The 243,793-nt window shown below is 41.6% G+C and overlaps 6 protein-coding genes and 1 non-coding gene across 15 annotated transcripts; 2 read left to right on the top strand and 5 right to left on the bottom strand.

Annotated features, from left to right (window-relative positions):
* Positions 1-12,156: 12,156 nt before the first annotated feature.
* On the bottom strand, positions 12,157-157,908 carry utrn (utrophin). Of its 7 annotated transcripts, none has more exons than XM_029496424.1 (79): positions 157,490-157,908; positions 156,117-156,218; positions 143,163-143,224; positions 142,140-142,232; positions 140,891-140,968; positions 139,472-139,564; positions 138,941-139,113; positions 137,782-137,897; positions 136,983-137,149; positions 134,169-134,384; positions 133,220-133,401; positions 132,536-132,686; positions 132,227-132,346; positions 131,812-131,913; positions 131,302-131,409; positions 130,953-131,132; positions 130,679-130,842; positions 130,477-130,597; positions 130,288-130,375; positions 129,627-129,871; positions 128,713-128,881; positions 127,351-127,478; positions 126,145-126,282; positions 125,921-126,034; positions 125,668-125,823; positions 125,261-125,431; positions 125,000-125,191; positions 124,225-124,359; positions 122,544-122,693; positions 121,793-121,954; positions 121,272-121,403; positions 120,914-121,087; positions 120,585-120,740; positions 120,330-120,500; positions 119,642-119,821; positions 118,912-119,040; positions 118,000-118,170; positions 117,813-117,869; positions 117,347-117,511; positions 116,564-116,701; positions 116,369-116,464; positions 116,054-116,209; positions 115,695-115,867; positions 114,641-114,791; positions 113,544-113,719; positions 113,028-113,163; positions 112,658-112,807; positions 112,390-112,542; positions 112,201-112,302; positions 111,902-112,022; positions 111,221-111,438; positions 110,981-111,098; positions 110,601-110,806; positions 109,555-109,709; positions 109,225-109,414; positions 70,358-70,530; positions 68,697-68,853; positions 60,945-61,074; positions 57,954-58,222; positions 57,396-57,542; positions 54,954-55,032; positions 53,691-53,751; positions 47,820-47,881; positions 47,015-47,089; positions 44,278-44,479; positions 42,512-42,597; positions 41,077-41,234; positions 37,788-37,954; positions 35,766-35,877; positions 32,802-32,938; positions 28,712-28,750; positions 28,184-28,249; positions 26,112-26,177; positions 20,776-20,937; positions 19,592-19,829; positions 16,725-16,800; positions 16,360-16,443; positions 15,050-15,075; positions 12,157-13,559 (listed from the first exon to the last, which is right to left on the bottom strand). In XM_029496424.1, the coding sequence occupies exons 2-79, from the start codon at positions 156,187-156,189 to the stop codon at positions 13,551-13,553; spliced, it is 10,602 nt and encodes a 3,533-aa protein (XP_029352284.1). In that variant the 5' UTR covers positions 156,190-156,218; positions 157,490-157,908; the 3' UTR covers positions 12,157-13,550. The 7 variants fall into 7 exon arrangements, with proteins under 7 accessions (XP_029352284.1, XP_029352285.1, XP_029352283.1 ...); XM_029496425.1 differs by having other exon boundaries at positions 156,117-156,247; XM_029496423.1 differs by lacking the exons at positions 156,117-156,218; positions 157,490-157,908 and adding an exon at positions 150,595-150,727.
* Positions 157,909-160,634: 2,726 nt separating this feature from the next.
* Positions 160,635-160,717, bottom strand: trnal-uaa (transfer RNA leucine (anticodon UAA)). The gene has a single exon. It is a non-coding gene; the product is annotated as a tRNA-Leu (tRNA).
* Positions 160,718-161,452: 735 nt separating this feature from the next.
* On the bottom strand, positions 161,453-164,156 carry LOC115037990 (syntaxin-11-like). The gene is made up of 3 exons (XM_029496790.1): positions 164,000-164,156; positions 163,444-163,539; positions 161,453-163,245 (listed from the first exon to the last, which is right to left on the bottom strand). Exon 3 carries the CDS (start codon positions 163,238-163,240, stop codon positions 162,362-162,364), a length of 879 nt encoding a protein of 292 aa, XP_029352650.1. The 5' UTR covers positions 163,241-163,245; positions 163,444-163,539; positions 164,000-164,156; the 3' UTR covers positions 161,453-162,361.
* A 674-nt stretch (positions 164,157-164,830) lies between these two features.
* On the bottom strand, positions 164,831-167,537 carry stx11b.1 (syntaxin 11b, tandem duplicate 1). Of its 2 annotated transcripts, none has more exons than XM_029496202.1 (2): positions 167,375-167,537; positions 164,831-166,313 (listed from the first exon to the last, which is right to left on the bottom strand). In XM_029496202.1, exon 2 carries the CDS (start codon positions 166,304-166,306, stop codon positions 165,410-165,412), a length of 897 nt encoding a protein of 298 aa, XP_029352062.1. In that variant the 5' UTR covers positions 166,307-166,313; positions 167,375-167,537; the 3' UTR covers positions 164,831-165,409. The 2 variants fall into 2 exon arrangements, with proteins under 2 accessions (XP_029352062.1, XP_029352063.1); XM_029496203.1 differs by having other exon boundaries at positions 164,831-166,330.
* A 126-nt stretch (positions 167,538-167,663) lies between these two features.
* On the top strand, positions 167,664-197,838 carry mthfd1l (methylenetetrahydrofolate dehydrogenase (NADP+ dependent) 1 like). The gene is made up of 29 exons (XM_029496201.1): positions 167,664-167,926; positions 169,183-169,587; positions 170,293-170,377; positions 170,532-170,582; positions 170,698-170,751; positions 171,258-171,382; positions 171,905-172,005; positions 172,697-172,833; positions 173,304-173,415; positions 173,669-173,736; positions 173,829-173,926; positions 174,086-174,259; positions 174,552-174,688; positions 174,931-174,977; positions 175,389-175,496; positions 175,852-175,926; positions 176,544-176,646; positions 177,998-178,074; positions 179,300-179,440; positions 180,392-180,460; positions 183,029-183,140; positions 187,621-187,760; positions 188,729-188,770; positions 190,444-190,547; positions 190,750-190,927; positions 191,585-191,692; positions 191,792-191,944; positions 196,271-196,389; positions 196,629-197,838. Exons 2-28 carry the CDS (start codon positions 169,352-169,354, stop codon positions 196,358-196,360), a joined length of 2,925 nt encoding a protein of 974 aa, XP_029352061.1. The 5' UTR covers positions 167,664-167,926; positions 169,183-169,351; the 3' UTR covers positions 196,361-196,389; positions 196,629-197,838.
* A 3,516-nt stretch (positions 197,839-201,354) lies between these two features.
* akap12b (A kinase (PRKA) anchor protein 12b) lies at positions 201,355-235,436 on the top strand. Of its 2 annotated transcripts, XM_029496709.1 has the most exons (5): positions 201,355-201,412; positions 201,522-201,680; positions 215,660-215,735; positions 228,047-232,249; positions 233,256-235,436. In XM_029496709.1, exons 2-4 carry the CDS (start codon positions 201,552-201,554, stop codon positions 232,243-232,245), a joined length of 4,404 nt encoding a protein of 1,467 aa, XP_029352569.1. In that variant the 5' UTR covers positions 201,355-201,412; positions 201,522-201,551; the 3' UTR covers positions 232,246-232,249; positions 233,256-235,436. The 2 variants fall into 2 exon arrangements, with proteins under 2 accessions (XP_029352569.1, XP_029352570.1); XM_029496710.1 differs by lacking the exons at positions 201,355-201,412; positions 201,522-201,680; positions 215,660-215,735 and adding an exon at positions 224,140-224,351.
* A 3,367-nt stretch (positions 235,437-238,803) lies between these two features.
* On the bottom strand, positions 238,804-243,518 carry zbtb2b (zinc finger and BTB domain containing 2b). Its single transcript, XM_029497108.1, has 3 exons — positions 243,380-243,518; positions 240,762-240,942; positions 238,804-240,417 (listed from the first exon to the last, which is right to left on the bottom strand). The coding sequence occupies exons 2-3, from the start codon at positions 240,932-240,934 to the stop codon at positions 239,001-239,003; spliced, it is 1,590 nt and encodes a 529-aa protein (XP_029352968.1). The 5' UTR covers positions 240,935-240,942; positions 243,380-243,518; the 3' UTR covers positions 238,804-239,000.
* Positions 243,519-243,793: the final 275 nt, after the last annotated feature.

Below are 243,793 nucleotides of genomic sequence, written 5' to 3' on the forward strand. Positions count from 1 at the left end.
GCTACATGCCACAAAGCGATGGGAAGCATCCTGGAACAAATTCAAAATACCTGTACATAGATATATCCTCTTTTGCAACAGCTATCAATTCTTTCCCAGAATCAGTTGGGACCATGAAACCTCCTCTGATTGCCCTGCCATCAGCTAGATTATCATGGATCAGTGTTAGCTGCTGCTTTTATTGAACTCAACGGGGCTTTGTGTTGCATTCTGCTGTCTCTGGTAAACAGTGGTTTGTTCAGTGTCAGACAAAGATAATCCTGTACACAGAGAGGGATTAGTCTAAATCAATAATGACTGCACAGAGTGCATGTTGCAGAAACTGCACATGTGCCTTTGTCCAGGTTTTGTTTTCAAATCAAAAGGGAAGAATTAGCTTTTGGGATGCAAAGGCAATTCTGTATACAGTAGTATTGTGGAACAAATGAGGAAACCTAAAAAAAAAAAAATGTACAACATGAAACCCAATGAATAATTTCACTTGTAGGTTTTCTCAAGAATTCAATAGATCATCATTCCATAATTAAAAGTTAATATTATGATGAGGTTTTCAATGTGAGACTTATAAACTTACTTAAATATGTAGTCTACCTTTTAGACTGGCATCCAGGGAAAATACATTTTCTGCTCATTTACCCAACACTGAGACTTTCCTCACCCTGATTAATAAATCAACCTTTCAAATATGACTACTACTAGGAATGGTATAGGTACCCCAATGTGAGAGGGAATCAGTGGAAATGGCTGAGAGGAACATGGGAGAGGGATTAACACAATTTCATCAGAAGAGATGCAAGTCTCAGGCTACTGGAGGAAGGCGAAAAGAGAAAAGAAAGGAGAGAGGTTCATTAATGCGGGGAATGGCTATGGCCCATTAGGTGATTCCCAATAAGACTCTTTAGGCCAACTAATTCACCTGTAATCATTTACCCTACAGTAAGTTTGATCACAGGCACAAAGGCTGCATGCTAATCAGCATGCAGGGAATATAAAATGGTCCCTCTACTGAATAGATGCCGAGTCATGTGTGCCAACACAGATGACATAGCGCAGGCATTTCTTATTTTTCTTTTCTTCACAATTTCTCATATGCTCAGTCTCACCATGTTTCAAGGACATATACAGTTTTGTTTCCTTCCTACTATGGAATTGGTGTTTGTTCCAGGCACTGTGACAATTAACAATAAACCATTAATACACAATGCTAGTCAGAGATCAGTTTTTACATGTCCATTAGTTTCATGTCAGCACACAGGCAATTATAGTGCCCATCACACACTTAATATCTCACACAATCCAAAGTACACAAAGTCTGACCTTCTAGCTATGGAACAGATGATTAACCTTTATGCTCGTTTTGCCTCTGGTTTGCTTTATTACTTGATGAAATTTTAATTACAAAGCTGAAATCATACTCCTAGAGACCTCCCTTGGAATACATATCTTAGCTCTCCCTTGAAGACTATCAGCTCGTGTGTAAATTTAAGCCATCAATGCACTTTGTCTCAGTTTGCTGGAAGGGCCAAAATATAAAACTTTTTTGTTTTTTGAGTTAAGAAAACTGTCGGTGCAAATCTTTGTCCAAAAATCTCCTGACACTTTGGAAAACCTCTTGACTTTCAGTATTTGTCATTTTTAAAATTTCCCTATGCCAAAACTAGTACATACTGACTGCTGCGTCGAAGCAGGAACCTTGTATCAAATGGTTCTTCAAACCTCTTGACAAGGAATTCTCTGAAGCAGATGTTGTTTTCAATAGTTAATGGAAAAACTGAACACATATCTCCCAAAGTAGAACTCAAACAAAACCCCAAAGCTAGAGACATCTAATACACCTAAACAATATTCATGGCCCCAATGCACACAGCTAAACAAAGCTCTGCCTCATACATACATACATATACATATACATATATATATATATATATATATATATATATATAGTCACTATACAGTAAACTGGTCAGAGTTATATTTCATTGTTTGAGCCATTTTGGCTTGCCTCTTGTCAGCAGAAAACAGAGTAAGCAGGGAAGACACGGCTGGCAACTCCAGCTCAGCGGATGCCAGTGCAAAGCATTTTTTGTTCATCTGCAGATTTGCTCACATAAAGAAGATGGTTCCTCCTGTGGAAAAACAACCTGCTTCTTCCAACTGCATCTCTGGATTGCTATCCGAGACAGGAGCCAGACACCCATTTAATTCTCATTAAGATTACACGTATCAAAAGGGACAATGAGGAAATACAGAGGGCCTAAACTTCAACGAGTGCTGAGAGGTGGGAAGAGTAAAGTGGGGGAAATTTTTCCCTTGCCATGCATGAATAATAAATAAATAAATAAGGAATGAATGAATGAAAATAATAATGCATGTATGCATTTAATGATGAAAATTATGCACCTTTCCCCTCTACAACATATATTACAGACCTAATTTGACTCATAATTGATTATTATTTTATTTCTCAGATCATCTTTCCCTGTTCCTTACACCAGCCTACAAGCCTCTTATCTGCAGGTCTAAGCTACAGTACAAGACCATGCAGTGCTGGACTGAGTAGGCCACACTGTCCCTGCAGGACTGCTTTGAGGACACCACATGAGCGCTCTTTGAGGAACCAGACATTGAACTCCACACCTCCTCTATACTATTGTACATCAGTTTCTGCATGGTCAATGTCATAACAAGGAAACAGGTGAAAACATTCCTCAATCAAAATCCCTGGTTCAACACCCACATCAGAGCACTACTCCAGGCCAGAGAGGGAGGCCTACAGGAGGGCTAGAGCAGACCTGAACAGAGGCATCAAGGCTGCTAAAACAAAATGCAGAGAGCAGATAGACCAAATTCAGGGAAAACACTTCTCTCCCGGACCAGCTTCACACCTTTTTCTCCTGCTTTGAAGAGGACAGCAGACAGGCAGAGGACACACAGCTGACACCTTCAGAGGACGACCAGCCCCCCACCATCCAACAACACCGGGTCCTGCGACGCATCGACACCAGCAAAGCAGCAGGACTGGATGGAGTACCAGGGAGGGTGCTGAAGTCACGTGCCCAGCTTGCTGCTGTATTCTCCACCATCTTCAACCATTCACTACAGCAAGCCAGAGTCCCCCCCACTAACCCCACCTGCCTGAAAACCACCACCATAATCCCTGTCCCCAAATCCTCTGCCATCACAGGGTTGAATTATTATCAGCCTGTGGCCCTGACACCGGTAATCATGAAATGTATGGAGAAACTAGTGTTGCAGCATCATAAGGCCCACATCCCACCTGGCTTTGACCAGCACCAGTTCGCCTACAGGTCCAACAGCTCCACAGACAACGCCATCTCCATCGCCCTCAATTCTGTCCTCAGCCACATTGAGAGCCCCAGGACATACGTCAGGATGCTGTTTGTCGACTTCAGCTTGGCATTTAATTCAATCAGCCCCAGCCGACTGGTCAACAAACTGCAGACACTGCAGCTTGGAACCTCCCTTTGTCTGCGGATCAAGGACTTGACTCTTGACCAACAGACCCCAGCATGTCAGGATGGGCACCTCCACATCCTCCACCATCATCCTCAACACTGGTGTTCCCCAGGGCTGTGTCCTCAGTCCAGTCCTGTACACACTGTACACCCACGATTACGTCACCACCCAAGGATCCAACACCCTCATCAAATTTGCTGACGATACAACCATTGTTGGACTGATCAGCAATGATGATGAGGCACCATACAGGGAGGAGGTCCAAGCACTGGCGGCCTGGTACAGCGACAACCACCTCAATCTCAACACCAAAAAGATGAAGGAAATTATCATCGACTTCAGGAAAACAAGGACCACACTGCACTCAGTCCTGAGTATCAACGGGGAAGAAGTGGAGCGATTTTTTTGTCTGTAATTTTGTCATACCTGACAAACAAAATTTGATCTGGCAGCTGAATTCTGCAGATTTTCTTCAGGGGATCTATAGTATAGTTAAATGAGAAAGGTACTAAGTAGGTCATCAGCCTCATTAAGAAGTAATGTTGCCAAACGGATAGAGACACAAGAAGAAAGAGAGACACCATATAGACAGAGAAATGAACAAACATCCAGATGCTAAAATCAAAGGTGAAACTTTGCTCAGACTAAGGAGGGAGCTAAAATTTAACTATGAGCAGTCAAAGAACCCTGGAAAAATCTAAGAAGAGTTGGTTGCAGAAAAAGAACTGGCAGGAAAAGGAAGTTACATAAGAAACACAATTGCACCGGTTATCCTGATGAAGATGGACTAAATCAGAAGTGGCTTCCACCAGCTGTCATCTAGATACTTTATGCACCTTTCCTTTCTCTTTGATTCCTCTTAATCCATTTTGCTCAAATTGGGCGATCAGTGCTACTTCTTGGTTCATGGTTTTCTCATGCTTATTCACTTTTGCACAGTTTTTTCCATTCATTTAATTCCCATGCTGAGCTGCAACTGTCAGACGAAAAAGCCCTGCTTCTGTGCCACAGTGTAGTGAACCTCGTTGAGTAGTTTCAATTTTATCAAAGTAAAAATAAAACAAACAACAAAAAAACTAAATTGAGGCTTTGAGGTTTTCAAAACACACACCAACACTGATTCAGGCCAACGAGAACATGCAAACGCATACAGAAACACGCAAACATGCAAGCTGGTTAATGACTATTCAAATGAGCATATCAAATCACTCTCATACAAAACTCCTACTTCCACTCGCTGACATCCTCTCCCTTGTTACTCAGGTGGCGGCATAGTAACCTGTTCCTCCCTTGCCGCCCATCAACCTGCCAGCTGACCTCGGGAAGCTCTTTAAAAACCTGTGAGTTTAGTTTTGTTCATTAGCAGCCTACTACTCAAAATGTGCAGTCTAAATAGCTTTGTACTTTGCAGCCTTTTCTCAGAGAGGTTTTTATCCACTTGTTGAGAAATCAGATACTTAAAGTCTGATTCACTCACACAGTAGATATTCTTCACATATTACAATGAATGTAAATTATATTGAAATGGTAATATAAGGTAATAAGTGCAACATCATTATAGGAGATGCACTTTTTAAACAGTGTAAAAAGCACAGGTGTTACAAATATAAGAAATGACTGATAGGGTTGAGCCCAGACAATGACTCAGTTAGCATGAACAATACTAGGATCATTAAAGTCTGCCCCTGTATGCCTGTGACCCACTGTGAAATGTCAAAATGTCTTCTACCAAAAAGGCCTAATACTCTTATGTTGTTTCTTGTCCAGTTTGTAGGTTCAGTATCACACACAGCTTACAGCATAGAGTGACAGCTGAATTCAATCCACTTAGATGGCATCTGAACCTTCACAGTCAAGTAAGGTAATGGCAATCGGGCACAATAGCAACAGATCAACCTGAAAATACAGATGCTCAACCCAGCCTTACCTCTAACTATGAATACTCTTATTATCTGCATTTCTTATCAGTTTTTTTCCTTTTTTCTTTCAAGGCATCTATGATAAAGTCATTCTCTATGCACCATAGCTGCCTCATTAATAAACCTGTAGTATGTTGCATGGATAAAGAGGCATTCAGAAAATAAAGCAGTAGTGTGTAACTGAACCCCCCAAACATGGAGGTGTAATCATCATTGGACTTGGTACCAGCAGGAGTACTTTGTTTTGTAGACAAGAAGAACATTGTGTAAAGCTGCCACTTCAATCACTCTTGTTTGGGGCAATTTATAGAGGTGACAGCAGGCAAAACAATGGCAAACACATTTTGCATGTCAAAGGTTCAGCCCCATTTAAACATCAGAAAAGCATCTGCATACCAAACAACTATCATTATGCAAAAGTAATTAAAAATCATAGTGCCTGCAATAGCCGAAACTTTTGTAATTTCACAGTACCCTCTCCCCTCTAAATCCAAAACATAGACCATGACCCTCCAGGTGGCATTTTCCTTTCAACAGCTAATCTGAAACTCAACCAATCCTCTCTGCAGTATTCTGCATGCAGCGCTTTACTCTCATCAATATGCTGGTGTTTTGGTAACTGGGCTCTGAGCACCATGACCAAGAGCGAGCTTTTAATAATTCAGACTGTTTCTCAATCACAGTGTGCTGTGTGGCAAAAGATAGTGGTGCATCACCAAAAACCTGTCAGCCACAGAAATGTGATAAGCATTAGCTTTGCCTCTGGCAGATGGCTTGTTATGAAAATAGAGGGTATGAGGAAAATCACCTAAGATATTTTGCCGCAACATGAAATGTGTAAATCAAACTGCTATCAGTTTGTATAAACTGGACATAAGTTCTGTGAACAAGAATTATTATTCTTAACCACAACAAAGTTACAACACTATTTTCTGGAAACCTTTCACCAACCTCTCTACAGGCAATAAAAAAATGCCCATCAAATTTCATTAGAATCTCGTCTTCTGTGTTTACAAGTGGCCTGATTGGTTCATACTAGCGTTGTGGCAGCAGGGCTCTAAATACCGAGGGCAGGATTGCCAATGACCTGCCTGCAGCTAATGGGCCGTGCTGTAATGAAACTGCAAAGATACTGACTGATTATCTGCACACCTCCCCCTGCTCCCATTTCAGGCACACCAATTTTAGTTTATCTCCATTCATTAGTCTTTGGCCCTGACAAGGCATCATGAATGAGACTGTTACATACAGTTGCAGGTGGGGGACGTTCAGGGGTTAGCTAATTACAGTAATCTTGACTGTGGAGAAGAAGACAGCTGAAATAGGTGTATTCCATCCAGGTGTGTGTATAGTGTCTGTTACAGCCAAAACACCTTGAACCAATTCACTGCTTCACTTTGCTCACACTTTGTTATGTAGTAGCATCATGCTTTAATAATTTAAATGCACTTTCCCCATCATTAATCAGCACTCAGTACCCCATAACTACAAAATAAAAAGGACACTATTTTTGAATGTCTCTCAAAGGAAAAAGATAAACATTACATTACATTGGTATATATTTATTGGGCAGGGGATTATACTTTCAAGTCTTTGGGGAATAACAGAACAAGCTTTGTACACCTAGATTTTTGGGATTCTCTGCCATTCTTCTCTGAATATCCTCTCAAGCTAGAGCTTTTCGAATTCATTTAAGGTGTAAAAAGTGATAAATTCTTGCAAATTACTTGATGAATACCCTGAAACACAAGCATAAAGGAGGTAGGCAAGTGAGAAGATGTGGATAACGTTATGCTCATAATAAAAAGCTCTGAGATACAAGAGAAAATTAAGAATAAAATTTCTGCAGAATGAATCAAAGCCTATAAAAGGTGAAAGGACTAGTAGTGGAGCGTTTAAGTTTAAAAAGTTGTAGATGCTCTGGGCCACACTCAGGCCCTTAATGAAGTATATAAAAGTGATATAAGAAAGTATACTGCAATTTCTTTTTCTTTTTGAGTCCAGGGAGAAAAATTATATGGGACAAACGCACAGGATATTCCCTGAAGCATCCAAAGCTCAATTGCTAGGTTGATGCCCTGCCAGATCAAGGTCCAGTGCAGTTACCTACTTAAAATGAATTGCCAAAAAGAGAGTTAATATGGTGCTAATGCTAACTCACCATGTGTATTCAGCATATTCTGCAGCTCTGAAGTGCACAGAGGACAATAAACTTTAACAGACAAGTACAACAAGGGAGCTGTTACAGCTGGAAGGTTCATTAGGAAATTTGACTCAAGTTCTTGTAAGGTGGAAGATTCATATTGAAAACTATTGTGTCAGCATCACAGAGATTCAAGTGCTGACATAATAGTAATAACCCAAACAAATCTGGCTTTCCTCCTGATTTGTTTTAGCTTCACCCTTCTCGGTTGCTTGCCTGTGCTCATCCCTTCCTCTCCTTCTCTGACTCCATCCCTCTGGAGTTCAGCCTGTTTCCCATTTCCCATACAGGTCCTACAGTGTTCTGCATCCACCCTCATCAACATCTGTTCCCTATCCTTGTCTTGTGCCAGGGGCAGCTTCCCGCCAAGTCACCCATACCAACAGCACCAGCTCTGTTGATGCCTGCCAAGCAGCTGATCAAAGGGGACAGCTGTCGATTGGATCTGCATGCCAGCCAGTGTGGCTGCATGTACAAAAACTAGACAGAGAAAGAAAAAGCAAACATTGAGCACTAACGGCACCACTATCCCATCCAGAAAACGGTTTGCTTGGTTGTAGACAGCCTTATAGCCAAAGCCTGGAGGAATTGTCATAGTTGTTGTTACCCTCCGCAAACAGAATAATTAGCAGTTTACAGATGGTGATGTTGAGAGGAGTAAAGGGACAATAGGATGAACTAATTCAATGGATTGGACATGTCTGGTATGCTGTGGGAAACTCATACAAACAGGGCAGGAAATCCTGTGCTAAAGTTTAACTGTGCATGTAGGGCAGATATCTTACAAGGCCAGATGTTTGTTTACCAATGAGGTCACATATACAGAGGAAGAAGGTATCAGATGCAAATGTGAAACAGTGCAATCCCTTGGTGGTTCAAGGTGTTAAAATGGAGACGAGAGGGATTTGGGACATTCATTACATCAGACCTTTTGACAAGCTCCCTAAGAGCCACAATTGGGCAGTGAACAAATTGTCTATTTACCTACCTGTGCATGCATATGAAGTTGTAGTCTTCAACACCTTGCAGGAAAATCCACCTGGTTTGAAATTTGAAGATGAAAGAAACTGCAATCTTTCCGCCAGGTTGCATTTATTCTACATAAGATGAAACTGTATTAGTAAGTGGCGATAGACAAGCTTTTAGCTGAAAATACAAACACATAAACATTTACATTTAGCTCTCAATAAAGCTCATCAAATGAAATCAATTAATTCAGCAAATCCAGAGAAGTGACTCCTTACTTGACACCAATGTGTATCCATTTTGCCATACAAAAATGGCTAGCTGTGTTATTCATAATGAAACTGGACATGAACAACAAACATATAAAGCTCAGCTGAAAATCTTGGCGTAACATTTGATCAAGGCTTTTGTTTTGAACCCCGAGTGAAAATTTTTTTCAGTTATGTTTTAATTATGTTTGAAAAAAAAAAAAAAAAAAAATCAATCCACCTCTTACAGTTAGTTCAAAATACTGCAACTCGGCTCCGAAGTGCAAGAAATATGTTATCATCACTGCCAACCCTACGGTGGATACCTGTTTATTTTAGGATTCATTCTAAAATTAGTTTAAATTGCTTTTAAGGTCAACTTTGAGCTGGTACCTCCATATATTTCCAAGCTTCCCATCATACTCAAGCCTACGGGCAACTTAACCTAAACCCCCGCGGCTTTGGACTGTGGGAGGAAGCTGGAGAGACACAAACAAACAAACTCCACACAAAAAGTCCCCTGGCCCGGGAATCAAACCCAAAATGTAGCTGTTTCACTGTTTCACCTTAGCCCTCCTACTATTATCATTACTTTTACTATTGTTATTGTTGCTGTTGTTTTTAATCACTGCTGCTCCTAATCGCGGTAATATTAATATATATATATTGTATATAATATTTATGTGGATGACAGTGACAGGCTGTACATGTCTGTCAGGACTGAGGCATGGCAGCATGTCCACAGAAAGAAACTACAGGGAAGAAGTCAGCTTATAGCTTGTCACGATGCAAACATTTGCTAAGTAATGATTAACACAAAGATGCAATTAAGATTGGTTGGCTTTATTTTGCGAGCATTTGGATCAAATGAAATTGGTGGCTGATATATAACCAAAGTCATTAGTATTTATCCTCTGGAGTTAATTAACATATAAAATGTAACTGGACTCAAATCTACAGCCTGGACGGACACAGCCAGAAAACATTTCCATCTCTCCGGTAATGAGTGGCCAATAAACAGGGGATGTAAAATGAGAACTGAACAGGGAGGTCAGAGTGTCTGAAGTAAATAAAAGTGAATAAAGAGCGGATTCAGAGGACATTAACTCACCGGGCGTTAGCTTCACTAACCCGGTTTAACCTTCACCATGTTCACCGGCCATTAACTAACAACGATCCACAGACACTGAGCGGGGAAGCCCTGAAAACAAACTTTTTAAGAGTCCTGTTCAACACTTTCCAGCACAAACTTACGGTTTTACGTTTCTTTTTCAGAAGAACTTCCAGCTGATGGAGAAGCGCCGCAAAATCCAGCTGTCCTGTTGACTTCGGGGAAGATGTCGGCCATTTCACGAGTCCGCGTGTTAATAACTCTAACTTAAAATCTATCCCCGTTCAATAAAAACTTACCACAGGCCACTGCTGAGGAGGAGCGGGGGAAACCTGACGGATGTAAAAGTGACAAACAGCGCATCTAATCAAGGAGGTCATTTTAAATCCAAGATGGCGGAAGAGCTGCCGTTAACGGCTTATTGGCGGTCGCGCAGCAACAGCGCTCAGGGTGTCCGCCATAACGACAACGATGTGAGCGGCTTCGTGTGAAACTGCTCCAAAGTTTTAATGTCGTCTAATTTGGCAAAGCCTGTACAGTCTGTTAGCTAAGCCCACCAAATGAATCTTATCTACAGTCTTCCAATGATCCCCTTATGGATATTAGACCGTGATGTTCAGTTTGTTTCCCTGAACAGTTTTAAAGTGGACAAACACGATCACCATTATGGAGGATAGTTTGTGCTGCTGTGTTGCATTCAGAGGCATTAGCTGTGAAAATAACTGATTTATATTTAAGCTATTTGGCGGGATGCTGTAGATCACATTTCAGTAAGCAACTTGGGCCAATCCTGACCTTTGACCTCCATTTGAGGGCCCATAATACATCTCTTAAATTGCTTTCATACAGTTATTAAAGCACACGCTGTGTTTGTGTGGCGCCGCAGTATGCTAATCGTTGCTCTGTCCAACAAAAAGACTTTCACTGGAGCCTGACGGTCTAATAATGCGCTAAGTCACAGAGCTGTCTCCGATCAGCTTTGAACTACTTTAGAAAGACTGCTGATAAGTCATGCAATCTTGTTTCGACCAAGTTTCACAAGTGAGCGGTGAGTTGTTAAATCATTAAACCATATCTGCTATCACATTTAGCCTAATTGCCGTATTATTAATAACAGCATTTGTGTTTTGTTTTGATTTGTTTTGGTTTTTTTTTTGTTTTCTTGCAATCCAGTAAGGGATAAGCACCACCTCTCCCCTCTGTGTACTAGTTTATTAGTTACAAAACTTCATTGCCTGTACAAACAAGTAGATTTTTGCAGCGGATTACAGAGGCTGGAGTGGTAAACTAATTAAGGCACCTCAGGGGGCCCAGAGGATGTGAACACATATCTTGTCTATTAGTGAGAATACAGTAGTCCCACATCCAATTAAGGGACACTACTGCTTGGCTACTGTTGCATCATTGAGGCGTGTTATGAAGCAACTGGACCATGCATGATAGGCAGCGTTATTCTGAAAACACTAATCCAGCATGGTGAAGTTGTCTCCTTCTTGAGTTGCTTTGTGATGAAAACAACAAAAGATGGTGGAATGGATCTGGTGAATAAAATGTGAGCGATCAATTTTATAATGAACTGTAAGAGAGGAGGAAGTTGCTGCGGCAATTTACTTCACATTTTGTGATGAAATAAAGTCCTGTGACATTAGGAAGCAGAATTCAGGTTTGATTTATGATCACCACCAGGGAACAGGACAGCCAAGCAAGACCAAGGTAAATGTCTTTAATGGAACATCACACAATCTTTAAAAATAATTAATACATGCCACTACAAGTGAGCAATGCTGCTCCAATTAAAAAGAGCAGTTTTTCTGAGTTTGGGGAGCTGGCGTAAATGTAGAAGAAGGTAATTACCTTTCATCATTCATTTGGAGTTTAGCAAACGTAATAATCAAAAAACTCAATGATCAAGGAGCAGTTTCTTGGTAAACAACAATGCAAACATGCTTGCTGGATGACTGAGAAACTGGCAGTTATGAGGCCTACGTTTCTTAAACCAAGTGTGGGGGTGCAAAAGATGTGAAGTGCTGTAGTGGAAACTCTTTAGGCAGTGGGATGAACTTCTGATCACTGTGTATGGAAATGTGGAAAACGATCCAAATATATTACCTTTAAAGATTTACCAACCATTAGCCGTTATAAGGCAGTTAAAAAAAGTAAAAAACAAACAAACAAAAAAAACAACGGGAATTAAACATCCGGAATGTAAAGAAATGACAGAAGAGAGGAAAGCACACTTGTTATAAAAATTTTTATTTAGAATAAAACAACATAGCCATATTACATGTAGTGTGGTCAATCTATTTTACATACCTCAAGAGAAGCGACACAGTTCTGCTATGGTACGGTTCATCATGATTGTAATCAATAAAATCCTCACCATCATTGTCATCATCATTCTACAGTCAGAGGAGGTTATAGTAGTGTTGTTCAGTCTCACAAGTTTTACAGGATAGCATATAGCACAACAACACAACGCAGTGAGGGACCAGTGCTAGAAGGCCAGTGGAAAAACCAACAACAAGTAAAGTAATACTCTTTGTAATGGGGGAGGGGCTAGCTTCAGCAGGCCTCACACCCACCATGGTACAGTAATAGTAACTTCCTTTATTTTTTTTTACTTGGTATCTCCTCGTTGCAGTGTACACAAATACAGTAAGCTAAAGCTTCAAATGCTAAACCAGGTTGTTCATGTTCTGTAAATGATCACAACAGTTTTAAACAAGTTTACGAACCACAAAAACAAAACTGTGTCTATGAGTCTGAGGTAGCAAGGCAATCATGGCTTTCCTCTGATTTTTGAACATATATCTTTAAAAAAACTATTCCACATAATGATGGCAGGCCTCTCACAAACCCAGATTCAGAACAGCTTCAGATCCAAATCTATATTTTTGAAAACCTCTCTCTTTTTACACAATCCCACTGTAATTCATCAACTCTTGTCTTCCACACGTGGAATGACTAACTGTATAGGCACAAAAGGGGTAAACTTTACATTAACAAATTGCAGTCGACACAAAGTCTGTCGTCGTGTATCAATGCTTTAAAGGGGAACTTGACATCAAGCATGCAACGAGATAGATCTTCAAAACCAAACAGACGCTTGTGACTGTCTATAGCTTCAAAATCACCACTGAATGTTATTACGCTGGAAATGTGCGTGCTCCCAGATAGCAAAGAAAATCGGTGGCTACTTCCATTGACAATGGCGACTGGGAGCTGGAGGGTTCAGAGCAGTGGAATGACAAAAACAAAATTAACAGTTTTGATCCCAGTGAAGGCAGAACTTAACAAGAACAAAGCATAAATCCCAAACCACCCACTGAAAAAACAAAAAGTTTAACTATACAAAGCCCTGTGTCCACATACTCATCTCCATATCTAAACAAATCACTGACAAATGTTGAACAAAGTTCAGTTACAATCTACAGTTCATTCATAAAATGTACAATTTGCATAGTACAAGACAAGGTGGCAAAAGTAGTTAAGTTGTCCGGTCCTGTGCGTCTTTGGGATTCGGGTCAGGAGGGATGTTTGTTTGAGAATGGTCCTATCTCTTCCTACACTCACTACACACATGTACCTATGTGTGCATACACAAACATGTTGTGTGGCGTCTGTCCTCACATCACCTGCAAAACAAACAGCACATATATGAAACATCCTGTTGAAAGAGGGGGATCACACATTGTAAGATGCACATTTAAACACAAAGGTGAAAAAGTGTGTGGTGATGCAGCAGGTGAATCTGCCTCTTAACATTGTGTGGAAATATGCATTCATTTATCATCTAATCCGTTTCTGGGACACGGGGGGCCTGGAGGCCAATCCCAGCTCACACTGGGTGAGGGCGGCGTACACCCTGGACAGGTCAACAGTCCATTGCAGGGCCAACACACAGAGGCCAACAACCACTCACACTCAGACCTACGGACAATTTAGAGTCATCGATTAACCCAACCATGATGTCTTTGGACGGTGGGAGGAAACCCATATAAGCTCGGGGAGAACATACAAACTCAGCACAGAAAGGGCCCAGGCCCGGAAACCGAACCCGCAACTTTATTATTGTGGGACAGCGCTGACCACTTCTGTATGCTGCCATGCTGCTCGTGTGGAAACATCAGCGGTTCAAATTAAGCAATCAGGATTGAAAGCTGGTAAATGGACTGCAGTCCCTCAAGCCAGTTTCACTCCATTAAGAGTTCTGTGCGGAGGAAAAGGAAGAGGCGGCACGGGTGATAAAGGACAGAGCTTACGAGACATCGCTGTCTTTCTAGGCATGGAATTGGGTTCTTGAACCTCTTCAACTATATCTTTGTGTGAGAATCAGCTGACAGCATACTGTGAAGTGAGTTTTTATCAAGAGCTGTGCAAAAAAGATAAAGTCTGACTAAAATGCCAGTAAGAGTAGCGTGAGGTTCACTACATTTCCTGAATGCACAAGTGCGTATTCTGGATGTTCATGATAAACTTGATCTGGCTTTGATTAAATTCAGAACGGTAAATTAGAGTTCAATGGTCATCAAAGAAGGTAAAAGTAGAAAGTAGAAAAGAAAGTAGGAGGGAACTTATGTCCAGCAGCCACTGCAAACAAATTGATAGCTAACAGGGAGTCTGATTGGTGGAGGTATTATCTGTGTGACAAGAGACTACTGTAACCAAACAGCTTAAAAGAAATCGTCAAAGAGAGGGAATTGAGTGAGCTGAGGGCCAACAGGGTGCGGTAAATAATTACAGTGTGAGGAGGTCAGTGACAAAGGCTTTCCCAACAACTCTCTCCTAGAATGCACCTTAGCCACCAAATGGGGGAGTGAGAAGAGCTGCTAATGGCACTCCCTGGAGATCCATTAGCCTTCTCACAGACCACCCAAAGTGGAGTGGTGAGGCAGGTGAAGGCTTCAGAAGGGACTTGTTTTTTTGTCAGAAGCTGTAATTACTAGTAAAGTGCTGCTCTGCTCCGGCTTCTCATGCTCTTATCCAATATCAAAATTCTGACCTAAAAACTGGCACAACTGGAAATGGATGGAAAGAAAACAGGATGTTCTGCTGAGGCCGCATATAAACAGACTCATTTAGAGTACTGCTGTGTATCTTAAAGTGTGAAAGAAGCGGGTCTTACCTGCGGTCTTGAGGAGAGGCTTGAAGCTGTGGGAGACAAAGAAGAGAGAGAGAGATTTAAATACTTCAACTACCAAATGCATCCCTGTTTTCATAAATTGCCAGCCTCTGGGTACCTCCCACATATTAATGCATACACTGCACCCCGTGTTGCTCGGCCCCAGCGCCTCAAAGCTGTGCATTAACCAAATGCTAATAGCGCTTACTGGTGCGTCTGGCAGATTAAAATGGATTTCTAACTAAAGCCCTCATAGGAGTTTCAAGTCTAAAAATTTCAAGGTAATTTAAAACCAGTGAACTCTAACTGGCTTTTTTAAGATTTCTATTTATTTTTCTACTTGATTAAAGTCTCCTGAGGTGAAAATTCTTTCAAAGGCTCTTATACAAACTAATGAGAGTAAATGGTTCTCCCTGATCATATCAAATACTAAATTGAAATGATGATTTAAAAAAAACCCTCAAAGCTGTTCAAACTGTGTTTAATAAAGCGTCTAAAAACAATTTAAAACCACAGTGTCATTTGTGCAAGCCCCCCCCAATGTATTGGACATGAGGATTGTCTAAAGCAGATGGAGGAAGTGACAGAGACAATAAAAACAGAGGATTAATATCAATTAAGTTGCAAATTATGTTGAGTGTAACAGGAAAATATCATCATTTTTTGTTTCTATAATTTATTGCTGCTATATGTTACAGACAAGACAAGATCAATCTCATAAGATGTCATAGATGAAAAAAGAATTAACAAGGAAAAGCACAAGTATCATTAATATAATTAAAAACACAAACAATGAAAGGATCTGTAAAAAAGGTGATGGTAGACAAGAACGAAAAAGTTTGCCTTGCTTTTTTCAAATGGGAAGTATTTGATCTGTTCTGCCCTGAAGAGTTTCACATCAGTGATTCAAAACTGCATGTTATTTCATAAACTCACACATCTGAAATTAAAAAATTTATATTGTTTCAGTAATATGAAATATATGTTGGTTGGAATAAGAGATCAAGAAACAGCTCCATCGATGAATTGCTGACGTAAATTATTGCTACAGCGCTGTAATATTTTGTCACTAATGAAGTCCACTGATTTGCATTTCAGTGAAACTCAACAATTTTTTTTCATGCCAATGGTACAAACTGACCTAATTCATATCTTGTACACTACATGAGTCCTCCCTGCCACTGGCCACATAAGAGCAGCTAAACAGATTGGTGTGCAGTCTTTTTCTGCTGACCAGCGACCTTGTGACAAAATGCAAACTGCCCTCAGAGGCTGGGAAGACACGGCGGAGGGAGGAGGAGCAGGAAACTTACGACTGCATGCAGGGAAGGAGTTGTTAATCTGCTCCATTACATCTGCCAGGTCAGAGCTGCTGTTGTGGGAGTCCAGCAGCTCATCTGAACACACACACACACACACACACACACAGGCTGAATTTCAGTTACCACAGATGCTGCAACATGATACCACACAACCGTAAGAAACAAATTTGCAGGCAAACACTGTGAGATTCTTTCTGAGCAATTTTCAAAGTGAAATTGTGTCTGAGAAAATCTGCAAGAGATGATGTGAAGTAGTAATTTTGAACAAAGCAACTGATGTCAAACCCAAGGGTCTGTGTAAATCAACATTAATGGCAGTGTGAGTGTTTGAGGCTTTTTGAGCTCAAGTGTCTCACCTGAGTTTGCAGTAAGTGGCCCTCGATCTTGTACAGCAGGAGAGGACACTCCATTTACCCTCGAGTCCACATCCGGCTGTGAGTGAGCGAGAGAGAGAGGGAGAGAGAGAAAAAAAACAACAAATAGTTCAAAACTCCATAACATAACATTACCATTCTACTTGGTATGCACTTGACAAGTTCGAAATTAGCCAAGCTTCAGTGCAGCAGGCGGAGACGAGAGGGTACCAGAGGGGGGCACAATGAGGCTGCTGTCATGTTGACAAAAACATTTTTCATTAACAATAATAAACATGCTATAGTATGAATCACATTCAAAAGGCCTTTTACAAGAGATTTTTTCTCCTCCAGCTAATTGTTGCACACTGAAAGATTTAATTGCCACCATGTTAATATTGATATGAAGCTTGTGATACTCAGCCAAGAGGAATAACAAATATTCCTACATCCATATTGATGCATGCTGTACACAATGTATAATTATGGACCATTCTGCCAAGATACAGAGGACACACAGTACCAGTCAAAAGTTTGGACAATCTTTCCTATTTATCTGAATTGGAAAGTGTGTCCTAACCTTTTCCTGGTGCTGTTCTGTATAGTTGTCTTGTTTTTCTCTCCACAGGTTTCTGCACTAACACCTATAGTGGATGTTGCCATTTGAAAATCTGTGTGTGTGATATCAGTCCAGCCAACACAGTGGCAAACACTGAATATAAATGACCTCCAATGATCGAAAACACCATGCAGACATTCAGCATGTTTTTGTTTTGTTTTTTAAACAGGCCTCTGTTTGTGACAGACTGCATCACTATTCTTCTCATTCAAAATGCTTTCCACTGTTGGCTGTGTGATGCACCTGCTATGTAGCACCAAACTGACTTGCAGCACTTCCAGTTAATGTGAGACCTTTTCACAGATAAACGGATAATTTGTGATGAAAATGTGGTGAAAGAGGCACATTATAAGAACAGTGAAGGATTTTTGCAGCTAAAATACTGAAGACAATTGATGAGCAGCTGAACATATGCTCTGTAGCTGTGATGCACAGAGGCATCAACTTGAGGTCCAGTGACATTTACAGCAGAACCCCCGCCCCTTCTGCTTTTCAACTGAAAGAAACTGAATCGATGCTGCCTGCTCCCCTCCCCTCCCTGACACCCTTTTCTTCTGCACCTCCTTCATCTCCTGGTGCCCCCAGCACTAGTAAAGGCTAATGCATTGGAAACATCTCCAGAGCACAGCTTGTATCTTGAGGCTCGTCTCAGAATAGCTAAGGTCAGGGCTTTGGTCAGCCTTCAGGAGTGTGAATTTAATGTGTGTCATCAAGCTAGCTGGGTTTATTATTCTGCAGCTTGGCAGTAATGCTGCAGCTGATGGAAAGACATGTTGACGTATCGCCAGGACTCTGGGGACTCAAATGTCAAACAACAGTTCTTATTTAGCATGGGGATGTTTGTGTGGAGGCAGATAGTTGTTCATGCCATTGTATTTGGATTTTGTGTCTTTAAGAATTAAAGCGTTAAAGCACTTCAGGATGTAAAACCTCAACAGTACTCAATGTACACTAAGAAGTCTTAAATAATCCACACACATAAAATACAATGACAGTTGACTATAATGTACAGTAATGTCCAACAGGCAGCTGGATGCACAAACTTTGTTGATGTTTACTCATTAAACATTTGCAGGGCTACGTCAGCAGCCTTTTTGAGGAAACAATAGTCATTACTGTGCTTTCAGCTCCACAGCTACCAGAGAGCCAATACCTGCCCCTGTGCTTTCTCAGTCTGACTCACCAGGACTGCTGTTTGTTTGCTTTGAGGGTTGTGCATTTCTCAATTGGTACAAACAGTCCAACCTCAGTGAGCAATTAGGGTGAGCATAAACAAATGTGGAAGTTATTGATAGAGGGACCAGAGATACCTGCAGGTTCCCTGCATGGAATGGTAATGATTTGATTAGGGTCTCATCTGACCGTAGATGAGCAGGTTTTGTTATTCAAAGGCACAAAAACATGGATGAAAACCGCAGCTTATCTCCTCTTGTATATAGACAAGTGTGGATAATACGTGCTCAAGTACATATTTACATCAATTATTTTTTTGAATAAAACAGACTTTGAATAGATCCTTTCAAATTATTTGAAGCCTTCTGCATCAGTGTCTCACTTTTTAAATTAGCGTTTTCATGTAAATGTTATTTGTTGCACGAAAACAACCCTGCCAGCTGCTGTGTGTGAGCCTGTGAACCGTGATAACTGCCCTGCTGCTCCTCAACAACAAGCTTAATGAACTAAAAGAAAAGGAAAGCATGGCAGAAATAAGCCAATCACAGTTACATAAGTGCAATACTAAACAGCAGTTCATCCCACATTTCACTTACTCTGTATTAGCCAGTCATTTGCAATTATCAATCCCATTTGTTTCTAATTTACTGAATATGTCCTCAAATTCTATTTTGTCCGTCTGAGTGTTTTAATGCTGGAATTTTGAGACCATTTGCTCCTAGTAATTTTGATTTTGCTGAAAACAATTTTTTCTGATGTGGCTCGCATAAGCAATCCTTCTTTAAAAGGTAAGAAATGCTGCTAACTGGTCTTTATTTCATGTTAGTGAGGTTTTGCTGATTGTCTGTGTTGTTTTCTGTCTTGAAGGCTCTACGGCCGCCATCCTTCCTGCAAATGGCCTCATCGGGACTACATGTTCAACAACTCCACTTTGTAGTTGTCAAAGTGAAATGTACAAAGTGTTTACTTTCCCAAGGAATTACAATTTTGACAACATATGAGTCTATGAATATCTATCTGAGGCATCTTTTCTCAACATCAACCTGCGGCTTCTTGGAATAAACACATGTTCTGTCACCTGGTGCAATAGCTGTCGGAGGCGGTGGAGCTGAGACTCCAGCTGCTTGTTATGCTCCTCTAGGATGTGCATGCGGGCCTCCAGTCGGCTCTTGTGCTGTCGTAGCAGCTTGGCTTCAGCTAGGAGATCAGCGTCATCGAGATGGGCAGAGGGGCCCTCTGTCTCCCAGGGGCTTCCAGCGGGGGGCCCTCGCTGGCCATGCTGTTCCTTCAGCTGCTCATACTCCCTCTGCAGGGTCCTGCGAAGCAAAGATTAAACACAACACAAATCAGCCATTTGCCATCTTTTGCCATATTTGTGGGAGACTGGGCATGTTGAAACCACAAGGCTAGAAAGAAAGAAATATTAGAAATATGTGGTTCAAACTTGTTGTCAATATTATTCTCTTAATGTTTTTCCTTTATTTAAAAAAATATTCCTGAAGGATCCTCAAGCAGAGCTTTCAAAAGCCTCTCAGCCACAGACGTGGGGTGCCATACATAAATACCCCACTCATGTTTACCTCTCCTTTCTCAGTAAAATCCTATTTGAAGTGAGAAATAGACAAACATAAAGAACCCCCCCCCCCCCCCAAAATCGTTCAAATCTCCCCCTCATCGCCCTTTCTCTCTCAGTGCAGAACCATAAGCTGCAGTGCTTTTCTTAAGTTGCCATTCATGAGCCTGGCAGTAAAGCACTCTCTCTCTCTCCTCCTTGCTCTCCAGGAGCGCCTGCATATGTGGATAATCAGTGTTAAATCACTCCAGTCGAGTCACTGGCTGTGCAAAAGCATCCTTACAACAATAGATTGTACAGTGACTCTGACTCTAAGCCGTCTCCATTCACTAATCAAACTGGGAATGGACTTGGCATCTGTGGCAGACTGGGGTTAGTGAGAGTGCATGTATATTTGTGCATATCGTGCTGTAGTTCACATGATCCCATGTATTCAGATGAGAACAGGATGCTCACAGTAAACAGTGAATGACAAAGCCAAGAAAGACACCAACACTTATTTTTAGAGATCTGGAACATTTCAGTTTCCTTATAAGTGAAATAATTCCAATGCTTTAATATTCATAACATTGTTGATGCTTCAAGAAATCTTAACTGAGACACGATTCTTCATCTTCAGAGGATTGTCTCAACTCGAGCTTTCCTGTCCTATATCCTTGGTCTTAACCAAGCGCGGATTAAAGCCCTACCTCTGCTCCTCCTCCAGACGAGCAATGATCCGCTCCAGTTCGCCACGCTCCTCCCTCTCCACGGCCTGGAGGATCTGAGCAGGACTCTGAGGCTGACTGCAAGGGGAGCCCTCCCCTCCCAGTGTCTGGCAGTACTGCAGGATAAGGGCATGCTCATCATCCCTGTTGGAAGGAATGAAAAGTTACATGAGGATTCAACAAACGGTTATAGCTTACACACATGAGAAAAATGGCAACTTAAAACAACTAAAAACAGCTCAGCTCCTTCCAAGCACATAAAGTTGCCATGATATCCAAGATCACTTAGACAGCGATTGTAGGTGTGTGATGTTGTATGCACCATAATCCCTGGTGGAGCACAGATGTGTCAGTCTTCACAATATAATAACTAAAATATGGGGAAGGTGCTGAGGAGGTGGAGGGAGCAGAGGTGAAGAGAGGAAACCTGGCAGACAGATAGAAAGACACGGAGGGAAGTGTGGCTGTCTGCAGTTTGATTGCTCTCACACACACACACATTATAAAAAAAAAACAAAACAAAACTGTTCTATGTTTTCACCAATGTTCTCATGTTCTAACTTTACAAAATCCTGTAAAAAGTTTTAAGTGTTATGTGTTTGTTTTACTCGGGCAAATTTGACTCTGAACATCTTACAGTTCAGAGTCAAACCCGAAGGATTAAACCCACGCAGACATGTGGAGAACATGCAAACCTCGCACAGAAAGGACCCAGGCCGGGAAAACGAACCCACGGCCTTCTTATTGTGGAGCGCATCGCTAACCACGACGCCGCCATGCAGCTCACAACCTGAACCTTCATTTAAAAAAAATATATACTCTGGACACCTTTTATGCAAATGCAGAGTCTTATCTGGGCGAGACCATACCTGAGTGCATAATCCTTGGTTATAATGAGTAAGTTATTCAAATATGCTCTGAGTGAAGTTTTACAAAGTGAATTATCTCACGTTTTATATGAAGTATTACATACCCTTGAACTCCACCATGGGAGACAATCAATGAGTTTTCAGCAAATATTCAGAATGCCATTAAAACTACATGTATAATAAGAGTCACTACAAGAGGGAAGCTTCTTCTCAGAGATGACAGTAATTATACTATTTTGTGAAGAAGGACTGGAGCGAGTGGACAGCTAACGAAAAGGTACAGAAAAAGAGGCTTTCACCTCTTCACATAAAAGGAACAATATGCCAAGCCAGTGGCCTTCCATGTGTGTTCAAAAGAAAAGACCTTTTTATTATTAACCAGGAAAAGTTCACCCAGCGATTTGAAACTCAAGTTAAGAGTTCTTTTACTTTTAAGAATGGGATTCACAACATTTTGGCATTCCAGCTTTAATGGTTTTTGAAAAATAAAAGTCCCATTCACAAAGGATCTTAAATAAATTCTATGAATGTTTCTAACCACTTCATTAAAAACAAAGTCAGTCCATTTTTTTTATCTCCAGTAGGTAGCAGCTCTCTCAGCCTCCAATCACGCTGCAATTTATTCTGAATGTTCAATCAACACTGTCACTTTCCCTTTATCATTATATAACTGAAACGTTTTCAGTGTTTGTATAAACTTTTACAGAACTTCATTTGCAGTGTGCAGACAGATAAATGAAGTTACTCATCAGTTTCTCTTAAACACAAAGAATGAATCCATGCTGAGACTGCTGAGTTCTTCATAAACAGCATAAAGCGGGCTGGCGGGGACAGGAAGCCTAATGTCATACAGCCACTGCACTGACAGGGAGGAGGAAGAAAAAGGCTTAGTTTCTGTTGAAAATGCTGAAAATGGGTGGCAGCGTTGCGTGCTGGAGCCAGGGGATGGAGGTCCTCCACAGTGAGTGACCAATTAGGCTGGTCCCCAGTAAGAGGACGCTGCAGAGGACATTATGGCTGGCAGGCACGAAGAGCCCACAGGAAAACAGAGAGGGGATCATTATCATGTGAAAATTGGGACTATAGAGGGTAGAGCTGGCTCACTGATACTGGAATACAGGGACAAAGAGGGGGTACAGTGAAAGGACTCGGGGCTAAGGCAGCGTAGTAGTCAGGACACGGAGAAGAAAGGGATGACGGAGGAAGAAAGCATCTGTGTGGAAGAAGAATTAAATGTGAATTATGGTGATAAATGGCGGAGCTATTATTGCTTGCATTGTGAATATGAGTGTTGTGTTTGGTGAGGGTGAGCAGAGGACACTGCTGGGGTGACTTTACCCCACAACAATGGTCTCTGGGTGTGATGCTCAGCTAATATATCACAAAGCAAGCAGCCCCTCTCAAGCTGAAAATCAGTAGAGTACAGAGAAAGAGTGTGAGATAAAGAAATGTGGAGTACGAGAGAAAGAGCAGGGAGAGGATGAAACAAAGGCAGAAGCTACTTCTATTCCCCTCTGGTAGGAATTTAAAACCTCTTTTTTGGAAGGTCCTCCGTCTTTGATGACTGATCACTGTGAGGTAGATAGTTTATAGCACTGGCTTTTAAAAAAAACATTTCTTTGTTTACTTTTGTGTTTGGTGTTTAATCTGAAGCTTGTCTGGGCCCAAAGATAAAACATGATTAGATTACAGCTTAAACGATGAAAGGAAAAGAAGAAGAGAGAGTATGATGAAAAGAGGTTTCAAAGGAAAGGGGCTGGAGAAATTAGAGAGACAGGAATAAGGGACAAAATATTAAAAACAACAAAAGGGGACAACACTGGGGGAAAGACTGGAGAGCGAAAGATAACCAAACAAAAAGCTGGGTGGAAAAACAAGAAAAGCACGAAAAGTCGCAATCCTCTGTCATGTCCTGAGCCATTGATGGCAAATTGTGCATCAGCTGGAGGTCAGGGAAACCAGGCAGCACTGACTTCATGATTAAGGATTCCCTTTTAGATAAAAGCAATGCAGGATAAAGGAAAAAAAAAAAAGACATAAGCAGTGAAAACACATTCACACACACAAACTGTATCCCTCGAGCCATCTCTCTTTCTCACACATACTAATTATTGATATCGCTACACAGCTGGCAGCTAGTCCACCTCTCTGTTTGCAGGCTTGGCAGATCAGGAAATTCAAGCCAAAAGTCAAACATGCATGTAATTGGCTAACGCGGCCAACTGTATTACACAACGTTTCCAAATGCTAGCAGGAGGACAGTTTGGTCTGTCCTGTAACGGTAATCAGCTGTGTGACTGTGTGTTGTCACAAACGCCCAGTGGAGTGACATACAAAGAGGCTTGTTGTGGAATCAGCTGATCAGCTTCCAAAAAAAAGAGGAAAAACAATCAAATGCTCCAGGAAGGAGTGTTATTTCTTAGCTGAGAAGTCTCACAGCACAAAGTACAGCTTCATCTTTTGAGAAGAGATATGGCTGAGGAGAGTGTTTTACTGTCGTGGTATCAGCAAAGCGCAATATCATACAGCACTGTTTTTACAAAGTTACTTTTTCCTTATAAAGTTGGCATTAATGGATTTGCTGGTGCGACTGGCTGGTTCTGGCCTTTAAAAACAACCAGTGCTTAATCAAAAACTAATTCAAATGATATTTTACTGCAGCACTGCAACATTTAGGTAAATGCTATCTTACTTAAGATACAGAAGCAGCATGGTAGAAAAAAGTTTCCCCGCAAATAGCTACATAAACTATATTCCAAAAAACTACTACTACATTACTTAGCTCTTAGGCACAATTAAGGGCCAATGTGTGGGTAATCAATTCAATAAGTTAATTATTCCCCCAAAAGCTGCAGTAACAATTTAAAACAGATGATGAATTGGTTGGAGTTCGTTTCCTTTCCAAGGATGTTAAGGATGCAATAAAAAAAGTTAGTATTTTTTCTCAGACCTTCAAGTTTTCCATTGAGAGCATAGTTATTCATTTAGTACCTAATAAGAATGATTGATTGATCTGATGATTTGAAATTATAAGCATGCAGGATACAAATAAGAGCTATGCCGTACTTTATGATTATTTATATATAGATTTATTAATGTAAAGTTGGTTTTCTAAGATAATTGCACTCTTTCTATCTTCATGATTGTGTTGCAGTTGTTGTTTTGCAGAAAAATGGAAGGCGAATTTTTTGCGAAATTATGATGATGTCAAAGTGAGTAAAAGCCCAAGAACAATGAATATGTTCTAAATGTTTTTCCCTTCTACTGCTGCTGAGCAGGCTTAATCAAAGCATCATCTTCTTCACCTCATTAGTGCCATGCAGACTTCTGCTGTGTCAGAGCTGGCAAAGATAATAGCTTCTTCTCTTAAATCAGCCTGAGCACAAAGGACAAAAGAGGGAGTGAGGATAATTTGTTTGTCCTGTGCTGTGAAAGCTTTGGGAAGAAAACAAATCCACCTCTGTGTCTGCCTTACCCTGCTCTTCAAAACTTTTCATCTTTCTATTCTTCCGTCTTTCTATTGATCAGCTGAACCAAGACAGCAAGAGAGAGACAGACAGAGAGAGGAGACACGCACATTTTGGGAGACTTCAATTGAACAAAAACTAAAATACAAGGTTAGAAGAAGGGGACATGTGGGTGCAGTGGTCCAAATGATGCATGCATCAGCAAGGGATACAAGCTCCAACAGAATCAGGCCGATGTGTCACTTATTCCTTACTGCAGACTCTCAGAGGTTTAACCGCTTCCCCACTAGTGTGCCGTCAATTTTCCTTTTTAATGAAATTCTTTTTAAAAAGCCCCAAAACTTGTTTCCCTTCTTTTCACAAGCGAACAGGGAATCCATTCTCTTTCTCTCTTTTGTGGCTGTGTGCTACTTGAAATTTATGTTGCCATTTACAGGAGAAAATCTGCTGCTCAAAGAGCTAAAGACTATGACCAAGAGCTAAATAACCCTCACAGCTCATTCATAAGTTCAGGACTGAAGGTAAGAAAAGGACAGATGTTCTCTTCATGGCCTACAGAACACAAAAACTGATGATCCTCCTCAGACTTTCCCCCTTTTTTATGGTTCTTTCTTTTTCCCATCTTCTCATCTCAGATCAAAGATAACTGGTCCTTATCACAGATCCTGAAAACCAATCACTCCCACTTCTCGTTGTTGGCACTTTCATCCATCACATTTCTTGTAAATTCCTCTCCTTCCCGCTACATTTGACCAGATCCCCTTCTCTCTCCCCCCACACTCAATACCTCATTTCTCTTTCTCACACACACACCTCGATCTTTTGTGTACATGGAAGCCAGCGGTGGTATTTTTGGTAGACAGAGAGCCTGGTGCTGTCTGAGCCAATAATGAAACCAATTCTGAGAACATATGTAGGGTAAAAAAAGGAATTTTAAAACAACAAAACAGATCACTTTAATGAAAGACAAAGTCTGACTTACATGCTTCCTGTGGCTGAGCTGCTGTCTGTGGGCAGAGAGCCGTTGGAGCGCTCCATCTGGGCCAACCTAAGAAAGAAAATCGCCATTAGGGAATAAAACTTTAACATTAAAAAACTGTCATCTCGTTAAAATGCAGAACATCAATTGGAACAAATGAAGATTTCTATACTACTGTAGCACCACAATCAAGATTTTACAATTTAGTAAAGTCAGGTTAAATGATAAAGAACCTGTTTAAAGGGGAATCTTTTCTTTTCTAATTTTTTCTGGTCCAGAAAGAGAAGCCATGCTAATGAGGCTGGTTCCCCTGACCACAGCCTGTATAAACCAAATTCCAGGCAGCAGTGCAGTTGTCTTGCAGTTTACCAACGTGAGCCGCAGATTATCTATCAGTTTGAAATTGAACTGGGGCACAGGAAGGAGACACAGGTCAAAGCTTACCATTGTGGGCATTTTTCCATGCAAATCCATAAAACACACAATAATCTATAATGTTAGAGTCGATTGAGATAATTTTGTAATTCATGGGGGCTCGTGCCTGGATCATTATTGATAAAACAAAGCAGCCAGAATCATTGAGTAAAGGTTAATTGTGTGTGACCAGCGGAAGGTTGCAGGCCAGACAAAGCAGCGCTGCGTCAAGACAATTCCTGATTAAAGCCTTGTGCGAAATGAGACTGGCTTGTTTTTACACAGGTAACCCTTGCCATTGTCTGAGAAGATAAGCTTTGGACTGATTAGATATTCATTCATCGGACAAGATGGGATTTATGCAACTGTGATGCTCATTATTTGGTTTATCTTAAAAATCAAATATGACAGGTTTTCAGCCTCAGTACAGCAAAACATTCGTCTTATGATGTTGGCAGTGATTAAATGCAGCTCACACGCTGTGAACATGGGTGTGTTGATGTATGCAGCAGTTTCATTTGAAGTGGGTGGCTGAAAACTGTTTTTGGGCTGATCTGTTGCAACTCTGATCCCAGCAGTAAATCCATTATGTCATCAGACGTAGTGGTGGGTGGCTGCCTGTTCTCTGGGTTCACTCACTGAGCAGCATTTTACAGCTATCAAACTGCTGTACAGCAAAAATGTTTGCGGGCCGTGTTTTGTGCAGATTCCAGATAACACTGTCTGTTGGGGATGAGGATGGGAGTCTGACTGCGGTCACTGCATGGAAACCGATTTCAAAATTCAGACCCTAAAAACTGTTTATTTGATTCTTTGATAGATACAGGCTTCGTTTCTGATTGATTCTGAGCAAAAGCATCAGGTTGAGATGAGTTTTGGTGTGTAATAAGAAAAGGAAAAAGCCGGCAAAAAGCAAAAGAATAGACAGCTATTCTTTGCAATCAAAAATAACCACCCAATATGGATCCTAGAGGCAACAAATAAAGAAGACTGAGAGTCTCCTTGTTGAGAAATGACCCTGAAGCTATACTGAGCAGTGATGACGAAGCAACGACAAATGCTGGTTGGACACGAGTTGCTTCAAAAACCTCCTTCTATCACATCTTTCCAACGTTGAAATTAGGGCCCCTCTGTATGTCAGCTGGCTCTCCACCCTCAACGTTCAAACATCGTCATTTAGAGGAGTTATAAACACTTTGGATTTCTGACAGGATCAGATAATATGACTTTATTCCTATCAAACACAAAGAACTGCAATATCTTCAAACACTGAATTTAGTTCTGTTTTTCTTTTGATTTCATTCCATTTAGTCCAAATCCCATTTATATGTTTTAAATTTCTGCTGCTCCTTTAACAAAGCATAATATAGCTTTGTTTAATGTGATTTTCCCTAGCTTTAAGGCAGCTGCTGTTGTCCATGTATTTCATGCTTTTAAAATCATTGTGCAGATTTGATTTGGTTGTAATGTCTATATCTCATTCTTGTGCCTTTAATTCTTGTATAAAGAAAATGCAGGTAAGGTCCTTGGAAAGTGGATGTCCCCTATAATGAAGCTATAATGAGTTTAATTTACAACATTAAAATGCAGTTAGCAATCATTTATATCTGCTTTACGGTGTCTGACATGATGAGATGATGACTGGAAAACGCAGTGCGTACCTGCTGGCATACTGCTCTATCCTGGAATGGGTGTCATCATGAGAGAGCTGAGGTGACTGGGACAGCCTGGAAATGAATGGGGTAATGGAGATGAATGAGATTCAGCATGCTCACACAACCTCATTAACACACAAGATGTACAGGCACATGCACGCAAAGTAATGACCCTTCACAACATCACCTAGAAAACAAATCTGATGATCCTAGAAACAGAAATAGGAGAGCAGCATGATCTACGGAGCAGTTGGATGCTTTTTGACAGCCAGTGCTGGGATGATCAACTGAATACTAGCTGGGTGCTTGAGAGAGGAGAAGGAGGTGACGGTGAGGAGACAGTGAGGTGAGGTTTTTCTGGTGGCATGTTTAGCCGGTGGGTCAGGTGGGCAAGCGCACAGGCAACATGCAGTGCAATTAGGGCTTAGTCGATGTGGGAGGAAATAAGCGAGGAGAGAACGGAGTGAAGGAGGTGTTGCTGAAAGGCATTCCAGTCTGAAGACGGCTGGTGTTTCTGTTGGCGAAGATACTCACTCATACTGCTCCGGACACATGCTGATGAGGGTGACAGGACTGTAAGAGAATCGGAGGGAGGGAGGGAGGGAGGGTGGGTGGGTGGGTGGCAAGGGAAGTAAAAAGGTACCACAAAACATTTGAGCATCAAAATCCACTCAAGAGGGAAAGAAACCAAAACACAGCAGGTGGTGAAAGAGTCTGCCTGGATGAACAGCCGGACACAAAACACAGGGAAGGCATGTAAGAGCACATGTGAAACAGTCACTGCTATCAACACCAAGCATCATTTCTTCCTATTTTATGTAAAACCTGCTTCAAAATAGACCCGTGACACATAAAATATGTAGCTGACAGTCACATCTGAAAGGATGGAAATATGAAAATGGACCAGTCTGTGTGTGTGTGTGTGTGTGTGTGTGTGTGAGACAGCTAACACGGGGTTGAGTACGTCAGCTGCATAGAGAATGATATGGCCCATATTCTTTCCCTTTTCTCATTTATTTGCTGCAGGATTTACTGAAATAGCACACCAGACTAAACCATGCATACAACAGAACATGTTTTCTGGTTAATCTGTTATTGAGTACATTATGTTACAAATGTAGAGCTGGAATATGGAAGTAGAAAGCAGCAAACAAGGCCAACTGTTGTTTAGAGTTTTTGGAAATATAATAAGCAAAGTAATATGATGGAAGCCTGTGTGTTCTTGTCACAGTTTTTAAAGTTTCTAATCCATGGTAGTTGTTGCTGTTGCTATTCTTAGAGATGCACAGTATAAATTGTTATTTGTCAACAAAAAGAGCAGCTTCTTATCTCAGAAATGTAGAAATGTGTGAAATTCGTGGAGGAGGCTGGCTACAAATTGGTAAGATAACAGTTAATGCTTACATTATTTTGTCTCACGGTTTTCTGCTTACATTAAAGCAGGGAAATTCAGAGATAGATGTGTGGAATGGTGGTTATGTTTTTCACAGCAGGGCAGCCGGTGCAGTCACACTTCTGTAGCTGCGAGGAGAATTTAAAATGCAGCTAGAGACCCAGACAGAAAAGACTTTTAAAAAATGGGAGAAAGAGAAAAAGAGAAATCGGGGTCGACAGGGCAGACTGAGCTAACTACTGAGAGTTTAAAATGCAGCATTTTACGCCCCCATCTGCATCTCTGCCAGAAAGAACAGTCGGTGTGCTCTTTTGTTTTTCAGGCTGATGCATCTTTGATAAAAACTGATCGCTTCGAAAAGTGTAGATACTTTTGCTTTCACCGAAATTTGTCCCAGGTAACATCACTTCTGAAATTCCTTTAACTATCAGATGGGTGCACCGGAGAAGCAGTCAGGAGAAAAACGTGGGTAATGAAGAGGGAGGGAGAAGACATCAAAAATAAATCATGTATAAAACATAAGTGGAAAAAAATATGACTAAAGCAGAGTGTGAGAAAGACAATAGAGATGATGGGACTATTTGGGAGCTGACAGAGGTGGAGCGTGTTGTACCTGCTGAGGCACAGCGTCAGAGCAGAGCTCGGTTCATCTCACCTCTGCTGGTATTGTGCTAAATGTGCTAAATGTTTCAACTGGCTGAGCTGCTTTCAGAATTTATGGGTAGAGTGAGCCTGAAATTAAAAACAATATTCATGAGAGATCCCCATTCAATCTGTCATGATTTTTTTTTTCTCAACTGCCTCAATAAAAAAATTATTAAAAAAATAAATAAATAAAAAATCTTTTATTATGATCCATATGAGTGTACTTCAGAACATCAAAAAGCATGGCTAGTCTTCAAAGTGAGAAATATTTAATCTTTCTTCCTCTGCCTTGTGAGTGGGTACTGATCTGAATGAGCTCACAGGTCAATCAAACTCACACACCACGAGAGCATATTTAACACAGACATTCTGACTCAATCTTAAATGAGAAAAGTTAATGTCTTCAAAGTCACGTGAATGTGGAGCTTGGAGTAAAGAAGTCTGAATGGATATCGGCTGAGCAATGGGCACTCTATTGCAAGATGTAAACCCCACGAAGACGGTCATGTTGTTTAAAAAATCTGGCTCACTAATACGATCAAATCTTAGCAACAAGTCTACTGTGTTCCTCAGGATCTCTTAAAAAAAAAAAAAATGGAAGCAAAGCAAACTGTGAAAAGATGTCTTCTCTCATCTTTTAATGTATCTGTTATAATCATACAACACGCATTTTCACTGTGTTTTCTTTGGGAATCCTCTGAAAGGCTTCTAAAAATCCATTTAGTCCACCATGCTGTGGTAGTCACTCTATCGCAGTTAGCACTGCTTCTCCCTGCTCTCCCACTCCTCCGGTTTCTGTGCCAGGGATAAAACACGATCTGTGCATGCTAACAAATCTGTCTGTTTACTGGAAGAAATCTAGAGGTCTGCAAACAGCAAAGAAAAGTGAGTGAGTGGCCTATATTCAAACAGTGTTACTTCTCTGCACATAGAAGCATTAACCATTAATGTTTTAAATAGCGTGTAGATAGTGCGCATGAATAATATATGATAATAAACAAATGAATCAGCTGCTAATTGGAAAATCTGTGTTCAAAACCATTAACCTCTCTGAGAGGCCTAATGCAGGGTGAAATGCAAAAACCAACAGCGAGTGGGAAACCATTAGGAGGGTTTTTCTGACATTATCAAATACAACTGTGACAAACCAAAAATCTTATACGGTGTGAAATTAAGCAGATATAAGTGGGAGATGGGAGTGGGTGGTGTTTTGCTCTCTCAAGGTGGAGGGAGACGGTGGGTGGAATTAAAACACAGAAATGATGATACAAGAGGAGAGAGGAGACAGACAGAGTGAGTGCATTAAAGAGGCCAATTATACTGAAGGCAATCTAATTTCCTCTTCTGCTGCTACACTGCTTCAAAATTTTTACTTCTTAAAAGTTCCCTTTGTTCAGACAAGCAATGGAGCCTGACAATGCATTAAAAAGGTTTTCGGGGGGATATTTAAAAAAAAAAAAAAGAAATGTCTTCCTCCTAAAGTTGTACACACAGAGAGAAACTGGAAATATTCTGTCTGTCTGTTACTTCATAATCCATAAATGAGGCTGAAAAATTGGGAGCAATCTCATTCTTATTACAAGCAACATGGCAGCAAATGTTATGATGTTTACCTAATCTGTATAATTCCTCTTCTTTAGCAGGGACCAGACCTTGTACCAATTATAGAAAAATCCATTTCAATTTGGGTCACAGTGTTATTCGTTTCAGTGATAGGAAGATGACAGGACCCGCAGACTGTGACAGTACAGGTCTAAAATGAATGTGGTATGCAGAGCATTTCTAATTGATCATATAGACAGTTTAAAAAAAATCCACCGCTTCCTTCTGCGCATAAAGCTGTCTCTAGGGAACACGAGCCCAGGACAACATGTGGATAGCCCACAGCTCACAGGCCACACGGGAAAATGATGGCCATGAAATGATCCTAACTTTCTCCAAGTCTCCATTCCCTTGTGCCATATTTTTAAAAGATCTCCAAGTTTCTCCTGCAATTCCTCTACGTTTTAGAAGCATTTATCAGGCAGGCAGCTCCGCAGGAGTCATTTTTCAACGAGGATGGGAGGTGAGAATGGAGCGAGGTCGGAGGCGAGGAGGAGGAGGAAGGCAAACAAGGATTGGAGGGATGAAAGAGGGAGTGCAATCCATTTGAGAGACGACTGCATGTAACTGGATGTTGTGGGAAAATCTATCGTAGGTGGATGGATGAGTTGCTTTTTGTGCACGAGTTGAGTTTTCACTGCTCAAAAGACGCAACTATTTTAAGTCAAAGAGCACAAGTGGGAAATGTCAGAATATGATATCAGGAGTGACTGACTCACAGCAGAGAAGCAGAGAAAAAGGGGGAAAATGTGATGTAGAGAAAAACACAAAGGCAAAAATTGTGTGATTGTGTTGGAGTGTTAAGACTCCACATCTTTCACAGGGCTGAGGCTGGAGAAACTCTCCTCCCTTTCAGTGTGACTCCAAGTGGCTTTAGGACAGCAGAAAGGCGATGCCAGACAACCCCCCCGGATATAAAACTAAACAATACATCAGTGAATCAGCACCGCTCTGATTCATAAATAAAATAAGGGGGTTACTCACGTCTCCATGTTGTCTCCCTCCAGAACCGTCTGCACAGGCAGGTAGCCAAGTCGGGGATGTTTGGCAAAGTACTTCTTGGATCGAAATTTATTCTTCAGCACTTTGGTGAAATCGCGCATGTCCTCACCTGATGTCGTCTGCAAGAGACCCAGAGGGAAAGGTTATTTATTACAGTGTGCACTCATGTGTGTGTGTGTATGTGTGTGTTTGTGCTCATAAGCAGCATATTCATTCGTGTTTTCATAATTAGATACTCAGCGACAGTGTTCCTCGGGCAAAAGCGGTTTCTGCCATGCAAGCAAACAGCAAATTACCACAACAATCTGTCCAGGGGGTGAGCAAATCCTTCTGCAGAGGATTCAGACAACCACTGCCGAACACACACGCACACAGACAACACAATTCAGTCATGGACTGAACAGAAAGTTCACTTGGTTTATTGACTAATCCACACAATTTCAGACGGTAGCTTAAGCAATCCAACATCATCTTCAGAACAATTAGGCTCCATACTGGAGAAGATGGTGTGTGGTTGTGCTTTTGTGTAAACTCCCTCCTGGGCAGTTGGGCTGAACACATTTTTTACTTTTTCACGTTTTACTTGTTTTGTTAGAAACTGACAGGAGCAGACAGAGAGAAGAAAAGAGGCCAAAAAGTGCAGATGACTTGAATTAAAGGTCTGCAGACTCAATCAGATAATTGATGCAGATACAGTTTTTTGTTGACTCCGGATGTGCGACAGCTCAGATGAGCAATGTCTCATCTTGAGAAAGGAATAAACATTGTGGTGCAGCATTAAACAGCAGAACAGCCTAAATCTGCCTTCTTCAGTATCACTGACTAAGTCCACTGGAACTATGAAAATGGCCATAAAAATCCAAACCAAATAAAAAATAATAAAAAAATAAATAAAATTGGGGGGCAATAAAACAAACAGTAAGACAAAGATGAAGGAAACAATCTTATTAAATGACTGCAGTGAGCTTCTCGAAAGCCACAATCTATCTGCTCCTCTGTGCGGAATCTGTTTTTCTCTGGCATCCTTATTCAACAGGGACTTGATATTTTATATAAGTATAAAACTAGAACACAATTAGTTTTGAACATGTGGAGACGGGTAGAAATATTTATTTATCACACTTTTATTTTCTGAGAAAACAAACAGAACCAATAAAAAACAAATAAAGTTAATTTGAACTGCAGGATTTAAAAGTGGATTCAGTTGAGTGTTCATTAAATTTCTGACAGGAGTTACATACTTATGTCTTAGTTGCTTGCAGCTTGGCAATGCTCTGTTGACTTTCTATCGATTTAAGGTATTTTAAGTTAAAAACAAAAGCTCTGTTGGACATACAGAGGGTATGAACAGGGATGCTAATGTCATATTATAGCTTTATAGTGTGATTCAAAGTGGAATTGTTCGTGGTTTTCTTGCTTGTGTTTGACAGCCGTTAGATCATTGTTCAAACAGAAGAGAAGTCGGTGCACCACTGTAAGGTGTTTGGCATTGTGAAGGAAGCTGTCCTCTAAAATGTGCCTGTATTTGGCTCCATTCAGCATCTTTCAGTCGTTCCTGCTGAAAAGCCTGCACAGTCTGCTGCTGTCCGAGCCATTCTTCAAAGCAGTGATGATGATAAGTTGCGACTAGTTTCTGGCAGGAGAAGTGCTTTACATTATGGCAGATAAGTTCAAATATTTACTTGATCAGTGCATACAATCTTTTGTCTTATGCGCTCTATTCTTCACAGTCTACTGTGCGGCTTCCAGGCTGCTGTCATGAGCACCTTTCCTGACAAATGGACCAGATCTCGGCAGCAACGACTGCTGTCCTGCTGGCAGGAAGTGTTGTCATGGCAGTTCTATCAGTGTGCTCCTTAAATTCACTGTCATCTAAACAAAGTATACAAGGACCGTTTACAAGAATTTGAAAGCACCTCAGCTGCAGATTTGGTGTGAATTCTAACCAAATTTAAACATCCCACATATGTTATGATTGGTTATATCGACTTTAAAATACACATTATGGGTTATTGTGCACACATTAATGGGCTAATACTGATCAAATCAACATTAAATTCTAAGATTTAAAACAGCAGCGCAAACAAAAGCCTGAGTCCTTATTATCTAATTCCTCATTTCTGGAAAAGATGACAATTAGTACACTACTGAGTGATCAACATATGCAATACCTGAAAACCAATCTTCCATTTGAAGTGTTTGTTTCTGCAACAAAGACTAAAACATATTAATGTGTTTGTTTTTTTTTTCAAGTGATGGCAAGAGGCTGCTGGGTGTTTAAACTCAGGAAGGAGTCTGCCCCCTAAAACTGCTGCTCCAAAGTCAATATCTATCCCATTTGCGAAATTGAAAAAGCAAATTAAAAGACAGAAATGAGAAATGTCTCGTCTCCAGTCACTCAAAGTTTGATGCTAAGCAGTTCTGAAGGGAGTCGGCCCGCAGGAGTGCAATCCTAAATGAGAAAGAGCGCAGTGTTCAATTTCACCAAGCCCCCTCTTTTCTCATATCCTTCTCTCAGCTTGGTAGTAAAGAGAAATAACACTTTCTGGCAGAAAGTATAAAAGACCTCAGAGAGCCATGACCATTTTAACATTTTAAAACACGGGGTAAGATGAGGCTTCAGTCAGCACTTTGTTTATGAAACTGTAACATGATACACAAATCAGTAAATTGCTGAATTTTGGCAAGTACTGCACACTATTATGAATCCTCTAATAGACAGGAAGTCCCTGAGACATAAGTGCTGAATATTCAGGGGGTTAGTGGACAGAGTCAGTGGCTTACATGACAAGAGGAAGTGGACAGTTCTGACAAAAGACAAGTCGCTAAGTTTGTGCGCACACGCTTTCATTAAATGGATGGGCAGAGTGTGTGAGCATGTGGAAAAGAGAGCTAAACGGTTGACCAATGTGTGTGTCTGTGTGGGTTTGTGTGTAGCTCCCTCACCGGTGTGCAGTACTCCACCATGGGGTAGTTGAGCTTGTGGCCCTTGGCGGTGCGCCCAGAAAAGAAGCAGCTCTGACACACGTCGTAGTTGAAGTGCTTCAGACTGCGATACCTAAAAAAAGGAGAGAGCGTGAGAGGAGGGGAGAGTAGGTGAAATGTGAGATTAGTGCGATTGGGAAGTGGTGTTCATAGATGTCAATTTATTGTCCACAGGGTCCGTTAGTGTATGTGTGTGTGTGCGTTTGTGTTAGGGACAGAGAGCGAGAGATGTGTGCACACAAGCTTGCAACATGTATGTACCACAACATGAAATATTTCCAGGCTACTAGAGAGCTGCAGATTTCGCTCTCACACATCTGTCCTCCAAACACACACACACACACACACACACACACACACACACACACACACACACACACACACACACACTTCAATATGCTGACAGTGTGACAGACAGTTGGATTTGGACCAAAACACAACAACGTGACACCAACTGTCAGGATGTTGTCCTCGGCAGGAGCTGCAGCCAAGAGGCCATTTAACAGCTAAATTGAGACAGGAGCCATTCAGACATAATAGCTTAAGTCTTTTATCTCTCTCTCCTCTCTGGCTTTCCCAAGGTTAGCTGACTGATGAGTTACGAGAGAGTCATATATCAAAGGATACAACAGTGTGCGCGACACCACCAAGCCAAATGTGCCATTACTTGCTGACATATAGCATATTCCTATGATGAGAGCTTGTTAATTCACCTTCACAGTAAAAGTTGCAAAGATGGCCCAAAATTAGTGTTTGCTGACCAACAACTGGGTTAATAAAATACGCCGTGCATTTGGTCTTCTTGGGTTCAATACTTGATACTTTTATAATATACACACACATGCACACAGTATAAAGTCTTGTTTTTTTTTTGTTTTTTTTTTTTTGCCTCAGACTGAAAGAACTCCCTGTTTAAGACGGGGAATGAAACAGGAAGAAAGTAAGACCATCAGACACATCTATGAAAACATTATGAAGGTCTTTTGCATCACCATAATTTAACAGTGCATGTTGAATGTGGTTTGGTATCTTGATAAATATGGTGGCTGAGCTGAAGTTGGTCACATTGAAACATTTCTGCTGACGCACTATCCTTTCTCATTTGTTTTTTTATGATCGCACGTATGATGCCAGAATAAAAGCTGCTACTCACAATACCTAAATAAATAAAACGAGTGAAAAAGCACAACTGTTGTCATGTTTCAAGACCACACAAAATGCCTGCGATGCATTTTTCTTCCTGCTCCTCCCCCACTCCCCCCGTTCCCGCTCATCGATCAATGACAGAACCTGGGAGACGTGTACTTCATCAAATGTCCGACTGAATGTCTCTTTCTGCTGGCAAAGCAATGGATCTGAAGGGGACAATTCTGCCACCCGGCTTACTGTGGTATTAGACTTATCTCCGCAGAAAAAGTGTATGCCTGCTCAAAAATTGAACTTTATGAAAAGTTGACTGGGTTAGGGCTGCACACAGAAAATGTGTTCAACCTGTTCTACCTGTTCTACCTGTTACTGTAGAAGTCTTGATTGATTAGGAACCAACTGAAACAAGGCCAAAGGTTGTGTGTGTTGTCCGAGGGTGGTCTATTTTACAGTGTTTACCAAGCCAATGGTTTCCTGTGAACTTTGTAAATGTGGCGGTGGTGTTTGTGTGCGTGTGTGTGTTTGCGTGTATGAGGGTGTTGTTGTTTGTGAGTTTGTGTGTATGTTTCATTGTAAACCTCCAGATGGTATTTAGTCAGTGGTGTATCAGCTGCTGACATTTAGATAAATGCCTGCCCTCCAGAGCAGATCTGCCCTTTATGCTCAAGCAGGAGAGAACAACTCAGAGCAGCGCTACATTTTGTGTATGTGCATGTGTGTGTGCGTGCCTGTGTGTGTTTGGCCTATTACATGTTTCATACTTGTCACCTCAATCTTTTACGAGTGTTCCATAAAAGCTCAATTAAATGCTAAATATGAGCCGGCAAGCGTGTTTACCTGAAGCCAACAATAGGACACTCTTTGCAGATGTTACATTTAGCCTGATGTTTGGCCGTCTCTGCAGCAGCCACCCTGTGCAGCACTGGGAGCCAAACCATGGACTGAGGCTCCAGACGCATCCAGTCCACAAACTGCCTGGGCTCCAGCTCCACCTTATTGGTCACCTGAGCAGAAAAGAGGTGCAGCCAAAATTAAAACGCCATTTCAGAAACCATATAGAGTTAACAGATTCTATAAAGGTTAAACAAGGAGAGTTGATAAACTGTAAAGCTGAACTGTATTCATGAAAGAGGGCCATGAACAACACCGTTCCCAGGAAGGAATGAGAGGCTGTAATTCTTTGCTTGTTACCAAAACCCTAATAAGAAGCAGGAAAATTTAAGATGACCATTCGTTATAAAGTGACAATTCCCTCGGGCATGGAATGGTCTTGAATTGTGGACATGACTAAATAACTTTTATGAGTATGTTACTCATGTTTATTGGTAGAAGTATTTTACGATAAACATTGATTTTACCAGCCTCACAGCCTCTGCTCTACATGCTCATAGCTCTCAGCAAGCAGCTATGAACACCCCAAAATGACTGCTCTTGAATGCTGCCTCATAGTTTTGAAGGTGTAATCGTTAATGTAACCTCTACTCACACAGAGCGAACACAATTTGTTTTAAAATTTGTTGTTGTGAAGAGTATTGACTTTGCCACATTTGTCCCTTTTGCAAACAACTTATTGATTAAAGAAAACATTAATCAGTACAGCGGCATCGACGAGATATATTTAAGTAGAATCCAAGTTCAGCTGCAGATTATCACAAAATCCTTTCAGGAGCCGAAATGTTGTGAGAACCTTCATGGCTGCTGGTAGCACTATACCAATCAAAGACAGCCTTTCCATCATCCCTGACAGAAGAAAGGGGCAGCGAATGCAGCAGAGAACTGAATATATTTGAAATGAAAAGAGAGAATAATCAAAAGGAAATTCAGCACATATGGTGTGCGTGTGCGTGTGTGTGTGTGTGTGTGTGTGTGTGTGTATGTGTGTGTGTGTGGGTGTATGCTCCCTTGATCCCTTCCCAAAGCTTAAGGTGTATGAGACTGTACAGTGTCTCAATCTATTTAGCATTTCCTCCCAAATATACTATTGATGCTACAAAGCAAACTAAAAGGAAGCACATTCAAACATGAAACGTGGGATCAAAGATCGGCTTACTAAATTAATATTCACAACTAGTTTTCAAAAAACATTCAACGGTGAGCTTTGGTGAATTCATTGCACAAAATTTCCAAAAGGGGTCAAGTACCAAGTCTGCCATAAAATATTTAATCAGATTTCGACTCATCATTACTTATGAAAAGTTTTTCTCTTCCTAAAAACGATAAAAGAAGTGTAGTTGGCAGTCGGTTGGGCTAAAACAGGATAAGAAGGGGTCTTTAAGAATCTGGTGGAAAAGTGAAAACACTGCCAATAAATCTTTCCCCAAGCAGACAGGCCAAATCAGCCTAAAATCCTCAAACCTTCCATTTGACCTTCCCTTCGCAATCAGAATACCTCTCTGTCAGTCTCATCCTCAGCTTCCTCCCTCCATCCCGCCATCTAACGGCAGAATTATAGCACCTACAGGTTAATTACAGCAGAGAGGGATGAGCGAAAGGACCATATAGACTGGATGGATGAATGGATGAAGGAGAGTCACAAAGGAACGGTGAAGGAGCCATATTTATGGCAGCACACCCGTTCATCACAGGCCCATTAAGCCAAATGGACGGGGTGACTGACACACAGGTGGGAAAGGGCTTTGCGTGTGTATTCGTGTAAATTAGAGTCTGTGTGTGTGTGTCTGTCTAGTCTCTTATGCCACCTTTGTTTGAGGATTGAATGATTAATGAGAAGCTGGACAACAGCTGGCGCAGCAAATCACTATCACCTCTGTGAGCAATTTGTGCGTGCACTTGGGTGTGTATTTGTGCACGCTTGCCTCTCTGTACGTTGTGCGAGTGTGTGTATTAATAAGCCATCAAAGGAGTGAATTATAGGCAGAGCACAAGGTGTCTGCCCCCTTTGCCTTTTGCTTTATTTTGGGCTGAAAGAGAGAGAGAGGCAAAGTTTAAAACTGCCTCACTCTGCTATTTTGGAATGTGTGGAACAGGAAATCAGTGAAATTTATAGCTTCCCCATTTTAATGTTTGGCTCCCATTTACGACTGCTGAAGCACGAGCCAGAGGAGAAAGAAGAGGAAAAATGAAGGAGTGATCCCGAGGGAAGAAGATATCATTAAATGCCAGTACCATCCAGAGACAAGCCCAGAGAAAGTGGTTAGCTGGGCACAGTAAAACACGAGAGGACAGCAAGCAGAAGCCTGCAGGCCGTTTGAGGCTTCATGGTTGGTCAACAGAGCTTTAACATTAAAGCACTTTCACAGAATTGATAGTGGCAGGTGGTAGATGGCTGGGAAATGTGGAGGAGGCCGAGGTGTTTAATGAAGATTCATCACAAGTCATGATTTATTACTCTGCCGATCAATGTCATCAGCAACGTTGCCAACTTAGACTAGATTGACTGTTCGACTAACTGTCAGAAAATACAAGTTTAGATGGAGTAGACAAAAACAATGTTTCGCACGATGACTGAAATGAACATTATAGGCTTAGTTAGGTACAACAGGTGTGTATGAGTAAAAGATTACTCAGAGGCGTCAGAATCTATGAATACCTAAACTAAGAAGAGACCCACATCTGGAAAAAAACAAAACAAATCTAAAGATGTTCGGGCTCGTAGAAAAGAAGTGAAATAGCTGCCAATAGATGGCACACCTGACTATCCCCTGAAAGATAAGCTGTTGGCTTTCCAAACTGATTTCAAGACTAAAAGAATAGAAAACAGAAATACACGTTCACGGCATATTTCCGGTTCTGGGTTGCGTTTTAGTTTAGTTTTGGTCCAGATACACAGATTTATTCTCCATCTGGAAGCTTTAATTAAGCTCTCATTGAAACATGTTTTTTCAATAATCAATCAAATTTTGAGTTGAGAACATATTTTGGTCATTAAATCTGACTGTAATGTGTAATTAGTGAAAGCATTTTAACATTGACATGAATGATGATGGATTTTTTTACTTGAATTGTTAATTAAGCATCTATTATTTTTTTGGCCGTAATCCAGTTTGAAGAATATTGCGAATACTCAACCATTGGGGGAAAACTGAACCCTGAGCTTCTATGCTTGTTAACTCTCGATGAGTCAGAGCATGCTGATGCTTCTGTGCGTGTCTGTTTGCACACATACGTGCTGGAAGCAGCTGCGGACGCTGGGTTCGATGTTGGAGCCTCCGAAGGCGGCCACCTCCCCCAGCTGCCTCGGGATCTGGATGGCTTCGTGGAGCAGCAGACCCAGCTGCCTCTGGTCACAGGTGTCGCCTGCTGACGCCACCTGACTGAAGAGGTCTGAGGTGGAAGGACAGAAGGCATAAAAATAAAAAAAGTGAGAGAGGGTATGAGGAAATGAGTCAATGCATATAGGTGATCTTTGAAATAAAGCTAAGGGTATAAATAGATGTGGCAGAGAAAATGTTAGTCTTTGTGTTTGTGGGTGGGAGGACATGACGGATCTTTCTGAGTTTTCTCCTCTAATCTCTTTCTCCCTGTCTCCACCTCTCTGCCACACTCTCACAAAGATTGACAGAGCTGTACTGGGTATGGACACTTGCCCAGTGACATGCAGGCTCTGCCAGTGAGTGTGTTTCGGGCCTTATCTGTTCTAGATTAAGTTATGAAGTAGTTGAGAGCTCACACACAAACCGAGCAAAGAGAGCAAAGAGGGTTAATGCGGTGAAAGATGTGAGAGAGAGAGAGACACAGGGCATGACAGGTCTTTCTCCCCCGCTGCCTGCTAACTTTGATCCCGGTGGGAGACAACCCTAACACTGTTCGGTGTGTGTGTGTGTGTGTTTGCATGTGTGCGACATGTAAACATCAGGACCAACATGTGTTCACAAACTAATCAGCCCCCACATCGGCAACTCACTGCTTTCTGCTACAAGATTACATTTGACATACGCAACTGTCAAAAAAACATCTGATGGCCCCATGCCTGGTTAGGTGTGTGTGTGTGTGTTGGTGTGTAGCTGTATGCATGGCAGTGACAGACAATGACACTCTAAGAGAGTGAAGGAGGAAGGATGCAATCAACCGTGCTTGATACCCTTCTCAGGCTAATAGAAACTGCCAGTGGAACGAATAGGCTCAGGGATGCAGTCCATGCCATGGGCGGGGGGGGGGGGGGGGGGGGGGGGGGGGGGCGGGGGGGGGGGGAGCAGGACGGGGAATGGAAGAAAAGAGGTGAAGCAAGAGTGAGTAAGATAGGACGGAAGACAAAGTGGCACTGTTAGACGGATGAGCAATGGTTTGGGTGGTGACAGCAGAGGCAGATAAAGCAGCAGAAACTAAAATGAGCCTCGTCCCAGTGCAGCAAGCTTATATTCACGCTCCCTAATCCTCAAAATAAATCAGAATAGAAAATTAAATAAAGAACAGGGGAAATGCATAGGAGGTCTCTCATCCAATTAGACAACCCGCTCTCCACCTTTTTCTCTGGTTTTCTGGCCGCCTGATTAAGACTGGTGGGATTACAGCTGTGCTGGAGCAGTAGGGGGCCCAGTAGAGGGGTGTGTTTAAGTGCCTGTGTACTTTAGCAAATATCTTATCGTCTCAATAGCACTTACATTTGTATTTCTCTTCCAGGTGTCCCTTAGAGAGAGAAAGCAAGCCGATCTTCATGGACAGGACACGGATCTTCCCACTGCGACCACTGCAGAGCCCACACACAAACAAAGTGGCAATGACTCATATTTATTCTGGGTTTTTCTGTGTGCAGAGGCATTAAAAAAAAACAAAAAAAAAAAAAAACGTTGAATCCTCTGAATTATGTGGCTTTCTGCATTAACGGTTGGTGAGATATGGTTTGATGGTAATCTTAATCATAAGTATAGACAAACAAAATAGGCCTCAGCTAAAGACTACGACTGAAGTCTTTCAACACACTCATTAAGCATTCACAACGTTGTGGAGAAAGTCAGTGAAGTATTTATTAACTGGGTGAGAAATAAACAAGATCTTAAGGCAGATGCACACCTTTTGTGAAGAATTATGGATTATCTTCCACTATTCTTGCTTCACCTCAGACATATTCTGAGGATGTCTGGTGTCAGGTTTTTTAACAGCATCTCTCTTGGATCTGGCCTCTGACCGGGCCACTCAAACGGGTGGATTGTCTTTCTCTAGTAGATTTACTTTAATATCCTGCTGTATCAGCCCACTCCAACTGTGCTGCAGCCAGTTTTTGGCCACCCCAACTTTATTCTGTAAAACACCTTATAAACTATAAACTTTATCGACAATGTTTTTGATTGCTTCGAGCCAACAAAGCCCCAAAACATGGTGCCCTCTCCACCCTAATTCACCTCTGCGATGATGTTTTTGTGGTGATATGCAGTGCAATTTTTGACAGACCTCAGGTGTAAGGATGTTTGTTTTGGAGAGCAGCCGCTCCATCTGCAAAATGCTGCATGCAGCCGCCATGATTTGTGACACATGGTCATGAATAAAGATTTTAACCAGCTCCAGTGATTTCATCAAGCCTTCAGCTATTTCTCTGTCGTTCTTTTTTTACTTCACTGATCATTCTTCTTTCTGCAATTCGCATCGTCTTAGCTGAGTGCTCACTCCTGGGGAGTGTAGAACTAAATTTCCTTTTACAGACAGTTTGTGGATGTGGACTGAGGAATGGCTACACTCTCTGTAGCTCTTTCAGCTTACTGCATAACAGCAATATTTGATCCTTTGTCTTCTGAGATCTCTTTTTGTGATGTCTGCTTTTTTTTTTTTTTTTTTTATAAAAAATCTAACCTACAGTACCAACCTAACTAACTCCAGGTTTGTCAATTTTTTACTGAAAGGATCACATCACCAATTCAAAACAACACAGAAAGTTGTTCTGTTAGTTCAAACTGTGCTTGTTCTGAGTATAACTTAGAGGAGTGTGTGAGAACATTTGCAGACACTTATACATAAATGCAAATAATTTCAAAGTCAATTCCCAAACAAACATGATGTGCACCAGCCTGTCGTATTCCAACTCAGGCTCTTGTGATGTGAATAACATTTTGATAATGTGTGGATAAGAGGCGTAAAAGAAAAATGTGCATGTGTACATATGTAAAACATTTTTATGCACGATGCCAACAGCACTGACAAAGATTTATTGGAAAATTCAAGAGTGCAGTGATAAGATGCCTCAATTCTGGCACTTCTAACCAATCTGATGTAATTTCATTTTACACTGTATTCTGCAGCACATACTTAAATATGTAAACAAGTAGCTGAATTAAAATACATTTTCATAAGGCCGAGATACGGGTTCAAAATCGGTGACAAATTTTGTACCGCTGCATAATCCTGTGTCCTGAATGCAAAGCAGATGGATACGTACGTGTCATAAACGTTGAGCAGCCAGTTGAGACACATGTCTACACAAAGGGGGACGTTGACCAGGTCTTTGTGCTCCTGCTCCAGGCCATCGTAGATTGACGTCAGGCAGTTGATGACGTCGGGGACAGACAGCAGCTGACTGTTGTTGGTGAGTTTGTGCTGCTCGAAGGTGTTCTGGGCCACGCTGAGGTCCAGCAGGTCCACTGCAGGTGGAGAGCAGAGGAGGGAGGTCAGTAAAGGAGCCGGCAGGATGAGAAGAGGTTGATGGAGAGCAAAATAAGGGACAAGAGAGAAAGAGGACAATTATTGAAAGAAAGAAGTTAAAGGGAAAAAGAGAGAAGGGTAGACAAAGGTTAACAGGAACAGATGGTAGAAACAAAGTTTTAAGAGGGCACAAAATCCCATAAGTGGAAACAGAAGAGGGGGCAGAAGGAAAAGGAGGAAGTTAGAACCATTACTGGCTCCTCCAACTGGATCACTCAGCTTTCAGTAGAAAACTATTCATAGTGGCACTTTAAAACTGTAGACTTGAATGATATTCTGTCCAAAATGGTTCCAAACTACTAAGAATGCAAGTCTGGTGGGAGTACAGACAGAGAGCTGACTGATTATTGTGATTGAATATTAATGTTCGAGAAAGCTGAACAGAAAAAGACAAATGTAAGAGAGGCCAACTGAGATCACTCCAGTTTTGTATCATCCAATTTATTGGCTACTTCTTCAGTGACAGAAAAAAACTGGAAAATTATATTCATATCAGTATCTCCATTATACTTCCATCATCTTTAATAGTTTAGCTCTAACTTGGATGTTTTGAGAGCACAGCCAAGTAGAAACAGAAGACATAATAGAACAGGCTGATTGAGTTCTTTGGGACAACGCTATTAAACAAAGTAGCCAGCTGTACAAATGCACACAAACAGAGTAACAGGAACAGATAAAAGACAATTTCAGCTGCTGCTCCGTGTTAGATAGCAACACCCGCACACTCAAAAATGATCAACGGTGTCTGAAAAGTTGTAGTATTCATAGCGTTTGACGACTCACTACCTGGCAACGGAACAAGCTAGAGATAAAATAACTACAATAAAAATGTATGCAGTGCATACTCAAATGCAAAAATTATGGATTGAATCAATCAGTGTTATGCTTCTGGGACTCAGCGTCTTAAGATAAAGAGCTATCAAGGACACGTTGAGATCCTCATTGAACTCCTAATGAATGTTTTATTCAAGGCCCAAAAGAAACCAGTTGCATCCATTTCTGCTGAAAACATGTAGACAGCTCCAGGTGGTTCATTATCATTTTCATAGATATAAATCTTAAACACAAACAAAAATATTACAACCTTATTTAGACATTCTCCTTGTGAATGTTTTCTATTTTTAGAGGATTAAAATGTTTTTCCCCTGTATTATAACAAATACTACAGTACAGCAGGTTCAAAAGCATTTCAGTGCCCCTCACTAAATTTTAACCCTCCCAACTCCTCTGTCACTGTCACCCCTTGTCTCATGTTACCCCCTGTGGCCCAGACAGAACTAATTACTGGGGTGAATCCATGTGGAGGAGGCGCGGCGGGGCAGTCATGCTGTCAGAAAGCAGAACTTGACTTTTCCCACAACACATGCAGATATGAAGCATCAGTGGGGTGCCACACAAGCTCATTTGTGCCTCTCCATCCCCCTGGCACAGACTTAACCCAATTAGCCATTTTTTAGTATCTCTGTCATGTTTGTTAGTGTGTGTGTGTGTGTGTGTGTGTGTGTGCGTGTGTGGCTGCATCATTCTGACACAAACAGCCATGTACACACATACAGTCGCACATATTCACTCAGGCCTTCAAGCAATGATTCCACATGAATCCAGGCTAATAGCTACTGATCCCAGTGCTGTGTGCGTGATCACACACACACACACACACACACAGAGTTTTGTAACTGTTCTAATCTAATGGATGAAATTGAATTGCAGTGCCCCAAGTCAAATTCACTCAGGCAAATGCAGCCCTGTCACAAACACACGCATGTGATCAGAGAGGCAAAATGAGACGGCAAACTAAAACGCCTACATCAGTCAAACTCATTAACAACCAACAAACACAATAACACACTTTGATACTCACAATTATTCAGGTAAACATGTCTGAAGCTGCACTTACATCTACATCAGACAAGGTGTATTCACTCTCACACACACACACACACGTACCGGGCAAACCTCCGACAAACAGCAGGATGTAAATGAGCTGTGTGGGCTCGCTGTGTGCGTTGCTGTAATAGTGTTACCAGCTGGATAATAGTTAACATTTGTCACCATTACTACACTACACGGAGCCCACAAGGGTGGAGTCTGCACGCACCTGCAGTCTGGGGTGTTTGTGTGTGTAGACAGGGTTGATAGCCACCCGAGAGTGTTGGCAAAAGCTGTCTTTATGAAAAGCTTTCATTGCAAACAAAAAATAGCAGCTCTCTTGTTTTGACAAAAAAAAAAAAAAAAAAATCCCACCTGTGCACAACAAATGAGGCTTTGCTCAACAGACATAATTCAAGCACCGGCTGTAGACGCACACACACATATTGACACTCTGTGTGCAAGTTTAAAGCCAAAATAGCCTGTGCTGCTCTGGCATTGGATCTGGCAAAGCTTCAAATCATTACTGCATCCCCTCGTTGCACCCAGACTTCAAAAGAAGAGGACCACAACTGTGGGTATGAAGGTGTGTGCGCCTTACTTACAACACAGTGCTTTCTGTAGTCTGCGGATCTTCATGGCTGTTCGGTATGCTGAGAATCTCACATTGTTCAAGTCCGCTACAGGCAGGGATGTAGACGGGGAGACAAAAGTTAGATGCACAAAAAGAAAACAGAAGCAGAAAAATCAGGAAACAAAGCAACAAAAATCTGCCCACAGGGCAACACAAGGCGGACTGCTGTCAATAAATAAGCTGGCTTTCTGTAAGTTATTGTCCGGTGGGAGTGGGGGCAATGTGGACTGTGTAATTAGGTTAGTGAGTCCTGTCTCAGTGGGGGTTGGTGCTATTTGTTGAGCTGCTGGCCTACAGCAAGCACTCCCAAAGTTTCACAGCTTATTACTTATCCGTTTGCTCATTAAAGAACAGATATACAGGCCACCCCGCAGGGAGAGACCGAGAGAGGAAAAGTATCAGGGTGCAATTTTCATCATGTTAAATGTTAAGTGAAACTAACTAAACAAGTGAGAAATAGATGCACAGGATGGAGCGGATTTAGCAGTGGCTGACTGATCATGATTCAATGTTTCATTAACTCTGAAAAGAGCCCCAGTGAAAAGTTTCTATTGAAACTCTGAGAGTTCGATATCGATTAAGTCTTTCGTGGGTTATTTTGTGGCAGGACATAAATTGGCAACAATTGTCCTCCAATATACTGCAGTGGTGACAAAACCTAAGACAGACTTACAGTCTCCCAAAACCTGGACAAATAAAACTAAGACAAAATATTCAAACCTTTTTTTCCCGCTTTAAATATAACTTACAACACTCAGGACGTGAAGGCAACATACCGAGTGAATGGTAGAGCTCTGTCATCTTTGGATGATCCCAGCAGGTCGTCTGTGTCTGGTGACTGAAAACCACAAACAGATACAACCATCAGACTGAAAAATAAAAGCTGAAACACAAACAGGAACAAATTAAAAGATTATCACACACAAAAAAAAAACCAAAGAAAAAAAATATTGGAAATCTCTGTTCAAAATCTAAATTAAAAACACTCAAAATAAGACACAAAAAACGACCATGTCAGAATGACTGCACAGGATTATCATCATTTAATAGCTTTCTAAATAACTCATTTCATTCTGCACAGTTTTCAGATTCCTGCACCAATCATTAAGTCCCCTGAGTGAAAGAGCAAGAAAAAGACTTAGACGAACAGCCACAAACTGTGAATCTCTCAGATAACCGCGGGGTCTGTCTTATCAAAACAATGGGAGGTAAACATGGACAGCTGAGTTTCACCATCCAGCTTACATTTTCACTTCAGGGCGAAGCCTCGCACACAAGAACGAACCAAACATACAGAAAAACCAAAACTACAAAAATAAAGAAAATATGACGTGCACCAAAGCTGATCAAACACAGTTGCCTTCACACATTGGACGACAAAGAATCTGGCTCTTCTTGGGCTGCTGCTGCCAATCAGTGCATCTATCTGAGCTCCGCTGGCCGTGATGTGGCTCTGCTGTGTGTACATTTCAAGAAGGCGTCTGGCTGTTAGAAGCTGCGCTCAGATCTGTGGGGAATGTTTGAAGAAGATTTCTTGAAGGTGACCCCCCCCCATGCATGCGGTGACTCCCGTGTAGTGTCGATGACGGCTCGCTCTCTGCTGACAGGCAGCAGGAAGTGAAGTCAAGTGCTGAGAGTGAACTGAGGTGGCAAAGAGGACGACAGCAGCCTCCTTGATCTTCCGGTGTTCATCAATATTCAATGGCCTGATGACATTCACACCCACACTAGCATTAAAAATGCCTGGACAGGCTTTTGTTTTGTTTTAAGACACTACAAAGGGCTTGAATGAATCCACAAAAGTCAGGGGATTTGCTCATATTTACTACACAAAAACATATAACATGAGGAATACTGGCAACCCAGCTCAGGGCAGTTATTGCCATGAAACATTTCTGTCGATAAAAGATACAGATCATTGATGAGACAGAACCAGTACAATGATGGGAGGCACTTTCAACTCCCATCAAAGCTTAAATCTGTATCATATTTATGGACACACACAACAAGGCAATCAGTGTTTACATGCTCATATCCACAACTCATGAATGTCGAAATGAGGAAAGCTGTCAGGTTCCACGGTCTTCAACTCTTTCCCCTCATCACAATCTCTTTGTAATGCCTGAGCAAATTTTTGCTATTCTGCAGAGGGGAGAAAAATAAATCAAACTGATAACACATTTTCTCTAAAGCTGCTACAGTTTAGATAACGCTGCAGGAAACATCCATAGGGAAGAGACTTCAGAAAATATTAAAGAGCAGGGGACAACACTCCAAGTTTTCACTGGAAGGCTTGTTGAAGATATACAGAGCACCACATGTGAGGTCAACCTCAGCACAGTGTGAGCGATTTCTTTTAAAGTTTAAACTTTCCCATTCAAGCGATCTCACACCGAAACAAAATGCGCCACAGTTTGCTTGAAAATGGACAGAGTCCCTCCTTTTGAGGTGGCCTTTCAGCAGAGCTTCAGATCCTAGTGAAAAGCTCATAAACACAGAGTTTTCCTCTAAACTTAATGAAACAGGTTAGACGTGAACAAACCTTCTCGGGGACACGTAGTGCTGAAGTGAATTTGATTAACAGAAAATGAATCGACAGGGATTACTCCTGGTTTCATTCATGGTATGGACAAATGAAATTTGTTGTGAATATCTGCATTCATACCATATCTGGGCATATGTCTTTCAAGCAATAACAAGCTAATGAAAACAAAAAACATGCCAACTACAATAGTGTGTTTCACGATGCCCTTATTTTTCAGGATGCAGCCAAATATGAGCAAGAGCATCGAGGGATGTAGCCGCCCGGGTCTTATGCAATGCATGTGACATTTCCCTTCATAAACGTTGTTTAATGACATCCACAGTAACAATCAGCTAATGAAATGGGGTCACAGAAACAGATACTGCAGCAGAGAGCGAGGGATGAAATTTATGTAGCCACTGGGGTTCTCTGAGCGAGAAAATAACCTTTTCCAAGATGTTTTTATGAGATGTCTGAGGAATCAAAGCGGGCCGCAGAAGCCATCTGCTAGTGAGCAGTCTTACACTAACAGATCACCGTGATAACAAAAAAGCTTATCAAAAATAATTGGCATTTCCTTTGACGTTTCTGTGGAGAGTTACTGTACAACGGAAGGTTAAAATGGTTTTGCTAATTATTCTTCTCTGCCACATCATAATTAAGCAGAACCACATTTTCCCACTGCTGTTAACTGTGCTGGGTTTCTTGTTGCTCTTACAAAAGGACAAAATATTAAATGTTACCTTCGCTGAGCAAAAAGCAGACATACAAATAACAAAATCCTTCTGGAGTACATCCACCCCATCCTGGCCCACAGGGCAGGGAGTGAATCTATCCCATCAAACACTTGGCTGCAAACCAGCCAACGCATCTGCACAGCACTTCTCTTTGCTGCTGGGAGTTTGTCACTGTCAAACATTCAGAGGCCACCCTGAATAAACATGAGTGTGCAGATGAATGATAACTAGTGTATCTGTGTATCCAGAGAGACAGAATTAGTTAAATATCTGAATAAACCAGAGGAAGATTTAAGGGATTTTCCCCCATTGTGACAGCAACCTGCCAGACATCTCACAAATGTCTCTGACAGGTGATAAGTGCCTGCTTTCTCCGCCTGACTTGTGTCTTTTTTTTTTTTTAAGCTTTTGCCGCTTCACTTTCTCTGCTTCTTTTCTGTTTTTTTTTTAATTAAACTCCTCTCAAATTTTAAAATAAAGTTCAAAGTTGGTATTTGTAAAATTCCTTAATCTCGACATCTTGAAGATGGGATGCACATTGCCCGTCCAAGGATGTAAGAGCTGTCGACCCTGCTAGGTGCAACAAAACACACACACGATTTCTAAGCATGAAATGTTTCCTGACAAAAACACACAGAGATAGAACAAACCAGAAAAGCCTTGAGCTGTAGAGGAAGATTTCTCCAATCTTTGCAGAGACTCAGTCTTGCCTTATTTCCTCTCAGAAGGCCCTCAAGACCTGCTAAATTGCCAGAATGGCTGAAATGGGACAACATGTGAGGTTGCCAACATGAGACTGCTGGCATAGAACTCGTTTGAAGCCATTTGATTTTCTTCCAATATGTCTCTTGAACTCCTCACTATGGGGGGTGGACAAGCCGCAGTTTTAATCTGGGGAACTTTGTCAGCGCAAAGAAAAGAGGCACAGTATGAGAGTAGATGGAAAGGAAGAAGCGTAAAGGTTCAGGAAAATGAATGTGCCAAAGACTAATGCGGGGGTCCTCAGGATGTCGCAGCGCTGAATGCGACCTATAATTAGTCCTGGACGGGGATTTAGGGCTCCATTTTCCAGCTGAAAATTAAGTGGGTTTACAGGCATGCGTATTTCAGTATGTAAAAGGATTTGGGGGGAAAAAAGCATCACTTACAGCACGATGTGGCAAAAAGTTAAAGGAGGATCAATTCTTGTCCCCCTGTGTCTGAGAGACAACACCGGGCTGATGAGAAAAGCAACAATGAGGATCGACAGAACATATGGTCTGTGCTCACAATGAGTCTGAGTGTGCATGTGATTAGCTAGTTTCAGCTCGGTTCCCATTGGAGTTCATATGCATTCTTTGGGTCTGTGTCAGCTTTTTGCCTTTCCCTCCTTTTGTGAGCGTGTGCTTCTTTTGTTGGGTCTTGATGCATTTGTTTATATTGTTTTGTACAAATGAGCTTGTGCCAGATGCTTTGTTTGTACGAGTGGGCGGATGCAGGTTCGCTGGATGGTCATATCTGTGATCACAGGCTGTTGTTGACTTTAGTTATAAGTTTGTCCTCTGAGTCGGCTTTCATCTCTGATCCCCTGTGGTGCCAAGCTGTAGGTGCAAACACAGTGCACGGGTCCATGCCACACAATGTGTGAATCAATTTCTCTTTATTTCTGTATGCTTGAAAATGATTTACTGTGAATAAACTACCTTTAATTGCTTGCTTTGAAATAAAACATTTGACTTGCTTTCTCGAAGAACTTCACAGCAGAATTGAGTGTTACTGTAAAAACCCATCAAAATTAATTGAACCTCATCTCTATGTGAGGAAAATTTCAAGTCATGACAAGTTTGCAATCTTTCAATTGAAATCTTTGAAGCTCTTGCTGTTGTTGAGGGCTGTATGCTGGAAAATGGCACGCCTTGGTCATTACCAGCATTGAACTGCATCCAGAAGCGTTGTGACTGTCACTGACACGATGATGTCACAGTGAAGCTGACCTTTCACTGTTTGGATTGAAAACATCAGCATTTCAACATTTTATCAAAGGCCAAAACAGTTTTTTCAGAGACACTGACCTCTGAACATTCAAATTGATTTATCTTGCCGTTCAACTGAATGCTTGTGCCAGAATTCAATTCCCTCTGGGTCTTTCAGATATATTGCATTCACAACCTTGAACTTTGACCTTTGATGAGGAAAATTGCTTCTTTTTTCAATTGTTCTCTCCCCGAGGCTACTTTTGAGATATTAAAATGAAGAGGTCAAATAGATGTTTTGTCAACTCTCTTTGACCTTTCACAAACTAAAACCTTATTGGCTCATCATTAATTCCAAGTGGATGTTGAACACAAATTTGGAGAAATACCCAGAAGGCGTTCACGATAATGGGACAAACAGACGGACAGAAAGATGGACAATCCAAAAACATCATGCCAACGGCCCTGGCTGGCAGTGCAGAGGCATAATGAGCATTTGACAATTCATTTGAGACGGTGACATTTCAACTCAGGGCAAAGGACAATTAAAGGAACTCACCCCCAAAAAAGATATCAATTTTATCATCATAAATCAACAGTGACAGTGTCCCAGCTTAAGTGAGAGGGAGAAATAAAGCTGGCAGGACAGATAAATGATAGCTGAAACTGCTATGCAAAGATTTTTTTTTAACCAGGATTTGGCTTGTCCGTTACATTATTTCTGGATGATGAGGTGCTTCAATCTTTCATATCCTGACGTACCCTGGAGAGACTTTCTGAGATGTTTTGGGTTTGCCCCATTAAATATGAAACTGGTGTTTGGCCTGATTTGGGAGAAATTACAATTTAAAGCAAGACGTCAAGTTTGTGTTTTCCTGTTACAAATAGAGCAGTGCGGGAAACTGTCCAGAGATTCAGTCAAGTGTAATCTATTCAAGAAGACGGCACTAATGTTGGACTGAATGTGAAATGTGTGGGTTAAAAAAAATTTTTAATGTATGCAGGGGAGCAAATCGGTTGAAAGAATTTCCAGAGCGGTCAGTTAGTTATGTATGCACAATACATATATACATGAAACAAAAGCAACCATTTGACCATCGGTGGGTGATGTATGTGAAAGGTCAGAAGAGGTGAGCGCTCTGATGCGGAAAGGTTAAAAAGGCTTAGAGAGTATCACATCAACCATAAAAAATAGTTGGAGATAATGGGCTATTACACAGTTGGCAGTATTTTTGAAATTCAAAATCAAAAAAATTAATTCAGCCCTGCCACCATACTCCTCCAGAGGTTCCCTCCGAGATCACGCATCTTATTAAAAAACCCCAAGGCTCCATTTTACCTGTGTATACAACAGTCACTGATGAACACACACACAAACACAGGCAATTTACACAGACACACAGAGGGCTATTGAGGCAATTTCAGTGCACTTACTTGATGTAATATGGAACCTTATTCTGAGAGACTGCACGTTGCCAGGGGAGCTGAACAGAAGCTGCAGATGGAAAACAAAGGAGAGGAGAGACAAACAATCAAAATCAAATCGCTGTCTAAATGAACAAATTATCACTTCAAAAGCCACGTAATAACACAATCTATACATAAATATAGATGCTTAAAACTGTAGGAGGGGAGGAAATGGGTATTGTTCCTTTAGATAAACATGCAAGGGGAGGAAAATCAATGAGGAGCAAAAACTGTTGAGAAAAGGAACCATATAACAAGTTTCTGTTCATCTTTGTGGGTAAGAAGGAAGACAATAAACACTGACAGACTACGGTCTTCTTAATAATGACAAGCTGATACAGATTTTAAAACCAAACATCACAAAATATAAGAGTGGAGAAGCTCTCAAGAGCACAAATGTTGCTTGATTTATCACCCTCCCACTTTCCCTCCTCCTTGACACAGCTCTATGCTCAGATAGAGAGATGAAAAGACAGTAAGAGAAAGAGATTAAGCGAGATTGGAAGATATACGAGATGGATAGGGCAAGATAAGAACGCAGTATTTTATTGATCCCTGAGGGAATATTAAACTACTAGTGTAATGAGAGCGGATGTGTGATGGAGTAGATAGTGTCATAGTGCCAGGAAGATGAAAGAAGAGACGGACTGGTGCTCTGTCTGCCACAGTTGCTGAGCTCTCAGCAGGGCTCACTTAGTAAATTCATGTGGACTGGTGACATGGAGCAGAATCAGAGCTCACCACCTGCCCTGAATCGCAAACCGTCCATTTTGTGTCCGTGTCTGACAGCCAGAGAAGCAAATCAGGTGGAGCAGAAAGAACGCTAATGTCTGCATGATTAGAGAAAATGACGAGAGGGAGAGAGAAAAAGAAAGAGCCAGACAGGGAGCGATAGGCTGGCTGCTTTGTTTAATGTTCATGCTCCTGCATTGGTCTCTTCTCTCTAGCTTTGTCTTTCTGCTACTCTCTCTCTCTGCTAATGACCACTCAAAGGAGGATGGGAGGGAGTCAGTGGAGAGCTGTAATTAAGCCTTGCATTATTCAAGATTAAAGGGCCTCGTCTACAAACTGTGACTGAGCTCGTGCACCCACATATTCACTGACAGATGACGTGAAATGCTGAGGATGAGACATGACAAACACTTACGGGTGTGAAAGACTTTAAACTGAGTGCAAGCAAACCCCAAATTTCTCTACATTCATAGCAGAAGTAATTGGCTCTGTACTCACTGGAGAGAAAATGCTGGGAGGAGGGACCAAAGTCTCGGTGGGCTTCCTGAAGCAGCTTCAGTCTGTCCTCGACCGCCACCTGTATGACGGACAGACAGACAGAGGAGAGTCGGAGCTGAACTCAGAGCAACAGAAGTTTACAGAGGCTGGACGTGGCGTCGTGGTTGGGATGAATGAATTTACAGTGCAGCTGAGTCAGAAGTGAAAATGTAAAACATTCTGAAGGACACAAAGGTGTAGGTACTGAGAGTGTCATATCCTGAATTCATTTAGCATGAATATAGAGTCCATGCTGTTATTTACTACTGCTATAATTCACTCCTGTCACCGTATTCTAATAATTTCATCACTGGGCCGAGTACAGATATCCCCTGAAGGTGTTATGAAACACGTTTACAAGGAATATCACTACAACCGAATCATAATTCCTCTGGTCAAGGCTGCTGCCGATGAGCAGGCATGAAAATATGACGCTATATGATGCTTTGATGTGCAGAGCGTCTGATATTAAGGAAACAGGGGATGAAACTTATTGCTGCTTTCATCTTCCATTACCGGTGATACGATGATAAGCCAGAAACTAAACCATGCCATAACTGCAGAAGTGCGGCAGATTTGAGGTGGTAAAACAAAATGACAGTAATGACAAGCAGATCAATCTTGGAATTGTCTGCATTTAACTAAAGCATTCATGCGATATCGTCAAAGCTAGGATCAGATTTATTTTGTGTCTATTACAAGAAAAATACTTGAAAAACAAATGGACGGACTTGCCTGATATATATTAATGCTAGTTCGACTGCAGCATGTTCGCTGAAAGGTGAAACTTCATCCAGCTTTGAGTTATCAATCACACACACATCCCCCCTGCTCTCCTGTGAAAGCAGTGTAGTGACCTCTCAGGCAGTGCACCTGTGCCCTTAGTGGCTGTGGAATTGCTTTGCATCATCAGTCTGAAGAGCGACCCAGCACTCTGTGCAGCGGCCTGTAATACTGAGACACACACCTCAGGTCTTATGGCAGCCTGTTCGCAGCTGCCCACTCAGGGAACCCGAGGAGATGCTCAGAAAGGTGATAACTCTGCCTCTTTCTAGCCACTAATGGCTGTAATGGTCACTCTCCCGCAGAGAGGAAGATGGGAGCTGCCACACAACAAGACCAAATCACACAACTTTCACACAATCTGAACTAAGTAAAAAGAGCAGACAATGGGTGGACAAAGAGTGCAGTTTACACCAGCTCTGTATTTGAGTTATGGTCTTTCTGCAGGCACAAAGACTATAAGTGGGTGTCTGAATGATACAAATTAGCCCAGCTACCCAGTTTCACAGTGTGGCAGTGTGACGCTTCAAAGGGACGACTTTAGGTTTCTTTCCAAGATTTCATTTTTTCTCTATGCATTACTTCCTCTCCTGCTTTTCTTCTGCCCACATTTCTGCTCATTTAGCCTCAGTAACATACAGGGAGGCTTCAAATGAGTGGCAGAAATTCCCATATCAGCGTCCTTAAAATCACAGCCCCTCTGTGGCTGCTTGATGTCTTTTAACTTGATGCCATCACAGCTGGGAAGCGTGACCTGTATTCAGTCCTCCTCCTACAGCAGGGACCTGAGGCGTCACCAGCCGGGCTCATCAAGGATCTCATGGGGATCAAACGCAGATAAAGAGCAAGAAAAAGACTTTAGACGTATCAGTTTTCTGCACCCATCTGTCGATCTGATCTGATTTTAAATGCAATTTTCAAAGAATAGAGGAGAAACGCAAGTCATATATAAATGGCATAAAGTTGAGTTAAAAGCAAGCCTGAGAACTACATGCAAAAAAAGAAATGAAATAGGAAAATTGGCCTTCTTTGATGACATGAATGTAACTGAAAGAATTTACTTCACCTTCTGATTTGAATTTGCACTTTGCTCTGCTGCTGTGACTGCAGATGACTTGTAAAATAAAATAAATAAATAAATAAATAAATAAAACTTTTCTGCAACTTTCACTTCAGGGCTGAAAAATGCTCCAATCTGACAAACACTCAGTCAGCCCCACAGCGAAATCAGACCAAGACAAGTTAGCAGAAAGCCAAGAATGCGGCTGGTGTGCTGTGAGAATAGTGTCCATTGATGTGTAGTGACAAAGTGTTGCACTGAGCACAAGGCTGTGTTCAAATGAAACAGGTACACAGGCAGAGGGACAACTCTCAGTCCCCAGCATGTTCGGCTGACACAAAGTAAAATCAGCAGGCACACGGTGAGAGGAAAATGAAGGAGAGCCACAGAGGAAGAGACAGACAGAAGAGATAGCAGCACACAGACAGGCAGATGGAGAATGAGGGAGGAAGGCCATCAGGATATATTGAAGACAGGATTCATTTAGACAAGAGCGAAAGCGCAAAAGAAGCACATGCCTTGTTCCACATCAGCAGGTGGTTTGGGAGGATTTGAACTACCTGGAGCAGTTTCCATCTCATGTTGAGCTGGTCCAGTTGTCTGGAGGCAGTGGAGGATAGCTGGATGTCCAGTGGCGTCAGCTCTGCAGAGAGCTCATTGACGAATCTCACGTCCTGACGTAATGGGGCGACCTCCTCTCTGAAGGTCTGGACAGAGAGTTTCATGTTGTTGCGGGATGAAAGGCTGATATCACACAGTAATTCTGCGACTGCTATTTTCATAAGTGTGACTTTTGTGGTTTCACAGTGTTTCCTGTTTAGTCTGTATTGCTGTTTATCTTTTTCTTGTTTACTGCGCTGATCTCTAACCCTAACCCTAACCCATCTCCAAATGGAGCTCAGTTTTATTTTTACAGTAATATAAATATAAATATCATTCCTCTATACTTTGGCTGTTATTCAATTTATTAATAATCATTAACAAATGAAATTGCAGTTACAGGCCAAGAATTCACAGTACATGTCAAGATGAAGATTTTAAGTGAAAAGAAAATATATTTGTTTGGGTATAGTATATTAGACATACTGCTTATCAACTGTGCCGTCTCTTTGACTCACCATTGTCTTGTCGATGTGGTCCTGCAGGGAGTCGATAAGCAGATCCCCCACAGGCTGCCACGCAGCTTTGGCCTCCTCGGCCCTCGTGAGACGCAGGTCGAGCTGGTCCATAGAGCTCTGCAGTTCCTGTAGTCGCTCCAGGGCTTGTTCCACCTGAGTGTGCCAGCCTCCCACGTGTCCTTTCAGCCGCTCCCACCGCTCCCTCACCTCGCCTGTCTGTTTGCGGATGGCCCGGGCCAACTCTCGGGCCTTCTCTTCAGGGGTGAGGTCTAGAAAAAGAGAAATTATATCTTCCTTAAAAAGCATTCACATTCATTTCAAAATATATTAACCTGTGTTTCAGAATTCTTTTATATATATAATCTAACATACTTGGCTATGCCAATTTGAATAATTTCAATTCAGTCCATTCTGTATTTTCAATTTATGGGTATTTTTTATGTTTTATCTAAAAACTTTGCAGTGAGGGTAGCTGTTATGGCATCTGATGAATGAGGAAAAAAAGGATGAGAGTAATGGGGATGGATGTGGGGAATGAGGATGGTATAAAAGGCGGCAGAAAAGAGAGCTGCTCTCCAACCACATATTCTAACTGAAAAAGAAATGTGAGCAGCTCTTATCTATCTTAGTCTTAAGGCCACATCTCCAGGGCAATGACTCAATGAATTACCGTGTTCACCTGTTACACCTCAGCAAGTACTTTGCTTTTGCTTTTCCATCCCTCTCCCTTATACAAGAGGTAGACATTAAAAGACATGCAGCTGATGGCGTCTCATGTAGACACACAGTCTGATCGTGTTTGTCTTTTGTAATGAAGAAAGCGAGCAGCAAACAAAACATTCATTCATTAATTCATTTTCTACCCCTTATGCTTTTCTGGGTTGTGGGGGTTGCTGGAGCCAATCCCAGCCCACATTGACAGAGGGCGAGATACACACTGGACAGGTCGCCCGTCCATCGCAGGGCCAACACACACACCTACGGCAATTTAGAGTCACCAGTCAACCCAAACATGATGTGTTTGGACGGTGGGAGGAAACCCATGCAAGCACGGAGAGAACATGCCAACGCCGCACAGAAAGCAACTGCATAACTCTCTTGTTGTGGGACAACAGCTCTAACAATTATGTCGCCATGCTGTCTGCAAACAAAACAATGAAAGTCAATTTACTGGCATTGACAAAGCAAAGTGCTAACAGTGCAGCAATTAAAATGGTTAAGACTTTATCGTAGCATCACTCTAAGAAATCTCATTTCCTCTGATTACACAAGTGCAGCCTGTGATCTAAATCACCCTTTTATCTATTTATACAATGAGACCGCGCTTTGATATCTCTATCAAAGATCACAGACAACAAACCTATCGGTCGGCGCTCTGAAGTCCCGCTACACCTCTACACAGCCCCTTGGGTTGGTTTAATTATTAACACGCTTTAGTTTGAAGGGAAATGTGCTGACTTCACCAAGACTTTCCTGCTGCATTCAACTGAGACGGGGAGGAAATGCTGAACGATTCTGTGCATATTTAATTCTTGGGTGCTTATTATATAATGATATTAGACCCAGCTGGGATTTCAGTGACCGGCACTTAACCTTGAAACTGAACCCAGTCCTCCCATTTAGTGTAAAGACAACCACACAGGTTTACAGTTTGTAAGTGCTTTGCACAGAATGAACTGATGAAGTGCTCCATTAAGGGTAAAAAGGGGCATTCTTGGGACTCAGGAGCATAACACAGTGAGCAGGTAATCTAATGTCCCTCTAGTTTAAGTCCAAAATAGTTTGATGTCAGTCATAGTCTTCATTTCCTGTTCACTCTATTGCATCTTATCCAATGCAAGGGAAAAATAATCTAGTACTTAATGACACACATCCTTCTCACCAGGAAACAGGAAAAAGGTCACATCACCTCTTCTCCACGGTTTGGGAGCATTATAATGCCCTCCACCACTGAAAGGTATGTTCTATATAGTGGCCTAAAAGATTCCTGCAACGGACGCACCCATGGATGGTACAATTCCTACAAACAAGGAATTTTATGGACAACTCAACTCAACACAAAATGAGAGCACCAGTTGTAGAGTAAAGAGAGAGACAGTCGGACAGAGACAAAGAGAGTGGAAGAGGTGGAGGGAGAGTTACCAATGAGGTAAAAGCAGCCAAACTCTCACTTAAATGTCTTAACAAAACCAAGAAATGTGCTCTTGCAGTTGCAGGGATTTTATATCCCATAATTAGTTTTAAATCATTTATTATTTGTTTCTAATTATCAGGTTTTAGTTAATATAGTGAATGCTGTATTTTGACCATTGCAATCTTACTTCTTGTAAATCCTGACTGTTTCCCCAACATTTACAGAGGCAAACATACTGAGCTCTGAGGAATGATCCCGAGGAACACACAATCCTCCTCTGGTAACACGTCTCTTCCTGTTACTTCTATAATAATTGCATATGCAGTGAGGACTGAGACACACAAATGGCACGCAAACTCCAGCCTCCTGTTTGTTTTGGAAAGAGTGTATGCATACAGGTGCAGAAGCCTCGGTGCATGTGGTGACCGAGGTCTTTTCAGCAGAAGTTGAAGAGACTCATCCACCAGTCAGTAGAAGTGGTGAAGCTCAATGGATATACTGAGTCAAGATGACATAAAATAGCATCATCAGCTGCCTTTGACTTGATACTGGAGGACTAATATTGGACCACCTGAAGCTTACTGTGAGCTCTGATTTAATGGAAATTGCCACAGTAAGCGAGCAGAAGTGGAGAATATGGACTATAAGTCGTGCTGCATTAACAGAAGTAATAATATTCCTTATTTCAAAATTGGTTTCCAGACTTCAGCGATTAAGTTAGATTCATTCAGGTAAATCACAGCAGGATGAGAGATCAGCTCTACAATGCAAAATGAGCATGTTCCTCTATTACCCTTCCAAACACTAGTGTACTGTAAAAATGTGGATGGTTATTGAGTAGGGTATAAAACCAGTACCGGTCTTTGGCTGCAGGTTCCTGCGTGGCTCTCCTGGGCCTTCGATTGGCTGGTCAGCGAGAAACATCCTAGCCTGGTCCAGAGTACTGATCACCAAGTGTTCACGCTCCTTCAGTTCTGACCGTAGCGTCTGCAGCGGAAACACAGAGCAGTGGGTCAATAATTGCAATCACAAATCTTTTATTGGAATGAAAGTCAACTCTGGGATAATCCTAATGGAGTGAGATGGGCACATTTCCAATCACTTTAAAACAGAGTGAGCTATCACAGTGAGAGACAGATAGAGAGCATTTGTATGCAGCGATTTGTTATTCAATAAATGTATTTTCTCTGCAGCTATGTGCGTGTTTGACTCTTGTCTCCTAATCTTATATCCTCCAGTGAACTTCAAATGAACCTGGAGTATTTTAAACAGGTTTTGGATACCGATCTACTAATCAGCCTGCTTTATTTCAGTCTGCTCCGGCTTTCATAGCATTATGAAGAGCTCAAACAATTTACTCGCACTCACACACAGGTAGGACCCAAGAACGATCAGAGACGTTTATGTTCACCTTACGGAGGAGACAAACGCTCTCAACTACTAATTAGCTGAATGCTGCATAACAAAACACTTTACCTGCCTGGGCTTCCCTTATTAAGAGGAAAAGCGAGATGTGAGGGAGAGCGAGGGAGCAGCAGAGGGTCAGTGGAAGTGGGAGCTCTGAGAACAGAGGAGCGATTGAAGGAGCGAGTCTGGGGTCAGCCCGGGCATTTCCTTGGGGCTGGTATGAAATTAGTTGAGTGATCCGGGATATGAAGTGAGTCACTGGGTGCCTTAACCCCACAGGAACTACTATTACAGAGGCAGTCAGGAGCAGCACACACAACCTATCAATCTTATTCACTTAGCAGCTCATACAGCAATTGATAAGTGCAGCCCCCCCCCCACCACACACACACACACACACACACACACACACACACACACACACCACTTACACTGATTCTCATTCACATCCACACAGTGTCATTAAAAGTTCACGGAGCATTGACGGACACTTTGCTTACCCTCATGTCAACTACTCAGCCTTGAAGCAGCTCACAGCAAGCAATAAATCTATATCGTGGCAGTGAGCAAGCATGTAACAGTATAATTATTCTTGTTTTAATATAAGTGTGAACCCTGGGGACTTCATTGTCTATCGGAGTGTGTGATTACTTTGTGAGGAGGCAATGCAGCTGAAGCCAGTTGGAGGCAGGTTGATTAGATGGGACGAATCACTTTGAAAAACTCTCACACATATCAGACTTCTGAAACAGATGAGTGCAGCGAAAATGAGATGCCAAAAGTTCACCCAACGTTGATTGACTGAGCAGCAGATGACAACACGCTGAGTTCAATGGGATCATATATATGCACAGTGTCATCTGAGCAGATAAGCTGAGGGAAGAGCAGAAAAGGAAAAATGGGAGGGAACAGTCATCTCACGAGCCATTTTTGATCTACTTACTGAATTAAAAGGCTGATTTTTTTGGAGATCAGTCAGTGGAAAAGTTAAGTTTAGACCCACTGCAATGATGAATTCACAGACTCTCATGCAAGGAAATGCACCCTCGCACTGAAACGAAGCATCCTGCTGAACACAAATTAAATCACCCCTGCTAATAAAATGGTTTAGTCTGCTCCAAGTTTTCCTCCAAGCTTACATGGACAAGACATGATAGGCAGGTAGCTCAGAGAGGGGACCTTAAGAGATAGAAACTAAATGAAAGGTGATTGGGAAAGGAAAAGGAGGTGTGCATGTGCAGCAGCGATAAGAGAAGGAAGGTGGGGGACTCAGCTGTCAGGGTAGTGTTTTCATGTGTTTTTGTTTTGCTCTCACAGATTTGTTGGTGTCCCAAGTTAGAATTTGGAGAGGATTAAATTGAGTGTAAACTGGTTGTTTATTTAGAAATATTCTTTGAGTTTACCAACATATTCAGTTTTTTAAATATGTTGTCACAATGAAATTTGTTCCTGAAAATCACAGATAGGCGGCTTTGTGACTAGGTTCAAGATGAAGATGTACCCAGCCTCGGAAAAGTCGGCAATTCCAACCAAATTTAAGTACGGGACTAACGTGCACAACAAAACAGCAAGCTAGTCTATTTGAGAAAGCGTAATTGTACCAGAGCAGTGATGAAAATGCAGAAAAGTCGACCCAAGGATGAAAGCAAGGACAGTCTGAACATTTGATCACAAGTGATGTATTAAATAACATTATGTTAATATTAGTAGACCTTCACAGTGAACCTCAAACTTTTGCCCTGCCAATGTCTTCACTTTGCCAATTAACAATACTGATTTATGTAATTTACAGAGTAAACTGCATAATTTGTGAAAGTTGCTTTATTTGGTCGATAATTCAGTCTCATCTGCGGCTGCCGTGTTATGCCACTCAATGGACTTACCAACTTCTCCTTTGCTCCCTGTGACTAAATGACTTGCCAGTTTCATTAAATGTTTGAATACATCATAGCGCTGTTGCCCCTGAAGCTCGCCCTTAAATGGATCCAAAGCGACACACAAAGCCTAGGAAGGATGTTACAATGGAAACACAAGTAGTGCCATATAATTCCCTGTCAGCAACAACCTCTCTCTCTGTCATCCTGCCACTGGGTATCATGGCAGCTCACAATGTTTCCCCAACATTCAAACAGTGAAATTTCAGCAAGCTCATATTATCTGAGTGCCACACAACTTTTCAGAGGGAGCATGAAAGGGAAATAATCAAACATATGTACGACTTTCAGAATTCACAATAAAGCTTGTCGTGAACGAGAAAAACCCAGCTGCCCTGTGAGTGATAGAGCATGACTGTCTGCATAAAATATGAAAGGCGCTCTCCTTTTTTAATAGTTTTCAACATTGGCTGTGGACTCAGTTTGACTGATTTGTGAAGACCGGGGAAAAGAAAGTACTCACAATACTTGTAGCGTCTATTTTGTAGAGTGACCTTGGCTGTGTGTGCGCATTTTGGTATCTGGGGTGTTGTTTGTGGACAGGTCAATGTTGGTGTGTGGTCGTAACAGCGCAGCAAACTCTTATCACTGCGTGCCCTGCGGTGCTGATAAGATAACATCAGAACACAGCTACTTTCAGAGCTCTGCAAAACATTCTTCTTCCCACTCTCCAGCCCCGGATATCTCGGTCTCGGCAATTATTACCACACCCCTCATCTTCTTCCAGGAACTAAAAGGCCTCCTGAAAGGAACACTAAATCATACCGGCTCTCAACATCCAAACAGTACCTGACAGGGACTGAGGAAGGCTTCAAAACACTTACGACTTCTGTTTTTCATCACATAAAAATAAACGATCACAATGTCTATTATTAGATTTATTTTAGATCTATTTCAGGATGTGAAAATTAGAACAAAACAAAACAAAATTAGACTTTTTGTTCCATGCCTCACCCTGAACATCTCCTGTTATCTTCTAACAGATGAAAACTTGTGAGAGTTGGGTTAGGGTTAGGGTTGCTTGTCTGAAATCATACTTTCTGACATGCTCTACTAACCCAATGCTTCCAGCCTCTGCCATATTTAAATAAGTAAAGTACACAAAGGGTTGTATAATGCCAAGGCTGTCAGCCTGTCACTGCTTTGCAGCTAAAAATAATGTATATATATGTTTCTTCAGGGACATAAGAGAGTTATGTTATTTTATTAACACATGTATTAGATATGCGTATTTTACAATGTTGTGTTGCTGAAGTCATTTACATTGAATTTAGAAAATATCACGAGATATTTTCTGATGCTTCTATCAAAAAAATATATCTTTCACTTGAAATGCAGCTTTTCCTTTTGACCAATTTGTAATCTTAGCATTTAACATGTTGTTACTAATAAAATGCTGACATTTTATTTGACATTTGATTTTATTTATTTGAAAAAAATGTATTTGAGGTTCAACTCAAGAGGGAAATATCTGGTTTTCACCTCCTTCATGTTTCATTAATCAGGCACCATTTAGCACTGGTTAGATCATATAAAGCCATGTTTTTTTGAACTTGGAGATTATGGATAATCATTTTGCTGATGTACGCACGCAGCTTTACTAAAACAAAACTGCATTTAAAGACAGAGCTACACTGCTTACAAGTCACACAACTGCTCCCAACCTGCAGAGGAAGCAGCTCAGGGGAAAAAGTTTAAGCAATTGTGAAGCAATTGTGTGTTAAAAAGAGTCCTTCCCCTCCTGAAAGATAAGGTTAAGTCCAGTGCGGCACTTTAATCCATTTCATTCTCCTTTACAGCCTGTCTGTTAAAGTGCAAATGGGGTAAATCAATCATTCAGGCACAATGAAGAAGATTGGTTCTGTGGATTATTGCGCCCTCCTCCTCTCTTCAGGGAGTGTTTTGGTAACCTACTTCATCGTTACTTTGCAAAGTTGACAAAATCAGTTTGGCTTCATATTTATTCATGCCAAACCATCTGGGTGAGGTTTTGAAAAAAGCAGACCAGCCAACTGTTGCTGAAAGATAATACTCATTAAAAATGCCCAAAAGCGTTTGGTCCCTTGTTCCCACACTCGATCTAAATGCTGCTAATTTAATAGAGCAGATTGATGAGTCTAATCAGATAGACTAAGACCTTTTAATGGATAATTGAATGTGTGATTAATAAATGCTATTATGGCCGTTTTAGCAGACAAAACAAGGGTACAGATCAATACACAGAGCAGGGAGCAAGAAGTGGCTCAAGTAAGACAGGACCACTACCCTTCCCACTGTCTCAGCTCCCTCTCCACTTTAACAGCTCAGTTCACGCAGAAGCTAAAGCAACGGTTGTCTTAAAATCTAAATTTCCTAAAACAAACAAGGCCCCTCCTATTTCTAAATCTGTTTGCTCCTCTGTTTGCTGCTTCCGGTCCATCACCTTCCTGCCTGAGTTTTTGGACCCCTACTCTGATAGTTTTCCTCCCTCTGATTCTTTAATATCCAACAATATCCATTTCTGAGTTGGGCTAAGCTAAGTGGCTTAGCCTTCCACTTTTATCGCTCCTAGTCTTTCAGGAGGGGAGGGAAAATAAATAAATAAAACGGTATGTTTTTCCACTTAGCCCCACTAAGCCCTTTCGCCCTCATAGATACATTGAGCAGTAGATAGTTCTCTCATCTCTCTAACAAAGTAACTGGCATGTATGCGTGTGACTGAAGAGTCTGTCTATATTGGCCTGAGCACAGGGGACTCAAATGTGTGTGCCTGTTGGTGTAAGCAAGTAATAGAGCATGACATGTTCAAAGCCCTCGCTCTTTGTGCTGCTCAGCCCCCTCATAATTTTCAGGGTCACAGAGGCCTCCAGGCCAATCTATTAAGAAAACAGAGAGGGAAGCGAAGGGGAAAATATAACAGTCCAATGAAAAGTGAGCCTTTCTCACTCCCAGCTCCCCTGTTACCTTACTTCTCATTTCGGCATTTCAAAGCCGAGACCTAGAAATGAACAAGGGAATAGAGAGGATAGAGCGATATGGAAAGGGAAAGGTAAGGAGCTAAGAGAGGAGATGCAGAGAGGAATGACAGAAAACCAGGCAGTGTGCCGATAGAGGATAATGAGAAAAGCAGGGTCATAGCGGAGATGCAGGAAGGTTGTATTCTCCTGTGGTTGTCGTGCGGCTCAGCCCGATTCCTTATCTAACGGAGCTTGTCTGATCTGATGGGTTGAAGTCGTCTGACCTCCATCAGGTGCCGGGTACAAGACAAACTGAGAGCTGCTTCATCATATGAGGCCTCAGAGGACAAATTCTGATCAACTTGAACAGCCACTAACTGTCTCATCCCTCAAAGCACAGGAGGATATAAAACGTAGCTATCAAGCTGTCATTGCCAGCTTTGAACTGGCAAACATGGCAGATCATGTTGCCTTGTCTGCACAGATTCCACCTCTCAAGCCTGACTACCGGTTTTTGATCCCTGGCGTAGCTTAGCATATATTAAAATGGTCTTGTGATGTCCTGGCTGGATGATTTTTCATTTTTAAAAATTTCTTGCCAAGATTTTGTGGAAAATCCTCAGTCTGTGTTTCTATGATGATCATTTGTTTCAATGTTTGCACACGATATTCATAAAACGTCACAGCAGCCAAGGAATTGATGATCTGTCACTGGTCTCAGTCTCCTCGGGTGATCAGTTATCTCATCCTCCTTGATATTCTATCTTTTCTAAGTTTTTGTTTTTGTTTTCTCTTATAGCCTATTTGATACATCTCATTACATCTAAACACATATCTCCTTATTTTTGAAAAATTATGTTGTCTTCCTGTGCTTAGTTGCTTTACTCGTTATTGGTATTGTTTCCACCAAAATGTGACAAGAGAATCTAAAGTACTAAACAATCCCTTTGAAAAAGTATTGGTCACACTGTATGGATGCTCATGCACAGAGGAATACTTCTGCATTTATTACACAAAGGCCTAACAAGCATCCAACATGAAAGACGATCTTACATGAATGTGTGTATCTGCTGGCCGTGCGTGTCTGCCAATCTGTCTAAGTGTGTGTGTTATCCTGCGCCCACGCATGGCTGCACATGCATTTACTCTCGAAGCAGTTTAGGCAACAAAATAATAGTGTTGTGAGCGCGGTGCACTGGAACACATTAGGATGTCAAGAGCGACATCAACAGCAATGGTGGTCAGTAGACTCAAAGTAGCCAGAGGGTGAGCCATCTATCTGAAAGCAATTACACAGCAAAGCGCTATCACAATAACCAGTGGTTAAAATAAATAACAAAGAGGAGAACACAAACGACAAACAACAGCGATGACGATGGGGTGAATTAAATGACACGACAACAGCATTGATTGCTAAGTAATATAGTGATGCAAGAAGAAGATAAATAATTCTGAGTGTAAAAGTGTACATAGAACAACAGTATTCGTTGCTTTGTGACAGCCACTACACCGATATTTGTTAACCATGGAGCGATGAAGCACCGTGGCGTGCTTAGATGTGACTGTTGCAAAGAGTAGTTTACATGAATGCAGCGAGTCAGATGCTTAATAACGTCACAATGATTACTGCTTCACAATCACGCTCAGCACATCTGCAGAAACTATGTGCAGTGGCTGGATGTGCTATCATATGAACACCTGCAACAGCAGAGCACAAAATAATGTGCACCAGCTGCCTGGTTTGCAGCTCCAGTCAGGAGCATGACAGAGTATGGGAGGACATAGATTTCAGCACGTATCAGCCATCACTGTTGTGATCGGTGCAGTCTGGGAGCAGCTTTTTTCCTGTGCAGACAGCCTGTATTGACAAATTGTGTTTTAATTTTTTTCATTTTTTTTATGAAATATTTCGAGGTGTCAGAGTGGAACAACAAAGTCATCAATAAAAAAGTGAAAGATGGATCGGTTTCATGATCCTGGTTCCATGAACGCCAGCTCATGTTGTTGGTGTTGTTGTGTACTGGGATTGTTGAATAGAATTAGGCTGTTGTTAAAGGTTTGTAACCACATTACTGCCCCTCCCCCTCATGTAAAGCATCATAGGATGAGAGTTAAACTAATTTAATCTAATTATCTTTAACTTAAATCTAATGCATGCACTCACAGAACCACATGGGTGCTAACACAACCCATGTGCCTCTTCTTTTTTTTTTTTTCTGAAAAAAAAAAAAAAAAGTTATTTTATTCTAAACCTGATGAAACAAATGAGGGACAAGATGTGATAAATCTCACAGCAAGCAGCAGGAACATTGCCTGTGGCGGTTGTACGTACCGTACAGTGGTTCTGTTGCTGCAGCAAGGTGGGCACATCTCCTCCAATAGGCATCTGCTTGGCCAGCTCTTCATCCTTCATACAGATCCACCTCCACAGCTCCTCCAGGAGGCCCAGCAGACGGGACCAGCGCTCGGCACTTGCCTCCAGATGGGCCCTGCCAACGAAGAGCACCCACTTAAATTATTATTATACTGAACCATTTTCAGCTCTCACTGCTCAGGCATATACGGTCTTGTTCTGACAAATCAAACTGTCAGTTCAGGAGACACGCCGGTCCTGTAGCATTGCTTCATACTTTCCCAAATATGACCCTGCAGGATTACATTAACATAAACATCTATCAGGGGAATGATTTTTGTGGTCTAGTTGAAGTGAAGCCAGATATTCTTTTATTTCTAGTAAACATATCATATGAAAGGCTTCAAGCCTTTTATCAGCTGACTACAACACCGCTAAAAACCTCATTGCTGCCAACTCAAGGGAGGCTGGTGCTCTTCAGGAGAAGGTGCCGTTTGGGAAAAACCAACACTTTTGGCCCGCTACACACGTGGGTGGTACAACACATGCAATATGTGTTGAAAAACACTTTTGTTTTTCTACCTTCCTGCAGGCATAATGCATCCAAACACTCCGTGCAGAGACCTCCTGTTGCCACTTTCCAAGTTAGCCATAATTACACATGTACTGCAATTAAGGCATAATGGGCCCTATGCATTAAACACACAGACACATGCACGCACACACACGCATGCATGCACACCGATGTCTCACTGTCTATTTTTCTCTTGCTTGTCTTCCTGTGGAACAAGTCCCGCCTATTATGTCTGCACTGCCTGACCTTCACTCACCCCATTTATTCTTTTCCACTCAAAATGAACTAGTTTCACAACGGAACCCTTTTTTTTAGAGTTCCCCCTGGCTGCTCTTCAGCCTCTCTAACCCTCCCGCTGCCCCTGAAGCTTTGTTGTGCTCCTGTGCTGCTTTTCTCTTTCCTCTCCTCTCCCCTTTGCCTTTGAACATCTCCATCTGGCCCTGTCAACTTCACTTCCAACTTCACTTTCTTCATCCTCTACATCACCCACCCATCACCAATCATATTTATTTATGCCCAGGATGTGGCTGACGCTGCACTGGCTCTGTCCTCAGAAGTTTATGTGCCACTGTGGTGGCTTTCCGGTCTTTTTTCATCCCTGTCTTCCATGGTGGACAGAGAGGAAAACAGGAGCTACTGTGCCTGCACAGCTGAAAGGTAACGCAACAACAGAGATAAAAATTACACAGTGTGCTCTTCTGTAGGTAATGTGTGGTGCTGCACAATGAATCCAAAACATCACGAATGGAACTGCCAAACCGAGAGCGACACAGAATACAGCGGCTCTGTTTACTGTTGTTTTCTTATTTGACTTGTGAGAATCTCACTTTCTCTTGGAAGCTTCTGTAATGTGTAATTCATTGGATGGTTAAAATAGTAAACTGAAGCAGAAGCCTACTAGAACCACTGCCATGATCGAGGCCATCCGCCAGGTTTTTGTTTGTGGTGAGCAAAAGAGAAGTAAGCTGTAAGTTGAGTCTCCTGAGCCAAAACATTGGAGAAAGGTAAAAAAAACAAGAAACAAAAACAAAAACATTCCTTTCTACATATTTAAAGTTTTACTGACCGAATGTTGGCTGATTTGGCCTTCAGGTCACTCCAGCGTTGGTTCATATCATCCAGTCTGTGCTGGAGGAACACAGCCTCCTCTGAACTGCCGAGGGCCTTGACCATCTTCGACTTATTCCCATCCACACTCTTGTAGATGTCATTGTGGGCATCAATCTCAGCCTGGATGTCCTGTAAACACAGAAAAAGAGAAATTGTCACAGCTGACTATTTTTTCAGGCAAAGTTTCTGTCCAACTTTCTGGTCAAGGGCATAAAAACTCAAGTTCATATCACAAGCATGCGAAATTGGACGTCACAGTCCTCTGCGCTGTCACAGCTGATTATTCATGGACTGAAAACACCAACAGATTTCATCACAAAAACTTGTCTTGAGGGAGCTTATGCTGCACCACTCGCAACATTTCTGGAGGAGAGAGAAGTTTGGATTTTCTTGAAATGTTGTTGAAATACTTCTTGACAAAAAATGCTTGTACCCTTTTCACTGAGTTAGAATGTCCAAGCCAACTAGGAGCAAGTCCTAAAGAAGCATCTGCCTCCTTATTAATGCTGCATTATGCGATACCAGGGCTGCACTGAAGCAAGCTTTCCTCATGTTATGCCAGGATACAGTATGCAGAGCTAACGTAATAAGGTGCTGTTCCAAAATACTGTGGGCTTGTGTGTGTGTGTGTGTGTGTGTGTGTGTGTGTGTGTGTGTGTGTGGCTACAAGAGGACATCACATTAAGTACTGTGACGAAGCACGATTTTTCCAAGTGTGTGTGAGTGTCCCCTCTTACACAAGCACATCTCAAAGGGTGTGTGTGTGAGTGTTAAACCACAGGAGGGGCTGACGCAAGCAGAGGATCCTGTCAAATGTTTTATTTTTAGATGTGTAAAACTGTTCCATTTTCTTCTCTCTCTCTCTCTCTCTACTGGGACTCCCCTCCAATCAGCCCATTTCAACTGCAGATGAAGAAGAAACTCCAAAGCAACGTGGATGAAAGTTACACTGCCCCGAGCATAGAGACCTATTTACAATGAAATTAGAGAAGGAGGTAATTGTGAGTGTACCTAAAGCTCACAGCAGTATGGTAGTAAAACTTTGGACGTTCTGTCCGAAATGATCCATCAGTGCCCAAAGCTGTTACTACTACGTTCTTCTCATTGTGTTACTATAGATGATACTATTAACTGAGTTTCATTTTACAGTTGCTGTAAATCTCTCTTTATCAGAGGAAGTTCTTATAATGTTGCTGCAATGTTTTATTATGGTGTCCCATTATTAAAATGGATTACCAATCATAAAAAGATGTTATTAACAGTTAGATGAAGATTATTCACAGTCTGTACAAATCAGCGAATTAAGCAATAAAAAATAATTCCACACTATTCCGAGAAGAAACTTGTTGTAATGGTTATTAACATGGTGCTACACAAAAGGCTGATCGAAAAAATAAGACACTCATCAAAAATAGCCACACACACAGGAAAATGCTTCATCCCACAAATAATCAGAAAAGTAAGAGACTCAAGATGAAGGAAGACATATGGGAGACACACATGACTACACATACAATGAGAACCATTTGGTGGAACAGCTCAGCTAGAAAAGAAAACAAACATAGTCCAGCTACAGAAGACACACAAAAACACCTTTCAATTTCCATAGACGTCCACTGTACTGTGCTGCTATTTCCTGAATACCAATAGATATTCACCAAGGCTGGAGCAAATCCCTCCTTGTGATCTGGAAGGATAATCACCTACTGGATTTTTGACACAACTCAAATGTCTGTAAAAGGTCACAGAAGAAAGGGAGGAAGTGGAAGATAAATAAAAAAGAAAGACAGAAGGACAGATACAGGGTGAAAGACAAAGTCATTCTCCCACCGTGCCAGCTGGCTATGTTTCAAGTCATTATCGAAGTGCTCCCCTTTTTGCTTTTCTTTAGCACTTCTGTTACTTGGAAGTAACAGTGACTGCACGCACAGAAGGCATACACTGTGCAGGCGCATAAAGGTGCATATGTTCATTTACAAAGGTCCCTTTAAATGTCATTTGCAGTGAAAGGCTACTTGAAGCCAGTGCTTTATGTATGTGAACTTGTATGCTGGCACATTAGCGTGGTAACTGAAACTTGTCATGCTCTTGGTCTCTAACACACACACACACACACACACACGCACAACATTAGCTCGCCACAGTTTGCCCTGTGAGCACCAATATATCACTGTTTTATACTTTATACATGGGCTCGTGGGTTAAATTAATTCATTGTGGGGTTTAGTGTTCAGGTCCTGGCAAAGAATTTCACATTTGGCTCTTTCACTCCAGTCTACACAAACGCTGTTAAGCAAACCAACAAGGAAGCCAAATGTCAGGCTGAAGAAAATAAAGGCATCTTTGTTATCATGGAAGTGACATGAAAAACACAAACATCTGAACAAAACACAGATAGTTCCTGACTCAGCTGAATCAATACTCCTTTAGCCTGCTTTCACACACCCCAACATACAGATGTGTATGTGTGGGTGAGTAGAAAGGCAGCAGAAAGGTTAATGGATTCTGGATCTCGTACAAACCGAGATGAGTGATGGAGTTTTGGCTCTTCGGAGCGCTGATAAGGTGGCAGAGTCTCCACTCCAGACTTGTAGCTCCCAATTGTGGCATTGAGGATAAATGAATGAAACACATGCTGATACAGCGGCTTAAGTATAATACTACATGAAACCCGCTAATATTTTTGCCCAAAGCAGGTATTTTAGTCCAATAGTGACTCCACAGACTTCATAAAACTGACTACGTTAGGCCACCAAAACAAACATAATGGGGAACAGTGGCTGTGTTTGTATTCATGGTATTTAGGCTTTAATTAAAAAACACTAACTGCACTTTAAAGGCAAAGGTATAACCAAAGCCCCCTTAAATCTGCAGATATATACCTGTTCAAACTTTCTGAGGAACTCCTGCAAGCTGAAGTTCAAGCCAATCATGTTGGTGTGTGTTTTCTGACTCCACCCACTTGCTCCAGTGCCTACATCTTCTCTACTGTCATACAGGTGAATGGTCGGTAAGTCCTCCAGTGGTTGTGGTCAAGACCTTCAAGGTCAGGGCTCAGATCAACAGCAAATCCAAAGTTTGAACAATCTGGAATCCAACTACAGCGAAACCTCACTCGTGAAACAATTTCAAACGCGAGGGAGTCAAATCCAGGACGTAATCTCAAAACAGGCGATTTACACACGTCACACAACCCTTGGCTGCACTTGTGCATGCATGCCGGCGTGTGTGTTCGCCCAATCACACCACATGTTCGTAGCATCCTCCTCGGACGGGCAGCCAGTCTGAGCTGGGGGGTGGGGGTCGACAGCTACCCCGCAGTCATGCTTCAGCGCTGGGACTGTGGATTAACGGGACGATTGGTGCCACTGGAGACTTGACAAAGTAGCGGATGGAGGCTGACAGCGGAGATCCTATGGCAAGGAATGGGGCAATGAAACTGGGAGGTAAATCCAGCAAATCTTGGGTGGAGGTCTGCAGAAAGGAGATAACGGTTTGTGTCTTGAGGGACTGGCAGGCTGTTGCAAACTGCCCAGTGTCCGAGGACAGGTCTGGCTCTCTCTTCCACTTTGCTACGCTTCCCTTCCTCCACTTCCCCTCTGGGTATGAAGGAAGCTGTTTACATGTTGTCCGGCAGCCCAACCCAGGGCAGGGCTGGGGTGTTTGTTCTCTATTGCACAGATAAAAAGCACTTTATCCGTGCCAGTCACACAAGCCGAGGCACTACAACTGGAGAGACGGTGGCATAAAGAGGCACATGGTTTGCCTTCTGCTTCCCTGAGTAAAGGTAGTGCAGGCTCAAAGAGACAGTCACCTCAGTGTCTGCCTTCCTCCCCGACCCTCAGGTCCCCAGCCCCGGTCTGGTCTCGCTCTATCACACCCTCCTAATCACTGCCATGACTGGGCCACTTAGTAAAAGAATGCATTCTTCTTTCTCTGGAGCCACGTGTTGGCAGGGAGCTACCTCAGGCTTCATGTCTCGATCCCGGGCAGTGAGCCTTTCTCCCTGGCATCTTGAAGTTGGAGCTCAGTTTGTTATCTTTTTCCTCTTGAGAAGAATGATAGCTTGATCCGTTTCTCATCCACTCCTTTTATCTGCCGTCAGACAGGGACACTTATTGAAAAGTTCAGTTTCTTCTTGAGCCCTTTCTTCCTTTGGGGGGTCACCCAAACACCCGGGCTGGTGTCCCCGTCTCTCCTCTTCTTCCTCTGTTGCTCTCTTTTTCTATGGCCACTAGTCACACTCCCTCTCACAGCTGTTTATTATTTTAATCACTATCCTCCCTTTCCCCACCTCTCCCTACCCCCTCTCTCTCTCCCTCTCCCTCTCTCTCCCTTAAACTAACTCAGAACACTACACACCCACTTCCTGAGGCCTCTAATGGCAGGGAGCATGGCAGAAAGAGGAGAGTTTCAGAGAGCAGTCCATTTTAGATGGACTTTAAATTGTGATCATTATTCAATATGCACAAAACCGGGAAGGGCTTTATGATGCAAATGCACAAATAAGAAGGTGAAGAGTGAGGAAACTACGTGGTTGTTAAAAGAAAAAGGGGGAAAAGTGACAGCTGTTTGGAATAATTTGGAAAAGATGAGGTAGACTTATTTCTGTATTTCAATTAATAATTAAAAAGAAAATCAAACAAATCAAACTTCCCATCTGATTAAATGAAGTGACATTTCAGATCCCGTCATTTGAGCACCATCTGACAATAGCAGACTGCATCAGTTCAGATCTGAAGTTCATCCTATGAAATAAAGGCTAAAGGCTAAATGGTGGATTATAACATGTTTGGAGAGGCGTGGGTACCAGCTGCAGTGGTGGGGCTATGTTAAAGAGGTGCAATCATTAAAGTGAATTAATTACATTAAACCTCTATGTGGAATCTGTGTGACTGACAAGGTGTGTGCGAGTGTGTGTGTTGGCATTTCGAACAGCAGGGCAGACATGTGGTGGGCATCAAAGACGTACAGACAGATGGCTGTCAAGTGGAAAAAACAAAACACAATACACTACATATTCATAAGACAAAGACTTTGAAGTGTTCTTAGCTAATAAAAAATATTTACATACCCAAGGCCCTTAAACAGCATTTCTGATGTATGGTGACAAATCTGTACTGTTCGAGGGCTTTCCAGTGAAGGATGCAGAATTAACATGCACATATTAGCACATTTGATGAGCATAACTAATTCAACAATCAACAGAAACTGAGATTAAAATGGGAAAAAAGAGATGAAACAACCTTTTCATGAGACATTCAACAATTTTAGATTGCCAAGGGTTTTGAAGCTTTAAACATCTAAACCCAACCGTGTCAATCATTAACCAGCTCTTATTAAGGATGCAAACACACATATATAGATCTCAAGGCAGGAGACATGGGGGTTAATGTTGGGCTACATTACTAAACTGCCAATTAGGACCTTTACAAGGGTGAGAATGTAACACTTCCAGACTCTCAGGCAAAGAAGTTGAGAAGGAAGAAAAAAAGTTGACAGGCACTTATACTAAGTGAAAGAGTTATATATATAAAAAAAAAAACAAACATAAATAAAATGAAATAATGAGAAGTCATTATATACAGCAGACTGTGGAGGAATACGAAGGAGCTTTGTTCCTCCACTTTTCCATCTGCAGAAGCTACAACAGCATTGTTGGAAATGACTTAAAATTGGACAAAGACATTTTGTTTGGTTAAACCTTTACAGCTGCACAATTTAATATTATTAGGATGATTGAGGGTGGATCAAAGTGCAGTATGTTTAACATTGGTAGAATGTTGTATCTTTTACAATGGCTTGTTGTTTCGTTTTTTTACAGCATGCAGGTTTACTTTTTAGGTTACTGTCACCACCCAAACATAGTGGAGCAATTAGCAGCAGAAGACCCAGATATTTGCCTCAGGAGTTGGTCGAGAACAAAAGCAGAGCCGAAATGAGAATACTGAATAGGAGATTTAGTGAGGTGTCCAGAAACACATGAAAATGAATGCCAAACGCTGCTCTGTGTTTGACATCTCAGGCGTTTGAGATTATACATCGTTGTCTGCGGTCATCTCAAAACTAAAAGAATTAACTCCAACGATTGATTTATAAAGTTGCTAAATCTGTTTTATCATGAGGATTTTTTCTTCAACTGACAGAAGATAAGAAAAACAAGAGATGGCACGGGTATGTTTAATCCAAATTTATTTAATCAAATCCTCACACAACTGCAGATTATTGTGTCTCACTACAAACAAGTTTGGAATCAAAACCCAAAGAAACTTAAAAAACTCAAACTGAGGGAAGAGTGAAGAGGTAGAAAGGATGAAAGAGTCAAATGGAAAGTGAGGAAGCAGAGGTAAAGCAGTTTGCTGTCTGGGTGATATGGAGAGGGAGCAGAGGCCAAACTATAAATACAGTTCAGAAACTATATCACAGGAGGACAAACGGAGCAACTGAACACCAGAGTGAACAAATACAAACATGGCCACACCAAAACAGATTTACAGCCTCCCGATCCCAAACAGTCCAGTTCTAATAGCAGTCTTCCATGACAAAGCGCAGTAGCTATTCCCCTGCGGGATCATCAAAGATTCATCTGATCCCATTTAATCCAGGTTCCCTGCCGCTGTGATGTTAAGTGTCAGGCAAAATAATTGTAGCTGTTACATTCCACTGTAATTCTCGTCTTTTCAGATCAGCTGCATCGAGTGAGATCACTTCTTGTGCCTCAGGTTATCACAGAAACTCGTCTCCCAGTTGAAGGGCAACACCTTTCTGGTGACGTCAGGGCCCTAATGTGGATATACATCTGGTGTATATCCTGTGTGTGTGTGTGTGTGTGTGTGTGTATGTCTCTACTGTACTTGGCAGGAAAAGAAACTCTTAACTAACTAACAAACTACAATAAACCACATTTGGGGCAAAAATATGAGAGAAGAGGTCCTGTATATTAGATCTCTCATGCACGGATACCAAAACTGTTGGTAGAGGAATATAACAGCGTTCACAAAATGGGCATTTGTCTCCCATGAAAATATTATTTAATGCATCTGGTCTGTGTGCACATTGATTGTAGTGCATATACGAGCTGAAAGGAAAAATGTATTCATGAGGCCAAAGAATTCATTGTCGTCCTGCTGCAATTTCAGAGCTCACACTGCCGGAATGACGTACTTATATCTGACAAAGCCTGTCCACATGACTCCAGTGAAGGCCTTGTTAATCTGGTTTCTCCCCGAATCAGTGGAATTGTACGTCCACTCAAATCCAGATCAAATCCAAGATAACGAAAACAAAACAAGAGCTTGCTGAGTGTATTGGAAATCAACATAACACGAGGAGCAAAGTCATAGCAATCCAGCATGTCCCTGGCACTGTGAAGTGCCAAATGTGCATTATAAAGCTCCTGTCTGCCTGACCTCCACTGATGAGGCAGAGCTGCCATTAGAGCACTGGAGTCAAAGGTCTTGCAGGATACTCATAGCTTATTCCAAGGATCCAATAATGGACCGCCAAACACTTTTGTAAAAGGACATCCTGAAATTTATATGCACGTACCTTAGCAGGGAAATTGAAATTGATTAGGAGCATTGTGCGCCGTGGGCCAATAATCAGCTGCTGATTTGAGAGAATCTTTTGTGTTTGTGTGTGTCGATATGACACTGAAGAGCAGATTTATGTGCGCATCATTTCCGGTGGATTCTTTGCGAAACGGTAAATTCATTGATTTCATGAAAACGTTAAAGATGATACATTTAAATGAGTTCAACACCAAAAGTGAGCTCTCCATTATGACAGGGAATATTTAATTCCTGAAGAAGAGACTTTTTTTTCAGCAAAAATATTCTCAAGACTTTTAATTCTGCTGAATGTACTGAATTTAGAAACCAGATGCCTGCTGAGGGTTCACGAAGTTCTCATCCCGCACTTCACACTCTTCAAACACCTCTGCCCCTCCCGCCTCCCTTTCAGCCTCACGTCTGTTTCACTTTCTCCTCTCTCCCCACATCTATCTCCAGTGCTCTGCCTCCTGGGAAGTGAGATTCTTGATCGTGGTAGGTGGTCTGTCAGCACATAGCTGCTGTACAGTAAAACACACAAGTAGTAAAAAGAGAAAAGTCGCTATGACGTGATAATTTCTGAAGCTGCTGTCCTCTACCAAGAGCCAAGTTAGTGACACAATTATCACATGAGCACCCTGCCTGCTGTGTTTGATGGGGAGGGATGGGGCCCGGAAAGGTTATGTGACTGTAGAAATTAGCATGTTGCACTAATGAAGTGCTGCTTCCAGCTGCAAAACACGACTGTGTGAACGAAAACTCAACAGGATGGTCCTGACATGTCATGGAGCTGATGTCAAAGTAATGACCCATCACACATCACAACTAAGGCATCCCAGTCGGAGGCAAAGACGGAAAAACTTTCAGTGTCATGATTGGAAAAGTAAAGCAAAAAAAAAAAAAAAAGACATTGCAAGCATTGATAACAAAAGTCGCACTCACACAGGCGGAGAGCCCCAGAAAAAATGTCAGGTAGGTGCTGTCATCAAAATATACAGATAGCAGATGGTCAGGCAGGAAGAGACGAGATGAAATAGATGTGTGGAAGGAGATGATGATGAATTAATGCATGGATAAGTGAAAGAAGCTGAAAAGTTAGTAGAGAAAAATTAAGAAAGTGCAAAAGACAGCAATAAGATCAGTAAAAGCACAGATGGCATCACTGGAATACCCTCCAGAAAGCAACAGCGAAGGCAAACGCACAGAGTGAAGAATTACCTTCAGATTACCTGAGCTTATTTTTCACCTCTTTGAATTGTTTGTTTTGGGAGCAAAGAAAACGGGTAGCGTGGGAAAGGTTGTGTAGGAATTCTCCACCAAAAACTCATTCCACTATCATTTTTGAAAACAACACCAAAATCCACCTGGTATGCTTTCCAGGGAAGTCATAAATTCATCACCACCACCCACACATCCTCTTTAATATATTCCCTGTATCAACACAACTGCTTCACAGATGGCTTAAAAGGAAAAAATGGGCTCAGCCCTGATATATTTGCTTCATAAATATTAATTCCGTCCTGAAATTCAGCCTCAGCATCAAATATGATCTTTTCCTTCAAGAGGCAACTGAAGGCAAACAGAAGCAGCCTTCAGAGTTACACACGGACAACCTCAGAATCTCTGGAACCTGACCTCATGAAAACTGACCCACTCTTAACATATTGTTTACAGTTTCACATTTGCTGTTCAGCTTTGGTGTGACATTTTCTTTTCCTCTGACTGACTCCCCATCATTCAATGATGGGGAAGAGCTTCCCAGTTGGCGTGGCCCCTGCTGGTTAAGATCCAGCTCTGAGCGGGCAGAGATGAAACAATCTGACAGATTCTGTGCACCCAGGAACGACTCCATTGATCTCATTAATGGGCCAGCTGGGACGAGGTGATGAATGCATGAGAATTAGCACTTCATTATGGTTAAAAATCTATGCATAACGCACCTCCAGTTGACTGAACATCGTTTGGATCGATATCCGCAGCCCACACTGTGGCGGTCTCCGTTTAGTGACAATAAGTACGTCATGACTGTACTCAGTCAATCAAACAAAACACAGGAAACGAGGAGCCCTGAGTGTGTGAGTGCCTCCGAGCTGCAGACAGATTTCCTGTGCAGCCCCTCAGGGACTAAAACGCAGGGTGGGACGCACAACAGTGCTGCTGTTCTGTGGAAAGATAAGACCCTGAAGTTTCCAAAGTGCAGCCCTGATACTGTTTCCGCCACGGGTTCTGATTTTTTCCAATTAAGAAAATAGGACAACGGAACGGTTTAACTACAGAGGATATTTTAGGGAACAGCTCGGGCACTCTGGAGGCTGAATGGATTAAAGCGCTGACCATGATGAAAACAAAACAAAACAAAACAAATCTAAAATTAAGTTTGAAATTGGGAGCAAAATGTGATATTTGACCACTTTGGGACAGATGGGCACCAAACCAAAGATATTTCAGACAATTATACACAGAAACAAAGAAAGTGAGCATCCCGTTTAGGAGATTTTTGTTCTAGTTGAGAAACCAGTTCTGATTGATCTGAGAAGTGACAAAGATTAGTTACTTCCAAAATATGCCACAGTTCCCCTTCCAAACCTTTTCTGTGATTACTTCTTTTCACAGAATTCAAACAAACACTCAGAATTCTTTGAAAATCACTGTTAGAACCAGGACGCCAGAAGAAAACAAAGCCAGCAGCGTACAGTGAACACACAATAAACCAGAGAACTGGCAACTACAAGGATGAAGCAACGACTCCAACGTTGTGGGTGCAAAGAGTGTAATGCGTTTGTTTTGCTTTTTTTATGGATTATAATGTCATACAGCCTTTGTGCTTCCTTCACACCCCTGCCTCTCCATCCTACCCCTCTTATAAACTTTTCATCCCTTCTCTGAGTCATATTTGTCTTCCTCCACTGCTTCTGATAACTCCTAACTCCTCTTTCTTCCCCTCTCCATCCTCCTCCTCCACCATTATCTCTCATTTTCAGCACCTCTATTTCATCCTACTCACCTCTCTTTCTTTTGTCTCCTCCTCCTAGTTAGTTTACTGCCCATGGAAGGTGAGGAAGATATCTGAACTCCACACGCCATCCTGCTTCTGAGCTCTCCCATCAACAGGACAGCTGGCTGATAGCTGGCCTATTACTTCCTGTATTGTTTACTGTAGCAGCTCGGCCTGCAGCTCTGCAGTATTTTCTGTCATGCTGTGCTAAATTACTTGACCAATCATTCACTCACGACTCCAGTTTTAGACCCTGTCTTTATTTTTTACATTCCCTTTCCAATCTGTTTCTTCTCTCAATTTCTCTCTTGATACACAGGTATCACTTTGCTAACATTATTGTCTTAAGTCTTGTCTTGTCTTTGCCAGTCCTGAGTGAAATTTCTCATTTTCTGCAGCGCTCTTATCCTGTGCAATCATATTTAGAATAGATTTGATTTTTTGTTGCCTCAGCAGGATAATATTTTTAGCCTGGTCTTAGATGCCTGGAGTTTAATAGTCTTTCCCCAACTGTGATTCCATTACAACTTTTGATAAATATCAAATGTGTTCTCCGCTCCCCGAAGATGGTTTGCACATTGCTGCAGCTTACCACATAATGTGGACTCTGTTTTTTGACAGTCACTGAGAAGCTCCTTTAACTCCACAGGGCCTAAGATGAAAATAAGAAAACTGAAAGATTGTCCACATGTCCCTATGGTTTCTCTCTCAAAGCCCCCGTCCCTAGAGATTCACGTCCCCTTACCGACGGTTACAAAAGCAATGTTCCAGTTGGCTCCATAAAAACCTTATCTTATCTTTAAATGAGTCATCTCTTCCCATTTTTCTGCCGTCTCACTTTTAAATATCTAGGTTGTTCCCTGTTGACGTTCACCCAGACAGGCCAGAGAGGAATAATGTCAGGTTAGGTAATATTTTCTGTCTTAATTTCTCTCAGGTTTCTCTCCAGGGGTAAGATCCTGCTCTGTTATTGCAAACCCTGAAGTCAGGACAGCAAACTCCTTCATACTTGCCTGTGTTACTACTCCCTCCAGAGGAGGATTCAAGACCACTTAAAGGATCTTTTTTCACTTTCCAGCCTGCACACCTACACTACAGTTTGAGAGGAGTTAAGCGTTTTCCTTGGCCCTGGTCACTGCCAATGAGAAAAAAGATTTTTCAGTCGGTGTGCTCAAAAATTTTAAATGTTTCAGAATCTCCAACGCTGTTACATTCTGTCATATTGCTGTTATGACTATTCATTGCACAAATTATCTACACACTTGACTCAATAGACAACAGTTTCCTCTTACTAATGAGACATATTCTGTGAGACGTCAACTGCAAAAGAGTTCTGAAAATTCACTGAGCTGGAAAAACTCCCGAAATCATTTTGTTGCTTTGTCTGATGGCTCCCCAAAGCCTTAACCATCTACATTCTTAAATCAAGAAGAGGTGAAGAAAACTGTGATAGGGTATTATTAATCTGACATCCAATCTGATTCCAGATCCTATTAACTTAACGTGACACAAAAACTGAAACTCCTATTCTGACTAAATATCAGTGGCGGTTCAACAAAGGCACACTGCAGACAGACACCAAGCATCGTGACAGTCTGCCTCACTGTGTTATCGTTTACTGCTCAAACTGTCGTATCTTGGTTGGACTTGTTTATGTGACCCCATTTGTTTTTTGAAGTACATACATTGAAGGTATTTTTCACTGCTTCTCTTTCTTCTCTCTGAACTCATATTATAAAATATATAAGAGCCATGATTCCTTTCAACATATTCTCACAGCGTGTATACTACCCACTGTAGAGATAGGACGTTGGTTATTATCACTCTTTATGACAGAAGGCAATCACTCACTCTCCTGTAGGTCACGCCAGGTCAAGCAAGGGAACAGACGTAACGCATTACAAATGGCAGACTGAGAGCGTAGCAATACTACATTCAACATCCGAGTCTTTCAAATGAATAACTGTGATGCAAAAGGCATTCTATTCTGGGAGAGTATCATTTGTCATCCATTTAATGGGCGTCTTCACAGCCATTTTTCACTGTTCAAATCGTAAGGAAATGGCATCATTAGCTTTCTCCAAATTCAGCATATTTTCTCTTGAAACCAACACGCTGTAACACGCTGTAAATCATGAAGGTCTCCAGAAACAGAATTTGTTTTTTTGGTTTGACAGCAAAAACTTCCACTGACTATGTACAAACATCATTTATACATTTTTATTTGATTTTTTTTCCCTCACCACTAATATAAGCACATATTTGCTCAGAAGCTATTAAGAGCAGTTTTGCACCACCGTACAGTATCAAATGTGGGAAGAATTGGCAGGCTGTAAATGAGATCTCTGGGGGCCACACTTTGTTTGACAGGGCCAATTACAGAGGACTTGCCTGTTCTGTGCACAAGCCCAGAAAGATTGATGGCGTTACATTAATCTGTTGCAAAATAACACGCCTTTTAATCAGAAGTCACACACCCCTTACATCAATCAGTGAAAAAAGTTTCATCCTAACACGTCTCGCCAAAGTTTGCGCGCCCCCACTCATAATTTTATAGGGGAACTAAGACAAACTGACTGAAAAGGATGAAACTATAACTCCCTCCAAATTTGTTTGTGTATGCGCAACACTAACATGACCTCACTGATGAAGTCAGGGCAAATGCAATCCGCTTTCAATCAAATGTGTGAGGAGAGGACATGTTGACAGAGCTTTGAACTTGCACTTACAAGTACACCAGAGGGTTGTTCAAGTGAATCTGCAAGAGGGGCAGGCGAGGTGAGAATACAGGCATAAAGATCAGAGAGTGACAGTGTGTGGCCTGAAAAGAATGACATTTTCCCTCTTCTTCACTCACTCAGGGGGAAGTTTTGACTCTGGACAAAAATATACTCAGCCCACATTTTGATTCATCAGCGCTTTCTCTCTTCTTCAGCCTTTCCGACTGATATAACAAAGGCTATGCTCTCACCAACAGCTTTTCAGAGAAAGAATTATTAGTCTAATTAGACGGATAGATACAAATAATGAGTCTGCAAAGGTAGGATTAGGAGAGAGCGGTGTGCTAGGGGGAGAAAGGTGTTTGTGTGTGTACCACTGAAACTGTGGGATGTGTGTGTGATCTAAAAGAAGTAAAGGAACAAACAACAGCTGCTTCCATCACTGAGTAGCAGGAACATGAAGAGTGGGAGGAAAATGAGAGCGATGAGGAGAAAAAGAAAAAGGAGCACTGTGCTCGTGGGGGCCTCTGTGGCTGCTGCCATGGCTCAGTATCTCAAACGAAGATGAGAGGGGGTAGGTACGGTGAGAATGGTGGCAAACAGACACAGAGACTGGGCCAGCCCCGTGGAGGCTACAACGCTCACTCCTCAAACTGCAGTGAAGGAGACACAAATGTTATGCAAGCACACTTTGTAACTTCAAAGCCACAGATGGATGCAAATATACACGTTAACCTCTTTGTGCCCTCCTGGGAGATCCACATGAATCATGCTGGATCATCAGACAAACCAGTGACATGATGGAGAGACCAGACATAAAGAGACCTGAACTGACAACATAAATTCGTGAGGATTAGTGAATGTGTGGCCAAACAGAGGAGAGGAAATTACAATGCCATGAAGTCAGAAAAAAGAAAGACAGATATCGCATCATATTGCAGTGAGTCTAAGATTATATCTGACTGGCTTTGCTTCATTTTTCATTAACATCTTTCATATCCACATTCTGACAATTACTCTTCACTTTGAGCCAATGTCCATCAGTTTCCCAGAAGTAGGGAATAATGCACTAAGAGAAACACCAGCAGGAACTTTAAGGTTGTTATTGCATCTGAACTAAATATTGATTTTGGCCTGCCAAGCCAATTTGGAGTGCTCACAAAAGCCAAAATTTTTCCAGACCATGCTGACATTCGGAGGACTGGACATTTAGGATGATGGGGAATCATTTGGAAAAAGAAATAAATAAATAGTTCCATAAAATCCTATCAGGTCTATTAGATGTCAAAAAACCTTTTGTGGACTTATTGTATTAGAACATTTTATGCCTAATAGCTCTACCTCCAATTTCAAATTGGCTTTGCATTAGTTCAGTCACATCTCCTTATTAACAAGCAGGAACAAACTGTACAGCTTTGTTACCGCGCTCACTCTCTTGACCTCGACATTTCCCCTGCCGTTAATAAAAGGTCCACTCATCTTCAACCGCTTTATCCGTTTCCGGGTCGCGGGACTGTAGAGAACTTTCTTTTCTAATTCAAATCTTAACAAACCTGAGAATTCAGCTACATTTCTACACCACGCTATTACCTTCAGACACCAACAGCGCTGCACAGCAATATAGAAATACATTTTTTTAAGCAATGTTTACTGTAATCATTATTCGAGGGACCTGCTGCCTTGTTTCTAGGACTGCTCATCCATTTAAGAATCAACACAAAAGACTTCAGCTGTCAAAAACAAGTAAACAAACCCTTCGCTGTCTCAAAATGGCTAAAGTCAAAGTTCCAAGTGAAGAAAGACAAATATGAGAAGCTGCTGCTGAGTTATTTTTAGATTTGCTCTTTAGGCGGTGAACTCAAGTTGTTAATATGCAAGAAAGTAGGTAACTTGACGGGTTTCGACATGTCAATTCAAATCAAGACAATGTTGCCCTGATGTCATAATGAGCTGGTAGCTGTGCAGTGAAGTTAGATAAGAATTATGACAAACAGATAAAAAGTGATAAACAGAAAAGTATTCACACACACACACACACACACACACACACACACACACACACACACCACAGACATTTACGCTGTCTTTTTTTTTTTTTTTAATCTGTAAATGGTGCCTTTGATCTGCTGCGATGAGGAAACGCATATTCAAAAGCAGCAAGAGCAAAAGATGAAAGGCCTGTCCAATTATGGTGAACTAAAGCTATTTCTGAAAGTTGTTCATAAACACTTGTACACATATGCCAACATGTTTACAGCTTCGTGGAGGTTAGAAATCATGAATTAATCCTGTTAATCAGTCGAACAGTGAGAAGGCTGACACATTAATACAGAGCATTTTACTGCAAATAAGCAACACACACCAGCTGGTAGAATCAAAATACAGGAGTGTGATAATAAACCAGTAGACATGATAACTAACTCTTCACGGCAGCTATAATCCTTTATTTACTCTGTAATCTCCTTGGACACGCTCAGATGTGTTCAACAAGATCCACCACCCCACTATGGACGAAACTACCAGCAATACACTTACTGTAGTGATACAAACCTCCAAACGTCCTCCAAAAACTCAATGAAGATATACTTGATAATACTGATGTACACTAAAAGACCGTTATCTACAGTTAACTTTCTACTGCTGGCATGGCATCAATTTCATGCTTAATTTGAAAGGATTGTTTTCTGTTTGAATGGGTTCTCTGGATTACTTGTTAGCTTGTCATCAATTTTGTGGTTTATTTCAAAGTCATGTCTAATAATAGAGACCTTTTCTGTTATACAGCTTGAACATTGAGATGCTTTAAATAGAGCAAGAGCTGGCTTTCAAATGAAAACAGAAACAGCTGCATTTTCAAAAGGACGATTTCTATTATTTAAGCCCAAACTGATTAAGCAAGTGGCCTGTAACATTTCAAGAATTTTTACAGTAAATTTATTCGTCACTTTCAGAAATAAAACTAACTTTCATTGAGTTGCATCTGTCAAGCAGCTGGACAACCTTACAAGTGGCACTTTACTCAGTAACATGCAAATAACAAGGCCCATTATATTCACTATATATGCTATGTTAGCATGATGAGAATGTGATTATTCATTTGGATTGGTGCTGCTCGAAAAAAATATCGGCTTATTATGGTTTTGATCACCAAAGTCATTAGGAGCATGAAGGTCAGATTTCAAATTTCAGTCTGGACCATAGTAGTGGTTTAAGACACAGCCTTGTGGACATTGCACTGATAGAGCTGGCTTAAACCACACTGTAAAATTAAACTGCTTGATAAGCAGGTAATGGTTCCACCTAAAGCATCAGCTCATCTCCTGAGTGCCTCTCCCAATGTGAAAAACTCCATAAGCAAAATAACCTTCTTGTTATATTATCACCTTTTGTGTCATACATCATTTCTTTCAGTGATGATAAGCCCTTCGTTGTAGAACATACTAAGAAATGCATCGGGATGTTCAATACAGATCCGTTTAAGTGGTAGTAATAACCATCTGAGGTATGTGTGAGGTGACCGCTAAGATCCATTTTCATACATACAATTTGCATCCGTTTAATGCTCGTGGGTATGACTGCTGTCAGCAGCAGCACACTCTTTGACACCCAATTAACCATTCCATAGTCTGCTGTAGCTGGAAAAACTACGCCAAGGGAATGAACAGAGGAGAGCCAATTGATTTAAACCATTTCATTTTTTTGTTTGTTGACAGACTCAGCGGTCTGCAACAGATGGTTAGAGACAACAGAAGCCTGCCAAAGGCAAACTGGGAACTGATTACTTTATTGTGCTAGCATACATACTATAAAAAAGGATGAAAAGAACAAGAAAGTAAAAGTATAGAGCTTGAAGCTGCAGTGAGGCTGCAGTGGCAGCATCATTAAACCATTAAAATTCAGAGAGAACGAGAAAAGCAGAGATCCTTCAGTCAGAAACTATTGTGAGGTATGAAGTGATTAATCTTTCGACTGAAGGTCTGTTAGAATATCTTCCCACAACCTACTTTTGCTGACCAAATAAAAGTACTTCAATCCACTTTGGATGGAATAGATTCATAACATAGCATGTATCTTAAAACTCAGAAGTCAAAAATGTTCCATAGTGCTTATGGAAGTTATTGCATTTGCCCACCATCCTGTTTTTCAGCAGATGCTGTTCTGGCCTTTGTGTAAAAACCATGAAGGACCAGTCCGCTTACGGTGGTCTGGACAAGTTCTGCAAACAGGAGCACACCTCCACGTGCTTTTGCGCACTGAACATTAGCATAATACATACTTCTGACTGGCAGTTTTCAAAATACACTAATATGGTTCCCCTTTTTTTAATGAAGCCTGAACTGCTGAGCTGTTTTCCTTGATGATAGCAGCCTCTATAATTGAACCCAGTATGTGGCTGAGATCCGAAATTTCCAGGCTAAAAATAATGAAATAATGGCATGCTTTGAAGAATCCAGGGCACCCTGGTGATAAATGTTTACCATCACAAGTCTTCACAACACCCACTTTTTAAAAAAAAATGTCCTCCGTGTGTGATGGCCTTGAACGAGTCAGCCTAAGACAGCAAGAGTCATGTGAGTGAAAAGAAACAGAGTCACCGCTGACAACGAGGCGCACAACCGTCTGGGTAGGTAAAACTTTATAACAGTACCTGATTATATTTTTCCAACCAAGTTTAAGGTTACCATGCAAGTTACTTTTTTCCGTTCTTATCCGTGGCTGTCATCAAACCCACTTGGCAGGATGTGATTTACGCCTTATGCCTTTCTGTTAGTCCACTTAACCCTGACTGAGAGATCTGTGATGCTGTAATTGGCTTGACTTAAAGCCCAATCTCTAAATTTTGTTGCAACCACATACACTCACACTCAGTCGCACACACTGACACACACACACAGACGGCACACACAAAAGGCTTACTTATTATTTCATTCTTATTTTTCTCCACCTACCCACTTCTGCTTGACACAGCACTATTTTGGCACAAAGTTGCTACAAAGCTTCAAAAATGACACAACACTGATAGCAGTCTATACTGGGAGCACCATCTTTATTGCACAGTAGCAAACAGCGCGCACACACACACACACACACACACGCAAGTCTATTTCACATAGGGTGAAAGTAATAAATGCAATGGTGCGGAGTAATGCATCAATATAAGTGTTTCTCTTCCAGGGCTGTAGGTATTGATTCAAACTCAAAAGAGGAGCTCTAAAAGCTTGAGGACAACCACAGTGAGGCTCATCTCTCCCTTTTTTTCTTTTTTTTTTTTATAGTTTTCATACCAGGTTCAGCACGGCAACACAATGAAGTCAAATTGTAAGTTCCCATTTCCACTTCTGGATCCACATTTTCACTGACTGCACAGAACATACCACTCTGTACTAAAATGCTCGGCAGGGTCGACTTTCTGCAATTACGCTGACTGACACTGACTGGGTTGACATTTAGATATTCAGGGACCTCTACCATTAATATATGAAAATTAGGAAATGAAGAAATGATGACTCCGTAATGCTGATGGGCATATGAGAGAGTATTAGCAATGCAAGCTAGTTAGCTACGACCTCTACGAGAGAAGCCATAGCACAAGAGGGAAATAAAATATGAAAATCAATGAGACACAGAGCAGAGTTGAAACCAAATGGAGACAATGCGACACGACCCAATACATTCCCAAGTGGCCTAAAAGTACCAAAAAATAAAGAAATAAATAAAAATTTGATCTTTAGTTTTGTTTGGATAATTTATGTGCAGCAACTTTTGAGAGAAAGTGATAATGTCAGCTGAAATACAAGTTCAGGTGACTCCTGAGGGATTCAGAAGAGAAGAGAAGAATGTAAATTGGAAAAGTACAGTGAGTCGGCCTGTACCTCTGTTAGCATTGTCTCTGTAAGACTGCGTAAAAATAGCTTAGGACATTTGTTGTCTTGGCAGAGGGAACACAATGTCAGTACAGTTTATGTTAATGAGACATTTCTTCTCCACTTTGTAGATTTTACTCAGATGACCCCTTCATCATGTGGAAATGTGCCTCCAATGTCATCGACCCAGATGTGACTTTGAACCGCAGCACATTTTCGGGGTCAAAGGAAGGTTTGTGATTGTATCACAGCACTGTGGTGCAAACACAAGGCATACGCCAGTCCCGTGTCTGACGGCATAACATCTGTTCCTGGTGATGCGAATGGCCTGGGGCACTGCTGCATAAAAACCAGAGGCATCAGTGTTCATTCATTCATTCATCTTCTGCCGCTTATTGTTCTGGGGCCAAACCCAGCTCACCCTGGGTGAGGGCGGGGTCACCCTGGACAGGTCGCCATCCACCACAGGGCCAACACACAGAGACAGACAGAGACCAACAGCCACTCACACTCAGACCTACGGACACTTTGGAGTCCTAACCTAAAACCTAACCTAAACATGAGGAGGACATGCAAACTTTGCACAGAAAGAACCTCAAGCCCAGGAATTGAACCCGCGACCTTCTTGTTGTGGAGCAGTCCATTTTTTTTTTTTTTTTGATTGTTTGTTGGCTTTGTTTTGGATTGGGGTTTTTTTTTTAAGATGTTGACTAATGGTCATGGTTCATTTATTCAGATCTGATGAACCACTTTGAGAGAAAGTCAAGGGGAAGCTGTTAAAACTATCATTCATCTTTACTTGGTTCTGTAGCAGATACTCTGTGCTGGATAATGAATGTGGTAATTCCAATAACACTAAAAGAACACAATGGTATTTTGCATAAAGGGGTCTGCTCCCTGCTACATATATACACTGAAACCTCGTGTTTAATAGACCTTTAATAGCCTTGGGACAGAAAGAAAGCACGCAGGTGGCCTGACAATATAAAGTCCAAGTTTGAGTGAAATATTCACATCAAACTGAGAAACCATTCAAACATAGTCACATAAAAGCTGTATTTTCTAAAATATCTGAACATTATAAATGCCACCTTATCAAAAATCTATTGTCTTTTTTGTTCCTTGTCGATAAGATATTTCTAGTGTTAACCAATAACAAACAAAAAAGATCAGAGAATTTTCTTGTGCAGAAGAGCAAGAAGGCGATCTGTCCAAATGTCCTACCAGCTGATATATGCAACACAAATTATCATACAGATGATTCCATAAAAAGCACACTGCATCAGTCAGACAGAATGCCACAGAAAGGCAGCACAGTAAACAATCTCATCTCGCTGAGGATGAAATGAAGAATAATATCACATCAATTCATTTTTTCTTTCCTCATTGAGACAATAATGTCAACGGCAAACCTCTATACTGAGAGCAGAAGGATAAGAAGGGGGCGAAATCATTGGAAGGTGTGGCAGGAACATGGATCTTATTGTGAACTGGAAGTCTGTTCACAATCTTTAAATGTATTGTGTGACAGAGGAGGAGAGAAGATGAGCAAACAGAGTCACTCTTTTATTGTTTATATGAACTACTGACACAAATCAGCTTGAATACACAAAAAACATGAAAAAGAAATCAATGTCTTGAATTGGAACAAAAGTTTTTCTTCATTTGCTGCATTGCTACAAGTGAGTCGGATCCAAGAGATACTGGACCGTTAAACTGTAGCCAAATACACATTACAAACAGCTTTCCTCTGGCTGTGCTTCCTGCTTCAGGTGTTTCTGCCTTTCCTAAGTGATTTCCATCCAAATTAAAGCAAAACGCACATGAAGCGAAAAGCATCAGATGTTGCAAATCACAGTACTTCATCAAAATGAATCACAAGATTTCCCAAAGTGCACACTGTGTGGCTGAGACACAGACATCAACATAAAATCTCATTAATATGCATGCATCTTCCTTCACAATCTACAAATGCTTACATTGAAAATAAATAAATAAATAAATAAAGTTAATACTGAAATATGACAAGCTAGACTTTGTTTATCCTCTCTGTGCACATCTCACTGAACAAAAAAAATATTAAAAATGCATTATAGCAAGCCATTGAACACATGCTGTCTGAAACATAATTGCTGTTTTAGCAGTTCCAGTCCATCACGGTCCGAAACAACTTCATCATTACAAGGGAAGCAGCAACTTCTAACTGTCAGTCAAGTATTAACAAGGCCCACAGTACACTGTGTCCAGTGGCAGAGAGAGCGAGAGCTGGAAACAGAGTCAGAGACAGCGTGTGCGTGACGTCTCAACTATGTAGCCAATCAGCGTTATTTATCGATACCAGTCAGCACGTTCAGTGTGTAAGCAATTTATCAATCCTGTCTTCTCTGTGACAATCTATCAATGATGGCACAGCTGCTGTGTGAATGCTTAGGGGAGTGTGTGTGCGTGTGTGTAAGTCTGTCTGATAGTTAATTAAAATGAACTCGTGAACTTAGCAATTAGGTGATGAGTGACATGTTTATGGAAAGGTTGGAGGTCTAAACTGATTTAGCACCCTTTTAAAGGCCCAGACCTGTCAGTATGAGTTTAAATAGGAAAGTGGCTCGGACTGAGGGAAAGCTACAAACTCCCACCACCGATTGTTTAAGTGTCAGAGTTACGTTAGGCCACTCACAAAAAGACCTGCATTAAAATGACAGACAGAGATGAGACATACAGAAAAACTATACTACCTTGGATGATTTCCCTTTGCTGAAATTGGAGAATAGAAGTAAATAAATTCCACAATAGACTGGGTAAAATTGAGTTATATCACAGAGATGGCCTAAGGCGTCTTCCATTACAGTGACTATTTGTCCCCTCCAATTCAGTCCCTTTATACATGCAGCTTCCAGAAGCAATACAAGGCACATCAGCCCAATATCCTTCACACTACTGGGAAAATACATTTGTGGGGTTTGGGAGCCATCCAATCATTTACAGCTGTTTCATATGATGAAATGGCATCGTGGCAGCAATATAGCCAGCAATGCCCGAGAGAGTTTTGGCTGGACATTCTCATTCAGCATAAATTCACATCCAAGTACTAAGTGCATTACATATCACTCAACTGTGGGCTTTTTTTTTTAGAACTCGTTTGTATGATTGTATTTTTTTATTTATTTTTTATTTTTACAGCAGTAGCTCAGAACCACGTCATCAATTTCCATCCAGGATTAACTCTACTTAGTGTGTATACAGACAATAGAGGCCAGTGGGAGGAGATTCATCCGAAAACCTCTAACTTTTTTTCTTAAAAAAAATAAATAAAATGAATAAAAGCATAGAAAGGGTTAGGAGGCCAGCAGGTTTTCAGAATCCCTGAAGCCAGACATAATCACTCTAATGCACACCATTTAGTACAAGCCAGATTCATCACAATCAAAGGCAATAAAATATATGTATCATAGTTTTCAATGGCTGAGTTTGAACAATGAGCAGTCTGTTGAAGCCAGACTGTATGAGTATGAGAGAGAGCGAGATAGAGAGAGAGAGAGAGAGAGAGAGAGAGAGAGAGAGAGAGAGAGAGAGAGAGAGATGATATCTGTGCGAAAAATAAAACTTTCCCAAACTGGTTCTATGGACGTGTTATAGCTGTAAAAGGGTGATACATCAAATTTTTAAGTTAGTCCAGCCTCAAGGACGTGGAACTTTCTGCTATGAAAAACAAACAACAATTAACAATGCTGAGCTGAGGAACATGAAGGCATCTGGCCTGAAAGGACTGGTAAAGCATTAGCATGGTTCATGAGGCATTGGTGAGGCAGTGAGGGGCACAGATTGTGTCACAACTGTTTTGTGTAGTGCGATTAACCTTAGTCCCCGTTGTCTGTTTTTAAAGTACAACCTTTATACAAACTGAAAGTCTATTTTGCTTTGATCAAACGACCTTAGCATACCTTTGCCTGTGTAGGATGAGATGGCAAAAGTTATTCCTTCATTATTTTTCCCATTTTCATTTCCTCTCGCTGCCTTCCCACTGGTCCTGTTTATCTTTCAACAAACCGCCGTACACTGTCATGGTAACCAGCATTTTGAGTTCATCCTTTCTTGCAATGGCACCCTTGCGCAATGAATCCCGCACTTTCATTTCTGTTGTCACTCTTTTCAGACAAACACCGTATGTCAAGTGTTCTTGCAGAAAAGAACAGACAACCCTGGGGAGCAGGCTGCTGTGTCAAGTTAAGTTATAAGGACCGTGTTTGGGAGGAAAATAAAATTTGTATGAAATCAACAGGTTGTTATTGTCAAAACCTCAGGGATGAGGATATTTTACACAAGTGTCCAATGAAGAGGAAGCTGAGCCCAATGGCAAAGCTCTTCACAAGCAGTGGATGTTTGCTCCAGGTTTAAAACTATTTTTACTATTGAGACAGAAGTGAAAAAATTCTCATAAAGAAGCAGCTGAAATTTGTTCCCCCGCAGAGTTTCATGGTTACAAAGACAGTACAACAGTTGCTTATTTGTGTTGCTTGTTTTGATGCCCCTGGGATATCTACACGGGTTGGTATTTAAGGGGACACTTCCAACTGGAGGGGGACGACGGGCAGCCAGAACATGTCAGAAGGATTACATAAAGTATCCCATCTGGCCTGTGAACAGCTCAGGACCCCACAGGAAAAGCTGGGGAACATGGATGGGTAAGGAGACATTTGAGCTACTCCACTTTTTTTGTTGACACAGATGGCTGTTTTGTTTTTTGTTTCCCAGATTTTAAAATGAATAAAAAGCCTGTACTAGGCTAGATGATCACATATATTAAAAGAGCAAACAAATGTAATATTTACGAAAACACAGGGGAAAAACTAGATTTGTTGGCAAGGATGGGAATTAATATCTCTGTAGTTTTAACAGGCGACTCACCGGTGGAGAGTTAGTCCAGGCCACTGATGAATCCTGGTTTAAAAATAAGAGAGGAATTACATTTCTGGGCTTAGTTATAACTAAGCCAAGTGGCATTTCAGTTAAACAAAGTGCTATTTATTTATGTATATTGCTACTATGTGTTGGATAAAGGTGACTTTTCTTTTAAAAGTATGTTTGACTCTGATAATTTGGATTTTCATCAGATAACTACAGACTGAACACTCAATATATTTAATATTTTATCTAATTGTTCCTAAACATATAAACTGTACTTCAAATTTGGAATAAAAAGCAGAAACTAATATGCAGAGACAAAGGGTTAAGCCCCAAATCCCCTGTGTACAAACCTGGTACTGCATCTCTGTGTGAGAGGGAGCGTTTATTAGTGAGCTATGTGGGCCATCTCCACACACTCTGTAAGTATCAGGTGAAACAAGACAGTCAGACAGAGGTGATGTCAAGGGGAAGGCCAACAGGAGGAGGGAGAGACAGAGGGTCGGAGCCTGCTCATTGATTGCCCTGCCAGTCAGTAAGTCGTCATGGATGGTACTGTCTGGCAGGGCGGGCCTGAAATGAGCTATAAATAGAGTGAGGCAGGATGGAAAAAGGACAATTATGATACATCAGCCAGGGACAGAGATACACGGGTCTGTGTGTGAGACACGAGGTTAAGTGGCTGCTGAGGGGTCAATTCCTGGTTGTGGGGTTAGGGCTTGGACAAGGATTAAGACTGCACATTTAATTATGTGGGTCAATGTTCAGGCTGGAGGCGAGTCAATGACTGACCCACACAAATATTGTAAAACAAGGATGTGTGTGTCGGTGCTGTTGTGTTTTTTCCCATTGTGGTTTGTGGTAATTAATGACCTCTCCCTTGGATGGAAAACATCAATCCAAAATTAAATCTTGATGAACTACCACAAATCGACGAACCTGAGGGCTACCACACAATACAAACAGCTCCTGTTTGTAGACCAACACAACATCGAGACTAAAACTCAATTTTTCTTTCTTTCTCAATTTTTCGCTCCACAATTAGAAGGTTGCAGGTTAAATTCCCGGGCCTGGGCCTTTCTGTGTGGAGTTTGCATGTCCTCCCCATGTCTGCGTGGGTTTCCTGCCACCGGTTAACTGGTGACTCTAAATTGTCCGTAGGTCTGAGTGTGAGTGTGAGGGGTTGTTGGTCTCTGTGTCTCTGTGCGTTGGCCCTGTGATGGACTGGCGACCTGTCCAGGATGACCCCGCCCTCACCAAGAGTGAGCAGCACCAGAAACGGATGAAGCGGTTGAAGATAAATGAATGAATGAATGAACCCTGAACTCAGACATAACCGTAAATGCCACCAACATCAATCTGAAGGCACTTATTTGATATCTACCATGACAACCAACAAATTGGATAAGCAAAAACCTTGCTCACCTGTCTGCAAATTCCGAAGACCCTGAAGACACAAACGCTCACTTTTACAGGTGAAGACAGAGAATCTTTTGTCATCAGAAAGCTCCGTGTGTTACAGCTGTGGAAGTCTCTCTCATACACACTTTGGCAGATTCTCCTCTGTTGTCTCAAGCATACAGGGTTTTTCAAGGGCACTTTACAGTGAGTTTCTGAGAGATGATCTAATTAGAGTCATTACCATCATCTAATTGGAGCTTTAAAATTAAAAGATTAGCTCTGGTGCTAACTGTGCTGAACTATTTTAGGATGTTAAAGAAAGAGGGAGGCCGACAAAGACAAAGAGAGATCATCATTACAAGTGCATCACAGGAAATGAATCAGGTTCCGGCATATAATTTTCCTCTTTAACCTGATAAATAAACACACAGACACACACACCTATGACAGGCGAAAGCGGGTTCGCCCCTCCTCTACCCTTTCAGCTTTAACCCCACTTCACTAATTAACAAATGTTTTAATCCTCCTTTGATTCTGCAGACAATTGCACAATTTGTGGGTGTGTGTGTTCCTGTATGTGTTGCACACCAAGGGTCCCTCACACTATTCACCAGATTAGTCGAGCTACTCTCCGCCAAGCGTCGCCCACAGCGTCCAAAGGTAATTGCTTTTTAATTAAGCCCCCGGTGCTAATCCCAATGATATTTAGCAGGCACAGACTGGCACCCACACACACAAACACCGACGAGAGGACAGAGGCTACATGAGGGAGACATTCCACAAGACCTCCCTGCACGAACACTAGACGAATGTGTTGGTCCTTCTCTTTTGTCCACAGTGGGAGGCAATGCAGGAGAAAATTAAGTCATTCATGTTATGAGCAACAAAAAATTTTTTCGTCACATGTCCAATCTGAGAATATCCATTAGACTGAAAACGTGCAGTCCCTCAGTCGATTGAGGACAGTGTGTGTCTCTCCCAGTGGATATGTGTGCGCGTGTCTCTCCAGTGATCCTTAAATAGGACCTGCAAACCTCAAAGACGAAGAAGGCAATCGTTGGATTTTATCAACTGTTTCTTCCTATCTCTTTTCTTCTTCTGTCAGCCTCTGGTCTCCACATGTATTCCCATCTTTCCATCCCTTTCCCCAGATCCTAACCTTATTTACTCACGCTCCAATCACCCTGCACTGTAGCACATTTCTATCCTTTTCCCCACCATAGTTTCATTAATTCTCTTACTTACAGAATACACTCTGCCATCATTTTTTTTTTTTTTTTTTTGCATTTGATTTTTCTTTTCTCTCCTGCTTCCCCTTGAAAATGTTCCCTTTTTCAGACACTTGGGTTATGACTACGAAATATGCTGAACCAACGAACGCCCACTTTCGGAGCACTGTGGTTGATCTAATTTTATTTCTCTTCACGTTTAACTGCTTAAAGTGCTCCTTGATGTCTATGGTCCGATGTGTGAAGGTACCACTCAAGCGTTAAGGAGTTAAGGCTTATGTCGGGCTGTCTTGCACAAACATTCCCATTGCTCACACTGATCCCCTGCCATCTTTTCTGATCCCTCTCTCAACTTTCTTGAATATCTTACATTTGATGGAGCTGTCTCATGTCTAATCTTTTAACCATGTCGTGTAAAAAGGACATTTCTGATTTAATGCATCTTTTAACCAGAAGCGGCTATGAGCAGAAAATACATGTCGGTGGCAGGAACTCCTTTGGGCAAAGTTAAGATTTTAACTAACCAAACTGAACCAACTCTGCTCAATATTTCTGCAAATATGCAAATGTGACAAGCCGTCATATCACTCAAACGCCTTTCCCCACCAGATTTAACACAGTTGTGCTTTGTAATGTGGCATTTGACTTTGGCTCCTCTAGCTGGTTGCACCCTCCTGCAGATTACTGACTATATATAGCACGATTTATCTTTAATCTCTGCGTGATGTAACAGCAGAAACTCTTTTCAGCTCCTCTTTGTTTTTACTGCCCCACTGTATTTACCTCTGAGGGCTTTCCAAATGCACAACCCCCCCCCCCCATTTAACCAACACATACAGCTCTTTCCTTTATCCCTCTCTCTGAGTCTCACTTTTTCAGTTATAGTTGCTTTCCCCCCACTTTTCCTCCTTCCTCCTCCATTTTTCGGTTCTGCTTTTCTTAATTTCAGCCACTGACAGCCTGAGGTCTGGGATCGGCCCTGAAAGGTAATGCCTGCTTTCAGGAACAGAAAAGGGAGGTATTTCCCGAAAGAGGCTGCTAAGCCAACTATTTAATAGGCTACTTGCATGCACGTACACAGTAAGAGAAGAGCACAAAAGTTCTGGGCTTGAAATACACACACACACAAACAAACACACATGCATGCACCCAACCATGGGCCCTTAAAGCAAGTCACTTATGATGAGTGAGCGGGTGCGGGTTTGGATGACGCAAACCCGCACCCCCAAGGATCTGACCCTGCATGATTAAATGTTACCGTGTCAGAAAAAAGCATTTGATCAATGTTTCATCAGCACGTAATGATCTGCTTCACGAGCTTGGCATCAAGGCAGGCTTAAGTAGCATGTAAGTCAGCCGTCTGACTTACAGAAGATATGGACAGTTTCAGGAGGATGGGAAGAAAAGAGGGAGAGCATAAATGATTTAAAAGTGGCATCCAAAGAGCAGATGACGGCATAAATAGAAAGAGGAGGATATGAGCTGGAGCCTATGCTGCATATGGCTTACTGAAGGGTGGTATTAGGGAAATCGGTACTGAGAAGAGTTATGACAGGAGAGGGGAAAGACAGGTACAGTAAGGTGTAAGAAGAACCTGCACGCTTGGTTAGTTGTCTGTGCAGAGAGAGCAACATTCATAAAGAGAACGACAGCAACACTAACACAGTTGCTCAACTGCGAATAAGATATTCGTAGACCGATAAATTAGCGAAAATTACAAAAACTACATCTTTCACAAAAGCAGATGAAACAGATGAAATACAAAATCATCTTACTGCCCCACTGAAACGAAACAGCAAGCTACTGAAATGTAGCAGGAGCAGACATTACCTTTTTAAAATAATTAATTACCCTTGGCAGGAAAGGCAAAATGGTCAAATCACAGAGAATCACAGACACCAAAGTGTAAACATTGATACAACTAAACAGCCAAAGAGTGAAGGACAGGGGTTAAAACAGGGAAGAGGATAAAGCCACTGGATTTCTGCCTACATATACAGTTGTCTTAATCCTACTCTGTGTTGATCTTATTGATTGTACTTGAGGCTGATTGAGTGACGCACACTATGTGTTTGTTTATATCTCATGAGAATTACATACATCAGCTCTTCTCCAGTTTAAACCTGATACTTGTCGTTGTTGGTACCATGGAGATACAGCCATGTGTGTACTCAGTGGAGAACACAGTATGGACCGTGAGTCAGCACTGTCGTTTTGAGCTCAGCGCAGATATTGACAGGGTGCAGAGCACAGGCCGTGTCCCCGTAGATTGATTGTCAGACTGAGAATAGAAGGAGGAGCAGAAGAAAAATGATCGCACCCCTCATTTTATTTCTCCCACTTAGGTCGCCCCTTGGATGACACCCTGACTTGGTCTGGCAAACAGTGCAAGCGTCAGTGAAGAGAGGATGAGCCGAAAGGTCACAGAGGCAAAAAGACTGCTTCCTGCCTCCACTGATTCCAACTCAGTGACCTTCTTTTTCTCGCTCTTCAATTTAACCCTTCAATTAGAGATAGATGATTGTGGCATCAACTAAAACAAAGAATGGATGTATGTAATATGAGCCTTTCGTCCAGTGAGCCTGCAGGACTTCACAATCTCTTTCCTTCATCACACTCGAAAAGTCCTGACTGGCCATAGATCATCATGTCAGATGACTTTCGGCTGGCATGACAGCTGGGTCTTGAATCTCACTACCATTTAGTGACTGCAAAGTCAAGCACTGAAAGAACGAATAATATAAACAGAGCATTAGTTATTTTATCATATCCTGTTTACATATTCTTTCATCAGAGGTTTTCTGATCGAGGTACATAAGTATTAGTTCTTATATGGCTGTGGATAAGTTTGTCTTGTTTTGGTAAAAACTAAAGGAAAACTTTTTCAACACATTACTCACCCTATAACCACAATGTGCTCTTTTTTTCTTGTTTGCATGCAGATTTAAATAAGAAAAAAAATATATAGTCGATCCATTATTTGTGAATTTCATAGGTATTTCTTTTCATACAAAGCCAGGCAATGGTCCCACCTGCTTATGCTTAGATGAGATAATTACATCCCAGTTCCAGCCTTAAACATGGGTAACTGAGAAAAGTTTAAAAAAAATCCAACTGTGTTAGTCAAACAGCGAAATGCACCAGCCCACGTTCTCCCAATTACAATGATTCATCATACTAAACCAGACAGTTTTAATAAGGGAGAAAAAACAAAACTAAACAAGGATTGGTTTATTTGATGGTAAAAGAAACCAAGTCAAAAATAATCATTTGAAAACAAGTGATCAAATATAATGATCATGGCATTTTTGAGTCTGTCTCGTTCCCTTCATGGCTGTTGTTTACTCTGACCAACATAAGGAGAGAGCCTGGGTGGCTACAGAGCTTTCCAGCACCATAAAGTCTATCTGATGATAAACCGCACAGGCATTAGCAGGTTTAGCTTGCTGTTGGGACCCGCCTGAAAGCCACTAATGGAAGCGTGTGCACAAAATCCATTGCTAGAGTGTACAGAAACACAAAACCGGCACACACAAGCATTACTGGCTCAATAAATGGGCTTACTGGAAATAGGAGAGACAGTGGAATGTAGAAAGGAGGGGGAACTTTGTCTCCTTTATAGTGGCATTTACAAAAATCAAATGCATTTTATTCCACAGAACATCTAATCCTTGGCGGAATTTGTCAAATATAAGGCGAGTTTCTCAGTATATGTCAGCTCATCTCATCCTAATTGAACAGTCACTTTCTGCACTAATGGCAATTGAGAACAGCTCAACTCTGGGCAATATCAGTGATTTAAGTGCTATTTAAAATCACAACTGCAGCCAATAGAAAGTCTATCTTTGGGGATTTACATGTAGTGCTGATTGGTTGCAGCATCCTCCCTTCATTTTCTTTTATTGTTCCTGCTCTCTCCCAATACCAGTTTGATGAATTTGGGTGATTTGCATTTATGAATCCGTTGCCAGATAATTCTCCCGTTGGTGACTCATCGCTCAGACTGACCGCAGATTAATTGTGTGCGTTTGTACTTACTTGTCTTTGAGTGAATAAAAGTGTGCATGCATGTGTTTGGCCAACAGAGAAAGAAAAGAATGCATTGTGCATGTGTGCATATGTGCATCTGTAAACTAAATGAGTCACAGCATGTGTGAGAGAAAATTTCTGTTGTTTGAATGGGAGCCAAGTTACTGGGGGGAAAGTCGGGGAGGTTTCAGTCTGCACCTGAGGCTCAAACTGCTAAAGCTAACACTTGCTAATCATGGAATGGACCCCTGTAGAACTCAAGGACAGGGAGGTCAGACAGCCGGGCTCTGCGCCTGTACCTGAGTCACCTGTCCTTGAGTAGCGGTGAACCGGGGCAAAGGTGGTTGGAGTGAGCCCAAAGTACTTTCCAGACAAACAGTAGAGAAGACAAGGCATGACTCCACATTGTGACCGCTGAAGGGATGTTTCTAAAGTGGGCTTTGGCTGGAAACACACACACACACACACACACACACACACAGTGGGAGCAAGTGCCACGGTAATGAGAGTAGGAGGACACTCCTCAGGAGAGAGGTGGGCCCTTCAGCCAATTCTCAGCTGGTGATTACACACAGAGAGACAAAGCAGAGCAAAAAGGGAGGAGATGAAATGAGCCCACAGGCCTCTCTGTATGCCTCAGTACGAACTAACCAGGCATGGCCATCACAAGTAGGCTTTACCAGCAAACAACTCACATCACAAGGGTGAAAGAAGAAGAAAGAATACTAGACAACAAGGATGAAGGGGCTGAGGAAGGTGACAAGAAATGTCAACCTCACATTTATTTTCTGGGCATTTAACTGGTGCTATAATGGAAATGAGTCCAATTCGGTGAGTGGGATTAAGACCAAGAGGGACCATATCCAAAGCCTAAAGGAGTACTGTATAGATGTGAAATTCCTCTAAATGGATACAACCTCGTTAAAGATTATTGCTTTGAATGAGAGAGGAGGAAACAATTTGTGCGCCAAATAATAGATATAGTTCTAAACAGCTCAAGTTAAATGACTCCTGCTAGGAAAGACTGCATAGCACAGTATTATATATCAACATAATGAGTGCTGTTAAACGTGCATGCACACACACACACGCCCAAAAGCTACCCGTGAAGCAGGATTAACAGAAAAAGACGACTAAAAGGTTATGACTCAATAGATTGGAGAAACTTCCCATCCATCATAGCATGGTCAGCTGGTAATGCAGGCGCTCTGCGCTGACCTGCCACTGTTGAGACATACTGAGGACCAATATGATGGAGGTCAATATGTTTTAGAAGATAAGCTTGGCTTTGGAGCTTAATTGGACTGCCAAGGATAAAATACCGTCTCCATGTAATATAACGCCTTTATATCAGGGGGCCTGATGACAGCAAAAATTGCTGGCTTGGTCAGTGAAATCAGCTAGAAATTACTGATGATTTTTTTTTCCCTCTCCCCCAAGTACATTATTGTACAAACGCAGTTTGTTCCCTCACATTTAGTTTTGATTAATATTAAACTGCGTTAAGTAGAAATAGTCTTATTCAAAGATTAAACATCCTAAGTACAACAATGGCCAGATGGGCTGTGCTCAGGCCAGTGCTGTCCCAAAACAGCGGGGATGGCCAGACCCAAGAGGCTGAGCCCCGAGCAAATCCATCATCGAGAAGTCCCTGTTCCAGTCTGGCGGCCTGTGAACGCGCCCCTGGGAGCCAGGACAAGCACAGCATTGCTGATTCCCCCTAAGGGAAGGCCAAACGAAGCTGCAATGACTGATGCAACCCAGGAGAAGGTAATCGAGTGTGGAATGACTGATGTCTCCCACAAGTAGGACTGCACTCCAGAAAGGTGTGACTGGAGAGGATGCTAAACAAAGCCTAATGAGCAATTCCACAGAAAAGTTGAATCACTTTTGAATGTAGACAGAAGCAAGCCATGATTACAATGATAGTGTATAGGCACAAGGTTGGAGGAGAAATAAAACAAATCAGTTGTTCTGCCTTGATTTGGGAAAACAAGCTGAATACGGCACGGCATACAGAAGATAAATAACAGAAAGGAGCAGGAAAATGATTAATACCCAAAGCTCTGTTTGCCATTTTCTCTTGCACTTAATTTTTTTCCAGCTCTTGTCCTTATGCCATCTCTCTGTGGCTTTCTGAATTTATCTTCCACAGAATAAACAATTAAGCAAACTAACATCCCGTAAAACCTGTAAAATGCTCTGACGGACTTTACTCATGATCATTCTGGGGAAATAACTCACAGACAGACTGATAAACAGCCAAATACACACAGTTGAAACATGGGCGGAGCTTGAAAAAAGGCTGGATTTATGGATTAAGGAAGGATTAAGTTGAACCACTGCGTGGTTGTTGGGGCATGATTGAAAACTAGACTGGTGCATGAGTCTCCCTCTCGCTCCGTGCTCAGTGCTGTCAAATCTCAACAGCTGGTTCCCTCTGCCCTCTGACTCAGAGTGGGTCAACGCTGTGCAACGCAAGAGAGACAGCAAAGGAGAGCAGTGTTCAATAATGATGGCCAAGGATACAAAATGACACCAAGTCCACCACAGACTGGTAGTTGTTTCTGTTAAGGTGAAATCAATACAGCTGACAGGTGGCTGAGCAGGTCACAGAGACTGTTCACTGTTTTGTTTTGTTTTTTTTCCCCATTCAGACCTTTTTAAGTGAATCTATGCAGCAGAAATAAACTCAGTGGTGTGTGTGTGATTTCAGCAATTAAATAACTTAACCATAGAAAACTCAGCTAATACTTTTAATTAAGAGGCTTAATTGTTAATCACAGCAGTGATAGTGCAAACTCTCACCAATCCTTTGACCAGTGAAGACACGCAAGTCTCCTTTCACTGACAATACGTTGTGTCAGGATGACTCACACACACCAACTCTAAAAAGACAGCATTCACACGCCTTGTTAGTTTGTTTATACCTGCACCGGAATAAACTCAAAACTCTCTTCAAACTGGCACTATACCGACAAAAATACAAAGTGCACGCACACTCCGGGGCACAAGCACACGCCACAGCAGTTGGAATCATTATTTTTTATGCAGAGAAACTGTCACAAGACTTAGTGAGGTGTATACAGATATATTTTAGAACAGCGTACAGTGGAGGTGACAGGGTCCCCAAAAAACAATATAAGGATGGCCAAAATGTCATGATGTGCAAAAAGATTAAAAATAGGAGAAGTGGAAAAGCAAAGATTTATTGAAGACCTCACAAAAACTTCCTACTGATGGACGGACAGACACACGCACAATCACAAATGACCTTTAATATCCAAAATAAAGTCTGAACACTGAATCCAAAAGGTTCAACAAAACTCAAAATAACATTATAAAAGTTTGGCAAGTTGGAGCAAATTGTAAAAAACAACAGCACAACTACACAAACGTTCAAGTTTAAAACATAATTCCATCAAATTCAGCGAATAAGAAAAACAAAAACAAAAAACAGAAACTCTCCGTTCTCCTGCCTGCTCTCTTTCTTGGAGTCCACGTACCTTGCAGAGTTTCTGGTAGCGCGGTGAGGAGATGGCCATCCTCTGGAGCCTGTGTAGGAAGACCACCACTTTCTGGAGGGAGGTCCGGACCATGGCCATCATCTTAAGAATGCTACAAGTCTGCAGCAGCCTGCTCCTGGTCCGCATGCTAGCACTGCCCTACCCCGCTCATATCGTTCTCCCTCTCCCTCTCCCTCTCCCTAGCCAGCCGACCAGACCCCAGCCAAGCTGACGTGATGCACGCACACACACATGCACACAGAGAAAGAAAGGGAAAAAAAAAAAAAAAAAAAAGAAAGAAAGCACACACACACACACACACACACTCACAAGCGTCCTAAGCTCAGCAAGCCCCCATGTTTCGTCACATGTACACACAGACTATACACAGTGAGCGCAGCCTCAGTTAGCTCTCTCTCTTTCTCTTTACAGACACAGCTCTCAGCATGCACACACACACATTACACACACATGATGATGCAGTAGAGCAGGACAAGACGAGACACTCACTTTCTCCTCCACGCGGACATTCACACGCGCACCCCGGCCGCAGCACCAGGAGAGAATAAAACAAAAACCTCACTTGTGACGGCAGTCAGAGGAGGGTGACGAAGAAAAAGAAAATGAAGATTGATAAGAAGATAAAGAAGGAGCGAAAAAAAATCAACAGGGGGAGAAGAGTGGAAAGTGCTGCCAAGCTTGAAAGAAAGGAGAGAGAGGAAGGCACGGGTTGCACAGCACGACAAGAGACGCTGGTCGTACAACGGCTCACTTTTTACTGCTGCTGATCCAGAGACAGAGGAAGAGAGGGAACGAGTAAGAAGAAGAACAGGAGAGGGATAGAGGGAGCAAGAGAGAAGAGAGAGCGAGAGAGATACCATAATCCTTTTGGGAGGCAGAAAGAGAAATGGAGGAAAAGAAGAGAGGATGGGTCACAAACAAGAGGGGAAAAAAAACACTCCCTCCACCATCAAGGGAGTATGACATTAAACAGAGCAACCAACAGATCAATGAGCGAGAGACAAAGAGAAAAGGTGAAAGTGAGAGAGCGAGAGCGCGAGAGAGAGAGAGAGAGAGAGAGGGAGAGAGGGAGAGAGGGAGAGAGAGAGCGAGAGAGAGAGAGAGGGAGCGCAAAAATGAAACAGGGTGAGCAAGAACTTACAGCCCAGAATGAGTTACACACACACACAATAGCATTACGGAGAAGGAGGAGTATTTTCAGGCATCCTAGATTCCTGGAAATAAAAGTCCTGCTCATTTTCTGCACTGGCAACATTACTGACTGACAGCTGGGACACTTTCATGTTCTGGATGTGCATGAACCTCTCCTAGATGAATCAGTATCAGAGAGTATAATTGTTCTTTCTCTAGTAGAATTTCAGAAATGTTCTTTCATATGATTTAGTTTGATTATAACAGTGAAGCGTTTTGAGTTGACTTATTTCAACTCAAACCACGATTTTCCCAAAACATAATCAAGCACTTGGTGCCTAAACAAAATCAAATCCTGACTGTTTGTTACTATAACCATGCCAACCAAACTGGCTGGTCTAACATGGACCATTTCAGATCAGATTACTGTCCTCTGCAAATGGAGTGTGCTATGCTTGTTTCCTCGGACACCTGAGCTATCTCTGTGACAGTGAAACAAAAACAGCACAGAACTTTGAGAAGTGTTTTTAATCTCCAGAAGGCTCCAGTGGGTTCATTTTTTTTTTTGTTTGTTTGTTTGTTTGATCAGAGATAAAGCTTCCTGCATCTAGACTCGTTAACAACCAGATGATGCCAAGAAAGCCCGAGAATATTTTAACTCTATAGTGTAAAGATGTTTGTGAGAGAGTGAAAGCATGCGTGTTTGTTTGAGTGATCCAAATGCAACTGAGAAGAAAAGAGAGAGACTTCAGTAGAAAAAAGCAGATAAAATAAAAGGAAATGTGAGAGGCTATTAGAGTAGGGAGAAAGAAACCAGAAGGGCAAGGTCAAGATAAGATAGAAAGCTTTTAAGGATATTTTATCAACGCTTTGAAGGATAAACCTGTCAGAGAGATAGAGATTACTGAACAGATGACATCAGGAGACAAAGGGGCGGAAAAGTAAATAGTCAGGTTAAAGCAGAGATAGGTGCACAATCAGCAGAGATTATAATAAAACAGATGCTCAGCTCCTGCAGGGCCACTGACCACACAGCTTTACACACAGTGGGTATTTTAAACCTCTTCACGTTCTCAATGACACCTTCTGTTGGACTATTTGAAGCGCTGCTGAAGAACAACCTCTTTCTCCCGACTGAAAGACAAGAGGCGTTTATTTGAAGCGAGGACGAAAACCTCTGATTCACCTGAGAGCAGCAAGCGTCACACTGATGGTTCCCTGTAACTGTGACTCATACATTTAAAATGTGCTCCAGCTGACACACACACACAAACGGTGAATTCAGTGCAGCGCCCGGGGAGGCATTAAAGCACTTGGCCCATGCATAGAGTGTCAGTTTAGACAGATGAAGGGAGACTCCAAGGCAGAGGAGAGAAATGAATACAGTTACATTCCTATTAACCCACATACAGCTTACCTACATAGCCAGCTAGAGCAATCATCATTTATGAAGAGGGTGCTCCATTCACCCTCACGCACACTTGCACACTTGCATGAATTGAGCTTACTGAAGAGGTCTGTTTAGAGAAGGTTTAACTGGCTGCAACGCACAGTCCTTCTGCAGAGTATCGGCTGCTTCACAGGGAATTACAGGAGAGACTGAGTGTTGTGTTGGCTCGGTGTCAATGGCACTGACGGTACCAGGTCCCAGCTAAAAAGGTTGTAGGAGGCATGTAAGTCACCGTTGCTCACGTTGCTACAGTCAACACACACAGACGCACACACTGCCAAATGCACCCGAGGCAGGCTTGATATCAACAACTCTTTTGTGGGCACCTGAGCACTCCACTGACATACGCCATCATTAGTACAGTCTTCACAGCACCTGTGGTTTGAACTTACACACTATTTACCACATGACAACTTCACTGTGAGCAACATTTCATATTCCACGAGATGACAGCAAATGTAAATGATAAACGATGTGAATAGTGTTTGATGGGTGTATAATTAACATATATTAACCCTAATTTTTTAAACCTAAATTCAACACCTGAGTGTCATTCATCTGCCTCCACTATAAGACTGAAAAAATTCAGATCCTTCTGTGTCGTTGCCGTTTGACTACTATTCTTAATTTCATTTCACCAGCAGTTAATTTTAATAGACTGACTGACTTTTTGGGAATAAAGTCCATCAGTATATTGTTCCCTTTAAAATTCTGAGAGGGCCATAATGATGGGTTATGTTTGATAAAGTAAATGTAGAACAAGATAAAAACATAAATTAATTCCCAATTACCCAAATTATATAATTATATTGGACACAAATCCAGTAACACCTTAAAATAGCTGCGAAAGTCTTTAATCCTCACCTTCATACCAATTCTCTGAAATCTTTTCAGTCATTCGTGCAGTGATTCACTGTCATTTTTAAGCCTCCCCTTTATTCATCCTTCTTATTCTAACAAATGAGAATAGCTTAAAGGAGTTTCTTCAACTTTGAGCAAACATTAAGATGAAGAGATGAGCTGATTAGAATTTCATGGTCATAAGTCAAATGTAACTGTAATCGCACAAAACACAGTCATAATACATAATAATTGATAAACTAATTGTATAATTTAATACAGATGTCTAAAGGGATGAAAAGGTTAAGTGGTGGGATAAAAATGTTGCACTTCATACTTTCCATTAAATCCTGCGACGTCTTCACTAAATACTACATTTCTGAATAGACATGGGCATAAAGTGTGAGGTTTCAATTCCAGTTCTTTGTAACCTGGACCTTTTCTTAACTGAGCACGGCTCTCTGAGTAGTAACACCGTTTCATTCAGGGCAACATGACCATCAATGCTACTATTGGACTGATGCTTTGTTTGCTTGTTCTGAAGGATGTGTGTCACTGCAGCATTTTCTCAAGGACGACGAGTTTATCCAAAGAGCAACAGGAAGATTCAATACACACACTAACACCAAATCATTAGAAGCAAATGCAGTTTTACAAATGAAAGCCCCACAGTGCATAATTTGAAGGAGACACACAATTTTCGGTAACAAATACCTTTTAACTTAAGTAAGATGCTCAAAAAAAGGAAAGATTAATGCCTGTTTCATCTATTCAAAGGGTAAGGTGAAGTGATTTGGGGATTAAAATGTTGCATAAAGCATGAGATGATATGTGTCAACAGATCCCTGAGGTAAGGTCGGGGTAAATGACAAGCTAGTGAGAAGAAGCACAACACACAAAAGGGTGTGCATACATACACACACACACACACACACACACCAGATTGCTAAGCAGCATAGGAAGAGGGGGATCAATGAGCCGCACTTTGATGCATAAAAACACTCAAATGCCCTTTGTATGCCCTCTCATTCACACACCTTTAACCAACAGCGTACAAATGGATGTAGCCACTCACGCCGCTGTGGGTTTCCTCAGTGCAGTTGGTAAAGCATGTATTAATGGAGGATGACACAGAGATAATAGGCTAGCACCTGTGCGTTGATTCATAGTTTCCATTTAGATCCCTACCTCCAGCTGACACCTCAGCTCCTTTGCATGGGCGGAGTCCTGCGAAAAGTCTTCCCTTTGGGAGGCATCAGACAGAACGTTGACTGTCGTCTCCGCCTCCTGGAGCCATTTGAGGAAAGACTCCAGTTCCCTGAGAGACATCTGCAGACCCTTCAGTTCACTGTCAAGCTGGGCGTACCGGTCACTCGCCCTGCGAATCAACATTAATGAGACAAATATGCAAGACATGATTTACAGATGTAACTCTATGTCTGCTGTAGCAGTCATGGCATGATTAAATACTGGCTCTCATTTGATACATATGAGCATGCAAACAGGTATTGTACTCACCTATTGTTGATGCTGTTCCAGGCAGCATTGTGTTTATCTGTGACCTCTTTGATTCTCCTGGTGTCATCAGTAGAGTACTCCCGCAAAAGGTGACCGGACATCTCATTGAAGGCTGCAACAGCACCCTGGCCTCGGCCCAGGTCTTGGAGGAACACCTGTAAAGCAATAAGCTTGGTAACATTTGGCTCATTATGACAACACCAATGTGACAGATGTGACTGTGATGGAGCCCGTCATGCCTGCGCTCTGTCGTGGCTTTTTATGTTCTTTCAGCGAGATAAATTTCCATTCAAGGACATGACTAACATATGCTACAAACCTACTAAATTCAAATCACACGTCAGGCATTACACACAATGAAAACTCTGTAATTCCATTGCTTAACTCTCAGACATTGTTCATCTAACTCCTACTTGCTCAGACAAGGTTATATAGGTCTCTACTGTTATTCATGGGGCCATATTATTATTTTAATTTACCATTAACAATACATCATTCATATATGAGCCCTAGGCACATATTCTACCAACAACAAGGCACACTTCACATTTTAAAATGGAAAATTACTCATGATTTCAAGACCTCACAAACCAGGGGTAAATAGTATGTAATGCTCTGGATTCTGTTAAACTCAGTTGCCCTCTAGTGTTTGGTTGTTGCTTTACACACTCTGGGCAAAATCTGTTTCTAGACACTCTCGGCCAAGTCATCATCTGAAATTAAAATGATGGATGATGTGGGTGTGCGAATGTTATTAAGGTTCAAAGTGAAACTGCCGAGAGGTGATTTATGCATTCCCACATTATACATACTTCTACTGCTGTATTAAGGATCTCTAATACTTTATGAAGTAAAGTTTGATTTAGTCCAAGATTTTTTCTCTCGATGGGAAAAGTGAGTAGACCAATTCCCTTGAATAAATTTCTAGTCTATTGTAATGATGAGGAATGGAATCGCAGTATCACAGTAAATGACCCCAGGAAGGACAGGCATCGGGCAGGCTGAGGACATGGAACAAAAGTTTAGCAGCCAAACTTTTCCCTAACCTTGTTGTCAGCAAGCTGTTTAGTCAGGGGATCTCTGGACTGCTGAAGAAGGTTGTGGAAACGTCCTTCATTGTGCCCAATCAGGGCAGTCACCTCCTTCCTCTGCTCCTCCCATTGGTTGCTGTGGCCAGTCATGTTATCCAGCTGCTGGAGCCGTGCCTCAACGCCATGCTGAGTGCTGTCCCACTGGCTTCGTACCTTCTCCACTAGAGAGAGAGACAGATGGGCAAAGAAACAGTGATTCTTTTAAACGGACTTGGATGTGGGAAAAAAAAAAAACGCACCCTTGCAAGCTTACGTGTTTTCTACAAGCTTGAATAGAAAACAATAAACGACAGAAATCCAAAGTCAAGCTCCGTTACTGTTAATTCTTTACATACATTTCTCAGTAATGGATGTGCGAATGTCCAGATTAGAGGTCTTGTTTTTAATGTTCTGTGCCAGAGTGAAAATGTCCTCAAGCTGGGGGTGACGTTGCTCCAGGTCACTCTTTGTCACCTGCCAGAATAAGACACATGTAAAATTATACACGGAAACGTGGACATGGAGGGTAAAGTTAGCCTGAGAAGAAAAATCCTACTCTCTTGAAAAATGTTAATCCCATTTATGACTCTCCTCACCTGAAGACGCCCCATGGTGGTCCTGATCTCGTCCGTGTCCCCCACAGTGACAATATTAGACTTGAGCATCTGCGTGATGAGGAGAAGCCAGTCTGCCAGTTCAGTGGCTGTCTCATTGAGATCGGTGGGGGCTACAGTGTCTGGTGTGTGTGGGGTTTGATGGTGGGGGTCTTCACTCACTAGGCTGGCCATTTGCACAGCTGAGGGGACTGCAGAAACTGAAGCGAAAGGTGGAAAATAAAGCTAAGAACTCAAAGCAACTAATGTTGACACAGAGAGCTTCTTTAAAAGGAAATGATGTAATGATGTTAAAGATGCTCGACTGAGAGAGGAGGTGCTGCCAAATAGCTCTCACAGGATGGTGGCAATGCACTAAATCATGATGAATGAGGCATTTGGGTTTCTTTTAGGGGTATAAATACCATTACTTTGTTACTCACCTCCTTTCTATTATTTCATCATGCATTTTCAGGCTTTAGATTAAGACAAATCATTGGAGTATTTCAAATTTGCCACCTGAGAACTTAACTCCAACAAAAGTGAACATTGATATATATTTATCATTTCCTGTTAATGGGTCATAAAACAATCTAATTAGAGGGCTTATTGCTTCATCAGGACTGTTGAGTCCCAATCCTTCCAACACACTGATAAAAAGAGCTCCAGATAAGAAATCCATACCGAGCTGCTGGTGTTGGACGACGTGTTGGTGTTGTGTCCATGGAGAGACAGGTGGCTGAAGAGATTCCCTCAGACGACTATCCAGGGCTTTCCAATCAGCTGCCAGCTGTTCTACCTTACCCTACACACGTGAAGGCACAGAGATATGAGTATGACTGAGTACAAAAGAGTAGCAACAGGAAGAAGCGTAAGCAGATTTGAATGAAGTTAGTGGCATTTTTACAATTTAATATGATATAATTAAATGTTACAATTAGAACTGCTTCTCTATTAAATTATATGACCATGGAAACTGGGACCTTTTCCTGAGGCAACAGCTGCTGTCGTCTCTGCAGCTCAATGGAATGGGCCAACAATTCCTCCAGGTCCTTCTTCCTGTCTTTCATGGACACCTCCAGAGCCTGTGTTTTTTAAGAGCTCATTTAAGACACGACATTTGAGGGCATTGTAACTTTCAGTGAAGTTTACAATGTTTGTTTTAGATCTACCTGTGCTTGTCCAGGATTTAGACCTCTGGTGATGATTGTTTGGTGTGTGACAACAACCCAGTCAGTGAGTCTATCCATCCTGTCCTGGAACTGTGCATGGCCTTGCAGATTGGCCTCCACCTCCCCCACCTTATCTAACAATTCATGAGTCACCTGCAGGGCGAGAAAAAAATGACTGTAGAAAGTGGGGAGGAAGTGAAAGACAAGAGGATGGTATAGTACAACTAATAAAAAGGTCATGAATATGAACTGTTGGTACAAATCTCACCTTGCTCCAACTGAGGTTGATGGCTCTCAGTTTGCTGACGTGTTGGTCTCTACTCTGAGGGTTCACACTGGGACTGGCCAGAACCTGTGGAGCGTGTTTGTTAAGCCAACCCAGACGTTCATTTTGTGCATCCATTTCCTCAGCAAGAGCCTGCAAAGGAAGATGTACCGACGCTGAGTTTACTGAGTCTCACACTTTTAGTGATGACTGAGAATAAGGCACCAACTTGTGGAGTGGGAACAGTGAAGCCAATGGGGAAGATGAACAAAGGAAGCATCATCACAGTCAAGGCTGACCATAAAAGTAGCTCTTGGGCAGGAATAGAAGCATGAACCCCACTGACTTCAGCCTGTTGGAGGCCTCACTGTACCTTGAGTTCTTTGAGATTTTTATCAGTGGCAGTGACAGGTAGAGAGCTGACAGCATTCTCCGCTTGCTCCAGCCATACTGCCAAATCCTCACGTCTTCTCACCAGGTCTGAAAGAGCTGGGTCCCCACCAGCAAGCCTGTTCGCACCCACACACACACACACACACACACACACTTACTGTATAATACAAACTCAGATATGGATCTCCATTTCCTGGAGGTTGCAGGTCTAATTCAAAAATTTACATTTAGATTACTGTTATAGACTGATTGACCACACTGATAATGTTAACCTGACAAAGACTGATAAAGAAACAAAGTCTGACAGTGATGGAGAGAAGTCACTGACCACGGTGCTATATTGTGCTGTAAAACCAAAAATTACACGTAGCGAATGTATGTATTTCATATTGTGTGGCCTCAGAATTCAAAATGAACTCTGTCCCTTTAGTCTTTTCAACCCATGAAGTTTCATTTACATGCACCCGCATCCTGCATGCTCCCATGGCTACACTACCTGCGCTGTCGGTCAAGGACCTGGCAGTTGACAGCTCTCCAGCGCTGACGCAGAGTTTCTAGCTTTTCTTCAAGAAGTGGTCCATCAAGAGATGATAGCTGCTCAATTATCTGTTCCCCAGTGCGAGTCAGCCCGGCCAGAACAGGTTGGTGACTTGCAAGGCCTTCTTCGAACTCCTAAAATATGCATAAAGGATTGACGGTGTATGATGGACAGAGGAGGAGAGGAAAAAAATGGAATCTGTGATCAATCAAAGAGCACAAGCCAATAAGCCAACGATTGAGGGCAAAATCCCCTGCTCGAGGTGATTTCTCCAGACTGATTGAAACGCTTGCTTTGCTGTTAATTGTTTACTTCAGCCAAGACAGAGGAGAGTGATTGTGATGTCCACTAACTGAGCTATCGCTCAGTCCCAGTGCACTTGATCCCAAGTCACACTCTGAGTGAGCGTGATAATGTGTAAAAGCGCATGGCAGACGAACTATAATCTCCAGCTCTGAAAATCAAGCTGATAAAAGGTGTTAATGGCTGCTGGTGCCGTCAGTGGTAGTTCTGCAACTTCAGAGAATTTAATTCCCTTTGGAAATGAAAGCGCAACTTTAGAAATCAAACAAAGCAAAATGAGAGGACTCTTCTCATCTCACTCTTCAGTTCACTTTCATCCACTTCTGGCTTTGCAGTAATGAACAGTTTAAAGTGCAATGTGTTTGTTTATCAGGTACAGTAATGCACTGATTTTCCCTTTGAGGACCAAAATGCAATTATCTCCTCTCTAACATTTCTGAACATCCATCTACTAATATCTCAGCCATATTATTCTGGCATCCTGGGGAATAAATAATCTTATTTTGTAAACATATGGAGGATTGCAAGTCTTTATTTGACCAATTATTCATTCTGTCCAGAAAACTGCGGTATAGTGAAGCACCTACTGTATCATAACAATTATTTGCAAACTGCACATAATTTACTTCATTAAATTTGCCACTGCGTCTGCAGTGACGTGATCAAATAATTCAGAGTGAATGTGGAATCTAGGAGTCACCCACACAAATGATCTATGAGGACCTCCACATGCTCAATCTCCCTTCACTGACCTCTTGGTGATGTCGTGCAGAGTCCAAGTTCAGCTGTCCATCAGGGCCAACACTCTCAGACAGCAGTGTCTCAGTGTCTGTCAGCCACTGACTGAGGTCATTCATGTCACAGTGGAACTGTCCCCACTCCTCTATGGCCTGGTCAAAACTCCTACAGCAAGGCCAGCAAAGAGACGCGCAAACACAAAAGGTCGTAGTTAGGTTAATATTAACAGGTGAAGAAAAAAATAATAACAAATTCTTGTCTTCACATATTTGCCCATAACAGAGTGGATGACCTCGATTGTCATCTCTTATATCTAATCAGCAAAGACTGATTACTTAAAATCCACCCTGATGTGGATCACACTGATGGTGTGCGTGGGGGCTATTTCCTCTTGCAGGATCTCTTGAGCAGAACAAATCTGATTACAGAGAAGGTGAGGAAATTACTTCTGGATGAGTAATTTAACAAAATATATTATAGATTCTGTGATTTTAATGATACCTGGAGGTTATTGTGATTACACATGTGCAGTGCGACACAGCATTTATGTATCATTTATGAATTATTTTCAAAAATAGCTCCCTAGTTTATCCTAACAAGTGCATACACTGTATTGAGTAAATGTAGTCCACCGCCTGAGGAATAGCGTTGATGACAGTCAAGGTCAACTAGTGTGTGTACGTGTGGGTATTTGTGTGAGCGAGTGAATGAAAAAGTGAAAAGGTAAGAGATTGTTTACGCCCAAAGAAGTGTTTCAATGGTGTTCAAGGTCAATGTGTGTGCTTCTTTGTGTGTTAAAGTGTGTGTTGGCGGCCTGACTGTGTGCCCTGGTCTATCTCTTTATCTGTTCCTGCTCTCTCCTGAGAAGGAGACAGCTGGCATTTAATGTCCCTGCAGCTTTGACCAAATATCCAGATACAAACATTCACATCTGAAATCAGCAGCTTCTTCAATTCTCTGCCCATTATAACATTTTTGTAAATGCAAAGTTTAACGCAATGTGTGTCAGTATGTCCAGTACATGTATGGAGAGTTGAACCTGGTTGTGTTTGGGGTTGATGCACATACCCCTTGCGGTGGTTGTACATTCGGTTAATGCGGTCCCACTCGGCGTTGAGTTGCGTGAGGGCGTCTCCAATCTGATTCACCTCAGCAGGCAAAGCATTCTGAATGGCGTCAGGCTGGCGCTCATGGATCTCTGCAACCCGTTCACCCAGATGCTCCAGATTCACTTTGATATTCTGAGAAAGGACAAACAAACGGTCAAGAAAACAGGGGGAGCAAAGTGGCATGGAGTTGATAACACAAACACACCAACTAAAGAAAACTCAAATGAAAAATAAAACCGAATGCACCACTAACTTCTCTGTCATGTTTAGAATGAAAGTTTTTGATGTAACATTTTTGAAATATGAGTGATGACCCACCCTCAGTGTGTCCTCCTGACTTGAGAAGTCTTCGTAGAGACCCCCGCTGAGCTCCGATGAGTTCAGAAGCAACTCGTTGTCAGCCATGGCGAGGAGCAGTTTATTGATGTCCAACAGGTAGCTGGAAGGACTGCCACGCTCCACTGCAGACATCTCCTACACCGCAAACGGAGCAGGGAAAATGACAAATTATATCAACATCTTTTCTGCGACAAAAGGTGTAACTGACTCTACAGTCAATCATGCGCCTACAGTGAAGGACACGATTCGGCGATAAATGCTGGCTGGTGTGTATGCGTGCAGTAAATCCCTCACCTCAGCTGAAAACTCTCTTGTCTGCTCCATGAAGGTGTGAGAGGTTGACGACTCCACAGAGACATCAACCTGTCTGATTCGTAAAACCCTCAGCTCCTGAAGCAAGCACACAGAAACACGGAGGAAAAACACAGTTTCAACAACTTCACGGTGAGCCGAGTCCATGAAAACACAACTTATTTTTATGCATCTTACTCTGTGAGCAGAATACTGGCTCTGCAGCCGGAGCAGCAGAAGTCTCAACTCCTCCCTCTGGCCCTCGTCTGAAGTTTGGTGCAACAGATCCTCTCCTCTTCTCAGCAGGTCTTCAATGTCGGCTTTTTCCTCATCCATCTGGTGCAGAGAGAGGGTGAAAGGTCAAATGCTATTCCAAAGCTCCTTTTTTTTTTTTCTTTTAGGATATCAAACAAATTTGTCTTCAATGGATCTTAAATCTATCCTAAACACCCAAATAAGACACGAGCTCTTAACAGGCAACAAGTTGCTCCGAGTAAAGACAGTTTAATAGTAAAATACTGTTTAAAATGCAAGAGGAGCTTCCAGCAGGCACACTGACCTTGCTTAAGATTGGTCAAAATTGTTCAGCCTGAGTGTTTCACGTCATAAACCTTGATAAGACACACTGAATACCAGACTTGTTAGGCCTTGAAGTGCCCAATCAAAGCTAGTCTTATCAGACAACAGCTGAATGTAGGCCGCAGCCTGGGATAATCTCATGAAACCTCAGGTTTAAAGAGACGGACAGAGAGTAACAGGCATCCCGTGCCTTTTAAAATTCATTTGGAAGAAGGCAAACCACAGTGGGAACTTTTCACCACACAACAGACATAGTGCCTTTTCCATTACCCATAATGCTACAGTATTCAGATTTGAATGAAGTGATAGCGTGTACAACTTATTCATATTATAATAATTCTTTAGCAGTAGAAGTATCTATCATCAATACAGCAAATACAGTTTGAAAGTGAACTTGTGTACCTTGTCATCATCCAGGATGTTTACTGCGTCCTGTTGTTGTTGTTGCAGAGCTCTCAGTCTGTCCTGGAGCTCTGCCTGAAGGTCTGTCACCTCACTGGGGACTGCAGCCTCAGCAGGGCGAGCGTGAGTCTGATGCTCTGCTCGGATCTCCTGGCTGAGAACGGCCTGATGAAAAACAGCAAAACACACCTCAGGCAACTTAGCCAGGGCCGTCAGAGCCGGTGAGATAAATGTTAATATCTGACGGCACACTCAGAGAGAATGACCAGCTCGGTGTAATTTGTGACCGTGACAGCACACGGGGCTTTGCAGTATTTTATCTAAAGCGGTAGCTATTTAAAACTATCTGGTATAAAATGGAGTACATTTCCGTTATCCCTGGACAATTAATCTGGAGTTCAATGGTTGCGCTTAAAGAAATGATTTAATTGAGCTCATAGTTCATACTAGTGTGTGACTCTCATACCTGGTGAGGTGCCTGCTGGTTTATGTCGACACCACCTGACTCCAGGCTGGCCATCATCTGAATGCCAAATGGGGAACAGACACACTGATTGAACAGACTCCTTTCCATTTGACAGTTCAACCTTTTGAATGAAGCCAACACTGACCTATTCATTGGTTAGTTCACGCACAGTTTTTGCATTTTCTACCTTGGCAGTTTTGATGTGCTGGGAGACTTTGTCAAAGTTGCAGTTGAGCTCAGCCAGTTTTGGTTCCACCACATCTCGGCAGGCAGGTCCCCTGCTGGTCATCAGGATGATGGCCTGGTCCCGAACATTATCCACACGTAGACCGATGTCCTCCAGCTCCTCCAGCATGCTCTGAGGACACACCACCCAGAGGGGCTGGTCATCTTCTTATCAGTTAATTCTATCACTCATATCTGTCAGCCCTCGTGGCAGCCTTGAGTCAGAACACAGCACTTAGCACAGCATGTGCTGATCAAGGTTAGGAGGCCCAGGGACCAGCTGACATTTTGTGGAGACCTTCAATTGTCACGGTGAGAGGGAGGGAAGTGCAAAGGATTTAATACAACAGGAAAATAAATTGTCTGACCCTGCCCTGCCTGACCCTATAGGACTCATCTTTTCTTATTTTGCCACCTCTCCCTCACACATTAACAATCTTGGCCCTGACCTCACAATCTGTGAGTCTTTTATTATAATTGGTTCCATCCTAACCAAGCGAAATAAATTTCTGCTGCAATAGACAAGCCAAAATTTGATATTTAGAAATGATTGTTCATTACCTCAGCAATCTTTTCATCTGAAAACGCGTTAAAGTTTCTCCGTCCCAGAAGGTAACAGGAAAGATATTCCTTGATGGATTGTTGCGAAATACATTTTCTTGCCAGAGGAAGTGATTTACATAAAGAAATTCTGGGCTTGTCGGGATATAAGCTCAACATATTATTACATATTTTTCAGGCTTTGGTCAGCAAACAAATTGTATGAATTAATGACTAAGAAATGATAAAAAATACATTCGCCTGGAACTGATCCTTTATGCAACAGATCCAGTGTGTCAACAGTTTAAGAGACCATTCTTCCCATTGGCTTTACCTTCAACACTTTCTCCCTCTCTGTCGGGGCGAGCCGCTCAGCTTCATCCAGGTGGATCTGGGTCTGATACAGCCAGGTGCTGATGTGAGCCAAGTTTTCATCAAAAATTTCCACCTCATTCTGGTGACTCTGCACAGGTACAGAGAAAACAAAGGCTGTTTTCAGATCTTTTCTAATTGATCTAAAACAAAAGGCATCTTACTGATGTGGACCTTTACATGACTCGCTGCAGCATAATTACAAGAAAAACATTTCTAAGTCTCTTTCTTCATGGTAAATATACTTGAAGTGAGGAGTTGACTTGCATGCCTTTGTTTTGTTCTAGCTTTGGATTTTATTTCTTTGTCTCACTGCTGAAAATGCTTGACTCATCTAGTAAACTGAGGAAATCTTTTAATTGAGCCGTAAATCTTTTACAGAGATAAACTTGTTATGTTTCAAAAACTTTCCAAGGGGAAGAATAACAAGCTCAAGTTTTTTTAGAATTAAAAGTTAAAACAGGCTTAAAGCATACATTTCATATGATAATTGCAAAAATAACTCCTAAACCATTAATCAAAATCCAGAAAAAGCCAAATGACACGCTAAAACAATAGAATATATATTTACTTAAGAAAAGACTGCTCCCTAGCTAATGCCTTTAAAAACCTGAAAGGGATGGGACAATCTATTCATTTTGAGAAAAGAAATGAAGGGACACATGAAATGTGTATTTATCAAGTGCTCTCACCAGCACAGCACTAAGCCAATCCTCAGTCCACGTGCGGACGCGACCCCAGGATTCATTGAGTGCAAAAAGTTTGTCCTCCAGCTGAGCCTCACTGCCCTCCACCAGAGTCTGCAGCCCAGCACTGGTCTCCATCAGGCTGGACAGCTCCACCTTCCGACGCTCCGACTCCTTCAGCAGGCCCTGGTGAAGCATCACACACACACACACACACATCAAATAGGTCATTCGATAATTTGCTGGCATATCAATAAGCTATAATTAGATGTTATTATACGTCTAATTATAGCTTGCTCTAACAACCAAAATGATATAACAATAATAACGCTAATGATAAACTGCAAAGAAATGCATAAACAACAACGTGCTTTCATGCACTGTACAGTAGCACTCTGTACTCAGAGTCTCTGGATGAGCTCCTATAAAATGCCCAGTCTTATTCATGGGGTCAGAGAGAGGAAGGGGGTGCCACATTTAACATTCAAAACACAATTTTATTCACTGTGAGGACGATAATGGCTTAATTCACAGCAGTTCCCATGAGACTGCCGATAGACTTCATTTCCACTTTTTGAGAAAGATGGTCTCAGTGACAACAAACAGTCCTTCTGCTCCACCTTCTGGCCTGAGGCAGAAAAGCTTTCTTTGCTTCTGCTAATGAGATAATGAAAGGTTTTGGACAGATGCTCACATTAGCCCATGCGATCTCAGCATCAATGTCTGCTGGCATGTCTCCACAGCTGTTCTTCTGGTGGAGCTGAGTCTCATTTGTGGACAGCCACTCCTGCAGGGCAGCACTCTCCTTCTGAAACTTCTGAGACAGAGACAGTGCTTTTTCCAGGTCCTGCTTGCCCTCTGTAACCTGAGAAGAGGATGAAACCCGTGAGTATCACACAAGACGAGTTATAATCTATAGAACAAACTAATAAAAATAAAAACAAATTACTTGAGCTCCGAGGTCATTGTAGAGCAGTTTGAGAGCAGTAAGCTGCTCATCCATGGCCTTTGGGTTCTCAGTCTGCTGTTTCTGCACAATCTGGCGACCAGTCTTTATCACCGTCTCCACCTCCAGCTTCACCTCACTCAGCAATTTGTATAATTTCTATCCAGTAAAAATAAGGTAAATGAGTGTGGGTGCATATATGAGTTGTTTCTTCTAAACATTTTAAACTTCGCAGAGCAGTTAAAATACACTACACTGCAACAATCAGCTCAAAATAAGCAGTTTGAAAAGACTGTGTAGAATAGCTATTGAGGAAAAAGTGCAGTTCTCACCATACAACCACTGAGGTGGGACTGGATTTTTTCTGGTTCCACTTCCTTGGCATCAAGAATATGCAGCTCAGCTTTCGCACCTTCCAGGACTCTCTTACAGTCCAACATGCGCTGCTCAAAATTAGCTGGCTTCTGAAATAGCTGGTACTTTGTGGAGATTTCTCTCAGCTTCCTCTGCAGTGAATGAAAGGTGTGTTAAAAAAGTTACAATAAACGTTCACAGAAAGAGTCACCAATTCTTTTACACTAATGCCAAGAATAATGCAAAGTAGAATAATGTGGTGGTGGTGTCCGTGGAAAAGAAATGAGACAAAAGCTTCTGTAGTTTCTGATGTTCTCCAGTAAGAGTCAGTGTTACCTGAAGCTGATCAAGCATGGTCCCACCGCGGGCTGCCTTCCCATCCGTGGATGGGGGAGGCAGGTTGGCCACGTTCCTCCTCCTCATGTCCTCCACTGTCACCTCGTGTGCTGCGATCTCTGCCCCGATGGTCTGAGGTAAAGGTGGAAACAAACAAAGGCATGCTGTGTGAAGACCATACTTTTAGGCTTTCTATGAATTTATTAGTCGCTTCCTGAGTGTACGTTTCTAACTATACATATTGTTATATGTTGAGATTTTAAAAGACAAATATATTCATGGTTCCTCAGTTAGGATATTATAATTAATTATATTGTGATTAAACATCAAGACATATTTTTTCATTCCCTAAATAATTAAATTTTTAGACTGCTGACTGATGTGACTTATTATTTCTTCTATTTTCTGGGCTCAAAGCTTGAGGCAAGAAACCCCAGACAGGTGAGGTGGAACGCTATCGTAAGATCGAGCAGGTCAAGGTAACACCTTGTTTGGTGACTTGTGTGCAGTGGCAGGAATACCTGCGCCTCCTGTGGGAGCTGAAAAGCGTCTATGCGATCTGTGAGGTAGGAGGTGAGTGTGTGATCCAGCTGGCTCAGAGACTCCTGCAGGGACTGGAGTGCCTGCTCGTTCTCCTTCAGTGTCTGAAGCTGCTGCTCCAGGCTGATCTGCCGGTTCACTGCCTGGACGAGGACACAGATTGCAAGTCATGAGTTGGAATGTTTCAGTGCGGGCTATTACTTATTCTAAACAGAAGCCAACAATGAGAAGACCATTGGCTGATAGTGGAACTGAATATCACAACTCATACATCCTTTAATGCATTATTTACAAGACAGTAAACACTTCATCTCTAACACAGCTTGTTTTTGTGGTTATCATTTCAGCGCCATGACGGATTAAAGGTAAATTATAATAGAACATATGGAGGATATCAAAAAAATACCATGAAACGTGCACATAAAAATGACTCATTATACTGTTATGTATAAAATACTGTGAAAATAATTAATAGAAATAAATATTAACCTACAAATGTGTATTACCTACTATGTATTATTATACATTAAAAGGTGACATAAGACCAAAGTACAGCCCTGGAAGAATCATGGGAAATGGCACTGGTATATCTGCAAATATGTCCAAATACAAATGGGAAAAAAAAAAAAATGTATAGATGTAAATCTATACATTTACCCCCCAACAGTAACAGAATATGACATGCACATACATCCACAAACATTTTCTTCCACACAAAGAGAAGGTCCTGACCTGATGGTTGAGTTGCTCATAACGAGAATTAAAGGCCTCAAGTTTTTCACTAATGAGTTCATCCAATATGCCCCCATCAATCAGCGTCTGACCCAGCTCTCTGATTTGCGTGCGGTTGTCCCCGGGGTGGCGAAGCACGCTCTCCAAAGACTGGTGGTGAACAGAGAGATGGAGGACAGCGTAAGTAAATATCTGCGCAACAAATTTGAAAAATCAAGCAAAATAGGACAGAACAGCAGTGAGGAGGATGAAGCCAAATTCAATAAAACAATCCTGTGATAAAGCTCCAACCGAAGACCAAGAAAGCTGAACAGCGTCACAGCTCCAAATACTTGAAACAAAAACTGAAAAAGACAGCAGGAGTGCGAAAAAACCCCAATCAAATTTAGAGGAAGACAAAACAAGCTAGAGGAAAACGAAATCCAGCAAAAAATGTGCCTTTCTATGCATGAAAGAGTGAGAAAGGATGAAAAAGCTGAGCAAACAGACGGATTGCAGATGCCCAAACTGCTGGGTGTGTCAGAAGTAAGCAAAACCAAAAAAAAAAAAAAAAAAAAAAGATAACAGGAACAAGAAATGAGAGACAAGTGAGAGAGGCTTGTCAAGAGACTGTACTTATTTAGATCCAACAGTCATTGTTAATGTGGGGTCATTAAATGTGCTTTCCCTTCCCAGAGGTAAAGGACACACAGAGTGTGACAGCCCCCTCCAGAAGGGTGAGTCTAATTTGGAAACTGGAAGACTGGGAAGGGTGAATATTGGAGAGAACAGGGGATGGGGAGGACGGGGAGGGAGAGACAGACTGGGAGGTGTGGGGGGCAGCAAACAGGGAAAAACACATGAGGACAAAGAGAAGGAGAAACATTGTCTTCAAGGGGTCTTCAATTTCCTTCATCGCTATACGATGTTACAGAGGCATCACTGTGATTAAAGTGACTGTGACAGTCATGCTGGGGGCAGTCTACAGATATAGCAGCAGAAAGAAAAAAGAAAGAAGAAATCTAGATGACAAAGTCAAAGACCACGAGGTTATTAACATGTGGTTACTTATTAAATGGACCATTTGGTTACATACCACACTAATGGCCTGTTATGTGTCTTTCAAAGTAGTTTAAATACATTTTACTACTTCAGTTTTTATCAAACACCAAAACAGCAGACCCTCTCAACATCTCGGTAACATTACTGGAAGTGATGGTGTTTATTCAAAAGTGACATTTTGAAAATAAACTATGCACAGCTCAAATAATAGTGATCTCAGAAAAGTTCAATTCAGGGCAACTCGACTTAGATATTCTGCCTTACCTTCTGTGGGGTTATGACAACACCAGTCGAGGGTATGTGTGCAATTATTAATGTTGCCGTTTTTCTTTTGGATTTGTTTCTTCACATCCCATAAAAAAAAAAAAAAAAAAAAAAACTGCATTTATGATAACCTTGTAGGATAAGCAGCCGCTACTGATCCCACAAACATCTGTCAACCAAATTCAGATGGCTAATGTACCCGTTAAAATTCTTTCAGGCTGCGGTCAGAGGGAGGCTTTTACAGAATAAGTGTGAGTGTGGGCAGATTGGTTAAACAACAATGATCCCCAGAAACTGCAGCTTATAAGAGAGAGAGAATGAAAAGGGAGAAATGGTGAGTTACACCATTGTGTGTGTTTATTTGGTGTGTATGCACCTCCAGAGCTTCACCGACGGTCTCTGTGCTCTCTGGCAGATTGTCAGTAGCTTGGACTTTCTCTTCAACAGTGTTGAGCCAAGTTTGCTCCATGTCCAGGTACTGCAGCAACTCCATCCAACAGGACCAAACCTCCTACAGTGTGTAGCCCCCACAGACAGAAATACATATTCAAATGCACATCCAGGGAAACGCAAACTATGTTACTCAAAAGTGACTTTAGAATACCTGAGCTTTCAATGTTAGGACCATATTAAAAAATATTTCACGGTGAAGCACTTAACCAGAAAAACATGTTGAACTCTTATACTCAAGTTCAACAGGATGAGGACAAAGTGGGGACTGATGGAGTTCAGGCAAAGAGTACATGTGAGCATAAGAACAACTCAGTGATTTCATTGGCCTTTACCCCGCAGAGTCTGGGGGAGGATAATCAAAACCAGACCCCAAAACCAGCCCCAAACTACCATTTTACACGCAGATTAGCACTGAAAGCAAGAACCTCCCACAGCTTCTCTTGTTCTTCATATGCAAATTAACCAAAAAAGGGAGCTGAAGAAATGACATAACGCATAAACCAACATGTCATTATCATATTGGCTGCAAGTTGACAGACAATTCGGGCATTCATGCATAAAGTTATGAATAATTCCTGTGTGAGTATGTCACAGCAGATTTTTATTTCATGGAAAAAAAAACTCAGAAGCAAACACAACAGGAGCCAGCAAACAGCAGAGATGGCCATCATTTTTAACCGAAGCCACTCACACTTTACCTCCAGAGTGTGACACTTGCTCTTGAAGCGGTCACAGAGCTTATGGTAGTTGGCTAGCACAACGTCTAGCTCTGACGTCAGCTCCTGCCCACTTCCTCCACCGGGTGGTGATGATCTGGACACCAACATGTTGATGCTGTCTTTCAGGATCTTTACCTTCACCTCCTTCTGTAGCACATCCTCTTTAGCCCTCTGTGACAGAAAAACAGACTTAGACCCGTGCACAGATAAAGCACTCAGAATGAAAACAGTCAGACCAACCTTCATCTCCTCCAGCGATGCCTCCAGCTCCTCAGGGCTTTTGTACTCAAAGTCCCTCATGAGAAACTCCTCGTCTACTTGGGTCATCCACTCCTGCATCTCAGCCAAGTCCTTCCTCAGATTCACCTGCTTCTCCTGACTCTCTGCAACACGCTCCTGATGGCTCAACAGCTGGAGGGAAGACATAGTATGTATAAGAGAAACATATAATCAACAAGATGCTTCAACCAAGTGCAAAGTTTAATGAATACTATTGCGTTACTGATAAATCAGAGTAATAATATGAATTCATGTATCTGTCCACACATAAAGTAAACTAAATACTTTTCCCATCGAATACTGATAATAAAACTAAACATTGTGAAAGCAGAATACAAACAGAGGCTCATGATGAGTTCTTCCCTCACCTGTTTGCTGAGTGTGTCCCATCTACTCTGAAAGTCTTCCAACTTAATCTTCCCCCACTTGGCCAGTCCTGGGACTGCAGTCATCTGTATCGCACTCACATTCTCTCCCATCCGCTTCACTGAACCTTCCACTGACTCCATCTCATTCACATACTCCTTGTTTTTAGGGAGAGAAGAATGTATTTTTATGATGATTGTGTTCTTAAAAAAAATAAATAAATAAATCTGTGAAATGAATTCATGCTGCTCTCACCTTGCACTGGTTAAGCTCTTCCTGAAGACTCTCTGTGTCACCCGACCCGGTGGAATCACGAGACAACAGTTCCTGGACCGCATCCGACCAACGTTCAACTGTCACCAAACACACCTAACAGTAACGTTATGCAGCTGCATTAGCACCTTTCACATATTTTCCAGAAACTGCATTAAACCACAACAAACAGCTGTCTTCTATATTTCCAGTGATGGCTGCTCTACCTGATAGTCCTTCATGCTACCCAGGATGCACTGCAGAGTACCCAGCTCCTCTCTGGCCTTGGAGGAAAGTTTACTCCATCTTTGTAGCTCCGCAGGATCGGAGGCTTGCTGCGTTTGCTCAATCTCTAGACAGAGGCCCTGTGGTTCACAAGAGCTCAGGCTTCAAATCACAGGCCAAAGTTGTGTGAATTGGCTATTTAAATATGAGCAATTACAGTGGAGAGAAGTCATATACTATTATTGCTTATTGTGTTATTGTGTTATTGTGACTAAAGCACAACCACTTCTCAAATAGAAGAAAAAGTAAAGTAAGGGTAAAGAAGATGATAATCTTCTGTATTTGGGCTAATAGCTAATAAGATTCAGGGTTGTTATCGTGAGATTGTATGTTGCGGCTGTCAGGCCACTGAGCTGTGAGGAGCGCCGTGCTGCATGCATGGGCTCGCTGCCCAGAATGTGCCAAGTCCGCCCTTCCCCTCCCCCCGCCCCCCCACCGGCACCGTGCCCTATCTGCCACGATAAGGATAAGACAAGCTAGACTGAGCTGCATTCCAACGACGATGGAGGAGGAGAGAAACACAACATACACAAAACACAACAACACGCACATCTCAAAACTACATACCAAAACACACACACATACACCCACACCCTTTTCCTTCTACAAAGAGAGCAGAGGGAAGTAACTGGCTGACAAAGGGGCCTATTGTGTTCCACAAAAACACACACACACACACAAAACAACAAAAAAAACTAAGAAAGAAAGACAGTAGACACATTAACACTCCCTTTGATAGATTGGGATTAAATATCTTTTCCAACCAGACAATATCAGTGAATTGTAGACTAGGAACATAGTAAAACAAAATATGTGACAAACTAAACAATGTTGATCATAACAATAATAAGAATAAAAATCAGTTGAATTTGAATATGAATGATTTATACTTCAATCTACAATTTGGAAAGAGAATGAACATTTTCACAAGATTACATGATATTGCAGGAGATCAGTGAGGCCTTCTGATCAGACTATGTGTGATAATCTCCACATGGGAATTCGTGTTTTGGGTCCTGATTACCTGCCTGTCTGGTAGTTCAGGATCTAAAGGTGTAACCTTGATATATTTTTATGAACTTGTCTGGAAATTTAGCTGTGAACTTTCCTTATGGTTGTCAAAGAGAAAATAAAATAAGTTATTTTACCTGTGCCCGCTCCACTGCTCTCTCGGTGGAGGGTATGTCTACTATTCCATCCCTCAGAGTGGCCAACCTGACCTCTAGACCCTCCACTGGACATGGTACTGTCTGAGAGGGCTCAGGAGAGGCCAGGGCTGGAAAAGGACAAGGACAGGAGGGGTTAGTGTACAAAGAGTTAGAAAACAGGAGCAACACTTATAGTATACACAAAGTCTTTGGCATCAAGTTTTCCACCAGAAGGGGGCAGTGAGCTGGATTGGGTGTGGGAATGTGGGAATGTTTTCCACAGTGAAAGAGGAGCGAAGATTGTTTGACAGCATGTCTGTTTGAGTTGTACTCCCTCTAACCAACTCATGCATGTCATTCATGCCTTTTTGACACATTTTGAATATAACAATGGTGGTTAAACTCCATTATTTACCCTAAATGTAGACGCACTAAAATAAAAAATGAATTTAAGCACCACCCATTTCTAACTCCCTCAACATTATTTGTATTTGTATAGAAAGGCTACTTTTACATCTGTTCCTGCTCCTCTCTTCTTTCTCTAACACATTTTTAATCACAGTGTGATTTAATACTTTCATTATCTGCCTATGTTTACATACACAAAGACCAGAGACGGAGCATAACAGTGAGGGTAGGGTACAGCGATAGAGAGAGGCCCCATCAAGCGTAAAGGTTCCCTCAAGTAGAAACAAAATTGTTTCCCTTGGCTCTCATCCAAATCTTCAAGTCATAAAAGCTCAAGAGGCGCAGCAAAACAGACACCGACACACACACGCTGACACACACCTTTGGTCAGGAGAGGAGAAGTACGTTTAAGGCTCCCTTTACAGGCTCGTTTTTGGTCAAGAGCTGCATGTGTAAATTCCAAAGGTAAAACGGTGACTGGTTTTCAAGGCTGCCTCGGGTCTAAATCCCCTCCTCAGGTAGAGATGGAGCTGCCAGAGAGGCATGATCTTACAGACAATCGCTCACACATACACTGAAGCTTCCATGAGAAGGGAGGCCATATAAGGGCATCATCCATTACTTGTGGCTGGCCAAGGTTTCATATAAAAGCTAATGTCAACTTTAAACAACCACTGTGGGAGAGAACTCTGCTGAACCTAGCTATCACTCTTTGTTCCCCCATAAAGCTGAAAGCTTTGTGCTGAGAGAGAGGAGAAAGAAGCTGGCTTTTGTCCTAAGGACGGCTTAAATCATCTGTCTTGCAGCTCTTGGAAATGAGAAATCCTTCACGGCCACCAGGTTGCATGAAAAGCATACTGCGACATAGATATAGAGGAGCCGACTGCGGATTTGGGAGCAGCTTTCGTCTGCGCCGATGCAACAAGTTATTTTCACACAGTTCAGCAGAAGTACCTTTGATGACTTCTTGTTCTCTGGTCTGTAGACGCTGCAGAGTAGAGGCATAATGTGCAGATACCACCACTGTGTTGTCTTTGAGAGAAGGCGCAGCTCCTAATGACCGAGCCTCAGCAGAAAGCTGCTCTAGTTGCAGCCTCAGTGTCGTGACCTGGCCAAGTCGGGACTGAGGAAGACAAGAGGAATCGAAAAGTTAACCGATTTACATGTGAATTAGAAGCTATTACTATTTTTGATGTCTTTGATCGCTCCTTAAAGTAACTTTTTACCATTTTTGTACATTTAAAGAAAAAGGGCAATTTTACTGAAATATTCCCTTAAAATGAGCCAGCTGAATCTGAATAATAATGTTTAATGAACTGAAAACATGGCTACAGTTGCAGCCTCTATGATTAGTGGTTTTCTTGAACATTTCATTGACTTCTGTTCTTTAATGATGCAGAGACAAAATGGAAAGTGTATGATTCAGCATTTTGTTCTGCTTTAATTTTATTCTTTCAGTCAGCATCGTCTTAAAGAATTTCCTCGTTTAGATTTTTTTTCTCCATATGGTAATTGGGGAAGCACAGAAAAGTAGAAGTCACGCTTTATGCTGACAGGCTTCCCATCCATGCTAAAAGGAATTAGTCTTAAATAGAAAAACATCAACTCCACACTCCAGTGCACACTGGAGAGGGTTTATTCGAATTGCTCTTTCTACATTTCAAGCATTTGAGGCAGCTCTTAAATTATCTCCTCTTTATTGAAGCCCAATTCTTCTCTAAAGGATGCTTTTATTCATGAAAGTGTTTTAGGTGTGCATGAAAGACCTTCAAGGAGAGGATTTTACAAAAGGGTCAGAGGTGAAATTTAGGATTAAAGTCACACACAGGGGATCAGGTGGAAATGCAGACAGAGACTATGAGTCCTACCTGACATTCTCCACTCAGGTTTTTCAGCTCATCCTGATCGCACTGTTCCATAACTGAAGTTGAGTCCAGCCACTGGTCTTGCTCCTCCAAAACTCGGTCCAGGTCCGTCAGACCTAAAGACACTGCTCTGACCCGAGTCTGGGTATGAACTCGCTCTTGGGCTGCCTGGAGCTCCCTCGCACACACGTCCCATTCAGTTTGTATCAGGTCTATGTCAGCTCTCAGTGAGTCCACACACACGCCCTCTACAGAGAGACGCAGAAGCCAAAAGATATAAAGAGTCGCAGTAAACATGTCATATGTGTCAAAGCCTGTGTTCCGAGTCTTTGGCAGCAGACAGAAGCTCAGATGAGAGTTAAAACACTGGAGAACAGACACCATGGCTGAGAAAGCAGCAAACACAAGGAAAAAAAATTAATTCAGCTTAACAAATCTACTTGAACTCAGTGATGCTGCTCCACTACTTCTCACTGCCCAATGAACAACGTAAACCCATAAAACTCTCAATGAGCACTTATATGAAGTCAGCATCAAAAACTGAACAGGACAAAAGACATATAAACACAGATACAGAGAGCAGGAACGTTGGAAGCCATGTTTAGAATAATTTATCAATTCAATGCCAACGAGCAAAGGCAATCTCAATCTCTGTCTTTCACACCTCTCTCCAACTGGTCCATCAATCCCCGTCCCTCCTGGATCACTTCAGTGACTGTGGCTTTGTTTTCTGTGAGCTCCATCTCCAAACCCTAAAGTGATCGTTCAGAGTATTTAATGCACAGTTCTTAAGAGATGCAATAAATTTAAGTTTAATGTGAGTGTTTTTAAAATTAATCTTCAGCAGGTGTACCTTTAGCTTCTCCTGCAGGTCTGATGTATCAGGTGTATCAGGGTGTGTAGAGGCAAGCGCTTGAGCAGATGTTTTCCATGTTTTAATCCAGCTCAGGAGGTCAGAAAGCTTCATTTCAAACCTGCAAAACAAAAGTGTCTTTTATTCTTGAAGTTTTCCGATAACGGAAGTGTAGTCTGTCTATTTGGAACCTAGTTCCTACATGCGTCTGACTTCTGCATCCGTTTCCACCAGGCGTTTCTTGGGGGGAGCAGGTGGGGTCAAGTCCTGGTCGGGAATCGAAGCAGCTGCAGCCACACCGATTGTATCCACAACGATTTGTTCTTCCACCTGAGTCATCCCAGCGTCCGTCACAGCTTCCATTACCTTAGCATTCAGTTAGAGCGTCAGTGAGAATAGGACTTCGAGAAGTCAACCAAAGTTACAAAACCACCAACAAGTTTGAAGATGAAGGTGAAAACCTCTGGAGGACACACCTGGAAGGAACAATCCTCCAGCCTCTGCACCAGGTTGTCCCATCTATGTGCCAGCTCCTCTGTATCTGTCTCTATCTTAGATCCGGCCTCAGGGCTTCGCAGTAGTGAAATCACATCCTGTCCGGCATCAGAAAGCTGGTCCAGAGTCCGCCTCTTCTTTTCCATGTCTTCCTTCAAGATCTAAATGATAGAATGGAAAAAAAAAAAGAAAAGACAATTAAAGCGTTTCCCTTTGAGAAAGCAAAGACAGCATATGGCAACTGACACCCAAATTTAAAAACACATCATATTTTACAGTACATGCTGTAATTACAGCAGATCAACTACCAACAGTTTTCAATCTACTTACTGCTAATCGCCGCACATTAATATTCATTTCACTTGGGTCCTTAAAGTCGCTGGTCTGTACTTCATTTAAAGCCTCCTCGTTCTCTGCCAACCACTCTCTGAATAAACTCTGTAGAAGAGGCAGGAAACAACATTAAGTTCAACTACTGAGCAAATATTTACAAAACAGAGATTTCCAGTTTCAGTGCAGCAATCAGATTTAATGTAAATCTAAATTCAGAAACAGACATCTCCAACTCCAATGAAAGTATGTTCAGCGTTATGTGGGGATGATGGAGTGAATAAAATCAAGATTTCATGAAAAGTGAATGTGAAAGACTGAATTTACTGAAACATTTTGTCTCATCTCTCACAAAAAGAGCAGATAAGCTGTTATTTAAGTCACACATTGACCTTTTTCCGTCACCTTTAGCTATTGAACGGGTTTAATCTAATTGGTAATTTAATTAGAACAAGGGAAGATAGACATTTGTCATGTATGTGACTGTGTGTCTCTGGTGAACTGCCCTACCTGATCTGACAGAAGCTGTTGCCAGACCATAAAGACTTCCTGTAGCTTGTGCCACCTCTCCTCAGTCCACCGACACACAGCTGCCCACCGCTCACCCAAAGACTGAATGTAAGGCAAGGAAAAAATTCATACAAGCAAAGTAAATAAGCATGGAGATATTTACAGACACAAAACTAAGGTTAGAGACCTGCCAACCTTTGTAGATAAGGTCCAGACAACAAAATCTAATCTTTGAATAGATATATATAGACATAAGGTATGGCAACTCTGTTCTGGCAAATATGGACCATGTTATTATTCAGAGCGGGAAATAAAAGGTGCACAGAATCTACTGCATGTACTACAAGACTTTCCTCCTCGGACTGACAAACAATATAAGCTGGGCAAATTGACGTCTATTAGGCCAACAACTTACCTGCAGTTGCTCCTCCAGAGCAGCAGTGGCACTCTCACCACTGTTTTCATCTACAACAACCACCATGTGTGTCAGGGAGTTGACCTTAACCTGCTCTGCCTCCAGGTCGTTCTGGAGCTCCTGAATGAAAAGTTAGCACAAGTCACATTATTACCCATTATCAGAAAAAAAAAAAAAAAAAACAAAACCTCTCTATGGACACGGTGCGTGACTCGTGAAACTACAGAGTCACGTGACAACATGATGGCCTGGGTTATCCATATTAAAGCACACAAGATAGATCATTTTTCAATGAGAAGCTCAATTTACTTTGTGCTGCTCTATCTGCTCTTTGTAGGCTTCCAGGTCTTTAGCTGCTGGCTCTATCTCTATCTTCCTGATTCGCTCTTCCGTCTGCGTCAGCCAGTCAGAAAGCTGCTGTAGCTGCTGCTGTTGAAGATCCATCAGGACTTCGTGGAGTCTGGAGAGAGAAAAGGGTAAAGCCAGAGCAGGGAGACAGTGAGGTGGGTGTGTCGAGCCACAAAGGAAATGGAAGCTGTTAAATAAACTTTTCAGCTGATTATCTAACTGCCTGACAGTAGCACAAACACTGGAGTGAGCAGAAATGTCGTGCAAACTCTACCGACAGCGAGTCATGACACACACAAGCACATATTCTATCAAATCAGGGTCAACAAATGCTTCAGTGGAGATCATGAATCCGATATACAGACCGTGACTCATAAATCTTGATGACAGAGATTAAACATCAGATCGGTTTGGCCTTGAGAAGCTCTAAGCTTATCAGGTGTAATCTTCCTATAGATAGAACCTTCAACACAGGAAAGAGCCATAAACATGAAGTGACACAGAAAGGGAAACTATCTCTACTCCATCATTTGTGACTCGTGATGTGATGGCTGCACACACTTATCAGTAGGTAATATTTGCCATTTACAAAAAAACAACAGGAAAGGCGTGACAGTGGAGTAAAAGGAATGAGGCAGTATCTACCTGGCTTGGCGATCCATGCTGGCTACTCTAAGGTTCTCCCAGCGAGAATTAAGGAGGCTCATCTGCTCCCGAATCTCATCCTCTTCCTCCTCCATCAGGTTCCCCTGGGCAATCAGTTGGTTCCCAGCTTGCAGCACATTACCCACACTGCTCTGGTGCGCTGTCAGCTCCATCATAAAGGCCTCAAAGGAAAGGAGTAGTAAACGGATATGATTTAAAAAAAAAATAGGATTGGGCAACCTGACAAGCTCTGTGCTGGAAATAAAAAAATACAACATGAGATAAACAATTTAAGGTATACACCTTTACACCCCGTAGATGGACTCTTTTTGTTTCTTTTCATGAACTCTGGATGAGTAAATATTTTTAACAACACCTCTGAGCACATTGTTTTTGATGAGGCTTTGCCAGAGAAGCTGGAGCTAAGAATATGAAAAACCAGGTTGGCTGTTAAAGAGGCTTTGGGTCTCACTCACACAACCTCACAACAAGCTTTCTGCTTTGACCTGGATTCCAGATATAAGACTTCACAAATATTCACATTTCAGCCAAGGGAATCCAGCCAAAGCCCATTTACACACATGCACCTACACAGACCATGGCTATGCTGCTTAGGATGCTATGCACCACTGCTCTTGGGAAGATTTTCAGGCATTCCCATCATTTACAGAGCATATACTATTGGATGTGGGAGACCTCGATTTCTGGGATAGTGTCATCATTATTGTCACCGTGGAGTTTGAAACTAAACTAACCTAAAAATCTGTTTTGCAAGTCAGACAAATAAATATGTTTTATACATGTGTCATTGTTTGTCTTAAATATGTGATCTTTTAACTTGATGTGTAATTCCAAGATGGATGGTATTTTAGGGCACTTGGTTTTTCATTTCCTGCTAATTTGTATACACTGGTAAAAAATGTGCATTCATGCTTGCATCTCCTCCTACCTCATGTGTGTGAAACTGCTCTTTGACTTCTTCCACATCATCCGACACCTCATCCTGAATCTGTAGGGCATCCTCTGCCGACAGCAGCCAGGTCAGAACCTCCTCCAGTGTAGTCTGGTAACTATCCAGGTCCACCTCTTGCAAACTGCCCTCCAGCTCTCCCTCACTCTCCATCGGGGTGCTGGGGGTCTGGGGCCTCGGGCTGCTGCCCGTTTCCTTTGGAATTGGAAGGGGGGAAAAAACTGCCTACGTTTTTGCTTCTTTCCAATGTCACATTCAAAATGAGTCACTGAAACTCAAACATGAAACTGAAAAGCCAGACTTTGCCCAGAAAAATGTCATTGCTCAAGACCTCAAACTGTCCTCTATTCTGAGTTTCATTTTTGAAACATCGGCTGTCAAGTTTTAAAGTAGAGTCAGACATCTAGTCGGGCCTGTGCTGCTCTGGAGCATGCAGAGCGACTTACTCTGCTCAGTTGAGGACAAAAAAAAAAAAAAAAAAACACAACACAACAGCAGGCCTATTATGGGGTGCTGGGCGGTGCCCCTGGCATGCTGGGTAGGTCAATCCTCATTCTAGGAATAGCTGTGAGGTTGAAACACATCGGTATCATGGAGAAAATATGGTGTACAATCAGGGAGCTGCGCGGTATTCGGTCAAAGGACAAGAGGCAAAAACTGAAATTGAGGACAATTAATAATTCCTTAAATAGAAGCAGGAAGAATGGAGCCAAAATTCTACAAAACTGCTTCAAATCCCTTTAACCTCATGCTTCATACTGTGTGACTCAAAATTACCGCCTCTGTATCCATGGGAAGATTCTTCCTGTGCAGTGACAGCTGACTTTTTAGACCAGTTACATTTATCAACTACGTCCCTGGCAAATCAGATATACTGTCAGCAAAATCCCACATTGATATGTGATGTCCTTTCTTGTCAACAGCACTTCCAAGTTTCCATTTGGTGAAGGAAAAGGGTTTGAAAGAAGAGGCTGAAATGAACAGGAGATAAAATCGCTGCAGTGGCAGCCAAGTCAAAGATGACAGAAACGCTAAGGTGAATGTAGGGACCAGTACAAGCAACATTTGTTTAATGGGCTGGTAATACAAAGCAGTAATGTCTGTGTAGCAAACTGTGGAAAAGGTCACCTGCTGAAAATATCCAATGACCTTTTGGTTATTCGGAATAAGCAGGAAAAAATACTGTAAGTTAGACCCGTGTTGGCTGACAGGGAAAGAAAGGCATGGGAGAGAGAAAACTGCAGCCTTGGTCTATTTATCGACTTGAATGGCTGTAAAATAGCTGTGGTCTGGCTCGACAGAACATTTTATTATCACCAGATGATTTGCTCAACTCAATCCCTAAATTTATCACTTTTGAAGCTGTGATTCCGGAGCATGTGATATACTACGGTGCCCTTATCATGAGTGATATTCAAACCAGAGAGATCAAAATAAAAAATCAAATCAAACCTCTTAACTAAAACAACTAAAGAATATAATGAACCAAAAACTTAAGGGAGGCATCAGAAACAGAGAGCCTTTGCTTTTCCTCCACTCAGCCTCAGCATTAAGCATCTCTTCCTATGGGGACAAGAAGCCTGCCAGGAAAGTAAACCCTGGGCTGGACCAATCAGAGAGCTATTTAAAGACTTTTCCAGTGTTCGTTCCAGGGGTGTGTGAAGTATGTGCCCGTGCACACTAAAAGCTGAAGAGGTGGTTTTGGGATTCTCTAACTTCTGACTAAAAACCTCTAAAACGAGCAGCCTCAGGACTCGAAGGATGGAGCACGGCATTTTGGAAGTATCCGAAATTGTATCTCAGCCCAAATCGAACCCTACTGACTGATCAACTCAAACGAGGTAAGTTTATTTTTTCCTGACTATGAAATGTGTCGGCGTAAAGGATACGTATACATAAATATTCCAATTACAAGTTAGTGAAGCCAACGGCTCAGCAGTCCATCAACATCTCTAATGCACAAATAACCTTCTCTCACAGCCCGCTGCACACACTCCCATTCTCACCAATTTATTCACTCAATTTCTTCCATCCTCATACAGCTCTGTGTTTCCAGCAGCATAGTTCAAGTCTGTTGGCTAATGTCAGAGTGGTGAGTCATGGCCCTGCTCCCTATTTGCCTGCGCCTGCTGTGCTTTTCATGAGCAGTGCTGGAGAGAATGAAGGAGATGGCTTTTTCAGAGTGGGAGTGACTCATTCTCTCTGACAACACACAAAGAGACACTTTGCAATACTTCTTATGCCGGCACAGAACAGGGTCTGTGGCCTTCAAGCCGAATGTTATCAGAAATACAATAGGTTCAGGCTGCTATGGGTTCATTTTTTCTGACGCAGGCTTTTCAGTTGTTTTGGAATTCACTGGAGTGTGTGCATGTTCTCTAGCCTTGTTTTGCAGATAAATATAATTGTTTAACAAGTTTCCTTTTTTTTCTAATAATAAAGAAACTGCTTTATGCTGCACTCCCAAAATAGAGGAAAAAAAACCCAAAAAGAACTACTTGTTATGAAAAATGTTATCAAATTCCGATCATAAATTCCTGAAGTTTGGATCCACTGTTATTTTTTCCTACATTGCAGGTTAGCAGCTGTTGATTTTTAAAGTTTGCACATAAAAGAGCAGCTTGAATGCTTTTAAAAGCAGATCCAGACATGGACTCCCATTCTGTGAAGACTTAAAGACTGAGTATGATTACTCTCCTTTTGGCCTAAACTGACCCACTTCACCAAACGTTACACTTTTCTGGTATCTGCCTAGATAACATATAACACAACATAATGTACTGTGTATTTTACCTGAGTGCTAAGGCTTGGACCTAAGTTCTCAGCCTCCACTTTGAATTTACGTGGCAGGGTCTCGACCTCTCTGATGGCCTCCATGGTCACATCTTTGGGCAGGACCGCAAAGAGCGAGGTCACGTACATGATGATAGACTTCTTATCAGGTAACTGCACCGCCACGTCTGAGAAAGGGGGGGTGGATACAGAGCAGTACGATCAGAGATTAAAATTAAGCATGGGAAGTAGGCAGAAGAGAAAGTGAGCGATAAAGAAGTGAAAAGTGCAGGAGGAGAAAAGAAACATGGCAGGTGAAGTGAGACGGCAGTTAAGGGTGACAGGAGATTATATGGGGAGCGAAGGAGGCAAGTTGAAGCTGGCTATGCTGATTAAACTTGGCTTTGACACAGGTCAGGTGTGACTGCCCCTCAGTCATGGCATAACACGAAAAAACTTAATTTAGACATCTCAAATTCATGCACTCTGAGCAAGCACAGGTGCTACGTGTACCAGAAAAACATACTGAGCCTGCACAGCTTTTTACAAATCTTCAGCCAAAGACAACACAAAGTTATTTGCTCCACAGTGGGTTTATCCAGCTGCTGGCAGGACATGAAACTGGGCTTCGTGAACAGATTGTTTAAATATGTTCAGGCAGTAAAAAAGTAAATCCAAAGCCAACTTTAATGTTTTACAGCGACTATAATATGTCTTCATTTACAACCATTTTTATAAAATGTTCTAATGTTGTTCTTCCCCAAATCATTACCTTGGGACAATAAGGGAAAATGTTCAAAGTGGCCTGTTTTGTCAATACCTTCTGCATCCAGTAATCTCTCAATAGCAAGCTGATCTTTGGCTACAGTGAAGGCATGGTCCAGTCTTTCCACAGGGCTCAGTTTGACCACTTGATCCCAGCTGAATGCAGTTGGCCTGAAAACACACAGAGCAGCAACATGGATACAGTTCTATTGAAGGTTTCCAAATATGTTCCCAAATTAAACTATTAGAGTTCATCCTTTAACCATCAAGACATAAATGCTTCCACTGGACGTATTAATCTAACAAAAACCATGACAGTGAATTTTACAGAACCGCAGCTTCTCTTACATTAACAAATAGAAATGTCATTGTGCATATACCAGAGTTGTGACTGTATTTGAAGACTCTACCCTGATTTGTGCATAATGGGACTTGTGTTGAGGCCAGCTGAGTGTGGAATGTGTGTATTCACTGATCCACCTAAACCCTAGCCCAAGTCTAAACCAACAGTGGCCTTTCTCACAGTTTACAGGCCTGTGTGTTTGTGTGTGTGTGAGCCTCCACGTCACTGGTAAGAACAAGGGGTTACAGAAAAGGGAGACACCCCTGACACTCCACTCCCTCTGTTGCTTTCACACACACAACGGTATACAAACACATACGCACACTGAGCGTGTGCAAACAGTGACATGACAGGCGTAAACAGACCAAGTCAAGCAGTGTACACAGACCCTGCAGGCGCTGACCTGTCAGCCTGACCTTCCGCCACTTACGCAGCCTGGGTATCCTCACAATCTCTCCCGCTCGGTCACACCCACACTTAAAAATGCAAAGAAATGTGCACGCGCACACGCACACACAAACACCAGGCCTTGGTTTTTGAAAAATTCAAAGGTTTTGGTCCGTTGATTTACATTCAGAGTCAAAGGTCATATGTCAAATATGTAATGTCAACTTGAAGCAGAGGCACAGAGGCAGGACCACGATCAAGAAACGACAACACAACACATCTCAAGAACAATGTGCTAAAACACTAAAACATGAAGGTAGAAAGATCATTTTCAGCTTTCTTGGTTTCAACAACAACAAGCAGTAAAGAGCAGTCTTCGCCCCAACATGACCCCAACATGACCCCAACATGACCCCAACATGGCCCCAACATGGCCCCAACATGGCCCCAACATGGCCCCACCACATAATCTATTCCTCCTCACCTGAAGTGGTGGAGGATGCCATTGAGAGCCAGGCCGTCTGCCCAGCTGGTGGTAAAGTTCAGCACATTGACTTCTGGATATGAGCGGGTGCACTGGCGGACCCAACTCAGTAAGATCTTCTCACTGTTGGTTTGTTGGAGGTTGGACATGATGTCCTTCATGATGTCTTTTACCTGTATAAGCACAAGTACACGGAGAACCACATAGACAAAAAAAAAGCATCTATTATATACTTTTACAACACCATGAAATTATGCATTTTCTTAAGCGATAAAAACTAAAACTTGCAGTTCTGCATGAAGTTAGCAACTTACACAAGTAAAGGGAGTGACATAAATTTCAACAGGCCAACTGCACCAAGCAGTAAATTTTATGTATATGTGCACAACAGCACAATGATACAATAATTCTTCATCATCTTTATTTTATTCCTGCTGGAACATCACCGAGTTCACTCAGCAAATATTAATTAGTCATTGGGTGTGTGTGAAAGGTGTGGGTGGGTAGCAGGCACAGTCTCTGTGTGTTCACCTGCCAGTGAAGAATAATGCTCCAGATGAGACCCAACGTGAGCTTGTGGTTCCCATCCACAATATCTGTCCCTCCTATGTTCACCAGATCAACCTGAGATGGAGCAGATAGTGAGAAGGACAATTAAAAATAAAGCATTAATGGTGCAAACAATAATAAACAATAAATAATATAACTTCAAAACCCACTCAGTGACCAGGCTCTTCCAGCTGATTGCCTCTCAAACATGTATTCTCACCAAATATTGGCTCACACCACTCACACTGCACCCTTCCACTGGTGCCTGGAAAGTGCAGCAGCAGGCTGATCAGACAGTAATCATGAGGGGGTTAAGTGTGGTGTGATTATATATCAATATTTTGATGAGGATCAAGGTACAAAGCGGAACATGATCAAACCATTCAAATTATGATTGGCCACTGAATTGACCCAACAGTATCTCTACTCCCAATTAGCTTTATCTCATCATAACAACACTTGTCTTGCTCTTTTTCCTTCTGTGTCTCTGTCTCTGACACACAGAGGTTCACCTCTACAGTAGATAATCCTACCGGATTTTTTCCCAGAGAGAACAGCACTCTTTTGCACCTATTCAACCTCTGTTGATGGGAAACAGCAGAAGGAACACATCATGGTGGTTTTTAACCACCTATGTTTAACTGAAGGCAAAAGCCTCTTTTTTCCACTGTAAGACCATGACATCAAAGTTAAGCACATTTCAATAAGTGTGGATCTGAAACTTAAATTAGCGTCAGCAGGTATTTTTATTTTATTTGTTCTACTTATTTGAAATGAATTCCTATATGCCTATTTTATTTCAGCCAGCAGACTTAAAAGGGGAACCTTGGCCCTCACAGCCAGCTGACAGTTTTTGGCTCCTGGAGGAGAGAAACCCGCAGGAGTTGCATGCAAACTCAAGCCTCCGTTACTTTCCATGGACAGGCCCTGCCCCTTATCGCCCACTGCTAAGGTCAAAGCATTAAGAGCAACCATTGTGCACAGAGAGGAGGACAGATGAGCCAGCAAAGGAGTGAGCGATGCGAGAATTACAGAACACAACACATAGACAAAATGACAAATTTAAATTAAAGGCCAAAGGAGAACATGCAGTCCTATATAGGTAGAGGAAGTGTTGCTGATTTGAATCTGAACAGCGACACGGCGACTCAAAATGTACACATCGCTGGTACTGTCAAATGCATTGTGGCCTATTGTGAGTCAATAAAGCAGCTGAAGATTTCACTGATCATTGTCTCTTTCTGACTTTCCTGTGTGATACTGTCTGGTTCAAATAGAAAAAATGCAAACTCTTCAGAGTTCTAAATGGCAACAAATTAAAAACTGTGCCCACATATATCCACCAAACACCCCCTGACATGGAAAACAGCAGCAAAATAGCACAAATCACCAGGTACTCACATTATTTTGATTTAGGACTTGAAGCACTTTGTTGACATTGTTGAGGGAATGCACTCTGGTGGAGCCTCGCTCTTTGGTCTGAGGAAGAGGAAATACAACAAAAATTTGCTGATCACATGTTCCTTCTTCACCCGTCCATCGTCAGGTTGCAGAATTCTTTTACAGTTCAGAATTCCCCGATTTCAAGGAAATGAGTGTAATTGAATGTGAGACAAACATTCAATATTAGTCTCCTGTCCAACTGAGCAAGAAAAATGTATGAGAGGATTCACTGCAAGGCAAAGTGAAGGTATGCCACCTGTCAGCAGAATCTTTCTCACCATACATTCATCACACCTATTAACCTATCAGCAGTGCCCACAGGTCAACTCATGGAAAGAATGGCAGCATGGATAGCTGCCAACTGCAAATCCTTTTTAAGTCTTCCCATAGTTCAAGCACTCATTAGCACCCAATTATAGAATTAGTATTTTGGTATCAGAGAGTGGAGAGCGGAGTGTGTGTGTGTGTGTGTGTGTGTGTGTGTGTGTGTGCGTGCATTTGGAGAGCACAAGGAGAGTTGGCACTTAATCCAGCTTCAGGTGCTGGGAAGTAGATATGCTGTTTAAGAGGCAACAGGCAAGTGTCTCCAAATAAATCACTGACAACGTTAACATAAAGGGATGGAGAAAAAGTATGATTTCTTTTTTTATGTCCTTATCAACTACTTTTCTGATTAACTGATGAGCAAACAGTACACAAAGCATTCATTAAATGCACTAATCTTTGCCAAGCTAGATATTTGTGGAGGTTAAACTAAAATAACAATAATGCAGAAAATATCAAGATGCAGAAAGTGGTAAGGGTTAAAATGATATTAGAAGATCACAGACCCATTCCAGGATCCAAAAACATCTGCTGAGGCCCGCTGAGTGGCTCACATGTTTACATTAGACACCGAGGTGGCATTTACATGACGTAATGCATGTGCTCATACAGACCTGAGGGGACGCAGCAGTCGTCCCTCAGCTGAAAAAACTCGAGGTCAGTCCAGATACCTTTAAACGTTGGTCTGTGCTGTCCAGCTTGATAAAACACAAACATCTTTTTCTCTGCCACAGCACCACAATTCCACATAAAGATAAACTGAGAGTGTGTGCCAACACCTTCAGCGTTCTTTCGATCCAATAGTGATTTAGTTGACCCCAGTATTAAAAAAATTTTAAATTCTTGGGCAAAACACACATGAAACACACATGTACAAACTCACCAGGACCGTGCCAGTGAGACCCTCCAGCAGGTCCAGCAGCTTCCTCCCATCCCTCAGGTCAGAAAACATGTCTTTGATGGGCGTCTTTCCCGTCTGATAAGAGAAAACAATACAACTGGTAAGTAAAATTTTGTGTAAATTTAAATAAACAACAAAATAATCAACAACCGCACATGTTGACAGCAATTTAAACATTAGCAATGAACTAACCATGCAACCAACAGATTTAAACAAATAATTTGGCCATCTAAAGGTACTTTCAGGCCGTCACTGAGTGGAAACTTAGATGTCACAGCGGACTTCATATCTATACAATGCAAATGTCTATAAAGGCTCAACACCTCAATCCAGGACATTACAGCAGAAATTGCAGCAGCTACTTTTAAAGGCTCACATGTTTGACAGGTATCCAAAACAGTGTCAAACACAAAAAAGAAGAAGAGAGAGTTTTGTAGGTGGTAGAAACTACTATTGCGAAACGAAAAGCATTTAAAAGCTTCAGAGGTTGTTTGCCTAGAAAGAAGCCAATTACCACAGTCAACCAACATATCTAACCCCAATGTGCACTGATGAGGACAATGAAATATAAGAACCAGCCCTTATTTCTCTAACAGACTGCTGCTGAGTGTAGTAATGGAGTGAGAGATGCTTTAAAAGAAATATTTGTTAGTTCATTGTTTTGATTATTTACAAACAGCCTTTGGGCTTTGGGGTCATTTTGTGCAGTGCAGCAAGCTTTTGCAGCTTTTGAAGATTTCATTAGTTTAGTGGACTTTTCTTCCAGCAAAAAAGTGACCATAATGTGTCGTGTCGTACACGAAGGTTCAAGCTCAAAAATATCAACAGGACAGTAGAAATAAACAGTTGCTGGACTGAAATTATTTGCTAAATTACAGTCATGCTTCAAAACATTTCAGTTGAACATCAGGCACACTGAAATCATACATTTATTTTCTTGGAACTTAAGAATTTCAGAAAGTACAAGTCTGACACCCTTTGGAACTGGTCAATATTTTACATTACCTTGGAGAACTGCGCATTTATCCATTTGGTAAAAGTTTTCTTCTGTACAGCATCATGCTCATCTGTGGAACAGCAAGAAGATGGGCTTTTAGAGAGGTGAATGAAATTGGCAGTCTGTACTGTTATGATAAAAGCAAAGAACAATTTGAACATCCAGGCCATTTCTAATGTTTTACATGAGGAACTGTAAAAACAGGCTCATGCTGACATGCTAAAAAAGGCAACAGAAACTTGAGGCGTCACAGCTTAAAAGCATCATGATCAATGTGGCTGGAAAATTACAAAACCCCATAACAATAAAATGTATGTAAGATGGTTATCTGGATAGTGTGCTCAGATGCATTAGCAACACAACTACCTTGTCAAAAGAACATAAAAAAAACAACGTGTTATCCACCTCACCCAACCGTCATTCCCCTGGTCACTGAAGTCAATTGGACAAATATTTCCCATATTTTCATTTGACTGGCTCTCTCCTAGGTCCTCCTTCACTGTCGCCAACTCTCGCTCTTATAAGGCCCCATTGTGTGTCGGGGTCAGCTGCTTTGATGTGACTAAGCAATGAACGGGGCAGCTCATGCAAAGCCTTCGACTCCACTTAGAAAGTCACGCTTCATTTTGCTCAAACAATATGAAGGAAACAATGTATATCAATTTTTCGGGGATAAAATTAACACAACTGCTGTTGTATAAATCATAGCCAAAGGTTAAATTGATACCACAGGCTGACTCTGTGAGAAAATAATCTAAAGGAGGCCTCTGCCAATATTCTTTCAGGTAGACAGTGACAAGTGAGAAAGTGAGAAATCTGTTCCCATGTGGCCACTTAATGATGAGACAACAAATCAGTGTAGACAAAATTAATCAGCAGCAGTCTTCCCAGTAATTTGCAAACTAATGATTCAATGTATTCACTGTTTAGAGCTTCTCAGATGTAAGTGATGCCCATTAACTTCTTTTAATATTTTCTTTAGAGCACCATTAAGTTGTTCTGCTGATGCGCTCTGCTAGTGCTGTTTTCATAATGTGGAGACAGTCGGTGTTATCCATCACTAATTCAGTGGCAGTTTTATTTTTATGAACTTTTGCCATTTTTGACAGTTTAGCAACTTAACACCTTGGTGAAAACAATTTAAAACGCTGAATTAATTCAGGAAAACATCACTATTGCTATAAAACAAAAAGCAGAATTAAACTGAAAAACAAACAAACAGGCCCTTAGACACTTTTTTGTTTTTTCAGATTTTATCCTGAATATGCAGAAGATACTGTGTTGGTTAATTGAACTCTTGACCATCATGAAATTCTTAATGCACAAAAACAGTAAGAACAATACATTATTTCAGTTATTCAGTTTTTTTCTCCACGCCCTTTCATATCCTCCTAAATAAAAAGTTCATTCAGTTGTCTGTCTGCTTCACCTGAGGGAAGTAAAGGGGAAAAATGGAAACACATTCACATCTGCTTCCTGACAGCATGACTGTGGTCTAAGACTGTACCAGAGGGGCGGAGAGGTGGTGCAGGTGTATATGATCATGCCATTGTCATTCAATTCAGTCGCTGTGTAAAGCACCATGAACTGAACAAAAGGTCAAAGGTTATGATCACCAACCCCAGCAGTTGTCGACTTCTTTGTTTGGGATGTGTGGAGTGTATATCGTGTGTGTGTGTGTGTGTGTGTGTGTGTGTGTGTGTGCAGCCGCTGGCAGGGTGAGGAGGAGCATAAAAACAAGAATGTACAGAAGTGGGGGTGAGAGGGGTGAAGAGGTGAGGGGGTGAGATAAATGGTGCTGGTAAGAATCTTCTCCATTCAATCTTGATGTTAGATACTTTGAGGAGAAATTTTCTATTGTAGTTTTTCTCTGCCGTTCAATAAATATCATTTCTGCATGTAGACTTGTTGCCTGGACTGCGTCCTCTAAACTAGCGCCTTTCAAGAGCGTTGAACCGTAACACTGTAAAAGACCCCATTTTTCCCCATAAATCTATGGGGGCACCTTTGGGATTCCTTCTGAAGGGTGGTGATGACTGGGAAAGTCAACGTGGAGAAGAATGCAGCTAGCAAAAGTAAAATAAAAGGGCAGCATGATTGACGAAGTGGAAGGTGCCATGGCAGGAGGCCCGAGAACTGATGACAATCAATCACAAAGGACAACTTTCAGGTGGAATAGCTCAACATGTCCTGACAACCAAGGAAGACTAAAAGACAACATGACAGCAAACAAACAAAAAAAAAAAAAAAGAAAAAGAAAAAGAGCCAAACTACAGACATAGCCGCAGGTAGAGAAATGGGCGGGCAAGAAAACAGCTTACAATTAGAAGGAAGTGAAGGCAGTTATATTACAGGCATGCTTTCTGCACAATATCAATTTTCCTTTTACAGAAAAAACCCCTGTCCCTACAGCCTTATCGGCACCCTGTGGAGGGCCTCTGAGGCCCTTGAGAGGAGGGTCCCTCGGGTCTCAGGTCTCCTGGGCTCACCGTCATTCCACCAAAACAAGACAATACACCTGATTCATACGTGCTGCTCCCCCTCAGTCCGTCTGCTGTTCCTACTCAACACAGCACAGGAATGTCTTACTGCCACGCTGATCAAAGCACCGGCAGCTCAAGAGCGTGTGCGTGTGCGTGTGCGTGTCAAAAGACAAAAAGCACCCTTACCGAGGGGATTGTGTATATACAACATTAACACAGCATAACACATGTCCACTTATGTCACTATTTACATCTGCTCACTGCAGCACTGCAGCCATGGATGTGCCATATGCGACACATACGTCTTCTGCTGCTAAAGAACATGCACACACCTAAATTATAAACATACTGTCACATCAGCACACATTTACTGCGCCTGAGTGGCACAGTAGCATATGATGTTGGTGAGAAAACTTCATTTCAGCTTCATTTGTTAAAAAAACGTTTATGAAATTAGAGGGTGTAGAATATCAAAACATTTTATGGTAAAGTATTTATTGTCTTATTAGTTATGAAATAAAAATAAAAAACTTCATTTTAAAAAATACTGCAGGTGAGCCGAAGATTACATGACCTGACCATTTCTGTCTTGCATGGGGTGAAAGGAAAGGAGGGAAATACTGTTTTCCTGAACTCTATCAACATGTATGTATACCAATGAAAAGCACTAAATGAAGAAGACTGAAGGAAAGTTATTCCATATTGTGTACAGAGAGTCCATTAAAATGCTGATGTTATTTCTATCAGTGTGTTAAAGCAGACCACCACTCCATTTAAGGTGACACTAATAATTAAAAGCTCCAAATTTTGCCTGGTTTTATTCACAGAAACTTGCAACAAAACAGTTTTTATGGGTCACTTGGTCATACGATAAAGATATCTTATCGAGCCTGTGAGTAGAAAGAACAAACTCCACCAACACAGTGAGGCAAGAGTCACAGGCACATTTATTTGCAGAACAAATCTTCAGCCCCAGTCAAGCAATCAGTCATCATCTGCCACATAGATTAGCCACAGACACTCACATGCATTAGTCCAAGCAGAGGGATGACACAAAGAGTGTAGAGTCATGTGTAGTGAATGTACTGAGAAACAAATGTTTTCTTCCCTATCAGCCAAACAGGAAGTGGTGATTATATCAGGAAGAGTAATCCCACTGGTATCGTCTCACAGCTCAGTGAGCACACGCATGCTGTCAATATACTTAATGCATACACATACTCACCAGCACGGCGAGCACAATGTTGTATGAAGGATTCCCTCCCTAACAAATCCTCAAGTCTCAAACAATTCTCCAGCAAATTACATTAGAGTCTTTGCGATTACCTTTATTTATGGTCAAGGCTGTTTGCAGAGATTTCTGTGAACAAAAGACCTTCAGGCAGAACAAATGATGATTGTTGATTGACTGATATTGATTTTTCTTCTATTTGTCAGACTGTTCTCATTCCTTGACCCAATGATGACCAACATTACATAACAAAGAGTTAAGAGCACTGAGGAAAAATTAACTGAAAACAAAACGGCATAAGAAGAGGGGGGGGGATCCCAGAAACACTCTTTCTCCTCAGAGCAGCCAGCTGTGAACACAAAGCAGACACATAAAATATACAGCCCCGGTCTCCAAGTATATCCCTCCATCCCACAGGTGGAGAGAGCCTGTGACCACACAGCAGGGAGAGCAGTGGGAGGCAGCGAGGTGAAAATCAAACAAACCATCAGGGTTTCCACAGCAGCATCACACAGTAAACATCAGAGCTCAGCGGCTAAACAAATAGAGATATTTACAAATGGCTACACCAGTGAGGCACAATTATCTTTCACCAACTGAAAAGCTTTTGCTCAAGATTTAAAATAAGATCAATCTTAAAAATGTTTAGCAACTAGAAACTGGCAGCTTGGATTTGTGTCTGAAAGTTGTCACGGTGATTAGTGAAAATACCCAAAACAAATGGGACTTTTTGAGTCCGTCTCAGAGGCACTCTTCTGACTGGCTGACCATTTTCTGAGTGACACACTGCCATACAAAGTAATGGTAAAAGTAATAATGTAGCTATGATTTCAGCCTAAACCAAAAATTACAGCGTAGTAAAACTCACTACTAAATGCCAATAGAAATAATCATCTAGTTATTAGATCACAAAAATCACAGTAGGAGGATTGAATTCTCAGATATTTTACCTGGCAACCAGACCTGTTTTATAATGAAGAAAAAAATAATCTAATGTTTAAGTGACATCTTGGCTTGGCAATGAATCGACCTTTAAGAAGAAGGTGCATGCATAAAAAAACATCTGTGAGGGTTAACTTCAGCTCACCAGCTGTCTGGAAAGCGGCTCACCTGTTAGCTATGTTGACTTTCAGTAAGGCACCACCCACAGCCTATTGGAGGGCATTAATCTAAACACAAGATACACACACAGCGCTACAACAACCTCACTAAAAGGCTTTCATACCAACCATTGTTTATCACTCATGTTACCTGCCCCCTGACAAACTTTCTCTCTTCCTTGGATACATGCACAGCAAAGTACAACTCAATCCTGTTCACAATTTGTCGGCAGATATGTTCATTATTTTGACTATGTAGGATGAGAGGAATGCATAGAATTCCTATAATTTCCCTTTGCATTCCTCATTCCTCCCTCCAGTGGTCACTTGTCTTAGCTTGCCCCAGCCAGCACAGCGCTGTTGACACTTTTGCCTCACCAAGATCTGGGAATCTGGGAAAACACTCCAAAGGTCCAGAAAGATAAGCCCATATTCCCTCTTAGCAGTTTGATGAACACCACTGTAATGTACACCGGTGTGTGCACTGCTGAAATTATAGGTGAAAAGTAACTGTGAGATGAGGGGTGGGGGAATTATACTGATGAACTGTGAGCAGCAAACCCAATCACCTTACATACCACAGATATAATAAGAAAACTGTAAATCACTGCTGCAGCTTGTAAAAAGAGCGTGCAAAGAGTTGAGAGGGGGGAGAAAAGTCTGAAGTAAATTTAATAGAATTTGACTTGCTTCAACTCCAACTGGGCAATTCTGCTACAATTCAGCCAAGTTTCGCTCGGTGTTATATGTGTTTAAAGCCTAATATAACATTGTTAAAATACAGTGAGGCCATTACCGGCTTCACCTGCTGAAAGAGGAACATGTTATGTTTTATGCATAAACCTGTGCATAAAAAACACAGACGGTGAACCTTTAAAAAAAAAAAAACAACTCATAAGCCAGTCGGTAAAAGATGGAAGTAGGAATATATCTGAACTTTAGTGATATCTGAACAATTATTTTAAAATGCAAAATGACGATCTATTGCCAAAAGATATCATGATTTAATTATAAACGTACATATGCTTTGATCAGATGGCAACAAAAAGACATAAAATATTGTTAACCGGACCTTCATATTGCACGGAGGTGACACAAAGCCATGTGTCACACACCTGTCAGTTCCTACCTCTGAGTTTGAGCCCATGCTCTGCCATCTTTTACTGTATCCACAATATTGATCCCCAGAAGCAACAAAAGCAAAAACACTGGAGGAAGAAATAGTCCCAGAGTAATCAGCACAAAACAGAATTTAACATTCCTGGCTCCCTTCTCCTCCTCTCTCCTCCGCCTCTGTCGCTCCTTGACCAGAGAGGGAGGAAAAGATCAGAAGAATGCATGAGATGAGGAAGAGGGGAGGGAAAGAGGGACAGTGCCAATGAAAGGGAAACGGATTGGGGGCAGAGCAGAACAGGACAGGACAGGGCAAGCAGAGAATGGTGGGTGGGTGGGGGTCGTAATGCATCGTGTGATGGGGATGAACACAGATAAACACTGTTTGGTAGCATCCCTCCGTGCAACAGGACAAAACACAAACGCCAGCACAAGATGGGGGAGAAAAGAGATAAAGAAGCGCATATCAGGCAACGATCGGACACAGTGACATGGGATGCTGGCAGCTTTGTGGTGGGGAGAAGGCATTCACTTTCTAATCTGCATTTGTTGGAAATCTACCCAACTCAGAGTTTAGGACACAACACACGTCTTCATCTGATCCCATTCACCAGATATATTCCATTACACATCAAACAGATGTTTACAACAGCTTCAGGGATTTGTTTGTCAAAATGAGAATTTAACTGGCGAGGTGGAACGTTTTTGGTTTTTTTTTTCTGCCTTTATGCCATTTTATGGCATGATACAATAGTGTTGACTGTCAGTAAGGAAGTGAGACAGAAGAGAAATGGAAGAGTCTAGTCAGCTGGGAATCAAACCAGGGACTCGCCTCAGAGCATTTCCATAAACAATCGGCTGTTGGGTCATGCCTTACGGTAGAAAGGGTTGATCAACGTGAAGAATTCAGGTGTGTGTGTGTGTGTGTGTGTGTGAGTCATTCACAGGAGTGTGTTAAAAGATTAACAGATTGAATAAAAACACCAGATTTAAGGTCCACAGTCTTCAAACTGAAATATTCCCCCACACACGCATTGTGAATTTGAAGAGGACCTTCAGAGCGTTCATGACTGGCAGGGCCTCCTTTGTAAACATAAACGTGAGAAAGCTGTCTCTCTGTTCTTCACACATAAACTGGTTCACATAAAGGTTTTTGATGGATGCAGCAAAGGATGCAAACCACATGCAGCATCGTTAAACTCCAGAGCTGCTCTACACAAACTACCCCTATACGGTATACAATCCGAAAACAACACAAAATAATACACAGGAGTGAAAGGCAAAGAAGTATTTTACTGCTGTAGGTAGACATTTGTGCGACACTGGCAAACTGGTAGTTTTTGTCTCAGAGGCTGGAAACAACCAGAGCAGAAATTGCTTTTAAAGACCCTTTCAACTCGTAAAATACAGTGGTCATTTTGTAAGTTAAGTGGATAAACAGCTTGGTTAGTAACTCAGAACTGTGATGCTAAATTCATCCACTGATGTATCACAGATGTGCAGATTCACTTACCCAAATCAAGACTACTTTCATGCTTTTCTCTCCTTCTGAAAAAGTTCCGCTTTCTCCATGCCATCCACTGAGAGAAACTCATGACAAAAAGTACAAGTTTTACCTAAATACGAGGGGAAAAAAAAGAAATGAAGGAAGAAAAACAACAAAGCCGGAAGAGGAAGACAAGTTCGTGGAACGGATGGTGGAGTGAAAATGAGAGAGACCGAAAACAGAAGTAGAGGAAGTGGAGGTGTGAGAGCATTTATCGCACTTACCATCTGTGCTACGCCGGTTGGTCTGATGTGACATCACACACACAACAGGGGGGTGGGAAAAGTGAGTGAGAACAACAAGGTCTGCTTGGCTTTGTCATCTAAAAGGTAAGCGACAGGTGTGTATGGTCTGTGTTTCATATTCATTGCTGCAGCTGACAGCTGATTTCTGAAGTACTGACAGGAAGGACAGCTCTCACTCGCCAACATCGCACAAAGGGTTACAGTTAACACTCTGCTCTACAGCCACTTCCTTTGCTAATGTCCATATGAAAGTGAAATGATGACAATCAAAGAAGAGACTCAGAATGACAGAAGTATTGCAGGGCATTGAGTGAAAATTGTGCCATAGTGCCTGATTTAATGCAGGTCGGTGAGCTGTTGCAGTGCGAGCGGAAACAGTTTAAAGGCCTCAGTCCATTTGCTCATTGACGTATTAAGTCAATGGGGTCCAACTGAGCAAACAGCTCTATTCCCAGAGAGTGTCAGTGGGAGAGATTGGGGGGAGAGCGGAGGCAAAGGGGGAGGAAACATAGAGAAAGTTCATTTTCCTGTGTTTTGTTTTCTCTTTTCCTTCCCTACACAAAGAGGAAGTGGAGGAGGAATACTAGCCTGGTCCACCCGTGATCAACTTCCAGAGACTGCCTGAACTAAATCCACTTCCTTCCTTAGAGAGTTGCAGCAGCTGGTCCTGTCACAACTCAGAGGAATGAACTGGGTTGGGTGAGGCTGGTTTTGGCAGGGACTGAAGTAGTTCAAGACCAAAAAGGGACTTTCCACTGGGATCAGTCATGAACCCAGAGATAGGCGTCCCCCTCTGTCATTTCATCTTTGCACACCACCCTGAGAGCATCCGTCATCTGACTGGCTAAATGATGCTGTGCGACTGTATAAGCATCTGTTTCACTTTCCCTCTTGGACCACCACACACACATACATATACACACACATAGTTTGGTTATGGTGATTCTTCAAATCCACATCCCACATCGGACTAATGGGCGGAAGAAATGAATGAAGCCTTTTATTTCAATGTCTCGCCACAAACATCAGTTGCATTTACATGACATTCAAAGCTGGTTGTTTCCTTCATGTTTGGAATTCAAACTTGAGTAATTCGTAAGATAATCACTTAGAGATAATCACTGACGGGAGAAACTACTTTGTATCCCAATCAGCCAAATGAAAATAAAATTAACCACGGAGCTGGTTGGGTGTGCTGCAGCAGCGTGTGATGGAGTGTTGCAGTTAACTTTTTTTTGTTGTTCTCTCATGCGTTTAGCCTCCCTTCCTGATAGTCAACTCTGATTTCAGTTTGTTATCCTCACACTTGTCACGTCAGCTAGAGCCCCTCTTTTCCAACAATTTGTCCACCCACCATGGCCTTTTGCCTGTAGCATTACTGGTAACTTTTTTATACAGTTTTTTTTTTAAAGATTCATCATCAGTTATAGGTTTAACAACTTTTTTACATACCATTTGGCATAACCGAAAACTTTTTAGATTGTTAGATTGAGTTATTTACTCAGTAGTGAAATACCACTGCAGCTTTAAAGGGTTAATCTAAACTCTCTCTGAGCCTCAGTCTGTTTTTTTGCTTTATTAAATCCTGTCATGCGAGAGGTCAGAAGGTAGATTGGGCAACATGGCTTTGTAGCCCTAATGAGCTAGGAAAAAAGGGCAGAGGGAGGACTTTGCTTTGGAAAAGGGAGATTCACAGAAAGAGGAGGCTGGTTTGTATGTGTCTAATAACTACTGTCCCATTCAACACTGATCATTTTCTGCCATTTCCGGCTTCCTCTAGAAAAGTTTAATGTCATATGGGCTGGGTGGAGTGTCGGCACGATGTTTGATGCTCTGACACTCACATCCCCATGAACACACACCGCCACACCCAGGAAAGATGTTTTGGCCAGTGCTTCCATTGCCAGATTTCCAGCCAGGATTGTGCAGAGTTAGCTTCCTCCCACTGCCCAGGCAGCCAGATTCAGCTACTAGCAACAACACTAACACATGCACACTTGTGTCTATATAGTACTGCGAAAACACAACCAGCTGAATTCTCAGAGGATCTCTTCCGTTCTTAAAATTGTTACACACTCATGAGAACTTGCACTGACCGCAGACCCATTCAGCAAAACTATAAATATCAGGGGCAAAATAAAAAAATTCAGGTCATGAAATCTCAGGATGAAGGGGCAGCTACAGTGAGAGCTCGTTTGTTTTGATTTGTATTCAATGCTACCCACACATGCAGATCAACACCCATTATTATGTTTTTGCACAACAATACATGCCACTGTACTCACTGACAGTTTGAAAACATTTCTATAGTACCATTAGAGGGTGAATATCACAGCAGAGAGCCTTAATGTTTCACCTAATTATTTCTGAACAAGTAATCCGATCTCTTTCCACACATGCACAAACACAGCAGCTGAAATATTTCCAAGTACTTGGTCCACCCTGCTGCAAGAGGCCAAGTCAAGAATTGAAGAATCGTGACATGTAGCTGAGCTAGTGTGGTGACAAATCACACCCTCCACACCCTCCTATGGTGACACTCACATTCTTGTCTGAGGATAAAACAATATTTCACGTCTTGGATTGCATGTCACACCCAAAACTAAGCTTGAAGCAGATAATCCTGTGTTCAGATCAACAAGTATAGATGGGAAGGTTCAGCAGAGGTCCCAGTTCAGCAAATACCCAACTTCAAAGCTTGATACACTGAAAGGCATGAAAGACATCTCTCAAATCTTTAGTATATTGCTCAGAGTTGTTTTCACAGATCAAAATGCACACTAGATAATAGGGGAGAGTAACAGGTAAGGGGGAGAAACACGGCCAGGTTAGGTAACAAGACCTGTGGAAGTGTGGTTTTATGAAGGGCTCTCCTACAGCTGGACTCTCAAGTGACAAATAAACAGAGAGGGAAAAAGGTCAGGTGAGTGTCCATTATTGTGTAATGGCTGTTAAAGAACAGCCTGTAACCCTGTGGATGATATTTGACCTTTCACATTAGTCTCCACTCTGGAACGGAAAGGGGCAGGGCACAACCAGGATGGGTAGTTAGGGCTCCAGGGGGGTTGTAGGATAATCCAGCCAGAACTCTCTCAAATATTGTTTATAAGCACCCCTTCACATCTCTCTCAGCACTTTGGAACTACAGGGCCATGTAGCAAACAACTCACATTTTAAGGGCTGCAGCTAATAAATATTTCCACTATAAACTATTTATTGTCTGTAAGGCAGGAACCAACTGTGTTGTTTAAGGACTGAATGGGGCAATTGTTTGTAATAATAATTGGATGATACCTGATATTCTACCAAGGAAAATCAATAGTGATTTATGCTTAGACCAATCCATCGCTAACACCGATGGATTCCAGGAAAATGATTTTGGTTCCTGTAAAGTTAATTTTTCTCTGGATGTATTTCTTTTGCCATCTTTGTATGGTTCTACCCACCATGTTTTTCTCTCCCTCCGAGGTCCATGCGTGGATGTGCATAACAACATGACATGCTGGAAAGCATGAGACAACCCCCCCACCCCTCAATAACACATATATCTGCAAAAGGGAAAGACTTGTCTGGTTTGCTAACCTCCATTATAGGAGGCAGATCAACAAGAGACATACACAAACCCTGCCTCCACACTCACAGCAAACTTTAGACAAACAGAACACACACCAGCTGAAATAACTAATGTGAGGCATCAATGTGTGAGAATGTGCTCAATCTCTCAACAGCATCAGGACAACCAGCAGTACTCTTCTGTCAGACCACAAGTAAGTGCTGCTTTGAATACATTCTTCAACCAAACACACATTCATGACAGCCAGCAGGGAGACCACGCGTACAAGGCCACTTATGCTTTTTCTCAACGCTTGTCTCAGCTGTGAAAACATCCTTCCACCTGTCCACCACACACACGCTCACCTGCTTGTCTATCATTATTCACTCCTTCAGTTTCAGCTTCATGTCAGCTACAAAACTATGAATGTTATCATTGTGTTTCACTGTGCAGTTGATTCCCAGGTTCAGCCATACAAACAAAAAAAACTAATTCATACATAGAACAAAAATCCACCCGCAACGTGTAAATAAAGAATTGGTTGTGCCACGGCCTGTATGTCACCTCACCACAGATGTGTTGTGCTGTTTTTGTTAGTTTGTTTTAATGTGAAGCTAAGCTACGGGCTAAATTTTCCCCTCTTTGCCATGGAAGAAAACATTACTTTTAGGGTTGCTAGGGAAACCTGAATCTTTGTAAGAAAAGCATTGTGGTCTGGAGACAAGCATTGTAAATTACAAACTCCATCGGCACGGTGGAATTCCTGGCATGGAATCTGCCAGTGCTCTGAGGCTGGGCGGGTGGGGAGAGCTGGCACATGGACCAGACAGGATGGATACAGCTACACTTTTCTTTATATAATGTTCTGCTACATTCTACAGTTTAGTGAGATTTTAGGGAAAGCTCACAGAAACACTGGGCAACAAAACAATCCCCTTTCTGATGCCCACAGAAGTGGTTTTTGTTTTTTGTTTTTTTTTTTGCGGGGCATTACAGGCAACATACTGGCGGAGGTTATGTGATTGCAGTGATTCCTGAATTTAGTTTACATAAAATGGCAAATGATGAGTGATCGATGAGCCAAAGTCTAATAATATTAGGGTTGATAGTTAATGGGTAAAGCTGTTTGTGTATTACACCTGCATACAAAAGTCCTTGTTGAATAATTAACTTGTAAAATAACATTATCCTCTTGGTGAACAACAACGTGTTAGTGTTGTTGTGCCGTCTACAAAAGATTAACCCATGGAACAGAATGATCCAAAGAGAATAGGATCACAGGGTGTGGCTCTCAAAACTCATCCCTGCGTTCTTGTCTTCCCCTTTTTTCTGCTGCCATTGGTCACCTTTTCTGTTGCTTTTTGTTTCTCCAGCATGTTACAGTCAACCATCTCCTCTTCTGTCCATGCCTATCCTGCTCTTTTGCCTCCACAGGAACTGAGTTTCAGTATGCACAACAGGACTTCTGGATGTCATGGTTTCCCTTCACCTGCCGCTCTCATGTAGGTACAACAAACCGTTCACTCGATGCAATTATCTGTCAAAACTGTCATATGTTTAAGACCCCTCAAAAATTTGACAACACCTACACACAGACTTCCCCCACTTTAAACACCATATCGTATGTCGTACAATAGTTAAGAGCTAAAAGTCCAACTATGTCCGGAATTATCAAAAAAAAAAAAACATACCAGATCTCCATTTGATGATGTCGTTGAACTCTTCATTGGCTCCTCCCTCTGCAGTGTCTCCATGTGATGCCATGGTTGTCAATGAATCCAATGCTTGGTTATCTGAAATTGCAACAACCCTTGTTCTGTAGCTGGAAGTAAGAACAAAGCTTATGTTCAATTCAAGCAGTTCCTCTATTAAAATCTTTCTGCTTTAAAATGCTATCTTAAGTCCAAACTATCCCATAAAGACACCTGGGAAATCAAGATGGCTCACACATTTGAACCACACACCTAAAACATTCAAGCTCGGTCACATAACACACAGGAAGATCTGGCTCTTGATCAGGAGCTCTGTCATTAAAAAAACAAAAAGCTGCTTGATGTCCAAGGAACAAACTGGTTTCACACTATGGCTTTTTAGGCTGACAATCTGGGTACTGATTTAGAAGGAAAACCACTCTTGTAATCGTAATTGATGCTGTAATTACTGGCAGCTATCCTGCAGTCTTTTGTAAAGCTCAGGAACCTCAGAGTGTAAGGCTTCAGGAGGGAAAACTGAATTCTGCGACTTTTTCCATACAAGATGCTGCCACTGAGTCCTAACAAGCCAGGTAATGTCATTCAATGGACACCACACTGATAAATTATGAGCGTTTTTATAGGAATGAAAATTACATTTGCAGATAGCACTGCAGGTACAGTTCATATTCACATTGGCACCAAAAATGCAAAAAATCTCAAAACGTACAGTCTGTATAGGTGAAGTGAAGTTTTTGCAACTTAATAAAAGCTGTTCTTACTGTAGCGTTGATTCATGTGCTTGTGGTCTGTTTTAATTCAGAGTATCCTTTCATTTAAATTACAGCCAAATTAAAAAAAAAAAAAAAAGCTGGTTTTACCATGAAAGGAGTTGATGTGTAGTTTTATCAAGCAGTGCTCTTGAGGGATGACGCAAGACCCAAAAATAACTTTAAACTAAGGGAAGAGGCAGTCCCATTCATCAGGCTGGTTTCCCTTCAATTTCGGTTCCCCTCACTGAGCGAACTGGTTTTAATAAGCAAGCCAAAATAAAGGAGGAGACACAATCAGACACTTCAGCTGAAGTCTGAGCTGCACATTGAAACAGGCAGAAGTGCACCTCATAGTGTGTCAGTGCCAGTACAATCTCAGCCTAAATGTTGTGTTTTTGCCTTCTCATTAGGAAAAAACACGCCCAATGATCCTACAACAGGACACACACAAGGACTTTAAAACAGTAAGCCTTTGGGTGGCCTTGTGTTGGGTTAATGTTTGATTCTTCGGCATGACTGCAGGATTTAAAAGTTGACAGAGCTACGAGGTTTGATGTGAAGTTGCTTTATTTCCCGGAGCCAGGTCACTCACTCACTCACCTCTGCTGTCAGCACGCAGTCTGGAGACGTGATCCCTCCAAAACGTGTGCAGAGTGGATAAACAAATACAGCCGAGGCGTGGTGAAAAGGCGAAAACTTCAAAAAGTGCATCAATTCGGTTGATTTAAGTCATTTTCTACTAAGTACTAACCACACTTCTTTCTTTTCTTTTCTTTTCTTTTTTTTTTTAACTAAGTAAGCTGACTGTAGACAACCGTCCTCAGGCGCATCCAGCCTCCACAATCTACCCCCCGAAAATAAAATAAAAATAAAAAACACCAAGTTATTACTAACGCCTTTTTTTTCCACACAGAGCTGAGCAGAACCGGCTGTGCTGGGCCTCACGGAGACCCGCAGATGGAGATTCACACGGCGGTCCTGCGGACTCAGCTCCCACAACTTTGTTCCTGTTGCTTCACTCTTTCTCCTGGCTGCTCTCCGCGTCAAGCGGCGGAAACGTGGATGCGTGTCCTTCAAAGTAAAGGCCTCCAGTTCGAGCCGAACCAGCAGTCAAAAGTGGCTGTATTTTCCATTTCTGAATAATTTCATAAGCAGAATGCGATAAAGATTATAAAAAAAAAAACAAATACTTTCTGTAAACGTATTACATTCTGACCATATAAATTCGTGTCATTGGTGCCATTTGAGTGAAATGGCACTAAATTGTTAACATTTCCTTTCGGCTTCCCTTTTCTCTGGCTCTGGGTGCCATGTTTTTGTATTTGATGAAGGCGGATCAGGCTTTATTTTTAAAGTTTAGACCGGAGGCACTGCCTTCACTCTGGGTGTCTTGACTAGCTTTACTCCTCCTGGCTGTAAAAGTTTTCCTGACGCGGAGATGGAAACATGGCGCGGTGGGCGTCACGTGACGTAACACCAGCGAAACCAGTGATTCCCACTGGAGAACAAAAAAAAAAAAAAAAAAAAGCTCTAAAATAAACCGAGTGGAAAAATCACTGTTTTATTTATAAGGTCAGGTTTTCATTTCCAAACGTTTCCACACACATGCACCTTGAATTAGCTGTTGACACAAAGCCAAAGCGTTTTATTGTAATGAAGGCCCGTGTGTAGTCTCTCTCCTCTGAATGACGTCAACTTCTGGCTATGAGCAGCAGCAAAGACACAGCAGGAGGAAAGGAAACATCCCAAAACCTCCTCCTCCACTGAAAGTACAGCAGAAAACAAAATGTACAGCTTATGCAGCCAGGAAGAGCCACTGTAAGTGCTGTGACCGAGATGTAAATAGATGTAAATAGTAAAATATGTATGTATATGACACAAATGACACAATTCTTGAATGAATGGACTGCAGTTGCTTTCTAACAGTGACTATCACTGAAAACAATCTTTTGGAAACTGGTAAAGTGATGATCGATAAAATACGTAAAATCGTTATTAATACAGATATACAAGTGTAGTCTGGCATCTTGAATTCACTTTTACACATGAGTAAAGAGTATAGTAACAAACATATTTGTATATAACAGAAAACATCTGTTCTGTTATTCTATTTTGTTGTTGTTAGTGTAATTACTACACAAAAAAATAAATTATATATTGTAAAATCTAAACACAAAAGGGAAATAAAGATAGCTAAATATTTGGACATGTAAAAATATACTTAAAGATTGGACGAGAGAGAGGAAAATGAAATGCACCTGAACATTGTTACAATATGAATACCAATAATTTAAATAACAGCAGTTTTCATGCACCATTTTTTTCTACAAGTTTCATTTTATGGGATGTGTTGGCCCGGAGAGCCAGCAGCTTAAACTAAAGGAACTGAATAATGGATAAAGGCCCTTTGGAAAGTGTCTCTGAGGCTTTGGGGATGCAGAGATGTGGATCTTCCTTTGTAAACCTTCATCCTTATCCCTCCCTCTTCTCAGTTGTCAAGCTCTTTTGTCAATGCTTCCTCACACAGCTCAAACAATAAGGTCAGTTTCTCAAATTAGTCGTGTCTTAGGCTACGAATACCTATCAAGTAACAGTATATTTGTTTAGTGGTTGTTATAGAGAAACAAGACAAGTGGGAACTCAAACCTGACAGTTCACTGTTATACTTACAAAGACTAATATGCAAAATGAGAAATCTTTCAGGATTACAGTCAACTGTCTCTCTCATGTAGCCACTTCTGCATTTTGTCTCAAACCTGCAAGAACGTGGCACAGGTTTACATTCATTGTTTGCGAACAACAAGAGGCGTCTTTTTCATGATACTACTTGGCTCTTTGTGACTTCAGCAAAGTAAAAAACTTTAGAAGAGGGGTTACAGCTATTTTCTGAGAAGCTTTTCCTGTAACAGACACAGATGACTAGGTATCCATGAGTCCAAGGCATCGCCCTAGCAGAGAAATTATAGGGAAGAAAGTGTGTGGGCCTTCAGTGGGCCAGTGTTGGACTCAGGCCCAGAGACTGGAAGAAGGCCTTCAAGTGTCCTCTACTGTCCTAAAGGTGTCACTGCACCCAAACGCCTCCAGCTGAGGGAGACGTCGCGTTAAACCGGATGACTGCAAATATTCAGAAACTTTTAGATGTTAGAATTCATTAGAACATTTACTCAGCTATCAAATAAAACCAATGTATGAATATTCTGACTGTATGAGCCGGCAGACAGCTCGATACTGTAGAATGAAACATTACATTATTACTAACATACCATGTTACATTTTCATTGTTTGGCTGATTAAGCAGTTTGTTAGACATTATTGTACAGTTATACTACACCACTGCGCATCTTGACTATTTCATTTATATGCAAGTCATTTATTGTTCAAAACAAACCTATAAACTTAAAAGCCAAAGACAAACGAGGGGCTATTTACAGTGTCTTTAAGTTGTTCTCTGACTCGTCGATTACAACAACAGGTTTTTATTTATTCTTTTTTTTTTTTTTTTTTTTTATGTATTTGTAGTGTGCTGACTTCCAGGAACTCGTGTGAGGTTTGCTCTTCCCCTGTGTTCCGCTGTTGTGACGGCGGTGTGGCGCTTTTGCTGTGCGGGAAAATCGGACAAACGAACCGAGCGCAGGCGAAAATCGCGGACTGGGCGGGCGACAGTGCCATCTTCACGATGCCACCGACGATGTCAGTCCACCTGTCTGTCCTCCGGAAGCAGGAAGGACACGGCGCCAAAAGACTTTACCAGGAGTGGGGTTCGAACCCACGCGGACATATGTCCATTGGATCTTAAGTCCAACGCCTTAACCACTCGGCCATCCTGGTTTACACACTGTACCGGGCCGCACTACCCCTTCAAAAAAACTCACATATTTGCCATGAGTTTTCCCTGATTTCATCCAAAGCATTGCCAACACACACGTCCTTGTCATATTTGTCGCGTATTAAGACGGTCGCTTGGCAACCGTGATGCTGCCGGAAGCTAGCAGCTAACTTTTGGTGTAGCAACGAAGGATACTTGCTACTGATACAACTCCCCCCCCCCATAAAACTACCACCCATTACTTGAGATGTGAGCAGAAAAAAAATCAGCTCGTTGGCTTTGCGAGAACAGCAGCTGTATCTATCGTTACCACACCAGCGGAAACACAGCCAACCATACCTTCCTATAACCAGGAGCTAACAGCGCTAGCATATGCTAACCGAGTTAGCACAAGTTTCGGCAAACATGGTGTTCGCACGACTCAGCTACACACACTGAGGTGTACAACTGTTACTGCAGCACGCATGGTGTCTACAACATCTAAGGAGACAGAAAGAAACATCAACAATCACTCAGAGCCATTCGAGGGAAGCTGTGAGGTGAAGTCCGTCGAAAGTTTGCACTGCCGGTGAATGTGGATGTTTCCGTGCCCGTCAGGTCCGACCTCAGGACGGACCGACGGACGGCGAGCCCTGAGACCTTCATCTGCATGGACCTCTTCACATCACAAATCCCGTGGTCATTAAAATTAAAAATATATTTAAAAAAAAAAAAAAGTCGTCTTCGTGTGCTTAAAATTAACTTTATTTTTCAGAAACAAAGAAAGGCATTTTCATTTTCATTCAGCCCCGTAATTAATTGTCCCGGACAGGTTTCTGCTCTACAATTTTTAAAACAGATCATGAAACTCAGAAACTAGAGGAGCCAGTTTGTTTGTCCGAGCAGACACCCTCTCTGTACATCGTTACCTCCATATTTGCAGTCCTTACAGCTAACCAAATCCCTTCAATATTTTAAAAACTTCACAGTCTTAAAATGCTGCACCTTCATATTCCCACTATGTGGACTGTCGTGATTTCCCCCCTCTCCAACATACAAGGACAGGGATTCTGCTGAAAAAGGCCAGTAGTCTGACTGACCTCTTCTGAATCTATGATCATTGTCTGTGATTCTGTATAATCACCACTCTTAAATATAACTCAGTTTGCATTACTAACAGTTTTGTTTTGTTTTTTTTTAATCCTGCAACTAACCCCCATGATTCAAATTCTTGTGAATTACTGAACACATGAAACTCATTCCCACATGACCAAATTACCAAAATGAAGATTGCTAAGAAAGAAACTAGTTTTATTTAGAACATAAGAATTTATTCGTGCATGTCAGCTAAAGCGGCTTAAGATGTTAATAATTTAGAATACCTTAAAAATGTAAACTACTCTCACACGCCTTCACCTATGATTGGATTCATTCTCAGAGTGATTTTGTCATAAACCACTCTGAAAAGCTAATAACATTTTAAAGCTTCTTACATCAGGTAAAGACAATTTGCTTCTGTTCAGGGCAAAGCTGAGTGTCCTGTAAAGGTTAGATTTATCATCAGTAAAGCACATTACATATTATTTGTTTTCAGATGTCCATAAATTACTAAATATTCAAGTTTTAAATCATTTATAAAATCACATAGTCAAAATAAGTTCTTAGATTCAGTTAAATCTCCAACAGGGTAGACAGGGACAACATTGCTGGCATGGATTTTTTCTCTTATACTGAACTGCTCTCTTGATTTGAACATTGATTTTATCAACATATTCCTGAGTTTTACACACATTAGCTTCAATGTTATTTACCACGGATCCCTGATCTTCCACTATCATGGCCATGTTCAGAAACAGATCATGGACCTCCTTCATTCTGGCTTCCAGCTCTACCAGTTCTTTGTGCCTGCCTTTGATTTCACACATTGCCCATCGGTTTGTGCGTGCACCTTGTGTCTGCAAACTCTGGGACAGCTCACTCCATCCTTCGCCACCTTTGTCCACCAGCACATCCAGCTGCTCATCAGTGATATCAGTCCCCATGATAGAGGCCTGTCTCTGGATCCTCCCACGACACGTTTTCTTCTGCATCTCCTCGGCCTTGTTGTAGTCACCCATGACAGACTGGAAGGCTCGGTTCAGTGTATCATACTGAACTCGGGCAATGCGACTAACGGCTGAGTTGAAACCTTCTTTCTCCTCCAGCTGACTGCTCTCCAAACCAAAATCCTTCAGGCGGGCATACACAGTCTCCCCACGTTGTTGGATTGCCCTGGCAATGGAGTCCGAGTCCTTTTTGAGAAGGGTTAAGCGTCGCGTCGAGGTCCCAAAGCGTTCATTGTGTGTGCTCAGACGTTCAACCTCTAATTGGAGCAAGGATATTTCCTTGCGTATGGAGTGGGCCTCCTGCAGGATATTATCGATGGAGGAGGTATTCTCAAACACCACTGCCTGTTGAGATAGAGTCGTTTTGCTGTCATCCCAGTCCTCATCATAGTCCTCTTGCTCCTCACTAATGGTCTTCAGCCTCTCTAGCTTGTCCCGCATTGTTCCTGAGTGACCAGCAAATTGAAATGTTAATTTTATTATCCTCGTTCTGTCTAAACCTTCAGATGCATAAAATCTGACACCCCAAATTTCCATGAAAAAATATTGTTGGTGTTATTCAGTCGATGTGTTGATTGTATTTATTACAGTTTACTATTATTAACCCACTGAAACTGATACACATCGTGACTAGTCAGTTTTACCTGCAGTAGATTTTCTTTCTTTGGTCGAAAAACAATGGCAGTTGTCAGGGCTCACTGGAATGCTGTCATTTCAACCAGGAACAAGGAAGACGCTATCTGGTTAAAAAATACACACACAATCTTTTAAGAGTGGGCTCACTGTGTCATGAATGTCAATCTGAGCAGTTCAATACGTTCGATGTTTTGCTTTTTTTTTTTCCCAATCCAATCCTTGGTCAAACTCAGGCCTGACGATCATTTCAGAACTGTGTCGCTTGCCTTATCTTTGCTGAAGACCCTTTCATAGAGACTTGCTAAACAGGAAATTTGTCTCCTGACACAACATACCGATAAAGATTTATGTAACTGTAGCCAAATATAAAAACTGTCAAATTGCACGATAAAACAATAATCCTTTTTCTTAAATTTCATTGCTATTGCCACTAATTAAGTGTCAACCTTTCAAGCAGCCTGGGCAGTGTAGCACTAATCTACTTCTATCAATTATCCACTTGTCTCCAGCTGCCTCACTGAAATCAATCAGATTTTATTTAGTTCTCAAATTAGAATATCTTACCTGCTGTTATTTGCTCCAACAATATCAGCGCATATTCCCTCCGGTCTTCCTCTCGGTCATTTATTTAATCAAAGTTGCTTGAAAAAGCATCTTTTCACTATGATCAGGAGCACTGGTTGTCTGCTGGGCGTTCAGCATTTGAATGACTGCTGCACTCTTCCACTCCCAGGCGAAAGGGCCTTCCCACTGTGGCACTTCACTTCCTCTAAATGTGAAGCATTTTCTTCTTTTACTTTTTTCCAGTTTCTTTTCATTCCAGGAAGTGCAAAGACAGGGCAGTTCAATGAGTTAACATTCCTTTCAAATATGGCATCCAGAGCAAGGCCTGATATCAATTTTTGATATTTGAGGAACCAAATCGTTTCACAACATCCAACTGCAACAATTTAGAGCAAGCTGCAATGTTTGTTTGAGTGATGTAATTTATATGCACTTGGCTGTTTGTATCAGGTCATTGATACGTTGTATGTGTTTTTCCAGTGTTCATTCCAGGCCTCTTCTCTTATTCCTGTGCTGTTCGTTTGATTGAATTTTGTATTATTTTATTCATGTGTTTTGTTGTGCACTTTGTAACAGTTTTGTGCTATATAAATACAGCTATATTAATAATGATTAAGATGAGTGGACTGGCAGATTTAGGACAGAAACTCTGGAACATGCCAAGTATCATTGATATTAATTACCATAATCCAATTTTTGGTGACATCATCTGGTGTGATTGTGTATCCAAGGGAGAACTTAAATTAAGAAAATGCATTTCAATACAGAAAATGCTCTATTTTCATGTGTTGATGTAGATTTTGGTAAAAATAAACATACATGCATGCTCTATTTTAGCACAGTTGTTTATGTTACATACATGAAACCACAAGAAGACAAAAATATGACATTACATACATATAGAGTCATTAAAATTACAACACATTAACACTGTGATCCCTAAATATCAAAATAATAAATGCTGTCAGTGTCCTGTGTCATTAAATGGTGGAGGAATGTGGTTACTTATGACTAACAGATGAATTTCTATATATGGAGTGAAAACGATCCCTACCATACCTACTGAGACACCTATCTCAAACCTCCCATAAAACAAAATCAACATGAATGAATTGCTTGAATATAATTTACCTCTTATATTTCATGTCTATCTCTCAATCTAGAAAATAGAATAGATCTAACCTTACTTTCCAAGATTTCTTTTACTTCCTGGAAAAAAAAAATCTTACTATCCAATGGGTCTGGCAGGCCTGTTGATAAATTTATATAATGAATTGAATTAAATTGATCGGAAGAACGGTGAACTAATGACAAGTACATAATATGCTGAATGAACTTTTGACTTCCCTCTTTTTGTTGTTTGGAAAGTAGGCACATTTTACCATCCACCTCCCCATCTCCGTAAGGTCATTATTCATAGCATGGGAAACAGCTGCAAAACATCTTTTTAAATATATTGTTCCTGTCATGACGCTTGGCCTTGCCGAATTTGACAATGGCATCCTGTATATGTGCATCAGTTTTCTGAACGTTAGTTTGGACTGAGTCCAGCATAGGGCCCTGCTCTTCCACCAGGAGGGCAATGTCCAGGAAGATCTCATGAATGCCCTTTATTCGGGTCTCCAGGTCCACCAACTCCTGGTGACGTTTCTCAATCTGGGTCAAAGCTGATCGAGCTGTTTTCCCTTCAGCCACCATGTTGTCGTTAAAGATGTTCCACTGACCCGTCTCGATCATCTCCTCCACCTGCTCCCCTGACACTTCACGCCCCACTATCTCCATCTGCCTTTGGATTTGGATTTTGCAGTTCTCCCGATGACTCATTTCAGCCTCATTGTAGTCAAACATGGCATCGCGGAAACCATTGCTCAGGCAAGCATACTGTGTTCTGGCAATACGTGTGACGGCAGAATTGGAGCCATGTACTTCCTCTAATTTGTGGGCTGTGCCGTCCATGTCCCGTAGGCGTGCTAAAACATCCTCAGCCCGGGCCTTTATATCAGCACCAATAGTGTTCGAGTCCCTTTTGATAACGCTCAGGGTAGTGGTGGCCTGGAACATGCGAGAGTTCTGCTCACGGAGCCTTTTAATGTCCAGACGGATGAGCTGGATCTCTCTGTGGATATCTTGTGACTGGGAAAAGATCTCCGCCAGCTCATCACTGTTGTCAAACACTACTGCCTCATGGGGCAGCTCCTCCTCCAGGTCCACATTACTGAAGGTATCAGAGACTGTGGACTCTGCATACTCCATTGGCTCCACATGTCCATTGGACACCTCCTGAAGGTGGCTCAGTCTGTCCCTCATGGTTACCCTGCAGAGCAAGTGAAACTACACATTGTTCAGATGATTTTCTCCGATTATCTTTCCTCTACTACGCTTAGGTTGAGTCTGAATAAGATGGGCTGAATTTCAGCTAATTTTTGATATAGGTAAACAAAACAGAATCACAAGATACAGATTACATCCACAAATCCTCAAACTTGCATTTGCAACACATATAGTGTCTTGTTTGCTGCCATGCCTGTTTAAAAGTATTTTCCTTCTTCCTTCAACTGCAACCCACCCAGTACCAGTCACTGACCTAACAGGTTCTCCAATGAATAAGCCAAGGTTTGGCTTCTCACCAGACTAGTTCTTTCAGCTGGGGATCTGTCTGACATCTTTCTCCAGACACTCACTTTAACTTTTAAACCCTATGCCAGAGCATCAGATTCTGAGAATCAGAGTTGCATCTTGGAGTTTGACAGATTGTCTAATATAATATTTCTGATGTGATATACACTTCACATAATATTAGACATAAATGTTTACAAGCTTTGTTAGTTTTCCCTACTCTCAACGGGGCACAGTGCTTAGTAGACTTGTCTAGTTAAATCAAACAGTCCTTATACAATTTCTGTGTATGAAATCTACTCAATAAAATATTGGAATCTACTATTGGCACACACGCAAAAAACCGAGTCAAGCCAGCAGGGTGTAGATCATTGTTCTAGACTTTTACAATACTCCTAGAGGCACACTCACTATTTTATAGCAAGGATTACTCGTGACTTGCAACTGCTAAGTTTCTTGAAAGACTATTTCAAGGTAAATTTAACTGGCTTTATCTATGGGGCCCTTAAGACTTTGAGGTGCATTGTACAAATGGCACATGCATAAATCCACTCAGAATGTATATATGATGAAGCAGAAAGTTATGCCTTCTCTGGAAATAAGGCCAGTTAATTTTTAGGGGGTAGAGTTTTATCAGCACCAAGTAGCTATCAACACATCAATATTATGACAGATACCAACATTTCCTGTGAAATCAGCACCGGACTGGAACGAATACACGAATGCAGGACTGAAGGAAAGATATTTTTTTTTTTTTACCTCTTTTGTTCTGATGTCCGCAGATATCAAACGCTGTGCTGTACTGTGCGCTGGCCGCTGTGCCACAGCACCATCCTACAGACCTGAAGTCAAACAAAGGGCCCCACACGCGTCTGGAGCCGCAGCAGGAGCTTAGTGTGCTTTAGTCAGGGTGGTGTCTTGTGCCACACCAAGCGACTGTCATAATGTGACTTCAGGAATGAGGCCCGGTCGGTTCGGCCGCCAGTGACGGAGGTTTCAGCCCTCACCTGGTTTACAGGTGAGGGGTGATTCTAACTCTCAGCCTTTATCCGTAAACATTTTATCTTTGATGAGACTCTCTGCAGATTAACCACCGATAGTTGTCACTCTTATGTCACTGTGGGAAAGTTTGGGCCATGATGACACCTCATGGTGCAGAAGCAGAAAAAGGCAGCAGTCGGATGTGACGTGCAGATGTCTCCAATCCTGCCTGTTCAAATCAACACTCGTGTCGTTTACCAGCTTCTTTGTGGCTGATCGTATATGAACTGCCCCAATTTCACCGGGAACACAACGTCATGATTGCTCCAGGTTAGTGATGTGTCGTTCATTTTGAACTAATCTTTTGTATGACTCTGGAGGGGATGATTCGTTCTTTCTTCCCCGGTCCGCCCATGTGCGCCACTGGCTCAGATTCTGCCGATCTCTTTTTTATAGTATATTTTACTGTGAGTGTTCAAATAAAATATATTAAATTGATTTGGACTTCTCCTGCATCCTTCATCAAACGAACGCGTGAGGTCACTTTGAGAACTCAACACTAGTCTTTGGTTTCTGGTCCTGTCTAGTATCTATTGGTGTTGGGTGGGGGGGCTGGTCCGGTCATGGAGGGGTCTGGTTAGTCTCTAGACTCTGAAGTCTAATTCATCTTTTCCATGCTGCAGCCCACTCCATCACTCACCAACTAAATGTTTAACCTAGACATGTTCAGCTGCCCAGGCTGGGAACCGAACCTGCAACCTTCTTATTGTGGGGCTAACCACTAAACCACTGTCTTGCCCAAGCAGAAAATCCAGATTTATACTATATTGATCCTGAGGCTCATTCACTTACATGCATCATTCACACAACAGGAAAACAATAAGACATACAGAGACATGCTGCCTCACCTTTACACTGCAATGTGCCTTACTTTAATCTCACGAAAAGTCAAATCAGGTCAATTTTAGTGCCCCAGAAACCTTTGATCCAAGGACAAGATCCTTGAAATGAAATTGTGTATCTGTGCCCTCCACTCCCTGTAACGGACTCACTCAATTTCACCATCCCTTTTTGTGTAATTTCTCATGTATGCATTATTGTATTGTTAATGTAAGTGACAATAATTTCGCCTACATGACCCCCCATTACTAACCCTAACCCTTTGGGTTATGAATGTAGGTCATGTTTTGAATCCAAAAGGCTTGGCCTCAGCTGACACCTCTGTCTGTGTCAATAGATCACATGACTACACATACTTCCATCCCGTGAGGCTGCTGCCTTCACGTGAACCTCTGATTTCCAAAATCAATACTTTAAGCTTCACTGGAACACGAAGTCCGACTGTCCTCCCCCAAGACTAGGGGGAAAGTTTCTGGGGGGGGGGGACGACAAGCTGGCTATATTTGATTGTGGCCTTTAACGGGACACATGATGCTAATCTTGTGAGTGATAATAAAATCAATACTTTGTCTGAATCTCACCAGATGAATGAGACATGCACGTTGCACGTGAATGTGTTATCATAAAACTTAAGCTTAAAAAGTTTTTTTTTTGTTTGTTTGTTTGTTTGTTTGTTTTTCATACAGCCAAAAGCATCTGAGTGTCCTTTTTTCCGACTGCCCTTGAAGAAGGCGCGCCTCCTGCTCGGCGTTCTCCGCTCTGATCTTCGGTGGTTGACTTCTTTATCGGGAACCGGCAGAAGAAAGAACAAAACAAAACGAAACAAACTTAAAAAGAAAAAGAAGAAAAACAGCAATGAACGCCATGAAGTTGTCGCTAATCCGCAGCGCATGTAGCGGTCTTCGGGTACATCCGAGAAGCAGAGCCGGAGGCTGGACGCGGAGATGCCCAACTGTCGGTCCTGCCGCCGGCCAGTCGACCTTCCGGGCGGCAAGCGACGCCACCGGCCGGGGAACCAGCGCGAAACTGGGGCTGCACCTCCGACAACAGTCCCGGAAGACAGACGGGTCTGAATGCGCAGCTTCTTTGAGGTAAATAAGGAATAAATGTAGTAAAACACACGGGGCTCAACCATTAACGAACTACTGTCGTCTCTGTGTTCTTACTTCAGTGAAACCAGACGCCGCAGATTAACGTTTGTTTGTTTGTTTTTAACGGTGGTCGCCATTTTCTGTTTTTGTGGCGCTTTTGGTGCTTGGCCAGCAGCCAGAGCTGCACGTGTGGCCGGTAGCAATGGGGGGGGGGGGGGGGTGTGGCCGGTAGCATTGGGGGGGTGTGCGGCCAGCTGATGTAACTTTACTCCGCTGTTGCTAAACAAACGGTGCAGAAGTGTGTCTGAAAAGAAACTGTGTGTCATGTTCCCACCACGAACAGTGCTTAATGTGCGCGTTTTGCTTCCGTTTTCCTGTCATTTGTGTTGTGCTTGGTTCCCAGAGTTTACTTCATAGGTACTGCGTGTTGTTTCCATCATTTCAGCCAAAAAAGTAGCTCCAAATTCACATGGAACAAATCATTTGATCACTTCACTCTTATTATTATAAACTAACTATAGGAACTATATTTTGGTAATAATCCAAATGTGTTTCATCCTTTTCTGACAGTTGGCCAGCAATTCCTTTTGTGGCTCTTTTACCTTAATGTATGTAATGAGCTGCAGTGTAATTTTGTCTTGTGTGTCACCCTGTTTGAAGCCCTAAGATTAGTTAATGGACTCATCTCTTTTTTTTGACCCACAGGGAGGTGGTTCAACATACAAAGGATGCAATGGATGTTTTACAGAGAAGAAATCCACCCATCCAACCTTTGCTAGCCATTGTCCAGGTATTATTAAGCAAAAATAAAATGCTGTGCTGTGTAGGCACTCTTGAAATATTGTCAACCCTTAAAGCAAAAACTAGACTGAGGGAGTTTACCTTTGACCTAACCTAGGCTTATCTATTTTACTTTTTCTCACTTTGCTGACTTAATCTTAAAGGCAGGTGAAGATGACAGCTTGTTGGAGATCAATAAGAAAATGGCTGGAAAGGTAATTCTCTCCCTCCATGAGGAAATTGCTGATAAGTTTGCCTTTTTTTTTTCTTTTTGTAAAACCTGTGCTACGAGTAAAACAGATGAACATTCATTTTTCTGAATTTCCGCAGATTGGGTTGAACATAACCCAAATTTGTCTGGCAAAACAGTTCAGCGAAGATGAAGTAAGTGAAACTCACTCATCCTGGGCAACATCTCTATGTGCTGAAACATTTGTCTGAACAAACTTGTCTTCCCCTGACTGCTTCACAAGTTGGTGCATGATTTACCTTTTCTATTGGTAGTTTGTCAGTCAAACATTTGTTTCCTAGGGGTTGTGTGTCATCTTAGTGTGAAATGCATTTGTTTACTTTCATGGTATCAGATTATACCTCAAAATAGGTAGGCTGTCTTTATTCAGTTGAAACTACACTCTTCATGCTTACAGACAGCAGAAACTGTTGAATGATTTATCTTAGAACAAATAGCTGTTGGAGAACCTGACTGCTCTATTGATCTGGTTCTCTACTTAAACACCTCCCAAAATATTATTCTCATTGTTTCTTTCTCTACTCTTTTTCACACCCCCTTTCAACCCTTTCTCTTTTGAGTCAGCAACTGTGGGCAATTAAAACTGGGGCTGCAAACCTGTTTCAGGGTATGGTGATATTTAGATTTTCTCTTTTTGTAGATTGTAGAGGAGGTGTTGAAGCTGAATGAGGACCCTAGAGTACATGGTATCTACCTACACCTTCCTTCTGCTGCACTGACAACTCGAGTGCTTGAGACTCTCAAGCCTGAAAAGGACATTGATGGGTAAAAACCCTATTTTGTCATAAGTGCACTTCGATGATAAATAGACTGTAAGTGCTCAAAATAGGTGTGAGGTTTCCTCACAGGTGTTTTTATGCAGTTGTGCAATTAGGATACATTAGCAGTGTATGTTTCTTTGTACATGCAAAGATAGATACATTTGCTCTCGTGATGCTTTAAATCAGAAAAGCCTGCACAGAATTAAGTGAATGAATAAATTAGCAAGGCACCTCTCACAATCATGATTTGAGGAGAAGTAGTTTAGCTGAGGACAGATATGACAGGAACATTCATCCAAATTGATATTATTTGTCCTCTGAAAAGTTCAAAGCTGGGGTATGGTGTTTGTGATATACATTAACAAACTTTATTTTTAAATGTTTTTAATTTTTTATTTGGCAGTTAAGTGTGTGTAAGTTTAACGATTATGTCTGCAAGGTGTTTATCCATTTTTAATGATTGTATGATGATAATCAATGGGGATTTATTGTAAACTTGTGACCATTTCTATCTTGCTCTCAACAGCATATCAGACTTGAATATAGGCCGATTGGTACGAGGAGACTTAAGCAAAGGCTTTGTTTCACCTTTAGCCAGTGCTGTCCTGGATGTTCTGGAGAAACATGGTGAGTATTATTTAAAATGAATTCAGTCTCATGTTCAGTCATCACCACAACAAGTAAATCATAAACTATATAAACAATTTACAAACAAATGAAAGGAAAAAGCAAATCAAATAAGTTTTTGGTTGCTACAGTTTATCTGAGTATTGTTGCTTGATAAGCATAACAACTACTGGGTGATTCCAAAGGGGCCATTAGGCGATTAGACCTAAAATAAGTTGAAAATGTAGAGAAGTGAAATTAGCAAGGTGTCAGTGAGAATGTTCAGTTAAAGTGACAAAAGCTTATCAAGCAATTTTTGGGAATTGTCGAAGAGTGTAAAATTGCGTTGAACTAAAAAGATGTCAGCATTGGGAAGTGCACGAAAACGGTGCACCACCAGGCTGACTGCTGAACAAGGGACCATTTTGAGATGCATGCTAGGGTTAAGAGGGTAGGGGTCAAATGTCATGTGTATGTGAGGGTCACAGTTATTTTGAGTGTCACTGATGCAACTGATAGATATTCCCTAACTTGATGCTTGTTACATAGTGTCTTGAAATTGATACGGCCACAGTCACATATGTGGTGGTTAATTTATAAGTATATTTTTTGTGGTATCCTTAAAGTCCCAGTTGCCATCAATGTCAGCATTTAATCTAAAATTTCTTGATTACGATTAAGTTTATGTCCTAATGTTGAATTCCTCCTACAGATGCTCCTTTGGAAGGAAAAACTGTGCTGCTGGTTGGAGGGGAGGGGCGTGTTGGGTCAGCCCTGCAGTGCCTAATAGAGAGAAGTGGAATGGTTGCCCTCAAAAATAACTGGAACCTGGAAATCCTACAGAGGCAGGTGTGTGGTTTTAGTGTCTCTGATCACTTAGTTCATAATTTCCTTTCACTTAATGTCTCCATCCAAAATAATATTTAAATGGCATTTCCATCTGGCCTCTTCTAAGGTGGCAATAAAAATGTAATGTCTTAGTCATTGAAAGTTTTTAATGTTGAGGCTTACTGTTAATGTTATTGATTTGTCACAGAAAAGTCCTTCATATGCTCAATAATGTCATCAATAAGCTGCATCAGTTTGTGTACGTAGTTTTACTGGTTGACCACATGGCGTCAGTCTCTGCAATGTCATAAAATGTGATTGGTTGTAAAATGGCTAACAAACAATTCTTTGCCTCTTAAGTCACACATCCCTGTGTTGCACACACAACACACGCTGGAATTTTCTTTGCCTTTGGGTTTTGTTTTTTGTTTTTTTTTTCTTTATTGTTGTGTTAATCCTTTTTCCCCTGACATCTATTCCCGACTGTCTAGGTAATGCAGTCTGATGCTGTGGTCCTGTTAGGGGGAGGTAATATTGATATCCTACCCACCTGCTTTAGACCCGGGGCAGCTGTCATTCACTGTGAGCCAACCCTGGAGTCAGGTATTGCTGAACTTATTGTAATCACTGTAAAAATGTCACTTTGGATTTTTGCGTGGGTTCTTTTTATCAGGAAGCAATAATCCAAATCCATAAATATTTTATTTTTTTTTATTTTATAAGTCTTTGCAATGAACTGTGTAGTTATCTGTAGCCTTAGAGCATATGGCTGTGTGCACCACCCCCACCCCCACCCCCATCCCTTAAACCCATATTTTTAGTCAATGTGCAAATTATCATGTTGTTTTTCACATAGATGACCATGCCTTTGAGCTCTCCTCGAGGTCAGGGATAGGCTACCTCACAGCAGCTTACAGAGCACAGGTGCATCTCCTTGTTTCAGTCTACAAAATATGTGTATGTTATGTTCTGTCTTTGTGTCACCTTGTTCTCTGGTTCTTCTGCTTGGTGACTAGAATGTGGTGCGTAGTTGCAGTCGATGGATCCAGGGGCAGCAGTACCGACCTTGGCGTCTGCGCAGCCTCAAATTACAGCCTCTGACACCTGTGCCAAGGTAATTCACTGTCTCTTAGGATTTTTTAGGACTTTCACCACATTTACCTGAATGTAAACAGGACCTGAGTATCTTATCTAGTATGGTGTGTTGTAAAATTATGGAGAAGATGTACTCCATACAGCATTTTTCCGTTTTAAAATTAAATCTCTATATCAGTGATATTGAGATTTCCAGAGCCCAGATTCCAAAGCCAGTAAACCAACTGGCAGAGGAGGTTGGTTTGCTGCCAGAAGAGCTTGAGGCCTATGGCAGGAGCAAAGCTAAGGTCTGCCTGTCCCTGTTGGACCGCCTTCACACACAACCTGATGGGAAATATGTACTGGTTGCTGGGTGAGTGTCACTCATTTATCTGCTTATTTATTAGTTTATCATTTTTTTTTAACATCATCATTCCTCAGGGTGTCCTGATTGAATTCTGGATGTAATGTAAGCCAATCTGGTCCGATGGTAGCAAACAATCACTCTGGTAATGGTTTGTAGTTCATATACATCAATAATTTTGCTGTAGAGAGAGAGAATGGATACGAAACTTTAGTATCAAGATTCCATCATCAATTGCTATTCACAACAAAAATTTTGAACTTCATTTGAATGTTGGTGACTGTGTCTTTTGTATGTCCAGTATAACTCCCACACCACTGGGCGAAGGCAAAAGTACAGTGACCATTGGCCTTGTCCAGGCTTTGTCAGCCCATCTTAGTCTCAACTCCTTTGCCTGTCTCCGACAGCCTTCACAGGGACCCACCTTTGGGGTTAAAGGTCAGCATTTAATACTTTTTATCCTGTCTGAAAGGTTAGCTTTCTGCTCTCACCTCATACAGTAGTGTAATTAATCATTTTTATAACAGACATTCCAGCTCACGGAACTAACCTTTGGACTGAAACACTAATTTATTCTTTTTTTTTCTTCCTACTGAATGCTCACACACTCAGCATTCCTCCTTTTTGTGTCCTTGTCCTGTTGTCTGCCTCTCACTGTGCTACCACTTCTTTGTGCCTAGGGGGAGCTGCAGGAGGGGGATATGCCCAGGTCATTCCTATGGAGGAGGTAAGAAATACAGACAGACTCCTAGTGCTCCCTACCAGGACTAGCACTTGCTTCAAAGACACGAGTTGTGCAGGGACTCCCCATACCTCCCCATTTACTCAATGGACTTGTGTAAAGAAAATATTGTGTTATGTTTTCTTTTAAATCAAAGGCCTCTTGCTTGACACAGAAAATATGAGTCATAATATTCCGCAAGGCCAAAAGACCAAAGGGGGCTGAGTCAAAAGAAGATTGTTTAGTTTAAAGCCACATTTATCATGTGATTTGAAATGTACTGCCCATTAACTGTCGCTGACAGGTTTTAATTTTACTGGCTGTTCCCACTGTGTTTACCATTACATTACTATAATAGTACCCTCTCTCTATTTCTCTTTGCTTATTCTTTTATTGTTGTCTCATCTTGTCTCTCAGTTTAACCTCCATCTGACTGGTGATATTCATGCCATCACAGCTGCCAATAACCTGGTGGCAGCAGCCATTGATGCCAGGATGCTCCACGAGGCCACGCAATCAGACAAGGTGACCATGTCATGATGTCATTCACCAATAAATTATTTTTGCTGTAGATAATTTCTGACTTTTTGACTTGAGCTCCAATACAATGACAGTACTGATTGCACTAATTGCCGTCACTAATTTGTTATGGAGAATAATTGTTCGATACAATTTTATCACTGAGTACATAAACCACATATTGAATTTGCAGGAATAAGATATATATAGTTCTGAGTGATCAACACATAAACACAGTGTACCTCCCTATGTGCACACTACAGTCATTCCCTGTTAATGTCACAAAGTATTACTGGCAAAGAGAAGTGGAAAGACTCACAGACAACTTTGCTAATGTATTGGTTTGTCTTGCACTTCCAAGGCTCTGTTTAATAGACTGGTCCCTTCAGTGAATGGAGTCAGAAAATTTTCACCCATTCAGTTCTCCAGACTACAGGTAAGTTAAAGAAGTAACAAAATGCATTTAAGTGCAATGAATATTGTCTTTGTTCACATGAATGTTTTATTACATGAATGCCTGATTTCAATTCTTAAAAGATAGAATACACCTTTCTCCCTTACCTATAGGTGCACGGGACAACTTTGAACTTAATTCACCTGTTTCCCTGCAGGACTGAATAGTCTGCGGAATAAGTTAAAAGGGCTGTAAAATATTTATTGGTCTTAATGGATAGAGTGAGAGAGAAAGCATTGTGGTGATAAACAGAGCTCTACCAGTGAACCTTTTGAAGCTGACAGTGAATTGATTGCCTCACAGTCATTTAGGGTGTCTACATTTCTTTTTATATGTTTGGATCATAGTGTCTATGTAGAAAATGTGGATGCAGCTAGAAGTACTACTTTGATTTAAAATGAAACTTAGAAATACTTTTTAATTATGAAATTAATAATCATCACAAGAGTGAGAATTAATAGCTGCATACAGTATTTGTACCACAGGGAGAGCATTGAGCATTAGAGATGTTTAGAAGCAAAACCAAAAGCATCACTAGAGCATCACTTCAAAGTCGTTTGTGGTTTATACTCTAATGTTCTTTACTTCTTCGATTCTAGCGTCTTGGCATCGATAAAACAAACCCAGCCTCTCTCACACCAGAGGAAGTCACCTCCTTTGTCCGTCTTGACCTTGACCCTTCAAAGATCACCTGGCAGAGAGGTATTTCCTGAAATTCAGACATTCAGGCATAGGTCAGCTGACGTAACAAGTCAACTTTAAAGGGAAATACAAAGGGGCCTGTAAGCCAAACTAAAAACACAGTGTTTGATATATAGCATGATTATTATTTTTTTTTTTCATTCCTTCTGACCATTTCTGTTATTTTTATTTGCTCAAAACAAGCTTTCCCTTGTATGTAAAGATGAATCTGCAACTTTGCACTTCTTTAACTGTAGACATTGCAGAGTATCTTACTATATATAATATTTACTTATGTTTATTACTTGAAACGCATACTTAGTCGCATTCCTGTTGACGTTTGCTACAGAGCAGATGGTCTCGTTTTTTTCTGCACATTCAGCAATATTTGATACTTGGGTCATAACAATCAAGTCAAATTTACAGACCATAATTCATTTCTTAATGTGCATTGCCTGAGGAACGTCACATGCCGCCTTGAATTTGTCTCCAAGACTGTGTTTTCCTTTGAATATAGTCAAATTTAAAAGAGGTGTAGATGCTTGAGTACTGTAGAAATGTAACATATTTGAGTTCTGATCATTGAAAACAGGAGTTGCAGTTATCAGTCAGTGGATGATAAATGTGGGTATGGTATAAGTGGCACCAGCCACCTCAGTGGTAGCTGTGTCCATTTAAAGTTGCTAGTGAGAACAACCAGTCTAGTGCTGCTATGACTGATGTGGTATTCACTCCAGGGGTTCCAGAGGGCATTCTTAAGCGACGAACCCTAAAGATTAAAAACAGATTTACTGCCTAATGCTATGAGGGCGTGACAGTGTGTCTGCGTGTTTGTGATACAAATCATGGGTTGTGTGTTTTTTTTTTTTGTTTTTTTTTTCTCTCCACTATCCCTTTTGTTTACGTAAAGCAACTTGAGGATAATGTTTGACTATTGTGGTTTTATGGCTGATTTCAATAACAGCATAGCCACATAACAACTGATCTCTAATTACATTAACAGAGAATAGGTGCTGACTGAAGAAAGTAGCAAACCCCTCCTAGCATAAGCACTTTCAGTGTGTCAACACCCACTCACAATACGAGATAAGAATCTTTCCCTTTGTCACTTATTGGGTTTATATGCAGGGAAGTATGTGGCTGCCCTTTTAGCTGTTTAACAATGTGTAGAAATATATTTTTACTGACTGTCAAATCCAAGATGTTAAATCTTCTATATGTCCAGTGCCTCAGATCTGGTTATATTTTCTCTTTCTGTCGTTGTTGAGATGGCAGAGAAACATCTATAGCAATTCATATAAGATTATCAACTTATGAAGTCCAGCAATTACATCAGTAGAAGGAAATCAAACTCTTTGTTTTTGTTTTTCAGTTGTTGACACAAATGACCGTTTCTTGAGGAAGATCACAGTTGGACAGGCAAACACTGAAAAAGGACAGATCAGAGAGGTATGCAGCATTAATTCCTCTGAATTCATGATACCTTTCCAAAATCTATTCACCCCCTGGCTTTGCTTTGTGTATCTGCATTGATATTATTAAAACAGTATTAATTTTGGACTGAGGTGTCCACAAATAATATTTACTCACAGTGTTACACTGATGTTATTTCAGCCTTTCAAGCTGAGACTTTGCTGCCGGCGATCTGAAGACACCTTTATTTTTGATTTTATGCCATTATCCCATATAACACCTAAGTAGTTGTATAGCAGAAAAATTAGTGTCTCAAAAACCTTCTTGTGTACACACATAGGCACATTACTTTTAGTTTCCCTCTCCTCTGTCCATGATAAAGCCCAGATGTATTTCACCCACATGTCTGTAATGACAGCTTAATGAAATCCTGTAAATAAACACTTCACCTCAATGGGAAGCAAGCAGGCCTAAGTGAAAGCAAATATTTAAAGAAGGGGGGAAATCACACACACACACACACCTGGAACAACCTTTAAGCTAGTTCAGCATATGCTTACATTTACCACCGTCAGTTCATCCATTCTGTTTCCCTTTCATTCCTGAGTCCTCCACCTTCCTGCAATACTGGACACATTATAGTCCCTCAGGGTATTATCACTGGGAGTGGGAATAGAAAAGTTGTGTTCCTTGGTGGATAGATGTGGTTTAAGTTATGTTTCTGTTTTTGGTGTGGAATGCTTTCCATACTCCATTAACCAGCTTTTCTTGTTTATCTGTCCCTTTTTTGACTTTCAGACATAAATCAAAAGAGAGAGGGACATCAAAATTTTATTAAATATGTTTACAGTTTAATTGATTTTTCCCCCAATGTCGTACCTCCAAAAATATGCAATGTCCATGCGACATTTATTCTTTCGCCCATGTGAAAGATCTGGTGGCTGTCAAGTCTAGATTAACGCTGCCATTTCTCTCAGTCACTGTGGAAAGTTAGTTCACATGACACAAAAACTAAAGCTCTGTTTTTTGGAGAGATACTCAGGGATCTGATGATAAATTAAATCACAAAGAAATTAAATCACTGATTAAAACATCCCACTCTCACATGACCTTTCGCAATAAGAGCCATGAATCTTTAGAATTTCTGCTTATCAATTACACAGATAACTTTACCAGTGGCTGCAGTGGTAACGGTGTAGAATCACCACATTGATTCCCTTGTGGTTTAAATTGTTTGTGCTTTTCTTTTCTCCCTCTCCAGACTGGGTTTGACATTGCAGTTGCCAGTGAGATCATGGCCATCCTGGCTCTGGCAGACAGCCTGGAGGACATGAAGAACAGACTGGCGCGAATGGTGGTGGGGACCAGCCGCTCTGGACAGCCAGTCACCACAGAGGACCTGGTGTGTGTTACTTTGTGGTCTTTTCATTCAAGAAGCGTGGGAATTTTAACGCCGACAGTCTCACAGTTGGCTTTATTATCACTACATCTCAGTTTGAATGAATGAAAATATATTTGGCTCCACATTTTTCTTTTGAAAGTTGAGTTAAAGATGAAAAAAGAAGTGTGAAGATTTTGTGTGCTGACCTGTGCTACATGTGCTACTGAGATGTGAAAATTCTGGTGTAGTATTTACTGGGGGAAACTTCCCAACTGTAGAAATAGTAGCAGTTTGAATAATTATGGTCAAACCCCATTTATTTATAAAAGTATGTGGGTAAACTACAACATGAGAAAAGAAGACAAAGAGATAAAACACAGAAAGAGAATTTTAACACATGCAGTACCAGTCAAAGGTTTGAACACACTTTGCTGGTTATTGGGACAAAATCCGCATTTTCCATCGTTTAATCTCTGTCTACAATTTTCTGTCAGTTATTTAACCTCATATTAGTCAAATTTCCCTCTCCTTCCAAACAGTGTGAGTAGGATGGATTTTGGGCATACTTCTCACCAGATCCATAATGGGGTCAGCTGGTTGTGGTTTCCCACAGAAAACTGCTGCCTGTGTTGTTTCAGAGCTGCACAGGAGGATCCCTTATAAAGTTACATTAGTCCTGTTAGTCAGGATGCAAAAACATCACCACACCTACAGTCAGACCCAGTGGGAGATGACTGTGTGTACACAATACGAGTGTTAGTTTGTCCAGAGTGCAGACAAAGCACATTTTGTGATACATAGCGTTGCTACATTAATGGACTATACTGGCACTTTTCATCTGTCACCGTTTGAGCTTTCTTCATATCAGTATTAGTTTTTTGTATAATTTAGGTAAAATTTTGCCTGGCTCTGAATTGCCTTTTTTCTCATTTCCAATTAACATCCTCATATTTCTTTCTTCCTTTCTGTCAGGGTGTAAGTGGAGCTCTGACGGTGTTAATGAAAGATGCCATCAAGCCCACATTGATGCAGACCCTTGAGGTGAGATGTGCACATAACCCCACTTTACACATTATCCTGTAAAGATTACAGGAAGATACATTATATATATAAAAATCTAACTATCACAAATCACTCTTTTGAGACGCACTTTGTTAGTTGCTTATGAAGCGTAGTGTATGACACTGGTACCCAAACTTGTTCTGATAACAGCTTTGCCTTCCTTTTCATCTTGTTGACCTGTTTTGTTTTTGTTTGTTCTTGGTTGGTTTTTGAACATAAAGCTTGAGTATATGGTTATTGGCTAGGTAAAATAAATAGACTGGGTATTTTCAAGAGTGTAGAAGGGGTGGAGTGTTGCATTCAGCAGAGATTTGGTTACTTTATGTTTTTTTTTTTTTTTTTTTGAGGAAACATTGCAGCCCTGTTGTGTGAAACTGTTTCCTGTGTGGGTTTCCTGTGATTTTAGTCAGGCAACTGGTATTGGGACCGATGGGGCCCCAGAGTTCCATGAGAATTTTCCATCAAGCTTGACCGCCTGTGCTCTTTGTGCCCTCTTCTCTTGTGACTTTGTGTGTTGAACAGACACTGACAAGAATAGAGCTGGCATATGGAAGTAGGTGTATTTGTGTCTTAGAGTATGCTTTTCTGTGTTCTTGCAGATGAGGCAGGGTTTGGAAGAGACACAGTACAAGAGAAAAAGGGATAGTTATTGAACCCAAACCCTCTGTATGTGTCTATTAGGCAGACCTCAGTCATTCTGTGTGTCTCTCAAACATCCTGTCTACGTAGAGTTACACTGACTAACGGAGAGGGAGTAGAGTATATTATAGACAGTCCAGGCGTGAGTCTGTGTACTCACTGAAAATCACAGTTAGGAATATTTTATTCATCTGGCGCTCCTCTGCAGCTGGTATGGTGGATAGCCCACAACATCCACAAGAAGAGGAAATAGTGAAATTACCTCCATCTTCCTGTTATTGTTCATCTCCTTCCCTAGTCTTCATTATCAACCTGCACACCAATTCACGGGTTGACACTTTGGACTATTCATTTATTTCCACTGTCATCACCCTGTTGTAGATTTATTTACTTCCCAAATCGCTTTCTCTCCTGTAAGGATGTGGAAAGAGGGAAAACTGTTTATGAAGGGTCAAGTTGAAGTCCATGTAGTGAATGATGTGTTTTTGTTCCAATGGAATACAAAAAAATTACATGTTTTTGAATGATTATTGATACTGTAAGGACGTTTTTTTTTTTTTGTTTGTTTTTTTTTTGGTCATATTGTGCCTTTGTTTTTTGTTTTTGTTTGTTTGTTTATTTGTTGTTGTTGTTGGTTTTTTTTTTCCCTCTAATTTTACCTTCTCACATCTCCCATTTTTGGCCCCATGCAGTCAGATGCTACAATAATATGGACGTCTACTGTACATAGACAAATGTACAAATTTCACTATTTGTCAGAACCTTTTAAAATGGTTGATTTACTCCCCTCATGGGAGGCTGTTTATGCAGGCAGAGGGAGAGGTATGCAAACAAAAGCTCATGAGGCCATCCCATCCTTCCTTCTTCCTCTTTCTTTGGGAATTCACAGGCAACATAACAATGGGTCAGTCAGCTCTCCACCACATTTCTCAGTAATTTTCCTTTTTAATGTATTTAGAGAGCAGCACAAGCCAATCATGTTTTTGACAGCTGTTTTTACACTGCTTAAAATATCTTATGAAATAAATTATCCATGCCCTATAAATGAAAATGAAATTTTTTTCCAAAATTGAAGGCAGTTTTCACATGGGAATTAATCATTCCCAGTTTTTGACCACTAATAAAGAAAAGTCATATTGGAATCCACCTTTTCATTGATTACAAAGAATAGTGAAACCAACACTGAGCTGCTGTCTGCAGTTGGACATTAAGATTCAAGCAAGATTTACTCATATTTTTAACCCTGTATTTGTTATGTATGTCCAAATATACCACCTATAACTCTGCCTTAAATCAACATTTTTAGCACAATTGCATCAAATCTCTGACACCATGATGGAAACTTATGGCCCAAGTCGAAGTCGACACTCACGATGACTGAGAACTAATTTCTCACATCTACCAGGAAGTAAAATTCAAAAATATATTGTGTTCACAGAGATCTGAACATATTACATTACATATTTAATACATGGATTTTAATTGTCTCCTTGTTGTGTTGATGTTCTTACTTGCATAGTTAGTGACTTAATAAATGTAACTGTGAGTAATTGTGCAGGCTTGAGTGGCTACAAAATCCAGAGACCTGTTGTTAAAGTGCACTTGTAGTTTGTATGTGTCCAGGCCTTAGGGAGTAATCCAAATCAGCAGGGGAAGGAAGACTGGCCCTCATTCAAGCTGGCATGCCAGTCCAGTTCCTCTTAACTTGTGCCTACTGTTTAGACAAACGCAGCCAGCCAAAGTGCATCCACACTTCAATATTTATTCTGGGTGTTTGATTGAAAGATGTTGAATTTAGTATGAAAGAGCTGGTTAGTCTTTATTTAACTTTAGTGGGCTTTGTTGTCGTGGGATACACTGTTTTCTTAACTGCTCCTGTATGTTTGTGTGCCCCTCATATTGTTGCAGGGTACACCAGTGTTTGTTCATGCTGGGCCTTTTGCCAATATCGCCCATGGCAACTCCTCGGTGCTGGCAGACAAGCTGGCCTTGAAGTTGGTAGGCCGGGACGGCTTTGTTGGTAAGCGCACTCATCTGTGCATACAAATCACAAACACAAGCTAAGGTAGATGCAGTCATACACTTTTTTGCAGACAATAGACCACAAAGCATTAACTGTAAAGTCTAGCAGTCCCAGATGTGGAGAGATTTAAAGTCTAAGCTTCAGTAGCAAGGCCAATTAAAATTTTACTGTTTACTCAAGTCATAACTATCACTTTGGTCTCCTCCTGTGGCAACCTTTGGCCTATATTTACCTTAGTTCTGGTTCTGGTTCTGGCTCTGCACAATCTGCCTCTCTAGCTAACTACTGTGCTCTGTGTAACTTTCTAGTAAACTAGTGGAAAGATTTCGCACACACACCTGCCAAAAAAAAATAAAATAAATAAAAATACGAGAGAGAGGAAGGAAGCAGATTGATAATCTTAAGAGCCCCTGGAATGCCTTAGAGTAAACGACATTAATCCCTTCAACGTCAATGCATGCTTTAGTATTTCCACTTTTATCTGTCCATCTGTCCTGCTGCTGTCTTTATGTTCTCATTTACTTCGGAAACAGAAATATGTTTGGTATGTGAATTTCTAGGGCTTGTCAGGTACCTTTTGATGTTGCGTAAAAATCTCCTCCAGACTTGTGAATATCTATGTGTCAGACATGTTTACAGGTAAATGGAGTTAAAGGTGAAGAAGGGGAAAGGTAACATTAATACAAGCTGTCATCTATGAGCTGGGTAAATTTGTAGCCAGTGTGGCCAGAGAGTTGGGTTTCACAACACTGGCACAGAGAAGCCAGGAGGATGTTTTTAAACTTCCACCCCACTTGTTTTCCATCTGTCTGTCTCTTCTCTTTCCCTCCCTTTCCCGTCTGTTTGTTACCTGAATCTCAGGTATGCCAGGAACTTAGCCTCCCTCCTTTTCCTTCCTTCCTCTGATGCTAGAGTTGTTGTCTTCAGCTGGCATCACTGAAAACACCAATAACTAACAAAAACAAAGTTAAGAAACGGAATATTAGCTTTCATTGCTCTTGTTCAAAATAACGATTTGAATTGTTCATAATTTTATAGTTGCGTCATTTGTTTAATGTTACAAATAAGTTTGGCTTAGATCAGTTGTTTTATTTATTTATTTTTTTAAGATGCTCTGAACAATATCAAAATTTGAACAATGGATCAAATCACTGTGCATAATGTAAAAGGTTTTGCTTGCGCTGACAAACCCATAGAATTTTTACTAGACTGGGCTGTAGATGGCAACTTTCACCTTACTGTTTTGGTGTCACTATTCACGTCTTTGTCATTTGTTTTTCTTTTTTCCCCACTTTCACCAGTTTCATCGTGTCTTGTTTCCAAAATGATTTACGCGGATGTTTTAAGCACCTCTGTTAGCACTACCTGCTTACATAAGCAAACAGAGTTGGCGACTGGTTGGTTAACACAGTACAGCATTTAGCAGCTCAAGAGCCAAATAATTTCCTTGGAAGAACTTAAGAACTAGAACCAAGAACTAAACAGTCAGACTCGTGCCAAACTTGTCTTCACCAGGTGTCCAAAAACAAAACCCTAAATGAATGCTAGAGTTACAAAGTATAAAAACATGTCGGCCATATTATCTTTGTCAGGAGATGACTTTTCAATAGAATTTTAACATTTTCCTTTTAAAGAAATTGTCCATACTTCATTCATTAATTATTTCAACAATCACATTGATGAATCTAATATGCAGGGCACAATGAAAAGTAATTAAGCCTTTGACACTGCTGTAACTTGAATTAGCATACAGTTTTATTGAACAATGTCATTTGTGTTGCAAAGGAAATATAGTTGTGCATCACCATGCTTTGTATTATTGTGGGGGGTTTTCAAGTCACTTTGGAATCTGGGCTTAAAATTGAGAAATCCTGCTATTGGAGGGGGCTGCTCAAGGTTGAATTATTCACACCAGATGTGAGCGAATCCTATATCATTAACAGACTGGAGTACTGAACGCAGATAACCCCATGATACTGACTTGATGTAAGATTGCCCACACTGCGAAGCCTCTCAAAACTAGAGCAACCAATCATCTAGGCTCTTAAAGAAGTGACCACTGAGAAATTACTTGGCCTGTAAAATATTTTCATTTATAAACAGAACAGATTGATCAGTAATAGTAATATTTATCATCTGTTGTAGCCTCGCTCAAAAGCACAGTATAACTTATTATGGGAAACTCTTAACAGGAAGTAGGTGGTCGTGTTGATCTGGCCTACTTTTCAACATTTTTGTTGGTGTTTTTCTTGGCCAGTGTGTTGCTACTAATGGTCTGACAGCAGTCATCTCTCTCTCTCTCTCTCTCTCTCCGCTCTCTCTCTCTCCCTCTCTCTCCTATCCTCTGGAACTGTTTTCCAGCAACATCGACCTTTTTCTTCCCCTCTTGTTCTCCTGACATGCCAAGGTTGTCAAACAGAACAGGAAACTTGTAAGCGTTTCCTCATGACATCCACTGGGCTCATTCTTTTGCTCAGTATCATGTGGTGGGAGAAAGCTGGTTGTGCTTCTTGTGTGCTTTCCATGTTTCGTGTTTTCAGTGAGGCTTTTTTGTATGTGCTAGGTCCTGAGTAATTAAGCAGGACTCCTGTGATCAAGCAATTTCTGGAAATATCCATAAATACAGTGTTTCAGACTAAATGATTCACATTGGCAGCCTGGTTCAGTGTACAGAGCCAAACCTCCAGTGTGGTGCTAATGAAAAACTCTGTCAGTGGTCTGTGACCAAAGATTCGAGTTACATTCTTGGGCTCATAAATTTTATGTGTTGCTCTTTTCCCAGTGACATACCAACAAAAAATATTTTAAATCTTCATTTGAATTTGTCTTTTAAATTCCCAGAAAATTTATGACTTAAAATTTTGTTTTTGTTTTGCAGTTTTTTGCTCTACTCCTAGTCTGTTCACCCAAATAATTTTTCATTTTCGAATCTAATTTAGTTTCTTCTCTCATTTCTGTTTTATATTTTCTTTTTTCTTTCGTCTCTCGGGACATACATTTTATTTTAGAAGAGAGCCAACCAAAGTGACTGATGCATCCCATGATAGAAACACTTTTAACCCATGTTGAATTTGATAAGCATAAAAATGCTTTATATTAATTTACTTAACATTTAAGCTAACTTGATTTTAAGTAATTGGCTTATTTGCTTCAAGACTCAATATAGAATAGATTTACTGTCTGAAAAGAAATTGATGTAATTCATTTTTATGGAGCCTTGACAGTGTTACCACACTGAATAGATTAAGTCTTTGTAAATGCTGTCTATATAAGTATGTAAATGACATGCACATCATTTCTGACATTAATTGTTGTTTGCTTCCTGACAGTTTCTCATTATCATCCTGATAATTCTATTAGACGTTGTTTTCCGGTCATTTAGGTCTATATGCAGGCTGCCTATGCACAAAAACAAACATCCTTTTCAGTTACATACACCTTTACGAGTAAAAAACAGTCTGCAGAGTACTTTCTGGCAATTTCGACCCAGATGGTCCCTAACCCCCTAACCTAACCCTACCCATATAATGGGCATATAATTGTAAATTATATTATGACCTTTTTAGACTAATAAAATAATGTAATGTTAATAATATTAATCTAAACCTTGACTGTAAAACAAACAAATCTTCAAGTTCACAACTGATGGTATATTGGACACAGCTGAGGCCAACACGAGAAGGGAAAGACTAAGCAGTAACTCATCTACATTGTATGGGCTTCGGGTGAATACCAAAACAAACTATTTCTGTGTCTCAGTCTATGTGAGGGCTTTATTGGCTTTCTCTTGTGGTCATTAAAAGTTCATGAAACTCAGGCTGGACTGTAATGGTAATAAACACAGACTGGCAGGCTGAGACGGAAAGTAAAGCTAATCATGAAGTAAGTTTATTCAGATTTCAGATGTCTTCAGTATGTTTCATCACTGCTTCATTTTAAGTTTCCACTACAAACACTGTAGTCGTCTGGGAATCCCAGCTTTTTGTGTATGCAAAGTTTATTTTTTTCCCCTACTAGATTTTAATGTCAGCATTTAGATTTAGCTGAAATCTTAGTCTCTGCACCAACGAGTGTTTCAGAACAATGGTGCCACACACACACACACCCACACACACCAGTAACAGGAGACCTTATCTTAACAAGGCTGTCATTCCAGGTGCACTATTTGCTTAGTTTGGAGCGTGTTCAAGAGGCCTGTGTGTAGAGCCATCCCTATCAGAGGCCCTCTGTCTATTTGAGAGCCCTAACAGTGAACCCATTACTCAATATAGTATAGCTGTTCAGACAGAAACACAGTCATTGCTTACTCCCATGAACTGAGGTCATCTCAAGTCATTTAACATACAGTTAGGAAGTAAAGGGGATACAGCCAGAAACATGGCTGGGTTATGAGGTCAGACTATGATTTGCGTCTAAGATGATAAATTCACAGTGCAGCCACAAGCATCACTAACTACTGCAGTTGCTGTTCCCTCAGTGACTGAAGCTGGTTTTGGAGCAGACATCGGCATGGAGAAATTCTTCAACATCAAATGTCGTGCATCAGGTCTGAGGCCGAATGTTGTGGTACTGGTTGCAACTATCCGAGCACTAAAGATGCACGGAGGAGGTCCAAACGTGAGTTAATACAGCACTGTTACTCTAATGCGTCACGGTCAGCACAGTGGTGTATATGATTTGCACTCATGATTTAAAATGACCACTTTGCTGCCTTTTCAGTGTTTTCCTATCTGTAATTCTGCCCGAAAGTATAATTCAGAATTCTCTTCCTTTCCTCTTATATCCCACATTCCCCACATATTTGTATGTACCTACATCTGTATGTGTGCCTTTGTGTGCATTTCTCTGACCTACTGTAGTCAAGATGATTGGCTCAAAGTGTTTTGTGAGGGCGAGAAAAGCTGCATCAGTTAAAAGAGCAACACTCGAGTTTTAATGTCTTTGTCAACTGAAGATGTTGTCTGGGCTTAATTTGGACTTCAGTTTCATCTATTAAAGACCTCTTTCCTAGCATTTCTCTCTTCAGACAAACACAATATGCACACAGTATACTGAATGTTCAAGTGAAACCAGGAAAGGCGTGAAATGACAAGATGTTTTAAAGTGTTTTGGTTTTTTTTTTGCCTTTTATACCTTTTTTTTCTGACAACAGTATGTGACAGAGAGGCCAACAGTAGGTTGGTGGTGGTGGTGGTATTGACATGCAGCATGGTTCCTTGGTCGGAGTTGAACCCGGGAAGCTACTATAATGTGACATGTACACTAACCACTCAACCAACTGCTGCCCCAGTTTGTTGTCTTCTAGTTTGATTTTGAGACCTAGAAATGTTTTTCAATCCCCCATGAAACACTAATGCATGAAATTAAAGCAGTTATAGATACGTTCTTATCATTTCTTGGTATTTGTGGCTGGACCTAATTACTGAATGAAATACTCCAAACTAATAGCAGGATTTGCCAACTGCCTTTTCCACTGGAACATTAAAAAGAGGCACAAGCCAAAAGACATTCCCTCTTTATACCTTGCCCTGTTGAATGCAATATGGTATGGAGGTGCCTAAATAATAGTTTTTCTGTTTTTTCAGGTGTCAGCAGGTGCACCTCTTCCAAAAGAGTACATTGATGAGGTAAGAATACCAAATAAGACCATATACAGCCACATTACTCATACAAATGTATATGTATGGACATAAGTGTGTATACACACACACACACATAAGCAGTAGGACTGTGGTAAAAAGATAATCAAGTGGGAGAATATTTCAGCTGAGAATTATTGACATGTATCTGGTCTTCCAATTAAGTCACTGACTCAGCCTTTTTCTATTACATTTAATTGTCAAGATGGTTTCAAACAAATTAAAACTATTGAAACAAATTGCCAAATACAAGACTGAAGTTACAAAACAGCCATGTGCTTATTAACATCATTATTTAGCATTAGGTCTGTTTGTTACATTCTTGCATTAACTGGCAGAATAACCAATATAATGCACTACAGTGTCTCTTAGCTGAGCCTTGTGATCCTCAACATTCCCAGCATCATCTCAGGGTCCTCACTGGCTTGACTCTCTGTGAAGATGGGAATTAATAGGAGCACTAAGATAACTTACAGCATGCTAGTGTATGTGAGGCAACACAGTGAGCATAATATTGTAAATCACAAATCAAGTCTTTGATGCACTTTGGTCCATTGTGGTGTGCAGTGTATGGCACAGACCAGAAAACTTTTAAATCGCTATCCATATGCTATCATGCATTTTCCGCTATCATGGTCATGGGTACTCATTGAATTAACAGCACAAATAGAGCCTTCCTCTGGGTATGTGGGCCTTCGAAGATGGGAGGTGGGATTGTGTGCCTACATACACATATGTGCATATCTGGATAGAGTCACTGGTCTCTGAGGCAAATTCAGCTGAGTAAATGATGAAGCAGTTATAAGTTAATTGTGAGGCTTATAATGAGAACCAGAAGTACTGAGGTAAACAGAGCCAGGGAAATGAATTTATAGGATCTGTATGGTCTTAATGTTCTGAGCCTGCACACAAACACACACACACACAGTTAGGGATTAGATTACTGTGGTCAAACTTGGAATATTTAAAACAATAGTGTTTATGTGTTTGTGTTTGGAAGTATTGGCCTGCCAAACCAAGTATAGTGACAAAAAATGCTATCAATATAACACATCAAAGGAAATGTACTCCTTGTTAACAAGGCACTAATAGATTTAAGTATATTTAAGTATACAGATTCCCTGTCATACCTTTCAAATTACATCTCTGCAAACTACTCAGCAGTGGAGGAAAAAGTCTCCAGGTTTTTTCACTTGGCGCCCACAGTGTTTAAAAGAAAACAAAAAAAAAAAAAAAAAAAACTGCTCAATATGCAGCGGCATAGCAAACTGGATATTTAGCATTGCATTCTTCATTTCTTTAATATTACTTCCAATAGTGTTTTTCCATTTTCATTGTAGCACTAAAGAATAGTTGATGTTGTAAAACTTCATTATTAAAGGAGGTTTAATAGATTTTCTGTCATTTCTGTCAAAGGGGATTATTCTGCCTGGACAACAGAGATCTAACAGGAATCAATGGGAAGAGAATGTGCTAATGATTTATGAGTAATTATTCATGAACTATGAAGTGGAAGGAATCCTGAAGCTGCAGATTGGCTGTTTTGGTGAACAGCCAGTTTCAGTGCATTTTATAGGTTTACTTATCTCAGTTGAATTATAATTGTGCCTTTGTGACCTTTTGAAATTGATGTCTCTCCCCACCCGTCTTTCTGCTCCCAGAATTTGAGTCTGGTTGCGGCTGGCTGCCATAGCAATCTCAAGAAGCAGATCCAGATTGCACATCTGTTTGGGATACCAGTCGTGGTGGCGCTTAATGTCTTCAAGTAAGACACATGCAAAGATGTACATCCCAAAAAAAAAAGAAAAACTAACAAAAAAAAACTTTCATATCAAGTAAAAATAACCTCAATTGTTGTTATGAGATTGTCCAAAAAGTCCTTCAATCCACAAAAACTAATTTTTGTTTTATTTTTTGCCTTTAAATACATCTCTAATAAGCTAACATTTCCTTTGGTGGTCCCACAGAACAGACACCCAGGCAGAGATCGACCTTGTATGTGAGATTGCAAAAGGATGTGGAGCATCAGATGCTGTGCCATGTAACCACTGGGCACAGGGTGGGCGAGGGTCAATAAAGCTGGCCCAGGCTGTGAACGAAGCAGCCAGCAGACCCAGCAACTTCCAGTTCTTGTACAACATAGAGGTGAGAGCTGATGCTCTAAATGCATGTCTGCTTGTTGTGTCATCAACTAAGGATACTGACAACCATGTTATCCAATGTAATATTGTTTTTGCTTCACTGCGGTATGTCAGACAGTTGTGATTATCCCTATTCCAATTTTTTGAGATTAGGTACTCTCTGTCTGCCAAATCAGAGAATGTGAAAGTAAGAAAAACAAGCTAGTTTGAGTTAGTTAATTTATATTGCAACTTCCTGAGCTCACTGATCCAGTTACACTGCTGTCCTTTTGTGTAGGTCTTTATGTGCATCTATTGGCATGAGGCAGAATCTAACAATGGGGATACAGTAGGCTCAGGACTAAGCTGATGGCTCCAGCTGATGTCCGTGTATTAATATGAGTCACATTTCCAATGATCTGTGACAGTGAATGGTTAGAGATTCTGAGATCCAAACCCCCCCCATCAGCCTTAATTGTAATCTGGTTCCAATTCCACGTCCTTAAGCCTGTATCCGTAAAAGTGTGTATTACCAGAGCACTAGTTGAATTAAATTTTTAAAATATAATATTAAAAATTAATAAAGTCTGGATGTATTTTTAATAAATCTTATTTACACTTCTCTTCCCCGTAACCGGCGAATTAACTTTTTTCCACCTGTGTCTGATGCACTGTTCTGTAGATGCCAATTGCAGACAAAATTAGAACAATTGCCCAGAAAGTGTATGGAGCTGATGACATAGAACTTTCTCCAGCAGCCAAAGACAAGATAGATTACTACAATCAGCAGGTGAGATTATTGCTGCACCTACATATCACTTATCTCCCTTCGTTTACCACTGACTCGCCCACTCACATCAACCATTACATTTCTATTCCTTCAAACCAGGGCTATGGTTTATTGCCCATCTGCATGGCAAAGACCCACCTGTCACTGTCTCACATGCCTGACAAGAAGGGTGCACCCACTGGGTTTGTTTTGCCAATCAGAGATGTCCGTGCCAGCATTGGTGCTGGCTTCATCTATCCACTTGTGGGAACGGTACGTAATGAACAGAACAGAAACAGCAGGCCCATGCTAATTTCATTGTATGGGCCTTATTCACAGCACACACATTTTTAAAGGTGCATAATGTATTTTATGCAAATGCATACATTTATTTTTAGGAATTACTGAGTCCTCCCTTACCAAGACCACCCAACATCACATCATGGATTTTCTTAAAAAAAAAAAAAAAAAAAAGGGTCAACATTTCTATTAAATTCATGGGACCTTAGTCTGCTAATTTTTTATTTATTCATTTTTTTTTGGCATGAACTGAAAAGTCTTGAGTGAGTTTATTGTAATTATTTTCCATTTATGATATGTAGCAGTGTTTCAGTGAATGTGGTCCTAAGCTCTGTGTCTATATAGCTGAGTGAGAAACTGTTAAAGCATCTAATTTTGCTCATGTAATCTAATCAATCTGGCGCCCTGCCTTTACCCTGCTGTTGTGTCCAGCTCAAACATTGATGCTCTGCAACAAAACTTGATCAGTGAGGAATGGGTAGAAAAATTCATTTCCGCTGTATTTGGTGGAAAGTTGACGCAAAGCACCACAATAGCCACATCTGGGAAAACACAACTTCATAGTGTTGTGTTTTTGTTTGTTTTTTTTTTTTTTTTACATTAATTCAGCAACATTTTTAGAGCTATGCTATATAAAAAAATATCATTATCAATATCAATATCAAAAATATAATATTTTTGTTGCTGTTTCTTGAGAGAAGATAATGTGTATTTATGGTTTTCGTTTTTGGTCTATCCACTCCATCCCTTGAAATCATATTGTTCAGCTGGTTTGAGCTGAATTTGGCTTGCTGGAAACTCTTGGTTTATGATGAACAGGAAGGAAGCGGCTTAAGAGTATTTTGCCTCCTGCTGTTTCACCAGTGTTCCCTGAGGACTAAGCTTTGATAGGCTGAGACAGAGGTGTCGAACACTGGGCATGCTGGGAAGGGGTAGAAAAGTCTTGGCGTGGCGTCTGTCCAGGTCTTTGATCTGCTGTGGCCTGCGGAGCCACTGGCACGCTGACGACCCTTGAACTGTAACTCATAACCCAAAGGGAGTCTTCAAGCAGTTATTTGAACTCTCCAGCTTTGCTTCTGTCTGCCAGGCCATAGGTTTAATTCTTTAAAGTCCCACTCTGTATTCAGGTGTACTTCTGTTCTGCAGTTTTTAAAATAGTTCTTTTGGGCAAATGTCACAGTGCCAGTACATCAGGACTGAGCATCTACAGGCCTCCTCTTTAAAAATAAAATAGTTTCTTGTTTCTTCCTGTTTCTCTCTGATTATGCCATACCTTGTCATTTATTAAAAAGGTTTCAATCTGGTAGCGGGCCCTCCAGTCACACTCGACTCAAAGAGGTGCAAAGACCAATGGAGTTCCTGAGGTGATGGTGAGGGTGTGCGTCTGGGTGAAGGGGGAGCTTTAGATGGCGGGTTGGGTTGGGGGTCTCTACAGGGTGAAGAGTCAGGAAGGGACTGATATCACTCTTGAGATATGTGAGGGAGGGGGCGTAAGCAGAACAATAGATCTCTGTAGAGTTCATGTCCCGTCAGAGCAACCACCAGTGCACTATTAAACCAAACTAGTTCAGATTTATTAAAAGTCTGTCTGGTTATTCTATATGGCAATAATGGGACAATGTTAAACAAACTCTACATTAGTGAAAGGACTGTGTATAAACTGTGTAGCTAATACATGTGAATACAGCTTTACTTATTTTGTGTTAAATTCCATATCCACTCTCTTCAACTTACACATAGACTCTTAAACGAGCAGTGTTTCCTTCTTGTTAACAACTTGTTACAGTGACACACAAAGTGCTTCTTTCGGAGAACAGTGTGCTCTTATGGGTGAGAGTTAATAAACACTTCAGTTTCATCACTCTGGCTCTACCTTTCCAGTCACCAGGCAATTTATCCAAGGTTTAATCATAGCTAAGAATCTGACTTAAATGGTTAATTTCACCCTTTTCACACTCTCCACTGGTCCATTAATATTAAAATGTACAAGTGTTTGCTCATGACTTTGATTTCATAATCCCCCCAATCCTCCTCTTCAGCAACTGTGCCATTTGTTGACGGGGACACTTTTCCAAAGTCAGAGGGGAGCAGATATCCAGCTGCATTGTCTCCATCAGGGTTTTCCCCGACAAAGGCACATTGTGTTTGGGCATAATAGGGGGACTTATTTCACCAAGTGGAGTTTCCAACTTTAGCTGTGGAGTGTTACAAGTTTTCTGCGGGTGCCAACTTGTTTTCAGGCTGAGAGGAGGTCCAGCAGAACAGTGCATCTTTTGTTTCTTTCAAGACCTCAACACTTTGTCTTTTGTCTTTGCCTTTTGGCAGTTAAATATGCACCCCAACAATTTATTCAAAAGAGATTAGGTGAAATGGGGCTTTATTTTTTTGTGAATCCAAATGTCTTCTTTTGTTTTTAGCTATTTTTTTTGTTCTATTAACCAACTTAATCTATCATTTGAGCTATTATAATGACACTCTGTGTGCTTGGTTAGAAACAATGAAAGGTATTTCTCACTCGCAGACCTAATTAGATAGTTGACTTGATTTTATGTGAATTATAGTTTTTCTGAGCGTCAGTCTGATTTAAAACCATGAAATATGATCAGTGTTGCTTTCCTTTTTCCAGCTGATTACTACATAATGAAATAATGACTTAAACTTAAATATGCAGGTTACATTATTAATGCAAATATAATATCTACAAGAACAGTGAACACAGTTGGCAGGGTTTTTTTTTTTTTTTTTTTTTTTTGTGAAGACTTTTTCTTTGGTTTTATTAGATAGGACAGCTTGTGGAGTGACAGGAAATGAAGGAGCGAGAGTGGGGCATGACATGGGGCAAATGACACCGGCTTGAACTGAACCTGTTTCACCTCCTGTATATGGGGCACACGCTTTGCACACTACGCCAGGAGGATAATAAGGAAATCCTTATCCTTGAGGGGCAGGGGTTGTGGGAAGTTCAGGTCTGAATGAAATGACCAAATGGGTGATCGCTGATCAAAACCCCTTTAAGACATGGCATCTTCTCAATCGTTTGGAAATGTGTGAAAACTTTTACTGAGGTTAGTCATCAACGAAATCACAATAAATAGAAAACGTCATTCTGAATGAAAAATGATTTCATCTAATACATGCAGTGATACTGAATCCCTTTAAATCTCCTCAATCGATTCAAACTTTGATAGATGAGGTCAGAAGAGTGTCATGTAACAGCAGCAGCAGTGAAACTGGGTGTATTACATCCACACTGCCAGACTGTGTAAGCATGTACTCATTGTTTTGTCCTTTTCATTGACTTGCAAAGCCATGTTTCCTTGGACAGGAAATTGGCTGGTCACTTCCTCCTGTCTCATTTCCACTCAGGGCCCATAAAACTGGACCTGGGTCAGAGGGAAAGAGGCATGCAAAGAATGCTTCTCCCTGTCTAATGAGGAAGATAATTTACTATTTAACTCAGATGGGATAATCAGCCTGGGTTTTGGAAGAGGAAAGTGTTTTTATGAGTCAGTAAGTTGCCTTTGATCAATTGTAGTGTGCAAGCCATGTCCCTCTTTTCATCTCCTGTATAACAAACACTGGAGAAACATTTATTGACTAGAAAATGTAGATTTACTTTTCTTTTAATTTGGCACACATTGCTCATAGCGAATCCCGCCAACATCTGACCCTGAAAGTGCTTGTATCCTCACCTCCTAAAGCTAATATTACCACTGTGACACCACCTGTCTCCTTAACTTTGCCTGCTCAATTTAAGGAGTTCTGTTGTTGTGTATATATTTTGATGACACTGAGAACAGCTCAACCGTTGTCTGTGGCTAAATTCATCTCAGCTAAAGTGCAGGTTGTCAAAATTTTGGTCATCTGTTTCTGTGGAGTTAAATGAGACTAGATTATAGTCATTAAACCTGTGTGGATTGAACTTTGTCTCATTTGAATTAAGGTTTGATACAAAACATGAATGGATTCTTTTTTTTTTTATGGGACAGCTGTGTTGTGGGAAAGGCTTTAATATGAGCTTTTACAGATTATATAGGATTTATTCTTACCCTCTTATTTAGTTCTTCTGCCAATAAATTTTTTATTCCACCCTCTGTCTAAAGACCAAAGTCATAGTAACCAGCTGTAACTATTGTTCTCAAAATACAAAATATTCAGCCAGTCCTGCACTGAGATAATTTTTTTCCTTCTGAATTGGATCCAATAATGTGAAATAATGAACAGTTTTACATCCAAAAGGCATTCAGCTTGATATTTCCTCTAATGAAGTTCTAACCAGCTGCTGCTGTTTTTCCACAGATGAGCACCATGCCTGGCCTGCCTACCCGGCCCTGCTTCTATGACATTGACCTTGACCCAGTCACAGGGGAGATCACTGGGCTCTTCTAAGCATGCCCCAGTTAAAGACATCCACATAGGTATTAGCCCAAATACATCAATATAAAATAGTGTATCGCTGCAGTTAAAATGGAGCTGGCACTGTGTCATTATGAATATTTTACATGCAGTCTTTGTCTATACAACTTGTTACATGAGACTTTTTTTATTTCCTCCCTGGAGTTTTCCGTTTTACTGCCTCATTCACTCAGTGCCAAGACTCCAGTCTGCAAGACTACATGCTCTCTCACTCAAATTCATCATCTTGTTTTTCTCACAGGGTCTCTGCTCTGTTTCCAAGCGCTCCAGCTCCATGTGTGCATCATAAAATCTATCCATCCATTGCACCATTGACAGGAAATGTTTTGTTTCTCTTCCCAGCAGCAACACATTCTCCCCATGTCACAATAACACGTTCTGTGGGGGGGGCGGGGATTATGCTGTATTTGCACATTTGTGATGTGCCAAAGATGACCACCTGCAGCCAAATGATGTATATCTCAATGCTGTACTTTCATGCTTTTGGCCTTACTATACAAAGAGCTAGTTGAAGTCTTAAACCCATACAGATTTTTTCTTTAATGTTTTTACCTCTTTGTTTTTTGGGAAAAGCAAAAATGTATGTTTTGTAAGCCGTTTATGTGTTTTAGTTGAAATGGGTTTAGGTTCTGTATTTATTGACTAATTTGCCACACAAAGCCATGTCAATGTTTTCATATATCAAAGTCGTCTTCTATTGAGATTTAACCTCTGCCAAATGTCCAAGCTGCTTTTTACAACACTACAAGTTACAATCATCTTTTTGAAGCCATTTCTGAGGCACTGTTTGAGTTTACATGGGATGACATAGCTGTATTTTGTGGGGTGCATGTTATTTATGTCACTATTGCATTTCAATGTTTGTCACAACAAATAGTTACATTCAAATGAGGACATTTTGTCCTCATTATCTACTTAACAACAGTGTAAACAATTCCACACTCATTAAATTTATTTCATTTGCTATGTAAAATCGCACTTTTTTTTTTGATTCCTTATTTCAAGTTTACTAATTTTTATGGCACTAGAAGTGGTTGTCTTAATTTCAAGAGAATGGGCTCACCTCTGCTGTGGAAATCTGGGGGAAACAGATTTTTTTGCATTAATACAAAAAGAGTTTTTCCTTGTACACCTCTGCATCACTCACAATTTGCACCCAGACAGATGAATTTAATGCTGCTTTTGCAAAGCAAACTTTCCATTCTAACAACTAGTTTCAACTGTGGATAACTTTCAGCATCTGAGTGTCCTGAATTCCCCCCCAGTCAGGTAATCAAGGCAAATAACAGAAATTGAAATGTCAGATGTGACATGTGAAGGTTTATTTTATTTTAAGTTTGAATTGAACATTTGATTTGAAATTAACCAGCATTTGCTTTAAAAATCATTCGCATTAACATTTGTTGGATTCAGAGATCAAAAGTGCCTTTCAAATAAAAGTTTTATTTACTCCAAAACATTGTGTTTCTGTTTTTACCCCCAGCAGTTGACTTGTAGTTCAGCCCATCTGTTATTTGGAAATATGCATTCTCTTCCTGCATTCCTGTCGGTTCGTTTCCTGAAGAGGAAACAAAAACACCTTTGCCTGTTTCATTTTCACTCCAGATCCTGACTGTTAATGTTTAATTTTCTCGTGTTTTTGTACCAAGTGTAGCTTTACTGCCATGGAACAGTCCTCATGTTGGAAGCATGCCTGGAAGTTGATGGCCAGGCCCCCGCACAGCACCCCAGGGTGCTGCATCTGCCGTTATGAGGTGTTTGGGTTTGCAACATGGAGCCAATGTACATGTGTGCACATGTGTGTTCCTGTTGTAGCTGGCATTCCACACCTGCTCAGTCTGTTATTCTCCACTCAATAGACAGGATCTGGCACTTTAAATACAGTCCGGGCTGCAGGAATACTCTCATTTATACACTGATGCTCCAACGGCATATTTACTGTATGACCGTGTGTGTGTGTGAGAGTGTGTGAGAGAGCGAGAGAGACTGAACCCTCTTGTTTTGAGCCGATGACAGATTTGAAGATGTGGTGTCGGTTGGGAGGGGGGTTGGTTGTTGCTTTAGTGGAGAATCCTGGTTTTGACACGTTATAGCTGTGTATGTTGAGGTTCAGACTCACTCTGTTGAAGCCTCGGGGTCTTTAAGCTTTTGTGTTATAGCACTCATATTTAATAGAGCGGCCAGTTTCAGTACCAAGGACAGGTCCCCTGAAATGTCTGAGCCGAACTTCAGATGGCTCAAAGCGAAAGTGTCACATTCATTGTTTCATCTGAGCTTTTGTTCGTTTGGTTACTTGCAAAATTGCACAACATAATTTTGATATTCAGTGGCTTTATTTTATTATTTTTTTTAAAGTAATGTTTCTGAAATTCTCACAAACTAACTGCATTAGTGATAGTTGCAGAATTTAAGAAAAACCTTTTCTTTCCGGTGCTGTATAGTGTGAAAGGGAGTATTCACTTGTGAAGGTTACTGAGACCTGCTGCCTGTAAATGTGTGAGTAAGCATGCTTGTACCTCTTTTAATGTGGTCTGACGTTGCTGTATTGAATGGACCCTGTGATAAATCAGCTCAGGCTTGCGCTAACAAATAGCTCCTTCCCCATCGTACACCTTCTCTCCCATCCCCCCTCATCTTTCAGATGACTTCAGCATTACTACTGATAGGCCTTGCCTGCTGAAGGTCACTGACTAACTCATCAATCTGCATGGGCTGTATATGTGTAATGACTCTCCCTTTGTGTGAAATTAATATTTAATTTTACTGGAGAAGCCTGAATAATGAATTAATAATATGCTGCTTCACTAATCTGAGACCATTTAGTGGCAAAAAAAAGTTGATGAGAGATGTTATTAATGATCTGTTACATCCTCCTTCACAGCGGCAGTGACATTGTCGGGGACATGGAGGGGAAAACAGTGTCAGGGGATGTTGCTCCGAAGTGCCGACATCAAGGATGACAATTGTGAGGAAAAAAACATATTAAACACCAACCAAAACTACTTTACTTTATTACAAACATTTACTGATTTCTAAAACTGGAATGGAGAGTCCTGTCAGCAACACTTATACTTTTAAAACCAATTAGATAATTATCTTGGTCATTTCACATCTATTAGGAGGGTTTGATGAAGATCTGATTAAATCATCTCATTATGAAACTACATACAACAGATCCACACATTAGCAGACAAACTGTTACATCAGTAAGGGAACAAAAAAATACTCAGCTAAGTTTTCTCTGTATCAGTTAAATGTCGTGCTTCAGTCATCCCTATTAGGTCAAATGCATTATGAAACTTTGAGATGATGACAGCACAGTTTATTTAATTAGATCTTCATGCGTCATCAGTACTTTTCTATTCAACACTGAGGCTTCTTCAGAGCTAACAGTGATACTGCACTCTGTGACAGTAATTTGACTGCGATGGTAGGATCCCACTTCATCTCAAAGTATCCCGGTCAGATAATTACATTTTTAAATAGAAATAATAAAGTGAAATTCAAGGCAGTTCCTTGTCGGGTATCCAGTCAGTGATCATATGTTACACACCTCATTTTTGTGATTTAAAGCTGCTCTCTAGAAAATATATAACTTCCTTTTATATTTTAACTGTTCTTAAAGTGTTTTGTATGTTGTTGTGTTGTTGTCGTCGTCATGTTTGGGTTCTGGTGTTGATGTAGCTGCAGGGACCCTCAGTCTCGGCCTGTGTGAACTTGGCTTTGGGCACTCAGGCTGTAATTTGCGTGTTCTAAAATTCCAAACAAAATACACGACCCAACCTGCAATTAACATTTAAACCTGAACATCATGTCGCATCAGAGCTGCTCCAAACGCACCTCACAGAGAACTATCAGTACCAAAAACATGACGGACTCTCACTTCTGTCAACAAGTATAAAATATGTTCTGTCAGATCATGAGTTTAGCTTGTAGGCAGTCAGAGCTAGATTATAATTGTCTTCCTGCACATTTGATTTTTATGTCTGACTGAAGGAAAGTCGGTTTTAAGAGATGAAAACATGACTTTATGAGATTCTCAAGTAAAGAAAAAAATATATATATTTAGTGAGAAGTTGTGATTGTCACCTTTTGAATGTGTTTTACATGAATTATAAGGAACAGTCTAACTACACGTTAGAGAAACCTTACCCACTTTACACAAACTTTACTAGAACAAAATAACAATGATAGTGATATAATGAAATAAATGTTTAACCTTTATTTAACATTAATGGTGGATAACACCAAAAAATAAAATTAGTCTAATGTCGGACATTATTTATGGAAAGTCTAGCTGTCAAACACTCAGGACTCTCTGGGTCTGGCTGATCTAATTTAATTTCTTTAATAGAAGCCTGGAAATGCAAAAACAAAAAACCAAACCCACACTCTCCTCAGGCTTTTAAATATTACTCATAAAATAAAAGCAGGCTGTTTGAGCTGAGTTTATTTTCTGTGGTATAAATGAACCCGCTGACCTGTTCCCCACTGCAGCCATCAGATACATTTGGTCAGCTAAAAATACAAAAATCTCATTGATAAGTAAATGATAAAGCCTTAAAACAATGTGTGTATGTCTATTCAATTCTCTTTTCTGTCTTCCATTGTGTGTCAGAGCAATACATGTTGCTTCCTGTCTGACCTGAAATATCCTCCCATGGACTTGATGTTTGCAGATTATTCCTGTAACCTTCTCCCCCTGTGTCACCTCTGACACAGGGAGAAACAGAAACTAAATTCCTTTATGTTCAGGAGCTGTGAAGCTTTCATTTCATTTACTAACTCTCTTCCCTCCTCACTGTGTGTGTTTGTGTGTCCTCCATCAGGACCGGCTCTGGTGCAGTAAGGCGTGCCACGGCGCACCGGGGCCCATGTGATGCAGGGAGGGGAGGTGTTGGAGGTGGTGGGGGTGTCCTACTAGAGTTTGCCGGACCTCTCACTTCATCAGTCCAGATCCAGATCCAGGCCAACCCGGGGCGGAGCTACACTCCTGCGCCGGCCGGACTCTTTTGGATACTCGCTGTCTGTAACGCATCCCGGTTTTTATTTTTGTTTTGTTTTGTTTTCGTGGAGGTGTTTTTTTTTTTTAATACATATTTTTATTTTTCCTGTCTTTTCATTGTGACTAAAGAGCAGCAGAGTCCAGCTCCTGACTGCGGCCATGGGAGCAGAAAGCTCGGTGCAGCGGGACGGGAAGAGCCAGGAGGATGCCTCGGTGTCGGTGTCAGCCTCCGCTTCAGCCTCGGAGGTGAAGGCGCTCCAGGAGGAAGGCAGCGTCCTCGACAGCAAGGTACCGCCCAGACTGACGCCTTTTCGGCCGTGTCCCTGACACAGACACAGACACAGACCGCACACCTGAAATCAGTCACTTTGCCTGTGTTTGTAAACACACCTGCCCCCCTCCTTCCCCCTCCGCGGTGCGCAGCAGCGATGTGCCGCAGCCTCCATGTGCGCCTCACGCAGTTTTTGCTGAGTAACGTCTCGGTTGTGTGTCTGCAGCAATAACACTGAGCACGAAGCAGCACCTGAGATGCCACCCACAACACTACACACACAATAACAGGCTCACTGCACTCCCAACACGAACTGATCATGTTATGCCTCTCAAATGATCAGTTTTATTACCATTTAGTCTCAAAGAAGATCTTCCATTACATCTCCGAGGGGTCTATAAAAATTACAGCAGAAGTTGGACACTAAATGGGCATATTAATGCTTTTGCTACTATTAAGATTAAGATAAGATCAAAAAAATGACAGCCATTAAAAAAAGCATAGAGCATGAAAAAGAAACTGGACTGAATGGCCTCACAATAAACAGTTAATATCAAGTAATACTGTAAAATATTAGAAGAAGAAGTGGATTAATATGTAAGCATGAGCTCATATTTTAAAACATCACCATCTGCCTCACCAGATATGTTCAGAGACCAGAGAACCAAAAGATCATTTTCTTTACTTTCCATCAATGTACTGATGATGTTTTCTGTCCATCATTTCATCAAGAAAAGATCAGCAACACTCCAAAACAGAAAGTTATTCACTTTACGGTGATGGTGAAGACAGAGGACCAGATAATTAGCTATTCAGTCTTATTCTGTATTTTAATGGGATTCAAATCAAAGAACTAAAATGATTTGTGTGGACAGTCAAGTCAACATGCTCTTCTCATTTCTACATTTCACTTCTCACCTTGCAGTGTGTTGAGGTCCAGCTGTCATCATCTGTGGCATCTTGCTGATTCTGCTCTGTTGCCTCTGTGTAAATTGCTCAGCTCTGTGTGAATGAATATTTGGGAAGTACCTACTAATGACTGTGTATGTTTCGCCACCTGCTCAGTTCACGCCTCATAGAACCTATTGGATTTATTGACTTCTTTATAGGCGCAAGGTCAACAGGTCAGAATTTGTGGCCCATCTCTCCTCCTGAAAGGTCACATGACACTTAGGTAGACGTGCAGTGAGAGACGAGATCCAAAGGGCTTAACATCTGGCCAACATTTTAATCATAGCTGCATTTATCCATTCTCGTTCACTTGGTAAGAACCTGTGTTGTTTGCTTGTGTTTTTACACACTGGTGTTTTTCCGCGGTTGTTTTCCAGTGAATTGTCATCATCAGTGTGGCAGTCGGTTGTTTTGTTAAGCCTTGAGCTGCTATCATAGGTATCATCATGGCAGATGATGAGTGATTTCCCTCCTGTTTCAGCAGTTACTCTGGAATGTCTCAACAGTTTCAAGGCTGCATGTCGTCAGCGCAGTGTCGTGCTTAGTGATCACAGCGGTGATAGGTCTGGGTTTTTGTGTTTCATGTCTCTCTACCTGTGACAAAATGTCCCAGTGCAGCAGGTTGCTCGTCTTCATGCCAGCTCTGACAATCTAAATGTTTGTTTGTCGTTTCTCAGTCTGGATCAATGAAAACAGATAATGGTGCAGTGTTGGACACATAATCAATCATTACACTGCGACTTGTGGAAATACGAGAAACCACAATTCTTCAGGATACCAAACACATTCATTGCTCTACTGTTTTCTTGGTCAAGCTGGGTGAAATCAGTGACACAAATCTTTGGATCACAAAGAGCTTCATGTCAGATTATTTGTCTCTTTGACTTTCAATATTTTTTGTTCACAATCACACTAAAAAGATGGATTTGTGGACAAGCGTAAGTGAAGTGAAGTCTCTAGAGCCTTCAGAAATGGCACTGAGCATGTTGCAACACATTCAGGATTGCTGTACAATGTTTGTGTTCACATTCGTACCTAATATAACTGCTGTTTAAGCAGAATCTGACAAAAACAACCCTGCATCCATTATCCATCAGTCTATCAATGATTTTTTTAATGAGCTAATCTGATAATGTGAGAAAAGCCCAAGGACACATTGCTTGTTTTGTCTCAAAGAGTTTTGGTTTGCAGGAATAAGATTAAGATTTTATCTGCTTTAACCTAAGAAGTTCATGATCATTTCACTCTAAAAACGGTTGTTTAATCAATAGTTAACCAAATTGTAGCTGATTAATTCCAAAATGAATTAATCACATAATCGTTTTAATTCTGCTGTGGAAATACCTCCCTGTGTACTACTTTTACAGGCCAGGCCTGTACAGTTTGTTTTAAGGCTCAGAGGAAGGCCTTGACCTTGACTGGTGGACTGCATGTTTTTTTCTTGAACTGTCTCAGAGACAAGAGGTTGCTTTGTCAAGTTTTCCTTCGAAATGATACACATGGAAGGCATTTAATTTGGACAATGATGTTTGTGCTGAGATGAAACGGATGGAGCCATCCTGCTTGATACACAGTCGATAAATATCCTCCTCACTCCTCAGAGGAATTTTAGCTATGCTTCTCTCCCCACCACCACCGACCCGCCTTCCTCGTGCCGCTCTGTCTCCAGCAACCTCAAGTGTTATCAAAATAATCACGTTAAGATTGCAATACAAGTGACCCCTTTCATGCGGAAACATGGGTTCCTTTTCCCAAGTTTGCATTGTTGTCACCCACGGCAGAGAAAACACTGCTTTAAGGATATTGTTTTAACTCAGTGAGTGTTTTTGAGATACGTTCTCTTTAGCTACCACCAGCACCAGCCACACAAATGCATGAATTGAAAACAATTATATAAATCACACCACGAGGTTAGACAATAATTTTTATGCCTATTTTATGGTCTGAGTCTATTTTGGATACTTAAATGAATTCCAATAATCACCAGATTGCTATATGCTTGTTGCCGCAGCCTCCTTCTGTGGTTCGTGATATGTTCTTTACTTTAAAGTCCCAAACAGACCTTCATTGTCACTGGTCATCTCTGAACCCCCCCAGCTGAATTGGAATGTCTTCAATTTCTGGCAAAGTTTAAACAAATGTTGTGGTCTTTTTTTTTTTTTTTTTTTTTTTTAAATATATAGAGCGAGAGACCGTTTTGAATTACAAGCTTATCATCTCTCATTCAATCTCAACCTCATCACTAAAGCTTGTTTCTCTTTTCGTCTTAACGCACTTCCCTTTCTTTCACTGCAGACAGACAGGAGATTTTCTGTAAACATACTATGGGTGTTAATATTGCTTTGGGAAACAAGGGGTAATGCCAGAGTATTCACACACAAACAAACAATAGCCGACACACCACACAAAACCACCTGAACATGAGACCTCCATCATGACTCCAATGATCCAACATCATCTTACATAACATACTGTTCACTAATTAAGGCTCCTGCGTTCCTGTATAATGAGCTGCGGCTGATCAGAGGCTGCTGTGGCTCTGATTATCCTGTTTAGCAGAGGGAGACAGAGTGAATGCAGGGGGAGAGGAAGGAGTCAGACAGAGGATCCATTGAGGATGGGCTGGGACAGGGGACAGGCCAGGGCCCCTTGTGTGCAGTGGCCCAAAACAAGAGGAAGGAATCAACATGGGGCTGAGCACCATTTTGGATGGGTGTGGAGCCCACAGAAAGACAGTTGCAGTTGCAGGAGGTCATCAGTGAGATGCAAAAACAGATGAATCAGTCGATTGTTTTGTCTGTCAACCCTCCTGACGACAGAGGTCGAGTGAAAACGGGCTCAGGTAGAAAAAGACGAGCAACCTGTGATTGTTACATCACAGCGCTCACATTAGAAATCTGCAGTTAAGGTTAACTCCTTATCACTTTCAATCAATCAGGTCTTTTTCATAAAAAAAACCTTTTCATCTGTATATCAAGAGAAGAAAACACCAGCTACTGAGATAGCACCAGTTCACATCTATAAAAATAGAAACTTAAATAGATTTTAAGCAAAGACGTTAGTGGTTGAGTTAAGAGTTCGTTACTGAGATCAAAGCTGGAAGAAATGGATCATGTTTTCGAAATTAAAAATGTGCCCAAAAACAAAACTAAGTCAAATGTCTGTTCTTTGGATGGAAAACTAATTTATGCTCCTGTGATCAAAAACTTTGGAGTTTAATCCATGCAGGATGAATTTCTGTAAAGACAAGCCCATGATAAATTAAAACTATTAATGATACTTTCTGTAGTGATTAATGAATGAATTAATAAATTTTTTACCACGAAGGAACTCTAATCAAACTTTTTCCCCCACTCATGTCGAGGAGAAACAGGAAGGGGCCCCCTGTCTCTAAGTGAGCTTCATATCTCCCATCTCTGTGTTACTGCCAGCTCCATTACTGTAAATAAAACAAACAAACATTTGCGTGCATTTGAGGATGTGAAAAACAAGACTTCTCTTGTACCGCCCCTATCTCTGCCTCTCCAAGGGGGACTTGACCTCTTTGGTAGATCTAAGAATGAGTCGGCAGGACTATATCAAAGCCAAAAATGGTCAAATAGATCAGCACCAGTATGTTACATAATGTTGAAGATGATGCTTCTTAGGCGGCTAGTTGTTGTTTCTCAGTTGTCCTTAAAATGGGGGCTGAAAGTATCAGTGCTCTGGCTGTGATGCTGGTGATGTTGGAGGTGTGACAAGGGGTTTTCCTCCCTGAGAATTACTGTCCTGTGCTGATCATGTGTTACTGAATATCCCAGATGTAGCCAGAAGGGCTTGGATTCATTTCCTCTTCTCCACAGGGACCATTACAGCTACTCTGCCCCAATCAATCCTCATGATCGGAGAAGTCGGCATCATTTAGCACAGCTTTCCCCTATTGCATATTTGTGTTTGACTTTTGCCTGGAAATCTGTTCCAGCATTACAGGGCTTTGAATGAATTAGGGGGCATGTTATTGCATCATTCCGTTTTTGTGTGTCTGATTACAGAACAGTATATTTGTTCATCTTTTAAAGACGCTACACAGAATAGTTGAGCTACCAGCCACTGAGCCGTTATCTGTCTGTGAAACAGCGGGTTGTTGGGGCCTTCAGTCAGCAGTGATGGAACATTGCTTTCTCACCCGAAAAGAGTCTTTTGGTTGCTGCATGTTCAATATTTCATAGACAGTTCCTCTCTCTGTACTGGCTCCTCTGCTGACACAGTGCTGAAAATAACATCCTACCTCCATTACATCACGAGCCCCTGTGGACTGACTCAGCCATCTTGCTTCTGCTGTTGCTGTACACTCTTTTGTTTTTGGTCTGTGATATTATTTCATCTTTTTTATTCTATTTTAATCTTTTTTTTATGTAAAATGTACGCCACAATATAGCAGTCTGCACCAATCACGCTCACAGTATGCATTATTCTGTGTAACCAGCAGGTTAGGCTTACACGGGAAGACTCCAAGAAGTGACACTATTAGTTTGCCTTAATGAAGAATACAGTGTTTTTGGATCTTGATCCTGTACTGAGGACTAAATGTTTCAGTGTCTTCTGAATTGATTATGTCCCAATCACAGCATTACATCCCCTCATGGTTTGTTTGATTGTGGTCTTTGCTTAAAGAAACAATTGTGAACTGTTTTTTGAAGACACATAGTCAAGTCATTTAATTCCCATTTAGCTACATCATGCTTTCTGGCTTCTTCCGCAGATTACATTAAACACTGAATGCAAATGGAACCAGGAGCAGAACACACATGCAGCCCTCAGTCCCCCCATCTGTAACTACGTCAGTACACCGTTTTTAGGGGGTTTAGTTATTGTGTGGCTGAGTGTAAACAATTACATTTTATTCAGACACAAAATATTTGATTTAATACTCAAAATTCTGTAGAGGAGGTTTCTGCTTCCAGTGGTACCTCTGCTGTTGCACCTGAAGAGCGGTCAGGAAAACCTCTGAGAGTCATTTTAGGTTTTTGAATAAAGAAACAATAATCAGCCCAAGAACCTTCTCTCTGATTTGCAAGGTTTTCTGGGTTTTGGGTAAGTTTTAAGAGTAGTCCTCAAAGAAAGAAAACAAGCACGTTATCCACGGTGTTTCTCATTCTCTCCCTCCCTTCTTTACTGAAGACGTTTACCTTAGTTTCCTTCCTCTCTGCTCCTCTTTTTTGCTCATCATCCATTTTTCATCAGCTCATGTTCTGACGCAGTATTATCTGCATCACAGAGCAGAGAGGTTGATGTGTGCAGTGTGTGTGTTTTTATAACGCTGTGCCTTTCATGCTGGTAGGAGTCAGAGCATTTCAAGGGCATACTGTGAATCATAGCTTGTCATGATTTGTGTTGTGGATGCTCCAATCTTTACAGCAAACACACACACTTGTGTCACAGTTCCTTTTGTGAAACCTAAAAAACAAAAAAGTGATGGAAAATAAATTAGCCACTATAAAGTACTAAACCCAACTATGCACTTTGATTTATAAAACAACAATGGAAATGCTAAATAGCCCAACAACATATAAAGGATAAAAATTATGACCACCTCAGCCAGATCTAATACTGGAACATGTGTATTTCCTTTCTATCTTTATGGGTTTGTTTGTTGCAAGTTTATGTCGCAAACCAAAATTAGGATAAGAGCTAAAAATGCTAAACCTGTTGTCATAAAACATACACTGCGTGTACTGTTATATAAGAATTCTTTAAGCTGCGTCTTATGATGCCTGTTGCTAACTAAAAGTAGAAACACACAGCAAAGCCAGTCAGGCCATTGTTCAGTCAATCTAAATCAGATCAAATCAAATGTATTTATCTAGCGCCAAATCATAACAAAGTTACATCAGGGCACTTTACATATAGAACAGGTCCAGACCAAACTTCCTTTAAGAGGCAGAAACCTCGGGCAGGCTCATGGGGGGGGCAGCCATTGCCTCGACAGGTTGGGTAGAGAGAGGGAGAGATGTTTTAAATAATGTTTGAAAACAACTGCTTATAAAAGAAGATCTTTATATGTGAACTACTCAACCAAGGTGTATTAGTCTGGTGTCAAACGCAACATGTGCTTGTTTGAAATGAGGCCATTCACGGTTTATTTTAGACTAGATAATTTCATTAGTGGACCTCACTGCTGGTTGTGTTCTGTGAAATAGACCAATGAAATTAATGGGACTTTTTGAAGCTAATTTCTTTCACATGCCTCTTTAACTGAAAAAAAATTGTATCTAATCTAATCTAACTGTGTTGCAAATCAATGGCGGCCAACAAAATGTGAGAAAAACTTTGTTAAAAGGACACGACCTGGAAAGAAGATTTTGCACACTTGTAATGAGCTGCAGAAGGTCGTATTAGAGCAAAAAATAAGTTCTCTTGGAAGTGTAAGACTCTCTATCAAGGCAAAGCTGAACTGGCTGAAATTTACATCATCATCAAAATCATGGGAAGACTGAGACCATAAATTGGCTAAGAAAACATTTGAGATACAGACAAGTGATGTGAGGACCATTTTCCACTAAATTTCAATACAATCAGGCCCTTTACAGTTCTTCAACAGCTATGGATTTTTGTGTGCATTGTGTTTTTATATATAGTTGTTTGTCTGTATATGTCAACCCTGCAATAGACCAGAGACCGGTCCAGGGTGTACCCTCCCTCCCCCAGCACCCCCATGACCCTGACAGATAAGCAGTGTAGGAGATGAGATTTATAATATGAGTTTTTTTATGGTTGTTCATTTTTTGGCTAGGTTATGTTCACTCTCTTTGGATTATTCTGAGGTTTTCTTCCTGCTGCAGAGGAAAGTGCAGATTTCAGCTTCAAGGAATAATATGTGCTGCTACCTGCTGATATACACTGTGAAAATGTGAGTTTAAGTGACATTTTAACCCAGAATGAGCCAAAAATCAGGTCAAATGTGTAGACCTTAGTGGGCCAATAATCTAAGAGTAATTTGAAGCCTGGCGCCATAAAAACAGAGTCTGTTTTCAGTGTCTCACTAATTAAAAGCATGTTTATAGCATCTGAATGTGTGTCACCCCCCCTCTTCTTTTCTTTCATATGACTGGAGCTCTGATGCTTATCATGGCTCAGAGATATTTACAGATTCGTGACAGGGGGGTCAGCAAAGGGGGTGGATTTGTTATTTCAGCCCATTTTCAGAGGCGAGCCCCAGGGGTCAAACACTGGCCAGCGCAGCCTGAGTATGATCGTGTCCTGTGGGGTCTTTCTCGCAACAAGGCTGTTGTTGTTGTTTGGCTCCGTTTACTGTTTGAGTGTGGGTGCCGCACAGATGAAGGCATGGGGGTGATGAAAAACAGACAAATTGTGGGAGGTATGGCCACTGGGAGGTGAAAGGGTCAGAGATGCTCTGATGTAGGTAGAGTCCGACGACCTTTTCGATCTGTTGTCCTAAAATGGCAGCTAACAGGTGTGTGGACACAGCAGCTTCAGGGTCATTCAGCCTTTTCATCTGCGCCCCTCTTCCTTCCTTTTGTGGCCCAAACCTAGCACTGGTGCTTAAAAAGCTGTTAGAGGCATTCATTCTGACACAATGCCCCCTCATGCATAAATATTCTGGTCATCTAGGACCTGCTGAAACAGTCTTATTCATTTTTCATTGTTCCTTGATTTTAGGTCAAATTGTAAACAGGAATGTTGGTGTTTCTTTCTCTGGTCCAGTCTTTTCTCTTCCAGTTCCCCTTTACTATGACTAAACTCAGGTTGTATTTTCTGCTCCAGATTTATAATAAATACATATAGACAGTAGACTACATCCCATCCCATTATATAAAGTAACATGAGACTGTATCTGAAATACTGAACTTAATGACAGATTTTGTAGAGCCTAACACACATTATGCAACAATTCACAGACTGGATCGTAGGCCTACTTATCATTAACAGTAAATTCATCATTATACTGTTTTTAGACTCGACTGTCTGCGTCTGTCTGGAGCCAAAGTCTTGTGTCTCATGTTGACGGTTTCCGATTCTAGCAATAAAACACATTGTCAAAAACTACTTAATAATCCTCACTGGCTCTGTGAAATCCAACCCTGTACAGATCAGTTTCTGATCATTTTCTCATTATTTTTTTGGACTAGACCCCATGTAACTTTCATCACACACACACACACACACACACACACACACACACACACACACAGACTGTGCACACAGAAGCACAGGTACGTCAGTCTGAGCACCTGAACAGAGTTAATGGCTTGTGGAAACAGTGAGAGTGTTCTTCGGGGGTCTTGTCATGCTTTGATCTTTGGTATGTACTGAATGTGGGGGTCAGGGATAATAGATTTGGGGGCTGGCAAGGGTGAAGAAACAAGGAGAGAGAGCGATAGACAGACATGATGGCCACACAGGCCCCTTAAAGTTAGACCTGGGTGAAATATTTATTGATTGATTGCTCATTTTACCTCCTTTAAAGAACTCCCACATAAAAATGAAAATGAAATTGGTGTTTTATACTAATATATATATATACTCTTTTGATTCTTCTTCATCTTTTGTACTTCTGTTTCTTCTCTTCTTTCCCGTCTTCACATCTCTGCTTTCATCTCCTCCTCTGTTTTTACAATCCCAATCCCCATTCTCCCAGTCGCACCCCACCACCCCACTCCACCTTCGACAGCATCATCTTCCTTTCGACTTCTCTGAAAATGTCCACACCCCAAAGGTCAGAGGTCATGCAGTTAACTGACGCATGCACAAACCCACAACCTCACAGAGTCTGAAAATGTTTCAAGGACGTTTAGGTTGGACGCTGAATAGTCATTTTTTTCTCCTTGTGAAATTTCAGCTGCAGCTCACTGAGTCATTGTGAATAAATCACCAATAAAATGACCACGTTGGTCCAATGCATTCAGTTTACGCCTGCTGTTCCCTCTTAGCTGTTGCTGTGTAATGTTTAATGTTTGTAGCTTTTGGGCTGGAAAATATTTGCATGCAATATGTTTTATATTTCTTCATGTACTTTCATATTTTTTCACCCCACTCCTCAGCTGGAAGACTACTCAGGAGTCTACATTTAAACTGATCTTGATAATGTTTTGTTGTATAAAAAATGTATTAATTAAAGCCACTTTATTAGAGAGGGAATCAAATTCACCCGTAATTCATTTGAGCCCCCAAATCTTCCACCCTCAATTTTACGCAGCTTTTAACTATTCCCACACTAAAGGTCACCAATCCTCTTTTGGCCGTCTTAGTCCGACATCTTCTCCCAGACTGAGATCTGGATTTGAGATGTAACTAGGCAGCTGCAACACCCTCTTTTTTCCAATAAGCACCTCCTCCTGCATTCTGTGTTTGGTTTTAAGCATATAAATCTCCTCCGCAGGCTTTTGTGGAGTGATTTAGGAGACAGCAGGTCGTCTCCCTACAGGATCCACTGAGTAAAGAGGTGCAGCCAAAAAGAAAATGTTAGAGGCAGATAAGAGGAGAGAAAGAATGAGAGATAAATTGGGGATGAAAGTAAAAGCGGAGTGGTAGAGCAGTAAGGTGAGACAAAAGGTCAGAGGAATATGTTAAAGAAGAAAATGTTTTAATGTTATTATCTTAAAGCTTATATTTTAAGATAATCATTTGTGGTTAAAGGCCAGGGGGGACGGGGAGGTCTCCGTTTGACAACAATGTTCTTATCTGTAGTGACATGAGACTATGAGGCACGTGTATTTTTGTTTGATGAGGAAGACAAAGCTTGAATTTTGGCATGAAAAGGTTCGTTTTCATATAATGATTTAGTCCACCTTGCATTACTATGCCCAGATGCCTACTGAATACATCTTTTAAAATTTGGATTTATTTTTAATATATACATGCATTTTCTAAAGCTCTGGTAATTTTCCTCAGCAATAGGGCCAATAGGCCAATAGGGCTGAAAAAGAGATAAGTGTTTGCAGGTTTTGAGCCAGCAGGAAAGTGTTTGTGTGGTTAAATAGCAGGAGCAAATGTTTTTGTCATGTTTGCGTAACTGTACAACTACACAGTTATGCAAAGAAATAGCCTTTATCTGACTTTACTGACACAAACATGTTTGTTCGTAACTTCATTCCTCGGTCGGTGTTGCTATTTCTGAATTTGTAACCAGAAAGAATTGAAGGAATGTCTCTGCCCTTGTCCTTTAACGTGAGTAGCTAGGATTTATGATTTAACTTAAATCACAAATCGCTGATTATCGCTGATAGTCATTGTCTGCTTGAATAATTCTTCATAAGACATTGGATGGAATAAACTGTAGCAGTTCGTTCCCAAATGGCTGTATAACCACTCTAGTCAGAGAGGCTTCAGAGAAGGAGCATCTCAGGATAAAATTGTTCTTTGTGAGTATTAAGCCTCTTGTGATAAAGGAACGCGAGACCAAGAACATTGAAAAGAGCTGACGGAGGCTGTGGAGGAGCCAGATGGTGTTCGGAGTTGTTCTGTCCCTGTGGTTTGATGCATACAGTGTCCCTATACTCACAGACAGATGAAGCATCTCCTCATTTCAATGCCACATCTGTCTTTGTCTCTGGTTAGAAATAAGGCAGCTCAGATGTTGTCCAGTGACTTAAATGAAATTAAAACAGATTCTATTATACAGTAAACCAGACAGAACACAAAACAGGCTCCTGCTGTTCTTTTTCTTCCACCTACTATTGTTTTGTTTCAGCAGATATTTTTTCTTCGTGACCTTAGCTTCGTGAAAACTTTTTTGCAGCAGGGCTAAGTCTGTCTTCTGGTTTTTGTGGCAGACCATGTTGGTCAGACAGACGTCAAAAAATGCACAACTGGCAGTGAAACTTCAACATTTTCTGCCCTGGAACTTGGAATTCAGAGCGCCCGAGACAATGACAACAAAGTGTCAGTATCGGGGTTTTTTTTTTTTTTTTTTGGGTCACTCCGCAGACACTGCTTACACTTGCTGTGTGAAAAATATAGCAGCAACATTTCTGACACCCATAAGAAGGAGTGGCATTTTAATAGGGGTCAGAGGGGGCTTATGAAATAACTCGAGGAAAGGGGTAGCTGAAGGCTACGCATGTTTGGGGACCTGGTCTGAAAAAAGAAGGCAGAGTCAGGTGTTGGGGAATCTGAGGAATTTGGTGAAGAGAGAGCAAGGAATGCTGGGAATGCCAGTCATGAGATGGACCATGGGAAGGCGGGGTCGCTGGAGGTCAGCTGGGAACTCACACACCAGATCTGATCAGAGCTCCTAATATCTTTAAAAGGACACGTGTCAGCGCTGTCATTCTGTGTGTGACACGATCGGAGCAAGTCAGTCCTGCTTACTGTTGGAAACATTATTTCTCACAAATGTCTGTCAACTCTCATTCTTTCCTATTTGTGCACAGGAGTGACACCCAAACTGTGCACTGATGTTCATTTGCATGGTTTCACTCCCCCATTGTGTTCCTGGGTGGATCAGGCCTTTTAGACAGAGGGGCACCATGAGCACTTAAGGAGCTGTGCTGCACATGACCTCACTGCAAGGTTCTCCTCGTCTCTATGAGGTTAGCTGGGTGGGAGCACTTGGCTCTCAGCGAACCAAACTAAAAGGCTCGTGTGCTTTGTGATTTTGCTGTAAATGTGTTCTGAGATGTCTGATTACATTTACAACCAATCACAACCAATCTCTGGCCGTAAAAACTGCCTCCCCGCTGATGCAGTTTGGCAGAAAAGAGGCCATAACAATCAAAATCTTATACTTTACCTCAACAAATCGATGACTGGAGTTCATAACTGCCTAACTAAAGAAGGGAGATGTTACAGTGTTGACAGAGAGGAAGTGAATATGTTAAATTTGTGTGTGTCAAAGCAATTTTCCAGGCTGCTTTTTAAAATTTTTAGGATTTATTGTTTCAATGGGAAGACAATAATCAGTGTGAAAGTCATCCTTTAGTTGCAGCCCTTACTGTCCGTCCTGTCAAAGGATTTTCTGATCTGGTCCACTGGTGGAGAGCGTCGGTGTAAGAAAAGATTGTACTCAAAAATTTGGCTTGATCTGTTCTACGCTTCGAAACATTTACATTTCTTTTTTCTTTCTTTGGCTTGCGTGCAATAACAGACTTCTCCTCTCTGTAGAGGTCTTTGTTGTAGCAACATGTCCGACAGCATCGTTCCTCCTCCATTCTTCCAACTTGCTCTCACTTTCTTTTTCTCATCTTTTAGTAATTCTGTCTCCGATCCGTCGCCCAGCAAAGTCCCCTCTCTGTAGTGTCATTTTTCAGGTCTTTCCTGAAGGACTTTGGGTTGCTGGGAATGGATCCTGACTTGTCCATTAGTTAGATTAGCAGCTCTGAGGGAGGCTCTGGTTCCCTCTCCCTTGGCCTTGACATACAAAAAGCTCAGACTTGCTGTTGTATGTCAGTCGGAGCTGCTTACTGTCTGAGAAACTCTAAAAAGTCAAATCTACTGATAAAGTTGGATCACTTTATCTTGTTTGTAAATGATAACAAAGTGCACTTTCTGATCATCAGTAATCCCTTAATGCTCCTTTCTGCTGTGGTGTTTGTATGTGGACAGGTTAGTGTTGTGTTTCTGCTGCTCTTTGTCAGACTGGATCTCTATGTTCCCTGAAATTTGAGCGCTGAACGAACTCAGCTGTCTGACATTATCATTATAATGAGTTGCAGTGAATGTAACCTGAAGTGGTGCTGCCCATTTTTGGTTCTTATTTTGGTGTTTTTAAATTGTTCTGTGGGAGAATGAAATGATTTTTGGCTTTAAGAATCAGGAGCAGCTGACCCACCTTTTATGGCTCTCGCAGCCTCGTCTCATTGACTGTTTAGCTCATCACAAAACATGATGGGTCAGTTTTATTTGTTTGGTGGCATTATTTTTTAGAAAACAATTGCAGAGTGTATCATGATGAAGGTTCGGACTCCGTTGGTCAGTGCTTCTCATCTAAGCCTCTTAAAGAAAAGGAATCACAGTGTTTCCCCAAATGTTGAGCGTCTCACTTGTGTATATGAATATATTCAGATATACATCTTGACTTAGACTGTCCTCTTCTCTTTTTTTTCAGTCTTTGCAGAAAAATGGCCAAATCTCAAGCATGACCAGCCTGAATGGACACTCAGAGGACAACACCCTGGGAGAAGGTGTGTATATGCGTATGTAAATACACAATCTGTCGGTTGTGTGTTTACAGAGTGTGACTTTGAATGTTGTGGTAAGTGGTGGCAGTGTTTGTGTGTGTTTGTGTCTGGGATTTTGCACTGTTTCTTCAGCAGCGGCTGCAGGTAAGCTTGTTTGTGTGGGGTCAGTTGTCATCGTGCGTGTGTGTGTGCATGCGCACATTCTTGTCTACAGATGTCTTTGTGGCTCTGCAAGAAATACTTGATCCTAAAGTTAATCCCATTGTCAACACGCAGGGGACACCTACACTGGCTTTTCATATACGAGCCACACACAGTCACATTCTTAAAATACTCAACATAATCTTTCCTTTTTTTCTCGCTTTCGTCTTTTTGGGGATTTATACTTTTCCTATAATTAAATGTTGAATGATAAATGCAAGAAGATGCTCAACCCAGATCACATCTTTGAAAATTAGAGGTATACCTTTATCCTCTCTGAACCTCCCGATGCCAAATACCATCAGAGGCTAAAAGATTTAAAAAGGCACTGTGATCTTGTGCAGAATACTTTTTGGACACAGGGATTTTTTTAATCAAATAATCTCAGATAATCTTTTTCCAGTAATAAACTGGATAAAAAATTTTTTCTCTGACCTGTTCTGGCCAACTCTTATCTCCAAAGCTGCTTTGTTTATTTTCTTTGTCGTTTCCATCGTGTCTCCCTCAGTCTGGGAGGGCTGTGGGGGCATGCACGCCCTCCCCAAATATTTAGCAGGCCATGACCCGGGTCCTGCACAAAGCAACCTGTGCACATCTTATGCTATAGCCCAGAGGAAGGAGTAACCCTATACTACTTAAAACATGGAGATATGTCACGGAGCACGCTGTAAAGTAACTGATTTAATAAGATATTTAATGAAGCGATTTCATCCGTTTACAAAGTAATCCAATACTCTCCTCTGAGTACATGAGTTGATGCGGCATGTCGACAGGTAGAGTAGTTGTATTTGTGGACATGAACAGAAACAAGAGCAAGCACATAATCACATTGTGTGTCAGGAAGGCTTAGATCTTTTTCACTTATGCATACCACAGCGTTTAATTTATGCTGTTACAGAGAACACTGTGAAGGTTTTTGCACAGAGATGCTGCACTTACTGGCTCATAAGTCTACAAAATTATATTTGAAAAAAGAAAAGAAGACTTTAAGAGTCCCAAAAGAAAAAAGCAGCAGGATACAGCAGATACTCCCAGATACATTGTGTATGTAATTTTCCTTAACTTTACAGTGCACACTTTTTTTTTTTTCTTGTGAGTGAACAATGACACATGAACAGAGTTGACAGCAGATGTTTACCCCTAGAAAGCATCTTGGACCTATAAAATTTGAACTGAGTGATCAATCAGCCAAGCAGCTGCCTGATGCCACAGAGACTGGTACCCTCAGTAGCAAATAAAACGAGGGAAGACAACGGAAGTTGTGAAACAGCTTCAAGGCAACAGATTGCAGGAGTGCAAGGGAGAGAAAGGAAGGGAGATACACAAAGAGAGAGAGAGGGGGAGGGAGGAGATCGACACAGCCCAGCTCCGGTCTACCTTGTGTCGTCTGATAAAGACAGCAGAGCATTGTGGGAGACAGGAAGGGAACAGGAGTCTTTTGGATATCATAAAATAACAAAAGAAGAGCTGCAGATCAAAAGACTGACACACGTGCAAATGGACACATACACAGAAATGCACAGTTTTGCAAGTCCACTATCATAATCTCTCAGCTATCAGGTGTGCCAGAGTGTTTTCACTTTACATCACACTGCCGCCTCGAAAACACACTAAAACTTGACTGCTTACTATCATGTTGTACAATTTTTACCAAAGTTACTGTAAGTATGGGTTTAAAACGGTTTTTGGAAAAGTTCGGAAAGTCCATCTCCAGCGGGCTCATCAGCAGTCAACCCCTTTGGGAACACAAAAAATCAATTTTCTGGTTCACTGCTGGTGACTCTGCCTAGATGATGAGGTGGCGGTTGTATTTTGTTTGTTTGCAGAGAAATCCAGAAACTCCACATCAGTCAATTTTTGTATGATGCTGGTGTTTTGTAAATGGAAAGGTGTGACCACACAGAAAGGAGATCTTAGGCTTGGAGAGTAATATTACATAGAAATCGGGTTTTTAGAGAACCACTCAGAAATGTTCCTTCTTGTTGAGAGAGAGAGAGAGAGAGAGAGAGAGAGAGAGAGAGAGAGAGAGGAGAGAGAGAGAGAGAGAGAGAGAGAGAGAGAGAGAGAGAGAGAGAGAGAGAGAGAGAGAGAGAGAGAGAGAGAGAGAGAGAGAGAGAGAGAGAGAGAGAGAGAGGGGAGGGAAAGGATAAAAATAGATGAGGATGAAGTGAGAGAAAGACATGAGAACATAATCAGCTGAGAATGATGCACCTACTTACAAAGTGCATCACTCGGATGAAAATGAAACATTATCACTTAATTTTTTATCAGAATAAATCCAGCGTCTCTCTCTCCCTCTCCGCAACGAGATTTCTTCTGGTGTAAAGCAGCTATTACTGTTGATCTTTTGTCTCATGTTCATTTCTCTATGAACAGTAATTCTTTGCCTTCCATGTGGAAGGTTGTGTGCATGCATTTGTGTTAGGACTGCTGGTTTTAAGGGTGTGGGTGTATGAGGTGCAGTGGCAGCTCAAAGAATGACATCATAGCTGATGTAATCTGCAGGCTGGAGCGTTGCCACTCCCTCCCAAATGGCTTGCAGCCTGCAAAAGACGACAGATGAGGTTTTATGGAAGGCTTGAGAGGATGATACTGCCGAGTGTGAGAGTGTGTTTTTGTGCGTATTGCAGTTCGTGTTTATCTGTCGGAAAGCTATCAGTCGCACATCTGTTTGTTTCATCCAGCTCACAGGACCATGTGGGGAGGGGGGGTTCAGTTAAATCAGGCTTCAGTTAAGTCATTAAAGTTTGTGTACAAACTACTGTCAGATACTTGAAGTTGTCGATCCAAGAGCAGTGTTGAATTTCGCTCCTCTGCACCAGTGAGTGTTTGCAGCTTTCCCTTAGCTCAGATCATTATAAAGCTGAATCTCTTTAGGCTTTTCCAAATTTTGGAATTTTCCTACAATTTTTACAATGTGGCACATCGAACTCCACACATGCAGCAGTTCAAGTCTCTCAAAAATGAATGACAGATTTTAATAAATGCAGTCTGTCTCATGTGTGTCATCAGTTGTAAGAAATTATTACCCTCAGTTTTTTGTGCTGCATTTTAATTCTGTGTCTTGGTTGCAGGTGTGAACCTTTATAGGGTGGCTAAACTGCAATCTGTGTGTACTTTAAGTGTGTGCGCTTGTGTATTTGTGTGTGTGGACACAGTTTCATTCTTGGATGGACTTGCTAAGGTTCGGCCCCGGGGACGTTTGTAGTTATGTTGCCAAAACGTTCATCATGCCTGTTGAAGGGACCTCTCCCTTCTCCTAAGCTCCCTCTGATCTCCGCCAATATGGATTCATGCTGAACAGTCATCACAAAACAATCCATCTGCCAGATTACTCCTTCTGGACTGCCCATTTCCTTTTTACATTCCAGCTGACAGTACTCATTACGGTTAATCATTCCTAATCGTGCATCTTTTTCTACTTTACTTTAGGAACCATAGGAATTTTACTGTCTTTGGCTTGTGCTGTCGGTGTGTGCAGTCACCGATCCATCAGCCAGACACCAAAATGATCTCAAAGAGATCCCAGAGGAAAGTGTTAGAGAGGGAGAGTTTTAAATTAGAGTGCTTGAAAGCCCCTTCATCCCCAAAGATCCAACACTGCCCAGTCACTTGTTCAGTTTGTTGTGTATTGGAGGCTTAAAGGACACTTCCAGGCAGTAGACAGTAAGAGAGCTCTATTAGAAAGCTGCCATTTGTCAATAAACTGAGCAGACAGGAGAAAGTGTTGTTTCTTCTCCTTCTTAAATACACCGTAAAATCAAGCAAAGAACAACTTCAACAACGTCACCACCGCTGAAATCATTTTTGAGTTAACTGTCGTCATAATCAGTAGTAACCAGATGGACTGATGGTAAGCTGACCCAAAATCAGACCCTTTGGCTGGCTGTGGCTGCCAAATGTAATCAGATCTATTAAAACTGTACGCACAAACTCTGCTGCACCTGATATAACTAAAATTTAAATTTTATGGAATTAGTTTTTACGAAACGAGGTTTTGTGTGAACACTGGCTCTGTAGCAGAAGTAGCCCCTTTAATGTTATCCTTTGCGAAGACTGCATCAACTACATAATCTCCAATAAGCAAACCAACCAGCTCAGCTGTATTCAGACAATAGTCCCATGAGGCGGAAAAATTACAGTAATAAGTTCAAACTCATGGCTCCCAGCAGCTCTCCCAGACCCCCAGGATCCACTCGTCTCCACAGGTGCTCCTCTCTCATCTTTCCCGGCATCAGGGAACCTAATCTGGCTCCTCAACCCCTAACCTCCCCCAGGCACAGTGAGGACTGAGAGAATGAACCAGGAATGTGACAGACCCCACCTTTTTAACAGTGTTATGGTCTCTTCTGCAGTGCAGCAAGTATCCATATACAATAATTACTGCGGCTAATGATAAGATCTTCTTTAAATAAGGACCAAGAATGTGTGAGTGGAGTGAGGTTTTTCACGTCTACAATGCTCTTTATGACTGTGGATACTTGATCCTGCAGCGTTCTGCTTCGCTCCACATTGACTTGACTTAGCAGCATTTGTTTCAGAAGAAGTCCAAAAACGGCTGAAATTGTAGAAAATACTGGAATTATCTCACTTTGCTGGACCTTTCTGGAAAATTTTGATGAAACATGTTTTAGTTTTCTTCTTTTTCTTTTATCAAGCAAAACCTCTGCCTCTGCCAGATCTTAATGTTAGACAGAGTAGGTCATGAGACTGAGGTAAGGGAGATGATAAGGAAAGTGAAGAGGAGCAGTTGTGAGCAACACAAGTTCATGAAATGCAGCTGTGAAGGGAGTAAGAACCCTCTCATTTGCCACACAGGGAGGAGAGATGAGCCACATTTTGGGGTTGAGCAAGAACTGAGATCTGTAGTTTTTGCAGCAAGATGTTTGAATAATAGTGCAGAGAAACATTTAAAAATCAAACGTTCAACGTAGACTCAACCTGAATACATACAATGATTTAAAAACACAAGTCAAATATTTCACTTCTCTGTCAAACCAGCTTGAATGGTCACTAAAGAAAAAAACAGAGATTTTCCTTTAGATTTAGGAACGGTGGGGGTTCTCCCGGCAACCCTTTTTTCAGATCCAGTCTATACTGGAGTAAAAGACAACGCTAAAATAACTGCAATGCCAAATTGCTGGGCAAATATTTTAGGAATGCAGAGAAAAGTGAAGAAAAACACAACAGATGCCAAAGGCTGGCTAAACATACTCCTCTGGAAGCTATGGTCACTGCGCGTTATCCAAATTTAAAAGCACGCTTTTTAATGTGGGCCAGAGGACTTTATATGGAGAGCTTGAAGCACAGTCGGTTTTAAATGCTCCCCTATTTGAGTTCAGACTTAATTGTCACTTGAGTCCAAGATGACGCTGGTCATGTGGATCTCCTCCTTCAATACTGAAAGCTGTGAACACGAGTCTTGATTGTTTTAGAGCAAAAATAAACAAAAAATGGAAACAAAATCTTTGAATCCGGGCCTTAACAGTCACAGTAGTGATTTCATCATGCTGCATCACGTAATTTGCAGGAACAATCTGAATGAGAAGAGGTGGAAAGGTTTCTGGACACATTGTGACAGCAAACAGAATGAAGTGTACCTCGAGGAAACGTGCTAAAGGAAGAGGAAACTGTGATGTCAAGAAATAACCGTGTCCTGTCCGACATTCTTATCCATCCCTCCGGCCCACACAAGAACTGGGAGTTGTGGGATTTGGGGGGAGGTGGAGGGATTGGGGGTGGGGGGGCTGTTTCTCACAACGATAGTAGACTTAGAGGGGAAAGTGGTAGAGATGGATTAAAGGCTGAAGAGTGTGGATTCAGGTCAGGAAAAAAAAAAAAGAAGAAATAGTTTAAAATTGGAAAAGAACTACTCAATGAAAAATAATCTCTGATCTTTCACACACTCACAACCTTTGTTTCCCTTTCCTCCAATTATTTCAACATCACCCTATCCAGTTCTTGGAAGAGTAGGAGGCGTTTTCTTCTATGCTGTCCGATGATGTCATGCACTTCTTTTGCAGCCTACAAAAAGCCCTTCTGCCCACACAAAACCCCCAACCCCCCAACCCAGCCGGCCATTCAAGACCCCTCCTCAAACATTCCTGAACTCAGGCACGTTTTTGGAGCTATTGAGATATGCAAGGCCGGTTTAAATATAAAATACACAACTAATCTCTGGCTGCACCAGATGTCTTCTGCATTATTTTATAGACATCCCCCCAAATGGAAAGGACGTTGTTCGGCTATTTGGAAAAAGCATCCACATTTTAACTTTGAGATGAGTAGAAGTTATTGATCAAATATACAAATCTTTTCAAATGAGGTTAGCACACTAATCAGCTTGCTGTTCAGGGGATGAGTTCCAAAGTTACCTCCCTCACTTGGCTAGAAACCAACCAGTCAAAACTTCCAAATAGTGGAATCAAACAAAAAGATAAAGGATGCAGTGGTTACAGCTTCTGGTGGCTTTCTAATCAATAGAATAGAAAAGACCAGCCTGTCCATTCAAAAATATTTTACAAATGACCAGTTAGTTGCAGTTTTATTTTACAATAATTAGCGATTGCTTTCAGTAATGTTTACCTGCAGTTTTTTTTTCCCCTCTTTTTTTAGGATTTAAAGGGCAAATCGATTTAACGCTGTCACTGTCATTTTGAGAAAAAGGAATAAGAGAAAAGTGCACAGTTTGAGTGATACTGAAGGACTAAGGCATAAAAGTGAGCCATTACAGATATCAGACCAAGTTATTATACAGACACGTATAGAAAGCGGTTACTGTTTTCTCAAAGGACTTGAAGATCAAGAAATCTTCTCACTGTAAGATGAACCATGTAGATCTTTCCAAAGTGTTTCCCATTTGGCTCAGTGTAGCCTGAAGCTGTGTGTGTGTGTGTGTGTGTGTGTGCGCGCGCCTAAATTAAAAACCCTCTGCATGTATGGAAGCTCAGGAATGTGACTGATGTGCATGAGTCATATGAAGGAAGTTGTGGATTTATCCAACATTAAATTCCCTTCAGTCTGACTCACTGTCCACTCAGCTTAGTGTACGATCTTATAGCCATTATGTGGCATCGTGACATAAGTGAGAAACCTATCAGATGAGTCACTTCAGTAACAGAAAGCTGCCTGTCAGAATTAAATTCTTCATAAAGGACTGTGATCATGAATGAGTCTTTGATGATGCAGCTGATTTTTAATAATACATTTATGGAATACAATTATATACTTATGCTGTTACTAAGATTAGCGAATAAACAGGTAATGTTTGTGCCATTTATTCTGATGCCGTCTTGTTGTTTTTGGTTGTGTGATGGAAATTTGGAAGGTTTAAAGGCTGAAAATGATGTGTTGCTGCTTTGGTGGATGTATTTTAAAGCATTCAGATATACACTTTGGTGTTCGCAGGGTGCTTCCAGACGGTACTTGATTACTGCTGTTATCACCTATTTGGGAGCCCTGTAGATGGAATTCACACATTCCTCTGGGTCAATGCTGAAGTGTGACTGATCTGATTATGCTGGTATTTACCTGAGGATTTATCTGCATTCCTTCTCACCCCCCCACCACTCTCGCCTAAACAAAGCTGAATTAAACATGTCTGTATTGGAGTAATTGAGAGGGGCCTATTAACATTCAGAGGGGGCAGGCGGCAACTTGATGGCTCCCACATCCATGGTTTGGACGTCGGCCTTTGGAATGAACTGTGTCGAATAATAAAATTCATTTAATTTAAATAAATTAATACAATTATTTAAAGTTAAAATCAAAAAGATATGAGAATGAGAAAAAGGTTTTCCAGGACACGTAGTAATTAAAGACACGGGACCAAAAGTTATCAAGCCCATACAATGTGTATAAATGGCAAAGTGGTGCGTAAATGCCGGTAAAGTGGGGGGGGCATTTGAAAATGTACAATATCAGACAGTAAATGCTTCCTTCACAGATCACATGATGAGCTGCAGTCACCATGCCTGGAAGCTAAGGTCTGTAAGGTCTGAGCGTGGATGAGTAAGGGGGAAGAGGCAGGGGGAGGGGGGCTTGGTGAGGGCGGGAGGGTGGTGCACTCATTCAGAACAGCTGAAGAAAGAAGAGGGAGGTGGGAGGAAAAGGGAGGCAGGGGTGGTCCTAACATGACATGTGTGTCAGTTTGTTGAAATGTGTGTAGAGTCCTCTTTTCTGTTCACACTGCCTGAGAACTGCTGGAAGAGAGAGCAGGGAAAAAGCACAGCTTCTTCTTTAAACCAAGTTTAGGAGAGACGGAGGCACAAAAAGAAAGCTCACAGTGCAGACAAGTGAAGGGAAAGAATAAATATTTAGATTTCTTTAAACATCAAGTTTTTTTTTTTAATAATTTCAACTTTTTTGGAGGAAAGAGTTTTGGAGTTTCACCAATGCTTGGAACAATTACTCTAACAGGTAAGACAGAGGCCTAATTTCTATATAAATGTTTAATGATGTGGGGAAATTATTTATTAAAACATGTATGATGCTTTGTAGCTGTTGCTGAGCTTTTAGAACAAAGTTAAACTTGGACTTTGCAAAACTTTTTGGGGCTTTTGGGACTTTTGTCAGAATATATTCGAAAAACAAAGCAAGTGGTTTCTCTCTGCATGAGTGAGTGCGGCCGAAGGCATTGTTGGCCTGAGGGTGTGGTTAGTTAGCATTGGGGTTTGTAGTTGTCTTGGCATGAACGAGGGATTTCAGGGGGAGATGCTTTTGCTTTGACCAACAGGGAGTCTTGTCACAGAAATAATAAATCTCTTTTTAGTTTGATGAAGTCCCAGTGAGGTTGAAACAATTTAATCTTTGTCTCTGAGCTGGAGTTTCATCCATCATATTTGTACCACCAGTGACTTTGTGGGATGTGTAAGTCTTACTATTTTCATCCCCCAAACATCCAATTTTTATAGCTGCTTGTAGTAAAAACATCCTCACATTGCTGTAACCGCTGTGCCTGACCAACTGCTGGAAACATCCCATACAGCCGCCGAACATTTTGATGGGAAGAAAATTTCACAGCGACGACTGCCAGATAGAAATATAAGAAGCTACATTTCCAGAAATATGTTCGAAGCCTGCTTTTAGCTCATGTCTCCCTATAAGTCAGCTCAAGCCAGCATGCCATCATGTGAACTGTTTCATTAGGTTAGAGTGGGTTCCTAACTCCCAGTGGGGTTGTTCAGCTTAGCCTCAGAGGATAGTGAGGGAGGGGAGAGGGGTGTATGGGATTCATTACATGCCAAGATGGACACTTCCTCAGGCTTTCTAACTGGGAGTGATGGTTGAAACGGAGCAGGGCTTGAATGTTTTGCTTCACTGTGACCTCAGGTACATGACCTGAATGCCAGAACATTGGTATTGATCGATAACACAGCACAGCATGTAGTTTGAACAGACTTTGACTTGATGTTAATTAGGGATCAGAGAGGTAGTTGGTGGTGGGGTGGGTGTTATAATTATTATCACTATTGATTTGTTGGATTCCCCGGAGCCAGAGACACCCTGACCACACCTTTGATACAGACAGGGGGATGCTAGACTGGGGTCTTGTTGGGGGAGGGTGCTGGTGTGTTTTCTTGGCTTTTGTTTAAACTGTCCCGGCACTAGATTACAGAAGGATTTGCATATATTTTGCCAAGTTTGGAAATTTGTGTCAAGGAAGAATAGCTGCAACCGAGCTCTCACTTGTGTCCCCCACCCCCCCGGACTCCCATTAAGACATGAATCTGTTGTAGTGGTGAAGCAGCCACAACAGAGACGTTATCTGATCCCACTGGAGGCTGGGGAAGATTTACAACAATCGTTTTTCTGGCCGCGGCAATGATATTTGATACGAGAGCATCACCTTACCACATGCTCACACATAAACAAGGCCTGTCTCCAGCAGGGAGAAGCATTTCAGCTATGAATGTGTGCAACTGAGATGTGTAACACCCTCTAAAGTGAGTTAAGGCACTGGCCTGAGGGCAGCCAGCCCCCACCCCTCATCTCCTTCAAGGCTGTCCTTAGGTCTCCTAAATGTCCCTAACACACACCCCCTGCAGTCTCACCCCTTACACACACACATTCTTTCTGGTACAGTCGTTACATCCCCCCACCCAACCTTCCTCACATTTACTCATTCACCCCCACAACATATCAGTCTGCGGATGTTAACAGTTGTATGCCTGTTAAAAAAAAAAAGCTGGGCTGGAGAACAGAGATCAAAAAGAGAGGAGAGCTGCCAGTAGTCTGTTAAATCAACATGGTTCCTGTTTTATTATCCATGGCGAGGCCATGGGTATGTAGATACCCAGTCTGACCCCCTCCTTCACACACACATTAACACAGCCATCTTCACACAGCTCTTCACTGTGTCAGAACTTTATTAAGAGCAGAGGAACTGGTGTAATTATACGCACCAACACACCTTTCTAACCGCACAGTCCAGGTGAAATTTGTGCCAATTAAAAGCTGAGACACCACAGTAGATAAAGATTTGGGCTTGCTCTTCTGACCCGTGTTCATGTGGTGTCTGTGGTCTTTCTAGGCCTGAGCAGGGTGGAAATAACACACATATGAGGCGGTACCCATCTGCCATGTGACATCTCATAAATTGCCAAAGCTCTGTCTTTTTTCGTGCTTGGTAAAGTAAGCAGACTTCAAATTGCACTGTGTCTTGATAATAAGAAAGTTAACCACGCCCCTTCTTTTATTTTCAGAGGCCAGTGAGGGTAAGAAGGCTATTGTGTTTACATGAGTGTGCCTTGGGAAGGGGGTGGGTCCCCATCCATCCTGCTGTGGTGGAATTTGGGTCAAGGGGATTGGGACTCATTTTAAGGAGGGGTAGTAGAGCTATGTATTGTTTGGTTTGAATCCTATACGGGTGCAGACAAGCAACAGCTTAACCGAAAAACAAATAAACATTCTTGAATTACCCTGGCATTTAAATTCAGATTATCTTTAGAGCACCCAAAAATAATTTTGTAGAGTGAGCAGTATAGCTCGCATTCCTCTCAAATCCCATCTATGCATAAAATATGGGCGTGCCCCCAACCAACAACATTAGTGTATGAAAGCACTTCTTTATTTCGCCACCCAAATTTAGTCTACAGGAAAGGCTTTACCTAATTACAGGTGAGCTGTTAAATGTACGTTTTCTATTTTAAAGCAAAACCATCCAAGGAATGTGGTGCAATGGAATGAAGTGTCATGTCTATAATTTAGAAAAATGGACAGACGTGGGTGTACTATTTTACATTTTTGTGTGTGAGACAAAACTCTTACACAGACGCAACAAGAAATAATATTAATAGGATTAAGTGGAATCAAAGGCCTTATTTTTGAACTTGAATTAAAACTATTTTACAGCTTAAGTTGTGCAAAGCATAGAGGACAGCTCACAGTGTAGTTCCCACAGTGTTTATAGTTTCTGGCAGTTTGTATGCATCTTTGTCTTTCCTTGTGTGTGTAATCAGGTAAGTTGATATCTAAGCATTAAAAGTCCTGGGAATTTGTTTTGAGAGCCTGGTGGTATCAGATGTGAAGTTTTCCAGACTACTGTAAGATGAGCAGAAAGCAAAGCGGAAAACAAAAGGAAAGGAAAGCCTCAGACTTTGGCAGTTCATCACTCCCTACGCTTTCCTCTGTCAAAACACAGATAATGGACTTATTGTGTATCTCATCCTTATATATCCGCTTATCCATCTCTTATTTGTATAACTGCTCACAACAATTTGGCTGAAAACATTAGAAGTGAGTCACAGAAGGGCACCTTTGCAAACTAACTACTTTAGATCTGAACACACGTTTTAGGACAATGATCTACAAATTTTCAGTCGCATTACTCTCAACGTGCAACACTGACTCACTCCCTCCCTGCAGGGATTTGTATAAATGCCAAAGCTTTTATTTCTTTGGCTAACCCATACTTTCACAGCTCAGGTGAAGTGGGACCAGATTTCAATGTGATTGGAATTAGTTACATCGTTACATTAATTTCTTGAATTGAATTTTACATTTTGTACTTTTACAATTCTTAAAAAGAATATTATGGGAACTAAGTAGTAAACCCAAAGTGAGAAATTAGACCAATATCATACCAACAACTCTTTCTCTTCTTTTCATCCCAGTTGGCCAACCTGATGGTGTGTCTGTGGCTCAGAAGGAGGACGCTCCTGAGACTATGGGCACCGTCCAGGATGAAGCAGCCCCTGAAGTGAACGGCGAGGTGGAGAAAGAGTCTCCTGATGCCAATGACATCTCCGCTATTGAGGAGAAGGCAGCAGAAGAGAAACCCAATGATGCCAGTGAAGTGGGCTTCAAGAAGATCTTCCGTTTTGTGGGCTTCAAGTTCACTCTGAAGAAGGACAAGAGTGAGGAGAAAGACCCTGTGAAGCTGCTGACAGTCAAAGATAAAGATGGAGAAGAGGTCAGTGGGACTGAGGAACCCGCAAAGGAGGAAGATGCTGCTGAGGAGAAGAGCTCAGCTGAAGAAAAGGAGGCTGAAGTAGAGGCGCCCACAGTTGAGGCAGAAGTCACTCACGATACAGACAAAACTGAAACAACTGATGCACCAACTAAAGACACCACTGAAGCTACTGATGAAGCTGTGAAGGAGGAAGGAGCTGAGAAGGAAGAAGCGTCTCCACCAGCCCAGGAGACCACAGTGTCCCCCTTCAGAAAGCTCTTCAGCGGAGGACTCTTCTCCAACCTGCGAAAGAAAGCCAGCATCAAGAAGCCAAAAGAGGAGGAGGACAAGGAGGCGGCTGTTGAAGAGGAGACAGCTAAGGCTGAGGAAAGTGGTGCTGCAGGGGATGAAAAGGAAGAGAAAGCTGAAGCAGAGCAAGATGTCAAGAATGACACACCAGCAACTCCTGAGGAAGCGAAATCAGAACCCAAAGAGGAGGCACCTGCTACTGAAGAAGCAAAATCAGAGGAAACTCCAGAGCCAGAGGACTCGGTTGAAGCCCCTGCTCCTATACCAGCCCCCACCGACGAGACCAAACAAGAGGAGGAAAAAGCAGAAGGTGGTGCAGAAGAGGAGAAGGTTCCAGCAGAGGTGGCAGCTGAAGCTGAGCTGCTCTCACAACAAGAGAAGGCCAAGCCCCAGGGAAGCCCCCTGAAGAAACTCTTCACTGGAGCTGGTTTAAAGAAGCTGTCAACTAAGAAACAGAAGACCAAGAAAGAGACTGAAAGCAAACTGACTGAATCTGGGGAGCAGGCTGCTGAACTTCAGTCTTCCACTGAGTCCACAGAGGCCCCTAAAGCTGACAGCGGGCCCTCATCTCCAGAGGAATCAGGAGAGCATGTTATTGCTGTGGATGTTTCCCAAAATGGGTCCGGCCAAGAAACTGAAAGTGAAGTTACCTCTGATGGAGAGAAGAAAAAAGAGGGAATCATTGCGTGGTCCTCCTTCAAGAAACTAGTAACACCCAAGAAGCTGGTGAAAAGGTCGTCTGAGAGTGAAGACGAGGCTACAGCTGAGAAACCAGCCAAGCCTTCTGAGAATGCTGCATTAACAGATAAAAGTGTCGAGGAGGCTGCTGAGGAGGAAAAGCCAACAGAAGAAGAACCAAAGACTGAAAACACAGAGAAACTGCTCAGCAGCACTGAAGAGCCCAAAAGGAAAATGGACACCTCTGTCTCCTGGGAGGCCCTGATGTGTATGGGTGGACCCAAAAAGAGGACCAGGAAGACTTCTGACTCTGATGACGAGGAAACCAAAATTGAAGAAACTGTCGCAGCATCAGATGGAGAAACAGACGGAAAAACTGAGCCTGCCACTGGCACATCCCAAAATGTGGAGAGTGAAGGAGAAGTAGTTTCCTCTCCTGAACCTTTAAGCACCACCCCTGAAAGGGAATCCACCTGGGACACACTGAAACGCATGGTTATGTCAAAGAATAAGGCCAAAGTTGAAGAAAAGCCAGAAGAGAGCGCAGACCAAGTCCAGTCAGATGGTGAAACACCAAAAGATGAGTCATCTTTCTCTTTGAGGAAGTTCTTCCCTGGGCGCAGGAAGAAGAAGGCTGAAAAACAGGCCTCCACTGAAGCGGGCTCAGGTGAGGAGGACTCGGACACCCCAGCTGTGGTTCCCATGTCAGAGTACGATGAGCAAGTGGAGGCTGAACAGGAAGCACCGGCAGAACCAGCCGTAGTCCAGGCTAAAGTGTCCTCTGAAGATAGAGCCCCATCTTGGATTCCAGCTACTGTTGAGGATGTTGTTGACAAACATGATCAGCTGAGCGACATCCCAGAGGAGGCAGATGCTGTTGCCACGCCGAAGTCTGTGGACACTGACATTACAGAGGATGACAGTGAGGGCCAGACTATATTACCCTCTAAAGCTCCAGGCTCCCCGGGGCAAATGCTGTTAACAGCTGAAAATGTGCCTGTCTCTCCGGCTCCAGTTGCTGAAACCACACCTCTTCTCCAAGCACCCAAGTCAGGGATTGCCCAGGAGGTTGTGCAGGCTATCGAGGCTCAAATCAGTGAAGTTCCAATCCAGACATTTGTAACCGCCGAAGATGTACCAGTAGAAGTATCTTCTGAAACAAGTGAGCATGAACCGCCAACTGAGACGGCAGAGTCTAAAGAAAACATCATTCTGGAGCCACACACTCCTGACGAGGCCACGGCTATCTGCACTGGCCTGGTCACCACGGAGATTGCCGAAGTAGCCCTGGAGAAGTCGGAGAAGCCTGTTGTTGAGTCTGCAGCTGTGGTCTGTGATGCTCTGAACAGAGAGGTGGCAACAGAAGAGAAGCCACCAAGTACAGATGAAGCCACCGTTGGAGAAGACCTGCTGCACATTGCCTCGGTGCAAGACGTAAAAGCGATTGACCTAGAGCCTGCTGCTGAGAAGCTGGATGAAGCAGTAGCTTTACAAGCCTGCAGTGAGGGTTTGGAGCCTGAGGTAGAGAAGGTCGGAGTCGTCAGCACTGTCCTGGAGGAGGCTGAGTCCATCCGGGCCTTGCCTCTCAGCGAGAACTCCCTGAAAACTGTAGTCAATCCTGTTACACCCACATTTGAAACTTCTGTCTGCAGCCAGAGCGTTGAAGTCACTGAGCCAACCATAGAGACCAAGGAGGAGCAAGTGGAAACAGAGCAACTTGCTGCCACTGAAGAAAACGCATCTTTAAAAGAGGTCATTCAGGTTACTGGTGAAGCGATATCTTCCACCATTTGTGAAACAGCTACGACGACCATCACAGAGGAGACCGAACCAGCCATCCCTGTCGCCATGCCAAACGAGGTGGTTCCTGTTATCGCAGAAACAGTGGTCATTGTTGCCCCCCTCAGTCAGGAGTCTGATCAAGTGTCAGAAGAGCCAGACCAGATCCAGGGAGCCAAGGAGGTGGGCGATGTTGTAGAAATCATCGAGGCCACTGCTGTTGAAACTGTGTTGATCTGTTCCGATACTCAGCAGGCCAGCGATAAGGTGGAAGAGATCAAAGACGTGCATGAGGCCAGTGAGATTGAGGCTCAGAGCAAGGTCATCGCCCAGGCTGTCATTCAGGATGCCGTGGATAAAGTTTCCGAAGACAAGCCAGAACCCGAAAAGCCTGCCAACCCAACAGCCAGCACCCCGACACCAGTCCAGGCAATCACAACAACAGAGAAAGAGATTGAGATCACAGCCGACGCCCCCGTTATCACTGAGACCCCTGTTCCCATCATATGTGAGAAACCAGCACCAAAGCCACCCCAGACTCTTCATGTTGCCATGGAGGTTACCAACATCATCCCCATAGAGATAACAGAGAGCATTGCTGCCTGTGAAGAGGAAGAGAAGAAACCCAAGGAAGAGTTAAAGCAAGCCGTGGAGGTAAAAGTAAGTGAAGAAAGTGTTGTAGTGGAAGAAGTCATAGAGATAAAGTCAGTGAGTCAGACTGAGGTCAAGACAGAACAGAGCAAAGAACAAGAGAGTGCTCAGGAACCAGATGCAGAAGTTGAGGCTGAAGAAGAGAAACCACAATCAGAAGAGACCAAGCCAGAGGCCCAACCAGAGGAAGTCAAACAGAAAGTGCCTGAGATCCACACACCAGTCCAGGTGGTCCTACAGACTGCTGAGGTGGTTGAGGAGTCAGTGGAAGAAGAGACTGCAGCAGAGTTTGACAGCGACGCCAAGAGCCCTGCAAGTGCAAGCCAAGTGTCAGAAGAAGCTGCTGTGACAGCCTCAGCCGAGATCTCTGGTCCCAGCCAGGCGGAGACAGAGAAGGCGTCGTCAGCAAAATGCGCAGAGGTGATGGCACAGGTCATCGAAGTGATTGAGGAAGCGGTGAAGGAGATCGAGCCGGTGTCCACAGAGATCACAGCAGCTTCCTGAGCAGGTGGGACTGACCCTAACATCTACACTTTCAGTGTTCATGACAGATGTTTAAAAGCTGTAAAAAAAAAACAGATGAGATGACCAATTAGTGTTTCTTAGTTCTTCAGCAGTCCAATATTACATTAGCATCACTATTTTTAGAAAAAAGTAAGGTATTTGCTGCATTTCTTTGTAGGCCTATCATACAATCTTCTCATAGTGGCTCATTCGAAATATCAACGGGTCCTATTTTTATTATGGAGAAGGGGAGGGGATATGCCCGCTGACCAGATGAAAAAGCTTTTGTTCAGGCTGTGAGTAACCAGGGGACCTTTGATATCAAAGCAGGAATGCCGCCATTGACCCCTTCTTTGTCGGCCGGGGTCTTAAAGGGAAGCGGTGTGTGAGGGGCAGATGAACTCGTGCTGAAAGACTGATTACGATTCCTCTACTCCCTCCTCCTGTTTTCCTTCCATCACAGGCTCAGTATGGAGTCAAGAAACCATGTTGGAGGACACATTTGTTAGGTTCAGTTACAAAGCTTCAAAGAGCTCAAGTTGGGGTGTTCTTTCATTTGCTCTGATTGAATTTATTTTCAATATGTGCGCTGGGACAGAGCGATTTATAACGTGCCACAATGTTTTCAGACAGCGTCTGACATCTGATATGAGCAGTGAAGAGAAGGAAGAGGCTGGGCGTAGTCCACTTTCAGATTTATTAAATCAGCCGTGCAGTTCTGCAGAGGAATAGAGAGAGAAGCTGAGTGAGTTACAGCTGCTCGCTAGCAGCAGTGACACAATAAGTGCCCTGAAGCATCTAAAACAAACCTGAAGTGGCATAAGAATACAAATACAAAGGGATGTTTTAAAATCAAACTTTAAAATCCAAACCTGAAAGGGTTGAATTTAAATGATTAGTGAGTCATAGTTTATATAAATTCGAGACATCGTCTGTAATGTGTGCATGTGATGGGTAGCTGTGTTCACCTCCAGAGAAAAATGGTCTGTTCTTGCTCCTCTGCTCTACAGCTGAAGATACAAGACTAATTCCTGGGAGACGCACTGTCTGGACCAGGAGAGAGCGAGAGAGAGAGCGAGAGAGAGAGAGAGAGATGACGGGGGCTGCTCTGGTAACACGCTGAGAATGAGGCCTGTTCAGAGAGACGGAGTGACGGAGCGACAGCTCTGCCACTCTCTCCACTTCCCCTCCCACCTGTGCTCCAACCCCATCCTCAGCCACTCACTCACTCTCTCACGCACACTCATGCATGTCATGTGCCTCAGAAGTGTCCCATCTGGCTTCAAATTGGTGTGATGTATATTCAATATCTCAGTGACTTTCAATTGCCCTTGCTGTATAAGGTGAGCATCTGCAAACTTGGTCGAGCGCGTAACTCTGTGTGTGTGTGTGTGTGTGTGTGTGTGTGTGTGTGTGTGTGTGTGTGTGTTTGTGTATAGAGGAAGAATGTGATGGAGTCAGAAGGTGAAGAGATGGAGGATTATTATCTTGTATATTGTATTTATATCTTGAGTATTCTTTCATTCACCCTAAGTCTTTATTTTTCCATTTTTTGTTCCATTTTATTGTTGTATGGAAATTGTTCCCTATCTTTAAAATTCCCACGTTAAGCTGTGAAACATTAGGTATTCTTTCAAGCAACATGACAGTGAGTTGAAGTGTGAGAGGAAGAAGCATCGTTTTAGCAGAATTTACAAAAACAAATGTGGAGCCGTTGCGTAAAAGCACCTCGTGTGTCACAGCTTTAAATGTCATATTTCAAGCACCTGTAGCATTTCTAACCAAACCATGGTACAAGTGTGACTCCACCGACAGTAAGCCATCATCTGGACTGGAGGGCGTGGAGTGTGACGCTATCTACCAGAACTACGCCATGTGTTTGACTTTTGTCATAATGTGTTCAACACTGCACCCCAGAGAAATTCTTCGTAAGCTTCATTCAGATGAGAAACAGTCACTGCCTGATTTACTGTGAAAAAGACACTGTTACACTTTGTTTCTTGTAATAATACAATAAAATATTCATTATAACACCATTATTTGATCATGTGGCAGAGATATTTGGTAACAGTAACTTGTGATTTTTGACACTAAAGGAGTATTACTGGATAGACACGTATACACGGAAACACTCTAACAGCATGTCACGTTCAGCGTTCAGCCATTACTGTGTGACGTATGTATCATCCGTGTGTGGTAGATGTATTGAGGATGAACACCTTTTTATGATGCTTTATTTATATTCCCTGATGAAATGCTGTATTCAACACCCTCTGCTGCTTACAAAAAGGTAGCACCCCCTTTAGTCTTCTGTCACTGGTGCCATTTAGACGTGCTAACGTTCAGTGATTGGCCCTGGGAGAGAATAGAATCGCTGGGTTGGACGGACTACGTGGTACCAGAAATAACATCAAAAACTAATTTTGCTCTTAATTTAAAAGCCAAATCAAGTGAGATAAATCAGGGAGTTTCCATTGCTGACAGGATAAGCTGTATTGTATAAACTGTATTCAGCTAGTTTCACAAAGCATTCGCTCAGTGACTCTGATTTATTCAACAAATCTAAGTCATGATGTCAGGGTTTATTTTTGAACATTATCAACAGCAAAGAGGGAGATCATTTAGGCTGAAGGAGTATTTGAATCCTTCCTCGGCTCCTGTTATACCACCAAAACAAACATGGATGTGTTTTTCCTACCAAATTTGACGAAGTCACGCCGTGTCAATCAATGGCACTATTTTAAGATCATAATGGTGAGTGCTCCCGTTAACTATTATTTTAATTTGGCGGCTGGCATTTCACCAAGCTTTATGACCAAATGAGAGAACGATCAGGAAGTACAGACCCCCGTTTGGTCATCACCTCCCTTTACTTCACATCCGCAGCACTTGCTTGATGTAAAATAACTGAGTTAAGACTTTGTTGCATAATGAAAAGCATTTAGTTGGGCTACTTGCCCACCATTAGTTCTCCCTGCTTTTTGTAACACACTTAACTGTGAAACTGTTAACATTTGTACAGATTGTGTACCTACTGTCTGTACTTAAAAACATATTGTTGTAATAATAACTAATAACCTGCAGCCATTTAGCATTATCCTCATGTAGCATGATCTTAATTGTCTTTTATATTTTCCAAGCTGTTAATAGTAAGGATAAAGAAACTTGTCTATATTTCATTCAATAAAGTAAAAAATTAATAAATTGGTGTGTGCTTTGTATTCATTTCTGGATTTTTTGCAGTACATCATTTTTTTAACCTCTCAGGCAAAGACAACCCACCACTTATGTTGTCATGAATCTTGCACTGAAAGCTGGTGCATGCACAGATATGCTGATAAATGTAAATCATAATTGTAATACGTGTTTAAGTAGCAGTTGTTGACTCACACTGTCAGAAAGCTCCTATCTGCTTATAGCTCCAATATCATGTTACCAGTCCGACATAAAGAATTTCTCCTGACGCTTTGATGCTGAGGTAAAGACAGAAAAAAAAATATCCATAATTATAAAAAACACGTTTTATTATTCATTCTTCAGTGAAAAAAAAACAAGGAATAAACCCAAAAACTTATGTTTGTACAGAAAATTACTCACATTCCTGAGAACACAGACTGATCACAGTAGATGTCCGATGGGCATTGGAGATTGGGGTCATTGTGTGTGTGCTCAAGTATCCCAGATTGGGGCCCGCTCTTTTTGATTATTGTGATGAACAGTAGACAGAAAAGAGTATTTGAAGAGGCGTCTCCTCTCTCTGAGATACTGAGATGTTTAAACACACACACACACACACACGTACACAACCATTCAGTTACTATTACTTAAACCAAGGGAGGACTCAAACTTATAAAGCGCACAACTGTTTGTATCACTCTGAGAAATGAATGTCAGTAGTACAGCATTTCAATTTCCATGACAAGACAAACAAGTATCCTTCCCTGTTACTTGATACAATTTTATGATTTTATGTGAACTAAAATGTTATATATGTTTATATTTATGGCTCATAAAACTGGTAACCACACTAGTTAAGACGTCACTGGTCAAAGATTGGTCTGAGATTTCCCCTTCACTTCAGACCTGAGCAGACAGTAAAGAAAAACAGCTCCATCTAGCCAAACACTGGGCTCACTGCATTAGAGCAGCATCTGCTATCTGATTCTAATTATTCAAAGATTGAAAGTACAAAAAAAAAAAAAAAAATCCCACTTCATAAGTAATGTCAGAAGGACTTCATTCTCAGTTTCACCAAATTGCACGAGCGGATGAAAACTCAACCTGGGTGAAAATGGCCCAACAGAGAAAGACAATGTACTTTAAACATACTAGGGATGGGCATTTTTTTCCCACAACAACAAAACAAAAACTATTGCGAGATGGAAACATGTAGACAGATCAAACAAGAGTACATTTAAAATGTTTCCTTTAAAATACACATTAACAAGCTCTGCTAAGTTAGGTTCCAAATTATTTAATTAAAATTTGGGATTTGTTAAACTAGTCTTTAGGATGTTCACTTCAGTTTTTCTGGCTTCTTAAACTGGAAATTAGAAAAGATCCTGAAGAATTTGTAGCGTTTGCAAAAAAAAAAAAAGCAAATCTGCTGTATTTGGTATTTTCTATGAAAGAAGCGATGATCATAGTGAGACAGTTTCCCCCGAACTGTGAATCATAAAAATGTACATCTAATGAACAAGAAAAACAGCCTAATACCTATGTCAAGTTTTCCTTGCAGCTTTTAATTAGTTAAATTACAGGGTTGTAACAGAGAAATCATAGAAGATGCTCACTGCGATCGCAGCTGAATACATACCTGACAGGGTTTGACTGATAAATTATATAACTGCTTCACCACTTTGCTTGCTTCACATTTATTGGAAATTTACGTAAATATTATTCACAATTTGCAGTCCATCAGTAGTACACAGAAAGCATTCTTGCTATCCCAAAGAATTGATGTTGCTGTTAAGTTATAATAAATAGCACCTTCTCTGTTATACTTCCATAAAGTGTCCAGATAGTCTGGCTTTAGTTTCGTGCAGACATCTTCGTCTTAAAGGCAACTCTCCCCGTGTCCACTTGCCTCAGTGAAACAGTCAAACTCTAAACCTCTACATCATACACATTCCATCATATTTCCACCCACATATTCTTTTGTATTTTTTTGTCTTCTTAAATAAATGATTCCTTTCTCATCGACTAATATTTCCTAATTTGAACAAAGTTAGTGAACAAATATAAATGTCTGAGGGTCTACAATACTTTTAATCTACATTACAGAGAAAACGTTTCCCTTTGCATCAAATGAGTAAGGTTAGCAATTAGTATAAATTTGGCAATGGCAAAGGGGGTATAAAATCGTGGATAACCTTTTTAATTATAACGTATATAAAGCAAATACAATGGTAATCAAGCGGAGGTTTCACTCAACATCTTGAAGAAACTGAAAATAAATTCAACATGCCCATCCCTAATACAAAAACTTTTGTTAAACCAAATGTACTTCTATTTAGAAAGCTATTTGTCTACTTATATACACCTTTGCAATATAATGTTTTCTTTGTAAATATAGCACTGTATATAAAATTAGAAAAGCATGTCAAACTAAATTTAAGGGCTTTTAGGAGTAGATTCAAGCAACTTATGACATAGACGAGATGAACGATATCATACAGGACTGCCTGCGATCATGTGATGTGTCTGGATGGAACATATTGCTTCTTCAGTCAGTATTTGAAGAGTTAACACCATGAAAATGAAAAATAAAAAGCAATGAAGTTCCACAACTGTAAACTCAATCATTGCTTGTGACGTGACGTGACCAATGTCTGGTCTATTCTAAATTTTAATATTGATGAGCAATTGTGCTTTAATATCCTGCATCAGACAGTAACCATAACAACACTTTGCTCAACAAAACACAGAATCAACAACTAAAAGGTTGCAGGGAAGGGAGCACTTAACAGGGTTAGGGTCACTGTATTACATGACACTTAAAGATTCTGCTGAGCCAAAACATAAATGGAGGACAAATTCACTTTCCTACATGTCAGACAAGAGCAAACAGAGCACAAACTGCTTTTGGTCTGCATTATTTTGGACAGAATTATAATGTGCCCAAATGTGCAGAATCAGGCCTTCTGTTAGGAATATGCAGTGTGTTAGTATTTTCTATTTCTTCTTCCTCCTCCTGAGACCTAGCAGACTGAACTCATCTCACAACATGCTTTGCCCTTCAGAACCGTCCCTGCTTCCTCTTCCTTTTATACCGAGAGTCTGCCTTTGTGGCCTCACCACAACAGTGACTCGTGCGAACACAATGTGGTACATTCTCACATGAGATAAGGTCTCATACCTCTCACAAGGTTAATACGAATGTACATCAAAAATAAAGGGTTAGGATAAATGAGATGAAACGAGATAAAAGTCACTTAATCTCCCTCACTGGTATTCATCTTATTCTTGAGCCAAATGTTAATTTTATTTGCATTTCTTGTGGTGTTGGTTGGAACTCCTGAGAGCTATAGGCAAATTTTCTTTAAATATTCTGTCCAAAAAAAAAAAAAACAAAACAAACAAACAAACAAAAAAACCCCAAACAAACAAGAAAAAAAACAAACAGAAAAACAAAAAAAGATTTTTGAAGTAGATGGGGAACGTCCAACATACATACCCTGACTAACTTTAGCTTAGGCATTAACCATAATTTAGAAAATGAACACGTTAAAAAGGACAGAAACACAGTTTTGGCATCACTCTACGAGGATCTCCTCAGTCTTTAGGGGTTCTAGTGGGGTGCCAGAGTTGGACAAATCAGAGCCTTCGTCTTTGGAAAACTCTTCACGCTGGAGGAGCATCCCTGCCCCTGTATTTCCCTGCAGTCCCACTAATGCCCCCTGGGTGAAGCACAGGTGTTTGATCACCTCATTGGGGCTGGAGAAGGTGGTTGCACAAATGTTACACTTGTAAGGTTTGGAAGAGCCCAGGAACATGGCCTCCATCTGACTGCTGTCATCACCTGCAGTGCACAGCTCCATGCTCTGTCGATCCACCATGGTGTAGGTGTCAGCTCCCTGGTTCAAGCACACGTGGCGTGCTGCCTGGTTGGCCCGGCAGAAGCTCTTTCCACAGGCACTGCATTTGAAGGGCTTTCCTGTGTGGATGTACATGTGTTCGCGCCAGTGGCTCTTCTGAATGAATTTGCGCCCACAGGTGGAGCACTCGTACTTCCGCCGCTTCACTTCCCGGTCTAAGTCGGCGCTCTCCAGGTTGTCAATGTCAGCAATGTCTGATGGAGGAGGTGTGTCGGCCTGAGGATTTAATCCCCCCAGTCCCCAGCTCGACGTGGACACTTCTGCTCGGGGAGAGTCCGAGTTAGTGCCTGAAACAGGCGTTTGCTCACTGTCACTGATGATTTCAACTGCCGTAGTGGCAACTGAGGTACTTGACCCTTGCTTGCTTCCTTTAAGGACCCCCTCTACCTCTAGCACACTCTGCTCTGCTGTCATGACAGGTGAGAGTGCGTTGCTGGGCTCAGTGGGGGTCTGCTGAAGGCCCTGAGTGTGCTGCAGGAGGTGCTCTCTCAATAGGCATCTCTGGTTGAACCGGCTTCTGCACAGATGACAGGAGTAATGCTTCCTAAAGGAAGAACTCCTCTTCATGATACTGGGCTTTACATGGAGGATGGCACCGGCCGAGGACCCACCTGCACTTAGCAAGTCAGCTGCCCCCTCCTCAGGTGTAGGCTTAGCACCACTTGTTGAGGCTTCCATGTCTGGGGGTGAGGAAGCCATCTTGGACGGTAAGGAGTTAGCATAAGAAGTCGTGGCGGCTGGAGAAGGTGGATACTTCCCCTCTGAAGCCAGTTGCTCCGCATCAAACGGTGAGGAGAGCTGCCTCGGGGTGGGCAGTCGGGCTGACAGTGCCACCTGTTGGTCAGAGATCTGAATGCCGTAGAGGGAGGTGGAGAGGTTGATACTGTGCTCAGGGTGAGTATACACTGACTGGCTGGCCTCCTGCAAAAGTGGATAGGCATGCAGGAATCTGACCCCCTGCTCCAGCCGCGCAGGGTCTATTAGCTGGGGTGCAAGCTTGCCTGTGTACATCAGGTTGAGAAGGTAGCTGAAGATATCTGGCTGTATGTCAGCAGCCTTCAGGCGCACACAGTCACTGTAAAACAAACACACAACAGATCAAAACTTGCACACGTTTGGGAGAGGGAGCTCAGCGAGAGAACACCGACACTTGTTATGCTGTTACAGATGACAGCTTGATCTGATTCACTGATTTATTTGAACATCATCAAAACAACATTACTTTTGGATGAGCAGACCAAAAAGATTGCTGTGTAGCTGTGGTGCTCAAAGTAAAGAAGCCCTTCTGTGTTTGACAACATGAAAGTCAGTGTCCTTTATACATGTTGACATCAGAAATACATTTTCTGATGGGACCACATCAGAGAGTTTTTTTGACCTGATACCAAGACAGAGTCTATCGAACCAATCCTTCCGTACCTGTCCTGGTGAATGAAGAGCATGCGGAAGTAGTTGGAGAAGGCAGCAAGGACGGCTTTGTGGGCTTTGAAGAACACATCTCCTATAGCCACAGTGCAGTCACACAGGAAGCCAAACTCCCTCTGAGCGTTAAGCTGCTGCAGCAGGATAAGACCATGGTTGGCCAACTCCATTCTTCAACCTGCACAAAGATGAACAGAAACAGAAACACACACACACACACACGGCAATGAGTTTCCTGTCTGGAAGGAGACCAGAGTTTATTGTGACCACAGTCAGGCTGACAGGGGTGATCCAACGACCTTGTAAAGGCTACATAACAGTGAAGAATTATTCTGGGACTAAACACACTATTTGCCTAGCACAAACAGCACAGAAAATAATTGATGCTCTGAATCTGAGAAAACTCAATATATCTTAGTTGTTTTTTTTTGGATTATGTTGCTGAATATTTGTAAATGTTTTGCAATGTTAGTTTTAAGTTATTTGTCAACTTTAAGAACAGCACACTGAAGGGATGACAACCACAGACAGCTGCCTGCTTCCTGCACAGATTGCCTTGATAGATTTGAAACTACCTTAGTTCCATATTACCTTACCTCTTTAAATGTCAGTGATATGGGAAAGAAATCTATGTGATGTGCACCTTTGATGTGTCATCTGTCCATCCTGCTTTAATCATAACCTCATTTGACTTCAGTGTCAACATCACATTTTGGTGGCTAAAGAGCCACCAAACGTTAGCAAGAGACTTTGACAGCACTGAGTAAATTAAGCGGAGTTTATCAGCTTTGCAGTTCTTGATTTTGTTCTGATGGAGCCCAGAGTGTCCAAATTCTCTGGTGCCCCACAGTTTCTGGTGACCAATGACATTGGTGCTGTTGACCTCAAGGTTGCTGGAGGAGTATGAGGGCTTCAGGCAATCACGTGATCAGGGCTGTGGGTGTCGGTACACATTCCTAAGGCAGAACTGGTTCTAGCCCCTTCGAGTGGAGCAGGGAATTAGGGAAAAGGCTGGGGGGAATCCTCTTTCTCTCTCACTTTCTCCACCCCACATGGGTAAAAAAAAAAACAAAAACGCATAATATAAGATGCTGGATACTTAATCTAATGAGTCAGAATTTTGTGGTGCTGTGTACCTCCGCTGTATATAAAAACACTGAAAAGCCCTCTGCACATATGCACTTCATCAAGAGAGGTCAGAGTGCAAAGATACTGGCACTGACACACTCCAGGAAAAGGCCAAGTTTCCGCAACTTGTGCGAGGAGGGTACAGCGGAAATTATATATATTGCCAACCATGTTCTCGATCCTCAGATAATGTACTGTAATTATTCAAAATTCATTCAAACAGATTTGCCTGCCACAGTTGTAACATCTGCTACGATAATTACAAAATGTCTGTTAAAATTCATCTGCAAAACATCCCACCTTCACAAAACTATGATGCTTATTTTGTTCCAGCTGTTTTGTCATATTTAAAGGTATTTTATTATCTTTTCCAACCCATGTATGTCAATGAGGAAGAACAAACTAAGAACTCATCATTCATTTTAACCTATCTGTAAATTTGAAACAAATTGGTATTTCAGTTTGGAGAAGGAAAGTGGACTTGTACAGTGGCTGAATAAAAAACAGAATTGTTTTGTTTCCTGTCTTTTTCCTTTTCATTTTTTTAACCTGGAATTGCTTCACTTTTTAATGAGATAAAAAGATGACGCATTTGTAAATCTGATGTCTTGTACACGTGTGAAACACACTAATAAGGCAGCTTATTACCTGCAGACATGTAGCAGATCTCTTTACATCATACTAACGTGAAGCGGGAGAACAAATTCGTAGTTAGTACAGCACATTTGTTTTTGTCAGTGTTTCCGGAAGACGCGTGTTTTGTACATCCGCGGGATCTGGAGATCCGGTATGGGAAAGGCATGTCAGAGAGAGAGAGGGGGAATAAATAAATAAATAAATAAACTCAACTACTCGGCCAAAATCGAGCACCTTGAATTGACGCGAAGCGGTAAGTTAAGTCGTTTGCAACAATAAAGCACCGCCCCTGATGTAACGTAGACACGTGGACCAGCTACTTCCGTAGTACGGTTGTCTGTTATTCGCCGTTAAAACCGCGTGTGACTGAGGCACGCGGGGAAAGGAAACACACTGCGGAAATCAAACTGCCCAACAAGAATACGACCGGGCAGAATTTACATATACAACTGTGGGGGACAAACACACAAACAAACAAACAAACAAAAAAAAAAATCCACACACACACACACACAAAACGAGCGCGCCCCCACCGACCTCTGCCTCGGGTCCCTCAGTTGCTACAGCTAGCGCGAGGAAGCGGACGCGCGCGCACGCGCGCCCGGGCACCCGCTCAGGCGCGCCCACACAACACACACGAGAAGGAGGTGAAGGAAGCGAGCGACGCAAGGGGGATGGGGCCGGGCACGAACGCGTCTCGTTTAACTTCCCCGTGACGATTCCACTTGGTGGAAAAACAAGAAAACAAACAAGCAAACAAAAAATAATTAAAGAAACCAGCCCGCAAGTAGCCGAAATCAGCCGACAGCGCCGGCAGGCAGCGGCCGGGACCGAGCTCCGGACAGACGTACCTGCGCTCCGCTTGTTCCGGAGGAGTTGTTTGTTCGTTACCGGGGACTGCTCCGTCCTCTCTGGGCGCACACGGCACACAGCACTGCTCTCTGCAAACGCTGCATTCGTTGGCGGCGGAGAGGGTCGTCCGTCGGTGTTTTCCGGTTAGGGGTTTTACGTTACAATCACATGACTGTGGGTAAAAAAAAAAACCAGCCCAAAAAAAAAGAGAGAAAAAAAAAAAGCCGTTGTTAAAAAAAAAAAAAAAAATCCGTTGAGCAAATGGGCGGTTGAGTTAACGTTTATTTCCCGCACTGTGTAACCGCCGTTAGGTTAACCCCCGCCGGACAGTTTTTGTGACAGCAGCCGGTGAGGACGAACAGACTCCGGCTGCGGTGGCTGATCATTGTCCCTCTGCTGTTTACGACACGACA

This window comes from Echeneis naucrates, chromosome 24 (assembly GCF_900963305.1).
Source record: "Echeneis naucrates chromosome 24, fEcheNa1.1, whole genome shotgun sequence".
NCBI classification, from domain to species: Eukaryota; Metazoa; Chordata; class Actinopteri; order Carangiformes; family Echeneidae; genus Echeneis; species Echeneis naucrates.

Bases quoted from the DNA above. Each gene is read 5' to 3' on its own strand.
- utrn (XM_029496423.1), bottom strand. From the start codon at position 150,676: ATGAGTTTCTCTCAGTGGATGGCATGGAGAAAGCGGAACTTTTTCAGA. The intron at 139,565-140,890 runs GTGAGTACCTGG...GCTCCATCTCAG, and splicing joins AAGTCCTAAATCAAAATAAT to GTTGATCTGGTGAACATAGG. The intron at 130,843-130,952 runs GTGTGTCCTCCA...CTGAATGCTAAG, and splicing joins TGGAGGATTGTTCCTTCCAG to GTAATGGAAGCTGTGACGGA.
- LOC115037990 (XM_029496790.1), bottom strand. From the start codon at position 163,240: ATGCGGGACAAGCTAGAGAGGCTGAAGACCATTAGTGAGGAGCAAGAG.
- stx11b.1 (XM_029496202.1), bottom strand. From the start codon at position 166,306: ATGAGGGACAGACTGAGCCACCTTCAGGAGGTGTCCAATGGACATGTG.
- mthfd1l (XM_029496201.1), top strand. From the start codon at position 169,352: ATGAACGCCATGAAGTTGTCGCTAATCCGCAGCGCATGTAGCGGTCTT. The intron at 178,075-179,299 runs GTATGCAGCATT...CTCCCTCTCCAG, and splicing joins AAAAAGGACAGATCAGAGAG to ACTGGGTTTGACATTGCAGT. The intron at 190,928-191,584 runs GTGAGAGCTGAT...ACTGTTCTGTAG, and splicing joins AGTTCTTGTACAACATAGAG to ATGCCAATTGCAGACAAAAT.
- akap12b (XM_029496709.1), top strand. From the start codon at position 201,552: ATGGGAGCAGAAAGCTCGGTGCAGCGGGACGGGAAGAGCCAGGAGGAT. The intron at 201,681-215,659 runs GTACCGCCCAGA...CTTTTTTTTCAG, and splicing joins GCAGCGTCCTCGACAGCAAG to TCTTTGCAGAAAAATGGCCA. The intron at 215,736-228,046 runs GTGTGTATATGC...TTTTCATCCCAG, and splicing joins GGACAACACCCTGGGAGAAG to TTGGCCAACCTGATGGTGTG.
- zbtb2b (XM_029497108.1), bottom strand. From the start codon at position 240,934: ATGGAGTTGGCCAACCATGGTCTTATCCTGCTGCAGCAGCTTAACGCT. The intron at 240,418-240,761 runs GTACGGAAGGAT...TTTGTTTTACAG, and splicing joins CTCTTCATTCACCAGGACAG to TGACTGTGTGCGCCTGAAGG.